Genomic DNA, 284,262 nt, shown 5'->3' with positions numbered 1-284,262 from the left:
GTGTGTCCTCATTGTGAAGGGGGAGGGAAGGTCCGACAGGTGTGAAGTGGATGTAGTGTTTGCAACTCTGCAATCCTGCTGTAAAACCACAGCCGCTTCAACATCACGTCTCTTTTGTCTGTGAGGCCTGGACCCATCAGGGAATGGAGGGGGGCCGACTTTGGGGTGGCTGAGAGTGAGGGAGATGGGCTGGGAATGGGGGACAGACTGGAAGATGGGATCTGAAAAGAGATGAAGGGAAGAATGGAAGAGGCCACCTCAGCTCCTCCCCCAACCTCAGCTCCTTCATCCACAGGAACCACCCACCCAGCTCCACAATTCTGCACCCTGCTTTGCCCCATATTTGCTCCTCCTACAGCTCTGGGGCGGGGGGTATTTACTACCTCCCAGGCCTGGAGGGGGCAGCTCCCAGGGGATTCTTGGGGAGAGATGGCCACGGTGTGTGTCAGGGATTCACTGTTACCACTGATGGGCTATTTGGTATTTCTTGTGTGACATGGGTTTTGTGGGTCTCAGCTCTTGCTCCCCCGGCACAAGCTTACCAGGCGACCCTGCATTGACTGATAGACTCGGCAGAGAGACCGAGAACTGCCTGGGCCAAGGAGCTCCCAGTGAGATGCTGCGGCCAACCCTTGGATGCATAAAAAGGGTGAACTTGAGTAGGATCAGAGAGGTTATTTTACCTCTGTATTTGCCAGTGGTGCGAGAGCTGCTGGACTCCTGGGGCCAGTTCTGGTGCCCACAGTTGAAGAAGGAGGTTGATAAATTGGAGAGGGCTCGGAGAACAGCCATGAGAATGATCAAAGCATTAGAAAACCTGCCTGATAGATTGAGCTCCTTGAATCTATCACTATTTAGATTCACAAAGTGAAGGCCAAGGGGTGATGATCTCAGTCTATAAGTACCTGCGCGGGGAACAAATATTTAATAGTGGGCTCTTCAGTCTAGCAGAGGGAGGTCTAACAGGATCCAATGGCTGGAAGCTGAAACTAGGCACATTCAGACGGGAAATGAGGTGTAACATTTCTAACAGTGACAGTAATTAACCACTGGAACAATTTACCAGGGGTCACGGTAGATTCCCCGTCACTGGCAATTTTACATCAAGATTGGATCTTTTTCTAAATGTTCCAGTCTAGTTCAAACAGAGATTACTTCAGAGAAGCTCTCTGGCTCATGTTACACAGGAAGTCAGGCTAGATGAACACAGCAGTTCCTTCTGGCATTCTATTCTGTCATTCAGTGAAGGCTGATCTGCCCCTGTGACCCAACACAAGGTCCCTCTCCCCACATGAATCCCGGTCAGCAAGAGAGAAATCAAGGGCTTCATTCACCAGTGCTAAATGCACTCATTATATTTATTCTTCATGTGGAAATTTCTGCTCCTATGCAAATGAATGCATGGAATGATTTGTATAAAATGGCCATCCAGGGCTAGACACAAGGGAAACTTGAATGAGCTGGTGGGGAGGGGCTGGGAGTCAGGACTCCTGGGTTCTATCCCCAGCTTTGGGAAGGGAGTGGGGTCTGGTGCTCAGTCTCAGAAAGGTTTTGAACATAAGAACATAAGAACGGCCATACTGGGTCACACCAAAGGTCCATCCAGCCCAGTATCCTGTCTGCCAACAGTGGCCAATGCCAGATGCCCCAGAGGTAGTGAACCTAACAAGTAATGATTAAGTGATCTCTCTCCTGCCATCCATCTCCACCCTCTCACAAACAGAGGCTAGGAACACCATTCCTTACCCATCCTGGCTAATAGCCATTCATGGACTTAACCTTCATGAATTTACCCAGTTCTCTTTTAAACCCTGTGATAGTCCCAACCTTCACAACCTCCTCAGGCAAGGAGTTCCACAGGTTAACTGTGCGCTGAGTGAAGAAGAACTTCCTTTTATTTGTTTTAAATCTGCTGCTGATTATTTTCATTTGGTGGCCCCTAGTTTTTATATTATGGGAACAAGTAAATAACTTTTCCTTATTCACTTTCTCCACACCACTCATGATTTTATAGACCTCTATCATATCCCCCTTTGGCCTGGTCTACACCTAAGATACGCAACTTCAGCTATGAGAATAGCATAGCTGAAGTCGATGTATCTTAGTTCAACTTACCTCGCGTCCTCATGGTGCGGGGTCGATTGCCGCGGCTCCCCCGTCGACTTTGCTTCAACGTCTCACCGAGCTGGAGTTCAGCAGTCAACAGGAGAGCGATCGTGGATCGATTTATCATGTCTACACTACACGCGATAAATCGATCACCGAGAGATCAATCACTACCTGCTGATCCTGCGGGTAGTGTTGACATACCCTTAGTCTCCTCTTTTCCAAGCTGAAAAGTCCTAGCCTCTTTAATCTCTCCTCATATGGGACCCGTTCCAAACCCCTAATCATTTTAGTTGCCCTTTTCTGAACCTTTTCTAATGCCAGTATATCTTTTTGGAGATGAGGAGAACACATCTGTATGCAGTATTCAAGATGTGGGTGTACCATGGGTTTATATAAGGGCAATAAGATATTCTCTGTCTTATTCTCTATCCCTTTTTGGATGATTCCTAACATCCTGTTTGCTTTTTTGACCGCCTCTGCACACTGCGTGGATGTCTTCAGAGAACTATCCACGATGACTCCAAGATCTCTTTCTTGATTAGTTGCAATGAACTTGCTCAGACTAAAGCTAATGATGAGACTTTACGGAGGGTAATTAAGGCTATTACTGTTGGGTTGTCATAGAATCATAGAATATTAGGGTTGGAAGGGACCTCAGGAGGTCATCTAGTCCAATCCCCTGCTCAAAGCAGGACCTAATCCGCAACTAAATCATCCCAGCCAGGGCTTTGTCAAGCCTGACCTTAAAAACCTCTAAGGAAGGAGATTCCACCACCTCCCTAGGTAACCCATTCCAGTGCTTCACCATCCTCCTTGTGAAAAAGTTTTTCCTAATATCCAACCTAAACCTCCCCCACTGTAACTTGAGACCATTACTCCTTGTTCTATCATCTGGTACCACTGAGAACAGCCTAGCTCCATCCTCTTTGGAGCCCCACTTCAGGTAGTTGAAAGCAGCTATCAAATAGCCCCTCATTTTTCTCTTCTGCAGACTAAACAATTCCAGTTCCCTCAGCCTCTCCTCATAAGTCATTTGCTTCAGCCCCCTAATAATTTCTGCTGCCCTCCGCTGGACTCTTTCCAATTTTTCCACATCCTCATTGTAGTGTTGAGCGCAAAACTGGGCACAGTACTCCAGATGAGGCCTCACCAATGCTGAATAGAGGGGAATGATCACGTCCCTCAATCTGCTGGCAATGCTCCTACTTATATAGCCCAAAATGCCATTAGCCTTCTCAGCAACAAAGGCACACTGTTGACTCATATCCAGCTTCTCTTCCACCATAACTGCTAGGCAGGGCCGGCGCTTCCATTAGGTGACCCTAGGCGGTCCACCTAGGGCTCCAGGATTCAGGGGGCAGCATTTTGTGCGCTCCCCATGGGGCACACGGGAGCTTCCGATTCCGCGCCCGTCACGCCGCTAAAGAAGGACCTTCTGCCGAAAACAGCAGCAGGCAATTGAGCAGCTTAATGACTGCTGCTGTCGCCTGCGCAATTTCGGCAGAGGGTCCTTCTTCGGTGGCGCGATGGGAGTGGAACAGGAAGCTCCTGCGCGCCCCATGGGGAGCGCACAAAATGCCACCCCCTGAATTCTGCCTAGGGCACCAGAAACCCTGGTGTTGCTCCTGACCCAGGTCCTTTTCTACAGAACTGCTGCCTAGTCATTCGGTCCCTAGTCTGTAGCAGTGCATGGGATTCTTCCGTCCTAAGTGCAGGACTCTGCACTTGTCCTTGTTGAACCTCATCAGGTTTCTTTTGGCCCAGTCCTCTAATTTGTCTAGGTCCCTCTATATCCCTCTATATCCTATCTCTACCACTCCTCCCAGTTTAGTGTCATCTGCAAACTTGCTGAGGGTGCAGTCCACGCCAACCTCCAGATCATTAATGAAGATATTGAACAAAACCATCCCCAGGACCGACCCTTGGGGCACTCCACTTGATACTGGCTGCCAACTAGCCATGGAGCCATTGATCACTACCCATTGAGCCCGATGATTTAGCCAGCTTTCTATCCACCTGTAGCAGGGTGAACCCCTGCTCCAGCCCTGGGAAGGGGCCGAGGCTGGAAGACAGCCTTTAGGCTGGGCTGATTGGGAAGTGGCTGCAGGTGAGGCCACGCCCCAAGCTGAGCCACAGGGCCTTATAAGAAGGCCAGGGAAGCAGACAGTCTCTCTCTGCCTTCAGAGAGAGAAGGGCCTGGCTGCAGGGAGCTTGAGACTGGATACCTGAGTGAAGCAGGGCTGGGGAAAGGCTGAGGAGCTGGGGAGCTCCAGCCTGGAAAGCCCCAGGCTGCGGCCTAGTGTTGGGCTAACAGGTACTGGGGGTTGCAGAGGGCAGCCCAGGGGTAGGCCAAGGCAGCAGGTCCAAACCCCTTTGCCTGTGATGAGTGGCTGATACTGCAGTCTGCCCCAGAGTGTGGGGCTAGACAATGACTGGCAGTAGCCAATACTGAGGCAAGGTGGGGATAGAGGGTGGGGGTTCCCCAAGGAGGGGAGACCCAGAGAGAAAGGGGTTACTGCCAGGGGCAGCACCCCATGTGAAAGGGCACCGGGTCCAGGGAGGGACACGGGGGCCAGAGGACAGGTGGATCACCGGCCTGCAGAGGGCGCTCCTGCGCTGGACAGAGCTGATTCCCCAGAGTCACCAGCAGGAGGCGCCGCAGGGGTGAGTCAACCCGTCTACACCACCTTATAGTCCAATCTTCCAGCCCATACTTCTTTAACTTGCTGGCAAGAATACAGTGGGAGACCATATCAAAAGCTTTGCTAAAGTCAAGGAATAACACGGCCACTGCTTTTTCCTCATTCACAGAGCCAGTTATCTCATCATAGAAGTCAATTAGGTTAGTCAGGCATGCCTTGCACTTGGTGAATCCATGCTGACTGTTCCTGATCACTTTCCTCTCCTCTAAGTGCTTCAAAATTGATTCCTTGAGGACCTGCTCCATGATTTTTCCAGGGACTGAGGTGAGGCTGACTGGCCTGTAGTTCCCCAGATCCTCCTCCTTCCCTTTTTTAAAGATGGGCACAACATTAGCCTTTTTCCAGTCATCCGGGACCGTGCCAGGTCGCCATGAGTTTTCAAAGATAATGGCCAATTGCTCTGCAATCACATCCGCCAGCTCCTTTAGCACCCTCAGATGCAGCACATCCGGCCCCATGGACTTGTGCTCGTCCAGCTTTTCTAAATAGTCCTGAACCACTTCTTTCTCCACAGAGGGATGGTCACCTCCTACCCATACTGTGCTGCCCAGTGCAGCAGTCTGGGAGCTGATCTTGTTCATGAAGACAGAGACGAACAAACATTGAGTACATTAGCTTTTTCCACACCCTCTGTCACTGGGTTGCCTCCCCCATTCAGTAAGGGGCCCACACTTTCCCTGACCTTCTTGTTGTTAACATACCTGTAGAAACCCTTCTTGATACTCTTAACATCCCTTGCTAGCTGCAACTCCAAGTGTGATTTGGCCTTCCTGATTTCACTCCTGCATGCCTGAGCAATATTTGTATACTCCTCCCTGGTCATTTGTCCAAACTTCCATTTCTTGTAAGCTGCTTTTTTGTGTTTAAGATCAGCAAGGATTTCACTGTTAAGCCAAGCTGGTCGCCTGCCCTATTTACTATTCTTTCTACACCTTGGAATGGTTTGTTCCTGCAACCTCAACAAGGATTCTTTAAAATACAGCCAGTTCTCCTGGACTCCTTTCCCCTTCATGTTATTCTCCCAGGAGATCCTGCCCATCAGTTCCCCGAGGGAGTCAAAGTCTGCTTTTCTTAAGTCCATGGTCTGTATTCTGCTGCTCTCCTTTCTTCCTTGTGTCAGGATCCTGAACTCAACCATCTCATGGTCACTGCCTCCCAGGTTCCCATCCACTTTTGCTTCCCCTTTAAATTCTTCCCTGTTTGTGAGCAACAGGTCGAGAACAGCTCTGCTTGGTTGGTTCCTTCAGCACTTACACCAGGAAATTGTCCCCTACATTTTCCAAAAACTTCCTGGATTGTCTGTGCACTGCTGTATTGCTCTCCCAGCAGATATCGGGGTGATTGAAGTCCCCCATGAGAACCAGGGCCTGTGATCTAGTAACTTCTGTTAGTTGCCTGAAGAAAGCCTCATCCACCTCATCCTCCTGGTCTGGTGGTCTATAGCAGATTCCCACCACATCATCACCTTTGTTGCTCACACTTCTAAACTTAATCCAGAGACTCTCAGGTTTTTCTGTAGTTTCATACCAGAGCTCTGAGCAGTCATACTGCTCTCTTACATACAATGCAACTCCTGCATCTTCTATGCCCTGCCTGTCCTTCTTGAACAGTTTATATCCATCCATGACAGTACTCCAGTCATGTGAGTTATCCCACCAAGTCTCTGTTATTCCAATCACACCATAGTTCCTTGACTGTATGAGGACTTCCAGTTCTCCCTGCTTGTTTCCCAGGCTTCTTGCATTTGTGTATAGGCACTTAAGATAACTCGCTGATTGTCCTACTTTCTCAGTATGAGGCAGGAGTCCTTCCCTCTTGCGCTCTTCTGCTCGTGCCTCCTCCTGGTATCCCACTTCCCCACTTGCCTCAGGGCTTTGGTCTCCTTCCCCCAGTGAACCTAGTTTAAAGCTCTCCTCACTAGGTTAGCCAGCCTGCTTGCGAAGATGCTTTTCCCTCTCTTTGTTAGGTGAAGCCCATCTCTGCCTAGCAATGGTCAGGACATTCCAGATCAACTCCATATTTTCAGTTCAAAGCAGAACTGTCTGTTAGTGATGGTGTATTGTTTAGAGGAAATAGAACAGTAGCGCCGAAGATGTTACAAGCTGACATGCTCACAGGGGGACATGAAGGGCGCTTGGACCTGGAGAAATGTCATTCCAGAGCCAGAGAGAGACTGTAGTAGCCACAAATGAGCAATGAGATAGCGAAATTGTTAAAATGTGTGAAACAGGCCCCCAGTGCCAACCTGAACAGAGTAAAAGAGGTTATGTTAGTCAACAATGAACAGTTAAGGGCATGATCTAAAGTTGGTGTGAATCTATTTGAATACACAGGTGAGGGCTCTGTTTTTACACTGGATTATAATTATCATTCTCTGGACATTGTTTTATTTGAAAATACCACACCAAAACCATGGTATAATGCTCATGAAAGCCGTATTTTTCAGGCATGGAATCCCTGAAGTTATTTGCCCAGCGCTGAGATGCAGCCACCTATGGGATGGGGCCTGGGGGCTGTTTGTACAGGGATTCCCTCACCCAGCACTGAGATGTGGCCACTTGTTGGGTGTCTCAGGGAGGGGATGGGGGGAGGTGTGATTCTCCCTCTCCATGGAGCACGTTTGGTAAGATGTGGGCTGGGGCTGCGGTTCGTGGGCAGGAAGTGGACATGGTTGGCAGGGTCCTGCTGTAAAGCCACCACAGCTTCTTCGTGATTCAAAATCACATCTCCGCTGTCTGTGAAGCCGGGACCTCTGAGGGAGTGGGGGAGGTCACACGTTGTGGTGACTGAGAATAAGGATGACAGACTTGAGCATGGGACTGGGGAGTTTGAGGCACATTGGGAGACGGGTCCGAAAAAGGGATGAAGGGAAGATCGGGGAGCCTGCCCCTGCCCTCTCAGCACCCCCTTTGTCCAACCATCCCCACAATTTTCCAACCTCACCCCCCAACCCCACAATTCTACACCCCACCTTGCCCCACATCTGCTCCTCCTGCAAATCTGGAGGGTCTTTACCTCCTCCCAGCCTGGAGGGGGCTGCTCCAAGGGGACTCTCCATCCCAGGTCTGGGCTTGCAGGGATGGAGAGGGCAGAAGGGCTGAGGGAGAGGAGAGCAGAGCCACCCTGAGAGGTTATTACACTCCCTACTGCTCTCCCACAATTCCTCTCAGCCCCGCTTGCCTCCTGCGGCGGCCCTGATTGGCTACCCTTCCCCAGGAGGTTAACGATCAGCCAATTAGAGAAGAGTTTCCCCACTCACCCACTTCTCCCAGCCAGTCCCACGGGCAGAGGTGGGGAGTTAGTTAGCTACCCAATGCATTAGGGATTCAGTGTTGCCATCCACTGCCTGTTTCTTGTGTGACATGAGTTTAGGGAATCTCAAGCAGGAATTGCGAGGTTACAGTTGAAGCTCAGAGTTACGAACTGACAAGTCAACCGCACACCTCATTTAAATCGGAACTACACACCCAGGCAGCAGCAGAGACCAAAAGAAAAAAGAAAAAAAGCAACTATAGTACCATGCTGTGTTAAAAGTAAACTACTAAAAATATAAAGGGGAAGCTGCATTTTTCTTCTGCACAGTGTAACAGATGCAGACCAGTGGGGTACAGGAGTCTGGTAGAGGGCAAATATACTGGCCACTGGATGAGTAGTTTTCTGTTCCCTGAGTGACCAGAGCAGGGGCTGCGCTAGAGCAATCAGGAACCTGCTAGAACCAATTAAGACAGGCAGGCTAATTAAGACACCTGGAGCCAATTAAGAACATACTAGAATCAATTATGGCAGGCAGGCTAATCAGAACACCTGGATTAAAAATGACCTCCCCTCAGTTAGTGGAGAGTGTGCAAGGAGCAGGGAGTGAGGTGATGTGCTGCGGGAGGACTAAGGAGTACAAGTGTGATCAGGCTTCAGGAGGATGTTCCTGAGGTGAGGATAAAGAAGGTGTTTGGAGGAGGCCATGGGGAAGTAGCCCAGGGAGTTGTAGCTGTCACTCAGCTGATACAGGAGACGTTGTAGACAGCTGCTATCCACAGGGCCCTGGGCTGGAACCTGGTGTAGAGGGCGGGCCTGGGTTCCCCACATCCTCCCAACTCCCTATCTGACACAAGAAAAGTTGACCTGGTCTGTGAGACACACCAGAGGGGAAGGTCTAATTTGGAAAGTGATCTGGCCTGTCCCCAGCCCACTAGGTGGGACAACAGAGACTGTGGGGATTGTTCTCCATTTCCCCCATGCTGGCCAGTGATGAGGTTAGCTGAGTGAACGGCAAGTTTGAGCCTCTAGCAGAAGTGGCCAAACTGAGGGCTGCCATCAACCTATGAGGCGAGCAAATCCGCTAAAAAGCACAGGACCCACCAAGGCAGAGGAGGAACTTTCTCACAATAGTAAAGTTTCAAAGCTGGATTATGTCAATGTTCAGTTGTAAATGTTTGAAAGAACAACCATCATGTTTTGTTTGAGATACGAACATTTCAGAGTTACGAACAACCTCCATTCCCAGGGGTGTTGATAACTCTGAGGTTCTACTGCATTTTACCTCTGTATTTGGCCCTGGTGCAACCGCTGCTGCAATAGTGAGTCCAGTTCTGGTGCCCACAGTTCATGAAGGATGTTGATAAATTGGAGAGGGGTCAGAGAAGAGCCATGAGACGAATGAAAGGATTGGAAAACCTGCCTCATAGTGATAGACTCAAGGAGCTCAATCTAATTAAGGGAAGGTTAAAGGGTGACGACCCCAGTCTATGAGTACCTATGAGGAGGACAAATATTTAATAATGGTCTCTTCAATCTAGCAGATAAGGGGCTAACACGATCCAATGGCTGAAAGTTGATGATAGACAAACAAAGGCCGTGTCTACACTAGGGAGCGTACAGTGGCACAGCTTTACCGATGCAGCTGCACCAATGTAAGATCAGTCATGTAGCTACTCCATGCTGACAGGAAAGAGCTCTCCAGGCAACATAATTAAACAACCTCAATGAGTGGTGGTAGCTCTGTCAGCGGAAGAAGCTCTTCTGCCGCCAGTGATTCTCCATCACTGGAATTTTAAAATCGTGATTGGACGTTTTTCTGAAAGCTCTGCCATAGTTCAATGAGGAATTAATGCAGGGAAGTTCTCTGGCCTGTGTTATCCGGGAGGTATCACAATGGTCCCTTCTGGCCTTGGAATCTATCAGTCTATGAAGTCTGATCTGCCCCTTCTACCCCTACAGGAAGTGCACCCACTACGGATCAGCATCAGGAAAGCTGATGGAGATAAATCTAGCGATTTGTTCACTAACGCTAGCTCTACTCATGATATTTATTTTTAAGTGGGAGTGTCTGGTGCTATGCAAATGAATGTGGGGAATGATTTGCATAATATAACCCTTGAGGGCTAGGGAGCAGGTGGTGAGGAGCATGGAGGCAGGACACCTGGGTTCTATCCCTGGCTTTGGGAGAGGAGTGGGATTTGGTGGGTTAGAGTGGGGGGATGGAGGTGGAATTCAGTCCTGTAGCCAGAAGGAGCCGGCCCCTCAGCCCCAACTACTGGCCCATTCTCCATAGGGGAAGCGCTAACTGGTGACTGTTTAACCCCTGCAGTGCTGGCACTGAGCCGTGGATTCAGCATGGATGTGGAGGGACCCATCACCTTCCAGGAGGCAGCAGCGGGGTTTGGGCAGAGTGTGGTGCAGTTCGGGAGTGCCAGCGCTGGGGGGTAAGGGCCGAACGTGGGCTCGGGCCCCACATGACTCATGCCCAATGCTGAGGGGCTTGTCTGGCTGGGCTGCCCCTTGTGGGACCCACTGCACTGGGTGTAATGGGGCATCTCCTTAGCCCCCCTCTGTTCTCTCCCTGCAGGGTGATCGTTGGGGCCCCGCTGCAGATGGGAGGTGTGAATGAAACCGGCAAAGTCTACAAGTGCGACCCAAGCTCCAGACGCTGCCAGGAGATCCCCATCCAGAGTAGGGGCATCCTGTGGTGTGGGGTGCTGCAATAGGATTCGGGTGGGAGACAGGACTCCTGGGCTCTGTCACCAGCTCTGGGAGGGAGTGGAGTGGGGTGGGGTGTGTTGTGTTGGGGTGGGGTCTAGTGGTTAGAGTTGGGAGTCAGAAATCCTCTGTTCTATCCTCCGCTCTGGGATGGGAGTGGAGTTTATTTTCTCACCCTGGTCTGCATCTCTCCCCTGTCAGGGCCCCGCGATGCCATGAACATGTCCCTCGGTTTGTCTCTGGCTGCCCGAGGCTCCCAGTTCCTGGTAGGTACCACACCCAGGGGAAATGGGAGCTGGGACTGGGGTCTGACATTTGCTCCTTCATCATTCCAGGGGACAGCTCCCCCCACAAACCCCACTAGCCATTGATGGTAGTAACTGGGCAGTGTCAGAGTGACTGGAGCGATGGTTCAGAGATGACAATTGGGTGACGTCACTATGACTATAGGATAACTGTGCGAGGGCTGTTGGTAACTCCCGTAACTGGGGGAGGGGGGGGCACAAGGATGCAGTGGGGAATGGTGGTAGCCAGGTATCCTCACTTTGGCAACAGTGACCGTGAGATGATGTTGTGAGGGATGAAGGCAACTGGCTGATGTTGCCATGGTGACAGTGACTGGAAGAAAGCAGGAAGCTGAGCATTGTAACTGGGTTGTTGCCATGGTGAAAGTGACTGTGTGTGAACTTAGCAGGTAGCGTGGCAAAGGGTTAACATTGACATGGCATCATTGACTGGCTGCTGCCATAGCAGGGAGTGTGGGAACCACGTGATGCCCCCGTGAGGGTCCCTCTGCCCTAAGGGGGTCGCCTGCCCTGGCAGGGGCTTTCGCTGCATATCCATGGGAGGGAGCAGACCCCAGGTTCTCTCCCTCACCCTCAGTGCTCTGTTCAGAGGGGCACCTACTGACCCCGTGCCTTCTCATGCCCCAGGTGTGCGGCCCCACGGTGCACCGGGCCTGTGGGGAGAACATGTATGTCAATGGCTACTGCTTCCTCCTGGACCAGAGCCTCCGGCAGCTCCGGCGCATCCCAGACACCCTGGCAGGTGAGGGGTGACACAGGGTTGGGGCGGGGGCTATACCATGGGGTCACTGGTGGGTATATGGGCCATGGGTAGGTGGAGGGGAGATGGGTCTAGATGGGTCCATGGGTCTCATATGAATTGGGATAGCAGGCTAGGTGGGTCCATTGGTTTGATTCAGGATGTCAGTAGGAGCTGGGAGTCAGGACTCCTGGGTTCTGTCCCAGCTCTGGGATGGGGCTGGGGTGTATTTTTTTTCATCCCAGTGCATGTCATGCCCTACGCTCAGGACCCCTCAATGGCAAGGATGGCATCATATTGCGACAGAGGGGCCCATTGGCCCGGGGTTGCAGGGAGGGGACATGATGTCAGGTTAGATGGACCCATTGGTCTGGTCTCGCTCTTTCTACTGGGTTTTCTCCATGTTTGTGGAGTTGAGTCAGGAATCAGATGTATTTTTTCCTGTCCCTGTCAGAGTGTTCCAAACATGTCACAGACATAGCGCTCCTCATCGACGGTTCAGGCAGCATCGAAGAAGAGGATTTTACAAAGATGAAGACGTTTCTCTCCGAGATCATGAATCGTTTCCGCAACACCGACACGCAGGTAATGGGCAGAGGCTGAACCCTGACTACTTACCCTGCCCCTCGCAGTCTGTGCTGACCCCAATGCCCTAGTGCAGCGCTAGGGGGCGCTGTGCTGCATGGAGCAGCGATAGATTTTGTATCCAAAACCAGGAAAATATTCCCACAAAACAAGCTACATCCCGACCGCCTACCCCAGCTGTTAACTGAGTCTGATTCCTGCTTTTCTGACCCTCCACTCCTGGGATTATTTTTTTCTCTTCTCCCTTGTCTCCTGCAGTTCGCCCTCATGCAGTACTCCAATACATTTGCATTGCACTTCGACTTCTCACAGTACAGGAAGAGCAGCGACCCCGATCGCCTCCTCAGGTCGGTCTGGCAGCTCTTGGGAACAACGTACACGGCCAGCGCCATCCGGAAAGTGGTGTAGGTGTTGCCCTGCTCCCCGTGCTGACTCCACAGGGAATGGGCTGCAAGGACATACAAGCTAAGGGACAGGGGCTTGGGACTCCTGGGTTCTATCCCCAGCTGTGGGAGGGGAGTGGGGACTAGTAGGTTAAAGTGGGGTGGGGATGCTGTGAGCAAGGACTCCAGAGTTCTATTGCCAGCTCTGAGCCTCTGTTGTGTTGTGACTTTAAGCAAGTCACGTCCCCGCCCTGTGCCTCAGTTTTCCCATCAGTAAAATGGGGACATGACAGTGGCCTCCTTTGTAAAGGACTTTGAGATCTGCAATGCCAAAGCAGTGGACGAGTCCTAGGTGTTATTACGTATCAATAACCCTCCCATGCATTCCCCACCCCCACTTTTCCAGGCAGGAGCTGTTCACCTCCAGGAGAGGCGCTCGGGATGAGGCCACCAAGGTTCTCATTGTGATCACAGATGGGGAGAAATACAAAGACCCACTTTCTTATTCAGACGTCGTCCCCGAGGCTAAGAGAGCTGGAATCATCCGCTACGCCATTGGGGTGAGCCGTGGCTGTGCGGAGAACTAGTATGGCTCTGAGCCTGTGTCCAGGTTCCCATCAGATAAAGGAGAAGAACTGACCCTGGGTTGTAACTGGGTCAACGTGTGACATTATAAGAGAGCTGGAGCTCCTCTGTTGTTCAGGTTGAGCAGAGCTTTCTAGTTAAAGGTTGGGTTTTCTGCCTGCCCTACGGTCCATGTGCTGGCTCAGATTGCCATGAAATTTGGTATTCCTCATGGGGAAGCAGGTTAGGATTAGTGATCCAAATTTGGGATCAATTGAACAAGGGGTCCTGAGAAACAGCCCCCCAGTTAAACAGCAAAATTACCTGGTTCTAATAAAGTTTTTGCTGCACGCACCTGGGGCTCAAACAACGGCTCTGATCCTCCCCAAACTGATCTCAGTCACTTGACATTTATCTCCATGAAACTGATGAGCCAAAGGGATTGAAATGAGCATCAAGCAGCAAGATAAAGGGCAAGTCTAGGTGACAAAATTAAGTCGGCTTAAGTTATGTTGTCACACAGCCACCCCAGTAATTCCATCATTTTTTCATGTCCACACTCTCCTCTTTCTGTCGGCAGTGCGAATCCTCACCAGGAGCGCTTGTACCAACTTAACTGTCAGTGTGGGGCATGGTGTGGCACCGACAGCTGAAGCCCCAAGGCTATATAAGCAACGCAGTGTCTATATGGACACTGCAGTGACCTGACCACATTGAGCTAAGCACATCGGCTCTGGCGGATGTGGAGTTATGAACTCGGTGTGGTGGACGAGTTACATGGGTAGGAGCTACATTTTGGCGAGGCAGCTTACAGAGTTAGGTCGACGTAAGCTGCCTTATAGCAACAAACATAGAGTCATAGGTTCCCAGGCCAGAAGGGACTTTTGCGATGATCTAGTCTGAGCTCCCATGCAGCACAGGCCAGAGAACTGCCCCAAATAATCCCTGTTGGAACCAGAGCAGATCTCTTAGAAAACCAGCCAGTCTTGAGCTAAAAATTGCTAGGGATGGAGAATCCACCGTGGCACACGGTGAGCTGCTCCAATGGTTAATTCCCCTCATGGTTAAACCTGACACCTTCTTTCCAGTCTGAATGGGTGTAAATTCCGCTTCCAGCCATTGGACCTTGTTCGACCTTTGTCTGCCGCTTCTGTCAGGTCCAGCGACCGGGAGGTGCCTGACTCCACCGCTGAACCGACTGCATGCAACCCACCTGGACCAGCGCAGTGGTCCCAGCCCTTCACCCCTTGCCCTGAGGCGTCCCCCAGAGACAGTGCAGCACTCACCCCTCACTACGCCCTGGAGATTGAGTCATGCAGGGCCCAGACTGCTGACAATCCCCATGGCAAGAAGCCCCCTGTGCCCCGCTCCTGATACAGCTGACACAACTCGGTGCTGAAATGAGGCAGGCTCCATAACTCCAGGCATGAGGGCACCTCTCCTCACGTCACAGTGACACTTGTGCCAACCTGCTCCAGTGGCCCCCCCACCCCCCACTCACCAGGGCAGGACATGGCGCTGGCTGAGCTGTGCTTCTCTACGGCCCAGCAGGGTTCGGGGCAGGTGGGTATTTGTCCAGGGCTCTCGGCTGTGACTGACACCAATGCCCTGGTCTCCCCTGTACCTCTCTCTACTCCATTAAGGTCGGCGATGCCTTCTCCAGTGCTGCTGCCCAAAAGGAGCTCCAGGAGATCGCCTCTGAGCCCACCGACGAGCACGTCTTCCGAGTGGACAATTTTGACGCCCTCCAGGGCATCCAGAGGCAGCTGCAGGAGAAGATCTTCGCCATCGAAGGTACCAGAGCCGGGTGAGGGGCCGCACTGGCCCTGGGTCTCTAGAAATGGATTTTCAAGGCCGAGATGGGACAGGGAGCAGCTGGGAATCCAGAGCTTAAAGAGGCCCCAAATAGTCTCTCTTTCCCCATCCAACATTTATCTACTGATCTATCTCCATAGATCCCTGTAATGCCTTTCTCATCCGGGGCCCCCGGCCAAGGGACTGGCTGGCTGGCTCAAGGGGTTGAGGAATGGGACATGGGGCCTTTTCTTTAGGGAGTACTGGATCCAATCCAGCCTCGAGGTGGGGAGAAGGGCTGGCTCAGGGCATGGGACAAGGGGCCTTTACTGACTATGATGGTCTCTCCCGTGTCTGTCTGTCTGTCTCTCCCTCCAGGCACCCAGTCCCAGAGCGGCAGCTCCTTCCAGCTGGAGATGGCTCAGGAAGGATTCAGCTCCCTGCTGTCCCCTGTGAGTGACGCCTGGCCCCAGGCCATGTCCCACGCTGCCGTGGGCTGGGGCCCTGACAGCGCTTTCATGCTACACAGGAGCTGGTTGCCTTAGTGCAGTGGTCCCCAACCTTTTCATCTGGCGGGCGCCGACAAGCGGCCTCATCGAGAGGCATCACCGCCGAAATGCCGCAGAAATTCGGTGGCATTTTGGCGGGTGCTCCACCAGGGGTCAGGACGTGGGCGCCTTTAGACGCCCCCGCAGGCGCCATGGCGCCCGTGGGCACCGCGTCGGGGACTCCTGCCTTAGTGCTTGCAGGGGAGACAACCCTTTACTAGCCCAGAGCGCTGCTGGAGCTGTGCAAAGGGCACCCTCCCCTCCCACACAGTGCAGGCACTAGGGGGCTCTCTGCTTCAGCGTGTGGTGTGGGGACCCAGTAGGGGGTGCTCACTCCACTGTCCATCAGCACCGACCCCAGTGTCACAGCACGTTGCTAGGGGGCGCTGTGCTGCAGGTTCTGGCCTCGTCTAGTAAATACAATCTGCACTGTCTGTTTCCTGTAATCAGTCCCCTTTGCCGTGCGTGTCGGTTTAGGATGGGCCTGTGCTGGGAGCGGTGGGAGCCTATGACTGGTCCGGTGGAATATACCTATATGGGAACAGCGGGAAGCCCAGCTTCATCAACGTATCCAAAACCTCCACTGACATGAATGATGCTTACCTCGGTAAGAACAAACCCACAGAACTTCCCTTACCTATTTAAACAGCCCCCTCGCCCCACCCCAGAGGGGCATCTCAGTTCTGGGAAAGTTCTGTGCAGCACTGTTGTATGGCTGTTTCTCATCTCACCTCCTGACGTCCCTTCTTCCTTTGAGGTTATTCGTCTCAGGTCATCACAGCCAATGGGCAGAGCAGCTACGTGGTCGGGGCCCCTCGCTACCAACACACCGGCAAAGTCGTCCTGTTCAGCCGAGATACCAAGGGTGGGGAATGGACACCCAGATCGGAGGTGTTGGGAAAGCAGGTATGGGGAGCGGTACAGGTAGTGTGGGTGTGAAAAGGGGGGGTTGGAGAAAGCCTGTAAGATTTTGACATCGTGTAATATTTGTGTTTGGCTTCAGCTTCAGGAACCATTCCATCAGAGAGCCTCAGGCAGGGGATAAATTTGACTGGTTTAGGGAATTGCATCGCAGCTGACATTCTGCATCTCTCCAGCATCTCTCCAATATCCCACTGTTGTTACCTTCACTTACAATCTAGATAGAACTCATGAGACGGATATAGACAGAGGCCCAGACCCTCCAGGGGACTTAGGCGTTGTGATGCTGCAGAGAGGCACCTACCCCTGCCAGCGATCCATGAAGCAGGGGAAGACTGGTGCTCTTCCACCTAGCCCACATGTCGGGCTTCATCCAGTAGGCAAGCTCCGAGCCACCAAGATCATCACAAACCAGATGGAGGAGACGAGGGAGAGTCTTTGAGTCCCTGCTTTGCCTGATAAGGAAGAAAGCTTTAACCAGGGCTCTGCCATCTCCCAGGGAGTTTTCTGACCACGGTGCCAAAGGGTGGTTGTGATTTGCACACATTCTGCAGCCCAACTGATATTTAATTAGTCAATTAAAGTGGAACAACTTTAACAGGAGAGACTGAGGGAGCCCACAGCTGAGGGGTTGGAGCACTGACCTAAGAAATAGCAGACCCCTGTTCAACTCCTTCTCCTCTGACCACACATACCAGATGGCGCCCTGCAGGTGGAGCAGCCCCTGTCTTCCCCCAGTTTGTGGATCATGCTGGGGTGTGGTGTGAAATGGGCAACTGGCTGCTTAGAGTAAGACAGCAGTGCACATGCCCTGCCATTGAGGCAGCAACATAAGGAGCTTCTACTGCAAAAATTTAGGCACCAACTCAGGTTAGGCACCTATAGGGGTCAGCAGCAGCCAGACAGAGGTTTTGTGGATCACAGTGGCACCTAAGTCTGGGGGTTAGGCACATAAGTACCTTTGTGGATCTGGGATAGAGAGAGACTCAGACAAGGAAAATAACATTACTAGTGATATTAACAGTGTCTGGAAAGGATCACACTACACTAACAAAGTGAATTTCTCTAAGCTCCAACTGCCTACACATTCCAGCTAAACAGAACTTATAACAGTGGCTCAGTCAGTGAATAAACTTTACTTGTGCTAGCACAACCTCTAAAAAGAATTGCACCACAGCTAGCATTCAGCATCTCTCCAAGATCTAATTGCCTATACATTCAAGAACACTTACAGTGATAGCATCACCTGCTGTGCAGCAGGAGGGTGAGTCTAAGGATGGAATGAGCATTGGGACAGAATCCTTAGTCCCATAGGGTGAGAAGGGTCCCAGTGGGAGAAGAAGCAGGCGGTGACTAAATTGAAGGGGTGACTTATCTGCCTCTCCAGATTGGCTCGTATTTCGGGGGTATGCTGTGTGCTGTGGACCTCGACAGAGATGGGAACACGGACCTGGTTCTAATCGGAGCCCCCATGTACTATACACCTCTGAATGGAGGGCAGGTCTCTATCTGTCTGATTCACTGGTCGGTAAGAAAGATGATGGAGCCAGGGGAAAGATGGATGGCCTGGGGTTCTTCTTGCCTGCACTGCCATGGGGTTGCGATGCTGGGACAATTAGCATGGCAGTAGCAGGCGCGGTGCTCCAGGGAGCAGGGTGGAGGGATCATTAGGGGACACTTTTCCGTGCCAGTCAGTGATGGCCCCAATGCCCCAGAGCGGCACCAAGGGCCGTTATGCTGCAGAGAGAGGGAAAAGGGGGTCAGTAGGGGGCACTCTCTGCTGGCTGTCAGTGCTAATCCTTTCCCCACGTGTCTCTTTGGATGGGGCCTGCAGAGGATGACACTGATCTGCAGCAAGACACTGCAGGGGCAGATGGGGCAGGCGTTCGGGCGCTTTGGGGCCAGCATGTCTGAAATCGGGGACATCAGTGGGGACGGACGGACGGACGTGGCCATTGGGGCCCCCATGGAGAACGACAATCGCGGGGCCTTGTACATCTTCCATGGGGGAAAGGGAGGCCTCAGTCTCCATTACAGCCAGGTGAGCCCAGCTCCTGCGGGGAGGGGTCATCACAGATCCTGAAAGAGACATCATGGGGCCCCACGGCCCCCTAGTGCCTATTAGCCTGTAGCAGCTGCTTTCCCATCCCTCACCCTCTGCTGCCCCCTAGTGCCCATTATACAGCACAGCTGCCCCTTCCCCACCCCTCACCCTCTGCTGCCCCCTGGTGCCCATTATACAGTACAGCCACCCCTTCCACTCCCTCACCCTCTGCTGCCCCCTAGTGCCCATTATACAGTACAGCCGCCCCTTCCCCACCCCTCACCCTCTGCTGCCCCCTAGTGCCTATTAGCCTGTAGCTGTCCCTTCCCCACCCCTCACCCTCTGCTGCCCCCTGGTGCCCATTATACAGTACAGCCGCTCCTTCCCCGCCCCTCACCCTCCACTGCCCCCTAGTGCCCATTATACAGTACAGCCGCCCCTTCCCCACCCCTCACCCTCTGCTGCCCCTAGTGCCCATATACAGTACAGCCGCTCCTTCCCCACCCCTTACTGCTCTCTCTGCCCCACAGCGCATAGAGGGGTCTCTGTTCTCCAGCAGGCTGCAGTACTTTGGCCAGGCCGTCAGTGGCGGGACAGACTTGATGGGGGATGGACTCCCAGACATCGCGGTGGGAGCACAAGGGCAGGTCCTGCTGCTGAGGTGAGTTACTCTGTTGTTGCACTGCTCCACATTACAGTCTCAGGCCTTGTCTACACTACAGAGTTGTTTTGATAGAAGTTATGTCAATGATCAAGAAGCACTATAATTTCATCGCTATTCCATGTTCACACTATGTTCCTAGTGTCGGCAGAGCACCTCCACACTTGGTGCTCTAGGACTGAGAGTGAGAGCAGTGCACTGTGTGGGTATCTATTCTAGTATGCAACTCGCCACATACTGCAACTAGAAGTTATGGAAAGGCGGAGTGGATCACAGCACCTCATGGGTGCTAACTCAATGTCCCATGATGCTTTATTTTCTGTCCCAGCATTCCATGGTCTTCTGACCACTTTTAGTGGCATTTTTAACACCCCTTGTTGATTGTGTGCCCACCATCTTTGTGTGAAAGGATGGATCCTGCAATGCTCTCTACTGTTGTGAACACATCGCGGCTGGTTGTGGAGTATATCATGAGCACCCAATCTGAACAGGAATCAGTGTTGCCTGACCTGCTGTGTGCCATGGAAAGAAGCAACACCAGGTTACTTTTGGCATTCATGGAGCAGCTGAACAAGGTGGACCATCACTTTGGGGCTCAGGAAAGAAGCATTGAGTGGTGGGATCGCATCGTAATACAGATCTGGGTTGACAAGCAGTGGCTGCAGAACTTCTGGATGCAGAAAGCCACCTCCTTGGAACTGTGCGCAGAGCTTGCCCAAGCACTGTGGTGCAAGGACACCAAAATGAGAGCAGTCCTCTCAGTGGAGAAGCGTGTGGCGATTGCTGTGTGGAAACTGACGACTCCAGGCTGCTACCAGTCACTCGCGAATCAGTTTGTAGTCAGGACGTCAGCCATGGGTGCTGTGTTAACACAAGAGTGCAGGGTCATTAATCGCATTGTGCTATGAAGGACCATCACTCTTGGCCACGTGCGTGAAATAGTGGATGGCTTTGCGGATGTGGGATTCCCAAACTGCAGCGAGGTGCATATTCCAGTTTTGGCCCCGGACCATCTTGCGATGGAGTACATCAATAGAAAAGGGTACTTCTCCGTAGTATTGCAGGCACTTGTTGATCACTGTAGACATTTCACTGACATCAGCATGGGTGGTTCAGGAACGTGCATGATGTACGCATCTTGAAGAACACTCGCCTGTACAGAAAGCTGCAAGCAGGGACTTCCTTTCCACACCAGAAGATTCCAGTGGGGGATGTTGAAATTCCCATAGTGATTCTGGGAGACCCTGCTTACCCCTTACTCCCATGGCTCAGGAAGCCTTACTCGGGAAACCTGGACAGCAGCAAGGAGTGCTTCAACAATAGGCTGAGTAGATGTAGAATGACCCTGGAATGTGCTTTGGCAGATTAAAAGCGTGCTGGCGATGCCTTTATGGCAGGTTAGATCTAAATGAGATGACCATTTCAATGGTCATAGCTGACTGCTGCACACTCCATAATCTTTGTGAGGCTAAGGGTGAAAAGATTCCACTGGGGAGGAGTGCTGAAGCAGATCACCTGGCTGCTGATTTTGAGCAGCCTGGTACCAGGGCTATTAGAGGGGCACTATGAGGTGGGGGGGGGGGGCAATTTGAATCAGGGAGGCTTTGAGGCAAGATTTTGAGATTGCAAACCAGTAATGTGTATTTCTATACAGCAAGATGCCATGCTTCATTAAACTCAGTTATCTTATTTGGCCTCGCACTTGTGATTCCTGACTGGGACTTGTAGTAAGCCAATGATTAGAATGCATGTATACGTTACTAGCAGCAACAATCACTATGTGTAGGCATGGGCGGTTGGTGAACCGCAGGCTTGGGGAGGCTAGCCCCTGCCCAGCCTGCCCCATCTGCTCAGGGCCCTACCCCTCCCATCTCCCACTTCCCCAACAGAGCCCACCTCACCCCCGCAAGCCCTGGTCTGCCTGACTGCCTCCAGTCCTGGAGCACCGGGTGGAGCCCTCCCCAACCGCAGAGCACTGGATGGGTGGGCACTGCGCCCCTTGGAGCGCTGGGCAGGTGGACAGCACATCCCTCCCCACTAGCCCAGGAGTGGCAGACGAGCAGGCAGCATGTCCCCTCCCCAGACCAGGAGTAATAGGTGAATGAGCACCCCCAGGCCTGGAGCAGCAGGCGAATGGGTAGAGAGCCCCCCTGGAGTGACGTGTGGGCAGGCAGTGGGTTCCCCTCCTAAGCCCTGGAGCACCAGGTGGGCAGGCAGTGTTTTCCCCCCATCCCAGAGCACCTGGCGGGCAGTGCAGACCCCAGACCCTGAGCGCTGGGCGGGTGATATAAGCACCCGCTCCAGCTGCCTGGAGTCTCTGGCCGCAGGCTGGCCCCCACTTGCCCCAGCCCCAGGCTGGAACCGAGCCAAGGGGGAAGAGCCACAGCAGAGTGCGGCAGGAAGCAAGAGGGGACCTGGGGGTGAAGTGTGTGCAGGGCCATGCAGGGCAGCTTGGGGAGGCTCAGCCTTCCCCGGCCTTTGATACCTGCTGCCCATGCATGTAGGACACACAGAACGATTGTTTATCTTCCAGAGAGTTTGTTTTTATTAAATGCCAGTTAACACACACAAAAGGCTTGGTGGGAAGGGAGATAAGAGTGCAGGGCAGTGGAGGCTCTCATAGCTGTGCGTATGTCCAGCTATTAATTTGGAAGCTGTCTGAAGGGTTGGAGTGAATGGGATTCTGAGACATTCTGGGAAGTTGCAAGGAATGTTTGGGAGGAATGTGGGGAGGGCATGGAAAGCAGTTTTCCCATCTTTCTATTTCCCTCAGCACCATGTGTTTTTTTTTCTGACTCAGAGGATTGGAGCACATCTCTGAACATGTCCTCCTTGCTCCACCTTGGTTGCTTCCTTATCTGGCGAAGGTGCTCCGTTGGTGTGTAGTGGTGTCCCCAGAATGCCACAGCTGCAGATGCACAAGAAATAATGCACAGAAGCATGATTGTTAGTTCATGCACAGCATTGAATCATTACAGTAAAATACACCTCTTGTAACATACCAATCACTTTCTCAATGTCCCTTGGCAAGCACACATCTCAACGAACACCCTAAACATGGTGAGTATGGGCTAGGTGGGGGGTGGACATTCAAAATGGAGCAAAGGGTGTTGATGCTTTCAGAGGATCGGTGAAGGGGACTGGGGACAATATTGTAAGCCGTGCCACCATTTTGCACAGTCAGAGGTCATTGAAGCTGATATCTCACTCCTGAGAGGAGGCAAAGGTGCATCTACTGCCTGCATCTAGGTTCAGACTGGTCCCTATGCTGCTCAGCTGTGTGCCTCTTTGGTCCCTGCACAAGTGATTGCCGAGTGGTGCAGGAAAGTTTCCTACAATGGGGAAGGGACAAAGAAGCTCTGCCAAGGAACCTTTGGCAGAGGATTGGCGAGTACCTCCAGGTAGTTTCCTAGAGATCTCTGTGGAAGATTCCCATGAAATCTGGGGGTGCATCAACACACTGTTCTGCTGCACTGCTAAGCTGCACAGGGAAATGCACAGCACACAGAAACACAGCAAGTCCTGCACATTTCTATCTCTTTCTTCGCCCACTATTACAGTGTTCAGAGCAAAGGACAGCTGTTCGCCATGTAATCGAGCTCAAAAAGATCACTAACCAGGGGTCTCCTCTCCTGCATTGTGCTCACCAGAGATGGACTGCTGGGACTGGTAACACCCCTCCAGAGTGGAAAAGAGCTCCTGACTCACCATGGTACCAGACGTAGGGTCCACAACGTCCTCCAATTTGACTTCCTCGTCCACGACTTCATCGTCAGGGTTAGGTCCACTTTCCATTCCCAGCAAAATGTCCAAGGGGCTCTTTGCGGTGTAGATGGGGTCATCACAGAGGATGGTGTCCAACTCCTTGTAGAAGCGGCAGCTCTTGGGCACAACACCAGAGTGAGGGTTTGCCTCCCTTGCCTTCTGGTACACCTGCCTCAGCTCCTTTATCTTCACTCTGCACTGCACCGTGTCCTGATTTGTAGCCCTTCTCACATAAGCCATGAGAAATCCACCTGTAGATCTTGATGTGCCTACGGATGGAGCGGAGCTAGGACGGGTCAGACTCCTTTCACAATATACTCAGCAGATCCAACAGCTCCACAGTGGCCCAAGCAGGAGAGCGTTTGCCGCATGGAGCCGCCATGGTCAGCTGGGGAGATGCCATGTGAGCTCTCCACACTGAGCAAACAGGAAGTGGAACTTCAAAAATTCCTGTGCCTTTAAAGGAGGAGGGCGGATGCTTGTTTACGTGGCTGCAGAGCAGCTGGGTTCAAACTGCTGATTAGAGCAGTCAGGACGTAGATTTGCCAAATTTCTAGTCACACAGAACCGAACACCTGCCCCTTCCCCATGGCCCTGCCTCCGCTCACTACATTCCCCCTCCCTCAGTGTCTCACTCTCCTCCACCCTCACTGACTTTCACTGGGCTGGGGCAGAGGGTTGGGGTGTGGGAGGGGGTGAGGGCTCTTACTGGGAGTGCAAGCTCCAGGGTGGGGCCAGAAATGAGGGGTTCAGGATGCAGAAGGGGGCTCCGGGCTGGGCCAGGGCGTAGGGGTGCATGAGGGGGTGAGGGCTCTGGCTCAGGTGTAGGCTCTGGGGTGGGGCTAAAGATGAGGAGTTTGGGGTGCAGGAAGGGGCTCCGGGCTGGGGGATGGGGTCGAGGGATTTGGAGTGAGGGAGGGAGCTGTGGGATGAGGCAGAGGGTTGGCATGCAGGAGGGGGTGAGGGCTCTGGACTGGGTTTGCTAGCTCTGGAGTGAGGCTGGGAATGAGGGGCTCAGCACGTGGGAGGGAGCTCTGGGCTGGGGCAGGGGTTGAGGTGCAGGGGGGTGAGGGCTCTGGGCTGGGTTTGTTAGCTCTGGGGTTGAGCTGGGGATGAGGGGTTTGGGGTCCAAGAGGTGGCTCCAGGTTTGGGGGGGGCCCGGGCTGGGGCATGGACTTACCTTGGGCGGCTCCTGCTAAGAAGTAGGAAGCAGGTCTGGTTCCTAGGCGAAGTGGGCTAGCAGGCTCTCCGTGCCACTCTCGCCCACAGGCACTGCCCCCTCAGCGGCGCTGGAGCTGGTGCTCAGGGAGGGGCATTGCGCAGAGCCCCGTGGCCCCCCACCTAGGACAAGTAGGGACTAGCCTGCCTTAGAGCCGCTGCACTGCCGACCGATTTTTAACGGCCCGGTCGGTGGTGCTGACTGAAGCCGCCAGGGTCCCTTTTCCACCAGTTGTTCCAGTCGAAAACTGGACACCTGGTCACTCTGTCAGGAAGGGCATTGTGGGAAACCTCCTGGAGGCAAATTATAGCGACAGAACCAAGCCCAGGCTTTAAACTGGCACTTTGTCAACAAAACTTTGCCGCGAAAAGCTCCATTCCTCTCGTCAAGGTGGTTTTGCTTTGTTGGCAAAACAGGAGAGTTTTGTCGCCAAAAGTCACATTGTCGTGTGTAAACCTTCACTGTTTTGTGGACAAAAGCTGCCTTTTGTATAGTGTAGACAAGACCTGGCCGAGACCCTGAGAGCCCAGGGCTACAAAGTCCAGGTACACACCCTGATCGTGGGAGCCTTGGGCTCATGGGACCCCTGCAATGAGCCAGTTCTGAGAGCGTACGGGGTCGGTCGAGGCTACGCTCGGCTCATGAGACAGCTCATGGTGTCCGACGCCATCAGATGGTCCAGAGACATTTATACCGAACGCATCACCGGACACCACCAATACCACACCAAGTAACCGAGACAGCCGACCAGGGAAATCACCCACTCCCTTCCCTGACGGACCAAGGGACGCACCCCACCCATGTACTTATCCGCTACACCAATACCAACTTGGACTCCTTATTCATTCCATGGGTGGCGTACCCGAGCCCACTTATCCACTGACACTTTAAAAACTCTTGCACCCCAATCTGGGTCTATGCCGGTTATGCGACATGTATATATCTTTTCATCCTTGCAAACGATATCTGTAACCCCCCATAACCCAAGCCTGACTCCAGATGTACAGTACCTTCCTCTCAACCTGTGTATATTTCATTTCAAACATTCACTTTAATAAAATTTTTACTGTGTGTGAGTGTGTGTGTGAGAGAGAGGGAGAGAGACTGCTGCCCCCTGCTGGAGAATGGCACAATGGCAGCTCTTCTGCTCCCTTCTCTGCCCCCCAGCGTCTTCTCTAGGAGAACGGTGTGTCCATAACTCATCTCCCTGGGGTGCTGTGAGCACATCTAGGCTGGGTGGGAGGCTCTGGGGAGGGAGGGGGCCTGGCCCCATTGCAGGGAGCAGCTGGATGATGGTTCTGTTCCCCCCATGGCAGGTCCCGGCCGGTGCTCAGAGTCAGGGTCTCCATCAGCTTCCAGCCCCCAACCATCCCCACCTCGGCCTTCGACTGCCAGGGGCAGGAGCAGCTCAACACGGAGGCCACCAGGGCAGAGGTCTGCTTCACCGTCACTAAGAGCACCATGGACAGCCTAGGTCAGACCAAACCCACCCCCTGCTCCGCTCCCCCCCTGAGCCAGCCAGTCCCCTGCCCTGGGGTTGGATTGGAACCAGCACCCTCTGGGGGGAAAGGCCCCGTGTCCCATTTCCCCTTGAGGTTTCCACTCTCTGGGTCTCTCTGTCCCTCGTTTTCCCCTCCCCCGTAGGCGACGGGATCTCCAGCACCATCCAATATAGCCTGGCCCTGGACCCCGGACGGACGAAGATCCGAGCCGCCTTCAACTCCACTAGCCCCGTCCTGAGCAGCGAGCTACACCTTAGCATCAAGAAGAAATGTGAGGCGTACCGGATAACGTTACCTGTGAGTGTGGGGGGTCCTAACACCTTCCCCTCCCGCTGTGTCTGTTCCTCCAACCCTGCCCCAAATGACACAAAGAACAAACCTCTCTCTGGGTCCCACCCAGCCCCCAGTTCCCCTTTTCCTTCAGGGGCCTGATGGGTCTCTCTGTCTCCCCAGCTCTGCCCAGAGGATACCGTGACCCCCATCACCCTCCGTCTCAACTATACCCTGACAGGGGAGCCCATCGCTGCTGCCGGTGACCTCAGACCCATCCTGAGTGAGGACTCCACGCCAGTGTCTGCAGGCTCGGTAAGGTGCCAGAGCCAGGCCCCGCAGTGTGTCTCCTGCAGGGATCGAACCAGTGACCGTGCAGTTTTAAAGCAAGAGTCTGGAAAATTCAGAAGCAGCAAAAGCCTCCTAACTCCCTTTACACAGCACAGCCACTAGAGGGCGACAGATATGGATGCTGAGTTTGCCTTTGCATCTCGCCTCCATGGGAACACTCCAACCTTTTGCTGCACAATTTTCAATATTTATTTTGGCCAGGGCCCCCTAGCGGGGAAAGGCCCCATGCCCTGTTCCCCACCCCCCAAGCCAGCCAGTCCTCCAGCCATGGTACCACTAGAAGTGTGAAACTGCTGCTGGGCAGAGGGTGAGGAGGAATGGTGGGGGTGGGGGCGGAGCTGAGGATGGGTTTAGCTGTCCCCCTGTGCAGGGCACTGTGAGGTGCTGGGGTAATGGGAGGGTCCCTGGGTCCCTGCGTTGTTGCTCTGGTAAATGGTGCTGCAGCCCCCTCCCCACCCACTCTGATCCTGCTCTCCTGGGTCTCCCCCCAGCTCCCGTTTCAGAAGGACTGTGGCCTGGATGGCCGCTGTGATGACCAGTTAGAAATCTCCTTCAATTTCTCTGGGTAAGTCACTGAATCCTCCCCAAAAACACCTACCTTGGTGGGATGCATCCGGCTTGATCACAACTTGGATTTTCAGCATCCAGCTGGAGATCTTGCCAGATTTCCAGGGCTGATGGATCCTGGGTGCTGGGTGTGAAGGGTTACCCCCCCTGCTCTGGGCTGTCCCCTGATGTACTGGGGAACCACTGAGCCCACCGGTTCTACCAGCCTGGGCTTCCTTACACTGTTCTGCTGAGCCAGGCCCTCCAGCCTCCAGCACACACCCAGGTAGGGACACACCCAGCTGCAGAAAGACACACACACTGAGATCGGCTCTGCATGGGACAGCTCAGCTCGGGGATTGCCCAGCACTCAAGTACCCTCAGGAGTGTAAACCCAAAATTGTATTGTCTTGAACTGCACAGAAAACTGTACAGCGTAAGCTCATGAAAATCGCCCCCTCCCTCAATGCGGAGGAAGATCTGCACAGCTTTTTGCCCCCCAGATACAAATTGCACAAACTGGTTTAGAAAAAACAAGCACAAGTTTAATAACTACAAAGGACAGATTTTAAATGATTATAAGGGATAGCAAACAGATGAAAGCAGATTACTGAGCAAATAAAACAAACTCGCAAACTAAGCTTAATACACGAAAGAAACTGGCTACAAGTAGTAATTTCTCACCCTAAACATTGTGAGGTTGTTTGCAGAGTTTCCTGTAGACAAACCACTCTTGCTTGCAGCTTAGAACCCCAGATATTCCTTTCACAGGCCAGATACCTTCTAGCCTGGGTCCAGTCCTTTCTTCCCCAGATCAGTCTTAGGTATTTTCACCTTGGGCGGGGATTCAGTGGAGATCCGGCCCTGATTAACTCACTTCCCTGCCTTATATAGGACTTACATGTGGTGGGAATCCTTTGTTTCCCTCTTTGATCCCCATCTCCTATTTGTGGAAAAATACTAGCAGTCCAAGATAGAGTCCAGTACTAGGAGACATGATCACATGACCCTGCAGTGTCAAAGCAGCCATAAATCCCCCAGAAGACTTCACAGGAAGGTGGGAGATTAGTAACGTCAGAGTCCTATTGCTCTCCCTAATGACCTATTAACGAACCAGCCAGACTGATGGCATTTTCGCTGGTGGGCATTCCCCAGGTGCAAATCCACTTGTAATTGTTATATAGTCAATATTCCTAACTTCAGATACAGAAAGGACACATGCATAAAAATAGGACAATCACATTCAGTAAAACATCACCTTTCCAATGATACTGCAGATGACCCATCTTGCATAAAATACAACTTAGTTATGCCATATTCATATCAAAACAATATCTCTATAAAGAATATGAGGCGTAGTGTCACTGGCTGCACTGCTGTGGGGAAGATGCACTGCCGGAAGCTCACAGCACTGGGGTCCCCGGCTGGGCACTGCTAGAAGAAGTTCACAGAGAGGACAGGATGCTGCCTTGAGGAAGCTCACCCCTTTCTCCCCCCTTAGCTTGAGCACCCTGGTGGTGGGGGTTACCCCAGAACTCAACACCACTGTCTCCATCCAGAACCGTGGGGAGAATTCCTACAGCACCAGAGTGCAGTTCTTCTACCCGGCCGCGCTGTCCTACCGCCGGGTCCTGCTGCTCCAGGTACCCCAACGTACACCAGGCATGAGGGGCAGCCTCTGCAGGAGGTGCTGTGCTATAGGGAGTGGGTAGGGGGCTCGTCAGAAGGGCTGAGCTTTAGGGAGCGGGTGGAGGGCTTGGTGGGGGCGCCGAGCTGCAGAGAGCAGGTGGGGTGCTTGCCAGGGGTGCTGAGTTGCAGGGTGTGGGTGGGGGGGCTCAGCAGCGGTGCTGAGCTGCAGGGCGCAGGTGTGCTAAGCTGTGGTGAACGGATGTGGGGACTTGGCAGGGGTGCTGTGAGCTGCGTGTCTCACTGGCTGGTCTCCCGTGGTCAGTCTAACAGGAGGGCCGTGGCCGTTAAGTGCAGCTCGGCCGTGGGCTCAGAGGAACAGACTCAAAGGAACAGCACCTGCCAGATCAACCACCCCATCTTCTGGAGCGGGGCCAAGGTAGGGACGGGCTCTGAACATCCTCCCACAACCCAAGACCATGCCCCAGCCCTGAGCCCCCTCCTCCCACACCCTGAACTCCTCTTTTCTGGCCCCATCCCAGAGCCCACATCCCCAGCTTGTATCCTCACCCAACCCCCTGCCCCAGCCCAGTGAAACTGAGTGAGGCTGGGGGAAAGTGAGTCACTGAGGGAGAGGGGATGGAGTGAGTGGCAGCGGGGCCTCAGAGAAGGGGCGGGATAGGGGAGGGGTCTCGGAGGTGGGGAGGGTCAAAGGTATTCGGTTTTGTGGAATTAGAAAGTTGGCAACCCTAGTGTGAGCCCAGCTGGGAGCAGAGAGGGGAAGTTCCCTGGGGTCAGCCCAGCCCGTGACAAGAGATGTGCTGGGGAAAGCGCCCCGGGGAGCCTGGTGAGTCAGTGCAAACAGAGCCCTGAGGTCACTCCGAGGCTGGAGTCAGGTCCTAAAAAGGATGGTTAATGGGATGTTGCCATGGCACAGAGCGGGTTGAGGTCTCTGGATCCCAAACCGGATTAGTGCTGTCTGTGGCCAGGGGCAGGGTCATGTTAACATCTTCGCCTCCCTGGATTCCATCTAAGTTCATACAACAGACCCCCTGATCCCCTGTGCCTGCTCCACCCCTGCAGTCTCTGGCAGTTCCCCAGGCCCTGACGCTCACCCCCCCCCCCCTGTGGTTTTCCAGGCCGTCTTCATCGCTACCTTTGATGTCTCCTCTGAGGCCGACCTGGGGGACAGGCTGCAGATCACGGCCAAGGCCAGCAGGTGAGGGGGCTGTGCAGGGCCAGGGGGTGGGATGGGTAGGGGGTGGATTAGGGTTTTGTGGGGCCCCTGGGCCAGAGCAACTGGGGGTCACACCACACCTCTTCTGCCTGCATTCCCTCCCCCCGCCCCCTGTTCTCCCGGTGCTCCGCCCAGGGAGTGGGGTCGGGGTGCGTGGAGTGGCAGGCAGAGCGGGTCGGGATGCAGGGGCTCCCATTTTTCTGGGGGCCCCCAATTGGCTGGGGCCCCTGGGCACGGGCCCCATTGGCTAATCCACCACAGGAGTGGAGAGCAGTGGGAGGGGGCCATGCACAGAGCAGGACAATGTAGTGGCCTGTGGTGCAGCCTCCCTGCACAGTTACCTGCCTGCATCTCCTCACATCTCTCTCCTTTGCCCTCCCCTCCCCCCAGTGACAATGGCGGCCCCATCACCGAGCGCATGATGCACCGGGCGGAGCTGCCGGTCAAGTACGGCATCTTCATCATCCTCACCAGGTAGGTCAGTGCAGAGACAGAGGGGAGAGCACCCCCTACTGGGCCCCCATCCCCACTCCTTGCACCACAATGCCCCCACCCACCGCCACTCTCCAGCCCCATCTATCACACTCCCGTCTCTCTCCTTCCTTCCATCCTTTTCCTTCCCCAGCCTCGAGGAGTCGACCAAGTACGTCAACTTCTCCGAGGAGGCAGGAACAAGTGTGCCAGTGACACATCGGTACGAGGTGAGGCCGGCAGTGCACAGTGTGTGTGGGGGGGAGATGGGGCAAGGAGGGGTCTCAGAGCAGCTTCCAATGGGTCTCCCAGGTACGAGAGCCCCCTAGGATTGCCAATTTCTACTCGCACAAAACTGAACACCTCTGCCCTGCCCCTGACCTGAGGTCCTGCCCTTACTCACTCCATCCCCTTTCCCTCCATCGCTCCCTCTCCCCGACCCTCACTCTCTTTCACTGGGCTGGGGCAGGGGGTTGAGGTGTGGGAGGGGGTGAGGGCTCCAGCTGGGGGGTGCAGGATCTGGGGTAGAGGTGGGGATGAGGTGTTTGGGATACTGGAGCGGGCTCAGGGATGGCGCAGAGGGTTGAGTTGTGTAGAGGGGTTCAGGATCCCAACGGCCTTCTCAGAAGCGGCCACCAGGTCCCTGCAGCCCCTAGATGAATGGGCAGCCAGGGAAACTCCATGTGCGGCCGTTGTGCCTACAGATGCCACCCCTGGAGCTCCCATTGGTCACAGTTCCCAGCCAATGGGAGCTCTGGAGCCGGATCTCGGTGCGGGGGCAATGCAGGGAGCCTCCCTGGCCACCCATGTGTCATGGGACTGTAGGGATCTGACGGCAGCTTCTGGGAGCTGCGCGGAGCTAGGGCAGGCAGCCAGGGAGCCTCCTTAGCCCCAGTCCCCTGCTGCACCGCCGAACCACCAGGGTCTCTTTTTGACTGGGTGTTTAAGCAAAAAACCGGAAGCCTGGCAACCCTAGAGCCACCCAACACCAGGCGAGATCCCTGTGTGTACATCACGAGAGCCTCTCCCCAGAGGCAGAACTTCCTGAATGGGATCTAGTGCGTTAGAGCACGGAGGGGTGGGCAGGGAGCCAGGACTCCTGGGTTCTATCCCCAGATCTAGCAGGGCAGTGGGGTCTGAGGGTTAGAGCGGGGACTGGGGATCAGAGCACCTGGATTCTCTTCCTGCAGTGCCCTATGGAGAGTCTGTTTCTTTCAGGTCAAGAACCTGCGGCAGCGAAGCATCCCCATCTCGGTCACGTTCCAGTTCCCTGTGGAGCTGAGCGGCGTCCGGGTGTGGGACGCCTCTGAGGTCGTCCCCTCCAAGGTACCTGCCTCTCCCTGCCCTTGTGTGTGTGTGAGATGGGCCCAGTGACGCCTGCTCTGCTCTACAGCGCCCCCTGCTGGGACAGGCTGCCTAGTGGGGATAGGCCACATGTTCCCCCACCTCCCCACAGCCAGCCAGTCCCCTGCCCTGGGGCTGGATTGTAGCTGGCGTCCCCTAGAGGGGAAAGTCCCCATGTCCCTTTCCCTCCCCTCTTAAAACCATGTCTCTCTCCCTCCCCAGCCCCAGCTGGCTCAGTGCACCAGTGAGTCTGAAACGCCTGGTCCGAAGGACTTTGTGAAGCAGATGAACGAGTGCCCCGTGCTGGTGAGTACAGGCTGATGCGGGTCCCAGCAGCCCCTTCCCCTCTGCACTAACACAGACAGTGAGTGGGGGGCTGGGCTGGGGTCGGGACGCCTGCTATAGACAGACCCAGACCCTCCTAGAATATCAGGGCTGGAAGGGACCTCAGGAGGTTCTAGTCCAACCCCCTGCTCAAAGCAGGACCAATTCCCAACTAAATCATCCCAGCCAGGGCTTTGTCAAGCCTCATGGTCATGCTGAGACCCTGCACGCCCCCTGCCTCACATGGCGATATCCTTCCACCCCCAGGACTGCTCCGTGGCCACCTGTAAGAAGATCCGGTGCAGAATCACCTCCCTGGAAATGCAGCAGCCACTGGAGTTCATGATCAAAGGGAACGTCAGCTTCCAGTGGGTCTCCCAGGTATGAGAGAGCCCCCCCATGTGAACTGCCCCCACGCCTCACCCCAGAGGTGGCTGCATCTCAGTGCTGGGCAAGGGATTGCCCCTGTGTGAACAGCCTGTAAATTGCTCTGGGTCCCCCTGGGACGATGCTCTGGGCTGGTTTGTGTCATTTCTGGTCAGGGACGGTGAATTTCTGTGTTCCAGACTCAGCAGCAGAAAGTGAGTCTGGTGAGCGAGGCCCGGATTGAATACGAGGAGGAGAAATACACCCAGAAGGAGGGATTCATCCAGCGCCAGGTACCAGAGTGACTGTGCCCGGGATAGAGAGAGCATCGGCCAGTGGTTAGAGCTGGGAGCCAGGACGCCTGGGTCCTGTCCCTGCTCTGGGAGGAAGTGGGGTCTGGTGTGTTAGAGGAGGGGTGGGTGATGGTGCCAGGACTCCTGGGTCCCAATCTCACAGCCCCTCTCCCCCAGGTGCAGACGGTGGTGGAGCGCTCCGAGGTCTATAACTACCTGCCCATCGTTGTGGGCAGCAGCGTGGGGGGCCTGGTCCTGCTGGCTCTCATCACCGCAGCCCTCTACAAGGTGAGTGGGGCAGGGTAATGGACCCCTCCTCCACAACTTATCACCTTGGGGGTGGGGCCAGTGGCTCTCCCAGCTCATATGGGAGGAACCAGGGTTTTTCCTTCAGAGGTTCCCACAGCCCATCCCCTCCTGCTCCTCCATGAGCCTGTCTATGTCTGGCTCTCACCATCTCGCCTCTCTGTCTCCTTCCAGTTTGGCTTCTTCAAGCGCCAGTACAAGCAGAGGATGGAGGATGCTGTGGAGGGCGAGGGTCCTGGCTCAACCCAGAGCACAACTGCTGGAAACTCCCCTGCTTCCGATGCCCCCAAACAATAGCCCCCCATGCACCAACGCCCCCAGCTTCACCTCCATCTGGGCAGCTTCACCCCCGTTATGTTGTCACCTCCAAGATGCATAAAAATTGATCACTGGCCACCCTCCCACCAACAAAATGCATCCTAGTGCCAACTAGAGCCAATCGTTACTCAAATTAGGCTTGGAAGAATTCTCTTGATATTTTTATAATTTTTATGGAAAACGAAGTTAATTTTAGGCATTTTTTTAAAGTTCCATTCGTTGGGATATATTAGGGTTAACTAACAGACATGGGAAGCTGCTAATTTGCTGACATGGCATTAGAAGACAAAGGCATATGTAGGCTGTCGTTTTTTGTTTAATAAATAAGTCGCCATTTTTTTTCCTGTTGCTGATAAGAATTTAGAAGAATGAAGCTGCATGAGAAATGTAGCTGTCGAATAATGCCCTTTGGGTAAAAGAAAGTAAAAGAAATGTTATTTCCCCGTCCCTTCCTTTTCCAGCTATATAAACCAGCCCTGGCTTATGGCCCCTTCCTCCCTCCCCTGAGAATTGCTGACCAGGGAGATTTGTGGCAACAAGTTGTTGCAAAGAAATGTATTTTCAAGGTAAAAATGTCTGTTTAATATGCGTAATGCTATGCACAATAGATAGTGTGAGTTTACTAACAGAATGGGTGTTGTTATTACGTAATAAGAGGTTTTGGGATGTTGTAACAGATGTAGGCGTGTACATACTCACTTAGACAAAAAGAATGTGCTGTAACTAATTCGGTGCTTACTCGACAATTGGGTCGAGGGGAACAAGTATTGCAGTAAAGAAGCTCGTACTCAAATCCGCCTTTCGGGTCAATCTGCTTTTTTCTCTTAACATCTGGCGTCACAAACAGGATCCCAGGGGAGAGTTGTGCCTGATCACCACGTCTCGCCATGGATTCGATGAGTAAATTGAACTTGAACGGGCCCTTTACTGCAACCCTGGTTAAAAAGTTTATTAATAAACTGGTGGGGAGATGGAGGGTCCTCATGCAGCTCCCTCTGGGGATTGTCAGGATTGGCCAGTCATCCAGGGGTGGGTGGAAGCTTCCCTGGTGTCCAAGTGCTCCCAGGATAAGAAAAAGGCTATTTTGCTGTAGGCTCCGTGTGAGGGTCTGTCAGATTTAGCGGAGGAGGTTACAAGTCTTAAAAGCAAAGTGGAAACTTTGCAGAAAATTGCTAAAGAACAGAGCACAGTAAATCATCACAACGTGTTGGCAGTCAGAATGGCTGAAAATCTATGGACGATTTTAATCATCCTAAGTCAAAGAACCTGACCCTCAAGGGTCAAGTAGATGCCTTAAAGCAAACTTCTTGTTCCCTGGCCCACATTTCTCTCCCTCTCTGCCTCCCCTCCTGCCCATCCCCTCTCTCACACTTTTGGTTTTCTGAAGTTTTAATGATGGTACTTTGGATACTAGTTTGTTTGGACAAAGCATGACAGAAGTCTGCTGCATTTCATTAAAAAAATTAAGTAAAATGTCCGTGGGTGACCATAGAGACAAATGTTTTACTGCCTTTTTAAAGAATCCCAAGGTAAAGGAGGCACAAGGTAGGGCAGTTGTGTTGCACGGATTTACTAGGTGGCTATGTCATTACAGGCAAAATGTACCCCTTAAAGAATTGAATGCAGAAGTAAGTAATTTAAAGTGAATGAAGAGTTACAAGTAGCCTTTATAAAAATGAATACTATAAAGTTTGGAAGGAAGTAAATGGTTGGGAGTTGTAAAAATGCTAAAAGGTAACATTTGTTGTGTTATAAAAGTGTAACCCCCATGGAAATTACCTAGATTGCTGGGGCTCTGTCTGCTGGCAGCTCAGGGAGGGGGAGCCAAGGCAACCAATAGGGAGTGAGATGCTCCCTTCCAGGGAGCTCAGGAAAGGGGAGAAGCCATTTCAGAGAGGCTGGAGCCAGCCAGGGCAAGGACAGGACTGGCTGTGTGGGGAGCTGGTGAGTCCCAGGCCTGCAGGCAGGGTCCCCCCTGGGAACTGGCCTCTAGAGACCTGACAGCAGATCCCTCAGCTGGGCTTTTCCCTCTCCACTGATGATTCCCAGTTTGTAGAGTTTTGCTGGGAAACTTCCCCAGCCAGGCTGAGTTCGGCCCCCAGCTCCCTCGGTGAGACCAGTCACCACATGGTCAGCTCTGCTCTGGCTGCTAGTCCAGGGCTGCTGCCTGCTGGGAGTGTGTCTGGACGCTGGGCTAGGAGATGACAATTTGGATTTTAGTGTAGTTGTGTAACCTGCACCTTGAGCCCTGCACCCCTTTGGGGTGAGGGGAAATCCTGGGACTGACGCAGCCTGACGAGGATCCCGGCCCGCAGAGATCAGCCCCTCTGCAGTGACCCAGGAGTCCAGAGTCATCTCTGAACCTGAGGATCATTGGTGGAGTTTGTGAGGGCACCATCTTTTAGTTAGTCAGGCAGGGAATTTGTTTTGGGGACCCCCTACTCCCTGAACTGTGTCCTCAAGCCAGGGAATGAGGGTCTGGGGATTTTACAACCTGCTGCATATTAAACCTATGGAGGGATTTACCATCTTCTCCCACTTGTGAGTCCATTGGGCTGTAATAGGTAAGGGGATCCTGTACCTCTGGCCAGGAGAGATTATATGTTACTGCATACATAACGGCTGTTACCCTTCCCTTTATATTTATGACACCATATTTATAAATTCGGTGGCTAACCCATTTATGAACTGCCTTCTCTTTCTCCTCGTAGCATGATCCATGGATCATGCTATCAGGCTAGCTGGAGCCAGGGCCTCCAGCCTGAATGCCTCTCCGTTCACTGTGCGAGAAGGAGGAGTGCCTGGGCCCTGCTTTGAAGAGAGTGGGGGAGTGTTGGTATATTTTAGGGTTAACAAACAGACATGGAAAGCTGCTAACGTTCTGACATGGCATTGGGGGACAAAGGCGTAAGAAGGCTGTAGTTCTTTGTTTAATAAATAAGTTGCCATATTTTCCCTTCCCCGTTGCTTGTACAAATGAATACAAATGCAGCTGCATGAGAAATGTAGCTGTTGAATAATTCCCTTCGTGTGAAAGAAGGTAAAAGAAATGTTATGTCCTCCTCCCTTCCTTTCCCACTTGCATAAACAAGCCCTGGCTTATGACCCCTTCCCCCCTCCCCTGAGAATTGCCGGGAGATTTGTCAGGGCTATTTGTGGCAACAGATTGTTGCAAAGAAATATATTTTCAAGGTCAAAATGTCTGTGTGATATGTGTCATGCTGTGCACAATAGGTAGTGTGGGTTTACTAACAGAATGACTGTTTTTATTACTTAATAAGGGTTTTTGGGGTGTTCTAACACATGTAGGTGTGTACATACTAATTTAAACAAAAAGAATGTGCTGTAACTAATTCAGTGCTTACTCGACAATTCAGTCGTTTATAATCTGGCCAGTAAAATGAGTACCACAATCACTGTTGATACTCACAGGTATGCCAAACCTTGGAATGAAATCCTTAAGCAAAATTTTCACAACGGACTTGGTGTCTTCCCTTCTGCAGGGGAAGGCTTCAACCCAGCTTGAAAAACATCAACTAATACTAACATATACTCATAGTTACATCATTTAGACATTTGAATAAAATCAATCTAAATATTTACAAAAGGACCCCAAGGGATGTGCTGCTTTTCTAGCTTTAACTGCTTTCCCAATATTATGTTGCTGATCCTCCTCCCTCAGTGAGTCTCCAGGAAAGGCAGATCAGCACTGTATGTGGCCAACCCTGTTGCAAGCATTGCAAAGCATTTTGGGGAGGGTCAAAGGTGTGTGAGTGGAAAGTGGAAGTTTCCTTTGTAGGTATGAGAGGCCGGGGCGGGGAAGAGAAGAAGAAGAAAGAAGCAGCAGAGAATGAATGAATTCAACACTGCAGCTAGCAAACTCAGTCCGAAGACAAGACGCTGGCTCCCACCCAAGGACACTGCTTATAGCCGAGACTTGTCTGACAGCCGAGAAAGACGGGGGCTTGAATGTGCCCGAAAGAAATCCAGCTGCACAGGCCTGCAAAATAGCAAGGGCAGCAGGAAGAAAAACAGCAGATCTAAGACTACAGAGATGGAAAACACCCAACGACCAGGAAAATCAAAATTAGGTGCATACCAATCTCGTTATCTGCAGCAATCATCCTCCCTTTCCACATGTGTGCCATCCAGTGGTGCACCCGAGCAAATAGGGCAAGAGCACCTGAGGTGCAACCAGGCGGCCATCCAGGGACCACCAAAGGTGATCAGGGTGTAAAGTGCACCCAGCAGCACTCCAAGAACATTTCTCAGCTTTTGGCGCAGCCTCGGTCACGTATATTAAAACCTTAATATTTTCTGATAGTATCCAAACCACTTTGTTTTCCAAGTTGGATAAAAAAAGTATCCGCGTTTAGCTCTAACCCTTCCATTTGTTTTGAACTAGGCTGTCCTGTAGAAAACTAAACACAACAATTCTAGCCATAAGACAAAACACCTGTAATCGTGTGTGACCGGGGCTCGACCCTCTCCGAGGGGCGGAGGGGAGCCACACCGACTCACTACACCCCGTCTGATTCGGGCAGGTCCCCGGTGTTCCTGGGCGACAAACACAAGGTCCCAAGGCGCGGGCCCTCTGGCTCGGGGCTGCGCAACAATACAGAGTCAAAGGGGCTCAGGCCCTCTGCTTCAGGGCTGAGCAAACAATCAGTAACCCAAAGTTCAGGGAGCTCAGGCCCTCTGGTTCAGGGCTGAGCAGCGGTACAGTTTAAAGGGGCCTGGCCCGAGGTTCGGGCGGGGCACCAAACACAGAGTCACAGCGCTCAGACTCTTTTGGCTCAGGGCTGAGCAAAGCACAATCAGTAACCCCAAAGTTCAGGGAGCTCGGGCCCTTAGGCAGGGGCGGAGCAAACAGACAGTTCAGTAACTAGGCCCAGGCCCTGGATCAGGGCGGGGCAACAAACAGTCAGGGCTCAGACCCTTAGCAGGGGCTGAGCAGGCAAACAGTTGAGTACATAGGCCCAGGCCCTTACGCCTGGGGTGAGGGGGAGACTGCCACCCGTGAGTGGGGTGGCAGGGGGGAGGCAGGCCCACCCACTCCACTGCGTCCCAGCCCGGGGCCCTAGCAGCTGCTATCACCGCTGCTCGGTCAGTGGGGGTCCTGACCGAAACACACTGACATAGGTTCGGGTATGTCTGCAGTCTGACAGGGGTTGGCTACCCCCGGGCTACTTCCGGTCTCCCCCTCAGGGCCTACCTGGTCCATGGCATCGGTCCCCGGCCAGTCCACCAGCATGGGCTCCTCTCGGCCAGGGCTTGGAGGCAGGTCCGGCAGTTCCTCGGGGAAGTCCCGCCAGGCGTGCTCCGGCGGCTCCTCTGGGTAGCAGCAGGGGCGAGGAGGCTCCGGTGGCTCCTCCAGATAGAAGGCACGGGGAAGCTCCAGGGGCTCCTCCAGGTAGTGGGTGCGGGGAAACTCCAGGAGTTCCTCCAGGTAATGGGCGCGGGGAAGCTCCAGTCAGTCTGGGCGGCTGCCCTGGGTCCCGGAGGTTTCCCACTCTCGAGCTCCCTGCGGCACGTCTGCTCCCTGCGGTGGCTGGCTCCTGACTGAGCTCTGGCGGCCGGCTTTTATACTTTCTGTCCCACCCCTTGACTTCCGGGGGGCGGAAACAGGCAGCGGTGGCTCCGCCCACTTTGGTGTCTGCAAGGGCACTCCCTCTGCTGGGCAGGAGGGGAGCCACACCGACTCACTACACACCACAAGGACACAGAACACAGTTTCTATTGTGCCAGTAAATGCATAGTATGTTGGATTGCTCTTCCGCTGGCATTAGCTTTCTCTAATTTTCTAAAAGACAAAAACATATTTCTACCCCTTCTGGGGCGATCAGTCCTTGTTTCAAATATTTCTTTCTTATACAAATATCCTTGCTGATTGCAGGCAAAACAGAGGAATTACCCGCATATTTTTCTGTGTTTGTTTCATAGGCAGGCCAGGTTTCAGAGGCTTCTATCTTATCAATTAGGTAATTTGCATTAGCACACAGATGCTTTCTGGCTCGCTTTTAGATCCAGAGCCATTCACAGGTTAAAACCTTTTACTTAAAAGGGACACAATTAACTTTTACCAGAGTTCTGGTTGCCTGTTACCTTTAACTCCTATTTTCAAAAACACACAGTAATCCAAAAAGGAAAACAGCATCTGTCATAGGTTTATTCCCCACTTTGAACCTTAGCGTCCACAAGATGGGGACCTGCATGGACTAAAATCCTAGTTTAGATCTGGTTCGCTGTCACCTAGTTTAGATCTGGTTCGCTGTCACCAGCCAGGTTTCAGTGTCTGGCACACTCTCTGTTCCTCCAAACCTTTCCCTGGGGACACAGACCCAAACTTCCTTGGATCTTAACACAAAGGGAAATAATCCATTCCCCCCGCCCCTTCTTCCCCCTCCCCTAGTCCTTGGGAGAGATACCTTGATTCAAACTCCTTGAATCAAAACGACGAGGGATTCACTTTTCCCCCCTCCCCTTCCCCTGAAAATCCAAACAAGGGAAGAAATCAATCAGTTTCTAAAAAGAAAAGATTTTATTAAAAGAAAGAAAGAAAGTACACTATCTCTGTAACACCAGGATGAAAAATTTACAGGGTCTAGCTTATAAACCTGGAGAGGCTTCCCCCCCTCCTTTCTCAGAATAATCAAAGTAACAGCAAACAGAAATAAAGATATTTCTCCAGCAAACACACAATTGTGCAGAAATTAATTATAAGACTAGTCCGCCTTTCTAATACTCACTATACTGAATAGAAGAAAATACTTCAGCAAACTTGGAGAGCTTGAAATTACGTCTGGCCTCTCTTAGATACAAAAAGAGAATGGCAACCCAAACAAAGAACACAGACAAAGACTTCCCTCCACAGAGATTTGAAATTATCTTGTCTCTTGATTGGTCCTCTGGTCAGGTGTCCGTCAGGTTACTGAGCTTGTTAACCCTTTACAGGTAAAAGAGACCTTAACCCTTAACTATCTGTTTATGACACGCCCCCCAAATCGCAGACAGTGGGGGAATCACACTGGCAGTGATTTCTTCCTAGAACTTTAAAAATAAACAGATTAATAAAACACATGCACCGTTACATATACTACTAATTATGTAACCAACAAGATTTTTCACATTTTAAGAACACTGTTTAACCATTTGATTCTGGGAAACTTTCATGAGAGAGTGCATCAGCTACTTTGTTGGAAGCTCCTAAAATGTGTTGAATTTCAAAATCAGAATCTTGGAGAGCTAAACTCCATCGGAGAAGTTTTTTGTTGTTTCCCTTGGCAGTATGAAGCCACTTTAGCGCAGCATGGTCGGTTTGTAGCTGGAAACGCCATCCCCAAACGTATGGGCGTAGCTTTTCCAGGGCATACACAATGGCGTAGCATTCTTTTTCACTGATGGACCAGTGGCTTTCCCTCTCAGACAGCTTCTTGCTGAGAAACACGACAGGATGGAAGTTGTGATCCGGTCCTTCCTGCATTAGAACTGCTCCTACACCATGCTCAGATGCATCGGTGGTTACTAGGAAGGGTTTGTCAAAGTCCGGGGCCCTTAGCACAGGGTCAGACATGAGCGTCGCCTTAAGCTGGGTAAAGGCTTTCTGACACTCATTAGTCCACTTAACTGCATTTGGCTGGGTCTTTTTGGTTAGGTCAGTTAGTGGGGCAGCGATTTGGCTGTAGTGTGGTACAAATCGCCTGTAATACCCGGCCAAGCCTAAGAAGGATTGGACCTGTTTCTTTGACCTTGGGACAGGCCACTTTTGGATAGCCTCCACCTTGGCCTGTAGGGGGTTTATTGTTCCTTGACCCACCTGGTGCCCTAGGTAAGTCACTCTGTTTTGGCCTATTTGACACTTTTTGGCCTTAACAGTGAGTCCTGCCTGCCTGATGCACTCAAAGAACACTTTTCTAGGTGTTCTAGGTGTTCGGGCCATGAATCAGAAAAAATGGCCACATCATCAAGGTAGGTAACTGCATATTCTTCCAATCCTGCTAGTAGACCATCTACCAGCCTTTGGAAGGTAGCAGGTGCATTTCGCAGCCCGAAAGGAAGCACATTAAATTCATACACCCCTGCATGGGTGATGAAGGCTGACTTTTCTTTGGCGGGTTCATCTAGCGGTACTTGCCAGTACCCCTTGGTTAAATCTAATGTAGAGATGAACTGGACACGTCCCAATTTCTCCAATAGCTCATCGGTGCGTGGCATTGGATAGTTGTCGGGACGAGTTACAGCATTTAGCTTATGGTAGTCCACACAAAAGCGTATTTCCCCATCTGGTTTGGGAACTAGAACCACTGGAGATGCCCATGCACTGGTAGCGGGGCAGATTATACCCATCTATAGCATGTTTTGGATCTCCCGTTCTATAGCAACTTGGGCATGAGGAGACACCCGGTAGGGTGGGGTTCTAATTGGGTGAGCATTACCTGTGTCAATGGAGTGGTATGCTCGTTCAGTCCATCCTGGGGTGGCTGAGAACAAGGGGGCGAAGTGAGTGCACAGCTCCTTGATCTGTTGCTGCTGCAGACGTTCCAGGGTTGTGGAGAGGTTCACCTCTTCCACGCCACCATTACTTTTTCCTTCATAGTAGACACCTTCAGGCCACTCAGCGTCATCTCCTCCATGGGCTGTAAACTGACAAACCTATAATTCTCTGGAATAAAAGGGCTTTAGAGAGTTAACATGGTAGGCTTTAGGGAGGAATTGGGAAATGCTATGAGGTAGTTAACAGCTCCCAGGTGCTCTTGGACCGTGAATGGCCCTTCCCATGACGCTTCCATCTTATGGGCCTGTTGCGCCTTCAAGACCATAACCTGGTCTCCTACCTTGAAGGAACGCTCTCTGGTATGTCTATCATACCAGGCCTTTTGCTCTTTTTGAGCATCCTTTAGGTTTTCTTTAGCAAGGGCTAAAGAGTGTTGGAGGGTGCTTTGTAGGTTGCTTACAAAGTCCAGAATGTTAGTTCCTGGAGAAGGCGTAAACCCCTCCCATTGCTGCTTCACCAACTGTAATGGCCCCTTAACCTCGTGGCCATACACAAGCTCGAATGGTGAGAACCCTAAACTGGGATGTTGTACAGCCCTGTAGGCAAAAAGCAACTGCTGCAACATTAGATCCCAATCATTGGAGTGTTCATTCACGAATTTACGTATCATGGCCCCCAAAGTTCCATTAAACCTCTCCACCAGGCCATTGGTTTGGTGGTGGTAAGGGGTGGCAACCAAGTGATTCACCCCATGAGCTTCCCACAGGTTTTTCATGGTCCCTGACAGGAAATTAGTTCCCAAATCTGTAAGGATGTCGGAGGGCCAACCTACCCTGGCAAAAATGTCTAAGGCCTGGCACACAGTGTTAGCCCTGGTGTTGCTTAGAGCTACTGCTTCCGGCCATCTGGTAGCAAAGTCCACGAAAGTCAGTATGTACTGCTTTTCTCTGGGGGTCTTTTTTGGGAAAAGACCCATAATATCCACAGCTACTCGCTGAAATGGGACCTCAATTATGGGGAGTGGCTGGAGAGGGGCCTTGACCTGGTCTTGGGGCTTTCCCACTCTTTGGCACACCTCACAAGATGGGACATAATTGGCAGCGTCCTTGCCCATCCCCTCCCAGTGGAAGGACTTCCCCAACATGTCTTTGGTTCTGTTCACCCCAGAATGGCCACTGGGATGATCATGGGCTAAGCTTAAGAGCTTCCCCCGGTACTTAGTTGGAACTACCAACTGTTTTTGAGGATGCCAGTCTTCCTGGTGTCCACCAGAAAGAGTCTCCTTGTATAAAAGTCCTTGTTCCACAACAAACCGGGATCGGTTAGAAGAGCTGAGAGGTGGTGGGGTGCTCCGTGCCGCCGCCCAAGCTTTCTTAAGGCTGTCATCTGCTTCCTGCTCAGTCTGGAACTCTTCCCTTGAGGCTGGAGATGCCAGTTTCTCTTTAGACTGTGGATTTGGGCTTGGTCCCTCTGGAAGCGATGTAGGTGATGGGGTTGTTTTGGTTGCTGGTGAACCGCTCTCCGCTGGTGCACTAGGTGATATTTCAGGCTCTGGCTGAGCCTCTTAGGTAGGGTTGTCTGCTGCTTCTGCCAGTTCAGGCCCGCTGGCGCCCTCTGGCGTTGGAGTTGGAGACGGATTTGCAAGCGCTGGCGTCAGTGCTGGCAATGGTTCTGGTGCTGGTTGCTGTTCCAGTTCCGGTTCTGGGACTGGATGCACTATGGCTGTTTCAGTTGTTGGCATGGGATCCGGTTCCACCACCTCTGTCTGGGTCTCTGGTAACACAGACGGAGCCCTGGTGGACGGCTCAGGAACAGGGATGGGTGTGGAAGCTTGCTTGGCCTGGCTGCGGGTGACCACTCCCACCCTCTTGGCCAGCTTCACATGGTTGGCCAAGTCTTCCCCCACTAGCATGGGGATGGGATAATTGTCATAGACAGCAAAAGTCCACCTTCCTGACCAGCCCTTGTACTGGACAGGTAATTCAGCTGTAGGCAAGGTTACAGATTTTGACATGAACGGATAAATTGTTACTTGGGCCTCTGGGTTGATGAATCTGGGGTCCACTAAGGATTGGTGGATAACTGACACTTGTGCCCCGGTGCCTCTCCATGCGATAACCTTCTTTCCACCCACTGTCAAGGTTTCCCTTTGCTTCAGGGGTATTTGAGAGGTAACTGGGCCTGGGGATCTTTGGTGTGATGGTGGTGTAATGAACTGCACTCGATTGGGGTTCTTGGGGCAGTTGGCCTTTATATGTCCCAGTTCATTACATTTAAAACATCGCCCAGCTGACTGGTCACTGGGCCGAGGTGGGTTGCTGGAGACTGGTGAGGTGGGACAATAGGTAGTCTGGGGCTTCCCTTGGGTTGTAGGTGGAGTCTTGGGTGGCCCCCGGTGGTAGGGTTTATTTTCGGTTTGCCCCCTCTGATATTCGCTCCCCTTGTTAGTAGCTTTTTTCTTTTCGGCTACTTCCACCCATTTGGCTCCGATCTCCCCAGCCTCGGTTACAGTTTTGGGTTTCCTGTTAAATCCTTGGGGCAGCCGGTGTAGGAAGCAATCACTTGAGGCCAGAGAGCAGGCAGCTAATCAAAACCTCCATTTTATTTACAGATATACAGAGAGCTCACTCAGCCGGTTGAAACCGGTTGAGCTAACCCATAATAATCTAACTCAGTTGCCATAGCAACAAAAACCATGACAACCAAATACACAACATATTCCTCCCCCCCAATAAGAACATCCCCTAAATAAAACACACACTAGACTAGAGAAGGAGGGTAGACTGCCTCCATTCCCGGCTAAACCCTGGGGATTATTTTGCCCCATAACCGTGGGTTCGCCCTAGCTAAAGATCCAGCCGACGAGGAGGCCTTCTGTCTCTAGGTGGATTACGGCGAACTTCTGGTGTTATTGCACCCGAAAGCACTAGGGGCTCAGGGTCTGCAGCACGAACAGGTGAGGAGGTGGTATCAGCTCGTGCTGGGCAAAGGGGTATCTCAGCCGCCGGCAGTAATGGAGGAGAACAGTCAGAAACAGGTGACTTGTGATTCGGTCCCTCACCAGAAGAGGTGAAGTCAGACCCCTCAACTGCAGATGGGTCCTGAGGACTGGCATGACCTGGCAACAGCTGATCTACATGTCGCCGCCAGGTAAGATTCTCTGCAGTCTGGACTGTGTAGGAAACAGGTCCTGTTTGAGTGATGACTGTGGCCGGAACCCATTTAGCTCTGGAAGTATAATTCCGAGCCAAAACTGGCTGTCCCGGGCTAAAGGTTCGGTCTTTTGCTCTGGGTGCCCGTCTGATGACTTGATATTGCTGCTGATGTTGCACAATTTGTCGGGGTTCAGAAGGTTTCAGCAGATCAAAGCAAGTGCGCAGCTGTCGTCCCATCATTAGAAAGGCCGGAGATGCGTGGGTCGTAGCATGAGGTGTGTTTCTGTAGGAAAGTAAAAAGGTATCCAGACGCTTTTGAATGGAGTGTTGTCCCCTTGCTGATTTCAAAGCGTTTTTCATTGTCTGCACAAATCTTTCAGCTAATCCGTTGGTGGACGGATGATATGGTGCTGACGTGATGTGGTGTATCCCATTTGCCTTCATAAAATTTTGAAACTCCTGAGAAACGAACTGCGGTCCGTTGTCGCTCACAAGTTGTTCTGGCAGACCAAAACGACTAAAGAGTCCTTGTAGTTTTTGGATAGTACTCTCTGCAGAAGTGGACTGCATTATAGAGACTTCTGGCCATTTAGAATGGGCATCTATTGCCACCAAGAACATGCTTCCTTCAAGGGGGCCAGCAAAGTCAACGTGAATACGTTGCCACGGGTTTTCAGGCCAGTCCCATGGGTGTAGGGGTGCCCACTGGGGTGCATTCCTCACACCCTGACATGACATACAAGCTTTTGCCTTCTCTTCAATAGCGCTGTCCAGTCCAGGCCACCAAAAATAGCTTCGTGCAATTTCCTTCATGCGCTCTATTCCACAGTGACCGGAATGTAACTGTTCTAACATCTGTGATCTCAGTGGTGGTGGAATAATGACACGTCTCCCCCACAACAAACAACCAGATTGGACCGATAACTCCGTCCACTTGGACATGTAGGGAACAAGGTCGGATGAGACCGGAGAGGTTTGTCGAGATTTTCCATGCATCACCAGGTCCATAACGTGGGACAATACTGGGTCAACGCGAGTTGCCTTCTTTATCTGAGTAGCAGTGATGGGTGTATTCTCTACCTGTTCAAAGTAGAAGATTTCCTTTTGGGCACTATCTTGGTGTTTGACCGGCAAAGGCAACCTTGAGAGGCCATCTGCATTGCCGTGCAGAGTGGATTTCTGATATTTGATTTCATATGTGTGTGCTGAAAGTAACAATGCCCAACGTTGCATACGACTAGCAGCTAATGGGGGAATGCCTGTGTAGGGTCCAAAAATTGATGTCAGAGGTCGATGGTCTGTGAGAAGAGTAAATTTTCGCCCAAACAGGTACTGATGAAACTTCCGAATTCCAAAAACAATTCCTAATGCCTCACGTTCGATTTGGGCGTAGTTAGTTTCTGCTTTGCTTAGAGTGCGTGAAGCAAAAGCAATAGGTCTCTCTTCTCCTGAAGGCATAATATGTGACACGACTGCTCCCACTCCATAAGGGGAGGCATCGCAGGCCAATTGCAGTGGTAAGGATGGATCAAAGTGCGTTAGAACTTCAGAATTTAGCAATGCATCCTTAGCTTTGTTAAACGCAACATCACAGGCTTCAGTCCACTTCCAGGCCTTGTTCTGCCCAAGGAGCTCATGAAGTGGTTTTAGCAGTGTGGCTAACTGTGAGATGAACTTTCCATAATAGTTCAGGAGTCCTAGAAACGAGCGCAGCTGGCTTACATTTCGAGGTGGGGGAGCCTCCACAATAGCTTTAACTTTTGCAGGGGCCTTATGAAGACCTGCAGAATCAATGATGTGTCCCAAATATTCAACAGAGGGCTTGAAGAATTCACACTTGTCTTTGCGAACTCGTAGGCCATACTCTTCCAGTCTTTGTAGGGTAGCCTCTAAATTCTTTAAGTGATCCTCTTCATTTCTTCCAGTGACCAGGATATCATCCAGATAGCACTGAACTCCTGACAAGCCACACAAGATCTGGTCCATAGCCCTCTGGAACAGGGCGGGAGCAGATGTTATTCCGAAGGGTAGGCGACAGTATCGATAAAGCCCCTTATGAGTCACAATAGTCAACAGCTCTTGGGACTTTTCAGCGACGTGCATCTGTAAATATGCTTGACTCAGATCAATCTTACTGAACTTTTGTCCCCCAGCCAGGCCTGTGAAGAGGTCATCGATGCGGGGAAGCGGGTATTGCTCTGCACACAACACTGGGTTGACAGTGACTTTAAAATCACCGCAAATCCGGAGAGAGCCATCTTTCTTCACGATTGGAACGATAGGAGTGGCCCATGAGCTATGGGTAACTGGTATTAGGACTCCATTGGTGACCAGGCACTCCAGGTCTGCTTCAACTTTTGGCCTGATGGCATATGGCACAGTTCGGGCTTTCAGATATTTTGGTGGACTGTCAGGTTTAATGTTCAATGTCACAGTGATTCCCTTCATACTTCCCAAATCATCTCCAAAAACAGCAGCATGTTTCCTTAGAATAGGGGTTAGACTGGTTTCTTCTTTAGTCATCCGGTGCACTTCTGCCCAGTTCAGTTGAATCTTCCCAAGCCAAGACCTACCCATTAAGGCTGGGTAGTCACCTCTCACCACAAACAGTGGCAATTTAGCTGCCTGTCCATTGAGCTCCACCTTAACATCAATAGTGCCCAACATGGGCACAGCTTCACCTGTATACATCTTCAGAACAGTTTTTGTTGCCTTAAGCGGAAGATGCTGTAGCTTTTCCTTATACACAGTCTCAGGGACCAGCGAGACAGCTGCACCGGTGTCTAGTTCCATGTGTATAGGTTTGCCCTCCAATAAAGGGGTTACCCAGTATTCATGTGAGCCCGCTGCCAAAGACAAAACATGCAGTGGCACTTCCTCTTGTGAGGAGGTGTCACCTTGATCATCCTGGGTCTGCTCTAGGGTATGCAAGGTTCCTCTTTTTGTCGGCCAGACCACAGGCCTCTTTTTCTTTTGTTTACAGGCATACTCAATGTGTCCCTTTTTGCCACAGTGTCGACACACCAGGTCCTTACACCAGCATTCTGATGCCTGGTGACCCAGCTTACCACAGCGGTAACATTCTTGACTCTGCACCGTTTTGTGGGTCAGTTCTTGTGACACTTTTTGCACCCTAGGGGATGCACCGATATATTGTGCCTCCCTTGTAGCCAGTTCCATGGAGACAGCAATATCAACAGCCTTCTGTAATGTCATTTGCAATACCAAAAAGCTCAAAACGCTCAGTATACACATGCCACTGCTCTGTATTCTCATCAAAAGGCTCCAGGGGCCTGGTCAGAGTAGCCATGATTTTTAGTTTCACTTTCACAGTCAGTGCAAACAAGCAGCTTTTTTTGTTTGTTTGTTCTTTACCTTGACTTCTACTTCCTTCTGTTACTGGAGCAGCACCAGGATCCCACCCTCGTCGCCAGTGTTAAATCCTTGGGGCAGCCGGTGTAGGAAGCAATCACTTGAGGCCAGAGAGCAGGCAGCTAACCAAAACCTCCATTTTATTTACAGATATACAGAGAGCTCACTCAGCCGGTTGAAACCGGTTGAGCTAACCCATAATAATCTAACTCAGTTGCCATAGCAACAAAAACCATGACAACCAAATACACAACATTTCCCATCTAGGATGTACCTTTCTATTTCCTCAGGAACACCCTCTAAGAACTGTTCCATTTGCATCAGGAGGGACAGCTCTTCTAGAGTTTGAACCTTTGTTCCTGATATCCATGCATCCCAATTCTTTCCAATGTAGTAGGCGTGTCTGGGGAATGACACATCTGGTTTCCACCTTAGGGCTCTGAACCACCGACGGACATGCTCAGGTGTTAACCCCATTCTGATTCTGGCCTTTGTTTCAAACAGTTTATAATCGTTCATGTTTTCCTTAGGCATTTCAGCCGCCACCTCTGCTAAGAGTCCACTGAGCTGTGGCCTCAGCTCTATCATGTACTGGTCTGCAGAGATATTGTACCCATGGCAGGGCCTTTCAAAATTTTCTAAGAAGGCCTCAGTGTCATCACCTGCCTTGTAGGTGGGAAATTTCCTGGGATGGGAAACAGTACCTGGAGAAGGGTTGTTAGGGTTGGCTGGAACATCTGGCTGAGCCTTTGCTAATTCCAGGGCCTGCCTCTGGATTTCCAGCTCTTTTTCTTTTATTTCTAGTTCTTTTTGTTGCTTCTCCACCTCTCTCCTGTGGTCAGCCTCCTGCTTCTCCATCTCTCTCCTGTGGGCAGCTTCTTCCCTGGCTATTTCTGCATTAATTAGTTCTATCCGTCTCCTATGTTCGTTGTCTTTCTCTGCTGCTTCCAGCCTAGCCAGTTCTAGTTTAGATGCTCCCTTGGTACTCATGTTTCTGCTTTCTTGTGTTGGCTGCACCCTCTGCAGCTTACCTAGAATGCTGCAGCTCAGGGTTGCTTGTTACAGAGACTTTCTAACACCTTCTATGCCCGAATGAGTTAGAAAAAAAAACACTTCACTTGCAAATGCCCTTTGCTGGTGTTTGCTGACTCACAGCTTTTAACTGGACTTCTCTGACTGAGAAGAGACCAGAAAAACTGTTTGTAACTTGTCTTCTGCAAACTGTAATTACCCTCCAGCTAAGCCCAGCTGGAAATCCCTTCTAACAAAGCCTTGTTAGAAAATTTAACACCTCTGCCCTCAGGCTGCTTCCAAGCCTTAGAAGGAGAGAACAAAAAAAATCTCACTGGCTTTTGGTTCTTAAAAAATCCCACCTCTACCACCATGTCATAGGTTTGTTCCCCACTCTGAACTTTAGCGTCCAAAAGGTGGGGACCTGCATGTACCCTTCTAAGCTTAAATCCTAGCTTAGATCTGATAGCGCTGCCACCAACCAAAAATATAGTGTTTTGGTACACTTTCCATCCCCCCCAAACCTTTCCCTGTGGAACACAGATCCAAACTCCTTGGATCTTAACACAAGGAGAAATTAACCATCCCGCCTCCTCCCCACCCCAATCCCTGGTGAGTCCAGACCCAATTTCCTGGATCTTAAAACAAAGAAAAAAAATCAATCAGGTTCTTAAAAAGAAAGCTTTTAATTAAAGAAAAAGAAAAGGTAAAAATTATCTCTGTAAAATCAGGATGGAAATGCTTACAGGGTATTCAGCTTATATAGACTAGAGGGACTCCCTCCCCACTAGCATAAGTACAAGTTACAGCAAACAGAGGTAACATATCCTTCCAGCAAAATACACATTTGCAATAAAGAAAACAAACAAAAGACTAATCCGCCTTCTAGCTAGTACTTACTATCTGGCACATGAGAAACTGTTTCAGAAAGATTGGAGAAACCTGGTTGCACGTCTGGCCCTTCTTAGATCCAAGAGAGAACAACAACCAAACAAAGAACACAAAACAAAGACTTCCCTCCACCGAGATTTGAAAGTATCTTGTCCCCTTATTGGTCCTCTGGTCAGGTGTCAGCCAGGTTTACTGAGATTCTTAACCCTTTACAGGTAAAAGAGACATTAACCCTTAACTATCTGTTTATGACACCGCTATACTTACCAACATGCCTCCAGCTTTCATCCAGACCACATCACATGATCCATTGTCTACAGTCAAGCTCTAAGGTCCCGTCTACACTGGCAAGTTTGTGAGTTTGTAAAGCAGCTTTGAGCACTGTAACTCTCAAGGTGTACACACCGCCAAGCCACTTAGTGCGCAGAAACTGTGCAGATGCAGTGCTCTAAAAAACCACCTTGACAAGAGGTGTAGTGTTTTCTGCGCCGGGGCTACAGCGCTGCGGTGCCAGTGTAGACACCATGGTGATTACAGCACTGCGATTGGCCTCCGGGAGGTGTCCCACTATGCCTGTTCTCACCTCTCTGGCCATCGGTTTGAACTCTACTGCCCTGCCCTCAGGCGACCAACCGTCAGCCCCACCCCGTACATTCCTTTGCAAATTTGAAAGTCCCTTTCCTGTTTGCTCAGTGATACATGCAGTGATCTCAGCTCATCTTTCCAGGTGACCGTGCCTGCTCCACGCACCAGGCAATCCCCTGCTTGGAGCAATGCCGAGCTGCTGGACCTCATCGGTATTTGGGGAGAGGAGGCAGTGCAGTCACAGCTGTGCTCCAGCCGTCGGAATTATGATACCTATGGACAGATTTCTAGATGCATGATAGAAAAGGGCCATGATCGAGACACACTGCAGTGCAGGGTCAAAGTGAAGGAGCTGCGAAATGCCTATCACAAGGCACGGGAGGCAAACCACCACACCGGTGCTGTGCCAACGAGCTGCCGGTTCTACAAAGAGCTGGTAGCGATACTTGGTGGTGACCCCACCTCCACTGTGAAGTCCCCTGTGGATACTTTGTTGGCTTCATTGCCAGTAGAGAGTGGACCGAACCAGGAGGCGGCAATCTTGAATGAAGAGGGGGAGATGGAACAGAGGCAGAGGTTGACTCGGAGATCGGAGATGCATGCAGTCAGGAGCCCTTTTCTACCCTGGAGGAGCCTAGTCAGACACAGCAGGTGAATATTGGTGAAGTGCAAACAGGAGAGGAGGCCCCTGGTAAGTGGATCTGATTTGGGGAATTTCTGAATTGACTTGTTGGGGCAGAAGTGTTGCAGAAAGCAGGTTTGTCTCCCACTTCATGCCTAGTTTTAGCAGTGGAACAGGCTGTTGATACACTCCCTCACTTCATGTGAATCTCCCTCAGAGATCTCCAGGAAACTCTCATGGAGATACTGGTCAATCTGCTGCTACAGGTTCCTCGGCAGACCTGCTTTGTTTCTTGTCCCATTAACGGTAACTTTCCAGCGCCACTCTGCCGTCAAGGGTGGGGGGACCATAGCTGCACACAGGCTAGTCACATAGGGGCCAAGGCTGAAGCCACAGGCTTGGAGAAGACCCTCCCTTGATTCCCTGCTCACCCTCAGCAGCAAGATATCTTCCAAAATGATCACCTCCTCTGGAAAGTGTGGGGACAGGAATGATTATCAGGCCCCCCTACAGTGCTGGCTCTCCCCAAGGTCCAAGAGCCACGTGCCCAGTGTACGGCAGGGTCCGGGAACAGTGATTTACCCTGCCCCTGCAGCTACTCACCATTTTGGGGGTCTTGTGGTTTATGTGTGCTTGCCTGGGATCAGCCAGTTAGTGTCAGGTGTGAGAGTACAGGCAGTGTTTTAAAGCACTGAAACAGTGTTGTCTGTGTTGAAAACAACACTGGTTCTATAAAATGTTGCATTTAAACTTCACAGAGATGACCTCGGGAGGCCAGCCTCCCTTACTGGTTGCAGAACGATTGTGAAGAATTAGAAAGTGTCCAAGAAGAACTAAGGAGAACTTTATATGTGAGGTTATGCGCCACTGAGAAAAAGGAACTGAAAGAGTAGAGGGACACCGAGAAGAGGGAATGAAAGAAGAATGTGGCACACTAAAAAGAAGCCACACAGCGGCTCTTAACAGTTATGGAGGGCCAAGCGGACATGCTCCAGGCAATACTAGCTCTTCAAACTGAGCAGCTCCATGCCCACCCTCCCCTGTAGCCGCTGTCACAAAACTCTTTCCCGTGAGCCTCCCCCACACTGCCAACACACTCTTATCAACCTCCTGGCTCCACTGTCTACCTGCAGCATTCCACTCCTCCCTCTTTGCAGTCCAGCAGTGTGGACTCCCGATACCCACTGCACTCAACACCCATCCCGCTGCAGTTTGACCCTGCTTAAGTAAAGCACCCGCTGCATCGTACTCCAAAGGAGAAGGTTGGGTATGATCCCTGGACATACACAAATCTGTAGCCATTCCTGGACCACTCCTTCTCTTGAGACCTTCCATTCCCCCATTCCCCTCCCTGCTGATGAATTTTTTCATTTGACTCACTCCTCTAGTTGTTGTCTTTCAGTAAAAGAATAGTGTTTGTTTGAAAGCAATCTTTATTCTATTAAGTGAAAGCAAAAAGGGCCCTGCAAAGCAACATACAGTTATGTTAAGGCCCCTTCTTGCATCATGAGCACCAATCACCACCTAGCATTACAAACACTGCAATCCTGAGCATAGCAACAAATATTAGCGGCTTTCAGCTTCAAATTGCTGCCTCAAAGCATCCCTGATCCATATGGCCCCGCGCTGTGCCCCTCTAATTTCCCTAGTCTCCGGCTGTTCAAACTCAGCCTCCAGGTGGTGAGCCTGTGTGGTCCAGCCCTGAGTGAAGCTTTTACCCTTCCCTTCACAAATATTATGGAGCGTGCAGCATGTGGCTATAAGCACAGGAATATTGTCATCGGCCATGTCCAGCTTCCCATACAGGCATTGCCAGTGGTCTTTTAAATGGCCAAATGCACACTCACCAGTCATTCAGCACTTCTCAGCCTGTTGTTGAACCACTCCTTCCTGCTGTCAAGTTGCCCCGTGTATGGCTTCATGGGGTAGGTAGGGTCTCCCAGGATCACAATGGGCATTTCTACTTCCCCTACAGTCATCTTCCGGTCCGGGGAGAAAGTCTCTGTGTGCAGCTTCTTGAACAAGTAGGTGTCTGAAAGATGTGTGTGTCATGCACCTTTCCAGACAAGCCTGTATTAATGCTTGTGAAATGCCCATGGTGATCCACAGGCGCTGGAGAATCATTGAGAAATACCCCTAGCGATTAATTATTTTTTAAGTTTTTTTGTTGAAGAATTGCCACTTTTAAGTCTGTTATTGAGTGTCCAGGGAGATTGAAGTGTTCTCCTACTGGTTTTTGAATGTTAGAATTCTTGATGTCTGATTTGTGTCCATTTATTCTTTTGCGTAGAGACTGTCCGGTTTGGCCAATGTACATGGCAGAGGGAGATTGCTGGCACATGATGGCATATATCACATTGGTAGATGTGCAGGTGAACAAGCTCCTGATTGTGTGGCTGATGTGGTTAGGTCCCGTGATGGTGTCCCTTGAATAAATATGCAGACAGAGTTGGCAACGGGGTTTGTTGCAGGGATTGGTTACTGGGTTAATGTTTTTGTTGTGTGGTGTATAGTTGCTGGTGAGTATTTGCTCCAGGTTAGGGGGCTGTCTGTAAGCAAGGACTGGCCTGTCTCCCAAGGTCTGTGAGAGTGAGGGATCGTCCTTCAGGATAGGTTGTAGATCCTTGATGATGCGCTGGAGAGGTTTTAGTTGGAGGCTGTAGGTGATAGCTAGTGGTATTCTGTTACTTTATTTGTTGGGTTTTAAAGTGCTTGTACACAAATGCTAGAAGTCTAAATAATAAGATGGGTGAACTAGAGTGCCTTGTGTAAGCTCTCACGAGAAAGAGATTGTACTACAGTACATGTATGAGGTGAATTGAAAAATACTATTTCTTTTGTTTATCATTTTACAGTGCAACTATTTGTAATAAATAGTATAAAGTGAGCAGTGTACACTTTGTATTCTGTGATGTAATTGAAATCAATATATCTGAACATGTAGAAAAACATCCAAAATATTTAATACATTTCAATGGTATCCTATTGTTTAACAGTGCAATTAAAACTGTGATTAATCACGATTATTTTTTTAAATCATGATTAATATTTTGAGGTAATCATATGAGTTAACTGCAATTAATTGACAGCCCTACTTGAAAATAAACATTGATATTATCCGTCAAAATTATTTAAAAAAAAACAAAACAAATTCTGAAAAGCTCTTTCCCTCTCCTCTCATAAACTAGGTACTCCATTCCTCTTGTTGTTAGCTGCGTGTATGTGTTCTCCCTGTGTGCTGCCCCAGGTCTGTGCAGACAGCCAACACAGCAGGCCTTGAGTGAACCGCCCAATGACCACAAGATCCATTAAGGTACAAAGACCAGGTTTATTGTTGACAAAGCATGGTAATAGCACCGGGCAGACTATACGAGGATACTAAGACACGTATGCCCATGACAATGGATGCAACTCTAATACAAGGGCTTATATCTCAGGCTCTTTTCCTACTACACCTCTGATCATCCTAACTGCCTTCTCTACACCTGTCCCAGTTTGAATTAATCTTTCTGGACCATGTGACCAGAATTGGACACAGTATTCCAGATGTTATAATAATTTTTGTTACAGTAATGTTATAGGTTGTAATTTCATGTATATAGTTATGAGGCTGAAAATGTGTCCTCATGGCTTAAAGCAAGCCCAGGCAAGAACTCCCCAAGAGCAGAGAGGCAGTTCACACCTCATCAGGGCATGTATGGGACAAACCCAGCCCAGCCTCACAGGAACAAAGGACACTGGCCTAGGCAAGAACAAAGGATCTGTTGGAGTCTCGAGTGAGTCACCCCCCTTCCTTTGGTCAGTTTGGGACTGTGATGATGTAATGCTCACCTGACTCTGAAGGGGGCGGGGCAAAACCAAGAGGGAAGAAAGAACGTGATAAAAGGGAAAGACGTTTGATATGCTCTTCCTTCTCCATCTACAGACATCACCACCAAGAGACTGGAGTGCTGATCAAAGGGGAGAGCCTGGCTGAAGAGCAACCAGCCAGCCTGTGGTGAGAAGCATCTAAGTTTGTAAGGGCACTGAAAGTGTAAAGATGAGCTTAGAATGCATTTTGCTTTTATTTCATTCCATCAAAACCAACTTGTTATGCTTTGACTTATAATCACTTAAAATCTATCTTTATAGTTAATAAATCTGTTTATTTATTCTACCTGAAGCAGTGTGTTTGAATTGAAACGTGTTAGAGATGCCCCTTGGGATAACAAGTCCTGTACATACCAATTTCTTTGTTAAATTGACAAACTCATATAAGCTTGCAGCGTCCAGATGGCATAACTGGACACTGCAAGACAGAGGCTCCTAGGGTTGTGTCTGGGACCAGAGATATTGGCTAATGTCGTTCGGTTGCACAATCCAAGCAGCTTACATGCCAGAGGCTGTGAGTGGACAGCCCAGGAGTTGGGGTTCTCAGAGCAGAGCAGCGTAAGGCTGCCTCCCAGAGTCAAGGATTGGAGTGACCTAGCAGATTACTGGTCCAGATAACACCAGGGGAACATCACAGTGTCATTTTACCGATGGGCAACAGAGAACCAGGGATCACAGATTTAAGGAGAGAAATCTAGTTATGATCCAGTGTCATGAAACTTCATGACCAGGTGTAGCATGGCGCACACTCACCCCTGCGGCGCCTCCTGCTGGTCGTCCTCGGGAATTAGCTCTTCGACCCAGGAGCACCCTCTGCAGGCTGGTGATCCGCCTGTCCTCTGGCCCCCATGTCCCTCCCTGGACCCCGGTGCCCCTTTAACTGGGGTGCTGCCATCTGCAGTACCCCACAGTCTTACTGGGTCTCCCCTCTCTGGGGAACCCCCAACCCACTATCCCCATGTCACCTCGGTTGTGGCTACTGCCAGTCTCTGTTTAGCCCCCACGCCCTGGGGCAGACTGCAGTCTATCAGCCGCTCATCACAGGCAACAAAGGGTTTGGACTGGCTGCCTTTACCCACCCTCTGGCTGCCCCTCTGCAAGCCCAATGGCCTGGGAAGTTGCTGGCCTAGGGCTTCCCAGCTCCTAAGGCCTTTCCCCTGCCCTGCCTCACTCTAGGTCTCCTGGGTGAGGTCCCCAGCAGCCAGGCCTGTCTCCCTCTACAGTCAGAGAGAGCCTGCTCCCTCTGGCTTCCCTGGCCGCCTTATAAGGCCCTGTTGCTCAGTTTGGGGCATGGTCCCAGCTGCAGCCACTTCCCCCAATCAGCCAGGGTTTTACCTTGCCCAGCCCCAGCCCTCTGCAGGGCTTTTCCAACCCCTCCAGAGCTGAAGCGGGGGCTCACCCCGCTATACCAGGGAACTGGGAATTTCCTTTGTTCTTGAAGCAAGAGAGGCAAAGGCCCCCAGACTGGGATTCAAATCCTTGGATCCCAGCACCACCCCTTTTTGCAGATCCCCCACTCGGCCCCTGCTGAACTGGCTCCTTTATTCTCCTCTTGTAAAGTGGTCCCTGCAGCCTCTGATCATGTCTGTTGCTCTGCCCTAGGCTCCCTGCATCTGTCTATATCTCTCCAGGACTGAGGGATCCAGAGATGAGCCAAAAGGAGCCTCCCTGGTTTTATATAGACAGGAACTATCCCCTCTGTTCTCAGGCCTGGGAATGGGACGTGCAGCCTTTCCCCTCTAGGGATCCCGAGCAGCCTCAGGGCAGAGGAGTGGGTCACTCAAGGGGGTGGGGAATGGTATACAGGCCAGGACCTTAGTGTGTGACTCTCATTTGCTGTGTTCATTAGGCCTAGTGTGAAATGAGTTGGGTCCCAGCCCAAGGTATGCGCTTGACCACAGTCTCCACAAAATTGTGAGCTCAGTGACAGCAGTGACAGCTCAGTGAATCCTTGAGACATTTCTGCCTCATCAGCTCCCTCCAGGGTCAGTGACTGAGGTATTTACCTCACGCCTGTGACCCCCTGTCCACCTCAGGCCCCAGCCTCCCACCCAACTGCCACAGAGCTGCCAAACCACAACATGCCCAACTGCCATGGAACCTCCAGAGCCCAACATTCCACCCAACTGCCATGAACCTCCAGATCCCAGCACCCCCACCCAGAACCTCCAGGCCCCAACATTCTGCCCAATTGCCATGGTACCTCCAGATCCCAACTGACATGGACTCTTCAGATCCCAACATTCCAGCCAATTGCCATGGAACCCTCAGACCCCAATAGTCCATTTTAAATGGGCTGTGTAGCAAAGTAGCTGGACCTTTAAGTCTTGTTCCAGTCCAGGTGCATCCTCCTTTGGTGTAATGAGAAGGGTGGGACTGGCCTGGGAGCTATAACTGAGAGCCCAAAACCAAGTGACAATCCAGAGAGGGAGGTAGAGTCATGAATGCAGAGCTCAGGAGCAGAGCAGAGCATGGCTGGGCTGGGAGCCTCAGGGAGGCGATGTCTGGAAGGAGGGAGAGGTGAGAGTTCCCCAGTGAGCAGTGGAGCCAAATCAGGCTGGAGAAAGCAGAGGGGCTTCAGGGGAGTCACCTCCAAACTCCCCCAGACTGGACATCCATGGTCAGAGAGGGCTGAAGGCTGAGAGCAGCAGCAGGACGCTCAGGACAGGTGAAGCCAGAGAGGCTTGAACTCTGGGGAAGGATGGAAGGTTGAGTTCGCTGATGTCTCCAGCTGGAAACATACCTGGGAATGAAACAAGGTGGAGAAGCACCCCAGCTAGGAGGGTGCTGGAGCTGTACTGAAGAGCCGGGGCATGGTGAGAGATGCCGGAGCTGTGCAGGAGAGCCAGGGCATGGTGAGAAACAGCAGAGCCCTACTGGAGAGCTGGGGAATGGTGGTGATAGATGCTGGAGCTGTACTGCAGAGACGTGGTTTTGTTCATAGATCCCTAGATTCCGAGGCCAGAAGAGACAATTGTGATCATCCAGCCTGACCTCCTGTGTAACACAGGCCATAGAACTTCCTTGAAATAATTCCTAGTGCAGAGCTTTTAGAAAAGCGTCCAATTCTGATTTAAAAATGGTCAGTGATAAAGAATTCAGTATGACCCTTGTTAAGTTGGTCTACCGTAATTCCTCTTTTCTCCTTGTTAAAAATGTATGTCTTATTTCCAGTCTGAATTTGTCTAGATTCAACTTCCAGCCACTGGATGATGTTATACCTTTGTCTGCTAGATTGAGGAGCCCATTATTAAATATTTCTTCCCCATTTGGATACTTACAGACTGGGATCAATTCACCCCTGAACCTTCTCTTTGTTAAACTGAATAGATTGAGCTTCTTGAGTATCATTTCAATTATTCTTGTGGCTTTTTTCTGTCTGCTCTGCAATTGATCAATATCCTTCTTGAATTTTGGGCTCTAGAACTAGACACAGGATTCCAGTAGAGGTCGCAACAGTGCCAAATATAGGAGAAAATAACCTCTCTACTCCTACTTGAGGTTTTCCTCTTTATACAGTGACAAATTGGCATATTTTCCACCCCCAGAGCCATCCCATGCAGTCTGATAAGAGTCTAGATGATATGTGTGATGAGCAGGAACCTTCAGCTTGCCACAGCCCAGAGGGACTCTATGGGGCTCACCAGATCATTCATTAAGCAGTTCCAGATGTTCAGCCCATGCAACACTCCTCAGCCCTCTCCAGATGTTCTGCAGGTGACATCAATCCTCAGCCCTCTCCAGATGTTCAGAACATGTAATTGTTACCCAAAATTGGGTCAGCTAGTAAGTTTATGGAGGACTAATGACCCACCAGAGTTTGGCAGAAAGCAGCACGTTTATTATACTGATAGCTAAGCTCAAAGGGGGGTCACACTCACACTCACATATTCACGCTCCCAGGACAGGCACGGCACTGGAGATGTCAAGGTAAGTGTCCCACAGCGCAGCAATGGATGGTGCGATGAAGATGAGTCTTCTGAAGGCACGATGGAATGCAACATGGCAAACCACTGGCCAGGCAGTCCAGGAGAAGGGTCTTCATGGGAGGTATAAGCTTGTGAGTGCACTCCTGAACAAATGGCCCCTTCCCCTTTTAAGGACCTGCTCCCCATGGCCTGCAACTAGAGATGACTTGGCCACATCTGGTTGGTCACACTTCACCTCAGATAGTGCCCGTGCACTGGGTGTGTGAGCGCTGCCTAATTAGAGTCAGACACCTTGTTTACCTGGGAGCTCTTCTGATCTTCCAGCTGTTCAAGCAGCCCATGCATTCCAGGAGTAAGCAGGAGTGGGAAAGCTATTTCACAGGTATTCAAAGAGGGAGAGGAGACAAAAGGGGCAGGGAGAGTGTAAGAGACCATTTGAACATACATGTTATACAGAACATACAGGTCACTGCTGCTCCTACAACAGTAATAATATCTCTTCCCCTCCCCCAGTCCCTTCAGGACATGTGCATTATTCCTGAGCCATCCCCTCTTCCTACTTCTCTGGCCATTTTGGGGAATCTTTTCCTTTGCTTTTAACAAAAGCCTGACATTGAATGATTTTGAGAGGGCTCTGTACAGAGAACACCCCCTGATTTTAGCCCCTGGCCCTGTTCTCTGCTGGGGCGACATGGGAAATGTTCCTGGGGACCTTTTGGGGGGATATGGGCTGCAGACCCTGCAAGGGGAGGGGGGTCAGAGATGCCAACACACAGGAGGCCTGGATGGTTCACAGCACAATATGAAGCCACTTGTCTGTTTTTAACCCTGCAAAAGAAGACAAGTACTGGAACTGTCTAGCTCAACCCTCCACCTCCTCTTGTATCAGGAGAGCTGCATCTGGCCTGGATGGCTGCTATGAGTCCCCCATAAACCTTCTCTTCTGAAATACTGTCCCAGTATTGCCAGCAAGATTGGAATCAGCAGAAACAGAAGCCAACTATCTCCTTGATAATTTACATTCCTCTAATCTCCCAGCAGAGGGCGCCCTGCCCCAAGATTGGAACAGTAAAGGACCACTTGTCATTCTGCAGCCACCAGGGAAAATCAACTGCAGGGACTTCCCTGTGCTGCCTCCGAGCTGTCTGGGTTGGGGGCTGGGGGAAGAACCCAGTTGCACAGACCCTCTCCTTTGCCCCACGGTGCATCAGAGTTAGGAGAGATCAGATCAGATGTATCCAATATAGGCTCCCCCACCAGTAGGATGTGGGCTGGGGTGGGGTGGTGGAATATAGCCCCTCCCTGGGGACATTGTATTATGTTCTCTAGGCCTTGTCGTTTAAAGGCAGGTCTCTCAGAAGCAGCCTCCCTTGAGACACTTCTCCAGCCGGGAGGTGGGAGACACTTATTGCTAGGCCCTACCAAATTCATGGTCCATTTTCATCAATTTTGTGGCCAGAGGGTTTTAAAATTTGGTCAGTTTCAGGTTTTCAGATGTTTACATCTGAAATTTCACAGTGTTGCAGCCGTGGCAATCCCAACCCAAAAGGTACCCAGAGATGGGTGTGATCTTCTTCCCTGCCCTGAGCAGCCGTGCAGGTGAAGAGGAAGTCCTGTGCCTTCCCAGCCCAGCGGGGACTCCCGACTCAGCGCTCTCGGCTGGGGCACTCCCAGAAGTACGGGGGAGATCTCATGGAAGGAGGGTCTCAGCCATGCTGGGGGAGGGCTTTGGGGGCAGCAGTACCTTGTTAGCCAAGAGTTTGTGTGCTGAACTCTGGACCAGGTTAGGATTTTAGGGCACCTGTCACCCATGTGTCCTGTAGTCCTGTTTGCTGCCTGTGACTCTGCCCTTAGAACAGCTTTCTCTAGGTGCCGTGTGTTGTGCGGAGCTGTGCACAGGGTGTAACTGGTGCACTGGGGTGTACTGTTGCTATGGGAACAGCAGGCTTTGTCAGGGTCCATGGAAGCTCCCTAAAAGTTTGGGGGGGCACCAGACTCAACTACCGCCCCCTCCAGTATGGGTCCGAGGACATAATGAATACAAGGTGCATGAGATACTGGACTCAAAAATCAGGCACGGCTCTGGAAGAGAAATCCTGGGGCCATGCGCCCAACTTCATTGCAGCCTTCCATGACTGGGGGCCCACACTTTGTATTGTGGTTTTGGCACAAAATCTTACAAACCTGCCAAACTGAGGCCAGAAGGAGGCACCCTAGTTTGGAGGGGGGCAGTAAATGTAAGGATGTGGGGTCTAGAACCCAGGCTCATAGTGCTACCAGCCAACCAGCTGCTACCCAGCAGCAACTAACACTAGCCTCTGCTCCACCTCCCATGGCCTGCTGTGGACACAGACAAAAGGCTGGTCCACCTCAAGGGTTTGGCAGGCAGCAGCCCCAAGGCTCCTGATTGACTCCCTGCCCTATATAAACCCAAGGGGCACTTCAGGATGTGCCCAGGCAACTGAGTGGGTCTTCTGTAGCTGCCATGACCAGGGGCGGCTCCAGGCCCCAACACGCCAAGCGTGTGCTTGGGGCGGCATGCCGCAGGGGGCGCTCTGCCGTTTGCCAGGAGGGCGGCAGGCGGCTCCGGTGGACCTCCCGCAGGTGTGCCTGCAGAGGGTCCGCTGGTCCCCTGGCTCTGGTGGACCTCCCGCAGGCGTCCCTGCAGAGGGTATGCTGGTCCCACGGCTTCGGTGGAGCATCCGCCTGCGGGAGGTCCACCGGAGCCGCGGGACCGGTGACCGGCAGAGTGCCACCCACAGCGTGCCGCCGTGCTTGGGGCGGCAAAATGGCTAGAGCCGCCCCTGGCCATGACTGGCCCTGGCTTGATTTGGACTTTGCCTCCTGACTCAGATCCTGAATCCTGACTTGAAGCCTGACCCTCCATATTGGCCCTGGTCTGGACCTGTCTATGGACTCCTCAGCTACTCTTAGCCTCGGGTGATACCAGTCAGCTCTGTGTTCTTGGGGAACCAGGACGCAGTATCCAGCCTGTCTGACTCATGAAAGACACCTCTCACCACCACCAGTCTCTGCTTGAACCGGCACCGATCAGAGAAATGACTTGCAGAGAGCAGTGAAGGGTGTTGGGAGACACACCTAGACCCCTCCTGACAAGGGTAACAAGGTTAAGGCATCTCCTTTAGCATACAGAATGGAGAACAGAGAACTGCACTGAACTCTGGGACCTGAAAAGCAGGGAAGCACTGCATCATGGGAGATCTCTGCTCCAGATGTTAATGAACCTACACCTGCCCACACCCAGCTCAGCAGTTATCAGACCAATTCTAGTAATGAATCCTTGATTGGTATCCAAAATACAGAAGCAGCCTAATTGCATTGTGAGCTCCCTGGAAGAAAACACCAGCCATACCCAAGAGTGATCAGCTCCTATTGTCTAGCCTAAAGAAAAACCCTGAGTCATCAGTCTACCCCCCAAAAAATCTAGTGTTTTCCTTTGAACCACTGTATTTTCTCTACAAAAACCCCTATCTATGTTCAAGTAAGTGTTCTGATGCTTGGATCCAAACTGTACATCAGTTCCACTGGGACTCCATCTTCTCCTGACTGATCATGCTGGGGGCTCTGCCTGTCTCCAGCACTCAGGATCCTGAGCTACCACCATCACCTGGGAACACTGACCAGTTCAAGCTTCATGGAGTGGGTGAGATTCCCCTCTTTCTCTATCTCTCTGTTTTCCTTTCTACCTCAGATATTAACCTTTAATAAAGTAACTGTTATGTTGGTTTAGGTTCTCCTTGTGTAGCTATCACTTACTATCCGATAAATAACTTTTATGGTTAAGCTGGTTGCTTCCCCCCCCCCCGCCCCCAACTTTACTCTTTTGTGGTTGCTAGGTGCTACCGTAATACACCTAATAAATGTACAGTACCTAACACAGTAGGGTCCTGGTCCATGGGCAGGTAGCCTACATGCTACCGTAATTCACCCAGTAAATAATGTTCAGTGCTTAGCACAATTGAATCCTGGTCAACAACTGGGGCTCCTAGGTGCTATCGTAATACACCTAATAAATACTATACGGTGCCCAGTGCAGTGGGGGTCTGGGCCATGCCTGGGGCTGTCCTAATTGCTACTATCATTCTCCTAATAAATAATAATACAATAGAGGTAGCTCATCTGTGCTGGAGACAGAACTTTCTCAGGGGCTGGCCCCAGGCGGGAACAAACTCCCCAGTGACTACAGACCATTCCAAAGCTCTCTACCCTTCATTCCAAGCATCAGGGGGATTTCTCTGATCTTGCCTTGTCAAGCATAGAGCTCTGTGTGTGTGTGTGTGTGTGTGTGTACTCACATACAAGAGGAGGGTCTCACACCTTTGTTGTTTCTGCAGACAGACCTCACAGCACATGCCATGGGTTCCTTGCATCTGTTCATTCCCTACCCCACAAGCTCCCTGTGTATCTGTCCCATCCCTCTCAGTCCCATTGCAGCATGCATGAGTGGAAGGCGCTCAGATACGCCCGTGATGAGTGCTGTCCAAGACCCTGTATTGGACAGGGAGCACTTCACCCTCAGATGCCACACCTCAGCATTTCTTCGGGGCAAGTCATCTGCAAGGAGTGAACTTTAGCGTAAAGCCTCTCTCTGCTTTCTGAGCTAAAAGGCCGGATTGCGGGTGTTTAAATGGCCCATTGTAGGGCTCTGCTCCTATTGCAGAAGATTTGGCTGTGGCTGTGCCAGTGTTGCAAACCCATTGTGTAGGCTGAGTGAGACGTTCCAGTGGCCAGCAGAATGTGATGTAGCCTTCTCAGAGTTGGAAAAAGGCTCCTGTGACTGCTCCTGTCTGGGCCGACCCAGGTTCCAAACCCCCTTTCGTATTGGACTCAGGTGGCTCGAGGGCAGCATTGACACAAAGCACTGGGGAGGGCTGGAGCTTATTACAGCCAAAGTCCAAGTCTGCCAGAGAGAAATGATGGCACCAGCCCAAGGCAGCTCCTGGCAGTGGTAAAATCTATAGAACCTTTTCAGCCCGGTTTGGATGGGAGGATGTTCGCAATCAGGACAGACCATGCGTCTCTGAAACAGCTCTTTAGACTCAGGAATCCTGAGAGGCGACTTGCTGCGTGGTTAGCAGCACTGCAGAGCTATGATTTCACAGTCTCGCTCAGGGCTCGGCGTGTGTTTAGAGGGCCTTGCTGAGATGTGAACGGCAAGCACTGCCCTACGCAGAGAGCAAGGAACTGGTGCTAGAGGCGGATGAGTGACATTAGTGAGAAGCAGCTGTCTCCTCTCTCTCTCTCTCTATAACTTGCAGAAATGCAAATGTTCCTGACTCACCTGTTGGACCCGTGAAGGGGGGCGTGGGGGGTTGCAGGAGTGGACTCCAGAACAACAGAAAGATTCCCAAATAGAAGACCCTGATATAAGCGTAGACTGGAAAATAATTTGGCAAACACAGCCACTGTGAAAGATAGTTTTTACTGTGGTAAGGCGAGGGGATGCTGTCTGTACACAGCAGGAACACTCCCATCTCCAATGCAATATTTTGTAAGATCAAATCTGAGTTGGTGTGAAAAACATCTTGACAGAAAGTTGCTGTGTCAATATAGAAATACTTAAGACTGTATCATTGGTAATTTGCTAAATTATGGCTTTTCTGAGAGGGGACGGTATTGTTCTGGGTTGGATAAACCCTAATTCAAACTGCCCTTCATTCAGGGTACAAGTAAGAAATGAACATCAATCTCCTTTATGAAATAGCTAGCTGAAACCATAGGAGCCGCTGCTCAAAATGCAGGTCATGAAAGAAAGGCCTGCCAGAAACTGAGCTGTGAGCGGGGGAGGGGTTTTGGGGTGTTCTGTGTGTGAACAGAAGGAAACAGAAGTCAGCAAGGAAACACTAGCCACAGAAGCACTGAAAGCCTGACCCTGACTAAAAGGTGAGAGAGGTTTTGGGCAGAGTGCTAGCTAGAAAAGGGGGTGGGGTGAGGGTTGGTTGAAGTGGGGGTTGGGAGCAAGGAATCTGTCTCCTGCTGTTTGATTCCTGCTGTGTTCAGGGAAACAGGATTGTGTATGTTCTTTGTAAACAAACAGGATTGCATCAAAGGAATATCTGACTCCATCATCAATGTAACCTCAGAGAAAAAACCCACAAGACCCTGAATATTGACTAGCCACTCAATTCAAAGGAGACAACGCTATTTACAAACATGCCCTAAGAAAGGGCTAACAGCTGCCATCAAGTGGGTCTTTGATTTATTGGAAAAGCTGATAGGAGTGTTAAGCACCTTTCTTTCAGACTAAATTAAATGTCCCTTTATGTAGTGAGAGCTAGAAATGGGAAGCCACTGCCCAAGCCAGTAAGCAACAAGGGAAGGCCACTCAGAAGTTTAAACCATGAGGACTGAGGGACTTTGATACCCAGAAAGATATTGGAGACCCACAAGGATCAACTCGGTCCAGTCCTTTTCGATATCTACATGCAACTGCTATAGTATCAGAGGGGTAGCTGGGTTAGTCTGGATCTGTAAAAGCAGCAAAGAGTCCTGTGGCACCTTATAGACTAACAGACGTATTGGAGCATGAGCTTTCGTGGGTGAATACCCACTTCGTCGGATGCATGTAGTGGAAATTTCCAGGGGCAGGTATATATATGCAAGCAAGAAGCAGGCTAGAGATAACGAGGTTAGTTCAATCAGGGAGGATGGGGCCCTCTTCTAGCAGTTGAGGTGTGAAAACCAAGGGAGGAGAAACTGCTTTTGTAGTTGGCAAACCATTCACAGTCTTTGTTTAATCCTGCAACTGCTATGTGAACTGGTCAGATGGACTCAAGTGTAAGCAATATGCAGATGAGACACAGCTCTACAAACCCTTGGGCACACACCAACACACCACTACCATCAAAAATGGCCTGTGCTTGGACGAGATGGTTAAGAACAGCTGGCTGAAGCTGAACCCAAGCAAGACAAGGGGTGTTGCTGGTGGGCAAAGGAAAGTACTTTGAAGAGTTCACAGCCCTGGCACAGTCTCCTCCAGTTGGACAAGTGCACTCACAATTGGTCAGTTCAGTCCATAGTCTAGGAGAACTCTTGGGTTCCCTGTTGATGCTGATCTCTCACATAGCAGCATCTGCAGGTCACCTTTTCCACCACTGCTGGTTGGCTAGAACACTCCATCCCACCCTGGTGGACAAAGACCTGGCCTCAGTTATACACCTATTCACCACCTCTCAGATGCACTACAGTAATGTGATGGACCGTCACCTGGGCATGAAGCCATAGGTGTTTAGGAAAACCCAACTAGTCCAGAACACTGCAGAACATCACTTCCCCGGTATTGGATACTACGTCTGAATGTAACGCGCCCTGTGCTCTCTACACTGGCTTCCCTGAGAATAGACTCAAGTTTGAGACCTCAGGTTTTTATCTTCAGGATGCTCCATTGCCTAGGTCAAGGATATCCATGAGATCCAGGTGCGATCGCAGTCAAGTGGCCATTCATGAGCATATCTGAGGCTGCAGGAATGGATCAATCCACTTTGCATTGTGGAAAGCACCTGCAGGGAAGAGACCAGGATGGAAAGTTCTCCATCAGACTCCCTGGCACCTGCCCCCACAGCTGGGGCATCGGTCTCTCAGGAAGATACATCTCAAAACTTCCCTAGACTATAAAGGAGAGGGGCAAAGTCCTCCAAGGGATTTTTCACCTAAGATGCCAAAGGAGCTGAGCATGTTGGACTTTGTGGGAGATCTTGACTAGTGGGTGCGCAGCCGTCTAGCTGGAAGGACGCGTGGTAAGAATCTTACTTTGAACCAAGACTGTAGTTTTGTTAAACCTGAGTCACTAGAAAGGGGTTTTCACTTCATTTGCTTGTAACCATTTCTGACTTTATCCCTGACCCCTGAACTCACTTAAAACCTCGCTCATTTTGATGAAATAAACTTGTTTTGCTTTTAGTCTAAATCAGCCGCTAATTAAATAAACATACTGCTGGGCTTTTATCTCTTTAAAGGAGCCAGGGCCTGTATCATAGGTGCTGACTCCACGGGTGCTTAAAAAAAAAGTGGGTGCTCAGAAGTGGGGTGGGGTGGGGCACCCACCTGAAAAGAAGAATTTGGGGCTGGGGGTATGTTGGGGTCACTTGGCTAGCAGTAACCCAGGCTGGTGGAGACCAGAGTATGGCTGTATTGTAACACGCAGGGGGCTGGAGTCAGAGTTGCTGGCTGGGAGCATCCAGACCGGGAGCTACGGCAGTCAAGCATTTTAAGGCTCTCAAGGTTACAGGACAAGCGATGACACAACTTCTCGCTGGTCTGAATTGCAGCCCAGAAGGTGACAACATCTTGTGCTTATTGACAAGTTACTTTCCCACCTATTAAGGTAGCTCTTGTCCTCTGGTTAGATCTTGCAGCTGTTGTCCGGTTCAAAAAGCTGGGATCCAACTGTCCTGAGACTGATGGAGTCTCTCCTCCATATTGGATAACCATTTGGACCATTTCATCTGCTTTTATGCAGTCTCAGTCTCTAAGCTGGGTGGGGGAGGGGATCTCTTCTGAGTGCTCTCCCGGGGTGTGTGTGTTTGTCTTTGGAATTCTCCAGCTTGCGTCTAGTCCAGATAGCAAACGTCGTCTGTTGCCACAGGTGTCCATTGTTCTCATGTTGCTTTTGGGTCCGCTCTCAGCCTCCCCCATCTCCAGTGGTGGGTTTTGCTCCCGGTAGATTGGGGACACAATAGCCGAGCTGTCCCATAGCTCTAAAATTTCTTCCTATACAAACATCTCACAACAATTGGCGAGTTCTTACCTTTCGGCAGAGACCCCCGCGACCCCTTTCGGTGAGATGTTCTGACATGGGACATCAGGGGCTTTGTCATATATATGCAACTATCCCCCCCCACCACCACCACCACCAAAAAAAAAATGTGTCCTGATTTTTCACACTTGCTATCTGGTCACCCTAGGAGTAATATAGGTGCCTGGGTGTCTCTGTGTTACAGCTGTTCCAGAACCCCTGTCAGTCCCAGGCCAGGTGTCTCCTTTCCCTTCCTGGCTACAGAGTGTCCTCTGGGCCGGGCAGGGTCTCCTCTGAGGCCACTGCAGGTGGAACCATGCACGGAAATTCGGGGGCCAGAGCCACCAGGAACCATTTTCCTCCCAGCCCCCCAATACCCTAGCTCCTTTACCGGGGCCTCCCACACCTGGTGTTCCAGCACTTCTTTCTTTGGGACTCCAGCACTGGGTAAATGGACCTCAGGGTGCTCCGGTCTGGGGAGTCCTGTGTTCCTACCTCTTTCTATGGCACTGTGATCCCTTAATCTGAAAAACCTGAAAACCCTCTGTAAAGCCTGCCCCTACTTTACAGAGCTGTCTCACCCAAACACCGGCTTTGTGTAAACAGGGCACTGTGTACATATAGATTTTAAGATCTGTCATGGTGTAGGGGAGGGGGGAATTGATCTCAGAAAGGTGTCGGTCCTGCACATCTTGCAAATCTACAGCCTAAAAAGGATGTGAAATTAATGTGTGAATTTCTCAGCTCAGCCCCCTCACTCTGACTCAAAGGCTGGGCATGAGGAAGCTGGGTTTTTAATTAAACCGAGGATGGATATGACTCGTGTGTGAGAGAGAGATGGGGAGAGCTAGAGAGACCCCAGTTAGCAATAGGTGTCTGTGGGTCCTCACTATAAACCTTATTTATCCTCCCCCACCCCGCTCCAAGCTGTCTCCTGCCCTGTCTTGAAACCACTTTGTGCCTCTCTCCCAGGTGAAAGTGGCTCCCTGTCATGCCGGGTGCTGCACGGAGCCTGGCTGAGAGCCGGGGACCCCCGTGGGGCTGGGACGCTGCATGAAGCCCGACTAAGATCCAGGTCCAAACTATGTGGGGTGCTGCGCAGATGCACAGTGAGAGACGACCATTACCCTAAAGAACTCAGTCTAAGGGTATGGCTACACTGGCGATTTGCAGCGCTGGAAAGCCTCCACCAGCGCTGCAATTAGTAAGTGGCCACACCTGCAAGGCACTTCCAGCGCTGCAACTCCCTGGCTGCAGCGCTGGCCGTACACCTCACTCGGCATGGGGAATAAGGATTCCAGCGCTGGTTCTGCAGCGCTGGTCATCAAGTGTGGCCACACACCAGCGCTGTGATTGGCCTCCAGGGTATAAGGATGTATCCCAGAATGCCTGTTCAGCCACTCTGCTCATCAGGTCAGACTCTACTTCCCTGGCCTCAGGTGACCCGCCCTTTAAATGCCCCGGGAATTTTAAAAATCCCCTTCCTGTTTGCTCAGCCAGGTATGGAATGCAATCAGTGAATCTTTACAGGTGACCATGCCTCCACGTGGCAAACAAGCCCCAGCATGGAGCAATGGTGAGCTGATGGACCTCATCAGTGTTTGGGGGGAGGAATCTGTGCAGGCACAGCTGCGCTCTAGCCGTAAGAATTATGATACCTTTGCCCAGGTATCGAGAGCCATGCTGGAAAGGGGCCATGAGCGTGACGCGCTGCAGTGCAGGGTAAAAGTAAAGGAGCTGCGGAGTGCCTATTGCAAAGCACGTGAGGGGAACCGCAGATCCGGCAGTGCCCCCACGACCTGCCGGTTTTACAAGGAGCTGAATGCGATTTATGGGGGTGACCCCTCTGTAAATCCAAGGACCACGATGGACAGTTCAGAGCCGGTAGAGGAGGGGGAGGGGGAGGCAGACAGTGAGGCTACTGTGGTGGGGGAAGACACCCCGGAGTCCCAGGAGGCATGCAGTCAGCAGGGCCGGCTTTAGGAAGTGCGGGGCCCAATTCGAACAGTTTTGACGGGGCCCCGGCAGGGATGACTTAAAAAAAAAAAAAACTTAAAAAAAACCACCTTTCATTTCTTACATGTATTATTTACTTTCCATGACTAGATACATAATAACAAAATTATATATTACTACATAATATTGTATATGGCTCTTTTCTTACTCCCACTTGGGTACTTTCTACCAATATCTCTTGATCTCTTGCCCATATTGATAGAAGTTACCACATTCTAAAAGAATATTAATTATAGATTTTCACTTTCATATTAGGAAAATAATTTGTTTTGATAGTTGTACAACTGATTTTCTTCAATAATGTTTATTTTATGCCCCCTCCTTCCCCCAGCACTGCCCAGCCCCGTGGAAACACTGCCCCCACCAGCGCCGCTCGCCTCGCAGAAACAAACCCTCCTTCCTCAGCGCCACCCCATCAAAACAGCTGTGGGCCAAAGAGGAAGGTTTGAGGGGGAGGGGGGAGAAACGGCACCCATAGGCAAAAAGAAGTATTCCATTCTATGCATCCGAAGAAAGCTCATGCTGAAATAAATTTGTTAGTCTCTAAGGTGCCACAAGTACTCCTGTTCTTTTTGTAGATACAGACTAACACAGCTGCTACTCTGAAACCTTGCACAGATAGGGTGACCAGATCACAGCAGTAAAATAGGACCCACCCACTCCCCGCTCGGCCCCACCATCACACTCCTCTTCACCCCCTAGTCCCCCACTGACTTGCTGCGTCCCTCCTAGTCAGTCCCCCACCCACCACTCGCCTCCTTTCACTTTCTCCCTCCCCTGCCAGAAACCCCCATGCCCGCCCCTAAACCCCCTGCTGGCTCACTGCTCACCTCTGTGCCCACCTGCCACTTGCCCACCCGCTCGCCCCCGACTCGCTGCTGCACTCCCCCCCCTCCCCCTGCAGTATATAGCCTTATTCAAAGACCCAGGGGTCACTATATTACTGCACACAGCAGTCAATCAATGGAGTTGTAGATAAATCTCTGCATTATGCATTTTTGTATAACTTTTACATGACTTTGGCTTTGGCTACACTTGCATTTCAAAGCGCTGCCGCGGCAGCGCTTTGAAGCGCTAAGTGTAATCAAAGCACCAGCACTGGGAGAAAACTCTCCCAGCGCTGTCCGTACTCCACTTCCCTGTGGGGAATAACGGACAGCGCTGGGAGCGCGGCTCCCAGCGCTGGGGCTTTGACTACACTGGCGCTTTGTAGCGCCGCAATTTGCAGCGCTGCAGAGGGTGTGTTTTCACACCCTGCTGCAGCGCTGCAAATTTGTAAGTGTAGCCAAGCCCTTTGTATTGAACCTTAGTAATATGTTATAGCAGGCCCCTAAGGTAGTGTAATTAAGGTAAAAGAAAAATGTCTTTTTGCTAGAAGTAGAATAAGATCTTCTCTCCACTTTGTAATCAATTGCCCTATTGAATGAATGAATGAGGTGTGAATGAGGAAGGTGTGGAAGGCAGGCACCTCCAGTCAGCTGCAACCCTTGGAGAAGGGCTGGGAGCCAGACCAAGGAGCTTTGCCCAGGGCTGAGTGGGACAGAGTTTGGGTGCTGGGTGCAGGCTCCGGGCTGGGGCACGGGGTGGGGTGCAGGAAGGGTGGAGGGGTGCAGGCTCTGGGAGGGAGTGCGGAGGGGTGGGTAAAGGCTTTGGGACAGAGTTTGGGGGCTGGAGGGGAGTGCTGGGGGGAAGGGACTGCCATGTGGCTTCCTTCCTCCCCTGTTGTCCCTCACCATAGCCTCAGTGGGGGATGGAGCTGCCCCTTTCCCAGTGTTTGCAGGAGTGGTGGCTGGGGGGAAACCCAGTCAAACTCTGGTTTTACTCTTTCGCTGATGGGTCACTTAAACCCCTTACAAACTCCTTCCCGCCTCTCTCACTCCCCTTTTCTACTGGGCTTGTTTGATCTTTTTGGTGGAGCCAGATGAAAACCACAAACCCCAATGAGAGCAACAGGCTGGAAGACTAGACTGAACCCACCACCCAGCCTAGTCCATCCCAGAGCCCAGGATTGAGGGCAAATGTCCCCCCACCCCCAGGGCACCTGCTTCCACTCCTGGCCTCTCCCAGCGCTGCCAGTGATTCTGTGTGGCTGCATCGGGTGGGATTTCAAGCAGACCCCACAAACCCCCGCTAAATTCACCCCTGTTTTGCGACCACTCTGCACCAAGAGCACCTACCTTCCCTGCCCTAAAGCTGCTGGATGGCTAGAAAGCTGAGCTGGGCATTTGATTGATCTAGAATATTATCATGCCCCCACCCCCCCCCAAAAAACCTTAATATCCACAAAGCTTTAGGGGGGGCTATTCCCCCCCCCCACCAAGCCGGTCTATTTCATTGTTGCAGGGCAAACGAAGGAGCCATAGTTTAATGGAAATATTCATCCCCTACAGCGGTCTTGCAGCAGGGAAAGCAGAGTTGATGGGAAGGGAACTGGTTTGGACAGGAGCCCCCGTCCTCCTCCTTTGCAAATAATTTGGAGAGGGGAATCTGATCACTCAGTGCCTCAGTTTCCCCTCCTGCGGGGGAAGGGGGGCGGAGATAAGTCTCAGCCTGCCCTGTTGCAGACCTTTCGCATTCTCCCCTCTTGATGTATTTGATTTCCTCCTCCAAACCTCCCTCTCTCTCTCTCACCTGGAGTTCACAGCACTAAGTACCGGCTCGGGGCTTTTTTCCTGGGTTACATGATCCCAACTTTAGTTTTGAAACAGACACAGGCAGGCACAGACTCACCCTCAAACAGCAACACCACGTAAACCACAAAACCAGCCCAATATTACAACCCTTGGGGAATCGCAGGGTCAGACACTCACCGCTGGAAGGGTGCACTGCAGAGATTCCTGTCTGCCACAGACCAGAAGCTCCCTCTGCGTCTCCTCCAGGTGAGTGGTGGGGGAGGGGGAGGGGAAGGAAGGCTGCAATGCACATGTGCCTTCTCCCCCCTCCCCCCTGCAAGTACAGCCAGGGGCCCCCGCTGCCTCAGCTGGCCAGCGTCTCTAGTTGCCTAGCAACAGCTGCTGCTTCCGGGAGACGCAGAGCTTTGCTTCCGGGAGAGACGCTGCAGAGCGGGGCCCTGTCAGGGGCGGGGCCCGATTCAGGGGAATCGGGCAAATCGGCTTAAGGCCGGCCCTGGCAGTCAGGATCTCTTCTCAAGCCAGGAGGAAGCTAGCCAGTCGCAGCCCCTGGAACTTGGTGCAGAAGAATCACAGGAGCAGGTCCCAGGTAAGCAGCTTTTATTGCAATGCAAAGGTTTTGGGAGAGGAGGGGGGATGGTATGGCTGCATGCCTAGACATGGAATATCCCACTGATGTGGTCTATCACGTCGCGGTAATCTGCCTCTGTAATCTCTTCAAAAGTTTCTGCAAGAGCATAGGCAATTCGCGTGACCAAGTTTAAAGGGAGAGCCATTGTGGTCCCTGTCCCAGTCAGGCTAACGCGTCCGCGCCACTGTTCCAGGAGGGGTGGGGGAACCATGCCTGCACAGAGGCAAGCTGCATAGGGGCCAGGGCGGAATCCGCATTGTTGTAGGAGACCCTCCCTTGCTTCTTTGGTAACCCGCAGCAGGGAGATATCTTCAAGTATTAACTCCTGTGGGAAATGGAGGGAGTGTTTCAGTGCTGGTTTCCCCAACTGCATACCACGGCAGGAACCCCAGGGTTAATTCCTGAGGGACATGGCAGTGCTGCTTTCCCCAAGTGCTGCTTGATGCCTGCCTGCCTTTAACAAAGCCCAAAAACAGGCAGTGTAGCCATGAAGCAAGAAGCACCCTGCCCAAGCATACCGTGGCAGGAACCCCAGGGTTAATTCCTGAGGGACATGGCAGTGCTGCTTTCCCCAAAGTGCTGCTTGATGCCTGCCTGCCTTTAATAAAGCCCAAAAACAGGCAGTGTAGCCATGAAGCAAGAAGCACCCTGCCCAAGCATACCGCGGCAGGAACCCCAGGGTTAATTCCTGAGGGACATGGCAGTGCTGCTTTCCCCAAAGTGCTGCTTGATGCCTGCCTGCCTTTAACAAAGCCCAAAAACAGGCAGTGTAGCCATGAAGCAAGAAGCACCCTGCCCAAGCATACCGCGGCAGGAACCCCAGGGTTAATTACCATTACCATTTCTGGGAGGCTGTGAATTCTCTAGCTGTAGTTTGAAATGTCTGAGAAATGCTACAGTGTGAGACTTGAAACGATTATACACAATGCAAGCTCTCTTAAAATGTATCATTTGCTGTATTTTTATAGTGACCTTGAGTAGTCCTGGGCCGGTCTTATCAGTGACTGAAAGAAAGCTTCAAAACCTCAGAAGAAAGCCTAACAAAAGCAAAGAAGATTTGGTGAAGGCAGTTATGAACCAGTGTGCAACAGAGAATAAAACTGCGCAGGAATGGAGAGAAAAGATGCAGCACTGGAGGGAAACAGAAAGCAGGAGAAAGGCGTTGACGCTGAAGAAAACCACGAGGCAGCTTATAAACCTCATGGCGTGCCAAACAGACTGTATGCAGTCACTGGTAGCAATGCAGGCAGAGCACTACCGTGCCAAACCCCCACCCTCCCAAACCTCTTTCCCCTATGCACCAATGTCAGCTCCAAGTCCCGTTCCCCAGCATCCAGGTTCTTACCTACACCATCACCAGCTGCCCCCGACACCTGTACGGTCACCTATGAGCCCAGAGAACTACGACCCTTACCCTCTGCACTCAACCCCCATCACCATGCAACAGTACAATCCTGAGGTGCACAGCACTCCTGGCAGTACATATGCAAAACTATGAATGTACAGTTCAACAACCAACCCCCCTGCCCGTTTACTTCCTTTTTTTAAAATAAATGATTTCTTTGATTATGAAACAGTTTTTATTATTGCATAAAGTGAAAGATAACAAACCCCAATGAAAACACAGGTAAACATCAAGGAAAACACAGGCACTTAAAAGCACTGTAACCAGTGCACGTCACTCCTGGTCAAGGCAAAAAAACATTACTGTTGGCTTTCAGCCTCAAATTCCTCCCTCAAGGCATCCCTAATCCTTGTTGCCCTGTGGTGGGCGTCTCTAGTAGCCCTGCTGTCTGGCTGTGCAAATTCAGCCTCCAGGACTTGCACCTCAGTGGTCCATGCCTGGCTGAATGTTTCACCCTTCCCTTCACAAATATTATGGAGGGTACAGCACGCGGATACAACCGCAGGGATGCTGCTTTCCCCCAAGTCTAGCTTCCCATAAAGCGCCCGCCAGCGCCCCTTTAAACGGCCAAAAGCACACTCCACAGTCATTCGGCATCAGCTCAGCCTGTAGTTGAAACGGTCCTGGCTCCTGTCCAGCTTCCCTGTATAGGGTTTCATGAGCCAAGGCATTAATGGGTAAGCGGGGTCCCCAAGGATCACAATGGGCATTTCAACGTCCCCTACTGTGATCTTTCGGTCTGGGAAAAATGTACCTTCCTGCATCTTCCTGAACAGGCCACTGTTCCGAAAGATGCGTGCATCATGCACTTTTCCAGGCCAGCCTGTGTAAATATCAATGAAACGCCCACGGTGATCCACAAGCGCCTGGAGAACCATAGAGAAATACCCCTTGCGATTAATGTACTCGTAGGCTAGGTGGGGTGGTGCCAGAATAGGAATATGCGTCCCATCTATTGCCCCTCCACAGTTAGGGAAACCCATTTCTGCAAAGCCATCCACAATGTCCTGCACGTTCCCCACAGTCACGGTTCTCCTTAGCGGGATGCGATTAATGGCCCTGCAAACTTGCATCAACACGATTCCAACGGTCGACTTTCCCACTCCAAACTGGTTCCCGACCGACCGGTAGCTGTCTGGAGTTGCCAGCTTCCAGATTGCAATAGCCACCTGCTTTTCCACCGTCAGGGCAGCTCTCAATCTTGTGTCCTTGCGCCGCAGGGTGGGGGCGAGCTCAGCACACAGTCCCATGAAAGTGGCTTTTCTCATACGAAAGTTCTGCAGCCACTGCTCGTCATCCCAGACTTCCATGACAATGTGATCCCACCACTCACTGCTTGTCTCACGAGCCCAAAAGCGGCGTTCCACGGTGCTGAGCATTTCCGTTACTGCCACAAGCAATTTCATGTCACCCGCTTTAGGCAAATCCATATCATCATCGGACTCCTCACTGTCACTTTGGAGCTGAAGGAATAGCTCAACTGCCAAACGTGATGTGCTGGCGACAGTCAGCAGCAAATTCCTCAGCAGCTCAGGCTCCATTTCACAGCGTGCTGCACTCACAATGGCAAGAAACGTGGACGGCGAAACTGTGACTGCTGGGAAGTGAAGCGATGCACCACGGGGCGTTGGAACAGGAAGCGGAATGACCCACACACTTCCTTCCCCTTCCCACAATACTCAGCACCAAAACGGCGCCAAAACGGGACGAGGTGCTCTGTGGGATAGCTGCCCACAATGCACCTCTCAGTACAGCGCTGGAAATGCTGCCAATGTGGCCACACTGCAGCGCTGGTAGCTGTCAGTGTGGCCACACTGCAGCGCTGGCCCTGCACAGCTGGACGACCAGCGCTGCAAACTACCAGCGCTGCAACTCGCCAGTGTAGCCATACCCTAAGTAGACAGAGGAAGGCTTTTTATCCTTAGCTGGGGAAAACTGAGCCCCAAAGAGATTCAGTAACTTGTGCAATCTCATACAGGGAGTCTGTAGCAGAGCCAGGAGCAGGACCTAGGTTCCTGAGCAGGGCTGCCTGGGGGCGGAGGGGGGCAAGTGGGGCAATTTGCTCCAGGCCCCGGGCTCCACAGGGGCCCCCATGACAATATAGTATTCTATAGTATCGCAACTTTTTTATGGAAGCCCCCCCCCCAATTGCTTTGCCCCAGACCCCTGAATCCTCTGGGCGGCCCTGTTCCTGAGTCCAGTTTAATTCCTGAACCACAAGCCCAGCCTGTCTCTGTAGTGGGCTCGCTGGTCTGTCAAATTTAATTGAGACACATGCAACAGAAATATGCAGCCTACAGTGGTCAGTAGGGGGTGATGCCGTTTTTATAGGGGTATCAGGAAACACCATATAGGATTCTAGTGCAGGAAGAAAATTCTATGTTGCTCTAGGATGGACCCCAAAACGCCCACAGAATAGTGACCCTTCCCCATTCAGGCTGGCAGGATCTGTGTCCTGCTCTTCAGACACCATGTGCCCAGGTTTGGGTTGTATCTTTGACGGACGCTCTGAGACAATGTAGACAGCCCCATGCACAGGAAAAGATGGGTTTGAATAGTGCCTGAGCTAGATGTTTTCCCTGCACATTTCCTGCTTTGGGGGATTTCCCCCAATACTGTGTCCCACCCCAAAGGTGGCTGAACGAGCTACAGGTGAGGGATCCCTGTACAAATGCTCAGCCTGGAAAGCACATTGTTGTTGTTGTTGTTGTTGTTGTTGTTGTGCGGGTTTAGGGGCACTAGGAAATGCATGCGGGTCCCATTGTGTGTTTTTTGAATGGGGAACAGGGTCCTTGCTCTGTGTGTGGTTTTTCCACTTCCCCTTCTGCCGTGGCTGGTGCTGAATCACATGTCACAGTATTTTCACCAAGAATTAAAATTAGAGGGGTGTTTCAATTTACAAAGGATGGGGATGGAAAATGACTAAATTAACAACACCGCATATAATGCATTGACTACGGATGGGGGTGGGGCAGGCCATGGGTTTGTTCAGGGTGTATGTGGTTGGTCTTTTTTATCTGCTTTTTCATCTGTCTCCACGTAGCTGCCTACATATCTGACTAGCTGGGTGTCTCGGTGTAGTTGACTTTTTGTTTTCTCCATTCTGCTCCCTCCCTATAACATCCCTGAGTCCCCTCTCCACCCCCATCAGTGTTTCCTCTCTTTTCAGGTATCACTTCTCTTTCCTCCGCATTCTGTTGCCTCCTCTCCAGGCAGCGTCCTTGAACCTCTCACTCCCTGCTCCACACACACCCCTCATCCAGCACAGGATGGACCCCCTGCCTCTGCTCCTCTACCTGTGCGCAGGTAAGTGCCAGCCAGAGGGACTGGGAAATGCTGGGCTCCTCCACATGGGTGCCCAGCGAGTACCCCTCTGGCAGGGGGATGGGAGCAGCTGGATGGTCAGGACTCCTGGGTCCTATTTCTGGCTGGCTCTGGGGGAGGGGGTGGAATGGGGTATGGTGGGTTACAACGGGGCACCTGTGCACCAGGACTCCTCCTGGGTTCTCTCCCCAGATCTGGGAGGGGAATGGGGCTCTTGTGGCTTAGAGGAGGGATGCGGGGGGCTGATAATCAGGACTCCTGGGTTTGGTTCCTTCTGTGTTCTATTCCCCCAGGCTCTCTGGGATGGGAGAAGGTCACAGATGTGACTTCCCTTCTCTGTGGGGCATGTGTGCCTGGTAGGATGTCGGGGGAGGGTCCGGCAGGTGTGATGTGGATGCAGTGTTTGCAATTGCTCAGTCCTGCTGTAAAACCATAGCCGCTTCCCCCTGCTTCAATGCTACATCTCTTTTGTCTGGGAGGCCTGGACCCATCAGGAAATGAAGAGGGGCTGACTTTGGGGTGGGAGGGGGAAGGGCTGGGCCGGGGAAGGGGGGACAGACTGGAAGATTGGGTCTGAAAAGGGATGAAGGGAAGAATGGGGGAGGCCACCTCAGCTCCTCACCCACCCTCAGCTCCTTTGTCCCCAAGCCCCACCCACCCAGCTCCACAATTCTGCACCCCGCTTTGCCCCATATTTCCTCCTCCTACAGCTCTGGGGGAGGGGCCTTTACTACCTCCCAGGCCTGGAGGGGGCAGCTCCCAAGTGATTCTTGGGGAGAGATGGCCACGGTGTGCGTCAGGGATTCACTGTTGCCACTGATGGGCTGTTTGGTGTTTCTTTTATGACATGAGTTTCATGGGTCTCAGCTCTGGCTCCCCCGGCACAAGCTTACCAGGCGACCCTGCATTAACTGATAGACTCGGCAGAGAAACCGAGAACTGCCTGGGCCAAGGAGCTCCCAGGGAGATGCTGCAGCCAATCCTTGGGTGCATAAGAAGGGGAAACTCGAGTAGGAGCAGAGAGGTTATTTTACCTCTGTATTTGCCAGTGGTGCAAGTGCTGCTGGACTCCTGGGGCCAGTTCTGGTTCCCACAGTTGAAGAAGGAGGTTGATAAATTGGAGAGGGCTCGGAGAACAGCCATGGGAATGATCAAGGCATTAGAAAACCTGCCTGATAGATTGAGCTCCTTGAATCTATCACTATGTAGATTAACAAAGCGATGGCCAAGGGGTGGTGATCTCAGTCTATAAGTACCTGCGTGGGGAACAAATATTGAATAGTGGGCTCTTCCGTCTAGCAGAGGAAGGTCTAACATGAGCCAATGGCTGGCAGCTGAAGCTAGGTAAATTCAGACTGGAAATGAGGTGTAACATTTCTAACACTGAGAATAATTAACCACTGGAACAATTTACCAGGGGTCATGGTGGATTCCCTGTCACGGGCAATTTTATATTAAGATTGGATCTTTTTCTAAATGTTCCAGTCTAGTTCAACCAGGGATTAATTCAGAGAAGCTCTCTGGCTTGAGTTACACAGGAAGTCAGGCTAGATGAACATAGCGGTTCCTTCTGGCGTTCTACTCTGTGAAGGCTGATCTGCCCCTGTGACCTTACAGAAACTCCCCCTTCCCCCGTGAATCTGGGTCAGCAAGAGAGAAATCAAGGGCTTCATTCACCAGTGCTAAGCCCACTCCTTATATTTATTCTTCACGTGAAAGTTTCTGCTGCTATGCAAATGAATGCATGGAACGATTTGCATAAAATGGCCATCCAGAGCTAGACACAAGGGAAACTTGAATGAGCAGGTGGGTAGGGGCTCATTGTCACGACTCCTGGGTTCTAGCCCCAGCTCTGGGAGGGGAGTGGGGTCTTGCGCTCACTCTCAGAAAGGTTTTGCAATGAACTTGCTGAGGCTACAGCTAATGATGAGAGGGTAATTAAGACTATTACCGTAGTGTGGTCAGGACATTCCAGATCAACTCCACATTTTCAGTGTGTCAGGGCTGGTGCAACCCATTAGGTGACCTAGGTGGTCACCCAGGGCACTAACATTTGGGGGGCATCAACTGCGGCGGCTGGATCTTCGGCCGCCCCAGTCATCGGAGGTATTTCGGGGGCGGGACCTTCCGCCGCCTAGGGCACCAAAAAAGCTGGTGGCGTTCCTGGGTGGCGTATTGTTTAGAGGAAATAGAACAGTAGCGCCGAAGTTGTTACAAGCTGACATGCTCACAAGAGGACATGAAGGACACTTGGACCTGGAGAAATGTCAATGCAGAACCGGAGAGACACTGTACTGGCCACAAATGAGCAATGAGCTAGCGAAATTGTTAAAATGTGTGAAACAGGCCACCAATGCCAACCTAAACAGCGTAAAAGAGGCTATGTTAGTCAGCAATGAACAGTTAAGGGCCTGATATAAAGTTGGTGTGGATCTATTTGCATACGCAGGTAAGGTCTCTGTTTTGACACTGGATTATAATTCTCATTCTCTGGAGGTTGTTTTATTAGCAAATACTACATGAGAAACCATGGTTTAATGCTCATGAAATCCATATTTTGCAGGCATGGAATCCCTGAAGTTATTTGCCCAGCACTGAGATGCAGCCACCTATGGGGTGGGGCCTGGGGGCTCTTTGTACAGGGATTCCCTCACCCGGCACTGAGATGTGGCCACTTGTTGGGTGTCTCAGGGAGGGGATGGGGGGGAGGTGTGATTCTCCCTCTCCATGGGGCTTGGTAAGATGTGGGCTTGGGCTGCGGTTTGTGGGCAGGAAGTGGACATGGTTGGCATGGTCCTGCTGTAAAGCTGTCACAGCTTCTTCCTGATTCAAAGTCACATCTCCGCTGTCTGTGAAGCTGGGACCTCTCAGGGCACGGGGGAGGTTACACGTTGTGGGGTCTGAGGAAAAGTATGACAGATCTGAGGCTGGAATTGGGGAGTTTGAGGCACATTGGGAGACGGGTCCGAAAAAGGGATGAAGGAAAGATTGGGGGAGCCTGCCCCTGCCCTCTCAGCACCCCCTTTGTCCAGCCAGCCCCACAATTTTCCAACCTCACCCTCCAGCCCCACAATTCTATAACCCACCTTGCCCCACATCTGCTCCTTCTGCAAATCTGGAGGGTCTTTACCGCCTCCCAGCCTGGAGGAGGCCGCTCCAAGGGGACCCTCCATCCCAGGTCTGGGCTTGCAGGGATGGAGAGAGGAGAAGGGCCAGGGCAGAGGAGAGCAGAGCCACCATGAGAGGTTATTACATTCCCTACTGCTCTCCCACAATTCCTCTCAGCCCTGCTTGCCCCCTGATTGGCTACCCTTCCCCAGGAGGTTAAAGATCAGAGAGGGATTTCCCCACTCTCCCACTTCTCCCAGCCAGTCCCACGGGCGGAGGTGGGGAGTTAGTTAGCTACCCAATGCATTAGGGATTCAGTATTGCCATCCACTGCCTGTTTCTTGTGTGACATGAGTTTGGTGGGTCTCAGCTTCGGTTCCCACAACACAAATTTTACCAATGTGATGCTGTGGCCAAAAGGGCTATTGAGATCCCTGTATGCATGAACAGGGGAATCTCAAGCAGGAATTGAGAGGTTACAGTAGAACATCAGAGTTACAAACTGATCAGTTAACCACACACTTCATTTGAACCACAAGTACGCACCCAGGCAGCAGCAGAGATAAAAAAATCAGCAGTACGGTGCTGTGCTAAAAGTAAACTTCTAAAAATATAAAGAGGAAGCTGCATTTTTCTTCTGCATAGTAAAGTTTCAAAGTTATACTAAGTCAATGTTCAGTTGTAAACTTTTGAAAGAACAACTATGATGTTTTGTTTGAGTTACGAACATTTCAGAGTTACGAACAACCTCCATTCCCGGGGTGTTCATAACTCTGAGGTTCTATTGCATTTTACCTCTGTATTTGGCTCTGCTGCAACAGCTGCTGCAATAGTGAGTCCAGTTCTGGTAACCACAGTTCATGAAGGATGTTGATAAATTGGAGAGGGGTCAGAGAAGAACCACAAGATTAAGGAAAGTGTTGCCGGCTCAAACGGCCCGAGGAGGAGCAACAGCGGGGGTTCGTTGCCAGGTGTGTGTCGCACTAATTAACACACCAGGGTGGAGAAGCAAACCAAGTTTATTTGAGCCCAAATAAGGTGCCAGGGAGAAAAAGCATTCTCAAATCCTGCACACCCGCGCGCAGGCGGGGTCCCAGCCTTTATACCCTAAGCTGTTTGTGTAAGCCTTTGTTTGGTTTTCCCCCTCACCCCTCCCTTCCCAACAGCAGTTACTTTAAACATTACATTTCAGCATGTTAGAAAAGTTCCCATTCGCATATTTATCTATGGCCTTCACAGCACAGACACATGCAGATTTTCCTCCCCCTTCTCCCCCTCCTCCCCGCCGCTTTTGCTGTTTCAAACTGTCCTGCAGCTGTAAGCTAAGACAGCTGACAGTTACACATTTTGCTTGCTGTTTGTTTAGCATCTTAGGCTGGTTAAAGTTCACAGCATGGAAGAACTTTGGTTCACTCAGGCCCAAAGTCACAACTTTGGTTTATTTAGGCCTAGGGACGCCAACAATTGGATTGGAAAATCTGCACAAGGAGCTCAATCTAGTTAAGGGGTGGCTTGACCCAAGTCTATGAGTACTTATGAGGAGGACAAATATTTAATAATGGTCTCTTCAATCTAGCAGATAAAGGGCTAACACGATCCAATGGCTGAAAGTTGATGCTAGACAAACAAAGGCCGTGTCTACACTAGTGAGCGTACATCAGCACAGCCGTACCAATGCAGCTGCACCGATGTAAGATCACTTGTGTAGCTACTCTATACCTACAGGGACGAGCTCTCCGGTCAATGTAATTAAACAACCTCAATGAGTGGTGGTTGTTCTGTCGGTGGGAGAAGCTCTTCTGACGACATAGCGTTCTGCACATTGCCACTTGTGCCAGAAAAACTTATGTCACTCAGGAGGGTGGTTTTTTCACACCCCTGAGTGACATAAGTTTTGCCACCGTAAGTGGTAGTGCGGACCTGGCCTGTGACTGCAAATAAAGCCAACATTTTTAACAGGAAGCTGTGACAAAGTTCCTCCTCTACTTTGGTGGGTCCTGCACTTATTGGCAGATTTGCTCACCTCAGTGATCTTCCTCACAGTCTGGGTCAACTCCTCCTGTGTCTGATCAGGAGTTGGGAGGTTTGGGGGGAACCCGGGCCCGCCCTCTACTCCAGGTTCCAGCCCAGGGCCCTGTGGATTACAGCTGTCTATAGTGCCTCCTGTAACAGCTGCATGACAGCTACAACTCCCTGGACTACTTCCCCATGGCCTCCACCAAACACCTTCTTTATCCTCACCACAGGATCTTCCTCCTGGTGTCTGATAACACTTGTACTCCTTAGTCCTCCAGCAGCACACCCTCTCATTCTCAGCTCCTTGTGCCTCTTGCTCCCAGCTCCTCACATGCACTTCCTCTCCTCTGGCTCCCCCCTCCCTGACTGGAGTGAGCTTTTTAAACCCAGGTGCCCTGATTAGCCTGCCTTGATTGGCTGCAGGTGATCTAATCAGCCTCTCTGCCTTAATTGGTCTAGCAGGTTCCTGATTACTCTAGTGCAGCCCCTGCTCTGGTCACTCAGGGAACAGAAAACTACTCATCCAGTGACCAGTGTTTTTGTCCTCTACCAGACTCCTGTACCCCACTGGTTTGGGTCTGTCACAAAGCGTAATTCACCACTGGCACAGTTTGCCAAGAGTTGTGGTGGATTCTCCATCACTGGAAATTTTAAATCATGACTGGACATTTTTCTGAAAGATCTGCCATAGTTCAATCAGGAATTAATACAGGGAAGTTCTCTGGCCTGTGTTAACCAGGAGGTCAGACTAGTTGATCACAATGGTCCCTCCTGGCCTTGGTATCTTTGAGTCCATGAAGTCTGATCTGCCCCTTCTCCCCCTACAGGAAGTGCACCCGCTACGGATCAGCGTCAGGAAAGCTGATGGAGATAAATCTAGGGCAGGGGTGGCCAACCTGTGTCTCCGGAGCCACATGTGGCTCTTCAGAAATTAATATGCAGCAACTTGTATAGGCACCAACTCCGGGGCTGGAGCTACAGGTGCCAAACTTACAATGTGCCGGGGGGTGCTCACTGCTCAACCCCTGGCTCTGCCACAGTCCCTGCCCCCTCCCCTGAGCCTGCTGTGCCCTCGTTCCCCCTCCCCGTCCCCCTAGAGCCTCCTGCATGCCACGAAACAGCTGATTGGGAGGTGCTGGGTGGGAGAGGGAAACACTGATCGGTGTGGCTGCCGGTTGGTGGGAGGTGCTGGGAGTGGGCAGGGGACAGGGGCGGCTCTAGGTTTTTGGCCGCCCCAAGCAGTCATGCCCGGGAGGCGCCCCCGAGCCGCGGGAGCAGCGGACCTCCTGCGGGCATGACTGCAGAGGGTCCACTGGTCGCGCGGCTCGGCTGGACCTCCCGCAGCTGCGGGCGGTTCGCAGGTCCAGCGGCTCCGGTTGAGCTGCCGCAGGCATGCCCGCGGGAGGTCCAGCCGAGCCGCGGGACCAGCGAACCGTCCGCAGTCATGCCTGCGGGAGGTCCACTGGAGCTGCCGGCCGAGCGTCCCCTCCGCAGTCATGCCTGCGGCAGGTCCGCTGCTCCCGGGGCTCCGGTGGACCTCCCGCAGGCATGACTGTGGCAGGTCCGCCGGCCCAGCCTGCCGCCCCCCCGGGAAAGGGCCGCCCCAGGCAGGTGCTTGCCCCGCTGGGCTCTGGAGCCGGCCCTGGCGGGGGAACTGATGTGGGGGTGCTGATGTATTACTGTGGCTCTTTGGCAATGTACATTGGTAAATTCTGGCTTCTTCTCCGGCTCAGGTTGGCCACCCCTGATCTAGGGCTTCATTCACAAATGCTAGCTCCACTCATATTTATTTTTAAGTGGGAGTGTCTGGCACTATGCAAATGAATGTGGGGAATGATTTGCATAATACAGCCCTTGAGGGCTAGGGAGCAGGTGGTGAGGAGCTGGGAGTCAGGACGCCTGGGTTCTATCCCTGGACTTGGGAGAGAAGTGGGATTTATAGAGTTAGAGCGGGCGAGGTGTGTGTGTGTGTGTGTGTGAAATTCAGTCTTGTAGCCAGAAAGAGCCGGCCCCTCAGCCCCAACCACTGGCCCATTCTCCATAGGGGAAGCGCTAACTGGTGACTGTTTAACCCCTGCAGTGCTGGCACCGAGCCGTGGATTCAGCGTGGATGTGGAGGGACCCATCACCTTCCATGAGGCAGCAGCAGGGTTCGGGCAGAGCGTGGTACAGTTCGGGAATGCCAGTGCTGGGGGGTAAGGGCCAAACGTGGGCTCAGGGGCCCACATGACTTGTGCCCAATGCTGAGGGCCTTGTCTGGCTGGGCTGCCCCTCGTAGGACCCACTCCCCTGGGTGTGATGGGGCATCCCTGACCCCTCTCCTCCCTCCCCGCAGGCTGATCGTTGGGGCCCCGCTGCAGATGGGAGACGTGAATGAAACTGGCAAAGTCTACAAGTGCGACCCGGGCTCCAGACGCTGCCAGGAGATCCCCATCCAGAGTAGGAGCACCCTGGGCTGTGGGGCGCTGCAATAGGATTGGGGTGGGAGACAGGACTCCTGGGCTCTGTCCCAATCTGTGGGATGGAGTGGAGTCCAGTGGGGAGGGGTCTAGTGGTTATAGAGGGGGGAGCTGGGAACCAGGAATCCTTGGTTCTGTCCTCTGGTCTGGGACGGGAATGGAGTTTATTTGCTCACCCTGGTCTGCATCTCTCCCCTGTCAGGGCCCCCCGATGCCATGAACATGTCCCTTGGTTTGTCTCTGGCTGCCCGAGGTTCCCAGTTCCTGGTAGGTACCACACCCAGGGGAGATGGGTGCTGGGACTCGGGTCTGACATTTGCTCCCTCATCATTCCAAGGGACAGCTCCCCCCACAAATCCCACTACTCATGGATGGTAGTAACTGGGCCGTGTCAGCGTGACTGGAGCAATGGTGCAGAGGAGACAACTGGGTGACGTCACTATACGATAACTGCAAAGGCTGTTGGTAACTCCTGTAACTGGAGGGGGGGCACAAGGATGCAGTGGGGAATGGTGGTAGCCAGGTATCCTCACTTTGGCAACAGTGACTGTGAGATGATGTTGTGAGGGATGGAGGCAACTGGCTGATGTTGCCATGGTGACAGTGACTGGAAGGAAGCAGGAAGCTGACGTAGCAGGAAGCATTGTAACTGGGCTGTCGCCATGATGACAATGACTGTGCATGAACATAGCAGGGAGGGTGGCAACCGGGTGACATTGACATGGCAACAGTGACTGGATGCTGCCATAGCAGGGAGGATGGGAACCAGGTGATGCCCCCGTGTGATATTCCATCTCCCCTCTGGGAGTTCGGTGCTGGGTCCTGGGGTCCTGTCTGCCCCAAGGGGGTCCCCTGCCCTGGCAGGGCCTTTCTCTGCATATCCATGTGTGGAGCAGACCCCTGGCCTTCTTCCCCACCCTCAGTGCTCTGTTCAGAGAGGCACCTACTGACCCTGTACCTTCTTGTGCCCCAGGCTTGTGGCCCCACGGTGCACCGGGCCTGCGGGGAGAACATGTACGTCAATGGCTACTGCTTCCTTCTGGACCAGAGCCTCCGGCAGCTCCGGCACATCCCAGACACCCATCCAGGTGAGGGGTGACACAGGGGTGTGGGGGGGGACCTACACTCTGGGGTCACGGGTGGGTACAAGGGCCATGGGAAGGTGGAGGGGAGATGGGCCAATGAGTCTGATATGGGGTGGGATAGCAGGCTAGATGGGCCCATTGGTTTCATTCAGGATGTCAGTAGGAGCTGGGAGTCAAGACTCCTGGGTTCTGTCCCAGCTCTGGGAGGTGGGTGAGGTGTATTTTTTCCATCCCAGTGTATGTCATGCTCTACTCTCAGGACCCCTCAATAGCAGGAATGGGATGATATTGCGACAGAGGGGCCCTTTGGTCTGATCCGGGGTTGCAGGGAGGGGGCAGGATATCGGGTTAGATGAACCCATTGGTCTGGTCTAGCTCTTTCTATTGAGTTTTCTCCATGTTTGTGGAGTTGAGTCAGGAGTCGGACATATTTCTTTCCTATCCCCACCAGAGTGTCCCAAATATGTCACAGACATAGCACTCCTCGTTGATGGCTCAGGCAGCATTGCACGTGAGGATTTTCCAAAGATGAAGAGGTTTGTCTCTGAGATCATGAAGCATTTCCGATACACCGACACGCAGGTAATGGGCAGAGGCTGAACCCTGACTACTTACCCTGCCCCTTGCAGTCAGTGCTGACCCCAGTGTGGCACTAGGGGGCGCAGTGCTGCAGGGAGCAGAAATAGATTTTGCATCCAAAACCAGGAAAAAATTCCCACATAACCAGCTACATCCCGACCGCCTGCCCCAGACCTTAACTGAGTCTGATACCTACTCTTCTAACCTTCCACCCCGGTATTGTTTTTCTCTCTTCTCCCCTGCCTCCTTCTGTAGTTTGCCCTCATGCAGTACTCAAACGAATTTAGAGAGCACTTCGACTTCTCACAGTACAGGAGGAGTCGCGACCCTGATCAACTTCTCCAGGGGGTTGAGCAGCTTCATGGAACGACGTACACGGCCAGCGCCATCCAGGAAGTGGTGTAGGTGTTGCCCTCCTCCCAGTGCTGACTCCACAGGGAATGGGCTGCAAGGACATGCAAGCTAAGGGACAGGGACTCAGAACTCCTGGGTTCTATCCCCAGCCGTGGGAGGGAACTAGTAGTTACAGCAGGTCACATCAGTACTCTTGGTCTCTGTCCCCAACTCTGGGAGGGAAGTGGGCACTAGTAGGTTAGAGCAGGGTGGGGATGATGGGAGCAAGGACTCCACTGCAAACTCTGAGCCTCTGATGCTGTGTGACTTTAAGCAAGGAATGGCCCCTCCCTGTGCCTCAGTTTCCCCTTCAGTAAAATGGGGACACGACAGTGACCTCCTTCGTAAAGCACTTTGAGATCTGCAATGCCAAAGCAGTGGACGAGCACTAGGTGCTGTTATGTATCAATAACCCTTCCACCACCACTCTTTTCCAGGCGGAAGCTGTTCACCTCTGGGAGAGGCGCTCGGGATGAGGCCACCAAGGTTCTCATTGTGATCACAGATGGGAAGAAATACAATGATCCGCTTTCTTATTCAGCCACCATCCCCGAGGCTGAGAGAGCTGGAATCATCCGTTACGCCATCGGGGTGAGCCATGGCTGTGCGGAGAACTAGTATGGATCTGAGCCCATGTCCACATTCCCATGAGATAAGGAAGAAGAACTGGGTCAATGTGTGACATTATAGGAGAGCTGGAGCTCCTCTGTTGTTCAGGTTGAGCAGAGCTTTCTGGTTAAAGCTTGGGTTTTCTGCCTGCCCTACGGTCCATGTGCTGACTCAGATTGCCATGAAATTTGGAATTCCTTATGGGGACACAGGTTAGGATTAGTGGTCCAAATTTGGGGTCACTTGAACAAGGAGCTCCTGACATTCAGCCCCCCCAGTTAAACAGCAAAATCACCTGTTTCTAATAAAGTCTTTGCTGCACACACCTGGGGCTCAAACAACGACTCTGATCCTCCCCAAACTGGTGTCAGTCGCTTGATACTTATCTCCGTTAAACCCCTGAGCCAAAGAGATTGAAATGAGCATCAGCCTCAAGATAAAGGGCAAGTCTATGTGACAAACTTAAGTCAACTTAAGTTATGTTTTCACACAGCCACCACAGTAATTATATCATTTTTTCATGTCCACACTATCCTCCTCCTGTCACCAATGTGCGTCCTCACCAGGGGCACTTGTACCAATTTAACTGTCAGCGTGGGGCATGGTGGGGCACTGACAGCTGAATCCCCAGGGTCTGGGGCCAACAGCTGGTGCCCCCAGGCGATATAAGGAACGCAGTGCCCATACGGACACTGCACCGACCTGACTACATTGAACTAAGCACACTGGCCCTGGCGGACGTGGAGTTATGCAGTCCATGTGGTGGACAAGTTACATGGGTGGGAGCTACATTTCAGTGTAGCCGCTTACAGAGTTAGGTTGACATAAGCTGCCTTTCATCAACAAACTTGGGTTTAGAGTCATAGATTCCCAAGCCAGAAGGGACTTTTGTGATCATCTAGTCTGAGCTCCCATGTAGCACAGGCCAGAGAATTGTCCTACATAATCCCTGCTGGAACCAGAGCAGATCTTTTAGAAAACCAGCCACTAAAAATTGCCAGGGATGGAGAATCCACCGCAGCCCATGCTGAGCTGCTCTAATGGTTAATTCCCCTCACGGTTAAACCTGACACCTTCTTTCCAGTCTGAATGGGTGTAAATTCTGCTTCCAGCCACTGGACCTTATTTGACCTTTGTCTGCTGCTTACATAGGACCCAGCGACTGGGAGGTGCCTGACTCCACAGCTGAACCGACTGCACGCAACCCACCCAGACTAGCGCAGTGGTCCCACCCCTCCACTCCTTGCCCTGAGGCGTCCCCCAGAGACATTCCCCAAACTCACCCTTCACTACGCCCTGGAGATTGAGTTATCTAGGGCAGGGGTGGTCAAACTTTTTGGCCCAAGGGCCACATTGGGGTTGCAAAACAGTATGGAGGGCCAGGTAGGGAAGACTGTGCTCCCTCCCAAACAGCCTGCCCCCCACCCCTTATCCACCCCCTCCCACTTCCTGCCCCCTGACTGCCCCCCTAAGAACCTCCAAACCCATCCAACCCCTCTGCTCCTTGTCCCCAACCGACCCCCCTCCATCCACCCCCCCCACCCCCTGACCACCCCCTTCCAGGACCCCCTGCCCCTGACCGCCCCCTTCCAGGACCCTACCCTTATCCATCTTCCCCCCCCCCCCCAGCCCCTTTCGGAATGTGGCCCCACAAACATGGGCGGAGGACTCAACAGGAGCAGGGGCAGCCGCACAGCCAGAGAGAAGCGGCGATTTCCCCTTCAAAGGGCCGCTTCTCTCTGGCCGGCTGCGTGGCCTCCCAGTGCTCCCCCTGAGTCCTCCGCCTGCGTTCCCTGCGCTCCCGCCATCTGCACCGCCCGCCTGCATATGATTTCAGTGCAGCCAGTGTTGAGTTGCCCGAGTGCCCGGCCCTGGGTCCCCCTGTTGTTGGGGGGCCTTTGCCAGGGCACCCTGTGTTCACTTGTAAATCTGCCCCTGCCCCGCGCCGCCCTGCCCCGGAGCCAGCCAGGATGCCGCGCTGCCAGCACAGCAAGCTGAGGCTGCGGGGGAGGAAGGACAGCCGGGGAGGGGCCAGGGCCAGCTGGGAGCTCAGGGGCCGGGGCCAGCTGGGAGCTCAGGGGCTGGGCAGGATGGCCCCGCAGGCCAGATGTGGCTCGCGGTCCGTAATTTGCCCACCTCTGCCCTATCCACATCCCCGCCCTCTGACCACCACCCCGAACTCCTCTGCCCTCTATCCAACCCCCCCGTCCCCTGCCCCCTTACCACACTGCCTGGAGCACCGCTGGCTGGCGGCGCTACAGCCACGCAGCTGCCGCCACCGTGCAGCACAGAGACTGGGTCAGGCCGGGCTCCGCAGCTCACTGCCCCAGGAGCTCGCAGCCCCGCCGCCCAGAGCATTGCGCCAGCGGCAGAGCGAGCGAGCTGAGGCTGCGGGGGATGGGGGATAGCAAGGGAGGGGCCAAGGGTAAGCCTCCTGGGTCAGGAGCTCGGGGGCCGGGCAGGACAGTCCCGCGGGCCGGATGTGGCCCGCGGGCCGTACTTTGCCCACTCCTGATCTAGGGCCTCAGAGTGCTATCGCTCTCTATGGCAAGAAGACCCCAGTGCCCGCTGCTGATACAACCGACACAACTCAGTGCTGAAATGAGGCAGGCTTCATAACTCCAGGATGCAGTGACCCCTCACCCCCCACTCACCGGAATGGCACATGGTGCTGGCTGAGCCGTGTCTCCCTAGGGCCCAGCAGGGTTTGGGGAGAGGGAGGGTGTTGGTTCAGGGCTCCTGGCTCTGACTGACACTGATGCCCTGGTCTCCCCTGTACCTCCCTCTAATCTATGAAGGTCGGCGAGGCCTTCTCCAGCGATGCTGCCCAACAGGAGCTCCATGTGATCGCCTCTGAGCCCACTGACGAGCACGTCTTCCAGGTGGACAATTTTGACGCCCTCCAGGGCATCCGGAGCCAGCTGCAGGAGAAGATCTTCCCCATTGAAGGTACCAGAGCTGGGGAAGAGGCCGCACCGGCCCCTTGGACACTAGAAATGGGTTTTCAGGGCCGAGATGGGACGGGGAGCTGCTGGGAATCCAGAGCTCACATAGAAAATTTGGGGCCTTTCTTTCCTTATCCGACATGTATCTATTAATCTACCTCCATAAATGCCCCTGATGCTTTTCTCATCCAGCAGGGGACTGGCTGGCTCAAGGGGTTGAGGAATGGGTTATGGGGCCTTTTCTCTAAGGGGCCCTGGATCCAATCCAGCCTCGAGGTGGGGAGAAGGGCTGGCTCAGGGAATGGGACATGAGGCCTTTACCGTCTGTGATGGTCTCTCCCATGTCTGTCTGTCTGTCTCTGCCCCAGGCACCCAGTCCCAGAGCGGCAGCTCCTTCCAACTGGAGATGGCTCAGGAAGGATTCAGCTCCCTGCTGTCCCCTGTGAGTGATGCCTGGCCCCGGGGCATGTCCCACACTGCCGTGCGCTGGGGCCCTGACTGCGCTTTCAAGCTAAGAAGGAGCTGGTTGGCTTAGTGCTTGCAGGGGAGACAACCCTTTACTAGCCTAGAGTGCTGTGGGAGCAGTGCAGGGGGCACCCTCCCCTCCCCTCCCACTCAGGGCAGGCACTAGCAAGTGGTGTGGGGGCCCAGTAGGGGGTGATCACTCCCCTGGCTGTCAGCACCGACCCCAGGGTCCCAGCACGTTGCTAGGGGGCGCTGTGCTGCAGGTTCTGGCCTTGTCTAGTAAATACATTCTGCGCTGTCTGTTTCCTGTAATCAGTCCCCTTTGCTGTGTGTGTCGGTTTAGGACGGGCCTGTGCTGGGAGCGGTGGGAGCCTATGACTGGTCCGGTGGGATATACCTGTACGGGAGCGGCAGGAAGCCGAGCTTCATCAACATATCCACAACCTCCACTGACATGAATGATGCTTACCTCGGTAAGAACAAACCCACCGAGCTTCCCTTTCCTATTTAAACAACCCCTGTGCCCCACCCCAGAGGTGGCTGCATCTCAGTTCTGGGAAAGTTCTGTGCAGCACTGTTATACAGCTATTTCCCATCTTACCTCCCGACGTCCCTCTCTTCCTTTGAGGTTATTCGTCTCAGGTCATCACAGCCAATGGGCAGAGCAGCTATGTGGTCGGGGCCCCTCGCTACCAACATGCCGGCAAAGTCTTCCTGTTCAGCCAAGATACCAAGGGCGGGGAATGGACACCCAGATCGGAGGTGTTGGGAGAGCAGGTATGGGGAGCTTTACTGATAATATGGAGTGTGAGTGTGAAAGAGATAGGGCTGGAGGAAGCCTGTAAGATTTTGACATCGTGTAATATTTGTGTTTTGGCTTCAACTTCAGGAAAAATTCCGTCAAAGAACCTAAGGCAGGGGATAAACTTGACTGGTTTAGGGAATTGCACCGCAGCTGACATTCAGCATCTCTCCAATATCCCACTTCTGTTACCTTCACTTACAGTCTAGACAGAACTCATGAGACGGATACAGACAGAGGCCCGTATACACCAATGGACTTAGGCGTTGTGATGCTGCAGGGAGGCACCTACCCCTGCCAGCAATCCACGAAGGGGGGGAAGATAGGCTCTCTTCCACCTAGCCCACATATTGGGCCTCATCCAGTAGGCATGCTCAGAGCCACCAAGATCTTCACAAACCAGCCAGAGGAGAAGCTGGGGGTTAGAGTCCTCACCTAGGGCATGGACAACCCCTGGTTTGAGTCCCTGCTTTGTGTGATGAGGAAGAAAGCTTTAATCAGGGCTCTGCCATCTCTCAGGGAGTGCCCTGACCACGGGGCCAAAGGGTGGTGGTTGTGGTTTGCACACATTCTACAGCCCAACTGATATTTAATTAGTCAATTAAAGTGGAACAACTTTAACAAGAGAGACTGAGGGAGCCCACAGCTGAGGGGTTAGGGCACTGACCTAAGAAATAGCAGACCCCTGTTCAACTCCTTCTCCTCTGACCACAGTTATCAGATGGTGCCCAGCAGGTGGAGCAGCCCCTCTCTTCCCCCAGTTTGTGGATCATGCTGGGGTGTGGTGTGAAATGGGCAACTGGCTGCTTAGAGTAAGACAGCAGTGCACATTCCCTGCCCTTGAGTCAGCAACATAAGGAGCTTCTACTGCAAAAATTTAGGCACCAACTCAGGTTAGGCACCTATAGGGGTCAGCAGCAGCCAGACAGAGGTTTTGTGGATCACAATGGCACCTAAGTTTGGGGGTTAGGCACATAAGTCCCTTTGTGGATCTGGCCAGAGAGACTCAGACAAGGAAAATAACATTACTAGTGATATTAACACTGTCTGAAAAGGATCACACTACACTAACAAAGTGAATTTCTCTAAGCTCCAAATGCCTATACATTCCAGCTGAACAGAACTTATAACAGTGGCTCAGTCAGTGAATAAACTTTACTTGTGCTAGCACAACCTCTAAAAAGAATTGCATCACAACTAGCATTCAGCATCTCTCCAAGATCTAACTGCCTATACATTACAGTGATAGCGCCACCTGCTGTGCAGCAGGAGGGTGAGTCTAAGGATGGAATGAGCATTGGGACAGAATCCTTAGTCCCATAGGGTGAGAAGGGTCCCAGTGGGAGAAGAAGCAGGCGGTGACTAAATTGAAGGGGTGACTTATCTGCCTCTCCATATTGGCTCGTATTTTGTGGCAGCAACATAAGGAGCTTCTGCTGCAAAAACTTAGGCACTGTTGCTGGCACAGAGTGCCCGAGGACAGCAACAGTGGGGGTTCGTTGCCCGGTGTGCTTCGCTCCAATAAACACACCAAGGCGGAGAAGCAGACAAAGTTTATTTGAGATCTCAAAGCGGTGCCAGGAGACAGACACGTCTCAAATCAAGCACCCAGCTACAAGCAGCTTTTCTCTTTTTATACATAACTTTAGCTAAGCCTCTTCTATCCCCCCCACTCCTCCTCTCTCCCCACCTTTCATTCCCATGTAGCAGATACACTTTGCAGTAGCAATTACATTAAGCAGTTAAGTCATACTTGGTGGCAACCAATCTAGCTCATTAGTAACTCTTCTGTGAACCGTTATCTTGTCTTACTTTCTTTGATCTGTTATTTTGCCCCTTAGCCAGGAGCAAGCAGGCCTCATTATAGCAGGCCTCATTATTACCTTCTGGTACAGGTGTTGCAACTGATAACCATGCTCTGTTGCTGGCCTGTTAGGTTGATTAAAGTTCAAACATGGAAGCGCTTTGGTCAGACATGGAGTGACTTTAGTTCATTCAGGCCTAGTACAGGAAGGCTTTATTGACACTTACGGTTTTCCACCCTCCTGAGTTACCTAGGGTTATGCCTAATGACACCAACAGCACCAAGTCAGATTATGCACCTATAGGAGTCAGCAGCCGCCACGCAGAGGTTTTGTGGATCACAGTGTCAGCTAAGTCTGGGGGTTAGGCACATAAGTCCCTTTGTGGATCTGGGCCAGAGAAACTCGGGCAAGGAAAATAATATTCCTAGTTATATTAACAGTGTCTGAAAAGGATCACATTACACTAACAAAGTGAATTTCTCCAAGATCTAACTGCCTATACATTCCAGCTGAACAGAGCTTATAACAGTGACTCAGTCAGGGAATAAATTTTACTCGTGCTAGAACAACCTCTGAAAAGAATTGCACCACAACTAGCATTCAGCATCTCTCCAAGATCTAACTGCCTATACATTACAGTGATAGCGTCACCTGCTGTGCAGCGGGAGGGTGAGTCTAAGGATGGAATGAGTATTGGGACTGAATCCTTATCCCCATAGGGTGAGAAGGGTCCCAGTGGGAGAAGAAGGAGGAAGTGACTAAATTGAAGGGGTGACTTATCTGCCTCTCCAGATTGGCTCGTATTTTGGGGGTACACTGTGCGCTGTGGACCTCGACAGAGATGGGAACACGGACCTGGTTCTAATCGGAGCCCCCATGTACTATACACCTCTGAATGGAGGGAAGGTCTCTATCTGCCTGATTCACTGGTCGGTAAGAAAGATGATGGAGCCTGGGGGAAGATGGATGGCCTGGGGTTCTTCTTGCCTGCACTGCCATGGGGTTGTGATGCTGGGAAAATTAGCATGGCAGTAGCAGGTGTGGTGCTCCAGGATGGGGGGATCATTAGAGAATGCTATTCCTTGCCAGTCAGTGATGGCCCCGATGCCCCAGAGCGGCACCAAAGGCCGTTATGCTGCAGAGAGAGGGAAAAGGGGGTCAGTAGGGGGCACTCTCTGCTGGCTGTCAGTGCTGATCCTTTCCACATGTGTCTCTTTGGATGGGGCCTGCAGGGGACGATGAAGATCTGCAGCAAGACACTGCAAGGACAGACGGGGCAGGCATTCGGGCGCTTTGGGGCCAGCATGTCTGAAATCGGGGACATCAGCGGGGACGGACGGACGGACGTGGCCATCGGGGCCCCCATGGAGAACGAAAATCGCGGGGCCTTGTACATCTTCCATGGGGAAAAGGGAGGCCTCAGTCCCCATTACAGCCAGGTGAGCCCAGCTCCTGCACGGAGGAGTCACCACAGATCCTGAAAGAGACATCATGGGGCCCCACCGCCCCCTAGTGCCTATTAGCCTGTAGCAGCTGCTTTCCCTTCCCTCACCCTCTGCTGCCCCCTAGTGCCCATTATACAGTACAGCTGCCCATTCCCCACCCCCACCCTCTGCTGCCCCCTAGTGCCCATTATACAGTACAGCCGCCCCTTCCCCACCCCTCACCCTCTGCTGCCCCCTAGTGCCCATTATACAGCACAGCCGCCCCTTTCCCACCCCTCACCCTCTGCTGCCCCCTAGTGCCCATTATACAGTACAGCTGCTTCTTTCCCGCCCCTCACCCTCCGCTGCCCCCTAGTGCCCATTATACAGTACAGCTGCTTCTTACCCGCCCCTTACTGCTCTCTCTGCCCCACAGCGCATAGAGGGGTCGCTGTTCCCCAGCAGGCTGCACTACTTTGGCCAGGCCATCAGTGGCGGGACAGACCTGACGGGGGACGGACTCCCAGACATCGCGGTGGGAGCACAAGGGCAGGTCCTGCTGCTGAGGTGAGTTACTCTGTTGTTGCATTGCTCCACATTACAGTCTCAGGCCTTGTCTACACTACAGAGTTGTTTTGATAGAAGTTGTCAATGATCAAGAAGCGCTATAATTTCATCGCTATTCCATGTTCACACTATGCTCCTAGTGTCGGCAGAGCACGTCCACACTTGGTGCTCTAGGACTGAGAGTGAGAGCAGTGCACTGTGTGGGTATCTATTCTAGTATGCGACTCGCCACATACTGCAACTAGAAGTTATGGGAAGGCGGAGTGGATCACAGCACCTCATGTGTGCTAGCTCAATGTCCCATGATGCTTTATTTTCTGTCCCAGCATTCCATGGTCTTCTGACCACTTTTAACACCCCTTGTTGATTGTGTGCCCGCCATCTCTGTGTGAAAGGATGGATCCTGCAATGCTCTCTACTGTTGTGGTCACTGTTGTGAACACATCGCGGCTGGTCGTGGAGTATATCATGAGCACCCAATCTGAACAGGAATCAGTGTTGCCTGACCTGCTGCGTGCCATGGAAAGAAGCAACACCAGGTTACTTTTGGCATTCATGGAGCAGCTGAACAAGGTGGACCATCACTTTGGGGCTCAGGAAAGAAGCACTGAGTGGTGGGATCGCATCGTAATACAGATCTGGGTTGATGAGCAGTGGCTGCAGAACTTCCGGATGCAGAAAGCCACCTTCTTGGAACTGTGCGCAGAGCTTGCCCAAGCACTGTGGTGCAAGGACACCAAAATGAGAGCAGCCCTCTCAGTGGAGAAGCGCGTGGCGATTGCTGTGTGGAAACTGACGACGCCAGGCTGCTACCAGTCACTCGCGAATCAGTTTGGAGTCAGGAAGTCAGCCCTGGGTGCTGTGTTAACACAAGAGTGCAGGGTCATTAATCGCATCCTGCTATGAAGGACCATCACTCTTGGCCACGTGCGTGAAATAGTGGATGGCTTTGCGGATGTGGGATTCCCAAACTGCAGCAAGGTGCATATTCCAATTTTGGCCTCGGACCATCTTACAATGGAGTACATCAATAGAAAAGGGTACTTCTCCGTAGTATTGCAGGCACTTGTTGATCACTGTAGACATTTCACTGACATCAGCACGGGTGGTCCAGGAACGTGCATGATGCACGCATCTTGAAGAACACTCATCTGTACAGAAAGCTGCAAGCAGGGACTTCCTTTCCACACCAGAAGATTCTAGTGGGGAATGTTGAAATGCCCATAGTGATTCTGGGAGACCCTGCTTATCCCATGGCTCAGGAAGCCTTACTCGGGAAACCTGTACGGCAGCAAGGAGTGCTTCAACAATAGGCTGAGTAGATGTAGAATGACCCTGGAATGTGCTTTGGCAGATTAAAAGCATGCTGGCGATGCCGTTATGGCAGGTTAGATCTAAATGAGATGACCATTTCAATGGTCATAGCTGACTGCTGCACACTCCATAATCTTTGTGATGCTAAGGGTGAAAAGATTCCCCTGGGGTGGAGTGCTGAAGCAGATCAGCTGGCTGCTGATTTTGAGCAGCCGGCTGCTGATTTTGAGCAGCCTGGTACCAGGGCTATTAGAGGGGCACTATGAGGTGAGGGGGGGGGGAGCAATTTGAATCAGGGAGGCTTTGAGGCAAGATTTTGAGATTGCAAACCAGTAATGTGTATTTCTATACAGCAAGATGCCATGCTTCATTTAACTCAGTTATCGTATTTGGCCTCGCACTTGTGATTCCTCACTGGGATTTGTAGTAAGCCAATGATTAGAATGCATGTATACGTTACTAGCAGCAACAATCACTATGTGTAGGCATGGGCGGTTGGTGAACCGCAGGCTTGGGGAGGCTAGCCCCTGCCCAGCCTGCCCCATCTGCTCGGGCCCTACCCCTCCCATCTCCCACTTCCCCAACAGAGCCCCCCTCACCCCCGCAAGCCCTGGTCTGCCTGACTGTATCCAGTCCTGGAGCACCGGGTGGAGCCCCCCCAACCTCAGAGCACTGGATGGGTGGGCAATGCGCCCCTTGGAGCGCTGGGAAGGTGGACAGCACATCCCTCCCCGCTAGCCCAGGAGTGGCAGACGAGCAGGCAGCATGTCCCCTCCCCAGACCAGGAGTAATAGGCGAATGAGCACCCCCAGGCCTGGAGCAGCAGGCGAATGGGTAGAGAGCCCCCCTGGAGTGACGTGTGGGCAGGCAGTGGGTTCCCCTCCTAAGCCCTGGAGCACCAGGTGGGCAGGCAGTGTTTTCCCCCCATCCCAGAGCACCTGGCGGGCAGTGCAGACCCCAGACCCTGAGCGCTGGGCGGGTGATATAAGCACCCGCTCCAGCTGCCTGGAGTCTCTGGCCGCAGGCTGGCCCCCACTTGCCCCAGCCCCAGGCTGGGCCCCGGCCAAGGGGGAAGAGCCATAGCAGAGTGCGACAGGAAGCAAGAGGGGACCTGGGGGTGAAGCATGGGCAGGGCCATGCAGGGCAGCTTGGGGAGACTCAGCCTTCCCCGGCCTTTGATACCTGCTGCCCCTGCGTGTAGGACACAAAGAACGATTGTTTATCTTTCAGAGAGTTTGTTTTTATTAAATGCCAGTTAACACACACAGAAGGCTTGGTGGGAAGGGAGATAAGAGTGCAGGGCAGTGGAGGCTCTCATAGCTGGGCGTATGTCCAGCTATTAATTTGGAAGCTGTCTGAAGGGCTGGAGTGAATGGGATTCTGAGACATTCTGGGAAGTTGCAAGGAATGCTTGGGAGGAATGTGGGGAGGGCATGGAAAGCAGTTTTCCCAAATTTCTATTTCCCTCAGCACCATGTGTTCTTTTTTTTCTGACTCAGAGGATTGGAGCACATCTCTGAACATGTCCTCCTTGCTCCACCTTGGTTGCTTCCTTATCTGGCGAAGGTGCTCCGTTGGTGTGTAGTGGTGTCCCCAGAATGCCACAGCTGCAGATGCACAAGAAATAATGCACAGAAGCATGATTGTTAGTTCATGCACAGCATTGAATCATTACAGTAAAATATACCTCTTGTAACTTACCAATCATTTTCTCAATGTCCCTTGGCAAGCACACATCTCAACGAACACCCTAAACATGGTGAGTCTGGCCTAGGTGGGGGGTGGACATTCAAAATGGAGCAAAGGGTGTTGATGCTTTCAGAGGATCGGTGAAGGGGACTGGGGACAATATTGTAAGCCGTGCCACCATTTTGCACAGGCAGAGGTCATTGAAGCTGATATCTCACTCCTGAGAGGAAGCAAAGGTGCATCTACTGCATGCATCTAGGTTCAGACCCTGTGTGCCTCTTTGGTCCCTACACTAGTGATTGCCAAGTGGTGCAGGAAAGTTTCCTACAATGGGGAAGGGACAAAGCAGCTCTGCCAAGGAACCTTTGGCAGAGGATTGGCGAGTACCTCCAGGTAGTTTCCTAGAGATCTCTCTGGAGGATTCCCATGAAATCTGGGGGTGCATCAACACCCTGTTCTGCTGCACTGCTAAGCTGCACAGGGGCACACAGAAACACAGCAAGTCTTGCACATTTCTATCTCTTTCTTCACCCACTACTACAGTGTTCAGAGCAAAGGACAGCTGTCAGCCATGTAATCGAGCAGTATCTGCTCAAAAAGATCACTAACCAGGGGTCTCCTCTCCTACATTGTGCTCACCAGAGACGGCCTGCTGGGACTGGTTACACCCCTCCAGAGTGGTACCAGATGTAGGGTCCAATGTAGGGTCCACCCCTGACTCACCGTGGTACCAGACGTAGGGTCCACAACGTCTTCCAACTTGACCTCCTCGTCCACGACTTCATCGTCAGGGTTAGGTCCACTTTCCATTCCCTCCCAACCCACCAAAATGTCCAAGGGGCTCTTTGCGGTGTAGATGGGGTCATCACAGAGGATGGTGTCCAACTCCTTGTAGAAGCGGCAGCTCTTGGGCGCAACACTGGAGTGAGGGTTTGCCTCCCTTGCCTTCTGGTACACCTGCCTCAGCTCCTTTATCTTCACTCTGCACTGCACCGTGTCCTGATTTGTAGCCCTTCTCACATAAGCCATGAAAAATCCACCTGTAGATCTTGAAGTTACTATGACTGGAGCGGAGCTAGGACTGGACAGACTCCTCTCACAATATACTCAGCAGATCCAACAGCTCCACAGTGGCCCAAGCGGGAGAGCGTTTGACGCATGGAGCCGCCATGGTCAGCTGGGGAGATGCCACGTGAGCTCACCACACTGAGCAAACAGGAAGTGGAACTTCAAAAATTCCTGTGCCTTTAAAGGAGGAGGGCGGATGCTTGTTTACGTGGCTGAAGAGCAGCTGGGTTCGAACTGCTAATTAGAGCAGTCAGGACGTAGATTTGCCAAATTTCTAGTCGCACAGAACCGAACACCTGCCCCTTCCCCGTGGCCCTGCCTCTGCTCACTACATTCCCCCTCCCTCAGTGTCTCACTCTCCTCCACCCTCACTGACTTTCACTGGGCTGGGGCAGAGGGTTGGGGTGTGGGAGGGGGTGAGGGCTCTTACTGGGAGTGCAAGCTCCAGAGTGGGGCCAGAAATGAGGGGTTCAGGATGCAGAAGGGGGCTCCGGGCTGGGCCAGGGCGTAGGGGTGCATGAGGGGGTGAGGGCTCTGGCTCAGGCATAGGCTCTGGGGTGGGGCTAAAGATGAGGAGTTTGGGATGCAGGAAGGGGCTCCAGGCTGGGGGATGGGGTCGAGGGATTTGGAGTGAGAGAGGGAACTGTGGGATGAGGCAGAGGGTTGGCATGCAGGAGGGGGTGAGGGCTCTGGACTGGGTTTGCTAGCTCTGGGGTGAGGCTGGGAATGAGGGGTTCAGCATGTGGGAGGGAGCTCTGGGCTGGGGCAGGGGGTTGAGGTGTGGGGGGGTGAGGGCTCTGGGCTGGGTTTGTTAGCTCTGGGGTTGAGCTGGGGATGAGGGGTTTGGGGTACAAAAGGTGGCTCCAGGTTGGGGGGGGCAGGGCTGGGGCATGGACTTACCTTGGGCGGCTCCTGCTCAGAAGTAGGAAGCAGGTCTGGTTCCTAGGCAAAGGGGGCTAGCAGGCTCTCCACGCCACTCTCGCCCACAGGCACTGCCCCCTCAGCGGTGCTGGAGCTGGTGCTCAGGGAGGGGCATTGCGCAGAGCCCCGTGGCCCCCCACCTAGGACAAGTAGGGACTAGCCTGCCTTAGAGCCGCTGCACTGCCGACTGACTTTTAACGGCCCGGTCAGCAGTGCTGACTGAAGCCGCCAGGGTCCCTTTTCCACCAGTTGTTCCAGTCGAAAACTGGACACCTGGTCACTCTGTCAGGAAGGGCATTGTGGGAAACACCCTGGAGGCAAATTATAGTAACATAACCAAGCACAGGCTTTAAACTGGCACTTCGTCAACAAAACTTTGCCGCGAAAAACTCCATTCCTCTCGTCAAGGTGGTTTTACGTTGTTGGCAAAACAGGAGAGTTTTGTCGCCAAAAGTCACATTGTAGTGTGTAAACCTTCACTGTTTTGTGGACAAAAGCTGCCTTTTGTATAGTGTAGACAAGACCTGGTTGAGACCCTGAGAGCCCAGGGCTACAAAGTCCAGGTACACACCCTGATCGTGGGAGCCTTGGACTCATGGGACCCCCGCAATGAGCCGGTTCTGAGAGCGTACGGGGTCGGTCGATGCTACACCCGGCTCATGAGACAGCTCATGGTGTCCGACGCCATCAGATGGTCCAGAGACATTTATACCGAACGCATCACCGGACACCACCAATACCACACCAAGTAACCGAGTCAGCTGACCAGGGAAATCACCCACTCCCTTCCCTGACGGACCAAGGGACGCACCCCACCCATGTACTTATCCGCCCCACCGATACTGACTCGGAGTCCTTATTCATTCCATGGGTGGCGTACCCGAGCCCACTTATCCACTGACACTTTAAATACTCTTGCACCCCAATCTGGGTCTATGCCGGTTATGTGATATGTATGTATCTTTTCATCCTTGCAAACGATATCTGTAACCCCCCATAACCCAAGCCTGACTCCAGATGTACAGTACCTTCCTCTCAAGCTGTGTATATTTCATTTCAAACATTCACTTTAATAAAATTTTTACTGTGTGTGTGTGTGTGTGAGAGAGAGGGAGAGAGACTGCTGCCTCCTGCTGGAGAATGGCACAACGACAGCTCTTCTGATCCCTTCTCTGGCCCCCAGCGTCTTCTCTAGGAGAACTGTGTGTCCATAACTCATCTCTCTGGGGTGCTGTGAGCACATCTAGGCTGGGTGGGAGGCTCTGGGGAGGGAGGGGGCCTGGCCCCATTGCAGGGAGCAGCTGGGTGATGGTTCTGTTCCCCCCATGGCAGGTCCCGGCCGGTGCTCAGAGTCAGGATCTCCATCAGCTTCCAGCCCCCAACCATCCCCACCTCGGCCTTTGACTGCCAGGGGCAGGAGCAGCTCAACACGGAGGCCAGCATGGCAAAGGTCTGCTTCACCGTCACTAAGAGAACCAAGGACAGCCTAGGTCAGACCAAACCCACCCCCTGCTCCCTTCCCCCTGAGCCAGCCAGTCCCCTGCCCTGGGGTTGGATTGGAACCAGCACCCTCTGGGGGGAAAGGCCCCGTATCCCATTTCCCCTTGAGGTTTCCACTCTCTGGATCTCTCTGTCCCTCGTTTTCTCCTCCCCCATAGGCAACAGGATCTCCAGCACCATTCAGTACAGCCTGGCCCTGGACCCCGGACGGACAAAGATCCGAGCCGCCTTCGACTCCACTAGCCCCATCTTGAGCAGGGAGCTGCAGCTCGGCATCAAGAAGAAATGTGAGGCGAACCGGATAAAGTTACCTGTGAGTGTGGGGGGTCCTAACACCTTCCTCTCCCGCTGTGTCTGGTCCTCCAACCCTGCCCCAAATGATACAAAGAACAAACCTCTCTCTGGGTCCCACACAGCCCCCAGTTCCCCTTTTCCTTCAGGGGCCCGACGTGTCTCTCTGTCTCCCCAGCTCTGCCCAGAGGACACCGTGACCCCAATCACCCTGCGCCTCAACTACACCCTGACAGGGGAGCCCATCACTGCTGCTGGTGACCTCAGACCCATCCTGAGTGAGGACTCCACGCCAGTGTCTGCAGGCTCGGTAAGGTGCCAGAGCCAGGCCCCGCAGTGTGTCTCCTGCAGGGATCGAACCAGTGACCGTGCAGTTTTAAAGCAAGAGTCTGGAAAATTCAGAAGCAGCAAAAGCCTCCTAACGCCCTTTACACAGCACAGCCACTAGAGGGCGACAGATATGGATGCTGAGTTTGCCTTTGCATCTCGCCTCCATGGGAACACTCCAACCTTTTGCTGCACAATTTTCAATATTTATTTTGGCCAGGGCCCCCTAGCGGGGAAAGGCCCCATGCCCTGTTCTTCATCCCCCTGAGCCAGCCAGTCCTCCAGCCGTAGAGCCACTAGAAGTGTGAAACTGCAGCTGGGCACAGGGTGAGGAGGAATCGGGGAGGGGGGGGGCGGAGCTGAGGATGGGTTTAGCTGTCCCCCTGTGCAGGGGACTGGCAGGTGCTGGGGTAATGGGAGGGTCCCTGGGTCCCTGCAGTGTTGTTCTGGCAGATGGTGCTGCAGCCCCCTCCTCACCCACTCTGATCCTGCTCTCCTGGTCTCCCCCCAGCTCCCGTTTCAGAAGGACTGTGGCCCGGATGGCCGCTGTGATGACCAGTTAGAAATCTCCTTCAGTTTCTCTGGGTAAGTTACTGAATCCTCCCCCAAAAAACCTACCTTGGTGGGATGCATCGGCTTGATCACAACTTGGATTTTCAGCATCCAGCTGGAGATCTTGCCAGATTTCCAGTGCTGATGGATCCTGGGTGCGGGGTGTGAAGGGTTACCCCCCCTGCTCTGGGCTGTCCCCTGATTTACTGGGGTACCACTGAGCCCGCCGGTTCCACCAGCCTGGGCTTCCTTACACTGTTCTGCTGAGCCAGGCCCTCCAGCCTCCAGCACACACCCAGGTAGGGACACATCCAGCTGCAGAAAGACACAGACACTGAAATCAGCTCTGCCTGGGAAGACTCAGCTTGGGAATTGCCCAGCATTCAAGTACCCTCAGGAGTGTAAACCCAAAATTGTATTGTCTTGCACTACACAGATCAGTCTTAGATGTTTTCAGCAGTCATCTTGGGCAGAGATTCAGTGGAGATTCGGCCCTGATTAACTCACTTCCCTGCCTTATATAGGACTTACATGTGGTGGGAATCCTTTGTTTCCCTGTTTGATCCCCATCCCCTATTTGTGGAAAAATACTAGCAGTCCAAGATGGAGTCCAGTACTAGGAGACATGATCACATGACCCTGGAGTGTCAAAGCAGCCATAAATCCTCCAGAAGACTTCACAGGAAGGTGGGAGATTAGCAAGGTCAGAGTCCTATTGCTCTCCCTAATGACCTATTGACGAACCAGCCAGACTGATGGCATTTTCGCTGGTGGGCATTCCCCAGGTGCAAACCCACTTGTAATTGTTACATAGTCAATATTCCTAACTTCAGATACAGAAAGGACACATGCATACAAATAGGACAATCACATTCAGTAAATCATCGTCTTTCTAGTGATACTGCAGATGACCCATCTTGCATAAAATACAACTTAGTTATGCCATATTCATATCACAACAACATCGCTATAAAGAATATGGGGCGTAGTGTCACAGGATGCACTGCTGTGGGGAAGATGCACTGCTGGAAGCTCACAGCACTGGGGTCCCCGGCTGGGCACTGCTAGAAGAAGTTCACAGAGCAGCCAGGGCACTGCCCTGAGGAAGCTCACCCCTTTCTCCCCCCTTAGCTTGAGCACCCTGGTGGTGGGGGTCACCCCCGAACTCAACACCACCGTCTCCATCCAGAACCACGGGGAGAATTCCTACAGCACCACGGTGCAGTTCTTCTACCCGGCCGCACTGTCCTACCGCCGGGTCCTGCTGCTCCAGGTACCCCAACGTACACCAGGCATGAGGGGCAGACTCTGCAGGATGTGCTGTGCTATAGGGAGCGGGTAGGGGGCTCGTCAGGAGGGCTGAGCTTTAGAGAGCGGGTGGAGGGCTTGGTGGGGGCGCCGAGCTGCAGAGAGCAGGTGGGGTGCTCGCCAGGGGTGCTGAGTTGCAGGGAGTGGGTGGGGGGGCTCAGCAGCGGTGCTGAGCTGCAGGGCGCAGGTGTGCTAAGCTGTGGTGAACGGAAGTGGGGACTTGGCAGGGGTGCTGTGAGCTGCATGTCTCACTGGCTGGTCTCCCATGGTCAGTCTAACAGGAGGGCCGTGGCCGTTAAGTGCAGCTCGGCCGTGGGCTCCGAGGAACAGACTCAAAGGAACAGCACCTGCCAGATCAACCACCCCATCTTCTGGAGCGGGGCCGAGGTAGGGACGAGCCCTGAACATCCTCCCACAACCCAAGACCATGCCCCAGCCCTGAGCCCCCTCTTCCCACACCCTGAACTCCTCTTTTCTGGCCCCATCCCAGAGCCCACATCCCCAGCTTGTATCCTCACCCAACCCCCTGCCCCAGCCCAGTGAAACTGAGTGAGGGTGGGGGAAAGTGAGTCACTGAGGGAGAGGGGATGGAGTGAGTGGCAGCGGGGCCTTAGAGAAGGGGCGGGGTAGGGGAGGGGTCTCGGAGGTGGGGGGGGACAAAGGTATTCGGTTTTGTGGAATTAGAAAGTTGGCAACCCTAGTGTGAGCCCAGCTGGGAGCAGAGAGGGGCAGTTCCCTGGGGTCAGCCCAGCCCTTGACAAGAGATGTGCTGGGGAAAGCGCCCGGGGAGCCCGGCGAGTCAGTGCAAACAGAGCCCTGAGGTCACTCCGGGGCTGGGGTCAGGTCCTAAAAAGGATGGTTAATGAGATGTTGCCATGGCACAGAGCGGGTTGAGGTCTCTGGATCCCAAACCGGATTAGCGCTGTCTGTGGCCAGGGGCAGGGTCATGTTAACACCTTTGCCTCCCTGGGCCCATTTATTCCATCTAAGTTCATACAACAGCCCCCCTGATCCCCTGTGCCTGCCCCACCCCCGCAGTCTCTGGCAGTTCCCCAGGCCCTGACACTCATCCCACGGGTGTTTTCCAGGCCGTTTTCATCACCACCTTCGACGTCTCCTCTGAGGCCGACCTGGGGGACAGGCTGCAGATCACGGCCAAGGCCAGCAGGTGAGGGGGCTGGGCAGGGCCAGGGGGCTGGGCAGGGCCAGGGGATGGATTAGGGTTTTGTGGGGCCCCTGGGCCAGAGCAACTGGGGGCCACGCCGCACCTCTTCTGCCTGCATTCCCTCCCCCCGCCCCCTGTTCTCCCGGCGCTCCGCCCAGAGAGTGGGGTCGGGGTGCAGGGAGTGGCAGGAGTGCCGGGCAGGCAGAGCGGGTCAGGACGCAGGGGCTCCCATTTTTCCGGGGGCCCCCAGTTGGCTGGGGCCCCTGGGAACGGACCCATTGGCTAATCCACCACAGGAGTGGGGAGCAGTGGGAGGGGGCCATGCACAGAGCAGGACAGGGCGGTGGCCTGTGGTGCAGCCTCCCTGGACAGTTATCTGCCTGCGTCTTCTCACATCTCTCTCCTTTGCCCTCCCCTCCCCCCAGTGACAATGGCGGCCCCATCACTGAGCGCATGGAGCACCAGGCAGAGCTGCCAGTCAAGTACGGCATCTTCATCATCCTCACCAGGTAGGTCAGTGCAGAGACAGAGGGGAGAGCGCCCCCTGCTGGGCCCCCATCCCCACTCCTTCCACCACAATGCCCCACCCACCGCCACTCTCCAGCCCCCTCCCTCACACTCCCGTCTCTCTCCTTCCTTTCATCCTTTTCCTTCCCCAGCCTTGAGGAGTCGACGAAGTACGTCAACTTCTCCGCCGACAAGGCAGGAACAAGTGTGCCAGTGACACATCAGTACGAGGTGAGGCCGGCAGTGCACAGTGTGTGTGGGGGAGGAGAGGGGGCAAGGAGGGGTCTCAGAGCAGCTTCCAATGGGTCTCCCAGGTACGAGAGCCCCCTAGGATTGCCAATTTCTACTCGCACAAAACTGAACACCTCCGCTCTGCCCCTGACCTGAGGTCCTGCCCCTACTCACTCCATCCCCTTTCCCTCCATCGCTCGCTCTCCCCCACCCTCACTCTCTTTCACTGGGCTGGGGCAGGGGGTTGGGGTGTGGGAGGGGGTGAGGGCTCCAGCTGGGGGGTGCAGGATCTGGGGTAGAGGTGGGGATGAGGTGTTTGGGATACTGGAGGGGGCTCAGGGCTGGCGCAGAGGGTTGAGTTGTATAGAGGGGTTCAGGATCCCAACGGCGCTCTCAGAAGCGGCCACCAGGTCCCTGCAGCCCCTAGATGAATGGGCAGCCAGGGAAACTCCATGTGCGGCCGTCGTGCCTACAGATGCCACCCCTGGAGCTCCCATTGGTCACAGTTCCCAACCAATGGGAGCTCTGGAGCCGGATCTCGGGGCGGGGGCAATGCATGGAGACTCCCTGGCCACCCATGTGTCATGGGACAGTAGGGATCTGATGGCAGCTTCCGGGAGCCACGCGGAGCTACGGCAGGCAGCCAAGGAGCCTCCTTAGTCCCAGTCCCCTGCTGCACCGCCGAACCACCAGGGTCTCTTTTCGACTGGGTGTTTAAGCGAAAAACCGGAAGTCTGGCAATCCTAGATCCACCCAATACCAGGCGAGATCCCTGTGTATACATCACCAGAGCCTCTCCCCAGGGGCAGAACTTCCTGAATGGGATCTAGTGTGTTAGAGCACGGAGGGGTGGGGGAGGGCAGGGAGCCAGGACTCCTGGGTTCTATCCCCAGATCTGGCAGGGCAGTGGGGTCTGAGGGTTAGAGCGGGGGCTGGGGATCAGAGCTCCTGGGTTCTCTTCCTGCAGTGCCCTATGGTGAGTCTGTTTCTTTCAGGTCAAGAACCTGCGGCAGCGAAGCGTCCCCATCTCGGTCACGTTCCAGTTCCCCGTGGAGCTGAGCGGGGTCCGGGTGTGGGACGCCTCTGAGGTCGTCCCCTCCAAGGTACCTGCCTCTCCCTGCCCGTGTGTGTGTGAGATGGGCCCAGTGACGCCTGCTCTGCCCTACAGCGCCCCCTGCTGGGACAGGCTGTCTGGGGAGGATAGGCCACATGTTCCCTCGCCCACCCACAGCCAGCCATGCACCTGCCCTGGTGCTGGATTGTAGCTGGCGCCCCCTAGAGGGGAAATGCCCCATGTCCCTTTCCCTCCCCTCTTAAAACCATGTCTCTCTCCCTCCCCAGCCCCAGCTGGCTCAGTGCACCAGTGAGGAGGGAACACCTGGTCCGAAGGACTTTGTGAAGCAGATGAGCGATCGCCCCCTGCTGGTGAGTACAGGCTGATGCGGGTCCCAGCAGCCCCTTCCCCTCTGCACTAACACAGACAGTGAGTGGGGGGCTGGGCTGGGGTCGGGACGCCTGCTATAGACAGACCCAGACCCTCATAGACTCATAGAATATCAGGGTTGGAAGGGACCTCAGGAGGTTCTAGTCCAACCCCCTGCTCAAAACAGGACCAATCCCAACTAAATCATCCCAGCCAGGGCTTTGTCAAGCCTTATGGTCATGCTGAGACCCTGCACGCCCCCTGCCTCACCCGGCGATATCCTTCCACCCCCAGGACTGCTCCGTGGCCACCTGTAAGAAGATCCGGTGCAGAATCACCTCCCTGGAAATGCAGCAGCCGCTGGAGTTCATGATCAAAGGGAACGTCAGCTTCCAGTGGGTCTCCCAGGTATGAGAGAGCCCCCCATGTGAACTGCCCCCACGCCTCACCCCAGAGGTGGCTGCATCTCAGTGCTGGGCAAGGGATCCCTGTGTGAACCGCCTGTAAATTGCTCTGGGTCCCCCGGGACGATGCTCTGGGCTGGTTTGCGTCATTTCCAGTCAGGGACAGTGAATTTCTCTGTTCCAGACTCAGCAGCAGAAAGTGAGTCTGGTGAGCGAGGCCCGGATTGAATTTGAGGAGGAGAAATACACCCAGAAGGACGGATTCGTCCAGCGCCAGGTACCAGAGTGGCTGTGCCCAGGATAGAGAGAGCATCGGCTAGTGGTTAGAGCTGGGAGCCAGGACTCCTGGGTCCTGTTCCTGCTCTGGGAGGAAGTGGGGTCTGGTGTGTTAGAGCAGGGGTGGGTGATGGTGCCAGGACTCCTGGTTCCCCATCTCACAGCCCCTCTCCCCCAGGTGCAGACGGTGGTGGAGTGCTCCGAGGTCTATAACTACCTGCCCATCGTCGTGGGCAGCAGCGTGGGGGGCCTGATCCTGCTGGCTCTCATCACCGCAGCCCTCTACAAGGTGTGTGGGGTGGGGTAATGGACCCCTCCTCCACAACTCATCACCTTGGGGGTGGGGCCAGTGGCTCTCCCAGCTGGTATGGGAGGAACAAGAGTTTTTCCTTCAGAGGTTCCCACAGCCCATCCCCTCCTGCTCCTCCATGAGCCTGTCTCCATCTGGCTCTCACCATCTCTCCTCTCTGTCTCCTTCCAGTTTGGCTTCTTCAAGCGCCAGTACAAGCAGAGGATGGAGGACGCTGTGGAGGGCGAGGGACCTGGCTCAACCCAGAGCACAACTGCTGGAAACCCCCCTGCTTCCGATGCCCCCAAACAATAGCCCCCCCTGCACCAATGCCCCCAGCTTCACCTCCATCTGGGCAGCTTCACCCCCGTTATGTTGTCACCTCCAAGATGCATACAAATTGATCACTGGCCACCCTCCCACCAACAAAATGCATCCTAGTGCCAACTAGAGCCAATCGATACTCAAATTAGGCTTGGAAGAATTCTCTGGATATTTTTATAATTTTTATGGAAAACGAAGTTAATTTTAGGCATTTTTTTAAAGTTCCCTTCGTTGGGATATGTTAGGGTTAACTAACAGACATCGGAAGCTGCTAATTTGCTGACATGGCATTAGGGGACAAAGGCATATGTAGGCTGTCGTTTTTTGTTTAATAAATAAGTTGCTTTTTTTTTTCCTGTTGCTTATAAGAATTTAGAAGAATGCAGCTGCATGAGAAATGTAGCAGTCGAATAATGTCCTTTGTGTAAAAGAAGGTAAAAGAAATGTTATTTCCCCGTCCCTTCCTTTTCCAGCTATATAAACCAGCCCTGGCTTATGGCCCCTTCCTCCCTCCTCTGAGAATTGCTGACCAGGATGATTTGTAGCAACAAGCTGTTGCAAAGAAATGTATTTTCAAGGTAAAAATGTCTGTTTAATATGCGTAATGCTGTGCACAATAGATAGGGTGGTTTACTAACAGAATGGGTGTTTTTATTACTTAATAAGGGGTTTTGGGGTGTTGTAACGGATGTAGGCGTGTACATACTCACTTAGACAAAAAGAATGTGCTGTAACTAATTCGGTGCTTACTCGACAATTGGGTCGAGGGGAACAGGTATTGCAATAAAGAAGCTCGTACTCAAATCCACCTTTTGGGTCAATCTGCTTTTTTCTTCTAACATCTGGCATCACAAACAGGATCCCAGCGTAGAGTTGTGCCTGATCACCACATCTCGCCATGGATTCGATGAGTAAGTTGAACTTGAACGGGCCCTTTACTGCAACCCTGGTTAAAAAGTTTATTAATAAACTGGTGGGGAGATGGAGGGTCCTCATGCGGCTCCCTCTGGGGATTGTCAGGATTGGCCAGTCATCCAGGGGTGGGTGGAAGCTTCCCTGGTGTCCAAGTGCTCCCAGGATAAGAAAAGGGCTGTTTTGCTGCAGGCTCTGTGTGAGGGTCTGTCAGATTTAGGGGAGGAGGTTACAAGTCTTAAAAACAAAGTGGAAACTTTGCAGCAAATTGCTGAAGAACAGAGCACAGTAAATCATCACAACGTGCTGGCAGTCAGAATGGCTGAAAATCTATGGACGATTTTAATCATCCTAAGTCAAAGAACCTGACCCTCAAGGGTCAAGTAGATGCCTTAAAGCAAACTTCTTGTTCCCTGGCCCACATTTCTCTCCCTCTCTGCCTCCCCTCCTGCCCGCCCCCTCTCTTACACTTCTGGTTTTCTGAAGTTTTAACGGATGGTACTTTGGATACTTAGTGAAAAGTTTGTTTGGACAAAGCACGACAGAAGTCTGCTGCATTTCATTAAAAAAAATTAAGTAAAATGTCCTTGGGTGACCATAGAGACAAATGTTTTACTGCCTTTTTAAAGAATCCCAAGGTAAAGGAGACACAAGGTAGGGCAGCTGTGTTGCACGGATTTACTAGGTGGCTATGTCATTACAGGCAAAATGTACCCCTTAAAGAATTGAATGCAGAAGTAAGTAATTTAAAGTGAATGAAGAGTTACAAGTAGCCTTTGTAAAAATGAATACTATAAAGTTTGGAAGGAAGTAAAGGGTTGGGAGTTGTAAAAATGCTAAAAGGTAACATTTGTTGTGTTATAAAAGTGTAACCCCCATGGAAATTACCTAGATTGCTGGGGCTCTGTCTGCTGGCAGCTCAGGGAGGGGGAGCCAAGGCAACCAATAGGGAGTGAGATGCTCCCTTCCAGGGAACTCAGGAAAGGGGAGAAGCCATTTCAGAGAGGCTGGAGCCAGCCAGGGCAAGGGCAGGACTGGCTGTGTGGGGAGCTGGTGAGTCCCAGGCCTGCAGGCAGGGTCCCCCCTGGGAACTGGCCTCTAGAGACCTGACAGCAGATCCCTCAGCTGGGCTTTTCCCTCTCCACTGATGATTCCCAGTTTGTAGAGTTTTGCTGGGAAACTTCCCCAGCCAGGCTGAGTTCGGCCCCCAGCTCCCTCGGTGAGACCAGTCACCACATGGTCAGCGCTGCTCTCGCTGCTAGTCCAGGGCTGCTGCCTGCTGGGAGTGTGTCTGGACGCTGGGCTAGGAGACGACAATTTGGATTTTAGTGTAGTTGTGTAACCTGCACCTTGAGCCCTGCACCCCTTTGGGGTGAGGGGAAATCCTGGGACTGACGCAGCCTGACGAGGATCCCGGCCCGCAGAAATCAGCCCCTCTGCAGTGACCCAGGAGTCCAGAGTCATCTCTGAACCTGAGGATCATTCGTGGAGTTTGTGAGGGCACCATCTTTTAGTTAGTCAGGCAGGGAATTTGTTTTGGGGACCCCCTACTCCCTGAACTGTGTCCTCAAGCCAGGGAGTGAGGGTCTGGGGATTTTACAACCTGCTGCATATTAAACCTATGGAGGGATTTACCATCTTCTCCCACTTGTGAGTCCATTGGGCTGTAATAGGTAAGGGGATTCTGTACCTCTGGCCAGGAGAGATTATATGTTACTGCATACATAACGGCTGTTACCCTTCTCTTTATATTTATGACACCATATTTATAAATTCGGTGGCTAACCCATTTATGAACTGCCTTCTCTTTCTCCTCATAGCATGATCCATGGATCATGCTATCAGGCTAGCTGGAGCCAGGGCCTCCAGCCTGAATGCCTCTCCGTTCACTGTGCGAGAAGGAGGAGTGCCTGGGCCCTGCTTTGAAGAGAGTGGGGGAGTGTTGGTATATTTTAGGGGTAACAAACAGACATGGGAAGCTGCTAACGTTCTGACATGGCATTGGGGGACAAAGGCGTAAGAAGGCTGTAGTTCTTTGTTTAATAAATAAGTTGCCATATTTTCCCTTCCCCGTTGCTTGTACAAATGAATACAAATGCAGCTGCATGAGAAATGTAGCTGTTGAATAATTCCCTTCGTGTGAAAGAAGGTAAAATAAATGTTATGTCCTCCTCCCTTCCTTTCCCACTTGCATAAACAAGCCCTGGCTTATGACCCCTTCCCCCCTCCCCTGAGAACTGCCGGGAGATTTGTCAGGGCTATTTGTGGCAACAGATTGTTGCAAAGAAATATATTTTCAAGGTCAAAATGTCTGTGTGATATGCGTAATGCTGTGCACAATAGATAGTGTGGGTTTACTAACAGAATGGACTGTTTTTATTACTTAATAAGGGTTTTTGGGGTGTTCTAACACATGTAGGTGTGTACATACTAATTTAAACAAAAAGAATGTGCTGTAACTAATTCAGTGCTTACTCGACAATTCAGTCGTTTATAATCTGTCCAGTAAAATGAGTACCACAATCACTGTTGATACTCACAGGTATGCCAAACCTTGGAATGAAATCCTTAAGCAAAATTTTCACAACGGACTTGGCGTCTGCCCTTCTGCAGGGGAAAGCTTCAACCCAGCTTGAAAAACATCAACTAATACTTACATATACTCATTGTTACAACATTTAGGTATTTGAATAAAATCAATCTGAATATTTACAAAAGGACCCCAAGGGATGTGCTGCTTTTCTAGCTTTAACTGCTTTTCCAATATTACGTTGCTGACCCTCCTCCCTCAGTGAGTCTCCAGGAAAGGCAAATCAGCAGTGTATGTGGCCAACCCTGTTGCAAGCATTGAAAAGCATTTTGGGGAGGGTCAAAGGTGTGTGAGTGGAAAGTGGAAGTTTTCTTTGCAGGTATGAGAGGCCGGGGCGGGGAAGAGAAGAAGAAGAAAGAAGCAGCAGAGAACGAATGAATTCAACACTGCAGCTAGCAAACTCAGTCCGAAGACAAGACGCTGGCTCCCGCCCAAGGACACTGCTTATAGCCGAGACTTGGCTGACAGCCGAGAAAGACGGGGGCTTGAATGTGCCTGAAAGAAATCCAGTTGCACAGGCCTGCAAAATAGCAAGGGCAGCAGGAAGAAAAACAGCAGATCTAAGACTACAGAGATGGAAAACACCCAACGACCAGGAAAATCAAAATTAGGTGCATACCAATCTCGTTAACTGCAGCAATCATCCCCCCTTTCCACATGTGTGCCATCCAGTGGTGCACCCGAGCAAATAGGGCAAGAGCACCTGAGGCACAACCAGGTGGCCATCCAGGGACCATCAAAGGTGATCAGGGTGTAAAGTGCACCCAGCAGCACTCCAAGAACATTTCTCAGCTTTTGGCGCAGCCTCAGTCACGTATTTTAAAACCTTAATATTTTCTGATAGTATCCAAACCGCCTTGTATTCCAAGTTGGATAAAAAAAGTATCCGCGTTTAGCTCTAACCCTTCCATTTGGTTTTGAACTAGGCTGTCCTGTAGAAAACTAAACACAACAATTCTAGCCATAAGACAAAACACCTGTAATCGTGTGTGACCGGGGCTCGACCCTCTCCAAGGGGCGGAGGGGAGCCACACCGACTCACTACACCCCATCTGGTCCGGGCAGGTCCCCGGTGTTCCTGGGCAACAAACACAAGGTCCCAAGGCACAGGCCCTCTGGCTTGGGGCTGCACAACAATACAGAGTCAAAGGGGCTCAGGCCTTCTGCTTCAGGGCTGAGCAGCGGTACAGTTTAAAGGGGCCCAGCCCTATGCTTGGGCAGGGCACCAACACAGAGTCACAAGGCTCAGACCCTTTTGGCTCAGGGCTGAGCAAAGCACAATCAGTAACCCCAAAGTTCAGGGAGCTCGGGCCCTTAGGCAGGGGCGGAGCAGACAAACAGTTGAGTACATAGGCCCAGGCCCTGGATCAGGGCGGGGCAACAAACAGTCAGGACTCAGACCCTTAGGCAGGGGCTGAGCAGACAAACAGTTGAGTACATAGGCCCAGGCCCTTACACCTGAGCGTTGGGGTGAGGGGGAGATGCCACCCGTGAGTGGGGTGGCAGGGGGGAGGCAGGCCCACCCACTCCACTGTGTCCCAGCCCGGGGCCCTAGCAGCGGTTATCACCGCTGCTCAGTCAGTGGGGCTCCTGACCGAAACACACTGACATAGGTTCAGGTATGTCTGCAGCCTGACGGGTTGGCTACCCCCGGGCTACTTCCGGTCTCCCCCTCAGGGCCTACCTGGTCCGTGGCGTCAGTCCCCGGCCAGTCCGCCAGCATGGGCTCCTCTCGGCCAGGGCTTGGAGGCAGGTCCGGCAGTTCCTCGGGGAAGTCCGGCCAGGCGTGCTCCGGCGGCTTCTCCGGGTAGCAGCAGGGGTGAGGAGGCTCCGGTGGTTCCTCCGGATAGAAGGCACAGGAAGCTCCGGGGGCTCCTCCGGGTAGTGGGCACGGGGAAACTCTGGGAGTTCCTCCAGGTAATGGGCGCGGGGAAGCTCCGGCCAGTCTGGGCTGCTGCCCTGGGTCCTGGAGGTTTCCCAGTCTCAAGCTCCCTGCAGCACGTCTGCTCTCTGCGGCGGCTGGCTCCTGACTGAGCTCTGGCGGCCAGCTTTTATACTTCCTGTCCCGCCCCTTGATTTCCGGGGGGCGGGAATAGGCAGCGGTGGCTCCGCCCACTTCAGTGTCTGCAAGGGCGCTCCCTCCGCTGGGCAGGAGGGGAGCCACACCGACTCACTTCACACCACAAGGACATAGAACACAGTTTCTATTGTGCCAGTAAATGCATGGTATGTTGGATTGCTCTTCCGCTGGCATTAGCTTTCTCTAATTTTCTAAAAGACAAAAACATATTTCTACCCCTTCTGGGGCGATCAGTCCTTGTTTAAAATATTTCTTTCTTATACAAATACCCTTGCTGATTGCAGGCAAAACAGAGGAATTACCCCCATATTTTTCTGTGTTTGTTTCATAGGCAGGCCAGGTTTCAGTGGCTTCTATCTTATCAATTAGGTAATTTGCATTAGCACACAGATGCTTTCTGGCTCGCTTTTAGATCCAGAGCCATTCACAGGTTAAAACCTTTTACTTAAAAGGAACACAATTAACTTTTATCACAGTTCTGATTGCCCGTTACCTTTAACTCCTATTTTCAAAAACACACAGTAATCCAAAAAGGAAAACACCACCTATTCTAGCCCCTTGGAGCCTAATAGGATTTTAATTAAGTAGCATTGCATATTTGCATCTTCCTCATTCCTTTTACAATATACACTACAAGTGTTCTTTTCCTTGACATTCCTTTCATACATTTGGGGTGGTTAAATTCCAATAGACATCCCGTATGATTTTTCTAATCCAACTAAAGTGTTCATAGTCAAATGATTTTAATTAAATAGTCTCTTTGCCTGGATTTATTTACAGACATTTCTTTGGAAAAGGGCCCAGTTTTCCTTCAGAATGGCTGCAAAGAAACCAAGAATTCTTGTTCTTTTTAGCGTTTTTTACAAAATCCAACTGATAATTCCCTCCAGCAACTACAGAGTTAACTTATTTTTTCCTTAAATCACTTGCTTATTTTCCCAAAACGACATCCCAATCAACTCAAATTTTAGCATTCAAATTATTGTTCCAGGGGTTTAAATTCCCCATGCCCATACTTACTGCTTTGCCTTAGTCCTGCTACCATATCCCTCAGGGCTTCCAACTATTTTTCCATTTTCTTTTTCTTCTCTGCCTGCCTGTCTGCTTGTCTGGGCCCGCTCCTTTTTCCCTTGCTGCACCGTCCCTTTCCATGGGCACAGGCTTTGTTCCACTACCAATTTAGCAAGGAGGGTGGTCTTCCCCACCCCTCCTGGTCCTGTTCTTAAACATTCTCACTCACAAGCCTACCTGAGTCCTCCCCCGTGAGGCTTACCACCTGGAAAGAACAACCGGACAATTGGCATTTTAACTGTTCAGTTTTCTCTAGCTGTCAGGTACACATCTCTTCCCTTTTCCCCAACTCCTCTTATTGTCTGGTCCTGCACTGACCGGCCACCTCCAACCTTCTTTTTTTTTTCCCCCATACTCACACACACGCTGCCCGGGCTGGCCAGGCCCGGGGGTAGGAGAGACAGAGAGAGAGGTAGACGGGAGGTTATCCTGTGCACAGGTTATCCAGAGGTACGCTGCAAAAAATCTCCAACTTGCTTCTGCTCTTGGGTTTTTTCACCCTGGGTTCTCTCTTGCTCAGTATTCCAGTCCAAGTCGGCTGCCTGTGGCTTCTTCAGCATCCCCAAACCACACTGGCTCCAGGGTCGCAAAGGCAGACTGTTGGGTCTCACTGGGCGGCCAACCTTTGCAAATGTAATCTCAGTCCTGGAACTTGTGTTGCCTTTATTTTGCCTCTGTCTATATTTTTCACAGCCAGCTGGGTTTTTTGGTGCTTGGCATGGAGAGCAAGACAGACTGTGTTGGTTCTTGACCTTGAACGCAGAGCAGCTTTCTCTTTATCTCTAGGTCAAGCTGAATTTTCAAATTAACCCGTTCCTTTCCCGCCTCCCTTGCAGCCTTAACTAATTGGGGATATAAAGGAGCCGAGGGGGGTTGATGAAGTGGTTTGGGTAGGGAGGCATCCGGATGCTTTGCATTTAGTTTTCAAATCTTCTACTTGAGTTTTTTAATTTTTCCTGGGAGTCCTTCAGACGCCGCACTCGAGACTCATGTCTTTGTAGCTTCCTCCCACCAATAGACAAATTGCTCCCACCGTGTGTTAGAGGCTTTTGGTGATGTAAGGGTTCCTCTGAGGTATATGATTTTATCTAGATCAAAGGTACCTTCTAGTGGCAATTGTTTAGATGGATTATCATGCATGTAAAAATTCCAATGTTCTAAATACCTGCAGGTCCTAGGACCATAATGCGCATACATATGGTATGCAGGGGTTCCCTTTGATGGTGTGGGAGAATTCTTAGACTGTCTGTCCCTCCCCCATTTTCCAATCACACCGGGGTGTGCCCTGTCCACTAGGTCAGCAGCTCATAAGCTAAACGAAAAATCTTTCTGTCTCACAGGAAAAAGGGTCCACTGGGTCACGGGGTTCCACCGACTAGTGGCTTAAGTCCCAGACCTGGTCAGCAGCTCATGAGTAAGGGAAACCTCTCCATTGGGTCACAAGGTTCAGCTGACCCACCCCCCTTGCTTTTGGAACTCCCACATGGGGTAGCCCTGGGGTGGCTGGAGTCAGCTTAAGTCTTAGACCTGGTCAGCGGCTCATACCCTCCTTCATTCATTCACGCACACACATTCATTCCCCATATCTAGATGAATCTTATTTAACAATAACCTTAAACCTTAATTCTTTATGTCCGGACTCAATACAACCTTTCCCTTATTTGAGGTAGCAAAAACCCCTCAGCACCGGTGCATTAACCTTACTGAGGGTGGCAAAAGTTATTCCTCAGAAGTGCGATAACTCACCTTAATTGAGGGCGGCAACAAATTCCTCAGAACCGCTCTGCATCTGATCTTGTTGCAAAATCAATAAGTTCGGATGGCGTAAACCCCAAAGGGATCAAACAGGGAAACAAAGGATTCCCGCACATGTAAATCCTATATAAGGCAGGGAAGTGAGTTAATCAGGGCTGGTTCTTCACTGAATCCCTGCCCAAGATGCTGCTGAAAACATCTAAGACTGATCTGGGGAAGAAAGGACTGGACCCGGGCTAGAAGGTGACTGGCCTGTGACAGGAATATCTGGGGTTCTAAGCTGCAAGCAACAACGGTTTGTCTACAGGAAACTCTGTAACCTGCTTAAAACAACGAGAGAAATTACCACTTGTAGCCAGCTTCTTTCGTGTATTAAGCGTAGTTTGCGAGTTTGTTTTATTTGCTCAGTAATCTGCTTTGATGTGTTTTCTATCCCTTATAATCACTTAAAATCTATCCTTTGTAGTCATTAACCTTGTGCTTGTTTTCTTTAAACCAGTTTATACAATTCATAACTGGGGAGCAAAAAGCTGTGCAGATCATCCTCTGCATTGAGGGAGGGGGCGATTTTCATGAGCTTACACTGTACAGTTTCCTGTGCAGTGCAAGACAAGACAATTTTGGGTTTACACTCCTGAGTGTTCCTGAGTGCTGGGCAATTCCCGAGCTGAGTCTTCCCATGCAGAGCTGATTTCAGTGTCTGTGTCTTTCTGCAGCTGGGTGTGTCCCTACCTGGGTGTGTGCTGGAGGCTGGAGGGCCTGGCTCAGCAGAACAGTGATAGGGAGCCCAGGCTGGTGGAACCGGCAGGCTCAGTGGTTCCCCAGTACATCAAGGGGCAGCCCGAAGCGGGGGTGGGGGGGCAACCCTTCACACACCCCCACCCGGGATCCATCAGCACTGGAAATCTGGCAACGTCTCCAGCTGGATGTTGAAGATCAGAGGCGTGATCAAGCCGGATGCGTCCAACCATGGTAGGTGTTTTGGGGAGGAGGATTCAGTTACTTACCCAGAGAAATTGAAGGAGATTTCTAACTGATCATCGCAGCGGCCATCCAGGCCGCAGTCCTTCTGAAACGGGAGCTGGGGGTAGACCCAGGAGAGCAGGATCAGAGTGGGTGAGGAGGGGGCTGCAGCACCACCTGCCAGAGCGACAACACAGGGACACAGGGACCCTCCCATTACCCCAGCTCCTCCAAGTCCTCTGCACTGGGGCACAGCAAACCAATCATCAGCCCCACCCCACACATACACCCCCCGTTCCTGCTCACTCTCTGCCCGGCAGCAGTTTTACACTTCTAGGGTCACCATGGCTGGAGGACTGGCTGGCTCGGGGGGATGAGGAACAGAGCATGGGGCCTTTCCTCTCTAGGGGGACCTGGCCAAAGTAAATTTTGAAATTTTTTTAGTAAAAGTTTTTTTTTTTTAGCCAAAATATTTTGGGAGCTTTGAGGAGAAATTGGAATGTTCCCATGGAGGGGAGATGGGTCTGTCACCAAGGCAAACTCAGCATCCATCAACATCATCTTCTAGTGGCTGCGCTGTATAAACGGGTTTAGGAGGCTGCTGCTGCCTCTTAATTTTCCAGACTCTTGCTTTCAAACCCCACGGTCACTGGTTCAATCCCGGCAGCAGACCCACCATGGGGCCTGGATCTGGCACCTTACCGAGCCTGCAGACACTGGCGCGGAGTCCTCGCTCAGGATGGGTCTGAGGTCACCAGCAGCAGCAATGGGCTCCCCCGTCAGGGTGTAGTTGAGACGCAGGGTGATGGGGGTCACTGTGTCCTCTGGGCAGAGCAGGGGAGACAGAGAGATATATCAGGCCCCGGAAGGGAAAGGGGGGCTGTGCCAGAAGGTCCAGCTCCTAGGCGGGGGGGGGGGGGCACGGGGCTCTGCACGCTGCCCCTGACCCGAGCCAATGGGAGCTCAGGCAGAGGTGCCTGTGGGCGAGAATGGTGTGTGGAGCCTCCTGGCCCCCCTACCTAGGTCGCAGACCTGCTGCCTGTTTCCAGGGCACGCGCAGCGCAGTGCCAGGACAGGCAGAGGAGCCCACCTTAGCCCCCCCAATGTGCCGCTAACCAGGAGCTGCCCAAGGTAAGTCCACCCCCCAATCCTGAGCCCCAACCCCTTGCCCCTGCCCTGAGACCCCCCAACCCAAAGACCCCTCTTGCACCCCAAACCCTCATCCCAAGCCCCACCCTAGAGCCAGAACCCCCAGCCCAGAGCCCTCACCCCCCTTGCACCCCAACCCCCTGCTCCAGCCCACAGCTCCCTCCCACACCCTGAACCCCTCATCCCTGCCCCCCAGATCCCTCACCCCCTCCTGCATCCCAATCCTCTGCCTCATTCCAGAGCCCCTTCCTGCACCCTTCATTTCTTGCCACACCCTGGAGCCCGCACCCCCAGTTAGAGCCCTCACCCCCTCCAACACCCCAACCACCTTCCCAAGCCCAGTGAAAGTGAGTGAGATTGGGGGAGAGCGAGCCACTGAGGGAGGGGGAATGCAGTGAGTGGGGGCAGAACTCGGGGGAGGGGCAGGCATTCGGTTTTGTGCAACTAGAAAGTTGGCAACCCTAAGTCCTGACCGCTCTAACCAGCGGTTCGAACCCTGGTGCTCTGCAGCCACATAAATAAGCATGCGCCTTCCTCTTTTAAAGGCCCAGGAATTTTCGAAGTTCCATTTCCTGTCAGCTCAGTGTGGAGAGCTCACATCACACCTCCCAGCTGACCGTGGCAGTTCCACGTGGCAAACGCTCTCCCACTTGGACCACTGCAAAGCTGTTGGATCTGCTGAGTATATTGTGAGAGGAGCCTGTCCCCTCCTAGCTCTGCTCCAGCTATAGGAACTTCAAGACCTAGTGGCACATTTCTCATGGCTTCTGTGAGAAGGGCTACACATCGGGACACGGTGCGGTGCAGAGTGAAGATAAAGGAGCTGAGGCAGGTGTACCAGAAGGCAAGGGAGACAAACTGTCACTCTGGTGCTGCCCCCTGAGCTGCCTCCTCTACAAGCAGTTGTACACCATCCTTGGTGATGACCCCATCTGCACCGCCAAGAGCCCCTTGGACACTTTGGTGGGGCGGGAGACAGCGGAAAGTGGACCTAACCCTGAGGACGAAGTGGTGGATGAGGAGGTCAAATTGGAGGACGTTGTGGATCCCACATCAGGGTCGTCCGGTACTATGGTGAGTCAGGAGCTCTTTTCCACTCTGGAGGGGTGTAGCCAGACCCAGCAGTCCGTCTCCGGCAAGCACAATGCAGGAGAGGAGACCCCTGGTTAGTGATCTTTTTAAGCAGATACTGCTTGATTACCTGGCAGACAGCTGTCCTTTGCTCTGAATACTGCAGTAGTGGGCGAAAAAAAGAGATAGAAATGTGCAAGACTTTCTGTGTTTCTGTGTGCCGTGCATTCCCCTGTGCAGCTTAGCAGTGCGGCGGAACAGGGTGTTGTTGCACACCCAGATTTCATGGGAATCCTCCAGAGAGAGCTCTAGCAAATTACCTGGAGGTACTCGCCAATCCTCTGCCAAAGGTTCCTTGGCTGAGCTGCTTTGTTCCTTCCCCATTGTAGGAAACTTTCCCGCACCACTCGGCAACCAGGGACCAAAGAGGCACACAGCTGAGCAGCATAGGGACCTGGTCTGAACCTGGACGCATGTAGTAGATGTGCCCTTGCTTACCCTCAGGAGTGCGATATCAGCTTCAATGATCCCGCCCCTCCACCAGCCCCCGTGGAAAATGGTGGCAGAATTTACAATATTGTCCCCAGTCGCCTTCACTGATCCTCTGAAAGCATCAACCCCTTTGCCTCATTTTGAATGTCCACCCCCTCACCTAGGCCATACTCACCATGTTTACAGTGTTCGTTGAGATGTGTGCTTGCCAAGGGACATTGTGAAAGTGATTGGTATGTTACAAGAAGTGTATTTTACTGTAATGATTCAATGCTGTGCGTGAACTAACAACGATGCTTCTGTGCATTGTTTCTTGTGCATCTGCAGATGTGGCATTCAAGGGACCCCACTACACACTGGCAGAGCACCTATGCCAGATAAGAAAGCAACCAAGGTGGAGCAAGGAGGACATGTTCAGAGAGGTGCGCCAATCCTCTAAGTCAGAATAAAAAGAATGCATGGTGCTGAGAGAAATGGAAAGATGGGACAGAAAGGGGCATAAGGAGAACAGTGCTTGTTTCCTGAGCCCAAAAGTGTTCAGCTGCTCTATGAATGCCAAAAGTAACCTGGTGTTGCTTCTTTCCATGGCACACAGCAGGTCAGGCAACTCTGATTCCTGTTCAGATTGGGTGCTCATGATATACTGTATGATGAGCCGCGATGTGTTCATAACTGTGACCATAACAGTAGAGAGTATTGGGGGATCCATCCTTTCACACAGAGATGGAGGGTGCATAGTAAACAGGGGGTGTTAAAAATGCTGCTAAATGTGTTTGGAAGACCATGGAATGCTGGGACAGAAAATAATGCATCATGGGACATTGAGCGAGCACCTATCAGGAGCTGCGATCCACACCACCTTCGCACAACTCCTAGCTACAGAATGTGGCGAGTCACACACTGTGTACCCACACAGTGCACTATTCTCACTATCAATGGTAGAGCACCAAGTGTGGACGCACTCTGCCGACACAAGGATCATAGTGTGAACATGCAATAGTGATGAAATTATAGCAATTCTTGATCATAAGGCATGAGATTGTCAGGTGGAGCAGTGCAACGACACAGAGTAACTCACCTCAGCAGCAGGACCTGCCCTTGTGCCCCCACCGCGATGTCTGGGAGTCCGTCCCCCGTCAGGTCTGTCCCGCCACTGACGGCCTGGCCAAAGTACTGCAGCCTGCTGGGGAACAGAGACCCCTCGATGTGCTGTGGGGCAGAGAGAGCAGTAAGGGGTGGGGAAGGGGCGGCTGTGCTGTATAATGGGCACCGGGGGCAGTGGGGGGTGAGGGGTGGGGAAGGGGTGGCTGTGCTGTATAATGGGCACTAGGGGGCAGCGGAGGGTGAGGGGTGGGGAAGGGGCGGCTATACTGTATAATGGACACTATGAGGCAGCGGAGGGTGAGGGGTGGGGAAGGGGCGGCTGTGCTGTATAATGGGCACTAGGGGGCAGCAGAGGGTGAGGGGTGGGGAAGGGGCGACTGTGCTGTATAATGGGCACTAGGGGGCAGCGGAGGGTGAGAGAAGGGATAGCGGCAGCTACAGGCTAATAGGCACTAGGGGGCGGTGGGGCCCCATGATGTCTCTTTCAGGATCTGTGGTGACCCCTCCCCGCAGGAGCTGGGCTCACCTGTCTGTACTGGGGACTGAGGCCTCCCTTTTCCCCATGGAAGATGTACAAGGCCCCGCGATTGTTGTTCTCAGGGGGGCCCCGATGGCCAGGTCCGTCTGTCCGTCCCCGCTGATGTCCCTGATTTCAGACATGCTGGCCCCAAAGCGCCCGAATGCCTGCTCCGTCTGCCCCTGCAGTGTCTTCCTGCAGATCTGCATCACCCCCTGCAGGCCCCATCCAAAGATACAAAGGGCGAAAGGATCAGCACCCCCTACAGAGACCCTTCCCTGCTCCCTGCAGCACAGCACCCCCTAGTGCCACACTAGGGCATGGGGGTCAGCACTGACTGCAGGAGAGAGCATCTTCTACTATGCCCCCACCCTGGTCCCTGCAGCACAGCGCCCCTTAGCCCTGGACTGGAGCATGGGGACACCTCTGCCTAGCAAGCCGTTTAATGGTATCCCAGCGCTAAATCTGTCCAGCTACATCATAAACCCCAGTTCTTCCCCTCTCCTTCCTGCTGGTTAATCAGGCAGATATAGACACGCCCTCCATTCAGAGATGTATAGTACATGGGGTCTCCGATCAGAACCAGGTCCGTGTTCCCATCTCTGTCGAGGTCCACAGCACACAGTGTACCCCCAAAATACGAGCTGACCTGGAGGGGCAGATAAGTCACCCCTTCATTTTAGTCACTTCCCCCACTGGGACCTCCCTACCAGCCTGCTGGGAGCAGGAGTCATTCCGTCCTCAGCATCATGCTCCCTTTACACACAGCAGGTGGTGCTATTGCTGTCAGTTTTCTGTCCCACTGAACATATAGGCTGTTAGGTCTTGGAGAAATGCTGGTTGTTCACTGTGGTTCAGTTCTTTTTAGCTGCTCTGTTTGTACAAGTGAAGTTCATTCATTGGGTCTATTTGGCTGAAATTGTCTTTCCAGTTCTGTTTGCCTCAGGGCCGCCCAGAGGATTCAGGGGGCCTGGGGCAAAGCAATTTTGGGGGCCCCCTCCATAAAAAAAATGGCAATACTATACAATACTATATTCTCATGGGGACCCCTGCGGGGCCTGGCGCAAATTGCCCCACTTGCTTCCCCCCCACAGGCGGCCCTGGGAAAAATAAACCTTCTGCATCTCGGCACCAACCCAGTTTTGAGAAAACTTCTTTACAAGGTATCACTGGTTCTCAGCATCAGCTAGTAATAAAAGGCACTAAAGCTCATTAAAAGGGTTGGACAAATATTTTCCGTTAAAACTTTTTCTGGATCGAAAACTAGGGGGGTTTAAAAAGCAGAAAAAAATCACGGACAATGTCTGCTTTCCTTCAAAATGTGATGTGTTTTTTTAAATTGAAAAGCTGAAATTAGTCTGCCAAAACCTGAACATGGTTTGGTGTTTCAGAAGTGTGTGGCCAAATATTTGCTGCTTGCTGTGTTTGATTGTTTAAAGAAACAATTAAAAAATTCTGCTTAAAAAAAATCCAAAACTTTTGAACCACCTCAGCTTGTGACCAAACGCCTGAGCTCCTCCAGTCAGAGTTTTTTCCAGGTTTCTGATACTCTGCTGGCTTCCTTGACTCTTATCTGTCTCCATAACTTTGGGTTCTTTTAGGTTAGAACATAAGAACAGCCATACTGGGTCAAACCAAAGGTCCATTCAGCCCAGTATCCTGTCTACAGACAATGGCCAATGCCAAGTGCCCCAGAGGGAGTAATCAAGTGATCCTTCTCCTGCCATCCATCTCCACCCTCTGACAAACAGAGGCTAGGGACACCATTCCTTACCCATCCTGGCTAAAGGCTATTAATGGACTTAACCTCCATGCATTTATCTGTTTCCTAGAGACTGGCTCCATGGGGTCCCTCACAAACTGGAGACGGTTACTGTGGGTTTGTCTTTAGTATAGCTTATGTACATACTCCACAAACTGAGCATTTGAGCTTGTTCCGGAATCTGGGGTGAGCCTATGTTGTGAACACTGAAATGCTCAAAGTAGCATATGCATGTGAATGGACACAGGGTGCTAAAATTAAATTAATCCAGGGGTTCTCAAATTGGGGGTCAGGACCCCTCAGGGGGTCACGAGGTTATTACTGGGGGTCGCGAGCTGTCAGCCTCCAACTCAAACCCCACTTTGCCTCCAGCATTTAAAATAGTGTTAAATATATAAAAAAGTGTTTTTAATTTATAAGGGGGGGGTGTCGCACTCAGAGGTTTGCTATGTAAAAGGGGTTGTTGTGTATTTGGTTGTCATGGGTTTTGTTACTATGGCAACTGAGTTAGACTATTAAGGGATAGCTCAGCCGGTTTCAACCGGCTGAGTGAGCTCTCTGTATATCTGTAAATAAAATGGAGGTTTTGGTTAGCTGCCTGCTCTCTGGCCTCAAGTGATTGCTTCCTACACCGGCTGCCCCTAGGACATAACACTGGCGATGAGGATGGGATCCTGGTGCTGCTCCAGTAACAGAAGGAAGTAGAAGTCAAGGTAAAGACCAAACAAAGAAAAAAAGCTGCTTGTTTGCACTGACTGTGAAAGTGAAACTAAAAATCATGGCTACTCTGACCAGGCCCCTGGAGCCTTTTGATGAGAATACAGAGCAGTGGCATGTGTATACTGAGCGTTTTGAGCTTTTTGGTATTGCAAATGACATTACAGAAGCGAAGAAGGTGCCAATATTCTTAACTGTTGTAGGGGCTAAAACCTACTCTCTGCTACGCAGCTTACTACACCCTGTTAAGCCTGAGACTAAATCTTACAGTGACATTGTGGAAATCCTGGGGTCTCATTTCTCCCCAAAACCACTGGTAATTGCTGAAAGATATAGGTTCCACAAAAGAGACTAAAAGGAAGATGAAACAGTTGTACAATTTGTAGCCATTTTAAAAAAGCTAGCAGAACACTGTGAATTTAAAGAGATGTTAAATGATGCCCTGCGTGACAGGTTAGTGTGTGGCCTCTGCAGTGAAGCTATACGGAAGCGCCTACTGACAGAGGCTCAGCTTACATTACAGAAGGCTGTTGATATTGCTGTCTCCATGGAACTGGCTACAAGGGAGGCACAATACATCGGTGCATCCCCTAGGGTGCAAAAAGTGTCACAAGAACTGACCCACAAAACGGTGCAGAGTCAAGAATGTTACCGCTGTGGTAAGCTGGGTCACCAGGCATCAGAATGCTGGTGTAAGGACCTGGTGTGTCGACACTGTGGCAAAAAGGGACACATTGAGTATGCCTGTAAACAAAAGAAAAAGAGGCCTGTGGTCTGGCCGACAAAAAGAGGAACCTTGCATACCCTAGAGCAGACCCAGGATGATCAAGGTGACACCTCCTCACAAGAGGAAGTGCCTCTGCATGTTTTGTCTTTGGCAGCGGGCTCACATGAATACTGGGTAACCCCCTTATTGGAGGGCAAACCTATACGCATGGAACTAGACACCGGTGCAGCTGTCTCGCTGGTTCCTGAGACTGTGTATAAGGAAAAGCTACAGCATCTTCCGCTTAAGGCAACAAAAACTGTTCTGAAGACGTATACAGGTGAAGCTGTGCCCATGTTGGGCACTATTGATGTTAAGGTGGAGCTCAATGGACAGGCGGCTAAATTGCCACTGTTTGTGGTGAGAGGTAACTACCCAGCCTTAATGGGTAGGTCTTGGCTTGGGAAGATTCAGCTGAACTGGGCAGAAGTGCACCGGATGACTAAAGAAGAAACCAGTCTAACCCCTATACTAAGGAAACATGCTGCTGTTTTTGGAGATGATTTGGGAAGTATGAAGGGAATCACTGTGACATTGAACATTAAACCTGGCAGTCCACCAAAATATCTGAAAGCCCGAACTGTGCCATATGCCATCAGGCCAAAAGTTGAAGCAGACCTGGAGCGCCTGGTCACCAATGGAGTCCTAATACCAGTTACCCATAGCTCATGGGCCACTCCTATCGTTCCAATAGTGAAGAAAGATGGCTCTCTCCGGATTTGCGGTGATTTTAAAGTCACTGTCAACCCAGTGTTGTGTGCAGAGCAATACCCGCTTCCCCGCATCGATGACCTCTTCGCAGGCCTGGCTGGGGGACAAAAGTTCAGTAAGATTGATGTGAGTCAAGCATATTTACAGATGCACGTCGATGAAAAGTCCCAAGAGCTGTTGACTATTGTGACTCATAAGGGGCTTTATCGATACTGTCGCCTACCCTTCGGAATCACATCGGCTCCTGCCCTGTTCCAGAGGGCTATGGACCAGATCTTGTGTGGCTTGTCAGGAGTTCAGTGCTATCTGGATGATATCCTGGTCACTGGAAGAAATGAAGAGGATCACTTAAAGAATTTAGAGGCTACCCTACAAAGACTGGAAGAGTATGGCCTACGAGTTCGCAAAGACAAGTGTGAATTCTTCAAGCCCTCTGTTGAATATTTGGGACACATCATCGATTCTGCAGGTCTTCATAAGGCCCCTGCAAAAGTTAAAGCTATTGTGGAGGCTCCCCCACCTCGAAATGTAAGCCAGCTGCGCTCATTTCTAGGACTACTGAACTATTATGGAAAGTTCATCTCACAGTTAGCCACACTGCTAAAACCACTTCATGAGCTCCTTGGGCAGAACAAGGCCTGGAAGTGGACTGAAGCCTGTGATGTTGCATTTAACAAAGCTAAGGATGCATTGTTAAATTCTGAAGTTCTAACGCACTTTGATCCATCCTTACCCCTGCAATTGGCCTGCGATGCTTCCCCTTATGGAGTGGGAGCGGTCGTGTCACACATTATGCCTTCGGGAGAAGAGAGACCTATTGCTTTTGCTTCACGCACTCTAAGCAAAGCAGAAACTAACTACGCCCAAATCGAACGTGAGGCATTAGGAATTGTTTTTGGAATTAGGAAGTTTCATCAGTACCTGTTTGGGCGAAAGTTTACTCTTCTTACAGACCATCGACCTCTGACATCAATTTTTGGACCCTACACAGGCATTCCCCCATTAGCTGCTAGTCGTATGCAACGTTGGGCATTGATACTTTCTGCACACACATATGAAATCAAATATCGGAAATCCACTCTGCACGGCAATGCAGATGGCCTCTCAAGGTTGCCTTTTCCGGTCAAACATCAAGATAGTGCCCAAAAGGAAATCTTCTACTTTGAACAGGTAGAGAATACACCCATCACTGCTACTCAGATAAAGAAGGCAACCCACGTTGACCCAGTATTATCCCAAGTTATGGACCTGGTGATGCATGGAAAATCTCGACAAACCTCTCCGGTCTCACCCGACCTTGTTCCCTACATGTCCAGGCGGACGGAGTTATCGGTCCAATCTGGTTGTTTGTTGTGGGGGAGGCGTGTCATTATTCCACCACCCCTGAGATCACAGATGTTAGAACAGCTACATTCCGGTCACTGTGGAATAGTGCGCATGAAGGAAATTGCACGAAGCTATTTTTGGTGGCCTAGATTGGACGGTGCTATTGAAGAGAAGGCAAAAGCTTGTATGTCATGTCAGAGTGTAAGAAATGTACCCCAGTGGGCACCCCTACTCCCATGGGACTGGCCTGAAAACCCTTGGCAACGTATTCACGTTGACTTTGCTGGCCCCCTTGAAGGAAGCATGTTCTTGGTGGCAGTAGATGCCCATTCTAAATGGCCAGAAGTCTCTATAATGCAGTCCACTACTGCAGAGAGTACTATCCAAAAACTACGAGAACTCTTTAGTCGTTTTGGTCTGCCAGAACAACTTGTGAGCGACAACGGACCGCAGTTCGTCTCTCAGGAGTTTCAAAATTTTATGAAGGCAAATGGGATACACCACATCACGTCAGCACCATATCATCCGTCCACCAACGGATTAGCTGAAAGATTTGTGCAGACAATGAAAAACGCTTTGAAATCAGCAAAGGGACAACACTCCATTCAAAAGCGTCTGGATACCTTCTTACTTTCCTATAGAAACACACCTCATGCTACGACCCAGGCTTCCCCAGCCTTTCTAATGATGGGACGACAGCTGCGCACTTGCTTTGATCTGCTGAAACCTTCTGAACCCAGACAAACTGTGCAACATCAGCAGCAATATCAAGTCATCAGACGGGCACCCAGAGCAAAAGACCGAACCTTTAGCCCAGGACAGCCAGTTTTGGCTCGGAATTATACTTCCAGAGCTAAATGGGTCCCGGCCACAGTCATCACTCAAACAGGACCTGTTTCCTATACAGTCCGGACTGCAGAGAATCTTACCTGGCGGCGACATGTAGATCAGCTGTTGCCAGGTCATGCCAGTCTTCAGGACCCATCTGCAGTTGAGGGGTCTGACTTCACCCCTCCTGGTGAGACACCAAATCATGAGTCACCTGTTCCTGACTGTTCTCCTCCATTACTGCCGGCAGCTGAGATACCCCTTTGCCCAGCACGAGCTGATACCACCTCCTCACCTATTCGTGCTGCGGACCCTGAGCCCCTAGTACTTTCGGGTGCAACAACACCAGAAGTTCGCCGTAATCCACCTAGAGACAGAAGGCCTCCTCATCAGCTGGATCTTTAGTTAGGGCGAACCCACGGTTATGGGGCAAAATAATCCCCAGGGTTTAGCCGGGAATGGAGGCAGTCTACCCTCCTTCTCTAGTTTAGTGTGTGTTTTATTTAGGGGATGTTCTTATTAGGGGGGGAGGAATATGTTGTGTATTTGGTTGTCATGGGTTTTGTTACTATGGCAACTGAGTTAGACTATTAAGGGATAGCTCAGCCGGTTTCAACCGGCTGAGTGAGCTCTCTGTATATCTGTAAATAAAATGGAGGTTTTGGTTAGCTGCCTGCTCTCTGGCCTCAAGTGATTGCTTCCTACACCGGCTGCCCCTAGGACATAACAGGGGTCACCAGTACAAAAGTTTGAGAACCACTGAATTAACCCCTCTGAAGCCTCAGGGAATGCAGGGGAGGGGGGCCTCCCTTGGTAGGGTTGGGAAGGAGGTAGGTGATGTAGGATATTGCTCTTCTCATGTGATCCCTCCCCCAGTGGCTAATTTTAAATGAAGTTGCCCTCCCCTGACATGAACCTCCCTATGGCACTGAAATTAAATGTAGACTCTAATTTGGCATTTGAGAAGTGAAAGGGATGGTAGCCCTAATGGAAAAGCTAACAGCTTGGCTCTTCTGCAAGCCTCAAGCTGCTGAATGAGCTTTAGGGTAGGGAAGGCTGTGCCTCCCAAACAGCCTGGCCCGGCCCCCTATCCGACCCCTACCCACTTCCTGCCCCCCGACTGCCCGCCCCCCTCAGAATCCCCGACCCATCCTGCTCCTTGTCCCCTCACCGTCCCCCAGAGACCCCACCCCCCCAACCACCACCCCAGGACCCCACCCCCGCTCCCTGTCCCCTGACTGCCCCGACCCCTATCCACCCCCCCGCTGAGTCCTGACAGATCCCCCAGAACGCCCACTATCCAACCCCCCCCCATTCCCTGTCCCCTGACTGCTCCCCATAACCTCTGCCCCCTCCCTGTGCCCCGACTGTACCTGGGACTCCCTGCCCCTTAACCAACCCCCCCGGCCCTGGCCCCTTACCCCCGGCTCCCCCCTCACCCGGAGCCTCAGCACATCCAAGAGCTTCCCTTGACAGCAGCAGCGTGGCTCCGGCGGGGGCCCCTGTGAGCTCCTCCCCGCTCAGAGCTGCGTGGTAAGGGGGCAGGGCTGCGAGCTCCAGGCTGAGGTTAGCTCCCTCCACTCATCCAGGAGCTCACAGCCCCGCCCCCTGACCACGCGGCTCTGAGTGGGGAGGAGCTCGCAGGCCTCCCACCGGAGCCACGCTGCAGCTGGTGAGGGAAGCTCCTAGATGCGCTGAGGCTCCGGGAGAGGGTCGGAGATGGAGTCGAGTCGGGCTGGAGCTGGGGAGGGAGCCTCAGCCATTCTCGTGGGGGCCCGTGCAGAGCACGGGGCCTGGGGAAAATTGCCCCACTTGCCCCTCACTCTGGGCAGCCCTGGTTTGCCTGAGCACACAGGAAGCTGTATGTGAGAGAGGTGCTTCCTGGAAGCTATGGTGCCATTGTTTAAGCTACCATGTTTACATGAGTTAAATGTTTCCCCTCTGTCTGGATCACTCATGAGTCTCATCTAACTGAACATATAGGCTATGAGACTGTCAGCTGTTTGTAGTCTGTGTTTGTACAGTGCCTCGCACAATGTCCCAGCAAATCTCTGTGATTCTGTAGGTGAGCATTATGATAGATAGATCTCACCCCGGTGGCGTAGCGGATGATCCCAGCTCTCTCTGCCTCTGCAATCACGTGTGAGTATTGAAGATCATAATTTTTCATGCCGGCTGTTACCACAATGAGAATCCTGGCGCAGCTCCATCCTGGGATCCTTTCTGTGAGATAAACAGCTCCCTCCTGGAAATGGCGAACCGGAAGAGGGGTTAGTTCTTTCAGGCTCCATGTCTGTGGGTTGGGAGGGGAAGCGCTTGTAGGGGAAGAGGAATTTTAGCTCTATCCTTAAAAGTATTGGCAAACCCCCTCCCCTGCTCCCAAGCTTTGTCATCTGCAGACTTGATCAGTAAGCTTTTGATTCCTACATCCAGGTCATTAATAAAGACGTTAAACAAAACCGGGTCCAGAAAAATCCTTGTGGAAACCCACTTGAGACCTCCCTCCAGTCTGACATCAATAGATACTCTTTCTTTGTGGTTGTTTAACCAATTTTGTATCCATTTAATGGTAGCTCTGCCAAGACTGCATTTCTCCAGCTTACTTATGAGAATGTGGGACTGTGTCAAAGCCTTACCGAAATCCAGATATATTATGTCCACCGCATTCCCCCTATCCACCAAACCAGCTACCCTGTCAAAGAAGGAAATCAAGCTGGTTTGGCATGATTTGTTCTTGGAAACACCATGCTGGCTGCTAGTGGTTACCCCGTCATCCTCCAGGTATTCGCAAATTGAACGTTTTATACATTGCTGTAGTATCTTCCCAGGTACCGAAGTTAGGCTGACTGGCCTATGGTTCCCAGCTCCTCCCTTTTCCCCTCTTTAAGGATGGGCACCACATTAGCCCTTCCCAAGTCTTCCGGGACCTCTCCTGTCATCCACGAATTTGTAAATATTATTGCTAGTGGCACTGAGGTTTCTTCAGCTAGTTCCTTCAGCAGAATTGCCAACTCTCATGACTTTGTCATGAAGTTCATGATAATTATTGTTTTCCTTATAGCCCCAGCTCCTGGAGTCAAGTAGATATGTGATGATTTCAGCCTTCATGCTTAAAGAAAAAGTACATTTATAGCCCTTGTGGCTGTGGAGAAAGCTTCAAAATGTGACCCCCAGTGCAGCCTAAGGGCTCAAAATGCAGAAGGCAAATAAAAAGAACTCAAAATTTGTTGTTTTTACCTAATCTCATGAATTTAAAAACAATCTCATGATTTTTGGTGATCCTGCCTCATGATTTTTGAACATGTGGAATTGACAATATCACTTCAGTACCCTCCAGTGAACAGCATCTGGCTCTGCTGATTTGAATTCATTGAAATTGGCCAGAAGAGCTCTGATGTGTTCTTTACTTATCCGGCTCGGCATCCCTTCCCCTTTATGGTCTGTGGTAAATTCGCTAGTCATCCGGTCACATGTTATTTTTTGTGAGAAGACTGAAGCAAGGTAGGCATTGAGCAACTCTGCCTTCTTATCTTCTGTTACCAGCTCACCTTCTCCACTGAGCAGCAGCCCCCCACTGTCTTTGATCGTTCTTTTTTGTCTGACATATTTTGTCGGAACATGCAGAAATGGAAAGAAAAACACGGAGGGGAGTTGGTCATTTCAGAAAAATGGGGAACTAGTGAGGCAACCTGGCTTCTAATTTCCCCAGTTCTTATCGGGAACCATCCTGGGGCATCTGACCACACAACAGAAGGGGAAGTGGCAAAACCAAACTGAGAGTCACGACCCTGTTCCCCATTCAAAAACCGACAGCGGGACCCTTGTTCATCTCCTTGTGCCTTCAAACCTGCACAACCAGCCACCGAAGCCTCATACTGGGCCTCAGGACCGCCATGGGACTGGCGGACCTCCCGCAGGCATGCCGCCGAAGGCTGCCTGACTGCCACCCTCATAGGGACCAGCAGGCCGCCCCCCGCGGCTTGCCGCCCCAGGCACGTGCTTGCAAGGCTGAAAAGGGTCAGCCACTGGCTGATCCATAGGCATTGGCTCAGAACCCTCATTCCAGGACAGGGCATCTGCTACTATATTTTCCTTAATGCGTGCAATTTACATGACATATTCTTTGTGTATCAGGTGTGGTAAGATGAGGCCCTGAGGCCCAGTATGAGATATGAGGCCTGAACTAAAAGTAATGCTCAAGACTTTGCTAACACAAAAAGCAAAGTTAAGCTGTGAGCCAGAGGCAGGCCCTGCTCACAGAAGTTGGCCAGAGGAAGGCTGCTAAAAGCACGTACACACATATAAGCACTAATAAGATGAACATGTGCCAGGATGGCACCAGAGCATCCCAGTACGAACACATTCCACAGAGACAACAAGGAACAGGCAGACCCATCCTAAAGACAGGGTCAGAAGGACAATATGATGGATAGACTTGTTTGTTCGAACCAACCTGTACCAGGGGAGAGGCAGCATCCTAATGCTTAGGGGGATGGTACCTCAATATGTCAGGAGTGATGTGTAACCTGTTTGTACCTGGGTATAAGAATGCATCCCTGAGTGGCTATCTCTGTCCGGCCTAGGGGGCAGTGGAAAGTGCCGCCACTGACTGAGCCCATCCATTGTCGGGGGCACATATTCGTAGTATGTCCTGTAGAGTCTGCGGGGAACTATTACTGTGCTTCATTTGACAATAAACCTGGCCGGTTGCCTTCATACCTTATCAGAGTCTGTGGTCATTGGGGGTTCGCTCAGGGTTTGCTGTGTCAGCGATCTGCAGAGCCGGGGCAGCACACAGAGGGAACACGCACACAGCCAACTGTTATCAACACTGAACAGAGCAGAGCACCACACCGGTCACATCTGCTCCACCGCAGCAGATTGTTTTAGTATCATGACATACCCACAGCCCTAACAACACCCTCTACGAGCTTTCCAGAGTCACTGCTTTCCAGGCTACAGGCCTCCATCCACAAAATGTGAAAGATAGTCTTGTTGTTCCTGGATGTACAGCTTTGCATTGGACCACATTTAAACCCATCTGTGACTCTGGCAGACCAGCTGAGAAGCCCATGAGGGACAGTCCCTGTGATGCCGTTTCTATAGGATTCAGAGTGGTAGCCGTGTTAGTCTGTATCAGTAAAAAGAACAGGAGTACTTGTGGCACCTTAGAGACTAACAAATTTATTTGAGCATAAGTTTTTGTGGGCTACAGCCCACTTCATCAGATGCATGCAGTGGAAAATACAGTAGGAAGATATATATACACAGAGGACATGAAAAAATGGATGTTGCCATACTAACGATAACGAGAGTAATCAGATAAGAAAAGTGTGTGGTTGTCTCAGTGCGGGGGTGTATGAGTGAGTGTCTGTGTGGTTTTTGTGTGTCTGTCTGTCTGTCAGTAGAGCTTTGGATTGTGACTGTCCGTGTCTGGTTGTCTCAGTGTCACATTGTGTGTGTGTGTTTGGGTGACTTAGTATTGTTTTGTGTGTGTAATTTGTGTGTCTCAATATTGTCATGTGTCTGTCTCTGTCTCAGAGTAGTCTGTGTGTCTGTCTGTCTGTTTAGCTCTGTGTGTCTCTCACTGCAGTTGTGTGTCTAATTGTGTCTCTGTCTATCTCAATGTAGTTGTGTGTCTGTCTGTCTCAGAGAAGGGGTGTTTGTCTCTCTGGTTGTGTCTCTGTCTGTCTCAGGGTAGTTGTATGGGTGTCTGTCTAGTTGTGTGTGTTTGTCTCAGGATAAATGTGTTCACAGTATTTTCCCCAAGAATTGAAATTAGAGGGGTGTTTGAATTTACAAAGGGGGGAGGATGGAAAATGACTAAATTAGCAACATCACATGTAACTAATTGACCACTCACGGGAGCAGAGAAGAAGGGTATGGGGGAATTCAGGGTGTACGTGGTTGGTCTTTTTTGTTTTTTCGCCTGTCTCCATGTAGTTGCGTGTGTGTCTGACAAGTTGGGTGTCTCAGTGTCCTTGACTTTTTCTTTTCTCCATTCTGCTCCCTCCCTATAACACCCTGAGTCCCCGCCTCCACCCCCATCAGTGTTTCTTTCTTTTCAGGTATCACTTCTCTTGCCTCTGCACTCAGCCATCTCCTCTCCAGGCAGCGTCCTTGAATCTCTCACTCCCTGCTCTACACACACCCCTCACCCAGCACAGGATGGACCCCCTGCCTCTGCTCCTCTACCTGTGCGCAGGTAAGTGCCAGCCAGAGGGACTGGGAAATGCTGGACTCCTCCACATGGGTGCCCAGTGAGTACCCCTCTGGCAGGGGGACGGAAGCAGCTGGACAGTTGGAACTCCTGGGTCCTATCCCCGGCTGGCTCTGCGTGGGAGGGGAGGTCTGGTGCTTATAGCAGGGACCTCTGCATCAGGAGTCCTAGGTTCTGTCCCCAGATTTGGGAGGGGAATGGGGCTCTAGGGGCTTAGACAAGGGATGGGGGGGCTGATAATCAGGACTCCTGGGCTCAGTTCCCTCTGTGTTCTATTCCCCCAGGCTCTCTGGGATGGGAGTGGGTCACAGGTGCGACTCCCCTTCTCTGTGGGATGTGTGTCCTCATTGTGAAGGGGGAGGGAAGGTCTGACAGGTGTGAAGTGGATGTAGTGTTTGCAACTCCGCAATCCTGCTGTAAAACCACAGCCACTTCAACATCACGTCTCTTTTGTCTGGGAGGCCTGGACCCATCAGGGAATGGAGGGGAGCCGACTTTGGGGTGGCTGAGAGTGAGGGAGGTGGGCTGGGAAGGGGGGACAGACTGGAAGATGGGATCTGAAAAGAGATGAAGGGAAGAATGGAAGAGGCCACCTCAACTCCTCCCCCAACCTCAGCTCCTTCATCCACAGGAACCACCCACCCAGCTCCACAATTCTGCACCCCACTTTGCCCCATATTTACTCCTCCTACAGCTCTGGGGGAGGGGTCTTTACTACCTCCCTGGCCTTGAGGGGGCAGCTCCCAGGGGATTCTTGGGGAGAGATGGCCACGGTGTGCGTCAGGGATTCACTGTTACCACTGATGGGCTATTTGGTATTTCTTGTGTGACATGAGTTTCATGGGTCTCAGCTCTGGCTCCCAGGGCACAAGCCTACCAGGCCACCCTGCGTTAACTGATAGACTCGGCAGAGAGACCGAGAACTGCCTGGGCCAAGGAGCTCCCAGTGAGATGCTGCGGCCAACCCTTGGATGCATAAAAAGGGTGAACTCGAGTAGGAGCAGGGAGGTTATTTTACCTCTGTATTTGCCAGTGGTGCGAGTGCTGCTGGAATCCTGTGGCCAGTTCTGGTGCCCACAGTTGAAGAAGGAGGTTGATAAATTGGAGAGGGCTCGGAGAACAGCCCTGGGAATGACCAAAGCATTAGAAAACCTACCTGATAGATTGAGCTCCTTGAATCTATCACTATTTAGATTCACAAAGTGAAGGCCAAGGGGTGATGATCTCAGTCTATAAGTACCTGCGCGGGGAACAAATATTTAATAGTGGGCTCTTCAGTCTAGCAGAGGAAGGTCTAACAGAATCCAATGACTGGAAGCTGAAGCTAGACAAATTCAGACGGGAAATGAGGTGTAACATTTCTAACAGTGACAGTAATTAACCACTGGAACAATTTACCAGGGGTCACGGTAGATTCCCCGTCACTGGCAATTTTACATCAAGATTGGATCTTTTTCTAAATGTTCCAGTCTAGTTCAAACAGAGATTACTTCAGAGAAGCTCTCTGGCTTGAGTTACACAGGAAGTCAGGCTAGATGAACACAGCAGTTCCTTCTGGCGTTCTATTCTGTCATTCAGTGAAGGCTGATCTGCCCCTGTGACCCAACACAAGGTCCCTCTCCCCACATGAATCCCGGTCAGCAAGAGAGAAATCAAGGGCTTCATTCACCAGTGCTAAACGCACTCATTATATTTATTCTTCATGCAGGAATTTCTGCTTCTATGCAAATGAATGCATGGAATGATTTGTGTAAAATGTCAGAGGGGTAGCCGTGTTAGTCTGGTTCTGTAGAAGCAGCAAAGAATCCTGTGGCACCTTATAGACTAACACGTTTTGCAGCATGAGCTTTCGTGGGTGAATACCCACTTCTTCGGATGCCATCCGAAGAAGTGGGTATTCACCCACGAAAGCTCATGCTGCAAAACGTCTGTTAGTCTATAAGGTGCCACAGGATTCTTTGCTGCTTGTGTAAAATGGTCATCCAGAGCTAGACACAAGGGAAACTTGAATGAGCTGGTGGGTAGGGTCAGGACTCCTGGGTTCTTATCCCCAGCTTTGGGAAGGCAGTTGGGTCTGGTGCTCAGTCTCAGAAAGGTTTTGAACATAAGAACATAAGAATGGCCATACTGGGTCACACCAAAGGTCCATCCAGCCCAGTATCCTGTCTGCCGACAGTGGCCAATGCCAGGTGCCCCAGAGGGAGTGAACCTAACAGGTAATGATCAAGTGATTATTTATCCAGTTCTTTTTTAAACCCTGTTATAGTCCTAGCCTTCACGACCTCCTCAGGCAAGGAGTTCCACAGGTTAACTGTGCGCTGAGTGAAGAAGAACTTCCTTTTATTTGTTTTAAATCTGCTGCCGATTATTTTCATTTGGTGGCCCCTAGTTTTTATATTATGGGAACAAGTAAATAACTTTTCCTTATTCACTTTTTCCACACCACTCATGATTTTATATACCTCTATCATATCCCCCTTCGGCCTGGTCTACACCTAAGATACGCAACTTCAGCTATGAGAATAGCATAGCTGAAGTTGATGTATCTTAGTTCGACTTACCTCGCGTCCTCATGGTGCGGGATCGATTGCGGCGGCTCCCCCGTCGACTTTGCTTCAGTCTCTCGCTGAGCTGGAGTTCAGCAGCCAACAGGAGAGCGATAGTGGATCGATTTATCATGTCTACGCTACACATGATAAATCGATCACCGATAGATCAATCACTACCCACTGATCCTGCGGGTACTGTAGACATACCCTTAGTCTCCTCTTTTCCAAGCTGAAAAGTCCTAGCCTCTTTAATCTCTCCTCATATGGGACCCGTTCCAAACCCCTAATCATTTTAGTTGCCCTTTTCTGAACCTTTTCTAATGCCAGTATATCTTTTTGGAGATGAGGAGACCACATCTGTACGCAGTATTCAAGATGTGGGTGTACCATGGGTTTATATAAGGGCAATAAGATATTCTCTGTCTTATTCTCTAACCCTTTCTGAATGATTCCTAACATCCTGTTTGCTTTTTTGACCGCCTCTGCACACTGCGTGGACATCTTCAGAGAACTATCCAAGATGACTCCAAGATCTCTTTCCTGATTAGTTGCAATGAACTTGCTGAGGCTAAAGCTAATGACGAGACTTTACGGAGGGTAATTAAGGCTATTACTGTTGGGTTGTCATAGAATCATAGAATATTAGGGTTGGAAGGGACCTCAGAAGGTCATCTAGTCCAATCCCCTGCTCAAAGCAGGACCTAATCTGCAACTAAATCATCCCAGCCAGGGCTTTGTCAAGCCTGACCTTAAAAACCTCTACGGAAGGAGATTCCACCACCTCCCTAGGTAACCCAGTCCAGTGCTTCACCATCCTCCTTGTGAAAAAGTTTTTCCTAATATCCAACCTAAACCTCCCCCACTGTAACTTGAGACCATTACTCCTTGTTCTGTCATCTGGTACCACTGAGAACAGTCTAGCTCCATCCTCTTTGGAACCCCACTTCAGGTAGTTGAAAGGAGCTATCAAATTGCCCCTCCTTTTTCTCTTCTGCAGACTAAACAATTCCAGTTCCCTCAGCCTCTCCTCATAAGTCATGTGCTCCAGCCCCCTAATAATTTCTGCTGCCCTCCGCTGGACCCTTTCCAATTTTTCCACATCCTCATTGTAGTGTGGGGCCCAAAACTGGACACAGTACTCCAGATGAGGCCTCACCAATGCTGAATAGAGGGGAATGATCACGTCCCTCAATCTGCTGGCAATGCTCCTACTTATATAGCCCAAAATGTCATTAGCCTTCTCGGCAAAAAGGACACACTGTTGACTCATATCCAGCTTCTCTTCCACCATAACCGCTAGGCAGGGCCGGCGCTTCCATTAGGTGACCCTAGGCGGTCGCTTAGGGCGCCAGGATTCGGGGGGCAACATTTTGTGTGCTCCCCACGGGGCACACGGGAGCTTCTGGTTCCGCTCCCATCACGCCGCCGAAGAAGGACCTTCTGCCAACGTGCCGCGGAAAACAGTGGCAGGCAATTGAGCAGCTCAATGACTGCCGCTGTCGCCTGCGCAATTTCGGCAGAGGGTCCTTCTTCGGCAGCGTGATGGGAGTGGAACAGTAAGCTCCCGTGCGCCCCGTGGGGAGCGCACAAAATGCCGCCTCCCGAATTCTGCCTAGGGCGCCAGAAACCATGGCACCACTCCTGCCCCTAGGTACTTTTCTGCAGAACTGCTGCCTAGTCATTCGGTGCATGGGATTCTTCTGTCCTAAGTGCAGGACTCTGCACTTGTCCTTATTGAACCTCATCAAGTTTCTTTTGGCCCAGTCCTTTAATTTTTCTAGGTCCCTCTATATCCTATCTCTACCCTCCAGCGTATCTACCACTCCTCCCAGTTTAGTGTCATCTGCAAACTTGCTGAGGGTGCAGTCCACGCCATCCTCCAGATTATTAATGAAGATATTGAACAAAACCGGCCCCAGGACCGACCCTTGGGGCACTCCGCTTGATACCAGCTGCCAACTAGCCATGGAGCCATTGATCACTACCCATTGAGCCCGATGGTTTAGCCACCTTTCTATCCACCTTACAGTCCAATCTTCCAGCCCATACTTCTTTAACTTGCTGGCAACAATACAGTGGGAGACCATATCAAAAGCTTTGCTAAAGTCAAGGAATAACACGGCCACTGCTTTTCCCTCATTCACAGAGCCAGTTATCTCATCATAGAAGTCAATTAGGTTAGTCAGGCATGCCTTGCACTTGGTGAATCCATGCTGACTGTTCCTGATCACTTTCCTCTCCTCTAAGTGCTTCAAAATTGATTCCTTGAGGACCTGCTCCATGATTTTTCCAGGAACTGAGGTGAGGCTGACTGGCCTGTAGTTCCCCAGAGCCTCCTTCTTCCCTTTTTTAAAGATGGGCACTACAGTAGCTTTTTTCCAGTCATCCGGGACCTCCCCTGATCTCCATGAGTTTTCAAAGATAATGGCCAATTGCTCTGCAATCACATCCGCCAACTCCTTTAGCACCCTCAGATGCAGTGCATCCAGCCCCATGGACTTGTGCTCGTCCAGCTTTTCTAAATAGTCCTGAACCACTTCTTTCTCCACAGAGGGCTGGTCACCTCCTCCCCATACTGTGCTGCCCAGTGCAGCACTCTGGGAGCTGATCTTGTTCGTGAAGACAGAGGCGAAAAAACATTGAGTACATTAGCTTTTTCCACACCCTCTGTCACTGGGTTGCCTCCCCCATTGAGTAAGGGGCCCACACTTTCCCTGACCTTCTTGTTGTTAACATACCTGTAGAAACCCTTCTTGTTACTCTTAACATCCCTTGCTAGCTGCAACTCCAAGTGTGATTGGGCCTTCCTGATTTCACTCCTGCATGCCTGAGCAATATTTTTATACTCCTCCCTGGTCATTTGTCCAAGCTTCCACTTCTTGTAAGCTTCTTTTTTGTGTTTAAGATCAGCAAGTATTTCACTGTTAAGCCAAGCTGGTCGCCTGCCCTATTTACACATTGGAATGGTTTGTTCCTGCAACCTCAACAAGGATTCTTTAAAATACAGCCAGATCTCCTGGACTCCTTTCCCCCTCATGTTATTCTCCCAGGAGATCCTGCCCATCAGTTCCCCGAGGGAGTCAAAGTCTGCTTTTCTGAAGTCCAGGGTCTGTATTCTGCTGCTCTCCTTTCTTCCTTGTGTCAGGATCCTGAACTCGACCATCTCATGGTCACTGCCTCTCAGGTTCCCATCCACTTTTGCTTCCACTATTAATTCTTCCCTGTTTGTCAGCAACAGGTCGAGAACAGCTCTGCTTGGTTGGTTCCTCCAGCACTTACACCAGGAAATTGTCCCCTACAGTTTCCAAAAACTTCCTGGATTGTTTGTGCACTGCTATATTGCTCTCCCAGCAAATATCAGGGTGATTGAAGTCCCCCATGAGAACCAGGACCTGTGATCTAGTAACTTCTGTTAGTTGCCTGAAGAAAGCCTCGTCCACCTCATCCCTCTGGTCTGGTGGTCTCCCACCATGACATCACCCTTGTTGCTCACACTTCTAAACTTAATCCAGAGATTCTCCAGTTTTTCTGCTGTTTCATACTGCAGCTCTGAACAGTCATACTGCTCTCTTACATACAATGCAACTCCCTGACCTTTTCTGCCCTGCCTGTCCTTCCTGAACAGTTTATATCCATCCATGACAGTGCTCCAGTCATGTGAGTTATCCCACCAAGTCTCTGTTATTCCAATCACATCATAGTTCCTTGACTGTGCCAGGATTTCCAATTCTCCCTGCTTGTTTCCCAGGCTTCTTGCATTTGTGTATAGGCACTTAAGATAGCTTGCTGATTGTCCTGCTTTCTCAGTATGAGGCAGGAGTTCTCCCTCATGCGCTCTCCTGCTCATGCTTCCTCCTGGTATCCCACTTCCCCACTTGCCTCAGGGCTTTGGTCTCCTTCCTCTGGTGAACCTAGTTTAAAGCTCTCCTCACTAGGTTAGCCAGCCTGCTTGTGAAGATGCTCTTCCCTCTCTTTGTTAGGTGGAGCCTGTCTCTGCCTAGCAATGGTCAGGACATACCAGATCAACTCCACATTTTCAGTTCAAAGCAGAACTATCTGTTAGTGATGGTGTATTGTTTAGAGGAAATAGAACAGTAGCGCTGAAGATGTTACAAGCTGACATGCTCACAGGGGGAGATGAAGGGCGCTTGGACCTGGAAAAATGTCAATGCAGAGCCAGGGAGAGACTGTACTGGCCACAAATGAGCAATGAGCTAGCAAAATTGTTTAAATGTGTGAAACAGGCCCCCAGTGCCAACCTGAACAGGGTAAAAGAGGCTATGTTAGTCAGCAATGAACAGTTAAGGGCATGATCTAAAGTTGGTGTGGATCTATTTGCATACACAGGTGAGGGCTCTGTTTTTACACTGGATTATAATTCTCATTCTCTGGAAGTTGTTTTATTTGAAAATACCACACCAAAACCACGGTGATGATGTTCGTCCATCGTTTTTTCGAAGAAGACCTTGACATCTAGCAGGTTGTGAGCTGTCCACAGTGCATCCGCAGGTGGCTGATAGGCCAATACGGGCACGAAATGTTCTGCCACATGTCGGGCAGACATGTGTGGGCACCACTGTTACTACATTTACAGCTCTGGCTTTACGGAGTGCTCGCTTCTCTTGTGCAATAGTTATCCTTCTGGCTTCAGATGTCTGGCAGCCTTGATGGATCAGCGTATGCCATGTCGATCGGTCTTGTGCCAGGGTTTCCCAGGAGGTGATGTCAATATCCAGGGACTTAAGAGAGGCTTTCAGCGTGTCTTTATATCACTTCTTTTGTCCCCCGTGCGATCGCTTTCCTTGAGACAGCTCACCATAAAAGAGCTGTTTGGGGATGTGGTGGTCTGGCATCCTTACAACATGGCCTGCCCAGCGTGTCTGGGCTTTCATAAGCAGAATATAAATTGACGGCAGGCCTGCTCTGGAGAGGACTTCTGTATCTGGCACCTTATCCTGCCACCGGATCCTCAGAAATCTGCGGAGGCAAGTCATGTGGATGTGGTTCAGTTGCCTAGCGTGCCTCCTGTATACAGTCCAAGTCTCACTGGCATACATTAGGGTAGTTAGCACTACTGCTCGGTAGACTTTAAGCTTTGTAGCAAGGCTTATTCCACGGCGGTCCCACACGTTGGTCAACAGTCTGCCAAATGCAGAACTTGCCTTAGCGATTCTGCAGTTGACCTCGATGTCAATTGTCACTGCGCGAGAAAGGGTGCTGCCAAGGTATGTAAATTGGTCCACTGCTTGCAGCTTTTGTCCCTTCACTTGGTGGGCTCTTGGTGTTGGGCTTTCGGAGCTGGCTGGTGCATCACTTCGGTTTTCTTAATGTTGATGAGGAGGCCGAAGTTATCGCATGCTACTGCGAATTTATCCATGCTAGCTTACATTTCCTGCTCTGATCCAGCATTCAGGGCACAGTCGTCAGCAAAAAGAAGGTCTCTTAGCATAGTCTCCTTTATTTTGGTGACAGCCTGGAGTCTTTGCAGGCTGAACAGTTTCCCATCAGTCCTGTATCTCAGGCTGATTCCCAAGGAACTGTTCTGAAAGGCGTCTGACAGCATAGCTGAAAACATTATGCTGAACAGGGTCGGTGCCAACACACACCCTTGCTTGACGCCGTTTGTGACGGGAAAGGCCTCTGAAGCTTCTCCGTCGTCCAGAACATGAGCCGTCATGCCGTCGTGGAACTGACGTACCATCAGGATGAATCTGTCAGGGCACCCAAACTTCGACATGATGCGCCACAGACCTTCGCGACTGACAGTGTCAAGTGATCTCTCTCCTGCCATCCATCTCCACCCTCAGACAAACAGAGGCTAGGAACACCATTCCTTACCCATCTGTCAATCGCCTCATTATTGATGGAAGATGGGCGGTTCAGTACGGATTGGAAATGCTCAGCCCAATGCTGTAAAATCAGAGTCTTCTCAGTAATGAGAGTTACACCATCTAAGTCCAGTAGAGGGGAACTCCCTGAAGGCCGAGGTCCGTACAAGGATCTAAGGGCTTCGTAGAACCGTTTGGCATCGTTTCTATCAGCAAACTTCTGGATTTCATCTGCTTTGGCACTCAACCAGGAGTCCTGCATCTTACGAAGCTTGCTCTGTATGGTCCTGCGAATGTTGTTGAAGGCATTTTTCTTAGCTGTTGACGACGGGTCGTTCTGATGAGCACGGTGAAGGCGGTGCTTTTCAGCAAGTAAAGCCTTGATCTCTTCGTCGTTTTCATCAAACCAGTCCTGCTGTTTCCTGTGTGAGGGTCCAAGAACCTTTAGTGCAGAAAAGTGCACAATATTTCGGAAGCGTTCCCAGTTCCTCTCAACGTTTTCCTCTAATTGCAGCTCTGAGAGTTGGTTGTCGAGATCTTCTACTAGTGAAGCTGCTGTGTTGGGGTTCCTCAGTTTACTGACGTTGATCTTTTTCATCACAGCTTTATTTCCCTGCGGACGTCTCTTTGGCTTGATGTGAAGGCTTAATTTAGAGATGATAAGTCTATGATCAGTCCAACAGTCAGCACTCGGCATGGCCTTAGTCACCCTTACATCCTGTCTGTCTTTCCTCCGCACAATGACATAATCAATGAGATGCCAGTGCTTGGAACGTGGGTGCATCCAGGACGTCTTTTTGCGAGTGGGCAGGCGGAAGATGGTATTGGTGATGATCAGATCATGAGCCGCACATGTCTTCAATAGTAGTAGGCCATTGCTGTTGCATTTGCCGATTCCATTTTTTCCAATGACGCCATCCCAGGCAGAGTGATCGGATCCTACTCTCGCGTTAAAATCGCCAAGTAGAATCAGCCTGTCGGTGCGCTTCACGGATGAAAGTAGGGCATCGAGATCTTCATAAAACTTGTCCTTTACTTCATCCGGATTTGTCATTGTGGGTGCGTAAGCGCTGATTAGTATAACTCGCTTTCCTCTCGGTAGTGGAAGATGCAGTGTCATGAGTCGATCGTTCACGCCCTTGGGAAGACTGGCAAGTTTGCGGACAAGATGATTCTTAACCGCAAAGCCAACTCCAGATTCACGACGTTCGTCACTGCTACGTCCACACCAGAAGAATGTGTAACCACCTCCTGTTTCTGTGAGCTGACCTTCGTTGGCTAGACGAGTTTCACACAGGGCCGCAATATCGATGTTAAATCTTGCGAGCTCTCTGGCGACCAGAGCTGTTCTTCTTTCTGGTAGATCTGCTGAGGGGTTGTCTTGAAGCGTGCGTACATTCCATGTACCAATAATGAGTGGTGTCACCTTGCGTTTTGTTGTTTGAAATTTTGTTATTCGACCGCATAAGATGGGATCCCCTCCAGCCTCGGTAAGCTGGCCAGGGTTCTATGAAGCAAACAATGTTTAGGGCACCTTTTCTAGCCCCTTCCTCTTACTACGGAGGTGAGCAGTGCAGTCCTAAAGAGGGCTGCTCAGTCACTCAGGTAGACGCCGAATCCAGCTATTGTTTCGGTCAGCAAGAAGACGACCATTAGACCTGAGCCGCCTGTGTGCAGGTGCACGGCTACAGCTCCCAGTGTATCCACACCTGCTGCTTCGTCGCTCGCCCATCGCAAGGGATGTCAAGACTTGCGCGTGAATTGGATTAAAGTGAGGGAGAGGTGCGCATAGTCAACCTCACTCTCTCTTCCCAGATTCCATCTTGCTCCAATGGCAGGACAAAAGTCGAGACGGTTGGAGATGGTCTGGGCGCAGTGGTTGACCAGGGCGTCTTTTGCGTCTTGCCGTGCTCTTAGCGTACCACGTCGCTTGCAGAAACCGCCTTCATGACCGTTGGTCTTATTCCAAAAGGTCTCATCCGCTCAATCCGCCGGAGTCTGTCTTCACATGCTCGGGATAGACAAGGCCCCATCTCACCGAAGGGCTATGCCCAACAGCTACCCTCAACCTGGTTTAGCCAGCCTGTCGAAGCTGTTGCCCGGGGTGTGGCCGCTGCGCATGCTACAGCTACTAGGAGCCACAGGTGAGAGCTGAGTGACAGGTGGGGACCAAAGGTGGGCGAGCTGCCCTGAAGGGACACGACATGCCCCTACACCAGAGGTGCTACCCCTCCCTGCACACCCCATACAGCCAAAACCATGGTATAATGCACATGAAAGCCATATTTTGCAGACATGGAATCCCTGAAGTTATTTGCCCAGCGCTGAGATGCAGCCACCTATGGAGTGGGGCCTGGGGGCTGTTTGTACAGGGATTCCCTCACCTGGCACTGAGATGTGGCCACTTGTTGGGTGTCACAGGGGAGGGATGGGGGGAGGTGTGACTCTCCCTCTCCAGGGGGCACGTGGGCTTGGTAAGATGTGGTCTGGGGTTGGTGGGCAGGAAGTGGACATGGTTGGCAGGGTCCTGCTGTAAAGCCGCCACAGCTTCTTCCTGGTTCAAAATCATATCTCCGCTGCCTGTGAAGCTGGGACCTCTCAGGGCACGGGGGGAGGTCACATGTTGTCATGGCTGAGAATGAGGATGACAGATTTGAGTCTGGGACTGGGGAATTTGAGGCATATTGGGAGACGGGTCCTAAAAAAGGATGAAGGGAAGATTAGGGGAACCTGCTCCCACCCTCTCAGCACCCTCTTTGTCCAGCCAGCCCCACAATATTCCAACCTCACCCCCCAACCCCACAATTCTACACCCCACCTTGTCCCACATCTGCTCCTCCTGCAAATCTGGAGGGTCTTTACCTCCTCCCAGCCTGGAGGGGGCCGCTCCAAGGGGACTCTCCATCCCAGGTCTGGGCTTGCAGGGATGGAGAGGGCAGAAGGGCTGAGGGAGAGGAGAGCAGAGCTACCCTGAGAGGTTATTACATTCCCTACTGCTCTCCCACAATTCCTCTCAGCCCTGCTTGCCTCCTGCGGCGGCCCTGATTGGCTACCCTTCCCCAGGAAGTGGGGGAGGTGGGGAAGATCATCCAGTTGGAGAGGGGGGTTCCCCACTCACCGACTCTCCCAGCCAGTCCTGTGGGCGGAGGTGGGGAGTTAGTTAGCTACCCAATGCATTAGGGATTCAGTGTTGCCATCCACTGCCTGTTTCTTGTGTGACATGAGTTTAGGGAATCTCAAGCAGGAATCGCGAGGTTACAGTTGAAGCTCAGAGTTACGAACTGACAAGTCAACCGCACACCTCATTTAAATCGGAAGTACGCACCCAGGCAGCAGCAGAGATCAAAAGAAAAAAGAAAAAAAGCAACTATAGTACCATGCTGTGTTAAAAGTAAACTACTAAAAATATAAAGGGGAAGCTGCATTTTTCTTCTGCACAGTGTAACAAACCCAGGCCAGTGGGGTACAGGAGTCTGGTAGAGGTCAAATATACTGGTCACTGGATGAGTAGTTTTCTGTTCCCTGAGTGACCAGAGCAGGGGATGCGCTAGAGCAATCAGGAACCTGCTAGAACCAATTAAGACAGGCAGGCTAAGTAAGACACTTGGAGCCAATTAAGAACATACTAGAATCAATTATGGCAGGCAGGCTAATCAGGACACCCGGTTTAAAAAGGACCTCCCCTCAGTTAGTGGAGAGTGTGCAAGGAGCAGGGAGTGAGGTGCTGTGCTGCTGGAGGACTGAGGAGTATAAGCGTGGTCAGGCTTCAGGAGGAAAGTCCTGCAGTGAGGATAAAGAAGGTGTTTGGAGGAGGCCATGGGGAAGTAGCCCAGGGAGTTGTAGCTGTCACTCAGCTGATACAGGGGACATTGTAGACAGCTGCTATCCACATGGCCCTGGGCTGGAACCTGGGTAGAGGGCGGGTCCGGGTTCCCCACATCCTCCCAACTCCTGATCAGACACAGGAGGAGTTGACCTGGTCTGTCAGACACACCAGAGGGGAAGGTCTAATTTGGAAAGGGATCCGGCCTGTCCCTGACCCACTAGGTGGGACAGAGACTGAGGAGATTGTTCTCCATTTCCCCCATGCTGGCCAGTGCTGAGGTTAGCTGAGTGAATGGCAGGTTTGTGCCTCTAGCAGAAGCAGCCAAACTGAGGGCTGCTGTGAACCTCTGAGGCGAGCAAATCTGCCAAAAAGCACAGGACCCACCAAGGCAGAGGAGGAACTTTGTCACAATAGTAAAGTTTCAAAGCTGGATTATGTCAATGTTCAGTTGTAAACTGTTGAAAGAACAACCATCATGTTTTGTTTGAGTTACGAAACATTTCAGAGTTATGAACAACCTCCATTCCCGGGGTGTTCATAACTCTGAGGTTCTACTGCATTTTACCTCTGTATTGGGCCCTGGTGTGACCCCTGCTGCAATAGTGAGTCCAGTTCTGGTGCCCACAATTCATGAAGGATGTTGATAAATTGGAGAGGGGTCAGAGAAGAGCCACAAGACGAATGAAAGGATTGGAAAACCTGCCGCAGAGTTATAGACTCAAGGAGCTCAATCTAGTTAAGGGAAGGTTAAGGGGTGACTTGACCTCAGTCTATGAGTACTTATGAGGAGGACAAATATTTAATATTGGTCTCTTCAATCTAGCAGATAAAGGGCTAACATGATCCAATGGCTGAAAGTTGATGCTAGACAAACAAAGGCCGTGTCTTCACTAGTGAGCGTAGAGCAGCACAGGCGTACCAATGCAGCTGCACCGATGTAAAATCACTCATGTAGCTACTCTATGCTGACAAGAAAGAGCTCTCCCGTCAATGTAATTAAACAACCTCAACGGTTGTTTGCGGTGGTAGCTCTGTCGATGGGATAAGCTCTCCTGCTGACATAGCGTTCTGAACACTACCACTTGTGCCAGCGAAACTTATGTTGCTCAGGGATATGTTTTTTTCACACCCCTGAGTGACATAAGTTTTGCCGCTGTAAGTGGTAGTGTAGACATGGCCTGTGACTGCAAATACATTTTTAACAGGAAGTGTAATTCACCATTGGCACAGTTTGCCAAGAATTGTGGTGGATTCTCCATCACTGGAAATTTTAAATTATGACTGGACATTTTTCTGAAAGATCTGCCATAGTTCAATGCAGAGAAGTTCTCTGGCCTGTGTTAACCAGGAGGTCAGACTAGATGATCACAATGGTGCCTTCTGCCTTGGAATCTATCAGTCCATGAAGTCTGATCTGCCCCTTCCCCCTTTACAGGAAGTGCACCCGCTAGGGATCAGCGTCAGGAAAGCTGATGAAGACAAATCCAGTGCTTCGTTCACCAGTGCTAGCTCCACTCATGATATTTATTTTTAAGTGGGTGTGTCTGGTGCCATGCAAATGAATGCGGGGAATGATTTGCATAATACAGCCCTTGAAGGCTAGGGAGCAGGTGGTGAGGAGCTGGGAGTCAAGATGCCTGGGTTCTATCCCTGGACTTGGGAGAGGAGTGAGAATTCTTGGGTTCGAACGGCGGGGTGGGGGTGGAATTCAGTCCTGTAGCCAGAAGGAGCCGGCCCCTCAGCCCCAACCACTGGCCTGTTCTCCATAGGGGAAGCGCTAACTGTTTAACTGTTTAACCCTTGCAGTGCTGGCACCGAGCCGTGGATTCAGTGTGGAGGTGGAGGGACCCATCACCTTCCAGGAGGCAGCAGCGGGGTTCGGGCAGAGCGTGGTGCAGTTCGGGAGAGCCAGCGCTGGGGGGTAAGGGTCAAACATGGGCTCAGGGCCCCACATGACTCGTGCCCAATGCTGAAGGGCTTGTCTGGCTGGGCTGCCCCTCGTAGGACCCACTCCCCTCAGTGTGATGGGGCCTCCCCTTAGCCCCCCTCTGCTCTTTCCCCGCAGGCTGATCGTCGGGGCCCCACTGCAGACAGGAGACGTGAATGAAACCGGCAAAGTCTACAAGTGCGACCCAGGCTCCAAACGCTGCCAGGAGATCCCCATCCAGAGTAGGGGCACCCTGTGCTGTGGGGCGCTGCAATAGGATTGGGGTGGGAGCCAAGACTCTTGGGTTCTGTCACCAGCTCTGAGAGGGACGGGGGGTCTAGTGGGTTAGAGCGGGGGGTGGGGATGGGAGCCAGGAGTCCTGGGTTCTGTCCCCAGCGGTGGGGGTGGGGTCTAGTGGTTATAGCGGGGGGAGCTGGGAGTCAGGAATTCTTGGTTCTATCCTCTGCTCTGGGACAGGAATGGAGTTTATTTGCTCAGCCTGGTCTGCATCTCTACCCTGTCAGGGCCCCCCGATGCCATGAACATGTCCCTCGGTTTGTCTCTGGCTGCTCGAGGCTCCCAGTTCCTGGTAGGTACCACACCCAGGGAAGATGGGTGCTGGGACTGGGGTCTGACATTTGCTCCCTCATCATTCCAAGGGACAGATCCCCCCACAAACCCCGCTACTCATGGATGGTAGTAACTGGGCCGTGTCAGTGTGGCTGGAGCAATGGTGCAGAGGTGACAATTGGGTGACATCCCCAGGACTACATGATAACTCTGCGAGGGCTGTTGGTAACTCCCGTAACTGGAGCGGGAGCACAAGGATGCAGTGGGGAATGGTGGTAGCCAGGTATCCTCACTTTGGCTACAGTGACCATGAGATGATGTTGTGAGGGATGGAGGCAAGTGGCTGATGTTGCCATGGTGACAGTGACTGGAAGGAAGCAGGAAGCTGATGGAGCAGGAAGCACTGAAACTGGGTTGTAGCCATGGTGACAGTGACTGTATGTGAATGTAGCAGGGAGCATGGCAACCAGGTGACATTGATATGGCATCAGTGACTGGGTGCTGCCATAGCAAGGAGCGTAGGAACCAGGTGATGCCCCTTTGTGGGTCCCTCTGCCCTAAGGGGGTCCCCTGCCCTGGCAGAGCCTTTTGCTGCATAGCCATGGGAGGGAGCAGACCCCAGGTTCTCTCCCCCACACTCACTGCTCTGGTCAGAGGGGCACCTACTGACCCCGTGCCTTCTCGTGCCCCAGGTGTGCGGCCCCACGGTGCACCGGGCCTGCGGGGAGAACATGTATGTGAATGGCTACTGCTTCCTTCTCGACCAGAGCCTCCGGCAGCTCCGGCGCATCCCAGACACCCAACCAAGTGAGGGGTGACACAGGGGTGTGGGGGGGGGACCTATGCCCTGGGGTCATGGGTGGGTACATGGGAAGGTGGAGGGGAGATGGGTCCATTGGTCTCGTATGGTTTGGTATAGCAGGCTAGGTGAGTCCGTTGGTTTGATTCAAGATGTGAGTGAAAACCAGGAGCCAGGACTCCTGGGTTCTGTCCCAGCTCTGGGATGGGGGTGGGGTGTATTTTTTTCATTCCAGTGCATGTCATGCCCTACGCCCAGGACCCCTCAATGGCACGGATGGGATCATACTGCAACAGAGGGGCCCATTGGCTTGATCCTGGGTTGCAGGGAGGGGGCAGGATACCAAGTTAGATGGACCCATTGGTCTGGTCTAGCAATTTGTACTGGGTTTTCTCCATGTTTGTGGAGTTGAGTCAGGAGTCAGACGTATTTCTTTCCTGGCCCCACCAGAGTGCCCCAAAAATGGCACAGACATAGCGCTCCTCGTCGACGGCTCGAGCAGCATCAAAGCTGTGGACTTTGGAAAGATGAAGATGTTTGTCTCTGAGATCATGAAGCGTTTCCGCAGCACCAACACGCAGGTAACGGACTGAACCCTGACTACTTACTCTGCCCTTCACAGTCAGGGCTGACCCCAATGCCCCAGTGTGGCACTAGGTGGGCTGTGCTGCACGGAGCAGTAAGAAATTTTGCATGCAAAACCAGGAAAAAATTCCCACAAAACAAGCTACATCCCGACCACCTGCCCCTGAGTCCGATTCCTGCTTTTCTGACCCTCCACCTCTGGGGTTGTTTTTCTCTCTTCTCCCCTGTCTCCTTCTGCAGTTCGCCCTCATGCAGTATTCGCACAGATTTAGAGACCACTTCGACTTCTCAAAGTACAGGAGCAGTCATGACCCTGATCAACTTCTCCAGAGGGTTAAGCAGCTTCATGGATTGACGTACACGGCCAGCGCCATCCGGAAAGTGGTGTAGGTATTGCCCTGCTCCCGGTACTGACACCACAGGAAATGGGCTGCAAGGACATGGGAGCTAAGGGACAGGGACTCAGGACCCCTGGGTTCGATCCCCAGCTGTGGGAGGGGAGTGGGCACTAGTAGATTAAAGCAGGGTAGGCATGCTGGGAGCCAAGACTCTGGAGTTCTATTGCCAGCTCTGAGCCTCTGTTGCTGTGTGACTTTAAGCAAGTCACATCCCTGCCCTGTGTCTCAGTTTCCCCATCAGTAAACTGAGGACACTGACCTCCTTTGTAAAGGACTTTGAGATCTGCAAAGCCAAAGCAGTGGACGAGCGCTAGGTGTTGTTACATATCAATAACCCTCAGATGCATTCTTCATACCCCACTTTTCCAGGCAGAAGCTGTTCATCTCTAGGAGAGGCGCTCGGGATGAGGCCACCAAAGTTCTCATTGTGATCACAGATGGGAAGAAATTCAATGACTCGCTTTCTTATTCAGACACCATCCCCGAGGCTCAGAGAGCTGGAATCATCCGCTACGCCATCGGGGTGAGCCGTGGCTGTGCGGAGAACTAGTATGGATCTGAGCCCGTGTCCATGTTCCCATCAGATAAGGGAGAAGAACTGACCCTGGGTTAAGTATCAGAGGGGTAGCCGTGTTAGTCTGGATCTGTAAAAGCAGCAAAGAATCCTGTGGCACCTTATAGATTAACAGACGTTTTGGAGCATGAGCTTTCGTGGGTGAATACCCACTTCGCTTGCATCCGACGAAGTGGGTATTCACCCACGAAAGCTCATGCTCCAAAACGTCTGTTAGTTTATAAGGTGCCACATGACCCTGGGTTGTAACTGGGTCAACGTGTGACATTATAAGAGAGCTGGAGCTCCTCTGTTGTTCAGGTTGAGCAGAGTTTTCTAATTAAAGGTTGGGTTTTCTGCCTACCCTACAGTCCATGTGCTGACTCAGATTGCCATGAAATTTGGTATTCCTCGTGGGGAAGCAGGTTAGCATTAGTGATCCAAATTTGGGATCAATTGAACAAGGGGCTCCTGAGATACAGCCCCCCAGTTAAACAGCAAAATTACCTGGTTCTAATAAAGTTTTTTCTGCACACACCTGGGGCTCAAACAACGGCTTGCGTCCCCAAACTGGTGTCAGTCACTTGACATTTATCTCCATGAAACTGCTGAGCCAAAGAGATTGAAATGAGCCTCAGCAGCCTGATAAACGGCAAGTCTAGGCGACAAAATTAAGTTGACTTAACTTACGTTGTCACACAGCCACCGCAGTAATTCAATCATTTTTTCATGTCCACACGATCGTTCTTCTGTCAGCAGTGCTTGTACCAGGGGTGATTGTACCGACTTAACTGTCAGGGTGGGGCATGGTGGGGCACTGACAGCTGAATCCCCAGGGCCTGGGGCCAATAGCCGGTGCCCCCAGGCGATATAAGCAACACAGTGCCTATATGGACACTGCACTGACCTGACTACATTCAGCTAAGTGCACTGGCTCTGGCGGAAGTGGAGTTATGAAGTCAGTGTGGTGGACATGTTACATGGGTGGGAGCTACATTTTAGCAAGGCTGCTTACAGAGTTAGGCTGAAGTAAGCCTTACATCAAAAAACTCGGGTTTAGAGTCATAGAGTCCCAGACCAGAAGGGACTTTTGCAACCATCTAGTCTGAGCTCCTGTGGGCCAGAGAACTGCCCCAAATAATCCCTGTTGGAACCAGAGCAGATCTCCTAGAAAACCAGGCGATCTTGAGCTAAAAATTGCCGGGGATGGAGAATCCACCACAGCCTGCGGTGAGCTGCTCCAATGGTTAATTCCCCTCATGGTTAAACCTGACACCTTCTTTCCAGTCTGAATGGGTGTAAATTCCGCTTCCAGCCATTGGACTTTGTTTGATGTTTGTCTGCTGCTTCTGTCGGGCCCACCACTGAACCGACTGCACGCAACCCACCCAGACTAGCACGGTGGTCCCACCGCTTCATCCCTTGCCCTGAGGCGTCCCCCAGAGACACTGCAGCACTCACCCCTCACTATGCCCTGGAGATTGAGTCATGCAGGGCCCCAGATTGCTGACAGTCCCCATGGCAAGGAGACCCCTGTCCTCACTGCTGATACAACCCACACAACTCGGTGTTGAAATGAGGCAGGCTCCAAAACTCCAGGTTCCAGCGGCCCCCCAATCATCAGAGCGGCACATGGCACTGCCTCAGCTGTGCCTCTATAGGGCCCAGCAGGGCTCGGGGCGGGTGGGTGTTGGTCCAGGGCTCTCGGCTGTGACTGACACCAATGCCCTGGTCTCCCCTGTACTTCCCTCTACTCTGTGAAGGTCGGCAAGGCCTTCTCCAGCGCTGCTGCCCAAAAGGAGCTCCAGGACATCGCCTCTGTGCCCACCAACGAGCACATCTTCCGGGTGGGCAGTTTCAACGCCCTCCAGGGGATCCAGAGGCAGCTGCAGGAGAAGATCTTCGCCATCGAAGGTACCAGAGCCGGGGGAGGGGCCGCACTGGCCCTGGGGCTCTAGAAATGGGTTTTCAAGGCTGAGATGGGACGGGGAGCAGCTGGGAATCCAGAGCTCAAATAGGCCCCAAATATTCTCTCTTTCTCCATCCAACATGTGTCCATTAATCTATCTCCCGAAATACCCCTGGTGCTTTTCTCATCCAGGAGCCCCCGGGCAGGGGACTGGCTGGCTCAAGGGGTTGAGGAATGGGACATGGGGCCTTTTCTCTAGGGGGCGCTGGATCCAATCCAGCCTTGAGGCGGGGAGAAGGGCTGGCTCAGGGAATGGGACATGGGGCCTTTACCGTCTGTGATGGTCTCTCCCATGTCTGTCTGTCTGTTTCTGCCCCCAGGCACCCAGTCCCAGAACGGCAGCTCCTTCCAGCTGGAGATGTCTCAGGAAGGATTCAGCTCCCTGCTATCCCCTGTGAGTGACGCCTGGCCCCGGTGTGTGTCCCACGCTGCCATGCGCTGGGGCCCTGACAGCGCTTTCATGCTATGCAGGAGCTGGTTCCCTTAGTGCTCCCAGGGGAGACAACCCTTTACTAGCCCAGAGTGCTGCGGGAGCAGTGCAGGGGGCACCCTCCCCTCCCACTCAAGGCAGGCACTAGGAAGTGGTGTGGGGGCCCAGTAGGGGGTGCTCACTCCACTGTCCATCAGCGCTGACCCCAGGGTCCCAGCACGATGCTAGGGGGCGCTGTGCTGCAGGTTCTGGACTCGTCTAGTAAATACATTCTGTGCTGTTTCCTGTAATCAATCCCCTTTGCCGTGAGTGTCGGTTTAGGATGGGCCTGTGCTGGGAGCGGTGGGAGCCTATGACTGGTCCGGTGGGATATACCTGTACGGGAGCGGCAGGAAGCCGAGCTTCATCAATGTATCCAGAACCTCCACTGATATGAATGATGCTTATCTCGGTAAGAACAAACCCACTGAGCTTCCCTTACCTATTTAAACAGCCCCTGCGCCCCACCCCAGAGGTGGTTGCATCTCAGTTCTGGGCAAGTTCTGTGCAGCACTGTTGTATGGCTCTTTCCCATCTCACCTCCCCACGTCCCTCTCTTCCTTTGAGGTTATTCATCTCAGGTCATCACAGCCAATGGGCAGAGTAGCTACGTGGTCGGGGCCCCTCGCTACCAACACACTGGCAAAGTCTTCCTGTTCAGTCGAGATACCAACAGCAGAAAATGGACACCCAGATCGGAGCAGTTGGGAGAGCAGGTATGAGGAGTGTTACAGGTAAAGTGGAGTGTGGGTGTGAGAGAGAGACTGCTGGAGGAAGCCTGTAAGATTTTGACATCATGTAATATTTGTGTTTTGGCTTCATCTTCAGGAACGATTCAGTCAGAGACCTCAGGCAGGGGATAAACTTGACTGGTTTAGGGAATTGCACCGCAGCTGACCTCAGCATCTCTCCGATATCCCACTGCTGTTACCTTCACTTAGGGTCTAGACAGATCTCATGAGAAGGATACAGACAGAGGCCCAGATACTCCAAGGGACTTAGGCGTTGTGATGCTGCAGGGAGGCACCTACCCCTGCCAGCGATTCATGAAGCAAGGGAAGACTGGTGGTCTTCCTCCTAGCCCACATGTCGGACCTCATCCAGTAGGCACCTTTAGAGCCACCAAGATCATCACAAACCAGCTGTAGGAGAAGAGAGAGGCCCCCCCTTATACCCTGGGGGAGACCTCACCTAGAACCTGGACAACCCCTGGTTTGAGTCCCTGCTTTGCCAGATAAGGAAAAAGGCTTTAACCAGGGCTCTGCCATCTCTCATGGAGTGTTCTGACCACGGGGCCGTAGGGTGGTTGTGATTTGCACAAATTCTGCAGCCCAACTGATATTTAGTTAGTCAATTAAAGTGGAACAATGTTAACAAGAGAGATGGAGGGAGCCCACAGCTTAGGGGTTAGAGCACTGACCTAAGAAATAGTAGACCTCTGTTCAACTACTTCTCCTCTGTCCACACATAACAGATGGTGCCCTGCAGGTGGAGCAGCCCCTATCTTCCCCCAGTTTGTGGATCATGCTGGGGTGTGGTGTGAAATGGGCAACTGGCTGCTTAGAGTAAGACCTGCCCTGCCCTTGAGTCAGCAACATAAGGAGCTTCTACTGCAAAAACTTAGGCACCAAGTCAGGTTATGCACCTATAAGGGTCAGCAGCTGCCACGCAGAGGTTTTGTGGATCACAGTGTCACCTAAGTCTGGGGGTTAGGCACATAAGTACCTTTGTGGATCTGGGCTAGAGAGACTCAGGCAAGGAAAAAAACATTGCTAGTGATATTAACAGTGTCTGAAAAGGATCACACTACACTAACAAAGTGAATTTCTCCAAGATCCAACTGCCTATACATTCCAACTCAAACAGAGCTTATAACAGTGACTCAGTCAGTGAATAAACTTTACTCGTGCTAGAACAACCTCTGAAAAGAATTGCACCACAACTAGCATTCAGCATCTCTCCAAGACCTAACTGCCTATACATGTGCAGCGGGAGGGTGAGTCTAAGGATGGAATGAGTATTGGGACTGAATCCTTATCCCCATAGGGTGAGAAGGGTCCCAGTGGGAGAAGAAGGAGGAGGTGACTAAATTGAGGGGATGACTTATCTGCCTCTCCAGATTGGCTCGTATTTCGGGGGTACACTCTGTGCTGTGGACCTCGACAGAGATGGGAACACGGACCTGGTTCTAATTGGAGCCCCCATGTACTATACACCTCTGAATGGAGGACGGGTCTATATCTGCCCCATTAACCGGCTGGTAAGAAAGAGGATGGAGCCTGGGGGAAGATGAATGGCCTGGGGTTCTTCTTGCCTGCACTGCCATGAGGTTGTGATGCAGAGAAAATGAGCATGGGAATAGCAGGCACGGTGCTGCAAGGAGCAGGATGGGGGAGATCATGAGAGGACGCTCTTCCCTGCTATTCAGTGCTGGGTCTGATGCCCCAGAGTGGTGCCAAGGGGCACTGTGCTGCTTAGAGAGGGAAAGGTGGTCCTTTGGGGCGGGGGTACTCTCTGCTGGCTGTCAGTGCTGATCCTATCCCCATGTGTTTCTTTCAATGGGGCCTGCAGGGGGTGATGCAGATCTGCAGCAAGACACTGCAGGGGCAGACAGGGAAGACGTTTGGGCGCTTTGGGGCCAGCATGTCTGAAATCGGGGACATCAGCGGGGACGGACAGACGGATGTGGCCATTGGGGCCCCCATGGAGAATGACAATTGCGGGGCCTTGTACATTTTCCACGGGGAAAAGGGAGGCTTCAGTCCCCAGTACAGACAGGTGAGCCCAGCTCCTGCGGGGAGGGGTCACCACAGATGCTGAAAGAGACATCATGGGGCCCCACCGCCCCCTAGTGCCTATTAGCCTGTAGCAGCCACTTCCCCACCCCTCACCCTCTACTGCCCCCTAGTGCCCATTATACAGCACAGCCGCCCCTTCCCCATCCCTCACCCTCCGCTGCCCCCTAGTGACCATTATACAGTACAGCCGCCCCTTCCCCACCCCTCACCCTCCGCTGCCCCCTAGTGCCCATTATACAGCACCGCCGCCCCTTTCCCATCCCTCACCCTCTGCTGCCCCCTAGTGCCCATTATACAGTACAGCCGCCCCTTCCCCACCCCTCACCCTCTGCTGCCCCCTAGTGCCCATTATACAGCATAGCCGCCGCTTCCCCATCCCTCACCCTCCGCTGCCCCCTAGTGCCCATTATACAGCACAGCCGCCCCTTTCCCACCCCCACCCTCCGCTGCCCCCTAGTGCCCATTATACAGCACAGCCGCCCCTTTCCCACCCCCACCCTCCGCTGCCCCCTAGTGCCCATTATACAGTGTAGCCTCCCCTTCCCCACCCCTTACTGCTCTCTCTGCCCCACAGCGCATAGAGGGGTCGTTGTTTCCCAGAAAGCTGCACTATTTTGGCCAGGCCGTCAGTGGCGGGACAGACCTGACAGGGGATGGGCTGCCAGACATCGCGGTGGGAGCACAAGGGCAGGTCCTGCTGCTGAGGTGAGTTACTCTGTGTCGTTGCACTGCTCCACCTGACAGTCTCAGGCCTTATCTACAGTACAGCGTTTTTTTAATAAAAGTTATGTCAGTGATCAAGAAGCGCTATAATTTCATCGTTATTGCATGTTCACACTATGCTTATTGTGTCGGCAGAGCTCATCCACACTTGGTGCTCTACCATTGACAGTGAGAACAGTGCACTGCGTGGGTACCTATCCGAGTGTGGGACTCATCACATTCTGTAGCTAGGAGTTGTGGGAAGGTGGAGTGGATCGCAGCGCCTCATGGGTGCTAGCTCAATGTCCCATGATGCTTTATTTTCTGTCCCAGCATTCCATGGCCTTCTGACCACTTTTAGTGGCATTTTTTAACGTCTCCTGTTTATTGTGCGCCCACAATCTCTATGTGAAAGGATGGATCCCACAATGCTCTCAACTGTTTTTATCACTGTGCTGAACACATCACAGCTGGTCATGCAGTACATCATGAGCACCCAATCTGAACAGGAATCAGAATTGCCTGACCTGCTGTGTGCCATGGAAAGAAGCAACACCAGATTACTTTTGGCATTCGTGGAGCAGCTGAACATGGTGGACCATCACTTTTGGGCTCAGGAAACAAGCACTGAGTGGTGGGATCACATCATTTACAGGTCTGGGATGACAACTGTGACTGCAGAACTTTCAGATGCAGAAAGCCACCTTCCTGGAACTGTGTGTGGATATCGCCCGAGCACTGTGGTGCAAGGACAGTGGATAACAAAATGAGAGCAGCCCTGTCAGTGGAGAAGTGTGTGGTGATTGCTTTGTGGAAACTGGCGACTCCAGACTGCTACCAGTCACTCATGAATCAGTTTGGAGTTGAGAAGTCGACCGTAGGTGCTGTGTTAACACAAGTGTGCAGGGGCATTAATCACATCCTGGTATGAAGAACCATCACTCTTGGCAATGTGTGTGAAATAGTGGATGGCTTTGCAGACATGAGATTCGCAAACTGCAGCAGGGTGCACATTCCAATTTTGGCCCCGAACCATGTGATGGAGTACATCAATAGAAACGGGTACTTCTCCATGGTATTGCAGGTACTTGTTGATCACTGCAGCCATTTCACTGACATCAGGACAGGGTGGTCCAGGAAGGTGCATGATGCACGCCTCTTGAAGAACAGTGGTCTATACAGAAAGCTGCAAGCAGGGACTTCCTTTCCACACCAGAAGATTCCAGTGGGGGATGTTGAAATGCCCACAGTGATCCCCGGAAACCCAGCTTACCCCTTACTCCAATGTCTCATGAAGCCTTACACAGGAAACCGAGACAGCAGCAAGGAGCGCTTCAACAGTAGGATGAGTAGATGCAGAATGACCCTGGAATGTGCTTTGGCAGATTAAAAGTGCGCTGATGATGCCTTTATGGCAGGTTAAATCTGCAAAAAAGATTTCAAAGGTCATAGCTGACTGCCGCACACTCCATTATCTTCTGGAGGCTAGGCGTGAAAATTTCCCCTTGGGGGGAGTGCTGAAGCAGATCACCTGGCTGCTAATTTTGAGCAGCCTGGTACCAGGGCTATTAGAGTGGCACAATGGGGGCAGGGGGGACAGTTTGAATCAGGGAGGCTTTGGGGCAAGATTTTGAGATTGTGAACCAGTAATGTGTATTTCTATACAGCAATCTGCCATGCTTCATTAAACTCAATTATCTTATTTGGCCTCATACTTGTGATTCCTGACTGGGATTTGTAGTAAGCAAATGATTAGAATGCATGTATGTAACTAGCAGCAACGATCCCTATGTGAACACATGGGTAGTCAGTGAATGGAAGGGTTGGGGACACTAGCCCTTGCCGAACCCACCCCTTAAGCTCAGGGCGCTAACCCTCCCATCCCTCCCCCTTCCCTGGGCTGCCTCACTGCCTCCACCCTTGGAGCACCAGGTGAAGGCTGCCCCCAGGCTCGGAGTGCTAGGCATGCAGCGCACCCCATCCCAAGCCTCAGAGCACTTGGCGGGCAGGCAGTGTGCCCCCCATAGCCTCAGAGCACTGGGCAGGTGTGCAGCATATTACCACTGAGCCCAGGAGTGGCAGGCAGGTGGGTAGTATGTCCCCCCCAGCCCAGGAGTGGTAGGCATCCAGGCACCATGTCTGTCCCCCAGTCCAGGAGTGATGGGCGAGGGGGCAGTTCATTTCCCCCCAGGCCTGGAGCACCAGTGGGGTGGGCAGTTCATTCTCCCTCAACCCCAGAGTGCCAGGCGGGCAGGAATCTTGCGCCTCCCCAACTCTAGAGCCCCAGGCGGACAACGCGCCCACCCCAGCCCCAGAACACCTGACTGGCAGCGCAGCCACCCAGCCCCTAGCACCGGGCAGGTGATGCAAGCACCGGCTCCAGCTGGCTGCAGTCCGGCCCCTACTTGCCCGAGCCCCAGGCTGGGGCCCAGGCCAACGGGGAAGAGCCACAGCAGAGCACGGAGAGAAGCAGGAGGCAACCTGGGGGTGAAGCATGGGCAGGGCCATGCAGGACTGTCTGGGGAGGCTCAGCCTTCCCCGGTCTTTGATACCTGCTGCCCATGTGTGTAGGACACTGTGACGGGGCGGGACAGCCCCGCACTGGTACCGCGGGGGTTAACCCTTCTTTGATAGCAGAGGAAGCCACGCCCAGGAAGCTCTGCTGGGCGTGCTCCAACTGTCAGACCGGTATAAAAGCCTGCAGGTCTGCTCAGTCGGGGCTGACCACCGGGGGAGAAGGACGCAGACCGTCAGCTCCTGCAGAAGGAGAGCCAGTGCGCCTGGACCGGAGACCCCGGGGGGGGGGCGCCTGCCGGGAGGGACCTACGGGGGAACCGCTCCCACAACGCCGACGTCCGGCTAGACAGGGTAGGAAGTGACCCAGGGGACTGTCGAGACTGACAGCCTTAAAGCTACAGTACCACTCGGCGTGTTGCGGGCGGATCCCCGCCGAGTGGGGGGGGGGTGTCTATGGACTCTGGCCGCTAGGCTGGGCTACCCTGCCCTGAAGAGGGAGTTGTTGGACTACGGCTGCTAGGCTGTGCTACCCCGCTCCGAAGAGGGGGGTTGTTGGACTCCGGCCGCTAGGCCGTGCTACCCCGCTCCGAAGAGGGGGGTTGTTGGACTCTGGCCGCTAGGCTGTGCTATCCCGCTCTGAAGAGGGGGGTTGTTGGACTCCGGCTGCTAGGCCGTGCTACCCCGCTCCGAAGGGGTGTCTATGGACTTTGGCCGCTAGGCCGTGCTACCCCGCTCCGAAGAGGGGGTTGTTGGACTCCGGCCGTTAGGCCGTGCTACCCCGCCCCGAAGGGGGGAGGGGTTGTTGGACTCCGGCCGCTAGGCCGTGCTACCCCGCTTCGAAGGGGTGTCTAGGGACTTTGGCCGCTAGGCCTGCTACCCCGCTCCGAGAGGTGGTGTTTATGTGAACTCTGGTCAGTAGGCCATAATACGCCGGTTACCAGGGGCAGGCCGAAGAACAAGGGAGTGGCGCGGCGCTAAGCTCCAGCTCGCCCCTGCCACCAGGGGGGGCTGGGGTACCAGACCCGTCACAGACACAAAGAACGATTGTTTCTCTTCCAGAGAGTTTGTTTTTATTAAATGCCAGTTAACACACACAAAAGGCTTGGTGGGAAGGGAGATAAGAGTGCAGGGCAGGGGAGGATCTCATATCTGTGCGTATGTCCAGCTATCAATGTGGAAGCTGTCTGAAGGGTTGGAGCGAATGGGATCCCGAGACATTCCGGGAAGTTGCAAGGAATGTTTGGGAGGAGTTTGGGGAGGGCATGGAAAGCTGCTCTGTATCAGCAAGGTGGTGGGGGGGAAGAGTTAATCTGCATCTGTTCTGCCTGGAGTGTGATCAGGGACTGAGCATCTCTGTTTGCTCCTCCATCACTTTTATCATCCTCTCATGGGCCTTTAGAATGCGCTTCTCACACCCCTTTCTGTCCCGTCTTCCCATTTCCCTCAGCACCATGTGTTCTCTTCTTTCTGACTCAGGGGATTGGAGCACCTCTCTCAACCTGTCCTCCTCGCTCCACCTTGGTTGCTTCCTTATGTGGCATAGGTGCTGTGCCAGTGTGTAGTGCGGGTTCCTTGAATGCCACATCTGCAGATGCACCAGAAACAATGCACAGAAGCATGATTGTCAGTTCATGCACAGCATTGAATCATTACAGTAGAATACATACACCTCTTGTAACATACCAATCACTGTCACAATGTCCCTTGGCAAGCGCACATCTCAACGAACACCCTAAACATGGTGAGTATGGCCTAGGTGGGGGGGTGGACATTCAAAATGGGGCAAAGGGTGTTAATACTTTCAAAGGATCAGTGAAGGCGACTGGGGACAATATTGTAAGTTGTGCCATCATTTTCCACAGGCAGGGGTCATTGAAGCTGATATCTCTCTCCTGAGGGTAAGCAAAGGGCACATCTACTGCATGCATCCAGGTTGAGACCCGGTCCCTATGCTGCTCACCCGTGTGCCTCTTTGGTCCCTGCACTAGTGATTGCCGAGTGGTGCGGGAAAGGGGGAAGGGACAAAGCAGCTTTGCCAAGGAACCTTTGGCAGAGGATTGGCAAGTACCTCCAGGGAGTTTCCTAGAGATCTCTCTGGAGGATTCCCATGAAATCTGGGTGAGGATCAACACACTCTTCCACTGCACTGCTAAGCTGCACAGGGAAATGCACAGCACACAGGAACACAGCAAGTCTTGCACACTTCAATCTCTTCCTTCACCCACTACCACAGTATTCGGAGCAAAGGACAGCTGTCTGCCAGGTAATCGAGCAGTATCTGCTCAAAAAGATCACTAACCAGGGGTCTCCTCTCCTGCATTGTGCTCACTGGAGACGGACTGCTGGGACTGGCTACACCCCTCCAGAGTGGAAAAGAGCTCCTGACTCACCGCGGTACCGGAAGACCCTGATGTGGGATCCACAACGTCCTCCAACTTGAACTTCTTGTCCACGACTTCATCCTCAGGGTTAGGTCCACTTTCCATTGCCTCCCGTCCCACCAATGTGTCCATGGGGCTCTTGGCAATGGAAGTGGGGTCACCACTGAAGATGGTGCCCAACTCCTTGTAGAAGCAGCAGATTTGGGTGCAACACCGGAGTGAGGGTTTGCCTCCCTTGCCTTCTGGTACACCTGCCTCAGCTCCTTTATCTTCACCCTGCACTGCACCGTGTCCCGATGTGTAGCTCTTCTCACAGAAGCCATGAGAAATGTGCCCATGGATCTTGAAGTTCCTATGACTGGAGCGGAGCTAGGACTGGACAGATTCCTCTCACAATAAGGCTTCCTGCAGTCAGCAAGTCTGGTTCCTAGGTGGGGGGAGGAGGCAGGAGGCTTCACATACCTCTCTCGCCCTCAGGCACCAACCCCCTCAGCGGTGCTGGAGCTGGTGCTCAGGGCAGGGGCAGTGCATGGAGCCCTGTGCCCCCGCCCCCAGGAGCTGGACCTTCTGGCCGCTTCCAGGGTGCAGGGTGGTGCCAGCCAGAACAGGTATGGACTAGCCTGCCTTAGAGCGGCAGCACCGCCAATTGGACTTTTAAAGGCCCGGTCGGTGGTGCTGACAGGAGCCGCCAAGGTCCCTTTTCCACCGGTTGTTCCAGTTCAAAACCGGACACCTGGTCACCCTATCAGGAAGGGCATTGTGGGACACCTCCAGGAGGACAATTATAGCGACATAACCAAGCGCAGTCTTTACACCAGCACTTTCTCAACAAAAATTTGCCATGAAAAGCTCTATGCCTCTCGTCGAGGTGGTTTTATGCTGTCGGCAAAACACAAGAGTTTTGTCGCCAAAAGTCACATTGTAGTGTGTGAACCTCCACTGTTTTGCGGACAAAGGCTGCCTTTTGTAGAAAAAATCTACTGTGTAGACAGGGTCTTAGTATAGTGTGTGTGTGTGTGTGTGTGTGAGAGAGAGAGAGAGAGAGACTGCTGCCCCCTGCTGAATAATGTCACAACGACAGCTCTGTTGCTCCCTTCTCTGCCCCCCAGCATCTCCTGTAGCAGAGCTGCGTGTCCATAACCCGTCTCCCTGGGGTGCTGTGAGCACATCCAGGCTGGGTGGGAGATTCTGGGGAGGGAGGGGGGCTGACCTCATTGCAGAGAGCAGCTGGGTGATGGTTCTGTTCCTCCCATGGCAGGTCCCGGCCGGTGCTCAGAGTCGGGGTCTCCATCAGCTTCCAGCCCCCAACCATCCCCACCTCGGCCTTCGACTGCCAGGGGCAGGAGCAGCTCAACACAGAAGCCACCAGGGCAGAGATCTGCTTCACCGTCACTAAGAGCACCATGGACAGCCTAGGTAAGACCAAACCCACCCCCTGCTCCCCTCCCCCCTGAGCCAGCCAGTCCCCTGATCGGGATGGATCAGAGCCAGCGCCCCCTAGTGGGGAAAGGCCCCGTGTCCCATTTCCCCTTGAGGTTCCTGTTCTCAATTTCTCTATCCCTCGTTTCCCCTCCCCCATAGGCAACAATATCTCCAGCACCATCCAGTACAGCCTGGCCCTGGACCCCGGGCGGACGAAGATCCGAGCCGCCTTCGACTCCACCGGCCCTGTCCTGAGCAGGGAGCTGCGGCTCAGCATCGAGACGAGATGTGAGACATACCGGATAACGTTACCTGTGAGTGTGTGTGGGGGGGTCCTGGCTCCTTCCCATCCCACTGTGTCTGCCCCTTGCTCCCAAATCACCCAGAGAACAAACCTCTCTCCTGGTTGCACCCAGCCCCCACCCCCCTTACCCTTCAGGGGCCCAATGTGTCACTCTGTCTCCCCAGCTCTGTCCAGAGGACACTGTGAGCCCCATCACCCTGCGTCTCAACTACAACCTGATGGGGGAGCCCATCGCTGCTGCCGGCCGCCTCACACCCATCTTGAGCGAGGACTCTGTGCCAGTGTCTGCAGGCTCGGTAAGGTGCCAGAGCCAGGCCCCGTGCTGGGTCTACTGCAGGGATCGAACCAGTGACCATGGGGTTTGAAAACAGAGTCTGGAAATTAAGAGGCAGCAGCAGCCTCTAAAACCCCTTTACACAGCGCAGCCACTAGAGGGCAACAAAGATGGATGCTGAATTTGCCTTGGCATCTCTCCTCTGTGGGAACACTCGAACCTCTCCTCAAAGCTGCCAACATTTCTGTCCAAAACACAAAATATTTTCATTAAAAAATGATTTTTGCTGGACAATTTTCAATATTTATTTTGGCCAGGGCCCCCTAGAGGGGACAGACCCCAAGTCCTGTTCCCCACCCCCCTGAGCCAGCCAGTCCTCCAGCCATGGTACCACTAGAAGTGTGAAACTGCTGCTGGGCAGAGAGTGAGGAGGAAGAGTGTTTCTCGGGGGTGGGGGGGCTGATGATGGGTTTAGCTGTCCCCCGGTGCAGGGGACTGGCAGGTGCTGGGGTAACGGAAGGGTCCCTGGGTCCCTGCGTTGTCATTCTGGCGGGTGGTGGTGCAGCCCCCTCCCCACCCACTCTGATCCTGCTCTCCTGGGTCTCCCCTCAGCTCCCGTTTCAGAAGGACTGTGGCCCGGATGGCCGCTGCGATGACCAGTTAGAAATCTCCTTCAATTTCTCTGGGTAAGTCACTGAATTTTCCCCTAAAAACACCTACCACTGTGGGACCCGTCCGGCTTGATCATGCCTCGGATCTTCAACATCCAGCTGGAGATGTTGCCAGATGTCCAGTGCTGATGGATCCTGGGTGGGGGGTGTGAAGGGTTGCGCCCCCCGCTTCGGGCTGCCCCTTGATGTACTGGGGTACCACTGAGCCTGCCGGTTCCACCAGCCTGGGCTCCCTATCACTGTTCTGCTGAGCCAGGCCCTCCAGCCTCCAGCACACACACAGGTAGGGACACACCCAGCTGCAGAAAGACACAGACACTGAAATCAGTTCTGCCTGGGAAGACTCAGCTTGGGAATTGACCAGCACTCAGGAACACTCAGGAGTGTAAACCCAAAATTATATTGTCTTGCACTGCACAGAAAACTGTACAGCGTAAGCTCATGAAAATCGCCCCCTCCCTCAATGTGGAGGAAGATCTGCACAGCTTTTTGCCCCCCAGTTATGAACTACACAAACTGGTTTAGAGAAAACAAGCACAAGGTTAATAATTACAAAGGACAGATTTTAAGTGATTATAAGGGATAATAAACAGATCAAAGCAGATTACTGAGCAAATAAAACAACCATGTAAACTAAGCTTAATACACTAAAGAAACTGGCTACAAGTGGTAATTTGTCACCCTAAATGTTTTTTAAGCAGGTAGCAGAGTTTCTTGTAGACAAACCGCTCTTGCTTGCAGCCTAGACCCCCAGATATTCCTGCCACAGGCCAGACACCTTCTAGCCCAGGTCCAGTCCTTTCTTCCCCAGATCAGTCTTAGGTATTTTCAGCAGCATCTTGGGCAGGGATTCAGTGAAGAACTGGCCCTGATTAATTCATTTCCCTGCCTCATATAGGATTTACATATGGCGGGAATCCTTTGTTTCCCGGTTTGATCCCCATCCCCTATTTGTGGGAAAATACTAGCATTCTAAGATGGAGTCCAGTACCAGGACACATGATCACATGACCCTGCAGTGTCAAAGCAGCCATAAATCCTCCAGAAGACTTCACAGGAAGGTGGGAGATTAGCATCTTCAAAGTCCTTTTGTTCTCCCTAATGACAGTTTGACTAATCAGCCAGCCAGACTGCATTTTGTCTAGTGGGCATTCCCCCGGTGCAAACCCAGTTGTAATTGTTACATAGTCAATATTCCTAACTTCAGATACAGAAATGATACATGCATAGAAATAGGACAATCACATGCAGTAAATCATCACTTTTCCAATGATACCACATGGGACCCATCTTGCATAAAATACAACTTAGTTATGCCATATTCATATCACAACAATATCTCTGTGAAGCATATGGGGCGTAGTGTCAGAGGCTGCACTGCTGTGGGGAAGATGCACCTCTGGAAGCTCACAGCGCTGGGCTCCCCCGCTGGGCACTGCCAGAGGAAGTTCACAGAGCAGCCAGGGCACTGCCTTGAGGAAGCTCACCCCTTTCTCTCCCCCTTAGCTTGAGCACCCTGGTGGTGGGAGTCACTCCCGAACTCAACACCACCGTCTCCATCCAGAACCATGGAAATAATTCCTACAGCACCAGGGTGCAGTTCTTCTACCCAGCCACGCTGTCCTACCGCCGGGTCCTGCTGCTCCAGGTACCCCAACGCACACCGGGCATGAGGGGCAGGCACTGCAGGGGGCTCAGTGCTACAGGGAGTGGGCAGGGATCTCAGCAAGAGGCAGTATGCTATAGGGAGTGGGCAGGGGGCTCTTCAGGGGTGCTGAGCTGTAGAGGCGGGTGGAGGGGTTGGTAGGGAGTGCTGAGCTGCAGGGAGTGGGTGGAGGGCTCGGCAGGGGGTGCTGAGCTGCAGGGAGTGGGTGGGAGCTAGGCCGGGGCACTGTGGGCTGCGTCTCTCACTAGCTGGTCCCCTGTGCTCAGTCTAACAGGAGGGCCGTGGCCATTAAGTGCAGCTCGGCCGTGGGCTCCGAGGAGCAGACTCAGAGGAACAGCACCTGCCACATCAGCCACCCCATCTTCTGGAGTGGAGCTGAGGTAAGGACAGGCCCTGGCCTCAACCCTGGCCTGTGAACTCCCCAGGTGTGAACTAGGTTTTCCAGGTGTCCTATTTTCTAAGGGAACACCCGGTTGAATAGGAACCCTGGCAGCTCCGATCAGCACCGCTGACCGGGCTGTTATAAATCTGGTTGGTGGTGCAGCGAGTCTAAATCAGGCTCCCTGCCTGCCCTGGCTCCTCGAGGCTCCCGGAAGTGGCTGTCATGTCTCTGGGGTGATGAGGGAAGTGCCGTGTGCTGCCCACACCCCAGCACCGCCTCCGCAGCTCCCTTTGGCTGGGAACTGCAGCGAATGGGAGCTGTAGGGGTGGTGCCTGTGGACTTTCACAGCACGCACTGCACAGAGCTGCCTGCCTGCACCTCCGCCTAGCGGCCCGGAACTTCTGCGAGCAGCACGGAGCCAGGGCAGGCAGGAAGCCTGCCTTAACCCCACTGTGCTGGTGACCTGGAGCCGCCTGAGGCCAGCTGAGCCTGGTGGAGCCCAAACCCTAACCCTAACCCCCCTCCTGCACCCCAGCCCCCTGCTCCAGGTTAGAAACCCCTCCTGCACCCTAACTCCTTCCCAGACCGTGCACACCCACCCACACCCCAACACCCTGCCCGGCCCTGAGCCCTCTCCCACACCCTGAACTCCTTTTTCCTGGCCCCACCCCAGAGCCCGCGTCCCCAGCTCCTTCCCCAGCCCATTCAAAGTGAGTGTGTGGGGAGAGAGCCACTGAGGTGGGGGGGGGGCTGGAGTGAGTGGCTGCAGGGCCTCAGAGAAGGGGAGGGGCAGGGGAGGGGCCTTGGGGCAGGGGCGGGACAAGGGTGTTTGGTTTTGTGCCATTAGAAAGCTGGTAACCCTAGTGTGAGCCCAGCTGGGAGCAGAGAGGGGCAGTTCCCTGGGGTCAGCCCAGCCCATGACAAGGGATGTGCTGGGGAAAGTGCCCGGGGAGCCCGGCGAGTCAGTGCAAACAGAGCCCTGAGGTCACTCCGGGGCTGGGGTCAGGCCCTGCCGGGGCTGCAAACCAAGGGCCAGACCTGTGGGGCTGGAAATCAGGCCTCACTGGGGCAGGCAGGGGAAGGGCTGTCCCTTAATAGGATGGTGAATAGGGTGTTGCCCTGGCATGAAGCGGGTTGAGGTCTATGGATCCCAAACCGGATTAGCGCTGTCTGTGGCCAGGGGCAGGGTCATGTTAACACCTTCGGCTCCCTGGGCCCATTTATTCCATCTAAGTTCATACAACAAACCCCCTGATCCTCTGTGTCTGCCCCACCCCCGCAGTCTCTGGCAGTTCCCCAGGCCCTGACTCTCACGCCCCCACCCCCCGTGTTTTCCAGGCCGTCTTCATCGCCACCTTCGACGTCTCCTCTGAGGCCGACCTGGGGGGCAGGCTGCAGATCACGGCCAAGGCCAGCAGGTGAGGGGGCTGGGCAGGGCCGGGGGGTGGATTAGGGTTTTGTGGGGACCCTGGGCCAGAGCAACTGGGGGCCCCTCCCAACCTCTTCTCTCTGCATTCCCTCCCCCCGCCCCTGTTCTCCCGGCGCTCTGCCCAGGGGGCTGCGTGGGACTCAGGGAGCAGCAGGAGAGCCGGGCAGGCGGAGCGGGTCGGGCCACAGGGGCACTCATTTTTCCAGGGGCCCCCAATTGGCTGGGGTCCCTGGGCACAAGCCCCATTGGCTAATCCACCACTGGGGGTGGGGGGGCCGTGCACAGAGCAGGACAATGCAGAGGCCTGTGGTGCAGCCTCCCTGCACAGTTACCTGCCTGCATCTCCTCACATCTCTCCCCTTTGCGCCTCTCCCCCCAGTGACAATGGCGGCCCCATCACCGAGCGCATGATGCACCAGGCAGAGCTGCTGGTGAAGTACGGCATCTTCATCATCCTCACAAGGTAGGTCAGTGCGGAGACAGAGAGGAGAGCGCCCCCTGCTGGGCCCCCTATTCCCTGCAGCAGCCCCATCCATCACATTCTCGTCTCTCTCCTGCCTTCCATCCTTTTCCTCCCGCAGCCTCGAGGAGTCGACCAAATACGTCAACTTCTCCGCCGAGGAGGCAGGGACAAGTGTGCCAGTGACACATCGGTACGAGGTGAGGCTGGCGGCACAGAGTGTGAGGGGGGAGATGGGTCTCAGAGCAGCTTCCAGTGAGTTTCCCAGGTACTAGAGCCCCCTAGGGCCGCCAACTTTCAATTTGCACAAAACTGAACACTCCTGCCCTGCCCCTGTCCTGAGGCCCCTCCCCCACTCACTCCATCCCCCCTCCCTCCATCGCTCACTTTCACCAGTCTGGGGCAGGGGTTTGGGAGAGGGTGAGGGCTCCAGCTGGGGGTGCAGGCTCTGGGGTGGGGCCAGGAATGAGGGGTTTGGGGTGAGTGAGGGGGCTCCAGGCTGAGGCAGGGGGTTGGGTGCCGGGTCTGGGCTGTGGGCTGGGTGTGTGGTCTCCAGGAGGGGCCAGGAATGAGGAGTTCAGGGTGTGGGAGAGGGCTCCAGGCTGGGGAAGGGGGTTGGGGTGCAGGGGGGCTGAGGGCTCCAGCTGGGGGTGTAGGCTCTGATCTAGAGACAATGATTAGCTGTTTGGGGTACAGAAGGGGACTCAGGGATGGGGAAGAGGGTTGGACTGTTGGGGGTTGGGGTCCCAACGGCACTTTCCACAGCTCCCAGAAGCGGCCGCCAGGTCCCTGCAGCCCCTAGATGATTGGACAGCCAGGAAGACTGAGGCAGGTGCCAACAGGTGCCAACCCTGCAGCTCCCATTGGTCACAGTTCCTGGTCAATGGGAGCTCTGGAGCCAGCCCTCAGGGCAGGGGCAGCGCACAGAGCCTCCCTGGCCACCCATGCATCTGCGGGCTGCAGGGACCTCGCAGCCGCATCCAGGAGCTGCGTGGAGCCGGGGCAGGCAGGGAGCCGTCTTAGCCCTAGTCCCCTCCTGTGCCGTTGAACCACCAGGATCCCTTTTCGACCAGGCATTTCAGCCAAAAACCGGATGCCTGGCAACCCTAGAGCCACCTCTGCGAGGGATCCCTGTGTGTACAGCCCCAGAGCCCCTCCCCAGAGGCAGAACTGCCTGACTGGGATCTAGTGGATTAAAGCACAGAGGGGTGGGGGTGGGCGGGGAGCCAGGACTCCTGGGTTCTATCCCCAGATCTGGCAGGGCAGTGGGGTCTGAGGCTTAGAGAGGGGACTGGGGATCAGAGCTCCTGGGTTCTCTTCCTGCAGTGCCCTTTGGAGAGTCTGTTTCTTTCAGGTCAAGAACCTGCGGCAGCGAAGCGTCCCCATCTCGGTCACGTTCCAGTTCCCCGTGGAGCTGAGTGGGGTCCGGGTGTGGGACGCCTCTGAGGTCGTCCCCTCCAAGGTATCTGCCTCTCCCTGCCCTTGTGTGTGTGTGAGATGGGCCCAGTGATGCCTGCTCTGCCCTACGGCGCCCCCTGCTGGGACAGGCTGCCTAGGGGGGATAGGCCACATGTTCCCCTCCCCCCCCCCAACTCCCTGCAGCCAGCCCGTTACCTACCGAGGGGCCGGATTGTAGCCAGCGCCCCCTAGAGGGGAAATGCCCCATGTCCCCTTCCCACCCCCGTTAACACCATGTCTCTCTCCCTCCAAAGCCCCAGCTGGTTCAGTGCACCAGTGAGGCTGAAACGCCGGGTTCGAAGGCCTTTGTGAAGCAGATGAGCGAGCGCCCCCTGCTGGTGAGTATAGGCTGATGCGGGTCCCAGCAACCCCTTCCCCTCACAACTAACACAGACAGTGAATGGGGGGGCTGGGCTGGGGGAGGGACCCCTTCTATAAACAGACCCAGACCCTCATGGCCATGCTGAGCCCCTGCACGTCCTCTGCCTCACCCGGCGATATCCTTCCACCCCCAGGACTGCTCCGTGGCCACCTGTAAGAAGATCCGGTGCAGAATCGCCTCCCTGGAAATGCAGCAGCCGCTGGAATTCATGATCAAAGGGAACGTCAGTTTCCAGTGGGTCTCCCAGGTACAAGAGTTGCCTCTGCCTCCCAGCACAAGATGAGGGATCCTCCTACCCCCTGTGTGAATAACTCCTGTTCCCCTCCCCAGAGGTGACTGCATCTCAGTGCTGGGCAAGGGATCCCTGTGTGAACCGCCTGTAAATTGCTCTGGGTCCCCCTGGGACGATGCTCTGGGCTGGTTTGTGTCATTTCCGGTCAGGGACGGTGAATTTCTCTGTTCCAGACTCAGCAGCAGAAAGTGAGTCTGGTGAGCGAGGCCCGGATTGAATACGAGGAGAAATACACCCAGAAGGAGGGATTTGTCCAGCGCCAGGTACTAGAGTGACTGCGCCCGGGATAGAGAGAGCATCGGCTAGTGGTTAGAGCTGGGAGCCAGGACTCCTGGGTCCTGTCCTTGCTCGGGGAGGAAGTGGGGCCTGGGGATTTAGAGCAGGGGCGGGTGATGGTGCCAGGACTCCTGGTTCCCCATCTTACAGCTCCTCTCCCCCAGGTGCAGACGGTGGTGGAGCGCTCCGAGGTCTATAACTACCTGCCCATCGTTGTGGGCAGCAGCGTGGGGGGCCTGATCCTGCTGGCTCTCATCACTGCAGCCCTCTACAAGGTGAGTGGGGCAGGGCTTGGACCCCTCCCCCACTGCCCATCACCCTGGGGGCGGGACCTCTGGCCATCCCAGCTGGTGTGGGAGGGTTTTTCCTTCATAGGTTCCCACAGCCTGTCCCTCCTGCTCCTCCACCATGAGCCTGTGTCTGTCTGGCTCTCACCATCTCTTCTCTCCGTCTCCTTCCAGCTCGGTTTCTTCAAGCGCCAGTACAAGCAGATGATGGAGGATGGTGTGGAGGGCGAGGGGCCTGGACAAACCCAGAGCGCCACTGCTGGCAACCCCCCTGCTTCCAATGCCCCCAAATAATAGCCCCCCATGTGCCAATGCCACTGGCTTCACCTCCCTCTGGGCTGCTTCACCTCCGCCCCGTTATGCACCTCCAAGATGCATAAAAATTGGTCACTGGCCCCCCTCCCACCAACAAAATGCATCCAGTGCCAACTAGAGCCAATCGATGCTCAAATTAGGCTTGGAAGAATTCTCTTGATATTTTTATAATTTTTATGGAGAATGTTGAAGTTAATATTAGGCATTTTTTTAAAGTTCCCTTCGGTGGGATATGTTAGGGTTAACTAACAGACATCGGAAGCTGCTAATTTGCTGACATGGCATTAGGGGACAAAGGCATATGTAGGCTGTCGTTTTTGTTTAATAAATAAGTTGCCTTTTTTTTCTCCTGTTGCTTATAAGAATTTAGAAGAATGCAGCTGCATGAGAAATGTAGCAGTCGAATAATGCCCTTTGGGTAAAAGAAGGTAAAAGAAATGTTATTTCCCCGTCCCTTCCTTTTCCAGCTATATAAACCAGCCCTGGCTTATGGCCCCTTCCTCCCTCCCCTGAGAATTGCTGACCAGGGAGATTTGTGGCAACAGATTGTTGCAAAGAAATGTATTTTCAAGGTCAAAATGTCTGTGTAATATATGCATAATGCTGTGCACAATAGATAGGGTGGTTTACTAACAGAATGGGTGTTTGTATTACTTAATAAGGGGTTTTGGGGTGTTGTAACGGATGTAGGCGTGTACATACTCAGACAAAAATGTGCTGTAACTAATTCGGTGCTTACTCGACAATCGGGTTGAGGGGAACAGGTATTGCAATAAAGAAGCTCGTACTCAAATCCACCTTTTGGGTCAATCTGCTTTTTTCTTCTAACATCTGGCGTCACAAACAGAATCCCAGGGGAGAGTTGTGCCTGATCACCACGTCTCGCCATGGATTCGATGAGTAAGTTGAACTTGAACGGGCCCTTTACTGCAACCCTGGTTAAAAAGTTTATTAATAAACTGGTGGGGAGATGGAGGGTCCTCATGCGGCTCCCTCTGGGGATTGTCAGGATTGGCCAGTCATCCAGGGGTGGGTGGAAGCTTCCCTGGTGTCCAAGTGCTCCCAGGATAAGAAAAAGGCTGTTTTGCTGCAGGCTCTGTGTGAGCGTCTGTCAGATTTAGGGGAGGAGGTTACAAGTCTTAAAAGCAAAGTGGAAACTTTGCAGCAAATTGCTGAAGAACAGAGCACAGTAAATCATCACAACGTGCTGGCAGTCAGAATGGCTGAAAATCTATGGACGATTTTAATCATCCTAAGTCAAAGAACCTGACCCTCAAGGGTTAAGTAGATGCCTTAAAGCAAACTTCTTGTTTCCCGGCCCCCATCTCTCTCTCTCTCTCTCTCTCTCTCTCTCTCTCTCTCTGCCTCCCCTCCTGCCCGCCCCCTCTCTCACACTTTTGGTTTTCTGAAGTTTTAATGGATGGTACTTTGGATACTTAGTTAAAAGTTCGTTTGGACAAAGCATGACAAAAGTCTGCTGCATTTCATTAAAAAATTTTAAGTAAAATGTCCACGGATGACCATGGGGACAAATGTTTTACTGCCTTCTTAAAGAATCCCAAGGTAAAGGAAGCACAGGGTAAGGCAGCTGTGTTGCACGGATTTACTGGGTGGCTATGTCGTTACAGGCAAAATGTACCACCTTAAAGAATTGAATGCACAAGTACGTAATTTAAAGTGAATGAAGAGTTACAAGTAGCCTTTATAAAAATTAATACTACAAAGTTTGGAAGGAAGTAAATGGTTGGGAGTTGTAAAAATGCTAAAAGGTAACAGTTGTAAAAAATGTTAAAGAGTAACAGTTGTGGTGTTATAAAAGTGTAACCCCCAAGGAGATTAGCTAGATTCCTGGGGCTCTGTCTGCTGGCAGCTCAGGGAGGGGGAGCCAAGGTAACCAATAGGGAGTGAGATGCCCTTCTCAGGGAGCTCAGGGAAGGGGAGAAGACATTTTGGAGTGAGTCTGGAGCCAGCCAGGGCGAGGGCAGGACTGGCTGTGTGGGGAGCTGGTGAGTCCCCGGCCTACATGCAGGGTCCCCCCTGGGAACTGGCCTCTAGAGACCTGACAGCAGATCCCTCAGCTGGGCTTTTCCCACTCCACTGATGATTCCCAGTTTGTAGAGTTCCTGGGAAACTTCCCAGCCAGGCTGAGTTCACCCCCCAGCTCCCTAGGGGTGACCAGTCACCACATGGTCAGCTCTGCTCTGGCTGCTAGTCCAGGGCTGCTGCCTGCTGGGAGTGTGTCTGGGCACTGGGCTAGGAGACGACAATTTGGATTTTAGTGTAGTTGTGTAACCTGCACTTTGAGCCCTGCACCCCCCTTTGGGGTGAGGGGAAATCCTGGGACTGATGCAGCCTGACAAGGATCCCGGCCTGCAGAGATCAGCCCCTCTGCAGTGACCCAGGAGTCCAGAGTCATCTCTGAACGTGAGGATCATTCGTGGAATTTGTGAGGGCACCATCTTTTAGTTAGTCAGGCAGGAAATTTGTTTTGGGGACCCCCCTACTCCCTGAACTGTGTCCTCAAGCCAGGGTGTGAGGGTCTGGGGATTTTACAACCTGCTGCATATTAAACCTATGGAGGGATTTACCACCTTCTCCCACTTGTGAGTCCATTGGGCTGTAATAGGTAAGGGGATTCTGTACCTCTGGCCAGGAGAGATTATATGTTACTGCATACATAACGGCTGTTACCCTTCCTTTTATATTTATGACACCATATTTGTAAATTCGGTGGCTAACCCATTTATGAACTGCCTTCTTTTTCTCCTTGTAGCATGATCCATGGACCAAGGTATCAGGCTAGCTGGAGCCAGGGCCTCCAGCCTGAATGCCCCTCTGTTCAGTGTGCGAGAAGGAGGAGTGCCTGGGCCCTGCTTTGAAGAGAGTGGGGGAGTGTTGGTATATGTTAGGGTTAACAAACAGACATGGGAAGCTGCTAATGTTGTGACATGGCACTGGGGGACAAAGGCGTAAGAAGACTGTAGTTCTTTGTTTAATAAATAAGTTGCCATATTTTCCCTTCCCCGTTGCTTGTAAAAATGAATAAGAATGCAGCTGCATGAGAAATGTAGCTGTTGAATAATTCCCTTCGTGTGAAAGAAGGTAAAAGAAATGTTATGTCCTCCTCCTTTCCTTTCCCATCTGCATAAACAAGCCCTGGCTTATGACCCCTTCCTCCCTCCCCTGAGAACTGCTCATGGCCCCTTCCCTGAGAATTGCTGGGAGATTTGTCAGGGATATTTGTGGCAACAGATTGTTGCAAAGAAATATATTTTCAAGGTCAAAATGTCTGTGTGATATGCGTCATGCTGTGCACAATAGATAGTGTGGGTTTACTAACAGAATGACTGTTTTTATTACTTAATAAGGGTTTTTGGGGTGTTCTAACACATGTAGGTGTGTACATACTAATTTAAACAAAAAGAATGTGCTGTAACTAATTCAGTGCTTACTCGACAATTCAGTCATCTACAGTCTGGCCAGTAAAATGAGTACCACAATCACTGTTGATACTCACAGGTATGCCAAACCTTGGACTGAAATCCTTAAGCAAAATTTTCACAACAGACTTGGTGTCTGCCCTTCTGCAGGGGAAGGCTTCAACCCAGCTTGAAAACATCAACTAATTCTAACATATACTCATAGTAACATCATTTAGACATTTGAATAAAATCAATCTGAATATTTACAAAAGGACCCCAAGGGATGTGCTGCTTTTCTAGCTTTAACTGCTTTCCCAATATTATGTTGCTGACCCTGCTCCCTCAGTGAGTCTCCAGGAAAGGCAAATCAGCAGTGTGTGTGGCCAACCCTGTTGCAAGCATTGAAAAGCATTTTGGGGAGGGTCAAAGGTGTGTGAGTGGAAAGTGGAAGTTTCCTTTGCAGGTATGAGAGGCCGAGGGGGGGGGGGAAGAGAAGAAGAAGAAAGAAGCAGCAGAGAACAAATGAATTCAACACTGCAGCTAGCAAACTCAGTCCGAAGACAAGACGCTGGCTCCCGCCCAAGGACTCTGCTCATAGCCGAAACTTAGCTGACAACCAAGAAAGACGGGGGCTTGAATGTGCCCGAAAGAAATCCAGCTGCACAGGCCTGCAAAATAGCAAGGCCAGCAGGAAGAAAAACAGCAGATCTAAGACTACAGAGATGGAAAACACCCAACAACCAGGAAAATCAAAATTAGGTGCATACCAATCTCGTTAACTGCAGCAATCATCCCCCCTTTCCACACGTGTGCCCTCCAGTGGTGCACCCGAGCAAATAGGGCAAGAGCACCTGAGGCGCAACCAGGCGGCCATCCAGGGACCACCAAAGGTGATCAGGGTGTAAAGTGCACCCAGCAGCACTCCAAGAACATTTCTCAGCTTTTGGCGCAGCCTCGGTCACGTATATTAAAACCTTAATATTTTCTGATAGTATCCAAACCACTTTGTATTCCAAGTTGGATAAAAAAAATATCCGCGTTTAGCTCTAACCCTTCCATTTGGTTTTGAACTAGGCTGTCCTGTAGAAAACTAAACACAACAATTCTCGCCATAAGACAAAACACCTGTAATCGTGTGTGACCGGGGCTCGACCCTCTCCGAGGGGCGGAGGGGAGCCACACCGACTCACTACACCCCGTCTGGTCCGGGCAGGTCTCCGGTGTTCCTGGGCGACAAACACAAGGTCCCAAGGCGCGGGCCCTCTGGCTTGGGGCTGCGCAACAATACAGAGTCAAAGGGGCTCAGGCCCTCTGCTTCAGGGCTGAGCAAACAATCAGTAACCCAAAGTTCAGGGAGCTCAGGCCCTCTGCTTCAGGGCTGAGCAGCAGTACAGTTTGAAGGGGCCCAGCCCGCGGTTCGGGCGGGGCACCAAACACAGAGTCACAAGGCTCAGACCCTTTTGGCTCAGGGCTGAGCAAAGCACAATCAATAACCCCAAAGTTCAGGGAGCTCGGGCCCTTAGGCAGGGGCGGAGCAAACAAACAGTTCAGTAACTAGGCCCAGGCCCTGGATCAGGGTGGGGCAACAAACAGTTGAGTACATAGGCCCAGGCCCTTACGCCTGAGCGTTGGGGTGAGGGGGAGACTGCCACCCGTGAGTGGGGTGGCAGGGGGGACGCAGGGCCACCCACTCCACTGCGTCCCAGCCCAGGGCCCTAGCAGCAGCTATCACCGCTGCTCGGTCAGTGGGCTCCTGACTGAAACACACTTACATAGGTTCAGGTATGTCTGCAGCCTGACTGGGGTTGGCTACCCCCGGTCTCCCCCTTAGGGCCTACTTGGTCCGTGGCGTCGGTCTCCGGCCAGGCCTCCAGCATGGGCTCCTCTCGGCCAGGGCTTGGAGGCAGGTCCAGCAGTTCCTCGGGGAAATCCGGCCAGGCGTGCTCCGGCAGCTCCTCTGGGTAGCAGCAGGGGCAAGGAGGGTCCGGTGGCTCCTCTGGACAGAAGGCACAGGGAAGCTCCGGGAGCTCCTCCGACTAGTGGGTGTGGGGAAACTCCGGGAGTTCCTCCAGGGAACGGGCGCGGGGAAACTCCAGCCAGTCTGGGCGGCTGCTCTGGGTCCCGGAGGTTTCCCAGTCTCGAGCTCCCTGCAGCACGTCTGCTCTCTGCGGCGGCTGGCTCCTGAGTGAGCTCTGGCGGCCGGCTTTTATACTTCCTGTCCCGCCCATTGACTTCCGGGGGCAGGAACAGGCAGCGGTGCCTCCGCCCACTTCAGTGTCTGCAAGGGCGCTCCCTCTGGGCAGTAGGGGAGCCACACCGACTCACTTCACACCACAAGGACATAGAACACAGTTTCTATTGTGCCAGTAAATGCATGGTATGTTGGATTGATCTTCCGCTGGCATTAGCTTTCTCTAATTTTCTAAAAACATATTTCTACCCCTTCTGGGGCGATCAGTCCTTGTTTAAAATATTTCTTTCTTATACAAATACCCTTGCTGATTGCAGGCAAAACAGAGGAATTACCCCCATATTTTTCTGTGTTTGTTTCATAGGCAGGCCAGGTTTCAGTGGCTTATATCTTACCAATTAGGTAATTTGCATTAGCACACAGACGCTTTCTGGCTCGCTTTTAGATCCAGAGCCATTCACAGGTTAAAACCTTTTACTTAAAAGGGACACATTGACTTTTACCAGAGTTCTGATTGCCTGTTACCTTTAACTCCTATTTTCAAAAACACACAGTAATCCAAAAAGGAAAACATCACCTATTGTAGCCCCTTGGAGCCTAATAGGATTTTAATTAAGTAGCATTGCATATTTGCATTTTCCTCACTCCTTTTACAATATACACCACACATGTTCTTTTCCTTCACATTCCTTTTATACATTTGGGGTGGTTAAATTCCAATAGACACCCCGTATGTTTTTTCTAATCCAACTAAAGTGTTCATAGTCAAATGATTTTAATTAAATAGTCTCTTTGCCTGGATTTATTTACAGACATTTCTTTGGAAAAGGGCCCAGTTTTCCTTCAGAATGGCTGCAAAGAAACCAAGAATGAGGCTTACCACCTGGACAGAACGCACGGCCAATTGGTGTTTTAACTGTTCAGTTTTCTCTTGTTGTCAGGTACACATCTCTTCCCTTTTCCCCAACTCCTCTTACTGCCCGGTCCTGCTATGACCGGGGGTAGACCCACCTCCAACCTTTTTTAAATTTTTTTCATACTCACAAACACGCTGCCCAGGCTGGCCAGGCCCAGGGGTAGGAGAGACAGAGAGAGGGGTAGACGGGGGGTTATCCTGTGCAAGGGTTGTCCAGAGGTACGCTGCAAAAAATCTCCAACTTGCTTCTGCTCTTGGGTTTTTTCACCCTGGGGTCTCTCTTGCTCAGTATTCCAGTCCAAACCAGCTGCCTGTGGCTTCTTCAGCGTCCCCAAACCACACCGGCTCCAGGCTCGCAAAGGCAGACTGTTGGGTCTCACTGGGCGGCCAACCTTTGCAAACGTAATCTCAGTCCTGGAACTTGTGTTGCCTTTGTTTTGCCTCTGTCTATATTTTTCACAGCCAGCTGGGTTTTTTGGTGCTTGGCATGGAGAGCAAGACAGACACTGTTGATTCCAAAATTGTGGAAGAAAACAGAGTCTTCACTCTCAGGTTGATTGCAACAAGTCTGAGACACTTTATTTTCCTGACACTTGCAAGGGAAGAGTACACCCAGACAGGGTTTCCCCTGTCCCAGGCAGGTCGCCGTTAGATAAACAATTAGGGCAAGCATTTATACCTTTTGGTACAGACGATAATAATCAACAACTGCATCTTGTTTATAAAGATTCCTTCTGATATCTTACTTTTCTCAGCAGTTCCTGCTACAGTCTGTATTCCATTCTTATCTAACACAAGGTCAAAAAACAGTATCTCTTACAGTTTTTTCCCATTCGCTTTCCACTTGCCCAGTCTTGAAATCTTGCGTTATTAGAGCTAGTGTTAGCCTGACTCTTACTTTATTCCCAGAAGTTAAGATATCTGCGTTCAAATTCCCTTTATCCTTTTCTCTACTTCCACACCAGAGTAGGAGAACAGGCAGCTCCGAGGATCTGTCATTCCCTAACAGAATGAGGAAATACACAGTAAGGGGCTTGAGGTTTTGGTGGTCGTTTTTGTTGCCTGCTCATACTGCGTTTTAAGTAGGCTCGGGACAATGAGATTTTTAGTGGGTAATTGTCTGCAACCATCAGTTTCACAGCACACAGGTACAAACCAATGGCACAACATGTCCGGCGATAACAATCCAAATGTTCAGCTAGACAAAGAACGAACAACGCTCCTGGAGAGCTTATTAAAGACCCACCTCACTGTGTAGAAAACTGTGGCCATGCCGGTGTCCTTGGGGCAGCTTTCAGGATAATTACTTTGTACATTTTCACATGTGATGTTGACAATTTGTGGTTTTTTTAAAGGTTATTAATAGGCTTGGCAGAATGCTATTTTTAAGTAACTTCCACAGACAGTATCAATGTTTATTTCTAACCATTTTTTTTTCAACTTTTATTGATTTAAATTTTCAGTTGTTGAAAATTCCTGTGGGGATCAAACCTTAATTCTAATGACAACAGACGTTCATTTTAAAAAGGTCAAACTTTATAACTATTCAAACACAAATTATTAACATCACATGTCAAAATATACAAAGTCAATTTCCTCAAATTTAACTCTAATAAATTCTCAAGCAGCATTATTCTTACTTCGCTCATCTGCAAATTTTGATTATTAGCAATGGAAATATTTTGCCAGCAGCTTCTGTGCGCGTGGCGAATACATTTTCTGAGAAAAATCCATCCTTCCAAGCATAGTTATAAAGCTTTAACTTTTTAATCTCAACCTCTACTGCCATTAAATCATTGTCTGACCTCCAGATATTGTCCGAACCCCTCCACACACAGACAAATTCCTACAATTGGGATCATTTAAATTGATAAAAACAGGGAAAAAAGATACTTAAAACCCATAATTTTCCACATCAAAATTTAAATTGATGGAACTTTTAAAAAATACCTAAAATAAACTTCAATGTTCTCCATCAAAATTATAAAAAGACAAAGAGAATTTGGCCAAGCCTAATTTGAGTAACGATTGGCTCTAGTTGGCACTAGGACGCATTTTGTTGGTGGGAGGGTGGCCAGTGACCAATTTTTCTGCATCTTGGAGGTGCAACATAAGGGGCTGGGGGTGGATCTGGAGCAACCCAGAGGGAGGCGAAGCCGGGGGCATTGGCGCATGGGGGGCTATTGTTTGGGGGCATCGGAAGCAGGGGGGTTGCCAGCAGTGGCGCTCTGAGTTGGGCCAGGCCCCTCGCCCTTCACAGCGTCCTCCATCATCTGCTTGTACCGGCGCTTGAAGAAACCAAGCTGGAAGGAGACAGAGAAGGGAGATGGTGAGAGCCAGACAGACTCAGGCTCATGGTGGAGGTGCAGGAGGGACGGGCTGTGGGAACCTCCGAAGGAAAGACCCTTGCTTCTTCCCCACCAGCTGGGAGAACCACAGACCGCACCCCCAGGGCCATGGGCTGTGGGGGAGGGGTCCAAGGCCTGCCCCACTCACCTTGTAGAGGGCTGCGGTGATGAGAGCCAGCAGGACCAGGCCCCCCACGCTGCTGCCCATGATGACAGGCAGGTAGTTATAGACCTCGGAGTGCTCCACCACCGTGTGCATCTGGAGGAGAGGAGCTGTGAGATGGGGACCCAGGAGTCCTGGCACCATCACCCGCCCCTGCTCTAACACACCAGACCCCACTTCCATCCTGAGCAGGGACAGGACCCAGGAGTCCTGGCTCCAAGCTCACCCACACCCCTCTGTGCTCTAAGCCACTAGATCCCATTCAGGCAGTTCCACTACATCTCCTTCCTCTGAGCCTCCCCTTTCATCATCTGCCCCCTCACACTCTGTGCCACCAGCCTCCCCTCGTACCGATGTGTCACTGGCACACTTGTCCCTGCTTCCTTGGCGAAGAAGTTGACGTACTTGGTCGACTCCTCGAAGCTGAGGGAGGAAAAGGATGGAAGGAACGAGAGAGACGGGAGAGTGATGGATGGGGCTGAAGAGTGGCGGTGGGTGGGGCGCTGTGCTGCTGGGAGCGGGGAAGGGGCCCAATAGGGGGCGCTCCCCCCCCCCTTTGTCTCCGCACTGACCTACCTGGTGAGGATGATGAAGTTGCCGTACTTGATCGGCCGCTCCGCCCGGTGAATCATGCGCTCGGTGATGGGGCCGCCATTGTCACTGCGGGGAGGGGAGGGCAAAGGGGAGAGATGTGAGGAGACGCAGGCAGGTAACTGTGCAGGGAGGCTGCACCACAGGCCACTGCCCTGCCCTGCCCAATGCACGGCCCTCTCCCACTGCCCCCACCCCCAGTGGTGGATTAGCCAATGAGGCCCATGCCCAGGGCCCCCAGCCAATTGGGGGCCCCCAGAAAAATAGGTGCCCCTGCATCCCGACCCACTCCACCAGTCCAGCATTCCTGCCAGTCCCTGCAGCCCTACCCCATTCCCTGGGTGGAGCGCTGGGAGAGCAGGGGCAGGGGGAGGGAATGCAGGCAGAAAGGGTGGGGAGGGGCCCCCACTTGCTCTGGCCCAGGGGCCCCACAAAACCCTAATCCACCCCCCGGCCCTGCCCAGCCCCCTCACCTGCTGGCCTTGGCCGTGATCTGCAGCCTGTCCCCAGGTCGGCCTCAGAGGAGACGTCGAAGGTGGTGACGAAGACGGCCTGGAAAACACGGGGGGGAGGGGTGAGCGTCAGGGCCTGGGGAACTGCCAGAGACTGCGGGGGTGGGGCAGGCACAGGGGATCAGGGGGGCTGTTGTATGAACTTAGATGCAATAAATGGGCTCAGGGAGACAAATGTGTTAACATGACCCTGTCCCTGGCGACAGACAGCGCTAATCCACTTCATGCCATGGCAACACCCCATTAACCATCCTATTAAGGGACAGCCCCTCCCCTGACTGCCCCGGTGAGGCCTGATTTCCAGCCCCCCAGGTCTGGCCCTTGGTTTGCAGCCCCAGCAGGGCCTGACCCCAGCCCCGGAGTGACCTCAGGGCTCTGTTTGCACTGACTCGCCGGGCTCCCCGGGCGCTTTCCCCAGCACATCTCTTGTCACGGGCTGGGCTGACCCCAGGGAACTGCCCCTCTCTGCCCACAGCTGGGCTCACACTAGGGTTACCAGCTTTCTAATGGCACAAGACCAAACACCCTTGTCCCGCCCCTGCCCCAAGGCCTCTCCCCTGCCCCACCCCTTCTCTGAGGCCTCGCTGCCACTCACTCCAGCCCCCCTCCCTCAGTGGCTCCCTCTCTCCCCCCACACACTCACTTTCACTGGGTTGGGGCAGGTGGTTGGGCTGAGGACTCAAGGTGGGGATTTGAGCTCTAGGGTGGGGCCAGAAATGAGGGGTTCAGGGCTGGGGCAGGGTATTGGGATACGGTGGCTGGGAGGGAGGTAGGATGCAGGAGTGGGTTCTGATATGGATAGGGGCCTGGGATGCACGAAAGGGCTTGGGGTGTGGGCTCCGGCCGGGCGGCTCTAACCTCAGGCAGCTCCCGGTCAGCAGAGCAGTGAGGCTAAGGGAGGCTCCCTGCCTGCCCTGGCTCCACACTGCTCCAGGAACATCCAGGCCCCTAGGCGGAGGTGTGGGTAGGCAGCTCTGAGCAGTGCATGCGCCAGCGCCCGCAGGCGATGCCCCCACAGCTCCCATTCGATTCCCAGCCAATGGGAACTGGGGAGCCGGCGCTGGGATGGGGGCAGCATACGGCACTTTCCTGATCGCCCCTGCATCGAGGGGCTGCAGAAACATGCCGGCCGCTTCCAGGAGCCACACGGAGCCAGGACAGGCAGGGGGCCTGGCTTAGTCTCGCTGCACCACCACCCGGACATTTCACAGCCAGGTCAGCAGTGCTTATCGGAGCTGCCAGGTCCCTTTTCCACTGGATGCCTGGTAACCCTAGCTCACACCTGGAGAGGTCACAGGCCAGGGCTGAGGCCAGGGCCCGTCCCTATCTCAGCTCCACTCCAGAAGATGGGGTGGTTGATGTGGCAGGTGCTGTTCCTCTGAGTCTACTCCTTGGAGCCCACGGCCGAGCTGCACTTAACGACCATGGCCCTCCTGTTAGACTGACCATGGGAGACCAGCCAGTGAGAGACGTAGCTCACAGCACCGCTGCCAAGCTCCCTGCAGCACAGCATCCCTGCTGAGCCCCCACCTGCTCCCTGCAGCACGGCGCCCGCTGCTGAGTCCCCCTCGCCCACTCCGTGCAGCTCATTACCCCCTGCCAAGTTCCCCACCCACTCTCTGCAGGTCAGCACCCCCTTTCAAGCCCCCACACCCGCTCCTTGCAGCACAGAGCCCACTGCTAAAGCCGCTGCCTGCTCCCTGCAGAGAACCCCGCCCATTCCCCACAGCTCAGCACCCCTGCTGATCTCCCTGTCAACTCCCTGCAGCACAGCACCTGCTGCTCAGCCTGCTTCTCATGCCTGGTGTATGTTGAGGTACCTGGAGCAGCAGGACCCGGCGGTAGGACAACGTGGCCGGGTAGAAGAACTGCACTGTTGTGCTGTAGGAATTCTCCCCACGGTTCTGGATGGAGACGGTGGTGTTGAGTTCAGGAGTGACCCCCACCACCAGGGTGCTCAAGCTAAGGGGGGAGAAAGGGGTGAGCTTCCTCAGGGAAGTGCCCTGCCTGGTCTGTGAACTTCTTCTAGCAGTGCCCAGACGGGGACCCCAGTGCTGTGAGCTTCCAGTAGTGCATCTTCCCCACAGCAGTGCAGCCTGTGACACTACGCCCCATATTCTTCACAGAGATATTGTTGTGATACGAATATGGCATAACTAAGTTGTATTTTATGCAGGATGGGTCACGTGTGGTATCATTGGAAAGGTGATGATTTACTGAACGTGATTGTCCTATTTCTATGCATGTATCATTTCTGTGTCTGACGTTAGAAATATTGATTATGTAACAACTACAAGTGGGTTTGCACCTGGGGAACGCCCACCAAACAAAATGCAATCAGTCTGGCTGGTTCGTCAATAGGTCATTAGGGAGAGCAATAGGACTTTGAAGATGCTAATCTGCCACCTTCCTGTGAAGTCTTCTGGAGGATTTATGGCTGTTTTGACACTGCAGGGTCATGTGATCATGTCTCCTGGTACTGGACTCCATCTTAGAATGCTAGTATTTTCCCACAAATAGGGCGTGCGGATCAAACAGGGAAACGATTCTCGCCACATGTAAATCCTATATAAGGCAGGGAAGTGAGTTTATAAGAGTTTATAAGGGCACTGAATCCCTGCCCAAGATGCTGCTGAAAATACCTAAGAGTGATCTGGGGAAGAAAGATCTGGACCCGGGCTAGAAGGTGTCTGGCCTGTGACAGAAATATCTGGGGTTCTAAGCTGCACACTCCCAGCGCTGCAAGCAAGAGCGCTTTGTCTACAGGAAACTCTGCAACCTGCTTAAAACAACGTTTAGGGTGAGAAATTACTGCTTGTAGCCAGTTTCTTTTGTGTATTAAGCTTAGTTTACATGGTTGTTTTATTTGCTCAGTAATCTGCTTTGATCTGTTTTCTATCCCTTATAATCACTTAAAATCTGTCCTTTGTAGCTATTAAAATTGTGCTTGTTTTTTCTAAACCAGTTTGTGTAATTCATAACTGGGGGGCAAAAAGCTGTGCAGATCTTCCTCCGCATTGAGGGAGGGGGCGATTTTCATGAGCTTACGCTGTACAGTTGTCTGTGCAGTGCAAGACAAGACAATTTTGGGTTTACACTCCTGAGGGTACTTGAGTGCTGGGCAAATCCCGAGCTGAGTCTTTCCATGCAGAGCTGATTTCAGAGTCTGTGTCTTTCTGCAGCTGGGTGTGTCCCTACCTGGGTGTGTGCTGGAGGCTGGAGGGCCTGGCTCAGCCGAATAGTGTTAGGGAGCCCAGGCTGGTGGAACCGGCAGGCTCAGTGGTTCCCTAGTACATCAAGGGGGGGCCCGAAGCGGTGGGGGGAGGGGCGCAACCCTTCACACCCCCCACCCGGGATCCATCAGCACTGGAAATCTGGCAACGTCTCCAGCTGGATGTTGAAGATCCGAGGCGTGATCAAGCCGGATGTGTCCAACCATGGTAGGTGTTTTGGGGAGGAGGATTCAGTGACTTACCCAGAGAAATTGAAGGAGATTTCTAACTGGTCATCGCAGTGGCCATCAGTACCACAGTCCTTCTGAAACGGGAGCTGGGGGGAGACCCAGGAGAGCAGGATCAAGAGTGGGTGAGGAGGGGGCTGCAGCACCACCTGCCAGAGCGACAATGCAGGGACCCAGGGACCCTCCCGTTACCCCAGCTCCTCCAAGTCCTCTGCACTGGGGCACAGCAAACCAATCATCAGCCCCACCCCACACATAACCCCCCCCCTTCCTGCTCACTCTCTGCCCGGCAGCAGTTTTACACTTCTAGGGTCACCATGGCTGGAGGACTGGCTGGCTCGGGGGGATGAGGAACAGGGCATGGGGCCTTTCCCCTCTAGGGGGACCTGGCCAAAGTAAATTTTGAAAAAAATTTAGTAAAAGTTTTTTTTTTTTTTAGCCAAAATATTTTGGGAGCTTTGAGGAGAAGTTGGAATGTTCCCATGGAGGGGAGATGGGTCTGTCACCAAGGCAAACTCAGCATCCATCTCTGTCATCTTCTAGTGGCTGTGCTGTATAAATGGGTTTAGGAGGCTGCTGCTGCCTCTTAATTTTCCAGCCTCTTGCTTTCAAACCCCGCGGTCACTGGTTCGATCCCTGCAGCAGACCCACCATGGGGCCTGGATCTGGTACCTTACCGAGCCTGCAGACACTGGCACAGAGTCCTCGCTCAGGATGGGTCTGAGATCACCAGCAGCAGCAATGGGCTCCCCTGTCAGGGTGTAGTTGAGACGCAGGGTGATGGGGGTCACTGTGTCCTCTGGGCAGAGCTGGGGAGACAGAGAGCTATATCAGGCCCCGGACGGGAAAGGGGGGCTTGGGGCTGGGTGGGACCCGGACAGAGGTTTGTTCTCTGGGTGATTTGGGAGCAAGGGGCAGGGTTGGAGGGGCAGACACAGCGGGAGCGGAAGGAGTTAGGACCCCCCACACTCACAGGTAACTTTATCTGATGCTTCTCACATTTCTTCTCAATGTCGAACCGCAGCTCCCTGCTCAGGACGGGGCTGGTGGAGTGGAAGGCGGCTCGGATCTTCGTCCGCCCAGGGTCCAGGGCCAGGCTGTACTGGATGGTGCTCGAGATCCTGTCGCCTACGAGGGAGGGAAAACAAGGGACAAATACATTGAGAGCAGGAACCTCAATGGGAAATGGGACACGGGGCTTTTCCCCTCTAAGAGATGCTGGCTCCGATCCATCCCCTGGGCAGGGGACTGGCTGGCTCAGGGGGGAGGGGAGCAGGGGGTGGGTTTGGTCTGACCTAGGCTGTCCATGGTGCTCTTAGTGACGGTGAAGCAGATCTCTGCCCTGCTGGCCTCCGTGTTGAGCTGCTCCTGCTCCTGGCAGTCGAAGGCCGAGGTGGGGATTGTAGGGGCTGGAAGCTGATGGAGACCCTGACTCTGAGCACCGGTTGGGACCTGCCATGGGGGGAACAGAACCATCACCCAGCTGCTCTCTGCAATGGGGCCAGGCCCCCTCCCTCCAAAGCACCCCAGGGAGATGAGTTATGGACACACAGTTCTCCTAGAGAAGATGCTGGGGGGCAGAGAAGGGAGCAGAAGAGCTGCCGTTGTGCCATTCTCCAGCAGGGAGCAACAGTGACACACACATACACACACACACACTGTTTACTAAGGCCTTGTCTACACTATAGAGTTTTTTTCCTACAAAAGGCAGCTTTTGTCCACAAAACAGGTTTGCACACTACAATGCAACTTTTGATGAGAAAACGCTCCTGTTTTGCCGATAACATAAAACCACCTCAACTAGGGGCATAGAGCTTTTTGCGGTAAAGTTTTGTTAACAAAGTGCCGGTGTAAAGACTGCGCTTGGTTATGTTGCTATAATTGGCCTCCAGGAGGTGTCCCACACCTGACAGGGTGACCAGGTGTCCGTGTTTCGACTGGAACAACCAGTGGAAAAGGGACCCTGGCAACTGTGGTCAGCACTGTTGACCGGGCCATTAAAAGTCCAGTCGGCAGTGCTGAGGCTCTAAGGCAGGCTAGTCCCTATCTGTCCTGGCTGGCACTGCGCTGTACCCTGGAGCAGGCCAGAAGGTCCAGCTCCTAGGCGGGGGGCGGGGCACGGGGCTCTGCACGCTGCCCCTGACCCGAGCCAATGGGAGCTGAGGCAGAGGTGCCTGTGGGCGAGAATGGCGTATGGAGCCTCCTGGCCCCCCTACCTAGGACGCGGACCTGCTGCCTGTTTCCAGGGCACGCACAGCGCAGTGCCAGGACAGGCAGGGGAGCCCACCTTAGCCCCCACACTGTGCTGCTAACCAGGAGCTGCCCAAGGTAAGTCCACCCCCCAATCCTGAGCCCCAACCCCTTGCCCCTGCCCTGAGACCCCCAACCCAGAGCCCCCTCTTGCACCCCAAACCCTCTTCCCCAGCCCCACCCCAGAGCCAGAACCCCCAGCCCAGAGCCCTCACCCCCCTTGCCCTCCAACCCCCTGCTCCAGCCCACAGCTCCCTCCCACACCCTGAACCCCTCATCCCTGCCCCCCGGAGCCCTCACCCCCTCCTGCACCCCAATCCTCTGCCTCATTCCAGAGCCCCCTCCTGCACCCTGAACCCTTCATTTCTTGCCACACCCTGGAGCCCGCACCCCCAGTTAGAGCCCTCACCCCCTCCAGCACCCCAACCACCTTCCCAATCCCAGTGAAAGTGAGTGAGGTTGGGGGAGAGCGAGCCACTGAAGGAGGGGGAATGTAGTGAGTGGGGGCAGAACTCGGGGGAGGGGCAGGCATTCAGTTTTGTGCAACTAGAAAGTTGGCAGCCCTAAGTCCTGACCGCTCTAACCAGCGGTTCAAACCCTGGTGCTCTGCAGCCACATAAACAAGCATACACCCTCCTCTTTTAAAGGCCCAGGAATTTTTGAAGTTCCATTTCCTGTCAGCTCAGTGTGGAGAGCTCACATCACACCTCCCAGCTGACCCTGGCCATTCCACACGGCAAACTTTCTCCTGCTTGGACCACTGTGGAGCTGTTGGATCTGCTGAGTATTTTGTGAGAGGAGCCTGTCCCGTCCTAGCTCTGCTCCAGCTATAGGAACTTCAAGACCTACAGGCAGATTTCTCATGGCTTCTGTGAGAAGGGCTACGAATCAGGACACGGTGCAGTGCAGAGCGAAGATAAAGGAGCTGAAGCAGGCGTACCAGAAGGCGAGAGAGAGAAACTGTCCCTCCGGTGCTGCCCCCAAGAGCTGCCTGTTCTACAGAGAGTCGGACACCATCTGCAGTGATGACCCCATCTGCACTGCTAAGAGCCCCTTGGACACTTTGGTGGGATGGGAGATAGCGGAAAGTGGCCCTAATCCTGAGGACGAAGTGGTGGATGAGGAGGTCAAATTGGAGGATGTTGTAGATCCCACATCAGGGTCCAGTACAACGGTTTGTCCGGAGCTCTTTTCCACTCTGGAGTGGGGTAGCCGTCCCAGCAGTCCGTCTCCGGTGAGCACGATGCAGGAGAGGAGACCCCTGGTTAGTGATCTTTTTGAGCAGATACTGCTCGATTATATGGCGGACAGCTGTCCTTTGCTCTGAACACTGTAGTAGTGGGCGAAGGAAGAGATGTGCAGGACTTGCTGTGTTCCTGTGTGCCATGCATTCCCCTGTGCAGCTTAGCAGTGCAGCAGAACAGGGTGTTGATGCACCCCAGATTTCATGGGAATCCTCCAGAGAGAGCTCTATCAAACTACCTGGAGGTACTTGCCAATCCTCTGCCAAAGGTTCCTTGGCAGAGCTGCTTTGTTCCTTCCCCATTGTAGGAAACTTTCCCGCACTCGGCAATCACTTGTGCAGGGACCAAAGAGGCACACAGCTGAGCAGCATAGGGACCTGGTCTGAACCTGGACGCATGCAGTAGATGTGCCCTTGCTTACCCTCGGGAATGCGATATCAGCTTCAATGATCCCCACCACCACCAGCCCTCCTCACCCACTTTGATCCTGCTCTCCTGGGTCTCCCCCCAGCTCCCGTTTCAGAAGGACTGCGGCCTGGAAAATGGTGGCAGAATTTACAATATTGTCCCCAGTCGCCTTCACTGATCCTCTGAAAGCATCAACACCCTTTGCCCCATTTTGAATGTCCACCCGCTCACCTAGGCCGTACTCACCATGTTTAGGGTGTTCGTTGAGCTGTGTGCTTGCCAAGGGACATTGTGAAAGTGATTGGTATGTTACAAGAGGTGTATTTTACTGTAATGATTCAATGCTGTGCGTGAACTAACAATGATGCTTCTGTGCATTGTTTCTTGTGCATCTGCAGATGTGGCATTCAAGGGACCCCACTACACACTGGCAGAGCACCTATGCCAAATAAGAAAGCCACCAAGGTGGAGCAAGGAGGACATGTTCAGAGAGGTGCGCCAATCCTCTAAGTCAGAATAAAAAGAACGCATGGTGCTGAGAGAAATGGAAAGATGGGACAGAAAGGGGCATAAGGAGAACAGTGCTTGTTTCCTGAGCCCAAAAGTGTTCAGCTGCTCCATGAATGCCAAAAGTAACCTGGTGTTGCTTCTTTCCATGGCACACAGCAGGTCAGGCAACTCTGATTCCTGTTCAGATTGGGTGCTCATGATATACTGTATGATGAGCCGCGATGTGTTCATAACTGTGACCATAACAGTAGAGAGTATTGGGGGATCCATCCTTTCACACAGAGATGGAGGGTGCATAGTAAACAGGGGGTGTAAAAATGCTGCTAAATGTGTTTGGAAGACCATGGAATGCTGGGACAGAAAATAATGCATCATGGGACATTGAGCGAGCACCTATCAGGAGCTGCGATCCACTCCACCTTCCCACAACTCCTAGCTACAGAATGTGGCGAGTCGCACACTGGGTACCCACACAGTGAACTATTCTCACTATCAATGGTAGAGCACCAAGTGTGGACGCACTCTGCCGACACAAGGATCATAGTGTGAACATGCAATAGTGATGAAATTATAGCAATTCTTGATCATTGACATAACTTCTATCCAAAAAACAAGGCATGAGATTGTCAGGTGGAGCAGTGCAACGACACAGAGTAACTAACCTCAGCAGCAGGACCTGCCCTTGTGCCCCCACCGCGATATCTGGCAGCCCATCCCCCATTAAGTCTGTCCCGCCACTGACGGCCTGGCCAAAGTAATGCAGCCTGCTGGGGAACAGAGACCCCTCGATGCGCTGTGGGGCAGAGAGAGCAGTAAGGGGTGGGGAAGGGGCGGCTGTACGGTATAATGGGCACTGGGGGCAGTGGAGGGTGAGGGGTGGGGAAGGGGTGGCTATACTGTATAATGGGCACTAGGGGGCAGCGGAGGGTGAGGGGTGGGGAAGGGGCGGCTGTGCTGTATAATGGGCACTAGGGGGCAGCGGAGGGTGAGGGGTGGGGAAGGGGCGGCTATACTGTATAATGGACACTATGAGGCAGCGGAGGGTGAGGGGTGGGGAAGGGGCGGCTGTGCTGTATAATGGGCACTAGGGGGCAGCGGAGGGTGAGAGAAGGGATAGCGGCAGCTACAGGCTAATAGGCACTAGGGGGCGGTGGGGCCCCATGATGTCTCTTTCAGGATCTGTGGTGACCCCTCCCCGCAGGAGCTGGGCTCACCTGTCTGTACTGGGGACTGAGGCCTCCCTTTTCCCCATGGAAGATGTACAAGGCCCCGCAATTGTTGTTCTCAGGGGGGCCCCGATGGCCAGGTCCGTCTGTCCGTCCCCGCTGATGTCCCCGATTTCAGACATGCTGGCCCCAAAGCGCCCGAATGCCTGCTCCGTCTGCCCCTGCAGTGTCTTCCTGCAGATCTGCATCACCCCCTGCAGGCCCCATCCAAAGATACAAAGGGCGAAAGGATCAGCATCCCCTACAGAGACCCTTCCCTGCTCCCTGCAGCACAGCACCCCCTAGTGCCACACTAGGGCATGGGGGTCAGCACTGACTGCAGGAGAGAGCATCTTCTACTACGCCCCCACCCTGGTCCCTGCAGCACAGCGCCCCTTAGCCCTGGACTGGAGCACGGGGTCATCTCTGCCTAGCAAGCCATTTAATGGGATCCCAGCGCTAAATCTGTCCAGCTACATCATAAACCCCAGTTCTTCCCCTCTCCTTCCTGCTGGTTAATCAGGCAGATATAGACGCGCCCTCCATTCAGAGATGTATAGTTAAAGTGACCATACGTACTGGTTTTACCAGTACAGTACTGGTTTTTTGGACATTGGTCTGGTTAGTCGTGAGATGTAACCAGTACAGTTTAGGACTACAAAATCAAAAATTATTAATTTATCAAAAGATTGAGTACATCAAATCAATCCTTGATAAACCACCCTAAATCAATTTTATTAATTTATCATAGTTTTAGTTTTATTTTACACGACGGTTCTTGTCGTTGGATCTCGGCAATACTTGGCATTCAGCACACGCCCTCTCACTATATTGTGGCCTTGGCAACTCTTCAATAATACTCCCGCGCATTACATACAGCCCGACTGTGGGAACTCGATGATGATGTCATCACACAGAGCCCGCCAAAATCGACCAATTCGGTGTTAGCTTTGGACTATAAAAGGCCCTCCGCAGCACAGGACAGGCACCAGTGATCTGGCATCTTCAGACTGTGACACTGGCCCTCAGAGCTCCGCGCTCTCTCGGTTACTCGAGCTTTTCGCTCCACCGTTTTCACGGCGCACCTCGCTGCTTCGCCAGGACCCGATGACTTCACCCCCTTGGACCAGGATCAACGCCTTCACCCCTTTGGACCAGGACCGGTGTCTTCGCCCCCCTCGATCCTGGACCGGTGACTTCGCCTCCTCGGACCAAGACCGACATCCGACAAAGTTTGTAATAATTGTTTATTTTTGGACACCCATGGCGCCAAAACGAAGAAAGTGCGTCTTCAATGATGAGTTAAAATCGAAATATACATTCATCAAAGCAAGTACTAATAATGACAATAGTGAGGTGGAATGTGTAAAATGCAGAAGTATATTTTCTATTGCAAACAGTGGAAAAACCGACATTGAAAACCACATACAAACAGTCAAACATAAATGGGCCGTGTCTGCAGCAATTGCAAGTACGAGTGTGACATCATATTTTAAGAAAAAACAATTTGAAGATGCTGAAAGAAAACTAGCTGCAGCTGAAGGTTTATGGGCGTACCACACAGTAATGCATAATCACTCATTCCGATCAATGGATTGTACCTGCAAACTGATTAAAACGTGTTTTGATGCCAGGTTTACATGTTCTAGAACAAAATGCGAGGCAATAGTTACCAATGTGCTGGTGCCTTATGCGAAACAGTTATTGGAAGAGGATTTAGATGCTGCAAATTTTATTTCTATTTATTCGGATGCATCAAACCACAAGGAAGTAAAGTTGATTCCCATAATAATAAGATATTTTTCATACCAGTCTGGAATACACGTCAAAATTTTGGAAGTAAGAGATTTGCCAGGCGAAACATCTGACATAGTTACTGATTATATTTTGGAAGTGTTAAAAAAGTATCGTTTAGATACCAAGGTACTTGGATTTTGTGCTGACAACACCAATACTAACTTTGGAGGAATGCGAAGAAGTGGGAAAAAATAACATTTTACCAAGCTGAAATCAAATTTGGGTGGAAGAGAGCTTGTGGGAATTGGTTGTGCCGCTCATATTTTGAAAAATGCTATACAAACTGCAGCCGACTGTGTACCAATTGATGTGCAAACTTTCATCACCAAGATTTATTCATACTTTTATATATATACAGTGCGCATTAATGAATTGAAAGAATTTTGTGAATTCGTGGACATCGAATATAAGAAAGTCTTGGGATACAGTGCCACACGATGGTTGGCATTACGGCCCTCGATTGAGCGCATCCTACAAATATATCCTGCCTTAAAATCATATTTTGCCTCAAACGAGAAGAGCCCCACAATTATCACAAATTATTTTGATAATTCAGAGACAGAGTCTTGGCTTTACTTTTTGCATAACGTGTCATCAATGTTCCACAATGCTATTTTGAAAATAGAAGAACAGGAGATTTCTATTATAGAAACTAGCAATATTTACAGTGACTTAAAAACAAAATTAGCTGACAGAAATGCAAACGTTTTCTTGCCGTTACAGGTGCGGCAAAATTTGAAGCAGCTTGAGGAAGAAGGCATATTAAAACCTGCTATTTTCAAAGAAAAAGTGGTAGAATTTTATGACACGTATTCAATACCTAGAGGAATGGGAAGGACCTATTAAGCATACCGAAAAATTCAATTGGGTTTTGTTAAACACTAAACTCACCCATGACAACATTCAAGTTTGCAGTGATTACATTCTTCAGTATTTTTCTGAAATCAGTTTAGTAGAAGATGAACTGTTTGATGAAACCTGCTTTTTCCTGCGCTACATTACAGATGAAAAAATTACTCACTGGAGACAAAATTCTGTACCAGTATCGAACAGATTGATTGAAATATTCAAAGCCTTCAGTGAAAATGATGTTTCCTACAAAAATATTGGCAAATTGGTAGAATATTGTCTCTGTTTACCAGGAACCAATGCACCTGCCGAACGTCTTTTTTCTTTGATGAACAATATCTGGTCCAGTGATAAAACTCAATTACATGTTGAAACTTTGAAATGTTTGCTAATTATTAAATATAATTTTAACCAAACTTGCATGGAATTTTATAAAAACATCCAGGAAAACGAATTATTATTAAAATCAATCCACTCTTCACAAAAATATAAGAAGCAAAATTAGGAATGTAGATTAAGTACTTTTGTACCATTTTTTATTAAAACCATTTTGTTTTACTGCTACACTTGTTTCTTTATTACTTGGATCCCAAAATCCTAAGTATACAATTATGTACTAATCTACCCATATCAAATATTTGTTTTTTTTTCCACAAAATTACTTTCATAATATATAATATAAATAAAAGAAGTACATTTTATTGTATTCTTTCACTTAAAGAAAAAAAAAGATAAGCATACTCCGCAATATTTTTTCAACTTATATTCTATGACAGCGACTATTACTCATGCTGGCTGAGCTATTTTAAATGTCTTGGTTTTAAATTTGAAAAAAATGGTCACCTTAGTATAGTACATGGGGTCTCCGATCAGAACCAGGTCCGTGTTCCCATCTCTGTCGAGGTCCACAGCACACAGTGTACCCCCAAAATACGAGCTGACCTGGAGGGGCAGATAAGTCACCCCTTCATTTTAGTCACTTCCCCCACTGGGACCTCCCTACCAGCCTGCTGGGAGCAGGAGTCATTCCGTCCTCAGCATCATGCTCCCTTTACACACAGCAGGTGGTGCTATTGCTGTCAGTTTTCTGTCCCACTGAACATATAGGCTGTTAGGTCTTGGAGAAATGCTGGTTGTTCACTGTGGTTCAGTTCTTTTTAGCTGCTCTGTTTGTACAAGTGAAGTTCATTCATTGGGTCTATTTGGCTGAAATTGTCTTTCCAGTTCTGTTTGCCTCAGGGCCGCCCAGAGGATTCAGGGGGCCTGGGGCAAAGCAATTTTGGGGGCCCCCTCCATAAAAAAAATGGCAATACTATACAATACTATATTCTCATGGGGACCCCTGCGGGGCCTGGCGCAAATTGCCCCACTTGCTTCCCCCCCACAGGCGGCCCTGGGAAAAATAAACCTTCTGCATCTCGGCACCAACCCAGTTTTGAGAAAACTTCTTTACAAGGTATCACTGGTTCTCAGCATCAGCTAGTACTAAAAGGCACTAAAGCTCATTAAAAGGGTTGGACAAATATTTTCCGTTAAAACTTTTTCTGGATCGAAAACTAGGGGGGTTTAAAAAGCAGAAAAAAATCACAGACAATGTCTGCTTTCCTTCAAAATGTGTTGTGTTTTTTTAAATTGAAAAGCTGAAATTAGTCTGCCAAAACCTGAACATGGTTTGGTGTTTCAGAAGTGTGTGGCCAAATATTTGCTGCTTGCTGTGTTTGATTGTTTAAAGAAACAATTAAAAAATTCTGCTTAAAAAAAATCCAAAACTTTTGAACCACCTCAGCTTGTGACCAAACGCCTGAGCTCCTCCAGTCAGAGATTTTTCCAGGTTTCTGATACTCTGCTGGCTTCCTTGACTCTTATCTGTCTCCATAACTTTGGGTTCTTTTAGGTTAGAACATAAGAACAGCCATACTGGGTCAAACCAAAGGTCCATCCAGCCCAGTATCCTGTCTACAGACAATGGCCAATGCCAAGTGCCCCAGAGGGAGTAATCAAGTGATCTTTCTCCTGCCATCCATCTCCACCCTCTGACAAACAGAGGCTAGGGACACCATTCCTTACCCATCCTGGCTAAAGGCTATTAATGGACTTAACCTCCATGCATTTATCTGTTTCCTAGAGATTGGCTCCATGGGGTCCCTCACAAACTGGAGACGGTTACTGTGGGTTTGTCTTTAGTATAGCTTATGTACATACTCCACAAACTGAGCATTTGAGCTTGTTCCGGAATCTGGGATGAGCCTATGTTGTGAACACTGAAATGCTCAAACTAGCATATGCATGTGAATGGACACAGGGTGCTAAAATTAAATTAATCCAGGGGTTCTCAAATTGGGGGTCAGGACCCCTCAGGGGGTCACGAGGTTATTACTGGGGGTCGCGAGCTGTCAGCCTCCAACTCAAACCCCACTTTGCCTCCAGCATTTAAAATAGTGTTAAATATATTAAAAAGTGTTTTTAATTTATAAGCGGGGGGGTGTCGCACTCAGACGTTTGCTATGTAAAAGGGGTTGTTGTGTATTTGGTTGTCATGGGTTTTGTTACTATGGCAACTGTGTTAGACTATTAAGGGATAGCTCAGCCGGTTTCAACCGGCTGAGTGAGCTCTCTGTATATCTGTAAATAAAATGGAGGTTTTGGTTAGCTGCCTGCTCTCTGGCCTCAAGTGATTGCTTCCTACACCGGCTGCCCCTAGGACATAACACTGGCGACGAGGATGGGATCCTGGTGCTGCTCCAGTAACAGAAGGAAGTAGAAGTCAAGGTAAAGACCAAACAAAGAAAAAAAGCTGCTTGTTTGCACTGACTGTGAAAGTGAAACTAAAAATCATGGCTACTCTGACCAGGCCCCTGGAGCCTTTTGATGAGAATACAGAGCAGTGGCATGTGTATACTGAGCGTTTTGAGCTTTTTGGTATTGCAAATGACATTACAGAAGCGAAGAAGGTGCCAATATTCTTAACTGTTGTAGGGGCTAAAACCTACTCTCTGCTACGCAGCTTACTACACCCTGTTAAGCCTGAGACTAAATCTTACAGTGACATTGTGGAAATCCTGGGGTCTCATTTCTCCCCAAAACCACTGGTAATTGCTGAAAGATATAGGTTCCACAAAAGAGACTAAAAGGAAGATGAAACAGTTGTACAATTTGTAGCCATTTTAAAAAAGCTAGCAGAACACTGTGAATTTAAAGAGATGTTAAATGATGCCCTGCGTGACAGGTTAGTGTGTGGCCTCTGCAGTGAAGCTATACGGAAGCGCCTACTGACAGAGGCTCAGCTTACATTACAGAAGGCTGTTGATATTGCTGTCTCCATGGAACTGGCTACAAGGGAGGCACAATACATCGGTGCATCCCCTAGGGTGCAAAAAGTGTCACAAGAACTGACCCACAAAACGGTGCAGAGTCAAGAATGTTACCGCTGTGGTAAGCTGGGTCACCAGGCATCAGAATGCTGGTGTAAGGACCTGGTGTGTCGACACTGTGGCAAAAAGGGACACACTGAGTATGCCTGTAAACAAAAGAAAAAGAGGCCTGTGGTCTGGCCGACAAAAAGAGGAACCTTGCATACCCTAGAGCAGACCCAGGATGATCAAGGTGACACCTCCTCACAAGAGGAAGTGCCTCTGCATGTTTTGTCTTTGGCAGCGGGCTCACATGAATACTGGGTAACCCCCTTATTGGAGGGCAAACCTATACGCATGGAACTAGACACCGGTGCAGCTGTCTCGCTGGTTCCGGAGACTGTGTATAAGGAAAAGCTACAGCATCTTCCGCTTAAGGCAACAAAAACTGTTCTGAAGACGTATACAGGTGAAGCTGTGCCCATGTTGGGCACTATTGATGTTAAGGTGGAGCTCAATGGACAGGCGGCTAAATTGCCACTGTTTGTGGTGAGAGGTAACTACCCAGCCTTAATGGGTAGGTCTTGGCTTGGGAAGATTCAGCTGAACTGGGCAGAAGTGCACCGGATGACTAAAGAAGAAACCAGTCTAACCCCTATACTAAGGAAACATGCTGCTGTTTTTGGAGATGATTTGGGAAGTATGAAGGGAATCACTGTGACATTGAACATTAAACCTGGCAGTCCACCAAAATATCTGAAAGCCCGAACTGTGCCATATGCCATCAGGCCAAAAGTTGAAGCAGACCTGGAGCGCCTGGTCACCAATGGAGTCCTAATACCAGTTACCCATAGCTCATGGGCCACTCCTATCGTTCCAATAGTGAAGAAAGATGGCTCTCTCCGGATTTGCGGTGATTTTAAAGTCACTGTCAACCCAGTGTTGTGTGCAGAGCAATACCCGCTTCCCCGCATCGATGACCTCTTCGCAGGCCTGGCTGGGGGACAAAAGTTCAGTAAGATTGATCTGAGTCAAGCATATTTACAGATGCACGTCGATGAAAAGTCCCAAGAGCTGTTGACTATTGTGACTCATAAGGGGCTTTATCGATACTGTCGCCTACCCTTCGGAATCACATCGGCTCCTGCCCTGTTCCAGAGGGCTATGGACCAGATCTTGTGTGGCTTGTCAGGAGTTCAGTGCTATCTGGATGATATCCTGGTCACTGGAAGAAATGAAGAGGATCACTTAAAGAATTTAGAGGCTACCCTACAAAGACTGGAAGAGTATGGCCTACGAGTTCGCAAAGACAAGTGTGAATTCTTCAAGCTCTCTGTTGAATATTTGGGACACATCATCGATTCTGCAGGTCTTCATAAGGCCCCTGCAAAAGTTAAAGCTATTGTGGAGGCTCCCCCACCTCGAAATGTAAGCCAGCTGCGCTCATTTCTAGGACTACTGAACTATTATGGAAAGTTCATCTCACATTTAGCCACACTGCTAAAACCACTTCATGAGCTCCTTGGGCAGAACAAGGACTGGAAGTGGACTGAAGCCTGTGATGTTGCATTTAACAAAGCTAAGGATGCATTGTTAAATTCTGAAGTTCTAACGCACTTTGATCCATCCTTACCCCTGCAATTGGCCTGCGATGCTTCCCCTTATGGAGTAGGAGCGGTCGTGTCACACATTATGCCTTCGGGAGAAGAAAGACCTATTGCTTTTGCTTCACGCACTCTAAGCAAAGCAGAAACTAACTACGCCCAAATCGAACGTGAGGCATTAGGAATTGTTTTTGGAATTAGGAAGTTTCATCAGTACCTGTTTGGGCGAAAGTTTACTCTTCTTACAGACCATCGACCTCTGACATCAATTTTTGGACCCTACACAGGCATTCCCCCATTAGCTGCTAGTCGTATGCAACGTTGGGCATTGATACTTTCTGCACACACATATGAAATCAAATATCGGAAATCCACTCTGCACGGCAATGCAGATGGCCTCTCAAGGTTGCCTTTACCGGTCAAACATCAAGATAGTGCCCAAAAGGAAATCTTCTACTTTGAACAGGTAGAGAATACACCCATCACTGCTACTCAGATAAAGAAGGCAACCCACGTTGACCCAGTATTATCCCAAGTTATGGACCTGGTGATGCATGGAAAATCTCGACAAACCTCTCCGGTCTCACCCGACCTTGTTCCCTACATGTCCAGGCAGACGGAGTTATCGGTCCAATCTGGTTGGTTGTTGTGGGGGAGGCGTGTCATTATTCCACCACCCCTGAGATCACAGATGTTAGAACAGCTACATTCCGGTCACTGTGGAATAGTGCGCATGAAGGAAATTGCACGAAGCTATTTTTGGTGGCCTAGATTGGACAGTGCTATTGAAGAGAAGGCAAAAGCTTGTATGTCATGTCAGAGTGTAAGAAATACACCCCAGTGGGCACCCCTACACCCATGGGACTGGCCTGAAAACCCTTGGCAACGTATTCACGTTGACTTTGCTGGCCCCCTTGAAGGAAGCATGTTCTTGGTGGCAGTAGATGCCCATTCTAAATGGCCAGAAGTCTCTATAATGCAGTCCACTACTGCAGAGTACTATCCAAAAACTACGAGAACTCTTTAGTCGTTTTGGTCTGCCAGAACAACTTGTGAGCGACAACGGACCGCAGTTCGTCTCTCAGGAGTTTCAAAATTTTATGAAGGCAAATGGGATACACCACATCACGTCAGCACCATATCATCCGTCCACCAACGGATTAGCTGAAAGATTTGTGCAGACAATGAAAAACGCTTTGAAATCAGCAAAGGGACAACACTCCATTCAAAAGCGTCTGGATACCTTCTTACTTTCCTATAGAAACACACCTCATGCTACGACCCAGGCTTCCCCAGCCTTTCTAATGATGGGACGACAGCTGCGCACTTGCTTTGATCTGCTGAAACCTTCTGAACCCAGACAAACTGTGCAACATCAGCAGCAATATCAAGTCATCAGACGGGCACCCAGAGCAAAAGACCAAACCTTTAGCCCAGGACAGCCAGTTTTGGCTCGGAATTATACTTCCAGAGCTAAATGGGTCCCGGCCACAGTCATCACTCAAACAGGACCTGTTTCCTATACAGTCCGGACTGCAGAGAATCTTACCTGGCGGCGACATGTAGATCAGCTGTTGCCAGGTCATGCCAGTCTTCAGGACCCATCTGCAGTTGAGGGGTCTGACTTCACCCCTCCTGGTGAGACACCGAATCATGAGTCACCTGTTCCTGACTGTTCTCCTCCATTACTGCCGGCAGCTGAGATACCCCTTTGCCCAGCACGAGCTGATACCACCTCCTCACCTATTCGTGCTGCGGACTCTGAGCCCCTAGTACTTTCGGGTGCAACAACACCAGAAGTTCGCCGTAATCCACCTAGAGACAGAAGGCCTCCTCATCGGCTGGATCTTTAGTTAGGGCGAACCCACGGTTATGGGGCAAAATAATCCCCAGGGTTTAGCCGGGAATGGAGGCAGTCTACCCTCCTTCTCTAGTTTAGTGTGTGTTTTATTTAGGGGATGTTCTTATTAGGGGGGGAGGAATATGTTGTGTATTTGGTTGTCATGGGTTTTGTTACTATGGCAACTGAGTTAGACTATTAAGGGATAGCTCAGCCGGTTTCAACCGGCTGAGTGAGCTCTCTGTATATCTGTCAATAAAATGGAGGTTTTGGTTAGCTGCCTGCTCTCTGGCCTCAAGTGATTGCGTCCTACACCGGCTGCCCCTAGGACATAACAGGGGTCACCAGTACAAAAGTTTGAGAACCACTGAATTAACCCCTCTGAAGCCTCAGGGAATGCAGGGGAGCGGGGCCTCCCTTGGTAGGGTTGGGAAGGAGGTAGGTGATGTAGGATATTGCTCTTCTCATGTGATCCCTCCCCCAGTGGCTAATTTTAAATGAAGCTGCCCTCCCCTGACCTGAATTTCCCTATGGCACTGAAATTAAATGTAGACTCTAATTTGGCATTTGAGAAGTGAAAGGGATGGTAGCCCTAATGGAAAAGCTAACAGCTTGGCTCTTCTGCAAGCCTCAAGCTGCTGAATGAGCTTTAGGGTAGGGAAGGCTGTGCCTCCCAAACAGCCTGGCCCTGCACCCTATCCGACCCCCACCCACTTCCTGCCCCCCGACTGCCCGCCCCCCTCAGAATCCCCGACCCATCCTGCTCCTTGTTCCCTCACCATCCCCCAGAGACCCCACCCCCCCAACCACCACCCCAGGACCCCACCCCCGCTCCCTGCCCCTGACTGCCCCGACCCCTATCCACCCCCCCGCTGAGTCCTGACAGATCCCCCAGAACGCCCACTATCCAACCCCCCCCCATTCCCTGTCCCCTGACTGCTCCCCATAACCTCTGCCCCCTCCCTGTGCCCCGACTGTACCTGGGACTCCCTGCCCCTTAACCAACCCCCCCGGCCCTGGCCCCTTACCCCCGGCTCCCCCCTCACCCGGAGCCTCAGCACATCCAAGAGCTTCCCTTGACAGCAGCAGCGTGGCTCCGGCGGGGGCCCCTGTGAGCTCCTCCCCGCTCAGAGCTGCGTGGTAAGGGGGCAGGGCTGCGAGCTCCAGGCTGAGGTTAGCTCCCTCCACTCATCCAGGAGCTCACAGCCCCGCCCCCTGACCACGCGGCTCTGAGTGGGGAGGAGCTCGCAGGCCTCCCACCGGAGCCATGCTGCAGCTGGTGAGGGAAGCTCCTGGATGCGCTGAGGCTCCGGGAGAGGGTCGGAGATGGAGTCGAGTCGGGCTGGAGCTGGGGAGGGAGCCTCAGCCATTCTCGTGGGGGCCCCTGCAGAGCACGGGGCCTGGGGAAAATTGCCCCACTTGCCCCTCACTCTGGGCAGCCCTGGTTTGCCTGAGCACACAGGAAGCTGTATGTGAGAGAGGTGCTTCCTGGAAGCTATGGTGCCATTGTTTAAGCTACCATGTTTACATGAGTTAAATGTTTCCCCTCTGTCTGGATCACTCATGAGTCTCATCTAACTGAACATATAGGCTATGAGACTGTCAGCTGTTTGTAGTCTGTGTTTGTACAGTGCCTCGCACAATGTCCCAGCAAATCTCTGTGATTCTGTAGGTGAGCATTATGATAGATAGATCTCACCCCGGTGGCGTAGCGGATGATCCCAGCTCTCTCTGCCTCTGCAATCACGTGTGAGTATTGAAGATCATAATTTTTCATGCCGGCTGTTACCACAATGAGAATCCTGGCGCAGCTCCATCCTGGGATCCTTTCTGTGAGATAAACAGCTCCCTCCTGGAAATGGCGAACCGGAAGAGGGGTTAGTTCTTTCAGGCTCCATGTCTGTGGGTTGGGAGGGGAAGCGCTTGTAGGGGAAGAGGAATTTTAGCTCTATCCTTAAAAGTATTGGCAAACCCCCTCCCCTGCTCCCAAGCTTTGTCATCTGCAGACTTGATCAGTAAGCTTTTGATTCCTACATCCAGGTCATTAATAAAGACGTTAAACAAAACCGGGTCCAGAAAAATCCTTGTGGAAACCCACTTGAGACCTCCCTCCAGTCTGACATCAATAGATACTCTTTCTTTGTGGTTGTTTAACCAATTTTGTATCCATTTAATGGTAGCTCTGCCAAGACTGCATTTCTCCAGCTTACTTATGAGAATGTGGGACTGTGTCAAAGCCTTACCGAAATCCAGATATATTATGTCCACCGCATTCCCCCTATCCACCAAACCAGCTACCCTGTCAAAGAAGGAAATCAAGCTGGTTTGGCATGATTTGTTCTTGGAAACACCATGCTGGCTGCTAGTGGTTACCCCGTCATCCTCCAGGTATTCGCAAATTGAACGTTTTATACATTGCTGTAGTATCTTCCCAGGTACCGAAGTTAGGCTGACTGGCCTATGGTTCCCAGCTCCTCCCTTTTCCCCTCTTTAAGGATGGGCACCACATTAGCCCTTCCCAAGTCTTCCGGGACCTCTCCTGTCATCCACGAATTTGTAAATATTATTGCTAGTGGCACTGAGGTTTCTTCAGCTAGTTCCTTCAGCAGAATTGCCAACTCTCATGACTTTGTCATGAAGTTCATGATAATTATTGTTTTCCTTATAGCCCCAGCTCCTGGAGTCAAGTAGATATGTGATGATTTCAGCCTTCATGCTTAAAGAAAAAGTACATTTATAGCCCTTGTGGCTGTGGAGAAAGCTTCAAAATGTGACCCCCAGTGCAGCCTAAGGGCTCAAAATGCAGAAGGCAAATAAAAAGAACTCAAAATTTGTTGTTTTTACCTAATCTCATGAATTTAAAAACAATCTCATGATTTTTGGTGATCCTGCCTCATGATTTTTGAACATGTGGAATTGACAATATCACTTCAGTACCCTCCAGTGAACAGCATCTGGCTCTGCTGATTTGAATTCATTGAAATTGGCCAGAAGAGCTCTGATGTGTTCTTTACTTATCCGGCTCGGCATCCCTTCCCCTTTATGGTCTGTGGTAAATTCGCTAGTCATCCGGTCACATGTTATTTTTTGTGAGAAGACTGAAGCAAGGTAGGCATTGAGCAACTCTGCCTTCTTATCTTCTGTTACCAGCTCACCTTCTCCACTGAGCAGCAGCCCCCCACTGTCTTTGATCGTTCTTTTTTGTCTGACATATTTTGTCGGAACATGCAGAAATGGAAAGAAAAACACGGAGGGGAGTTGGTCATTTCAGAAAAATGGGGAACTAGTGAGGCAACCTGGCTTCTAATTTCCCCAGTTCTTATCGGGAACCATCCTGGGGCATCTGACCACACAACAGAAGGGGAAGTGGCAAAACCAAACTGAGAGTCACGACCCTGTTCCCCATTCAAAAACCGACAGCGGGACCCTTGTTCATCTCCTTGTGCCTTCAAACCTGCACAACCAGCCACCGAAGCCTCATACTGGGCCTCAGGACCGCCATGGGACTGGCGGACCTCCCGCAGGCATGCCGCCGAAGGCTGCCTGACTGCCACCCTCATAGGGACCAGCAGGCCGCCCCCCGCGGCTTGCCGCCCCAGGCACGTGCTTGCAAGGCTGAAAAGGGTCAGCCACTGGCTGATCCATAGGCATTGGCTCAGAACCCTCATTCCAGGAGAGGGCATCTGCTACTATATTTTCCTTAATGCGTGCAATTTACATGACATATTCTTTGTGTATCAGGTGTGGTAAGATGAGGCCCTGAGGCCCAGTATGAGATATGAGGCCTGAACTAAAAGTAATGCTCAAGACTTTGCTAACACAAAAAGCAAAGTTAAGCTGTGAGCCAGAGGCAGGCCCTGCTCACAGAAGTTGGCCAGAGGAAGGCTGCTAAAAGCACGTACACACATATAAGCACTAATAAGATGAACATGTGCCAGGATGGCACCAGAGCATCCCAGTACGAACACATTCCACAGAGACAACAAGGAACAGGCAGACCCATCCTAAAGACAGGGTCAGAAGGACAATATGATGGATAGACTTGTTTGTTCGAACCAACCTGTACCAGGGGAGAGGCAGCATCCTAATGCTTAGGGGGATGGTACCTCAATATGTCAGGAGTGATGTGTAACCTGTTTGTACCTGGGTATAAGAATGCATCCCTGAGTGGCTATCTCTGTCCGGCCTAGGGGGCAGTGGAAAGTGCCGCCACTGACTGAGCCCATCCATTGTCGGGGGCACATATTCGTAGTATGTCCTGTAGAGTCTGCGGGGAACTATTACTGTGCTTCATTTGACAATAAACCTGGCCGGTTGCCTTCATACCTTATCAGAGTCTGTGGTCATTGGGGGTTCGCTCAGGGTTTGCTGTGTCAGCGATCTGCAGAGCCGGGGCAGCACACAGAGGGAACACGCACACAGCCAACTGTTATCAACACTGAACAGAGCAGAGCACCACACCGGTCACATCTGCTCCACCGCAGCAGATTGTTTTAGTATCATGACATACCCACAGCCCTAACAACACCCTCTACGAGCTTTCCAGAGTCACTGCTTTCCAGGCTACAGGCCTCCATCCACAAAATGTGAAAGATAGTCTTGTTGTTCCTGGATGTACAGCTTTGCATTGGACCACATTTAAACCCATCTGTGACTCTGGCAGACCAGCTGAGAAGCCCATGAGGGACAGTCCCTGTGATGCCGTTTCTATAGGATTCAGAGTGGTAGCCGTGTTAGTCTGTATCAGTAAAAAGAACAGGAGTACTTGTGGCACCTTAGAGACTAACAAATTTATTTGAGCATAAGTTTTTGTGGGCTACAGCCCACTTCATCAGATGCATGCAGTGGAAAATACAGTAGGAAGATATATATACACAGAGGACATGAAAAAATGGATGTTGCCATACTAACGATAACGAGAGTAATCAGATAAGAAAAGTGTGTGGTTGTCTCAGTGCGGGGGTGTATGAGTGAGTGTCTGTGTGGTTTTTGTGTGTCTGTCTGTCTGTCAGTAGAGCTTTGGATTGTGACTGTCCGTGTCTGGTTGTCTCAGTGTCACATTGTGTGTGTGTGTTTGGGTGACTTAGTATTGTTTTGTGTGTGTAATTTGTGTGTCTCAATATTGTCATGTGTCTGTCTCTGTCTCAGAGTAGTCTGTGTGTCTGTCTGTCTGTTTAGCTCTGTGTGTCTCTCACTGCAGTTGTGTGTCTAATTGTGTCTCTGTCTATCTCAATGTAGTTGTGTGTCTGTCTGTCTCAGAGAAGGGGTGTTTGTCTCTCTGGTTGTGTCTCTGTCTGTCTCAGGGTAGTTGTATGGGTGTCTGTCTAGTTGTGTGTGTTTGTCTCAGGATAAATGTGTTCACAGTATTTTCCCCAAGAATTGAAATTAGAGGGGTGTTTGAATTTACAAAGGGGGGAGGATGGAAAATGACTAAATTAGCAACATCACATGTAACTAATTGACCACTCACGGGAGCAGAGAAGAAGGGTATGGGGGAATTCAGGGTGTACGTGGTTGGTCTTTTTTGTTTTTTCGCCTGTCTCCATGTAGTTGCGTGTGTGTCTGACAAGTTGGGTGTCTCAGTGTCCTTGACTTTTTCTTTTCTCCATTCTGCTCCCTCCCTATAACACCCTGAGTCCCCGCCTCCACCCCCATCAGTGTTTCTTTCTTTTCAGGTATCACTTCTCTTGCCTCTGCACTCAGCCATCTCCTCTCCAGGCAGCGTCCTTGAATCTCTCACTCCCTGCTCTACACACACCCCTCACCCAGCACAGGATGGACCCCCTGCCTCTGCTCCTCTACCTGTGCGCAGGTAAGTGCCAGCCAGAGGGACTGGGAAATGCTGGACTCCTCCACATGGGTGCCCAGTGAGTACCCCTCTGGCAGGGGGACGGAAGCAGCTGGACAGTTGGAACTCCTGGGTCCTATCCCCGGCTGGCTCTGCGTGGGAGGGGAGGTCTGGTGCTTATAGCAGGGACCTCTGCATCAGGAGTCCTAGGTTCTGTCCCCAGATTTGGGAGGGGAATGGGGCTCTAGGGGCTTAGACAAGGGATGGGGGGGCTGATAATCAGGACTCCTGGGCTCAGTTCCCTCTGTGTTCTATTCCCCCAGGCTCTCTGGGATGGGAGTGGGTCACAGGTGCGACTCCCCTTCTCTGTGGGATGTGTGTCCTCATTGTGAAGGGGGAGGGAAGGTCTGACAGGTGTGAAGTGGATGTAGTGTTTGCAACTCCGCAATCCTGCTGTAAAACCACAGCCACTTCAACATCACGTCTCTTTTGTCTGGGAGGCCTGGACCCATCAGGGAATGGAGGGGAGCCGACTTTGGGGTGGCTGAGAGTGAGGGAGGTGGGCTGGGAAGGGGGGACAGACTGGAAGATGGGATCTGAAAAGAGATGAAGGGAAGAATGGAAGAGGCCACCTCAACTCCTCCCCCAACCTCAGCTCCTTCATCCACAGGAACCACCCACCCAGCTCCACAATTCTGCACCCCACTTTGCCCCATATTTACTCCTCCTACAGCTCTGGGGGAGGGGTCTTTACTACCTCCCAGGCCTGGAGGGGGCAGCTCCCAGGGGATTCTTGGGGAGAGATGGCCACGGTGTGCGTCAGGGATTCACTGTTACCACTGATGGGCTATTTGGTATTTCTTGTGTGACATGAGTTTCATGGGTCTCAGCTCTGGCTCCCAGGGCACAAGCCTACCAGGCCACCCTGCGTTAACTGATAGACTCGGCAGAGAGACCGAGAACTGCCTGGGCCAAGGAGCTCCCAGTGAGATGCTGCGGCCAACCCTTGGATGCATAAAAAGGGTGAACTCGAGTAGGAGCAGGGAGGTTATTTTACCTCTGTATTTGCCAGTGGTGCGAGTGCTGCTGGAATCCTGTGGCCAGTTCTGGTGCCCACAGTTGAAGAAGGAGGTTGATAAATTGGAGAGGGCTCGGAGAACAGCCCTGGGAATGACCAAAGCATTAGAAAACCTACCTGATAGATTGAGCTCCTTGAATCTATCACTATTTAGATTCACAAAGTGAAGGCCAAGGGGTGATGATCTCAGTCTATAAGTACCTGCGCGGGGAACAAATATTTAATAGTGGGCTCTTCAGTCTAGCAGAGGAAGGTCTAACAGAATCCAATGACTGGAAGCTGAAGCTAGACAAATTCAGACGGGAAATGAGGTGTAACATTTCTAACAGTGACAGTAATTAACCACTGGAACAATTTACCAGGGTCACGGTAGATTCCCCGTCACTGGCAATTTTACATCAAGATTGGATCTTTTTCTAAATGTTCCAGTCTAGTTCAAACAGAGATTACTTCAGAGAAGCTCTCTGGCTTGAGTTACACAGGAAGTCAGGCTAGATGAACACAGCAGTTCCTTCTGGCGTTCTATTCTGTCATTCAGTGAAGGCTGATCTGCCCCTGTGACCCAACACAAGGTCCCTCTCCCCACATGAATCCCGGTCAGCAAGAGAGAAATCAAGGGCTTCATTCACCAGTGCTAAACGCACTCATTATATTTATTCTTCATGCAGGAATTTCTGCTTCTATGCAAATGAATGCATGGAATGATTTGTGTAAAATGTCAGAGGGGTAGCCGTGTTAGTCTGGTTCTGTAGAAGCAGCAAAGAATCCTGTGGCACCTTATAGACTAACACGTTTTGCAGCATGAGCTTTCGTGGGTGAATACCCACTTCTTCGGATGCCATCCGAAGAAGTGGGTATTCACCCACGAAAGCTCATGCTGCAAAACGTCTGTTAGTCTATAAGGTGCCACAGGATTCTTTGCTGCTTGTGTAAAATGGTCATCCAGAGCTAGACACAAGGGAAACTTGAATGAGCTGGTGGGTAGGGTCAGGACTCCTGGGTTCTTATCCCCAGCTTTGGGAAGGCAGTTGGGTCTGGTGCTCAGTCTCAGAAAGGTTTTGAACATAAGAACATAAGAATGGCCATACTGGGTCACACCAAAGGTCCATCCAGCCCAGTATCCTGTCTGCCGACAGTGGCCAATGCCAGGTGCCCCAGAGGGAGTGAACCTAACAGGTAATGATCAAGTGATCTCTCTCCTGCCATCCATCTCCACCCTCAGACAAACAGAGGCTAGGAACACCATTCCTTACCCATCCTGGCTAATAGCCATTCATGGACTTAACCTGCATGAATTTATCCAGTTCTTTTTTAAACCCTGTTATAGTCCTAGCCTTCACGACCTCCTCAGGCAAGGAGTTCCACAGGTTAACTGTGCGCTGAGTGAAGAAGAACTTCCTTTTATTTGTTTTAAATCTGCTGCCGATTATTTTCATTTGGTGGCCCCTAGTTTTTATATTATGGGAACAAGTAAATAACTTTTCCTTATTCACTTTTTCCACACCACTCATGATTTTATATACCTCTATCATATCCCCCTTCGGCCTGGTCTACACCTAAGATACGCAACTTCAGCTATGAGAATAGCATAGCTGAAGTTGATGTATCTTAGTTCGACTTACCTCGCGTCCTCATGGTGCGGGATCGATTGCGGCGGCTCCCCCGTCGACTTTGCTTCAGTCTCTCGCTGAGCTGGAGTTCAGCAGCCAACAGGAGAGCGATAGTGGATCGATTTATCATGTCTACGCTACACATGATAAATCGATCACCGATAGATCAATCACTACCCACTGATCCTGCGGGTACTGTAGACATACCCTTAGTCTCCTCTTTTCCAAGCTGAAAAGTCCTAGCCTCTTTAATCTCTCCTCATATGGGACCCGTTCCAAACCCCTAATCATTTTAGTTGCCCTTTTCTGAACCTTTTCTAATGCCAGTATATCTTTTTGGAGATGAGGAGACCACATCTGTACGCAGTATTCAAGATGTGGGTGTACCATGGGTTTATATAAGGGCAATAAGATATTCTCTGTCTTATTCTCTAACCCTTTCTGAATGATTCCTAACATCCTGTTTGCTTTTTTGACCGCCTCTGCACACTGCGTGGACATCTTCAGAGAACTATCCAAGATGACTCCAAGATCTCTTTCCTGATTAGTTGCAATGAACTTGCTGAGGCTAAAGCTAATGACGAGACTTTACGGAGGGTAATTAAGGCTATTACTGTTGGGTTGTCATAGAATCATAGAATATTAGGGTTGGAAGGGACCTCAGAAGGTCATCTAGTCCAATCCCCTGCTCAAAGCAGGACCTAATCTGCAACTAAATCATCCCAGCCAGGGCTTTGTCAAGCCTGACCTTAAAAACCTCTAAGGAAGGAGATTCCACCACCTCCCTAGGTAACCCAGTCCAGTGCTTCACCATCCTCCTTGTGAAAAAGTTTTTCCTAATATCCAACCTAAACCTCCCCCACTGTAACTTGAGACCATTACTCCTTGTTCTGTCATCTGGTACCACTGAGAACAGTCTAGCTCCATCCTCTTTGGAACCCCACTTCAGGTAGTTGAAAGGAGCTATCAAATTGCCCCTCCTTTTTCTCTTCTGCAGACTAAACAATTCCAGTTCCCTCAGCCTCTCCTCATAAGTCATGTGCTCCAGCCCCCTAATAATTTCTGCTGCCCTCCGCTGGACCCTTTCCAATTTTTCCACATCCTCATTGTAGTGTGGGGCCCAAAACTGGACACAGTACTCCAGATGAGGCCTCACCAATGCTGAATAGAGGGGAATGATCACGTCCCTCAATCTGCTGGCAATGCTCCTACTTATATAGCCCAAAATGTCATTAGCCTTCTCGGCAAAAAGGACACACTGTTGACTCATATCCAGCTTCTCTTCCACCATAACCGCTAGGCAGGGCCGGCGCTTCCATTAGGTGACCCTAGGCGGTCGCTTAGGGCGCCAGGATTCGGGGGGCAACATTTTGTGTGCTCCCCACGGGGCACACGGGAGCTTCTGGTTCCGCTCCCATCACGCCGCCGAAGAAGGACCTTCTGCCAACGTGCCGCGGAAAACAGTGGCAGGCAATTGAGCAGCTCAATGACTGCCGCTGTCGCCTGCGCAATTTCGGCAGAGGGTCCTTCTTCGGCAGCGTGATGGGAGTGGAACAGTAAGCTCCCGTGCGCCCCGTGGGGAGCGCACAAAATGCCGCCTCCCGAATTCTGCCTAGGGCGCCAGAAACCATGGCACCACTCCTGCCCCTAGGTACTTTTCTGCAGAACTGCTGCCTAGTCATTCGGTGCATGGGATTCTTCTGTCCTAAGTGCAGGACTCTGCACTTGTCCTTATTGAACCTCATCAAGTTTCTTTTGGCCCAGTCCTTTAATTTTTCTAGGTCCCTCTATATCCTATCTCTACCCTCCAGCGTATCTACCACTCCTCCCAGTTTAGTGTCATCTGCAAACTTGCTGAGGGTGCAGTCCACGCCATCCTCCAGATTATTAATGAAGATATTGAACAAAACCGGCCCCAGGACCGACCCTTGGGGCACTCCGCTTGATACCAGCTGCCAACTAGCCATGGAGCCATTGATCACTACCCATTGAGCCCGATGGTTTAGCCACCTTTCTATCCACCTTACAGTCCAATCTTCCAGCCCATACTTCTTTAACTTGCTGGCAACAATACAGTGGGAGACCATATCAAAAGCTTTGCTAAAGTCAAGGAATAACACGGCCACTGCTTTTCCCTCATTCACAGAGCCAGTTATCTCATCATAGAAGTCAATTAGGTTAGTCAGGCATGCCTTGCACTTGGTGAATCCATGCTGACTGTTCCTGATCACTTTCCTCTCCTCTAAGTGCTTCAAAATTGATTCCTTGAGGACCTGCTCCATGATTTTTCCAGGAACTGAGGTGAGGCTGACTGGCCTGTAGTTCCCCAGAGCCTCCTTCTTCCCTTTTTTAAAGATGGGCACTACAGTAGCTTTTTTCCAGTCATCCGGGACCTCCCCTGATCTCCATGAGTTTTCAAAGATAATGGCCAATTGCTCTGCAATCACATCCGCCAACTCCTTTAGCACCCTCAGATGCAGTGCATCCAGCCCCATGGACTTGTGCTCGTCCAGCTTTTCTAAATAGTCCTGAACCACTTCTTTCTCCACAGAGGGCTGGTCACCTCCTCCCCATACTGTGCTGCCCAGTGCAGCACTCTGGGAGCTGATCTTGTTCGTGAAGACAGAGGCGAAAAAACATTGAGTACATTAGCTTTTTCCACACCCTCTGTCACTGGGTTGCCTCCCCCATTGAGTAAGGGGCCCACACTTTCCCTGACCTTCTTGTTGTTAACATACCTGTAGAAACCCTTCTTGTTACTCTTAACATCCCTTGCTAGCTGCAACTCCAAGTGTGATTGGGCCTTCCTGATTTCACTCCTGCATGCCTGAGCAATATTTTTATACTCCTCCCTGGTCATTTGTCCAAGCTTCCACTTCTTGTAAGCTTCTTTTTTGTGTTTAAGATCAGCAAGTATTTCACTGTTAAGCCAAGCTGGTCGCCTGCCCTATTTACACATTGGAATGGTTTGTTCCTGCAACCTCAACAAGGATTCTTTAAAATACAGCCAGATCTCCTGGACTCCTTTCCCCCTCATGTTATTCTCCCAGGAGATCCTGCCCATCAGTTCCCCGAGGGAGTCAAAGTCTGCTTTTCTGAAGTCCAGGGTCTGTATTCTGCTGCTCTCCTTTCTTCCTTGTGTCAGGATCCTGAACTCGACCATCTCATGGTCACTGCCTCTCAGGTTCCCATCCACTTTTGCTTCCACTATTAATTCTTCCCTGTTTGTCAGCAACAGGTCGAGAACAGCTCTGCTTGGTTGGTTCCTCCAGCACTTACACCAGGAAATTGTCCCCTACAGTTTCCAAAAACTTCCTGGATTGTTTGTGCACTGCTATATTGCTCTCCCAGCAAATATCAGGGTGATTGAAGTCCCCCATGAGAACCAGGACCTGTGATCTAGTAACTTCTGTTAGTTGCCTGAAGAAAGCCTCGTCCACCTCATCCCTCTGGTCTGGTGGTCTCCCACCATGACATCACCCTTGTTGCTCACACTTCTAAACTTAATCCAGAGATTCTCCAGTTTTTCTGCTGTTTCATACTGCAGCTCTGAACAGTCATACTGCTCTCTTACATACAATGCAACTCCCTGACCTTTTCTGCCCTGCCTGTCCTTCCTGAACAGTTTATATCCATCCATGACAGTGCTCCAGTCATGTGAGTTATCCCACCAAGTCTCTGTTATTCCAATCACATCATAGTTCCTTGACTGTGCCAGGATTTCCAATTCTCCCTGCTTGTTTCCCAGGCTTCTTGCATTTGTGTATAGGCACTTAAGATAGCTTGCTGATTGTCCTGCTTTCTCAGTATGAGGCAGGAGTTCTCCCTCATGCGCTCTCCTGCTCATGCTTCCTCCTGGTATCCCACTTCCCCACTTGCCTCAGGGCTTTGGTCTCCTTCCTCTGGTGAACCTAGTTTAAAGCTCTCCTCACTAGGTTAGCCAGCCTGCTTGTGAAGATGCTCTTCCCTCTCTTTGTTAGGTGGAGCCTGTCTCTGCCTAGCAATGGTCAGGACATACCAGATCAACTCCACATTTTCAGTTCAAAGCAGAACTATCTGTTAGTGATGGTGTATTGTTTAGAGGAAATAGAACAGTAGCGCTGAAGATGTTACAAGCTGACATGCTCACAGGGGGAGATGAAGGGCGCTTGGACCTGGAAAAATGTCAATGCAGAGCCAGGGAGAGACTGTACTGGCCACAAATGAGCAATGAGCTAGCAAAATTGTTTAAATGTGTGAAACAGGCCCCCAGTGCCAACCTGAACAGGGTAAAAGAGGCTATGTTAGTCAGCAATGAACAGTTAAGGGCATGATCTAAAGTTGGTGTGGATCTATTTGCATACACAGGTGAGGGCTCTGTTTTTACACTGGATTATAATTCTCATTCTCTGGAAGTTGTTTTATTTGAAAATACCACACCAAAACCACGGTGATGATGTTCGTCCATCGTTTTTTCGAAGAAGACCTTGACATCTAGCAGGTTGTGAGCTGTCCACAGTGCATCCGCAGGTGGCTGATAGGCCAATACGGGCACGAAATGTTCTGCCACATGTCGGGCAGACATGTGTGGGCACCACTGTTACTACATTTACAGCTCTGGCTTTACGGAGTGCTCGCTTCTCTTGTGCAATAGTTATCCTTCTGGCTTCAGATGTCTGGCAGCCTTGATGGATCAGCGTATGCCATGTCGATCGGTCTTGTGCCAGGGTTTCCCAGGAGGTGATGTCAATATCCAGGGACTTAAGAGAGGCTTTCAGCGTGTCTTTATATCACTTCTTTTGTCCCCCGTGCGATCGCTTTCCTTGAGACAGCTCACCATAAAAGAGCTGTTTGGGGATGTGGTGGTCTGGCATCCTTACAACATGGCCTGCCCAGCGTGTCTGGGCTTTCATAAGCAGAATATAAATTGACGGCAGGCCTGCTCTGGAGAGGACTTCTGTATCTGGCACCTTATCCTGCCACCGGATCCTCAGAAATCTGCGGAGGCAAGTCATGTGGATGTGGTTCAGTTGCCTAGCGTGCCTCCTGTATACAGTCCAAGTCTCACTGGCATACATTAGGGTAGTTAGCACTACTGCTCGGTAGACTTTAAGCTTTGTAGCAAGGCTTATTCCACGGCGGTCCCACACGTTGGTCAACAGTCTGCCAAATGCAGAACTTGCCTTAGCGATTCTGCAGTTGACCTCGATGTCAATTGTCACTGCGCGAGAAAGGGTGCTGCCAAGGTATGTAAATTGGTCCACTGCTTGCAGCTTTTGTCCCTTCACTTGGTGGGCTCTTGGTGTTGGGCTTTCGGAGCTGGCTGGTGCATCACTTCGGTTTTCTTAATGTTGATGAGGAGGCCGAAGTTATCGCATGCTACTGCGAATTTATCCATGCTAGCTTACATTTCCTGCTCTGATCCAGCATTCAGGGCACAGTCGTCAGCAAAAAGAAGGTCTCTTAGCATAGTCTCCTTTATTTTGGTGACAGCCTGGAGTCTTTGCAGGCTGAACAGTTTCCCATCAGTCCTGTATCTCAGGCTGATTCCCAAGGAACTGTTCTGAAAGGCGTCTGACAGCATAGCTGAAAACATTATGCTGAACAGGGTCGGTGCCAACACACACCCTTGCTTGACGCCGTTTGTGACGGGAAAGGCCTCTGAAGCTTCTCCGTCGTCCAGAACATGAGCCGTCATGCCGTCGTGGAACTGACGTACCATCAGGATGAATCTGTCAGGGCACCCAAACTTCGACATGATGCGCCACAGACCTTCGCGACTGACAGTGTCAAAAGCCTTGGTAAGATCCACGAAGATGGTATACAGTTCACGATTCTGCTCTTGACACTTCTCTTGGAGCTGTCGAACTGCGAAGATCATGTCCACAGTGCCACGCTCTTTGCGGAAGCCGCACTGTGTCTCGGGTAGTAAACCCTGTTCCAGGTGGTCAATCAGGCGATTCAGCAACACTCGTGCAAGGATCTTACCTGCACTAGAAAGCAGTGATATTCCTCTATGATTATCACAGACTTTTCGATTTCCTTTCCTCTTGTAGAGGTGTACGATGGACGCGTCTTTCAATTCCTGAGGAATGGACCCTTGATTCCAGAAGGACTGGAACAGCTGAGTGAGTTTGTCAACAAGCATTGCACCACCATCCTTATAGATTTCCGCTGGAATCGCATCAGATCCTGAGGCCTTGCCACTAGACAGCTGACTGATGGCCTGTAGGGTTTCAGTCTCTGATGGTGGAACGTCCAGGCTGTAACTAATATCCGCCTGGGGCATTCTGTCAATCGCCTCATTATTGATGGAAGATGGGCGGTTCAGTACGGATTGGAAATGCTCAGCCCAATGCTGTAAAATCAGAGTCTTCTCAGTAATGAGAGTTACACCATCTAAGTCCAGTAGAGGGGAACTCCCTGAAGGCCGAGGTCCGTACAAGGATCTAAGGGCTTCGTAGAACCGTTTGGCATCGTTTCTATCAGCAAACTTCTGGATTTCATCTGCTTTGGCACTCAACCAGGAGTCCTGCATCTTACGAAGCTTGCTCTGTATGGTCCTGCGAATGTTGTTGAAGGCATTTTTCTTAGCTGTTGACGACGGGTCGTTCTGATGAGCACGGTGAAGGCGGTGCTTTTCAGCAAGTAAAGCCTTGATCTCTTCGTCGTTTTCATCAAACCAGTCCTGCTGTTTCCTGTGTGAGGGTCCAAGAACCTTTAGTGCAGAAAAGTGCACAATATTTCGGAAGCGTTCCCAGTTCCTCTCAACGTTTTCCTCTAATTGCAGCTCTGAGAGTTGGTTGTCGAGATCTTCTACTAGTGAAGCTGCTGTGTTGGGGTTCCTCAGTTTACTGACGTTGATCTTTTTCATCACAGCTTTATTTCCCTGCGGACGTCTCTTTGGCTTGATGTGAAGGCTTAATTTAGAGATGATAAGTCTATGATCAGTCCAACAGTCAGCACTCGGCATGGCCTTAGTCACCCTTACATCCTGTCTGTCTTTCCTCCGCACAATGACATAATCAATGAGATGCCAGTGCTTGGAACGTGGGTGCATCCAGGACGTCTTTTTGCGAGTGGGCAGGCGGAAGATGGTATTGGTGATGATCAGATCATGAGCCGCACATGTCTTCAATAGTAGTAGGCCATTGCTGTTGCATTTGCCGATTCCATTTTTTCCAATGACGCCATCCCAGGCAGAGTGATCGGATCCTACTCTCGCGTTAAAATCGCCAAGTAGAATCAGCCTGTCGGTGCGCTTCACGGATGAAAGTAGGGCATCGAGATCTTCATAAAACTTGTCCTTTACTTCATCCGGATTTGTCATTGTGGGTGCGTAAGCGCTGATTAGTATAACTCGCTTTCCTCTCGGTAGTGGAAGATGCAGTGTCATGAGTCGATCGTTCACGCCCTTGGGAAGACTGGCAAGTTTGCGGACAAGATGATTCTTAACCGCAAAGCCAACTCCAGATTCACGACGTTCGTCACTGCTACGTCCACACCAGAAGAATGTGTAACCACCTCCTGTTTCTGTGAGCTGACCTTCGTTGGCTAGACGAGTTTCACACAGGGCCGCAATATCGATGTTAAATCTTGCGAGCTCTCTGGCGACCAGAGCTGTTCTTCTTTCTGGTAGATCTGCTGAGGGGTTGTCTTGAAGCGTGCGTACATTCCATGTACCAATAATGAGTGGTGTCACCTTGCGTTTTGTTGTTTGAAATTTTGTTATTCGACCGCATAAGATGGGATCCCCTCCAGCCTCGGTAAGCTGGCCAGGGTTCTATGAAGCAAACAATGTTTAGGGCACCTTTTCTAGCCCCTTCCTCTTACTACAGAGGTGAGCAGTGCAGTCCTAAAGAGGGCTGCTCAGTCACTCAGGTAGACGCCGAATCCAGCTATTGTTTCGGTCAGCAAGAAGACGACCATTAGACCTGAGCCGCCTGTGTGCAGGTGCACGGCTACAGCTCCCAGTGTATCCACACCTGCTGCTTCGTCGCTCGCCCATCGCAAGGGATGTCAAGACTTGCGCGTGAATTGGATTAAAGTGAGGGAGAGGTGCGCATAGTCAACCTCACTCTCTCTTCCCAGATTCCATCTTGCTCCAATGGCAGGACAAAAGTCGAGACGGTTGGAGATGGTCTGGGCGCAGTGGTTGACCAGGGCGTCTTTTGCGTCTTGCCGTGCTCTTAGCGTACCACGTCGCTTGCAGAAACCGCCTTCATGACCGTTGGTCTTATTCCAAAAGGTCTCATCCGCTCAATCCGCCGGAGTCTGTCTTCACATGCTCGGGATAGACAAGGCCCCATCTCACCGAAGGGCTATGCCCAACAGCTACCCTCAACCTGGTTTAGCCAGCCTGTCGAAGCTGTTGCCCGGGGTGTGGCCGCTGCGCATGCTACAGCTACTAGGAGCCACAGGTGAGAGCTGAGTGACAGGTGGGGACCAAAGGTGGGCGAGCTGCCCTGAAGGGACACGACATGCCCCTACACCAGAGGTGCTACCCCTCCCTGCACACCCCATACAGCCAAAACCATGGTATAATGCACATGAAAGCCATATTTTGCAGACATGGAATCCCTGAAGTTATTTGCCCAGCGCTGAGATGCAGCCACCTATGGAGTGGGGCCTGGGGGCTGTTTGTACAGGGATTCCCTCACCTGGCACTGAGATGTGGCCACTTGTTGGGTGTCACAGGGGAGGGATGGGGGGAGGTGTGACTCTCCCTCTCCAGGGGGCACGTGGGCTTGGTAAGATGTGGTCTGGGGTTGGTGGGCAGGAAGTGGACATGGTTGGCAGGGTCCTGCTGTAAAGCCGCCACAGCTTCTTCCTGGTTCAAAATCATATCTCCGCTGCCTGTGAAGCTGGGACCTCTCAGGGCACGGGGGGAGGTCACATGTTGTCATGGCTGAGAATGAGGATGACAGATTTGAGTCTGGGACTGGGGAATTTGAGGCATATTGGGAGACGGGTCCTAAAAAAGGATGAAGGGAAGATTAGGGGAACCTGCTCCCACCCTCTCAGCACCCTCTTTGTCCAGCCAGCCCCACAATATTCCAACCTCACCCCCCAACCCCACAATTCTACACCCCACCTTGTCCCACATCTGCTCCTCCTGCAAATCTGGAGGGTCTTTACCTCCTCCCAGCCTGGAGGGGGCCGCTCCAAGGGGACTCTCCATCCCAGGTCTGGGCTTGCAGGGATGGAGAGGGCAGAAGGGCTGAGGGAGAGGAGAGCAGAGCTACCCTGAGAGGTTATTACATTCCCTACTGCTCTCCCACAATTCCTCTCAGCCCTGCTTGCCTCCTGCGGCGGCCCTGATTGGCTACCCTTCCCCAGGAAGTGGGGGAGGTGGGGAAGATCATCCAGTTGGAGAGGGGGGTTCCCCACTCACCGACTCTCCCAGCCAGTCCTGTGGGCGGAGGTGGGGAGTTAGTTAGCTACCCAATGCATTAGGGATTCAGTGTTGCCATCCACTGCCTGTTTCTTGTGTGACATGAGTTTAGGGAATCTCAAGCAGGAATCGCGAGGTTACAGTTGAAGCTCAGAGTTACGAACTGACAAGTCAACCGCACACCTCATTTAAATCGGAAGTACGCACCCAGGCAGCAGCAGAGATCAAAAGAAAAAAGAAAAAAAGCAACTATAGTACCATGCTGTGTTAAAAGTAAACTACTAAAAATATAAAGGGGAAGCTGCATTTTTCTTCTGCACAGTGTAACAAACCCAGGCCAGTGGGGTACAGGAGTCTGGTAGAGGTCAAATATACTGGTCACTGGATGAGTAGTTTTCTGTTCCCTGAGTGACCAGAGCAGGGGATGCGCTAGAGCAATCAGGAACCTGCTAGAACCAATTAAGACAGGCAGGCTAAGTAAGACACTTGGAGCCAATTAAGAACATACTAGAATCAATTATGGCAGGCAGGCTAATCAGGACACCCGGTTTAAAAAGGACCTCCCCTCAGTTAGTGGAGAGTGTGCAAGGAGCAGGGAGTGAGGTGCTGTGCTGCTGGAGGACTGAGGAGTATAAGCGTGGTCAGGCTTCAGGAGGAAAGTCCTGCAGTGAGGATAAAGAAGGTGTTTGGAGGAGGCCATGGGGAAGTAGCCCAGGGAGTTGTAGCTGTCACTCAGCTGATACAGGGGACATTGTAGACAGCTGCTATCCACATGGCCCTGGGCTGGAACCTGGGTAGAGGGCGGGTCCGGGTTCCCCACATCCTCCCAACTCCTGATCAGACACAGGAGGAGTTGACCTGGTCTGTCAGACACACCAGAGGGGAAGGTCTAATTTGGAAAGGGATCCGGCCTGTCCCTGACCCACTAGGTGGGACAGAGACTGAGGAGATTGTTCTCCATTTCCCCCATGCTGGCCAGTGCTGAGGTTAGCTGAGTGAATGGCAGGTTTGTGCCTCTAGCAGAAGCAGCCAAACTGAGGGCTGCTGTGAACCTCTGAGGCGAGCAAATCTGCCAAAAAGCACAGGACCCACCAAGGCAGAGGAGGAACTTTGTCACAATAGTAAAGTTTCAAAGCTGGATTATGTCAATGTTCAGTTGTAAACTGTTGAAAGAACAACCATCATGTTTTGTTTGAGTTACGAAACATTTCAGAGTTATGAACAACCTCCATTCCCGGGGTGTTCATAACTCTGAGGTTCTACTGCATTTTACCTCTGTATTGGGCCCTGGTGTGACCCCTGCTGCAATAGTGAGTCCAGTTCTGGTGCCCACAATTCATGAAGGATGTTGATAAATTGGAGAGGGGTCAGAGAAGAGCCACAAGACGAATGAAAGGATTGGAAAACCTGCCTCATAGTTATAGACTCAAGGAGCTCAATCTAGTTAAGGGAAGGTTAAGGGGTGACTTGACCTCAGTCTATGAGTACTTATGAGGAGGACAAATATTTAATATTGGTCTCTTCAATCTAGCAGATAAAGGGCTAACATGATCCAATGGCTGAAAGTTGATGCTAGACAAACAAAGGCCGTGTCTTCACTAGTGAGCGTAGAGCAGCACAGGCGTACCAATGCAGCTGCACCGATGTAAAATCACTCATGTAGCTACTCTATGCTGACAAGAAAGAGCTCTCCCGTCAATGTAATTAAACAACCTCAACGGTTGTTTGCGGTGGTAGCTCTGTCGATGGGATAAGCTCTCCTGCTGACATAGCGTTCTGAACACTACCACTTGTGCCAGCGAAACTTATGTTGCTCAGGGATATGTTTTTTTCACACCCCTGAGTGACATAAGTTTTGCCGCTGTAAGTGGTAGTGTAGACATGGCCTGTGACTGCAAATACATTTTTAACAGGAAGTGTAATTCACCATTGGCACAGTTTGCCAAGAATTGTGGTGGATTCTCCATCACTGGAAATTTTAAATTATGACTGGACATTTTTCTGAAAGATCTGCCATAGTTCAATGCAGAGAAGTTCTCTGGCCTGTGTTAACCAGGAGGTCAGACTAGATGATCACAATGGTGCCTTCTGCCTTGGAATCTATCAGTCCATGAAGTCTGATCTGCCCCTTCCCCCTTTACAGGAAGTGCACCCGCTAGGGATCAGCGTCAGGAAAGCTGATGAAGACAAATCCAGTGCTTCGTTCACCAGTGCTAGCTCCACTCATGATATTTATTTTTAAGTGGGCGTGTCTGGTGCCATGCAAATGAATGCGGGGAATGATTTGCATAATACAGCCCTTGAAGGCTAGGGAGCAGGTGGTGAGGAGCTGGGAGTCAAGATGCCTGGGTTCTATCCCTGGACTTGGGAGAGGAGTGAGAATTCTTGGGTTCGAACGGCGGGGTGGGGGTGGAATTCAGTCCTGTAGCCAGAAGGAGCCGGCCCCTCAGCCCCAACCACTGGCCTGTTCTCCATAGGGGAAGCGCTAACTGTTTAACTGTTTAACCCTTGCAGTGCTGGCACCGAGCCGTGGATTCAGTGTGGAGGTGGAGGGACCCATCACCTTCCAGGAGGCAGCAGCGGGGTTCGGGCAGAGCGTGGTGCAGTTCGGGAGAGCCAGCGCTGGGGGGTAAGGGTCAAACATGGGCTCAGGGCCCCACATGACTCGTGCCCAATGCTGAAGGGCTTGTCTGGCTGGGCTGCCCCTCGTAGGACCCACTCCCCTCAGTGTGATGGGGCCTCCCCTTAGCCCCCCTCTGCTCTTTCCCCGCAGGCTGATCGTCGGGGCCCCACTGCAGACAGGAGACGTGAATGAAACCGGCAAAGTCTACAAGTGCGACCCAGGCTCCAAACGCTGCCAGGAGATCCCCATCCAGAGTAGGGGCACCCTGTGCTGTGGGGCGCTGCAATAGGATTGGGGTGGGAGCCAAGACTCTTGGGTTCTGTCACCAGCTCTGAGAGGGACGGGGGGTCTAGTGGGTTAGAGCGGGGGGTGGGGATGGGAGCCAGGAGTCCTGGGTTCTGTCCCCAGCGGTGGGGGTGGGGTCTAGTGGTTATAGCGGGGGGAGCTGGGAGTCAGGAATTCTTGGTTCTATCCTCTGCTCTGGGACAGGAATGGAGTTTATTTGCTCAGCCTGGTCTGCATCTCTACCCTGTCAGGGCCCCCCGATGCCATGAACATGTCCCTCGGTTTGTCTCTGGCTGCTCGAGGCTCCCAGTTCCTGGTAGGTACCACACCCAGGGAAGATGGGTGCTGGGACTGGGGTCTGACATTTGCTCCCTCATCATTCCAAGGGACAGATCCCCCCACAAACCCCGCTACTCATGGATGGTAGTAACTGGGCCGTGTCAGTGTGGCTGGAGCAATGGTGCAGAGGTGACAATTGGGTGACATCCCCAGGACTACATGATAACTCTGCGAGGGCTGTTGGTAACTCCCGTAACTGGAGCGGGAGCACAAGGATGCAGTGGGGAATGGTGGTAGCCAGGTATCCTCACTTTGGCTACAGTGACCATGAGATGATGTTGTGAGGGATGGAGGCAAGTGGCTGATGTTGCCATGGTGACAGTGACTGGAAGGAAGCAGGAAGCTGATGGAGCAGGAAGCACTGAAACTGGGTTGTAGCCATGGTGACAGTGACTGTATGTGAATGTAGCAGGGAGCATGGCAACCAGGTGACATTGATATGGCATCAGTGACTGGGTGCTGCCATAGCAAGGAGCGTAGGAACCAGGTGATGCCCCTTTGTGGGTCCCTCTGCCCTAAGGGGGTCCCCTGCCCTGGCAGAGCCTTTTGCTGCATAGCCATGGGAGGGAGCAGACCCCAGGTTCTCTCCCCCACACTCACTGCTCTGGTCAGAGGGGCACCTACTGACCCCGTGCCTTCTCGTGCCCCAGGTGTGCGGCCCCACGGTGCACCGGGCCTGCGGGGAGAACATGTATGTGAATGGCTACTGCTTCCTTCTCGACCAGAGCCTCCGGCAGCTCCGGCGCATCCCAGACACCCAACCAAGTGAGGGGTGACACAGGGGTGTGGGGGGGGACCTATGCCCTGGGGTCATGGGTGGGTACATGGGAAGGTGGAGGGGAGATGGGTCCATTGGTCTCGTATGGTTTGGTATAGCAGGCTAGGTGAGTCCGTTGGTTTGATTCAAGATGTGAGTGAAAACCAGGAGCCAGGACTCCTGGGTTCTGTCCCAGCTCTGGGATGGGGGTGGGGTGTATTTTTTTCATTCCAGTGCATGTCATGCCCTACGCCCAGGACCCCTCAATGGCACGGATGGGATCATACTGCAACAGAGGGGCCCATTGGCTTGATCCTGGGTTGCAGGGAGGGGGCAGGATACCAAGTTAGATGGACCCATTGGTCTGGTCTAGCAATTTGTACTGGGTTTTCTCCATGTTTGTGGAGTTGAGTCAGGAGTCAGACGTATTTCTTTCCTGGCCCCACCAGAGTGCCCCAAAAATGGCACAGACATAGCGCTCCTCGTCGACGGCTCGAGCAGCATCAAAGCTGTGGACTTTGGAAAGATGAAGATGTTTGTCTCTGAGATCATGAAGCGTTTCCGCAGCACCAACACGCAGGTAACGGACTGAACCCTGACTACTTACTCTGCCCTTCACAGTCAGGGCTGACCCCAATGCCCCAGTGTGGCACTAGGTGGGCTGTGCTGCACGGAGCAGTAAGAAATTTTGCATGCAAAACCAGGAAAAAATTCCCACAAAACAAGCTACATCCCGACCACCTGCCCCTGAGTCCGATTCCTGCTTTTCTGACCCTCCACCTCTGGGGTTGTTTTTCTCTCTTCTCCCCTGTCTCCTTCTGCAGTTCGCCCTCATGCAGTATTCGCACAGATTTAGAGACCACTTCGACTTCTCAAAGTACAGGAGCAGTCATGACCCTGATCAACTTCTCCAGAGGGTTAAGCAGCTTCATGGATTGACGTACACGGCCAGCGCCATCCGGAAAGTGGTGTAGGTATTGCCCTGCTCCCGGTACTGACACCACAGGAAATGGGCTGCAAGGACATGGGAGCTAAGGGACAGGGACTCAGGACCCCTGGGTTCGATCCCCAGCTGTGGGAGGGGAGTGGGCACTAGTAGATTAAAGCAGGGTAGGCATGCTGGGAGCCAAGACTCTGGAGTTCTATTGCCAGCTCTGAGCCTCTGTTGCTGTGTGACTTTAAGCAAGTCACATCCCTGCCCTGTGTCTCAGTTTCCCCATCAGTAAACTGAGGACACTGACCTCCTTTGTAAAGGACTTTGAGATCTGCAAAGCCAAAGCAGTGGACGAGCGCTAGGTGTTGTTACATATCAATAACCCTCAGATGCATTCTTCATACCCCACTTTTCCAGGCAGAAGCTGTTCATCTCTAGGAGAGGCGCTCGGGATGAGGCCACCAAAGTTCTCATTGTGATCACAGATGGGAAGAAATTCAATGACTCGCTTTCTTATTCAGACGCCATCCCCGAGGCTCAGAGAGCTGGAATCATCCGCTACGCCATCGGGGTGAGCCGTGGCTGTGCGGAGAACTAGTATGGATCTGAGCCCGTGTCCATGTTCCCATCAGATAAGGGAGAAGAACTGACCCTGGGTTAAGTATCAGAGGGGTAGCCGTGTTAGTCTGGATCTGTAAAAGCAGCAAAGAATCCTGTGGCACCTTATAGACTAACAGACGTTTTGGAGCATGAGCTTTCGTGGGTGAATACCCACTTCGCTTGCATCCGACGAAGTGGGTATTCACCCACGAAAGCTCATGCTCCAAAACGTCTGTTAGTTTATAAGGTGCCACATAACCCTGGGTTGTAACTGGGTCAACGTGTGACATTATAAGAGAGCTGGAGCTCCTCTGTTGTTCAGGTTGAGCAGAGTTTTCTAATTAAAGGTTGGGTTTTCTGCCTACCCTACGGTCCATGTGCTGACTCAGATTGCCATGAAATTTGGTATTCCTCGTGGGGAAGCAGGTTAGCATTAGTGATCAAAATTTGGGATCAATTGAACAAGGGGCTCCTGAGATACAGCCCCCCAGTTAAACAGCAAAATTACCTGGTTCTAATAAAGTTTTTTCTGCACACACCTGGGGCTCAAACAACGGCTTTGATCATCCCCAAACTGGTGTCAGTCACTTGACATTTATCTCCATGAAACTGCTGAGCCAAAGAGATTGAAATGAGCCTCAGCAGCCTGATAAACGGCAAGTCTAGGCGACAAAATTAAGTCGACTTAACTTACGTTGTCACACAACCACCGCAGTAATTCAATCATTTTTTCATGTCCACACGATCGTCCTTCTGTCAGCAGTGCTTGTACCAGGGGTGATTGTACCGACTTAACTGTCAGGGTGGGGCATGGTGGGGCACTGACAGCTGAATCCCCAGGGCCTGGGGCCAATAGCCGGTGCCCCCAGGCGATATAAGCAACACAGTGCCTATATGGACACTGCACTGACCTGACTACATTCAGCTAAGTGCACTGGCTCTGGCGGAAGTGGAGTTATGAAGTCCGTGTGGTGGACATGTTACATGGGTGGGAGCTACATTTTAGCAAGGCTGCTTACAGAGTTAGGCTGAAGTAAGCCTTACATTAACAAACTCGGGTTTAGAGTCATAGAGTCCCAGGCCAGAAGGGACTTTTGCAACCATCTAGTCTGAGCTCCTGTGGGCCAGAGAACTGCCCCAAATAATCCCTGTTGGAACCAGAGCAGATCTCCTAGAAAACCAGGCGATCTTGAGCTAAAAATTGCCAGGGATGGAGAATCCACCACAGCCTGCGGTGAGCTGCTCCAATGGTTAATTCCCCTCATGGTTAAACCTGACACCTTCTTTCCAGTCTGAATGGGTGTAAATTCCGCTTCCAGCCATTGGACCTTGTTTGATGTTTGTCTGCTGCTTCTGTCGGGCCCACCACTGAACCGACTGCACGCATCCCACCCAGACTAGCACGGTGGTCCCACCGCTTCATCCCTTGCCCTGAGGCGTCCCCCAGAGACACTGCAGCACTCACCCCTCACTATGCCCTGGAGATTGAGTCATGCAGGGCCCCAGATTGCTGACAATCCCCATGGCAAGGAGACCCCTGTCCTCACTGCTGATACAACCCACACAACTCGGTGTTGAAATGAGGCAGGCTCCAAAACTCCAGGTTCCAGCGGCCCCCCAATCATCAGAGCGGCACATGACACTGCCTCAGCTGTGCCTCTCTAGGGCCCAGCAGGGCTCGGGGCAGGTGGGTGTTGGTCCAGGGCTCTCGGCTGTGACTGACACCAATGCCCTGGTCTCCCCTGTACTTCCCTCTACTCTGTGAAGGTCGGCAAGGCCTTCTCCAGCGCTGCTGCCCAAAAGGAGCTCCAGGACATCGCCTCTGTGCCCACCAACGAGCACATCTTCCGGGTGGGCAGTTTCAACGCCCTCCAGGGCATCCAGAGGCAGCTGCAGGAGAAGATCTTCGCCATCGAAGGTACCAGAGCCGGGGGAGGGGCTGCACTGGCCCTGGGGCTCTAGAAATGGGTTTTCAAGGCTGAGATGGGACGGGGAGCAGCTGGAAATCCAGAGCTCAAATAGGCCCCAAATATTCTCTCTTTCTCCATCCAACATGTGTCCATTAATCTATCTCCCGAAATACCCCTGGTGCTTTTCTCATCCAGGAGCCCCCGGGCAGGGGACTGGCTGGCTCAAGGGGTTGAGGAATGGGACATGGGGCCTTTTCTCTAGGGGGCGCTGGATCCAATCCAGCCTCAAGGTGGGGAGAAGGGCTGGCTCAGGGCATGTGACAAAGGGCCTTTACCGTCTATGATGGTCTCTCCCGTGTCTGTCTGTCTGTTTCTGCCCCCAGGCACCCAATCCCAGAACAGCAGCTCCTTCCAGCTGGAGATGTCTCAGGAAGGATTCAGCTCCCTGCTATCCCCTGTGAGTGACGCCTGGCCCCGGTGTGTGTCCCACGCTGCCATGCGCTGGGGCCCTGACAGCGCTTTCATGCTATGCAGGAGCTGGTTCCCTTAGTGCTCACAGGGGAGACAACCCTTTACTAGCCCAGAGCGCTGCGGGAGCAGTGCAGGGGGCACCCTCCCCTCCCACTCAAGGCAGGCACTAGGAAGTGGTGTGGGGGCCCAGTAGGGGGTGCTCACTCCACTGTCCATCAGCACTGACCCCAGGGTCCCAGCACGATGCTAGGGGGCGCTGTGCTGCAGGTTCTGGACTCGTCTAGTAAATACATTCTGTGCTGTTTCCTGTAATCAATCCCCTTTGCCGTGTGTGTCGGTTTAGGATGGGCCTGTGCTGGGAGCGGTGGGAGCCTATGACTGGTCCGGTGGGATATACCTGTACGGGAGCGGCAGGAAGCCGAGCTTCATCAATGTATCCAGAACCTCCACTGATATGAATGATGCTTATCTTGGTAAGAACAAACCCACCGAGCTTCCCTTACCTATTTAAACAGCCCCTGAGCCCCACCCCAGAGGTGGTTGCATCTCAGTTCTGGGCAAGTTCTGTGCAGCTCTTTCCCATCTCACCTCCCCACGTCCCTCTCTTCCTTTGAGGTTATTCATCTCAGGTCATCACAGCTAATGGGCAGAGCAGCTACGTGGTCGGGGCCCCTCGCTACCAACACACTGGCAAAGTCTTCCTGTTCAGTCGAGATACCAACAGCAGAAAATGGACACCCAGATCGGAGCAGTTGGGAGAGCAGGTATGAGGAGTGTTACAGGTAAAGTGGAGTGTGGGTGTGAGAGAGAGACTGCTGGAGGAAGCCTGTAAGATTTTGACATCATGTAATATTTGTGTTTTGGCTTCATCTTCAGGAACGATTCAGTCAGAGACCTCAGGCAGGGGATAAACTTGACTGGTTTAGGGAATTGCACCGCAGCTGACACTCAGCATCTCTCCAATATCCCACTGCTGTTACCTTCACTTAGGGTCTAGACAGATCTCATGAGAAAGATACAGACAGAGGCCCAGATACTCCAAGGGACTTAGGCATTGTGATGCTGCAGGGAGGCACCTACCCCTGCCAGCGATTCATGAAGCAAGGGAAGACTGGTGGTCTTCCTCCTAGCCCACATGTCGGACCTCATCCAGTAGGCACCTTTAGAGCCACCAAGATCATCACAAACCAGCTGTAGGAGAAGAGAGAGGCCCCCCCTTATACTCTGGGGGAGACCTCACCTAGAACCTGGACAACCCCTGGTTTGAGTCCCTGCTTTGCCTGATAAGGAAAAAGGCTTTAACCAGGGCTCTGCCATCTCTCATGGAGTGTTCTGACCACGGGGCCGTAGGGTGGTTGTGATTTGCACAAATTCTGCAGCCCAACTGATATTTAGTTAGTCAATTAAAGTGGAACAATGTTAACAAGAGTGATGGAGGGAGCCCACAGCTTAGGGGTTAGAGCACTGACCTAAGAAATAGTAGACCCCCTGTTCAACTCCTTCTCCTCTGTCCACACATAACAGATGGTGCCCTGCAGGTGGAGCAGCCCCTATCTTCCCCCAGTTTGTGGATCATGCTGGGGTGTGGTGTGAAATGGGCAACTGGCTGCTTAGAGTAAGACCTGCCCTGCCCTTGAGTCAGCAACATAAGGAGCTTCTACTGCAAAAACTTAGGCACCAAGTCAGGTTATGCACCTATAAGGGTCAGCAGCTGCCACGCAGAGGTTTTGTGGATCACAGTGTCACCTAAGTCTGGGGGTTAGGCACATAAGTACCTTTGTGGATCTGGGCTAGAGAGACTCAGGCAAGGAAAAAAACATTCCTATTGATATTAACAGTGTCTGAAAAGGATCACACTACACTAACAAAGTGAATTTCTCCAAGATCCAACTGCCTATACATTCCAACTCAAACAGAGCTTATAACAGTGACTCAGTCAGTGAATAAACTTTACTCGTGCTAGAACAACCTCTGAAAAGAATTGCACCACAACTAGCATTCAGCATCTCTCCAAGACCTAACTGCCTATACATGTGCAGCGGGAGGGTGAGTCTAAGGATGGAATGAGTATTGGGACTGAATCCTTATCCCCATAGGGTGAGAAGGGTCCCAGTGGGAGAAGAAGGAGGAGGTGACTAAATTGAGGGGGTGACTTATCTGCCTCTCCAGATTGGCTCGTATTTCGGGGGTACACTCTGTGCTGTGGACCTCGACAGAGATGGGAACACGGACCTGGTTCTAATTGGAGCCCCCATGTACTATACACCTCTGAATGGAGGACGGGTCTATATCTGCCCCATTAACCGGCTGGTAAGAAAGAGGTTGGAGCCTGGGGGAAGATGAATGGCCTGGGGTTCTTCTTGCCTGCACTGCCATGAGGTTGTGATTCAGAGAAAATGAGCATGGGAATAGCAGGCACGGTGCTGCAGGGAGCAGGATGGGGGAGATCATGAGAGGACGCTCTTCCCTGCCATTCAGTGCTGGGTCTGATGCCCCAGAGTGGTGCCAAGGGGCACTGTGCTGCTTAGAGAGGGAAAGGTGGTCCTTTGGGGCGGGGGTACTCTCTGCTGGCTGTCAGTGCTGATCCTATCCCCATGTGTTTCTTTCAATGGGGCCTGCAGGGGGTGATGCAGATCTGCAGCAAGACACTGCAGGGGCAGACAGGGAAGACGTTTGGGCGCTTTGGGGCCAGCATGTCTGAAATCGGGGACATCAGCGGGGACGGACAGACGGACGTGGCCATTGGGGCCCCCATGGAGAATGACAATCGCGGGGCCTTGTACATTTTCCACGGGGAAAAGGGAGGCTTCAGTCCCCAGTACAGACAGGTGAGCCCAGCTCCTGCGGGGAGGGGTCACCACAGATGCTGAAAGAGACATCATGGGGCCCCACAGCCCCCTAGTGCCTATTAGCCTGTAGCAGCCACTTCCCCACCCCTCACCCTCTACTGCCCCCTAGTGCCCATTATACAGCACAGCCGCCCCTTCCCCATCCCTCACCCTCCGCTGCCCCCTAGTGCCCCCTAGTGCCCATTATACAGCACAGCCACCCCTTCCCCACCCCTCACCCCCCACTGCCCCCAGTGCCCATTATACAGTATAGCCGCCCCTTCCCCACCCCTCACCCTCCGCTGCCCCCTAGTGCCCATTATACAGCACCACCGCCCCTTCCCCACCCCTCACCCTCCACTGCCCCCTAGTGCCCATTATACAGTACAGCCGCCCCTTTCCCATCCCCACCCTCTGCTGCCCCCTAGTGCCCATTATACAGTACAGCCGCCCCTTCCCCACCCCTCACCCTCTGCTGCCCCCTAGTGCCCATTATACAGCACAGCCGCCCCTTCCCCACCCCCACCCTCCGCTGCCCCCTAGTGCCCATTATACAGTGTAGCCTCCCCTTCCCCACCCCTTACTGCTCTCTCTGCCCCACAGCGCATAGAGGGGTCATTGTTTCCCAGAAAGCTGCACTATTTTGGCCAGGCCGTCAGTGGCGGGACAGACCTGACAGGGGACGGACTCCCAGACATTGCGGTGGGAGCACAAGGGCAGGTCCTGCTGCTGAGGTGAGTTACTCTGTGTCGTTGCACTGCTCCACCTGACAGTCTCAGGCCTTATCTACAGTACAGCGTTTTTTTAATAAAAGTTATGTCAGTGATCAAGAAGCGCTATAATTTCATCGTTATTGCATGTTCACACTATGCTTATTGTGTCGGCAGAGCTCGTCCACACTTGGTGCTCTACCATTGACAGTGAGAACAGTGCACTGCGTGGGTACCTATCCGAGTGTGGGAAGGTGGAGTGGATCACAGCGCCTCATGGGTGCTAGCTCAATGTCCCATGATGCTTTATTTTCTGTCCCAGCATTCCATGTTCCTCTGACCACTTTTAGTGGCATTTTTTAACGTCTCCTGTTTATTGTGCGCCCACAATCTCTATGTGAAAGGATGGATCCCACAATGCTCTCAACTGTTTTTATCACTGTGCTGAACACATCACAGCTGGTCATGCAGTACATCATGAGCACCCAATCTGAACAGGAATCAGAATTGCCTGACCTGCTGTGTGCCATGGAAAGAAGCAACACCAGATTACTTTTGGCATTCGTGGAGCAGCTGAACATGGTGGACCATCACTTTTGGGCTCAGGAAACAAGCACTGAGTGGTGGGATCGCATCATTTACAGGTCTGGGATGACAACTGTGACTGCAGAACTTTCAGATGCAGAAAGCCACCTTCCTGGAACTGTGCGTGGATATCGCCCGAGCACTGTGGTGCAAGGGCAGTGGATAACAAAATGAGAGCAGCCCTGTCAGTGGAGAAGTGTGTGGTGATTGCTTTGTGGAAACTGGCGACTCCAGACTGCTACCAGTCACTCATGAATCAGTTTGGAGTTGAGAAGTCGACCGTGGGTGCTGTGTTAACACAAGTGTGCAGGGGCATTAATCACATCCTGGTATGAAGAACCATCACTCTTGGCAATGTGTGTGAAATAGTGGATGGCTTTGCAGACATGAGATTCGCAAACTGCAGCAGGGTGCACATTCCAATTTTGGCCCCGAACCATGTGATGGAGTACATCAATAGAAACGGGTACTTCTCCATGGTATTGCAGGTACTTGTTGATCACTGCAGCCATTTCACTGACATCAGGACAGGGTGGTCCAGGAAGGTGCATGATGCACGCCTCTTGAAGAACAGTGATCTATACAGAAAGCTGCAAGCAGGGACTTCCTTTCCACACCAGAAGATTCCAGTGGGGGATGTTGAAATGCCCACAGTGATCCCCGGAAACCCAGCTTACCCCTTATGTCTCATGAAGCCTTACACAGGAAACCGAGACAGCAGCAAGGAGCGCTTCAACAGTAGGATGAGTAGATGCAGACCCTGGAATGTGCTTTGGCAGATTAAAAGTGCGCTGATGATGCCTTTATGGCAGGTTAAATCTGCAAAAAAGATTTCAAAGGTCATAGCTGACTGCCGCACACTCCATTATCTTCTGGAGGCTAGGCGTGAAAATTTCCCCTTGGGGGGAGTGCTGAAGCAGATCACCTGGCTGCTAATTTTGAGCAGCCTGGTACCAGGGCTATTAGACTGGCACAATGGGGGCAGGGGGGACAGTTTGAATCAGGGAGGCTTTGGGTCAAGATTTTGAGATTGTGAACCAGTAATGTGTATTTCTATACAGCAATCTGCCATGCTTCATTAAACTCAATTATCTTATTTGGCCTCATACTTGTGATTCCTGACTGGGATTTGTAGTAAGCAAATGATTAGAATGCATGTGTATGTAACTAGCAGCAACGATCCCTATGTGAACACATGGGTAGTCAGTGAATGGCAGGGTTGGGGACACTAGCCCTTGCCGAACCCGCCCCTTCTGCTCAGGGACCTAACCCTCCCATCCCTCCCCCTTCCCTGGGCTGCCTCACTGCCTCCACCCTTGGAGCACCAGGTGGAGGCTGCCCCCAGGCTCGGAGTGCTAGGCATGCAGCACACCCCATCCCAAGCCTCAGAGCACTTGGCGGGCAGGCAGTGTGCCCCCCATAGCCTCAGCGCACTGGGCAGGTGTGCAGCATATTACCACTGAGCCCAAGAGTGGCAGGCAGGTGGGTAGTATGTCCCCCCCAGCCCAGGAGTGGTAGGCATCCAGGCACCATGTCTGTGCCCCAGTCCAGGAGTGATGGGCGAGGGGGCAGCTCATTTCCCCCCAGGCCTGGAGCACCAGTGGGGTGGGCAGTTCATTCTCCCTCAACCCCAGAGTGCCAGGCGGGCAGGAATCTTGCGCCTCCCCAACTCTAGAGCCCCAGGCGGACAACGCGCCCACCCCAGCCCCAGAACACCTGACTGGCAGCGCAGCCACCCAGCCCCTAGCGCTGGGCAGGTGATGCAAGCACCGGCTCCAGCTGGCTGCAGTCCGGCCCCTGCTTGCCCGAGCCCCAGGCTGGGGCCCAGGCCAGGGGGAAGAGCCACAGCAGAGCACGGAGGGAAGCAGGAGGCAACCAGGGGGTGAAGCATGGGCAGGGCCGTGCAGGACTGTCTGGGGAGGCTCAGCCTTCCCCGGCCTTTGATACCTGCTGCCCATGTGTGTAGGACACTGTGACGGGGTGGGACAGCCCCGCACTGGTACCGCGGGGGTTAACCCTTCTTTGCTAGCAGAGGAAGCCACGCCCAGGAAGCTCTGCTGGGCGTGCTCCAACTGTCAGACCGGTATAAAAGCCTGCAGGTCTGCTCAGTCGGGGCTGACCACCGGGGGAGAAGGACGCAGACCGTCAGCTCCTGCAGAAGGAGAGCCAGTGCGCCTGTACCGGGGCGTCAGCCGAGCAGAGGCCGTACCGGAGACCCCGGGGGGGGGCGCCTGCCGGGAGGGACCTACGGGGGAACCGCTCCCACAACGCCGACGTCCGGCTAGACAGGGTAGGAAGTGACCCAGGGGACTGTCGAGACTGATAGCCTTAAAGCTACAGTACCGCTCGGCGTGTTGCGGGCGGATCCCCGCCGAGTGGGGGGGGTGTCTATGGACTCTGGCCGCTAGGCTGGGCTACCCTGCCCTGAAGAGGGAGTTGTTGGACTACGGCTGCTAGGCTGTGCTACCCCGCTCCGAAGAGGGGGGTTGTTGGACTCCGGCCGCTAGGCCGTGCTACCCCGCCCCGAAGGGGTGTCTAGGGACTTTGGCCGCTAGGCCTGCTACCCCGCTCCGAGAGGGGGTGTTTATGTGAACTCTGGTCAGTAGGCCATAATACGCCGGTTACCAGGGGCAGGCCGAAGAACAAGGGAGTGGCGCGGCGCTAGGCTCCAGCTCGCCCCTGCCACCAGGGGGGGCTGGGGTACCAGACCCGTCACAGACACAAAGAACGATTGTTTCTGTCGGGGACTCGAACCCCAACAGCGAAGTTCGTTGTCTGACCGCAGAGTTACAGACAACACCAGCAAGGTCCAAAACAAAAGCTCTTTATTGACAAGTGCACGTGTCAGTAAAGAACTGCTCGTATCCGAAGAGAACCAGCCCCCCCTTTACAGCTTAGTATTAGCTTATATAGACAGTTTTATTACGTCATAAATTATTCACTTCACACAACCCATATCCCACCCCCCTTTGGTTAGTAACAAACCCTAATAACAAAGCACATCTGTCTTTCTTTATAATGTAAGCAAGTTGTGATGCCCCAGCAACTTTCTTATCAGCATAGTTGCCAAGCACCAGACACTGGAAGACAGGAGTTAACGCAGCTGGTAACTTGAGGAATGCACCTCCCTTTCGTATCTCACTTTTTCCCAGGGCTTTATGAAACATGCTGACTTCAGTCAGATTGACATAACTGGTTTTTGTGCTACATCTTTATTCAGGCCTAACATTTCTCTTCCAGAGAGTTTGTTTTTATTAAATGCCAGTTAACACACACAAAAGGCTTGGTGGGAAGGGAGATAAGAGTGCAGGGCAGGGGAGGCTCTCATATCTGTGCGTATGTCCAGCTATCAATGTGGAAGCTGTCTGAAGGGTTGGAGCGAATGGGATCCCGAGACATTCCGGGAAGTTGCAAGGAATGTTTGGGAGGAGTTTGGGGAGGGCATGGAAAGCTGCTCTGTATCAGCAAGGTGGTGGGGGGGAAGAGTTAATCTGCATCTGTTCTGCCTGGAGTGTGATCAGGGACTGAGCATCTCTGTTTGCTCCTCCATCACTTTTATCATCCTCTCATGGGCCTTTAGAATGCGCTTCTCACACCCCTTTCTGTCCCGTCTTCCCATTTCCCTCAGCACCATGTGTTCTCTTCTTTCTGACTCAGGGGATTGGAGCACCTCTCTCAACCTGTCCTCCTCGCTCCACCTTGGTTGCTTCCTTATGTGGCATAGGTGCTGTGCCAGTGTGTAGTGCGGGTTCCTTGAATGCCACATCTGCAGATGCACAAGAAACAATGCACAGAAGCATGATTGTCAGTTCATGCACAGCATTGAATCATTACAGTAGAATACACCTCTTGTAACATACCAATCACTGTCACAATGTCCCTTGGCAAGCGCACATCTCAACGAACACCCTAAACATGGTGAGTATGGCCTAGGTGGGGGGGTGGACATTCAAAATGGGGCAAAGGGTGTTAATACTTTCAAAGGATCAGTGAAGGCGACTGGGGACAATATTGTAAGTTGTGCCATCATTTTCCACAGGCAGGGGTCATTGAAGCTGATATCTCTCTCCTGAGGGTAAGCAAAGGGCACATCTACTGCATGCGTCCAGGTTGAGACCCGGTCCCTATGCTGCTCACCCGTGTGCCTCTTTGGTCCCTGCACTAGTGATTGCCGAGTGGTGCGGGAAACGGGGAAGGGACAAAGCAGCTTTGCCAAGGAACCTTTGGCAGAGGATTGGCAAGTACCTCCAGGATAGTTTCCTAGAGATCTCTCTGGAGGATTCCCAAAAATCTGGGTGAGGATCAACACACTCTTCCACTGCACTGCTAAGCTGCACAGGGAAATGCACAGCACACAGGAACACAGCAAGTCTTGCACACTTCAATCTCTTCCTTCACCCACTACCACAGTATTCGGAGCAAAGGACAGCTGTCCGCCAGGTAATCGAGCAGTATCTGCTCAAAAAGATCACTAACCAGGGGTCTCCTCTCCTGCATTGTGCTCACTGGAGACGGACTGCTGGGTCTGGCTACACCCCTCCAGAGTGGAAAAGAGCTCCTGACTCACCGTGGTACGGGACGACCCTGATGTGGGATCCACAACGTCCTCCAACTTGAGCTTCTTGTCCACGACTTCATCCTCAGGGTTAGGTCCACTTTCCATTGCCTCCCGTCCCACCAACGTGTCCATGGGGCTCTTGGCAATGGAAGTGGGGTCACCACTGAAGATGGTGCCCAACTCCTTGTAGAAGCAGCAGCTTTTGGGCGCAACACCGGTGTGAGGGTTTGCCTCCCTCGCCTTCTGGTACACCTGCCTCAGCTCCTTTATCTTCGCTCTGCACTGCACCGTGTCCCGATGTGTAGCTCTTCTCACAGAAGCCATGAGAAATGTGCCCATGGGTCTTGAAGTTCCTATGACTGGAGCGAGCTAGGACTGGACAGATTCCTCTCACAATAAGGCTTCCTGCCTGTCTTGGCCCCGCTCTGCACATGCCCTGGAAACAGTCAGCAAGTCTGGTTCCTAGGTGGGGGGAGGAGGCAGGAAGCTCCACATACTTCTCTCGCCCTCAGGCACCAACCCCCTCAGCGGTGCTGGAGCTGGTGCTCAGGGCAGGGGCAGTGCACGGAGCCCTGTGCCCCCCCCACCCAAGAGCTGGACCTTCTGGCCGCTTCCAGGGTGCAGGGTGGTGCCAGCCAGAACAGGTATGGACTAGCCTGCCTTAGAGCGGCAGCATTGCCAATTGGACTTTTAATGGCCCAGTCGGTGGTGCTGACAGGAGCCGCCAAGGTCCCTTTTCCACCGGTTGTTCCAGTTGAAAACCGGACACCTGGTCACCCTATCAGGAAGGGCATTGTGGGACACCTCCAGGAGGCCAATTATAGCGACATAACCAAGCGCAGTCTTTACACCGGCACTTTCTCAACAAAAATTTGCCATGAAAAGCTCTATGCCTCTCGTCGAGGTGGTTTTCTGTCGTCGGCAAAACACGAGAGTTTTGTCGCCAAAAGTCACATTGCAGTCTGTGAACCTCCACTGTTTTGCGGACAAAAGCTGCCTTTTGTAGAAAAAAAACTACTGTGTAGACAAGGTCTTAGTATAGTATGTGTGTGAGAGAGAGAGAGAGAGAGAGAGAGAGGGAGAGACTGCTGCCCCCTGCTGGAGAATGGCACAACGATAGCTCTGTTGCTCTCTTCTCTGCCCCCAGCAACTCCTCTAGCAGAGCTGCGTGTCCATAACCCGTCTCCCTGGGGTGCTGTGAGCACATACAGGCTGGGTGGGAGGCTCTGGGGAGGGAGGGGGGCCTGGCCCCATTGCAGAGAGCAGCTGGGTGATGGTTCTGTTCCTCCCATGGCAGGTCCCAGCCGGTGCTCAGAGTCAAGGTCTCCATCAGCTTCCAGCCCCCCACGATCCCCACCTCGGCCTTCGACTGCCAGGGGCAGGAGCAGCTCAACACGGAGGCCAGCAGGGCAGAGATCTGCTTCAACATCACTAAGAGCACCAAGAACAGCCTAGGTCAGACTAAACCCAGCCCCTGCTCCCCTCCCCCCTGAGCCAGCCAGTCCCCTGCCCTGGGGATGGATCGGAGCCAGCGCCCCCTAGTGGGGAAAGGCCCCGTGTCCCATTTCCCCTTGAGGTTCCTGTTCTCAATTTCTCTATCTCTCGTTTCCCCTCCCCCATAGGCAACAATATCTCCGGCACCATCCAGTACAGCCTGGCCCTGGACCCCCGGCGGACGAAGATCCGAGCCGCCTTCAACTCCAGCGGCCCCGTCCTGAGCAGGGAGCTGCGGCTCGGCGTCGAGATGAGATGTGAGACGTACCGGATAACGTTACCTGTGAGTGTGGCGGGGGGTCCTGGCTCCTTCCCATCCCGCTGTGTCTGCCCCTCGGTCCCAAATCACCCAGAGAACAAACCTCTCTCCTGGTTGCACCCAGCCCCCACCCCCCTTACCCTTCAGGGGCCCAATGTGTCACTCTGTCTCCCCAGCTCTGCCCAGAGGACACCGTGACCCCCATCACCCTGCGCCTCAACTACACCCTGACAGGGGAGTCCATCGCTGCTGCCGGCCGCCTCAGACCCATCCTGAGCGAGGACACTGTGCCAGTGTCTGCAGGCTCGGTAAGGTGCCAGAGCCAGGCCCCGTGCTGGGTCTACTGCAGGGATCGAACCAGTGACCGCGGGGTTTGAAAACAGAGTCTGTAAATTAAGAGGCAGCAGCAGCCTCTAAAACCCCTTTACACAGTGTAGCCGCTAGAGGACAACAAAGATGGATGCTGAATTTGCCTTGGCATCTCTCCTCTGTGGGAACACTCGAACCTCTCCTCAGAGCTGCCAACATTTCTGTCCAAAACACAAAATATTTTCATTAAAAAATGATTTTTGCTGGACAATTTTCAATATTTATTTTGGCCAGGGCCCCCTAGAGGGGACAGACCCCAAGTCCTGTTCCCCACCCCCCTGAGCCAGCCAGTCCTCCAGCCATGGTACCACTAGAAGTGTGAAACTGCTGCTGGGCAGAGGGTGAGGAGGAAGAGTGTTTCTCGGGGGTGGGGGGACTGATGATGGGTTTAGCTATCCCCCGGTGCAGGGGACTGGCAGGTGCTGGGGTAACGGGAGGGTCCCTGGGTCCCTGCATTGTCATTCTGGCAGGTGGTGCTGCAGCCCCCTCCTCACCCACTCTGATCCTGCTCTCCTGCGTCTCCCCCCAGCTCCTGTTTCAGAAGGACTGTGGCCCGGATGACCGCTGCGATGAACAGTTAGAAATCTCCTTCAATTTCTCTGGGTAAGTTACTGAATCCTCCCCAGAAACACCTACCATAGTGGGACCCGTCCGGCTTAATCACACCTCGGATCTTCAACATCCAGCTGGAGACGTTGCCAGATTTCCAGTGCTGATGGATCCTGGGTGGGGGGTGTGAAGGGTTGCGGGCCCCCCCCCCACCGCTTCGGGATGCCCCTTGATGTACTGGGGAACCACTGAGCCTGCCGGTTCCACCAGCCTGGCCTCGCTATCATTGTTCTGCTCTGCCAGGCCCTCCAGCCTCCAGCACACACACAGGTAGGGACACACCCAGCTGCAGAAAGACACAGACACTGAAATCAGCTCTGCATGGGAAGATTTAGCTCGGGAACTGCCCAGCACTCAAGTACACACAGGACTGTAAACCCAAAATTGTCTTGTCTTGCACTGCACAGAAAACTGTACAGCGTAAGCTCATGAAAATCGCCCCCTCCCTCAATGTGGAGGAAGATCTGCACAACTTCCCCCCCCCACACCCCGTTGTGAATTGCACAAACTGGTTTAAAGAAAACAAACACAAGTTTAATAGCTACAAAGGTAGATTTTAAGTGATTATAAGGGATAGAAAACAGATCAAAGCAGATTACTGAGCAAATAAAACAAACTCGCAAACTACGCTTAATACACGAAAGGAACTGGCTACAAGTGGAAATTTCTCACCCTAAACGTTGTTTTAAGCAGGTTGCAGAGTTTCTTGTTGACAAACCGCTCTTGCTTGTAGCCTAGACCCCCAGATATTCCTGTCACAGGCCAGACACCTTCTAGCCCGGGTCCAGTCCTTTCTTCCTCAGATCAGTCTTAGGTATTTTCAGCAGCATCTTGGACAGGGATTCAGTGGAGATCCGGCCCTGATAAACTCACTTCCCTGCCTTATATAGGATTTACATGTGGCGGGAATCCTTTGTTTCCCTGTTTGATTCGCACGCCCTATTTGTGGGAAAATACTAGCATTCTAAGATGGAGTCCAGTACCAGGAGTCATGATCACATGACCCTGCAGTGTCAAAGCAGCCATAAATCCTCCAGAAGACTTCACAGGAAGGTGGCAGATTAGCATCTTCAAAGTCCTACTGTTCTCCCTAATGACAGATTGACTAATCAGCCAGACTGATCGCATTTTGTCTGGTGGGCGTTCCCCAGGTGCAAACCCACTTGTAATTGTTACATAGTCAATATTCCTAACTTCAGATACAGAAATGACACATGCATAGAAATAGGACAATCACATGCAGTAAATCACCACCTTTCCAACGATCCCACATGTGACTCATCTTGCATAAAATACAACTTAGTTATGCCATATTCATATCACAACAATATCTCTGTGAAGAATATGGGGCGTAGTGTCACAGGCTGCACTGCTGTGGGGAAGATGCACCGCTGGAAGCTCACAGCACTGGGGTCCTGGCTGGGCACTGCCAGAGGAAGTTCACAGACCAGCCAGGGCACTTCCCTGAGGAAGTTCACCCCTTTCTCCCCCCTTAGCTTGAGCACCCTGGTGGTGGGGGTCACCCTTGAACTCAACACCACCGTCTCCATCCAGAATCACGGGGAGAATTCCTACAGCACCACGGTGCAGTTCTTCTACCCGGCCGCGCTGTCCTACCGCCGGGTCCTGCTGCTCCAGGTACCCCAACGCGCACCGGGCATGAGGGGCAGGCACTGCAGGGGGCTCCGTGCTGCAGGGAGTGGACAGGGATCTCAGCAGGAGGCACTATGCTATAGGGAGTGGGCAGGGGGCTCTTCAGGGGTGCTGAGGTGTAGAGGTGAGTGGAGGGCTTGGTAGGGAGTGCTGAGCTGCAGGGAGTGGGTGGGGGGCTCGGCAGGGGGTGCTGAGCTGCAGGGAGTGGATGGGGGCTAGGCCGGGGCACTGTGGGCTGCGTCTCTCACTGGCTGGTCCCCTGTGGTCAGTCTAACAGGACCATGGCTGTTAAGTGCAGCTCGGCCGTGGGCTCCGAGGAGCAGACTCAGAGGAACAGCACCTGCCACTTTGACTACCCCATCTTCTGGAGTGGAGCTGAGGTAAGGGCAGGCCCTGGCCTCAACCCTGGCCTGTGAACTCCCCAGGTGTGAACTAGGGTTTCCAGGTGTCCTATTTTCTAAGGGAACACCCGGTTGAATAGGAACCCTGGCAGCTCCGATCAGCACCGCTGACCGGGCTGTTATAAATCTGGTTGGTGGAGCAGCGAGTCTAAATCAGGCTCCCTGCCTGTCCTGGCTCCTCGAGGCTCCAGGAAGTGACTGTCATGTCTCTGCAGGGGTGATGAGGGAATCACCATGTGCTGCCCACACCCCAGCACCAGCTCCGCAGCTCCCTTTGGCTGGGAACCGTAGCAAATGGGAGCTGTAGGGGTGGCGCCTGTGGGCTTTCACAGCACGCACTGCACAGAGCTGCCTGCCTGCACCTCCGCCTAGCGGCCCGGACCTTCTGGGAGCAGCACGGAGCCAGGGCAGGCAGGAAGCCTGCCTTAACCCCACTGTGCTGGTGACCTGGAGCCGCCTGAGGCCAGCGGAGCCCGGTGGAGCCCAAACCCTAACCCCCCTCCTGCACCCCAGCCCCCTGCTCCAGGTTAGAAACCCCTCCTGCACCCTAACTCCTTCCCAGACCCTGCACCCCCACCCCCACCCCCTGCTGAGCCCTGAGCCCCCTTCTGAACCCAAACTCTCTCCCAGAGCCCGTACCCTGAACATCCTCCCACACCCCAACACCCTGCCCAGCCCTGAGCCCTCTCCCACACCATGAACTCCTTTTTCCTGGCCCCACCCCAGAGCCCGTGTCCCCAGCTCCTTCCCCAGCCCAGTCAAAGTGAGTGTGTGTGGGGAGAGAGCCACTGAGGGAGGGGGGCTGGAGTGAGTGGCAGTGGGGCCTTAGAGAAGGGGCGGGGCAGGGGAGGGGCCTTGGGGCAGGGGCGGGACAAGGGTGTTTGGTTTTGTGCCATTAGAAAGCTGGTAACCCTAGTGTGAGCCCAGCTGGGAGCAGAGAGGGGCAGTTCCCTGGGGTCAGCCCAGCCTGTGACAAGGGATGTGCTGGGGAAAGTGCCCGGGGAGCCCGGCGAGTCAGTGCAAACAGAGCCCTGAGGTCACTCCAGGGCTGGGGTCAGGCCCTGCCGGGGCTGCAAACCAAGGGCCAGACTTGGGGGGCTGGAAATCAGGCCTCACTGGGGCAGAGAAGGGAGGGGCTGTCCCTTAATAGGATGGTTAATGGGGTGTTGCCATGGCATGAAGCGGGTTGAAGTCTCTGGATCCCAAACCGGATTAGCGCTGTCTGTGGCCAGGGGCAGGGTCATGTTAACACCTTCGCCTCCCTGGGCCCATTTATTCCATCTAAGTTCATACAACAGCCCCCCTGATCCCCTGTGCCTGCCCCGCCCCCGCAGTCTCTGGCAGTTCCCCAGGCCCTGACACTCATCCCACGGGTGTTTTCCAGGCCGTTTTCATCGCCACCTTCGACGTCTCCTCTGAGGCCGACCTGGGAGACAGGCTGCAGATCACGGCCAAGGCCAGCAGGTGAGGGGGCTGGGCAGGGCCGGGGGGCAGGGTGGGAGCAGTGGGAGGGGGCCGTGCACAGAGCAGGGCCAGGCAGAGGCCTGTGGTGCAGCCTCCCTGCACAGTTACCTGCCTGCGTCTCCTCACATCTGTCTCCTTTGCCCTCCCCTCCCCCCAGTGACAATGGCGGCCTCATCACTGAGCGCATGGAGCACCGGGCGGAGCTGCCGGTCAAGTACGGCATCTTCATCATCCTCACCAGGTAGGTCAGTGCGGAGATGGGGGGGGGGGAAGCGCCCCCTACTGGGCCCCCTGTTCCCTGCAGAACAGCGCCCCCTTCTGCACATTACATCCCACCCCCACTCTCCAGCCCCATCCATCACACTCCCGCCTCTCTCTTCTTTCCATCCTTTTCCTCCCCCAGCCTTGAGGAGTCGACCAAGTACGTCAGCTTCTCCGCCAAGGCGGCAGGGACAAGTGTGCCAGTGACACATCGGTACGAGGTGAGGCTGGCGGCACAGAGTGTGAGGGGGGAGATGGGTCTCAGAGCAGCTTCCAGTGAGTTTCTCAGGTACTAGAGCCCCCTAGGGCCGCCAACTTTCAATTCGCACAAAACTGAACACTCCTGCCCTGCCCCTGCCCTGAGGCCCCACCCCCACTCACTCCATCCCCCCTCCCTCCATCGCTCACTTTCACCAGTCTGGGGCAGGGGTTTGGGAGAGGGTGAGGGCTCCAGCTGGGGGTGCAGGCTCTGGGGTGGGGCCAGGAGTGAGGGGTTTGGGGTGAGTGAGGGGGCTCCAGGCTGAGGCAGGGGGTTGGGTGCCGGGGGGGGTCTGGGCTGTGGGCTGGGTGTGTGGTCTCCAGGAGGGGCCAGGAATGAGGAGTTCAGGGTGTGGGAGAGGGCTCCAGGCTGGGGAAGGGGGTTGGGGTGCAGGGGGGTGAGGGCTCCAGCTGGGGGTGTAGGCTCTGATCTAGAGACAATGATTAGCTGTTTGGGGTACAGAAGAGGACTCAGGGATGGGAAAGAGGGTTGGACTGTTGCAGGGTTGGGGTCCCTACGGCACTTTCCACAGCTCCCAGAAGCGGCCGCCAGGTCCCTGCAGCCCCTAGATGATTGGACAGCCAGGAAGACTGAGGCAGGTGCCAACAGGTGCCAACCCTGCAGCTCCCATTGGTCGCAGTTCCTGGCCAATGGGAGCTCTGGAGTCAGCCCTCAGGGCAGGGGCAGCGCACAGAGCCTCCCTGGCCACCCATGCATCTCCGGGCTGCAGGGACCTCGCAGCCACATCCAGGAGCTGCGTGGAGCTGGGGCAGGCAGGGAGCCATCTTAGCCCCAGTCCCCTCCTGCACCGCTGAACCACCAGGTCCCTTTTCGACCAGGCATTTCAGCCAAAAACCGGATGCCTGGCACCCCTAGAGCCACCTCTGCGAGGGATCCCTGTGTGTACAGCCCCAGAGCCCCTCCCCAGAGGCAGAACTGCCTGAATGGGATCTAGTGGATTAAAGCACGGAGGGGTGGGGGTGGGCAGGGAGCCAGGACTCCTGGGTTCTATCCCCAGATCTGGCAGGGCAGTGGGGTCTGAGGGTTAGAGCGGGGGCTGGGGATCAGAGCTCCTGGGTTCTCTTCCTGCAGTGCCCTATGGAGAGTCTTTTTCTTTCAGGTCAAGAACCTGTGGCAGCGACGCGTCCCCATCTCGGTCACATTCCAGTTCCCCGTGGAGCTGAGCGGGGTCCGGGTGTGGGACGCCTCTGAGGTCGTCCCCTCCAAGGTATCTGCCTCTCCCTGCCCTAGTGTGTGTGTGAGATGGGCCCAGTGATGCCTTCTCTGCCCTACAGTGCCCCCTGCTGGGACAGGCTGCCTAGGGGGGAAAGGCCACATGTTCCGCTGCCCCCCCCAACTCCCTGCAGCCAGTCGGTTACCTACCGAGGGGCCGGATTGTAGCCAGCGCCCCCTAGAGGGGAAATGCCCGATGTCCCCTTCCCGACCCTATTAACATCATGTCTCTCTCCCTCCATAGCCCCAGCTGGCTCAGTGCATCAGTGAGGCTGAAATGCCCGGTTCGAAGGACTTTGTGAAGCAGATGAGTGAGCGCCCCCTGCTGGTGAGTATAGACTGATGCGGGTCCCTCCAACCCCTTCCCCTCACAACTAACACAGACAGCGAGTGGGGAGCTGGGCTGGGTGAGGGACCCCTGCTATAGACAGACCCAGACCCTCATGGCCATGCTGAGCCCCTACACACCCCCTGCTTCACCCGGCGATATCCTTCCACCCCCAGGACTGCTCCGTGGCCACCTGTAAGAAGATCCGGTGCAGAATCGCCTCCCTGGAAATGCAGCAGCCACTGGAGTTCATGATCAAAGGGAACGTCAGCTTCCAGTGGGTCTCCCAGGTACGAGAGCTGCCTCTGCCTCCCAGCACCACGCAAGAGATCTCCCCAAGAGAACAGCCCCTGAGCCCCTCCCCAGAGGTGGCTGCATCTCAGTGCCGGGCAAGGGATCCCTGTGTGAATAGCCTGTAAATTGCTCTGGGTCCCCCTGGGACGATGCTCTGGGCTGGTTTGTGTCATTTCCGGTCAGGGACGGTGAATTTCTCTGTTCCAGACTCAGCAGCAGAAAGTGAGTCTGGTGAGCGAGGCCCGGATTGAATACGAGGAGAAATACACCCAGGAGGGATTCGTCCAGCGCCAGGTACCAGAGTGACTGTGCCCGGGATAAAGAGAGCATCGGCCAGTGGTTAGAGCTGGGAGCCAGGACTCCTGGGTCCTGTCCCTGCTCTGGGAGGAAGTGGGGTCTGGTGTGTTAGAGCAGGGGTGGGTGATGGTGCCAGGACTCCTGGGTCCCCATCTCACAGCCCCTCTCCCCCAGGTGCAGACAGTGGTGGAGCGCTCCGAGGTCTATAACTACCTGCCCATCGTTGTGGGCAGCAGCGTGGGGGGCCTGGTCCTGCTGGCTCTCATCACCGCAGCCCTCTACAAGGTGAGTGGGGCAGGGCTCGGACCCCTCCCCCACTGCCCATCACCCTGGGGGCGGGGCCTGTGGTTCTCCCAGCTGTTGGGGGAGGAACAAGGGTTTTTCCTTCATAGATTCCCACAGCCCATCCCTCCGGCTCCTCCACCATGAGCCTGTCACCGTCTGGCTCTCACCATCTCTCCTCTCTGTCTCCTTCCAGCTCGGCTTCTTCCAGCGCCAGTACAAGCAGAGGATGGAGGATGGTGTGGAGGGCGAGGGGACTGGACTAAACCAGAGCACAACCACTGGAAACCCCCCTGCTTCTGATGCCCCCAAACAATAGCCCCCCATGTGCCAACGCCCCCAGCTTCACCTCCCTCTGAGCTGCTTCACCTCCGCCCCGTTATGTTGTCACCTCCAAGATGCATAAAAATTGGTCACTGGCCCCCCTCCCACCAACAAAATGCATCCAGTGCCAACTAGAGCCAATCGATACTCAAATTAGGCTTGGAAGAATTCTCTTGATATTTTTATAATTTTTATGGAGAATGTTGAAGTTAATTTTAGGCATTTTTTTAAGTTCCCTTCGTTGGGATATGTTAGGGTTAACTAACAGACATCGGAAGCTGCTAATTTGCTGACATGGCATTAGGGGACAAAGGCATATGTAGGCTGTCGTTTTTTGTTTAATAAATAAGTTGCCTTTTTTTTTCCTGTTGCTGATAAGAATTTAGAAGAATGCAGCTGCATGAGAAATGTAGCAGTCGAATAATGCCCTTTGGGTAAAAGAAGGTAAAAGAAATGTTATTTCCCCGTCCCTTCCTTTTCCAGCTATATAAACCAGCCCTGGCTTATGGCCCCTTTCTCCCTCCTCTGAGAATTGCTGACCAGGATGATTTGTGGCAAAAAGTTGTTGCAAAGAAATGTATTTTCAAGGTCAAAATGTCTGTGTGATATGCGTAATGCTGTGCACAATAGATAGGGTGGGTTTACTAACAGAATGGGTGTTTGTATTAATAAGTGGTTTTGGGGTGTTGTAACAGATGTAGAGGCGTGTACATACTCACTTAGACAAAAAGAATGTGCTGTAACTAATTCAGTGCTTACTCAACAATTGGGTCGAGGGGAACAAGTATTGCAATAAAGAAGCTCGTACTCAAATCCGCCTTTCGGGTCAATCTGCTTTTTTCTTCTAACATCTGGCGTCACGAACAGGATCCCAGGGGAGAGTTGTGCCTGATCACCACGTCTCGCCATGGATTCGATGAGTAAGTTGAACTTGAAGGGGCCCTTTACTGCAACCCTGGTTAAAAAGTTTATTAATAAACTGGTGGGGAGATGGAGGGTCCTCATGCGGCTCCCTCTGGGGATTGTCAGGATTGGCCAGTCATCCAGGGGTGGGAGGAAGCTTCCCTGATGTCCAAGTGCTCCCAAAATAAGAAAAAGGCTGTTTTGCTGCAGGCTCTGTGTGAGGGTCTGTCAGGTTTAGCGGAGGTTACAAGTCTTAAAAGCAAAGTGGAAACTTTGCAGCAAATTGCTAAAGAACAGAGCACAGTAAATCATCACAACATGTTGGCAGTCAGAATGGCTGAAAATCTATGGACGATTTTAATCATCCTAAGTCAAAGAACCTGACCCTCAAGGGTCAAGTAGATGCCTTAAAGCAAACTTCTTGTTCCCTGGCCCACATTTCTCTCCCTCTCTGCCTCCCCTCCTGCCCACCCCCTCTCTCACACTTCTGGTTTTCTGAAGTTTTAATGGATGGTACTTTGGATACTTAGTGAAAAGTTTGTTTGGACAAAGCATGACAGAAGTCTGCTGCATTTCATTTAAAAAATTAAGTAAAATGTCCGTGGGTGACCATAGTGACAAATGTTTTACTGCCTTTTTAAAGAATCCCAAGGTAAAGGAGGCACAGGGTAGGGCAGTTGTGTTGCACGGATTTACTGGGTGGCTATGTCGTTACAGGCAAAATGTCCCACCTTAAAGAATTTTATGCAGAAGTAAGTAATTTAAAGTGAATGAAGAGTTACAAGTAGCCTTTATAAAAATTAATACTACAAAGTTTGGAAGTAAAGGGTTGGGAGTTGTAAAAATGCTAAAAGGTAACAGTTGTGGTGTTATAAAAGTGTAACCCCCATGGAAATTACCTAGATTGCCGGGGCTCTGTCTGCTGGCAGCTCAGGGAGGGGGAGCCAAGGCAACCAATAGGGAGTGAGATGCTCCCTTCCAGGGAGCTCAGGAAAGGGGAGAAGCCATTTCAAAGAGGCTGGAGCCAGCCAGGGCAAGGGCAGGACTGGCTGTGTGGGGAGCTGGTGAGTCCCAGGCCTGCAGGCAGGGTCCCCCCTGGGAACTGGCCTCTAGAGACCTGACAGCAGATCCCTCAGCTGGGTTTTTCCTTCTCCACTGATGATTCCCAGTTTGTAGAGTTTTGATGGGAAACTTCCCCAGCCAGGCTGAGTTCACCCCCAGCTCCCTAGGGGTGACCAGTCACCACATGGTCAGCTCTGCTCTGGCTGCTAGTCCAGGGCTGCTGCCTGCTGGGAGTGTGTCTGGACGCTGGGCTAGGAGACAACAATTTGGATTTTAGTGTAGTTGTGTAACCTGCACCTTGAGCCCTGCACCCCTCTTTGGGGTGAGGGGAAATCCTGGGACTGACGCAGCCTGACGAGGATCCCGGCCTGCAGAGATCAGCCCCTCTGCAGTGACCCAGGAGTCCAGAGTCATCTCTGAACCTGAGGATCATTGGTGGAGTTTGTGAGGGCACCATCTTTTAGTTAGGCAGGGAATTTGTTTTGGGGACCCCCCCTACTCCCTGAACTGTGTCCTCAAGCCAGGGAGTGAGGGTCTGGGGATTTTACAACCTGCTGCTTATTAACCCTATAGAGGGATTTACCACCTTCTCCCACTTGTGAGTCCATTGGGCTGTAATAGGTAAGGGGATTCTGTACCTCTGGCCAGGAGGGATTTTATGTTACTGCATACATAACAGCTGTTAACCTTCCCTTTATATTTATGACACCATATTTATAAATTCGGTGGCTAACCCATTTATGAACTGCCTTCTCTTTCTCCTCATAGCATGATCCATGGACCAAGGTATCAGGCTAGCTGGAGCCAGGGCCTCCAGCCTGAATGCCCCTCCGTTCAGTGTGCGAGAAGGAGGAGTGCCTGGGCTCTGCTTAGAAGATAGTGGGGGAGTGTTGGTATATGTTAGGGTTAACAAACAGACATGGGAAGCTGCTAACGTTCTGACATGGCATTGGGGGACAAAGGCGTAAGAAGGCTGTAGTTCTTTGTTTAATAAATAAGTTGACATATTTTCCCTTGCCCGTTGCTTGTAAAAATGAATACGAATGCAGCTGCATGAGAAATGTAGCTGTCGAATAATTCCCTTCATGTGAAAGAAGGTAAAAGAAATGTTATGTCCTCCTTCCTTCCTTTCCCACCTGCATAAACAAGCCCTGGCTTATGACCTCTTCCCCGCTCCCCTCAGAATTGCTGGGAGATTTGTCAGGGATATTTGTGGCAACAGATTGTTGCAAAGAAATATATTTTCAAGGTCAAAATGTCTGTGTGATATGTGTAATGCTGTGCACAATAGATAGTGTGGGTTTACTAAAAGAATGACTGTTTTTTTATACTTAATAAGGGTTTTGGGGGTGTTCTAACACATGTAGGTGTGTACATACTAATTTAAACAAAAAGAATGTGCTGTAACTAATTCAGTGCTTACTCGACAATTCAGTCGTTTACAGTCTGGCCAGTAAAATGAGTACCACGATCACTGTTGATACTCACAGGTATGCCAAATCTTGGAATGAAATCCTTAAGCAAAATTTTCACGACAGACTTGGTGTCTGCCCTTCTGCAGGGGAAGGCTTCAACCCAGCTTGAAAACATCAACTAATACTAACATATACTCATAGTTACATCATTTAGAAATTTGAATAAAATCAATCTGAATATTTACAAAAGGACCCCAAGGGATGTGCTGCTTTTCTAGCTTTAACTGCTTTCCCAATATTATGTTGCTGACCCTGCTCCCTCAGTGAGTCTCCAGGAAAGGCAAATCAGCACTGTATGTGGCCAACCCTGTTACAAGCATTGCGAAGCATTTTGGGGAGGGTCAAAGGTGTGTGAGTGGAAAGTGGAAGTTTCCTTTGGAGGTATGAGAGGCCGGGGCAGGGAAGAGAAGAAGAAGAAAGAAGCAGCAGAGAACGAATGAATTCAACACTGCAGCTAGCAAACTCAGAACGAAGACAAGACGCTGGCTCCTGCCCAAGGACTCTGCTCATAGCCGAGACTTGTCTGACAGCCGAGAAAGACGGGGGCTTGAATGTGCCCGAAAGAAATCCAGCTGCACAGGCCTGCAAAATAGCAAGGCAAGCAAGAAGAAAAACAGCAGATCTAAGACTACAGAGATGGAAAACACCCAACAACCAGCAAAATCAAAATTAGGTGCATACCAATCTCGTTAACTGCAGCAATCATCCCCCTTTCCACATGTGTGCCATCCAGTGCATCCAAGCAAATAGGGCAAGAGCACCTGAGGCGCAACCAGGCGGCCATACAGGGACCACCAAAGGTGATCAGGGTGTAAAGTGCACCCAGCAGCACTCCAAGAACATTTCTCAGCTTTTGGCGCAGCCTCGGTCATGTATATTAAAACCTTAATATTTTTTGATAGTATCCAAACCACTTTGTATTCCAAGTTGGATAAAAAAAGTATCCGCCTTTAGCTCTAACCCGTCCATTTGTTTTGAACTAGGCTGTCCTGTAGAAAACTAAATACAACAATTCTAGCCATAAGACAAAACACCTGTAATCGTGTGTGACCGGGGCTCGACCCTCTCCGAGGGGCGGAGGGGAGCCACACTGACTCACTACACCCCGTCTGGTCAGGCAGGTCCCCGGTGTTCCTGGGCGACAAACACAAGGTCCCAAGGCGCGGGCACTCTGGCTCGGGGCTGCGCAACAATACAGAGTCAAAGGGGCTCAGGCCCTCTGCTTCAGGGCTGAGCAAACAATCAGTAACCCAAAGTTCAGGGAGCTCAGGCCCTCTGGTTCAGGGCTGAGCAGCAGTACAGTTTGAAGGGGCCCAGCCCGCGGTTCGGTCGGGGCACCAAACACAGAGTCACAAGGCTGAGACCCTTTTGGCTCAGGGCTGAGCAAAGCACAATCAGTAACCCCAAAGTTCAGGGAGCTCGGGCCCTTAGGCAGGGGCGGAGCAAACAAACAGTTCAGTAACTAGGCCCAGGCCCTGGATCAGGGTGGGGCAACAAACAGTCAGGGCTCAGACCCTTAGCAGGGGCTGAGCAGACAAACAGTTGAGTACATAGGCCCAGGCCCTTACGCCTGAGCGTTGGGGTGAGGGGGAGACTGCCACCCGTGAGTGGGGTGGCAGGGGGGACGCCGGGCCACCCACTCCACTGCGTCCCAGCCCGGGGCCCTAGCAGTGGCTATCACTGCTGCTCGGTCAGTGGGCTCCTGACCGAAACACACTGACATAGGTTCAGGTATGTCTGCAGCCTGACTGGGGTCGGCTACCCCCGGTCTCCCCCTTAGGGCCTACCTGGTCCGTGGCGTCGGTCTCCAGCCAGTCCACCAGCATGGGCTCCTCTCAGCCAGGGCTTGGAGGCAGGTCCGGCAGTTCCTCGGGGAAGTCCCGCCAGGCGTGCTCCGGCGGCTCCTCTGGGTAGCAGCAGGGGCGAGGAGGCTCCGGTGGCTCCTCTGGATAGAAGGCACAGGGAAGCTCCAGGGGCTCCTCTGAGTAGTGGGTGCGGGGAAACTCCGGGAGTTCCTCCAGGTAACGGGCGCGGGAAAGCTCCAGCCAGTCTGGGCGGCTGCCCTGGGTCCCGGAGGTTTCCCAGTCTCGAGCTCCCTGCAGCACGTCTGCTCTCTGCGGCAGCTGGCTCCTGAGTGAGCTCTGGCGGCCAGCTTTTATACTTCCTGTCCCGCCCCTTGATTTCTGGGGGGCGGGAACAGGCAGCGGTGGCTCCGCCCACTTCGGTGTCTACAAGGGCGCTCCCTCCACTGGGCTGGTGGGGAGCCACACCGACTCACTTCACACCACAAGGACATAGAACACAGTTTCTATTGTGCCAGTAAATGCATGGTATGTTGGATTGCTCTTCCACTGGCATTAGCTTTCTCTAATTTTCTAAAAGACAAAAACATATTTCTACCCCTTCTGGGGTGATCAGTCCTTGTTTAAAATATTTCTTTCTTATGCAAACACCCTTGCTGATTGCAAGCAAAACAGAGGAATTACCCCCATATTTTTCTGTGTTTGTTTCATAGGCAGGCCAGGTTTCAGTGGCTTCTATCTTACCAATTAGGTAATTTGCATTAGCACACAGACGCTTTCTGGCTCACTTTTAGATCCAGAGCCATTCACAGGTTAAAACCTTTTACTTAAAAGGGACACATTAACTTTTACCAGAGTTCTGATTGCCTGTTACCTTTAACTCCTATTTTCAAAAACACACAGTAATCCAAAAAGGAAAACACCACCTATTGTAGCCCCTTGGAGCCTAATAGGATTTTAATTAAGTAGCATTGCATATTTGTATTTTCCTCACCCCTTTTACAATATACACCACACATGTTCTTTTCCTTCGCATTCCTTTTATACATTTGGGGTGGTTAAATTCCAATAGACATCCCATATGTTTTTTCTAATCCAACTAAAGTGTTCATAGTCAAATGAGTCTCTTTGCCTGGATTTATTTACAGACATTTCTTTGGAAAATGGCCCAGTTTTCCTTCAGAATGGATGCAAAGAAACCAAGAATGAGGCTTACCACCTGGACAGAACACACGGCCAATTGGTGTTTTAACTGTTCAGTTTTCTCTTGTTGTCAGGTACACATCTCTTCCCTTTTCCCCAACTCCTCTTACTGCCCGGTCCTGCTACGACCGGGGGTAGACCCACCTCCAACCTTTTTTTTATTTTTTTCATACTCACAAACACGCTGCCCGGGCTGGCCAGGCCCAGGGGTAGGAGAGACAGAGAGAGAGGTAGACGGGAGGTTATCCTGTGCACAGGCTGTCCAGAGGTACGCTGCAAAAAATCTCCAACTTGCTTCTGCTCTTGGGTTTTTTCACCCTGGGGTCTCTCTTGCTCAGTATTCCAGTCCAAGCCAGCTGCCTGTGGCTTCTTCAGCGTCCCCAAACCACACCGGCTCCAGGCTCGCAAAGGCAGACTGTTGGGTCTCACTGGGTGGCCAACCTTTGCAAACGTAATCTCAGTCCTGGAACTTGTGTTGCCTTTGTTTTGCCTCTGTCTATATTTTTCACAGCCAGCTGGGTTTTTTGGTGCTTGGCATGGAGAGCAAGACAGACACTGTTGATTCCAAAATTGTGGAAGAAAACAGAGTCTTCACTCTCAGGTTGATTGCAACAAGTCAGAGCCAGTTTATTTTCCTGACACTTGCAAGGGGAGAGTACACCCGTACAGGGTTTCTCCCGTCCCAGGCAGGTCGCTGTTAGATAAACAATTAGGGCAAGCATTTATACCTTTTGGTACAGACAATAATAATCAACAACCGCATCTTGTTTATACAGATTCCTTCTGATATCTTACTTTTCTCAGCAGTTCCTGCTACAGTCTGTATTCCATTCTTATCGAACACAAGGTCAAAAAACAGTATCTCTTACAGTTTTTTCCTATTCGCTTTCCACTTGCCTAGGCTCTGCCTTGAAATCGCGCGTTATTAGAGCTAATGTTAGCCTGACTCTTACTTTAGTCCTAGAAGTTAAGATATCTGCGTTCAAATTCCCTTTATCCTTTTCTCTACTTCCACACCGGGGTAGGAGAACAGGCAGCTCTGAGGATCTGTCATTCCCTAACAGAACGTAGAAATACACAGAGCGGGGCTTGGGGTTTTGGTGGTCGTTTTTGTTGCCTGCTCATACTGCGTTTTAAGTAGGCTCGGGACAATGAGATTTTTAGTGGGTAATTGTCAGCAACCATCAGTTTCACCGCACACGGGTACAAACCATTGGCACAATGTGTCCGGCGATAACAATCCAAATGTTCAGCTAGACAAAGAATGAACAACGCTCCTGGCGAGCTTATTAAAGACCCACCTCACTGTGTAGAAAACTGTGGCCATGCCAGTGTCCTTGGGGCAGTTTTCAGGATAATTACTTTGTACATTTTCACATGTGATGTTGACAATTTGTGGTTTTAAAGGTTATTAATAGGCTTGGCAGAATGCTATTTTTAAGTAACTTCCACAGACAGTATCAATGTTTATTTCTAACCATTTTTTTTTCAATTTTTATTGATTTAAATTTTCAATTGTGGAAAATTCCTGTGGGGATCAAACCTTAATCCTAATGACAACAGACATTCATTTTAAAAAGGTCAAACTTTATAACTATTCAAACACAAATTATTAACATCACATGTCAAAATATACAAAGTCAATTTTCTCAAATTTAACTCTAATAAGTTCTCAAGCAGCATTATTCTTACTTCGCTTATCTGCAAATTTCGATTATTAGCAATGGAAATATTTTGCCAGCAGCTTGTGTGCGCGTAGTGAATACATTTTCTGAGAAAAATCCATCCTTCCAAGCATAGTTATAAAGCTTTAACTTTTTAATCTCAACCTCTACTGCCATTAAATCATTGTCTGACCTCCAGATATTGCCCGAACCCCTCCACACACAGACAAATTCCTACAACTGGGATCATTTAAATTGATAAAAACAGGGAAAAAAGATACTTAAAACCCATAATTTTTCACATCAAAATTTAAATTGATGGAACTTTTAAAAAATACCTTAAATAAATTTCAATGTTCTCCATCAAAATAATAAAAAGACAAAGAGAATTCGGCCAGGCCTAATCTGAGTAACGATTGGCTCTAGTTGGCACTAGGACATGTTTTGTTGGCGGGAGGGTGGCCAGTGACCAATTTTTCTACATCTTGGAGGTGGCAACATAAGGGGCCAGGGGTGGATCTGTAGCAACCCAGAGGGAGGCGAAGCTGGGGGCATTGGCGCATGGGGGGCTATTGTTTGGGGGCATCGGAAGCAGGGGGGTTGCCAGCAGTGGCACTCTGAGTTGGGCCAGGCCCCTCGCCCTTCACAGCGTCCTCCATCATCTGCTTGTACCGGCGCTTGAAGAAACCGAGCTGGAAGGAGACAGAGAAGGGAGATGGTGAGCGCCAGACAGAGACAGGCTCATGTTGGAGGAGCTGGAGGGACAGGCTGTGGGAACCTCCGAAGGAAAGACCCTTGTCCCTCCCTCACCAGCTGGGAGAACCACAGACCCCGCCCCCAGGGTGATGGGCAGTGGGGGAGGGGTCCAAGCCCTGCCCCACTCACCTTGTAGAGGGCTGCGGTGATGAGAGCCAGCAGGACCAGGCCCCCCACGCTGCTGCCCACGACGATGGGCAGGTAGTTATAGAGCTCGGAGCGCTCCACCACCGTCTGCACCTGGGGGAGAGGGGCTGTGAGATGGGGACCCAGGAGTCCTGGCACCATCCACCCCCCATCCTCTAAATCCCCAGACCCCACTTCCATCCAGAGCAGGGACAGGACCCAGGAGTCCTGGCTCCAAGCTCACTCACACCCCTCTGTGCTCTAAGCCACTAGATCCCATTCAGGCAGTTCCACTACATCTCCTTCCTCTGAGCCCCCACTTTCATCATCTCCCCCCTCACACTCTGTGCCGCCAGCCTCACCTCGTACCGATGTGTCACTGGCAGACTTGTCCCTGTCTCCTTGGCGGAGAAGTTGACGTACTTGGTCGACTCCTCGAAGCTGGGGGAGGAAAAGGATGGAAGGAATGAGAGAGACGGGAGTGTGATGGATGGGGCTGGAGAGTGGCGGTGGGTGGGGCGCTGTGCTGCTGGGAGCGGGGAAGGAGCCCAATAGGGGGCGCTCCCCCCCCTTTGTCTCTGCACTGACCTACCTGGTGGGGATGATGAAGATGCCGTACTTGACCGGCAGCTCCGCCCGGTGCATCATGCGCTCGGTGATGGGGCCGCCATTGTCACTGGGGGGAGGGGAGGGCAAAGGGGAGAGATGTGAGGAGATGCAGGCAGGTAACTGTGCAGGGAGGCTGCACCACAGGCCTCTGCCTGGCCCTGCTCTGTGCACAGCCCCCTCCCACTGCCCCCACCACTAGTGGTGGATTAGCCAATGAGGCCCATGCCCAGGGCCCCCAGCCAATTGGGAGCCCCCAGAAAAATGGGTGCCCTGCATCCCAACCCGCTCCACCGGTCCGGCACTCCTGCCACTGCCTGCTGCACCCCGACCACACTCTCTGGGTGGAGCGCTGGGAGAGCAGGGGCGGGGGGAGGGAATGCAGGCAGAAAGGGTGGGGAGAGGCCCCCACTTGCTCTGACCCAGCGGCCCCACAAAACCCTAATCCACCCCCCAGCCCTGCCCAGCCCCCTCACCTGCTGGCCTTGGCCGTGATCTGCAGCCTGTCCCCCAGGTCGGCCTCAGAGGAGACGTCGAAGGTGGTGACGAAGACGGCCTGGAAATCATGGGGCGGGGGTGAGAGTCAGGGCCTGGGGAACTGCCAGAGACTGCGGGGGTGGGGCAGGCACAGGGGATCAGGGGAACTGTTGTATGAACTTAGATGGAATAAATGGGCCCAGGGAGGCGAAGGTGTTAACATGACCCTGCCCCTGGCCACAGACAGCGCTAATCCGGTTTGGGGTCCAGAGACCTCAACCCGCTCCATGCCATGGCAACACCCCATTAACCATCCTATTAAGGGACAGCCCCTCCCCTCTCTGCCCCAGTGAGGCCTGATTTCCAGCCCCCCAAGTCTGGCCCTTGGTTTGCAGCCCCGGCAGGGCCTGACCCCAGCCCTGGAGTGACCTCAGGGCTCTGTTTGCACTGACTCGCCGGGCTCCCCGGGCGCTTTCCCCAGCACATCTGTTGTCACGGGCTGGGCTGACCCCAGGGAACTGCCCCTCTCTGCTCCCAGCTGGGCTCACACTAGGGTTACCAGCTTTCTAATGGCACAAAACCAAACACCCTTGTCCCGCCCCTGCCCCAAGGCCCCTCCCCTGCCCCGCCCCTTCTCTAAGGCCCCACTGCCACTCACTCCAGCCCCCCTCCCTCAGTGGCTCCCTCTCTCCCCCCACACACTCACTTTCACTGGGCTGGGGCAGGTGGTTGGGCTGAGGACTCAAGGTGGGAATTTGAGCTCTAGGGTGGGGCCAGAAATGAGGGGTTCAGGGCTGGGGCAGGGTATTGGGATACGGTGGCTGGGAGGGAGGTAGGATGCAGGAGTGGGTTCTGATATGGATAGGGGCCTGGGATGCACGAAAGGGCTTGGGGTGTGGGCTCCGGCCGGGCGGCTCTAACCTCAGGCAGCTCCCGGTCAGCAGCGCAGCGAGGCTAAGGGAGGCTCCCTGCCTGCCCTGGCTCCACACTGCTCCAGGAACATCCAGGCCCCTAGGCGGAGGCGTGGGTAGGCAGCTCTGAGCAGTGCATGCGTCAGCGCCCGCAGGCGATGCCCCCACAGCTCCCATTCGATTCCCAGCCAATGGGAACTGGGGAGCCGGCGCTGGGATGGGAGCAGCATACGGCACTTTCCTGATCGCCCCTGCATCGAGGGGCTGCAGAAACATGCCGGCCGCTTCCAGGAGCCACACGGAGCCAGGACAGGCAGGGAGCCTGGCTTAGTCTCGCTGCACCACCAACCGGACATTTCACAGCCAGGTCAGCAGTGCTTATCGGAGCTGCCAGGTCCCTTTTCCACTGATGCCTGGTAACCCTAGCTCACACCTGGGGAGGTCACAGGCCAGGGCTGAGGCCAGGGCCCGTCCCTATCTCAGCTCCACTCCAGAAGATGCCAAGTTCCCCACCCACTCTCTGCAGGTCAGCACCCCCTTTCAAGCCCCCACACCCGCTCCTTGCAGCACAGAGCCCACTGCTAAAGCCCCTGCCTGCTCCCTGCAGAGAACCCCACCCATTCCCCACAGCTCAGCACCCCTGCTGATCTCCCTGTCAACTCCCTGCAGCACAGCACCTGCTGCTCAGCCTGACTCTCATGCCTGGTGTATGTTGAGGTACCTGGAGCAGCAGGACCCGGCGGTAGGACAACGTGGCTGGGTAGAAGAACTGCACTGTTGTGCTGTAGGAATTCTCCCCACGGTTCTGGATAGAGACGGTGGTGTTGAGTTCAGGAGTGACCCCCACCACCAGGGTGCTCAAGCTAATGGGGGGAGAAAGGGGTGAGCTTCCTCAGGGAAGTGCCCTGGCTGCTCTGTGAACTTCTTCTAGCAGTGCCCAGCCGGGGACCCCAGCGCTGTGAGCTTCCAGCAGTGCATCTTCCCCACAGCAGTGCAGCCTGTGACACTACGCCCCATATTCTTCACAGAGATATTGTTGTGATACGAATATGGCATAACTAAGTTGTATTTTATGCAGGATGGGTCACGTGTGGTATCATTGGAAAGGTGATGATTTACTGAACGTGATTGTCCTTTTTCTATGCATGTATCATTTCTGTATCTGACGTTAGAAATATTGATTATGTAACAACTACAAGTGGGTTTGCACCTGGGGAACGCCCACCAAACAAAATGCAATCAGTCTGGCTGGTTCGTCAATAGGTCATTAGGGAGAGCAATAGGACTTTGAAGATGCTAATCTGCCACCTTCCTGTGAAGTCTTCTGGAGGATTTATGGCTGCTTTGACACTGCAGGGTCATGTGATCATGTCTCCTGGTACTGGACTCCATCTTAGAATGCTAGTATTTTCCCACAAATAGGGCGTGCGGATCAAACAGGGAAACAAAGGATTCTCGCCACATGTAAATCCTATATAAGGCAGGGAAGTGAGTTTATAAGAGTTTATAAGGGCACTGAATCCCTGCCCAAGATGCTGCTGAAAATACCTAAGAGTGATCTGGGGAAGAAAGGATTGGACCCGGGCTAGAAGGTGTCTGGCCTGTGAAAGGAATATCTGGGGTTCTAAGCTGCACACTCCCAGCGCTGCAAGCAAGAGCGGTTTGTCTACAGGAAACTCTGCAACCTGCTTAAAACAACGTTTAGGGTGAGAAATTACTGCTTGTAGCCAGTTTCTTTTGTGTATTAAGCTTAGTTTACATGGTTGTTTTATTTGCTCAGTAATCTGCTTTGATCTGTTTTCTATCCCTTATAATCACTTAAAATCTGTCCTTTGTAGCTATTAAACTTGTGCTTGTTTTTTCTAAACCAGTTTGTGTAATTCATAACTGGGGGGCAAAAAGCTGTGCAGATCTTCCTCCACATTGAGGGAGGGGGCGATTTTCATGAGCTTACGCTGTACAGTTTTCTGTGCAGTGCAAGACAAGACAATTTTGGGTTTACACTCCTGAGGGTACTTGAGTGCTGGGCAATTCCCGAGCTGAGTCTTTCCATGCAGAGCTGATTTCAGAGTCTGTGTCTTTCTGCAGCTGGGTGTGTCCCTACCTGGGTGTGTGCTGGAGGCTGGAGGGCCTGGCTCAGCCGAATAGTGTTAGGGAGCCCAGGCTGGTGGAACCGGCAGGCTCAGTGGTTCCCTAGTACATCAAGGGGGGGCCCGAAGCGGTGGGGGGAGGGGCGCAACCCTTCACACCCCCCACCCGGGATCCATCAGCACTGGAAATCTGGCAACATCTCCAGCTGGATGTTGAACATCCGAGGCGTGATCAAGCCGGATGCGTACAACCATGGTAGGTGTTTTGGGGAGGAGGATTCAGTGACTTACCCAGAGAAATTGAAGGAGATTTCTAACTGGTCATCGCAGCGGCCATCCAGGCCACAGGCCTTCTGAAACGGGAGCTGGGGGGAGACCCAGGAGAGCAGGATCAGAGTGGGTGAGGAGGGGGCTGCAGCACCACCTGCCAGAGCAACAACGCAGGGACCCAGGGACCTTCCCATTACCCCAGCTCCTCCAAGTCCTCTGCACTGGGGCACAGCAAACCAATCATCAGCCCCACTCCACACATACACCCCCCCTTCCTGCTCACTCTCTGCCCGGCAGCAGTTTTACACTTCTAGGGTCACCATGGCTGGAGGACTGGCTGGCTCGGGAGGACGAGGAACAGGGCATGGGGCCTTTCCTCTGTAGGGGGACCTGGCCAAAGTAAATTTTGAAAAATTTTTAGTAAAAGTGGTTTTTTTTTAGCCAAAATATTTTGGGAGCTTTGAGCAGAAGTTGGAATGTTCCCAAGGAGGGGAGATGGGTCCGTCACCAAGGCAAACTCAGCATCCATCTCTGTCATCTTCAAGTGGCTGTGCTGTGTAAATGGGTTTAGGAGGCTGCTGCTGCCTCTTAATTTTCCAGACTCTTGCTTTCAAACTCCACGGTCACTGGTTCGATCCCTGCAGCAGACCCACCATGGGGGCCTGGATCTGGCACCTTACCGAGCCTGCAGACACTGGCACAGAGTCCTCGCTCAGGATGGATCTGAGGTCACCAGCAGCAGCGATGGGCTCCCCCGTCAGGGTGTAGTTGAGACGCAGGGTGATGGGGGTCACTGTGTCCTCTGGACAGAGCTGGGGAGACAGAGAGATATATCAGGCCCCGGAAGGGAAAGTGGGGCTTGGGGCTGGGTGGGACCCGGACAGAGGTTTGTTCTCTGGGTGATTTGGGAGCAAGGGGCAGGGTCGGAGGGGCAGACACAGCAGGAGGGGAAGGAGTTAGGACCCCCCACACTCACAGGTAACTTTATCTGATGCTTCTCACATTTCTTCTCAATGTCGAACCGCAGCTCCCTGCTCAGGACGGGGCCGGTGGAGTCGAAGGCGGCTCGGATCTTCGTCCGCCCAGGGTCCAGAGCCAGGCTGTACTGGATGGTGCTCGAGATCCTGTCGCCTATGGGGGAGGGAAAACAAGGGACAAATAAATTGAGAGCAGGAACCTCAATGGGAAATGGGACATGGGGCTTTTCCCCTCTAAGGGGCGCTGGCTCCGATCCATCCCCAGGGCAGGGGACTGGCTGGCTCAGGGGGGAGGGGAGCGGGGGGTGGGTTTGGTCTGACCTAGGCTGTCCATGGTGCTCTTAGTGACGGTGAAGCAGACCTCTGCCCTGCTGGCCTCCGTGTTGAGCTGCTCCTGCCCCTGGCAGTCGAAGGCCGAGGTGGGGATCGTGGGGGGGCTGGAAGCTGATGGAGACCCCGACTCTGAGCACCGGCCGGGACCTGCCTTGGGGGGAATAGAACGATCACCCAGCTGCTCCCTGCAATGGGGCCAGGCCCCCTCCCTCCAAAGCACCCCAGGGAAATGAGTTATGGACACACAGTTCTCCTAGAGAAGATGCTGGGGGCAGAGAAGGGAGCAGAAGAGCTGTCATTGTGCCATTCTCCAGCAGGGGGCAACAGTCACACACACAGACACACACATACACACACACACTGTTTACTAAGGCCTTGTCTACACAAGGCCTACAAAAGGCAGCTTTTGTCCACAAAACAGTGGAGGTTTGCACACTACAATGCAACTTTTGTTGAGAAAACTCTCCTGTTTTGCTGACGACATAAAACCACCTCAACTAGGGGCATAGAGCTTTTTGCTGTAAAGTTTTGTTGACAAAGTGCCAGTGTAAAGACTGTGCTTGGTTATGTCGCTATAATTGATCTCCAGGAGGTGTCCCACAATGTCCTTCCTGACAGGGTGACCAGGTGTCCGTGTTTCGACTGGAACAACCAGTGGAAAAGGGACCCTGGCAACTGCGGTCAGCACTGTTGACTGGGCCGTTTAAAGTCCAGTTGGCAGTGCTGCGGCTCTAAGGCAGGCTAGTCCCTATCTGTCCTGGCTGGCACTGCGCTGTACCCTGGAGCAGGCCAGAAGGTCCAGCTCCTAGGCCGGGGGGGGGGGGGGGGGGGGGGGGGGGGGGGGGGGGGGGGGGGGGGGGGGGGGGCACAGGGCTCTGCACGCTGCCCCTGCCCCGAGCCAATGGGAGCTGAGGCGGAGGTGCCTGTGGGTGAGAATGGCGTGTGGAGCCTCCTGGCCCCCCTACCTAGGACGCAGACCTGCTGGCTGTTTACAGGGCATGCACAGCGCAGTGCCAGAACAGGCAGAGGAGCCCACCTTAGCCCCCACACTCTGCTGCTAACCAGGAGCTGCCCAAGGTAAGTCCACCCCCCAATCCTGAGCCCCAACCCCCTGCCCCTGCCCTGAGATCCCCAACCCAGAGCCCCCTCTTGCACCCCAAACCCTCATCCCAAGCCCCACCCTAGAGCCAGAACCCCCAGCCCAGAGCCCTCACCCCCCTTGCCCTCCAACCCCCTGCTCCAGCCCAGAGCTCTCTCCCACACCCTGAACCCCTCATCCCTGCCCCCCAGATCCCTCACCCCCTCCTGCATCCCAATCCTCTGCCTCATTCCAGAGCCCCTTCCTGCACCCTTCATTTCTTGCCACACCCTGGAGCCCGCACCCCCAGTTAGAGCCCTCACCCCCTCCAACACCCCAACCACCTTCCCAATCCCAGTGAAAGTGAGTGAGGTTGGGAGACAGCGAGCCACTGAGGGAGGGGGAATGTAGTGAGTGGGGGCAGAACTCGGGGGAGGGGCAGGCATTCGGTTTTGTGCAACTAGAAAGTTGGCAGCCCTAAGTCCTGACCGCTCTAACCAGCAGTTCGAACCCTGGTGCTCTGCATCCACATAAACAAGCATACGCCCTCCTCTTTTAAAGGCCCAGGAATTTTCGAAGTTCCATTTCCTGTCAGCTCAGTGTGGAGAGCTCACATCACACCTCCCAGCTGACCGTGGCAGTTCCACGTGGCAAACGCTCTCCCACTTGGACCACTGCAAAGCTGTTGGATCTGCTGAGTATATTGTGAGAGGAGCCTGTCCCCTCCTAGCTCTGCTCCAGCTATAGGAACTTGAAGACCTAGTGGCACATTTCTCATGGCTTGTGTGAGAAGGGCTACACATCGGGACACGGTCTGAACCTGGACGCATGCAGTAGATGTGCCCTTGCTTACCCTCAGGAGTGGATATCAGCTTCAATGATCCCGCCCCCCACCAGCCACCGTGGAAAATGGTGGCAGAATTTACAATATTGTCCCCAGTCGCCTTCACTGATCCTCTGAAAGCATCAACACCCTTTGCCCCATTTTGAATGTCCACCCCCTCACCTAGGCCATACTCACCATGTTTACGGTGTTCGTTGAGATGTGTGCTTGCCAAGGGACATTGTGAAAGTGATTGGTATGTTACAAGAAGTGTATTTTACTGTAATGATTCAATGCTGTGCGTGAACTAACAACGATGCTTCTGTGCATTGTTTCTTGTGCATCTGCAGATGTGGCATTCAAGGGACCCCACTACACACTGGCAGAGCACCTATGCCAAATAAGAAAGCAACCAAGGTGGAGCAAGGAGGACATGTTCAGAGAGGTGCGCCAATCCTCTAAGTCAGAATAAAAAGAATGCATGGTGCTGAGAGAAATGGAAAGATGGGACAGAAAGGGGCATAAGAAGAACAGTGCTTGTTTCCTGAGCCCAAAAGTGTTCAGCTGCTCCATGAATGCCAAAAGTAACCTGGTGTTGCTTCTTTCCATGGCACACAGCAGGTCAGGCAACTCTGATTCCTGTTCAGATTGGGTGCTCATGATATACTGTATGATGAGCCGCGATGTGTTCATAACTGTGACCATAACAGTAGAGAGTATTGGGGGATCCATCCTTTCACACAGAGATGGAGGGTACATAGTAAACAGGGGGTGTTAAAAATGCTGCTAAATGTGTTTGGAAGACCATGGAATGCTGGGACAGAAAATAATGCATCATGGGACATTGAGCTAGCACCTATCAGGAGCTGCGATCCACTCCACCTTCCCACAACTCCTAGCTACAGAATGTGGCGAGTCGCACACTGGGTACCCACACAGTGCACTATTCTCACTATCAATGGTAGAGCACCAAGTGTGGACGCACTCTGCCGACACAAGGATCATAGTGTGATTATGCAATAGTGATGAAATTATAGCAATTCTTGATCATTGACATAACTTCTATCCAAAAAACAAGGCATGAGATTGTCAGCTGGAGCAGTGCAATGACACAGAGTAACTCACCTCAGCAGCAGGACCTGCCCTTGTGCCCCCACCGTGATATCTGGCAGTCCGTCCCCCGTTAAGTCTGTCCCCCCACTGACGGCCTGGCCAAAGTAATGCAGCCTGCTGGGGAACAGAGACCCCTCGATGCGCTGTGGGGCAGAGAGAGCAGTAAGGGGTGGGGAAGGGGCGGCTGTACTGTATAATGGGCACTGGGGGCAGTGGAGGGTGAGGGGTGGGGAAGGGGTGGCTATACTGTATAATGGGCACTAGGAGGCAGCGGAGGGTGAGGGGTGGGGAAGGGGCGGCTATACTGTATAATGGTCACTAGGGGGCAGCGGAGGGTGAGGCGTGGGGAAGGGGCGGCTGTACTGTATAATGGGCACTAGGGGGCAGCAGAGGGTTAGGGGTGGGGAAGGGGCGGCTGTGCTGTATAATGGGCACTAGGGGGCAGTGGAGGGTGAGGGATGGGGAAGGGGCGGCTGTGCTGTATAATGGGCACTAGGGGGCAGTGGAGGGTGAGGGGTGGGGAAGGGGCGGCTGTACTGTATAATGGGCACTAGGGGGCAGCAGAGGGTGAGGGATGGGGATGGGGTGGCTGTACTGTATAATGGGCACTAGGGGGCAGCAGAGGGTGAGGGGTGGGGAAGGGGTGGCTGTGCTGTATAATGGGCACTAGGGGGCAGGAGAGGGTGATGGGTGGGGAAGGGGCGGCTGTGCTGTATAGTGGGCACTAGGGGGCAGCGGAGGGTGAGGGGTGGGGAAGGGGCGGCTGCACTGTATAATGGGCACTAGGGGGCAGCAGAGGGTGAGGGGTGGGGAAGGGGCGGCTGTACTGTATAATGGGCAATAGGGGGCAGCAGAGGGTGAGGGATGGGGAAGGGGCGGCTATACTGTATAATGGACACTATGAGGCAGCGGAGGGTGAGGGGTGGGGAAGGGGCGGCTGTGCTGTATAATGGGCACTAGGGGGCAGCAGAGGGTGAGGGTTGGGGAAGGGGCGGCTGTACTGTATAATGGGCACTAGGGGGCAGCAGAGGGTGAGGGATGGGAAAGCAGCCGCTACAGGCTAATAGGCACTAGGGGGCCGTGGGGCCCCATGATGTCTCTTTCAGGATCTGTGGTGACCCCTCCCCGCAGGAGCTGGGCTCACCTGTCTGTACTGGGGACTGAGGCCTCCCTTTTCCCCATGGAAGATGTACAAGGCCCCGTGATTGTTGTTCTCCAGGGGGGTCCCGATGGCCACGTCCGTCTGTCCGTCCCTGCTGATGTCCCCGATTTCAGACATGCTGGCCCCAAAGCGCCCGAATGCCTGCTCCGTCTGTCCTTGCAGTGTCTTCCTGCAGATCTGCATCACCCCCTGCAGGCCCCATCCAAAGATACAAAAGGCGAAAAGATCAGCACCCCCTACAGAGACCCTTCCCTGCTCCCTGCAGCACAGCACTAGGGCATGGGGGTCAGCACTGACTGCAGGAGAGAGCATCTTCTACTAAGCCCCCACCCTGGTCCCTGCAGCACAGCGCCCCTTAGCCCTGGACGGGAGCATGGGGTCATCTCTGCCTAGCAAGCCATTTAATGGGATCCCAGCGCTAAATCTGTCCAGCTACATCATAAACCCCAGTTCTTCCCCTCTCCTACCTGCTGGTTAATCAGGCAGATATAGACGCGCCCTCCATTCAGAGATGTATAGAACATGGGGGCTCCAATCAGAACCAGGTCCATGTTCCCATCTCTGTCGAGGTCCACAGCACACAGTGTACCCCCGAAATACGAGCCGACCTGGAGGGGCAGATAAGTCACCCCTTCATTTTAGTCACTTCCCCCACTGGGACCTCCCTACCAGCCTGCTGGGAGCAGGAGTCATTCCGTCCTCAGCATCACCCTCCCTTTTCACACAGCAGGTGGTGCTATTGCTGTCAGTTTTCTGTCCCACTGAACATACAGGCTGTTAGGTCTTGGAGAAATGCTGGTTGTTCACTGTGGTTCAGTTCTTTTTAGCTGCTCTGTTTGTACAAGTGAAGTTCATTCATTGGGTCTATTTGGCTGAAATTGTCTTTCCAGTTCTGTTTGCCTCAGGGCTGCCCATAGGATTCAGGGGGCCTGGGGCAAAGCAATTTTGGGGGCCCCCTCCATAAAAAAATGGCAATACTATACAATACTATATTCTCGTGGGGGTCCCTGCGGGGCCCGGCGCAAATTGCCCCACTTGCTTCCCCCCCCCCACGGGCGGCCCTGGGAAAAATAAACCTTCTGCATCTCGGCACCAACCCAGTTTTGAGAAAATTTCTTTACAAGGTATCACTGGTGCTCAGCATCAGCTAGTGCTAAAAGGCACTAAAGCTCATTAAAAGGGTTGGACAAATATTTTCCGTTAAAACTTTTTCTGGATCGAAAACTGGGGGGGTTTAAAAAGCAGAAAAAAATCACGGACAATGTCTGCTTTCCTTCAAAATGTGTTGTGTTTTTTTTAATTGAAAAGCTGAAATTAGTCTGCCAAAACCTGAACATAGTTTGGGGTTTCAGAAGTGTGTGGCCAAATATTTGCTGCTTGCTGTGTTTGATTGTTTAAAGAAACAATTAAAAAATTCTGCTTAAAAAAAATCCAAAACTTTTGAACCACTTCAGCTTGTGACCAAACGCCTGAGCTCCTCCAGTCAGTTTTTTTTCCAGGTTTCTGATACTCTGCTGGCTTCCTTGACTCTTATCTGTCTCCATAACTTTGGGTTCTTTTAGGTTAGAACATAAGAACAGCCATACTGGGTCAAACCAAAGGTTCATTCAGCCCAGTATCCTGTCTACAGACAATGGCCAATGCCAAGTGCCCCAGAGGGAGTAATCAAGTGATCTCTCTCCTGCCATCCAGCTCCACCCTCTGACAAACAGAGGCTAGGGACACCATTCCTTACCCATCCTGGCTAATAGCCATTAATGGACTTAACCTCCATGCATTTATCTGTTTCCTAGAGACTGGCTCCATGGGGTCCCTCACAAACTGGAGACGGTTACTGTGGGTTTGTCTTTAGTATAGCTTTTGTACATATTCCACAAACTGCGCATTTGAGCATTTAGCACGTTGAATCAGCTGCTCCCGGCTCCAATCCACGAAATGTTCCCCTGAGCAGAGGGACATAAAAACACCTCACTGAAACATGGGGTTTGGGTGCCAGGCTCCTTCAGCTTGGTCCTAGTGTTGTTGAGCCAGAGCCATGAGCTGGAGTTGGAGCTGCTCTGCCCCAGGGGGAGCTCCCGGACAGTCTGTGCCTCAAGGTGGAGGGGGGCTGAATTTCTGGTCATCTGGGGGCCAGGCTGAACTTCCCCAGGCCAACCTCTGGAGGGAAATAAATGGGGGGAGGGGGCACAGAAGGAGGGGGTCATGGAGTATCAGGCTACGTGACTGTCTAGCACTCACCCGTACCCATCCCTTCCCACATTATACCCCCCTGCATAACCTCGCCCCCCCCACACACACACAGAATACCCCTGCACAACCCCCTCACACAGACTATATCTTCCCAGTATTTTCCTGCCTTAAGGATGAGCAATGGGGGGCAGGGGAGGGAGCAGACAGGAGCAAGCAGGGGCAGAGCTTGGGGGAAGAGGCAGAGGAGGGGCAGGGCCTCGCGGCAGAGCAAGGGGCAGGGCCATAGACTCATGCACCACCTATGGTCCTTTCTATCACAAAGGGAGGGAGCATGGGTAACAATCATCAGAGATGGATGAGGGGGGACCTGCAGGAACGGATGGTTCCACTGGAGCAAGAAAATGTGAGGAAGGGAGGAGGGAAGTATGTGACGTTATTGATATAAATTGGGACCATATAGAACATGGGTTGCAACCAAGGTCCTGTAGTGGCACCAAATCTTAAGTAAAGGGGGTCATATAAGGTGTCTAAGACCAGGTTCTGGGTTGCTGGTTATGATTATGCTGTCTGTATGTCTGTGTATCATTTTGTAGTTGAAGTTATAAGTATTGGCTCTGTACTGTCTGTATTTTGTATTATGCTCTGCTTCTGGGAAATATCCCAGACAAGCTGGTGTTAGCCCTGCCTAGCTGGCTTGATGGCCCATTAAGGACCATCAGCTACACAATTGACCCATGGAGAGAAGGCAGACACGCCTTGTGACTCAGCAAAGTATGCAGAGACTTGTCCAGGTGACTGCAGACTCCATTTTGCTGTAATTTTCCACAGTGAGGACAAAGAGATTCTTACACCTGGAAAAGTCTATATAAGGCTGATGCATCATCTCCATCTTGTCTTCAATCCTGCTTCTGACCTCTGGAGGGACTTTGCTACAAACTGAAGCTCTACACAAGGGACTGAACGACCCATCCCAGCGGGGGATGTATTCCAGAGACTTAATTTGAACCTGCAGTTTACTCCATCACTGCTGCAAGCCTGAACTAAGAACTTTGCCATTACTGTATGTGATTGATTCCATTTAACCAATTCTACCTCTCATCTCTACCTTTTTCCCTTTGTAAATAAACCTTTAGATTTTAGATTCTAAAGGATTGGCAACAGCGTGATTTGTGGGTAAGATCTGATGTGTATATTGACCTGGGTCTGGGGCTTGGTCCTTTGGGATCGAGAGAACCTTTTTCTTTTATTGGGGTGTTGGTTTTCATAACCATTCATCCCCAGGACGAGTGCACTGGTGGTGATACTGGGAGACTGGAGTGTCTAAGGAAATTGCTTGTGTGACTTGTGGTTAGCCAGTGGGGTGAGACCAAAGTCCTTTTTGTCTGGCTGGTTTGGTTTGCCTTAGAGGTGGAAAAACCCCAGCCTAGGGCTGTGACTGCCCAGTTTAAGCAATTGGTCCTGATTTGGCACTCTCAGTTGGGTCCCGCCAGAATCGCTCCGTCACAGTGGCGTAGTCGTGCTTGGATCCACAGAACCAGGTCAATTAAGCTTTGGGTCAGAACCCCACGCTGTCCAAATTTTAAATTTGGGATTGAGAGTTTGGTTGGTTAAAGGTCAGTGACCATGAGACAGAAAGCATCAGGAAAAGCAAGGAAACTGCAAGCCTTGAGAGACAGCCTGCAGTTTGATTATGAGCAAGAACTGGCAGAAATTCGAATGGAAGAGAAGCAAGTCTTGGCCCAGCTGGAGAGAGAGGCGGCCGAGAGAGAGAAAGAGGCTGCTAAGAGAGAAGAAAAAGCTCGTAAGGGACGTCTGGAGCTGCTGGCTGCTGAGGAGGAGACTCACAAGATGCAACAAGAAACTGCTAGACTCCAGCTCCAAGTCAAAAAAGCAATGGAAGAACGGCAGAGACTGTATCCTCTGGAAAATCCAGTTTATAACTGTGTTGATATGTGGTATTACTCTGGGCAGTTCTCTGTGTTTAACCCGTTTTGCTATGGCTATGGAGAGGGGGATTCTAACCTGGTGGGAAATAGCTGTTTGTCTGTGCAAATAAGCAGTGTGTCTGGGAATGAAGTTTCTGAATGTCTGTCTGATGTCTCAGAAGGAAATCTGGAGTTAGATCAAGAGCAGAAAGATCTCATTGGTGAGGAAAATGTTTCTCAGGAGCAGATTAAAGTAGATGGTCAGGTTAAAGCCCTAACTGAGGAAGGAGAGGGTAAATTTATAATGGGTAATGGATTGTTGGCTAGTGCAGCTTGTAAAAGTGAACCTGAAATGGGTAACTGTGATTTGCTGGAAGTAGCTCAGTGTAGTGAAAAAAGCAGCAGCTTATCTGTTGGGAGTGGCAATGTGCCTGGTAGGGAAAGTTTGGAGGAGCCTGGGCAGCCTTGTGAGCTGATGGCTTTGTCTAATCAGCAGTTTGGGAAGACAGGGATAGTGGAAGAGGAGTGTCCCTATCCCTTACCTGTGTCCTGTGTGGAGAAATGTGACAGTGGAGGGAATGTGCCTATGTCGGTCAGGGGTATTGACTTGCCTATGAAGGGAGCTACCTCGGTCTCCAAGCAGTTGTCTGTGAACAGCCCTGAGTGCTGGGACAAGGGAAGTGAAATCCCAAGCTGTGTGTCTGGTGAAGGAGAATGTGTCTCCGGCTCTTCTGTGTCTGTGGAGCAGACAGAAGGGGCCTTTCAGCCTGTGATGGTTGAGGGTGATTCAAGTGTCTCGGAGTTGGTTGTAAATACAGCTAAAGCCCAGGAAGGGAATGGTCCTAAGTTTGTGTCTGCTGGGGAGAATGGCACTGTGACTAGGTTGCATCCAGTTAGTGTCTTAGCAAAATCCCAGAGAACAGACAATTCTGGTGCTTGTAGTTTGCCAGTTGCTAATGTGTGGTTGGAAAAGGGTGTAGCAACTCTGTCTGATCAGGGTGATACCCTAGCCAGGGCACAAGGAGAGCATGAAGGTAATTTAATGGTGTTACCTATTGACAGTTTGACAACTTGTAGCAAGAAGGAAAAGATTCCTGAACTTGTTCATGGCCAAGGGAAGGAGACTGCTTCTGACCTGTTATCTAGAAAGTCTGTAGGTGGGCCTAAAAGGGGATTGTGTAGAAATCCGCCTGTTGGACCTGAAGTGATTCTGAATGTAAGTGAGACCCAGAAAGCGGCTGTGGTTGCTCAGGGAAGTGTTCCTGTAGAGCAAGCCCTAGGTGGAGAGGGGAAGGGCAGAATTTCTGAGAGGGGTGAATTGCTGCTTAGAGAAGCTCCTAGGGAAAGGAATCCTCATGGTAGCCTGTGCAAGCAGTTTACTGCAACTGAAGGGTGTAAAAGTGATTTAATCAAGAAAGTTTCAGTTCCTAACAGCCAGAAATTTTCGGTTGTGAATGGATCCACTGACTTTCCTTTTGAGAGATCCAGTGTGGGCAGCTTTGAAAAGGTCTCAGGTGGAGTAGAAGCTGTTAAGGAAGTTGAGCAGCCCTATAACCACTTGGCTGTGTGTGGCCAGCTTGTTGGGGAGACAATGGTGTTGGGACAGGAATGTCTCCATGCTGAATCTGTAAGTGAGCAGTCTGTGCTTCAGGATCTGAGGACAGATTCAGTTACTGGTGTTTCAAAGCAGAACAGTTTTATGGCTGAATGCTTGAGGAGGCAGGGGAGAGCAAGCCAGCTCTCACCCTCAGACCCTTTGAATTGGTGTGGTATCTCTGTAAGACAAAGTCCAGCCTTGGAATCCATAGCAGCTAAGAAGTTAAAAGCTAGTGTCTGTGTTGATGCGAATTACTTGGCTGGCAGGGAGAAGAAAGACTTGCTAATAGCTGTTAGCACAGAGGGCCCACCCCATCAGCCAGTGAACTCTGTTAAGCAAGAGAAATCAGGGTTTAATCCTGAAGGACAAGAAGGAAAGAGAAGACTGAATTTTGCAAAGGGAAGCCACAGGTTAACCCTAAAATGCCCAAACTCCAATGGTATTGAGCCAAGGGTGTGGCATGACAAACATAATTGTAAATGGACACTTGCAATGAATTTGTTGTTATTGCTAATGCTAATTTTTGTAACTAATGTGTTGCTATTGCCAAGAACTGTAACAATGTACAATGTGCCTAATCTTTTGGAAAATCCCTTGAACATGTTGAAAGAAATACATGAAAACACACTTTATGTTAAAGGGCCTTGCTATACTGATGTTTCACAGTTAATGCCTGTAAACAGTGTTGGAACTTTTCACTGGGGAAAATACATTCCAGACCTGATGTGCTGTATGAAAGGGGAAACTGAGGCACACTACCATATTGCTTTCATGGCTAAATGCCAAGATTCCTGTACTATGAACAACATCAATATCTACATTGGTTTAATGTTAATTGGGTTCAAAACATTGGCCAAAGCTGGTATGGATAAAGTAGCTGTTTTCTTTAGCTCTTGGCAAGATCACGTGAAACATACAGGAACCATGCTGCAAAAGCTAACCAAGTTATACCTTGAGTTTGTAAAGAGATTCATTCATGTTATTGAACATGACTTTGATAAACCATTTCGGTTATACACTGGTACGGCCTCTAGCCCAACACTAGCTGTAGTGAGACAGACCCAAGGAAAGGGGGCTCTTGGGATGCAGTCAGCGATGTTTTGTCATCCCTTCCTGCATCAATTTTGCGTTGAGGGTGTGACGTTATTGATATAAATTGGGACCATATAGAACATGGGTTGCAACCAAGGTCCTGTAGTGGCACCAAATCTTAAGTAAAGGGGGTCATATAAGGTGTCTAAGACCAGGTTCTGGGTTGCTGGTTATGATTATGCTGTCTGTATGTCTGTGTATCATTTTGTAGTTGAAGTTATAAGTATTGGCTCTGTACTGTCTGTATTTTGTATTATGCTCTGCTTCTGGGAAATATCCCAGACAAGCTGGTGTTAGCCCTGCCTAGCTGGCTTGATGGCCCATTAAGGACCATCAGCTACACAATTGACCCATGGAGAGAAGGCAGACACGCCTTGTGACTCAGCAAAGTATGCAGAGACTTGTCCATGTGACTGCAGACTCCATTTTGCTGTAATTTTCCACAGTGAGGACAAAGAGATTCTTACACCTGGAAAAGTCTATATAAGGCTGATGCATCATCTCCATCTTGTCTTCAATCCTGCTTCTGACCTCTGGAGGGACTTTGCTACAAACTGAAGCTCTACACAAGGGACTGAACGACCCATCCCAGCGGGGGATGTATTCCAGAGACTTAATTTGAACCTGCAGTTTACTCCATCACTGCTGCAAGCCTGAACTAAGAACTTTGCCATTACTGTATGTGATTGATTCCATTTAACCAATTCTACCTCTCATCTCTACCTTTTTCCCTTTGTAAATAAACCTTTAGATTTTAGATTCTAAAGGATTGGCAACAGCGTGATTTGTGGGTAAGATCTGATGTGTATATTGACCTGGGTCTGGGGCTTGGTCCTTTGGGATCGAGAGAACCTTTTTCTTTTATTGGGGTGTTGGTTTTCATAACCATTCATCCCCAGGACGAGTGCACTGGTGGTGATACTGGGAGACTGGAGTGTCTAAGGAAATTGCTTGTGTGACTTGTGGTTAGCCAGTGGGGTGAGACCAAAGTCATTTTTGTCTGGCTGGTTTGGTTTGCCTTAGAAGTGGAAAAACCCCAGCCTAGGGCTGTGACTGCCCAGTTTAAGCAATTGGTCCTGATTTGGCAGTCTCAGTTGGGTCCCGCCAGAATTGCTCCGTCACAAAGTAACAGTGAAGGAAAAGGAGCATGGGGTAGGGGGGTGCAAAGAGAGTGAACTCAGCAGTAGGGACATGGCTGTGATGGGAGGATGGGGTGGAGCGAACCGGAAGAGGGGTTAGTTCTATCAGTCTCCATGTCTGTGGGTTGGGAGGGGAAGCGCTTGTAGGGGAAGAGGAATTTTAGCTCTATCCTTAAAAGTATTGGCAAACCCCCTCCCCTGCTCCCAAGCTTTGTGTCATCTGCAGACTTGATCAGTAAGCTTTTGATTCCTACATCCAGGTCATTAATAAAGACGTTAAACAACACCGGGTCCAGAAAAATCCTTGTGGAAACCCACTTAAGACCTCCCTCCAATCTGACATCATTCCATTAATAGATACTCTTTGTTTGTGGTTGTTTAACCAATTTTGTATCCATTTAATGGTAGCTCTGCTGAGAATGCATTTCTCCAGCTTACTTATGAAAATGTGGGACTGTGTCAAAGCCTTACTGAAATCCAGATATATTATGTCCACCGCATTCCCCCTATCCACCAAACCAGCTACCCTGTCGAAGAAGGAAATCAAGCTGGTTTGGCATGATTTGTTCTTGGAAACTCCATGCTGGCTGTTAGTGGTTACCCCGTCATCCTCCAGGTATTCGCAAATTGAACGTTTTATACATTGCTGTAGTATCTTCCCAGGTATCGAAGTTAGGCTGACTGGCCTATGGTTCCCAGCTCCTCCCTTTTCCCCTCTTTAAGGATGGGCACCACATTAGCCCTTCCCAAGTCTTCCGGGACCTCTCCTGTCATCCACGAATTTGTAAATATTATTGCTAGTGGCACTGAGGTTTCTTCAGCTAGTTCCTTCAGCAGAATTGCCAACTCTCATGACTTTGTCATGAAGTTCATGATAATTATTGTTTTCCTTATTGCCCCAGCTCTTGGAGTCAAGTGGATATGTGATGATTTCAGCCTTCATGCTTAAAGAAAAAGTACATTTATAGCCCTTGTGGCTGTGGAGAAAGCTTCAAAACGTGACCCCAGTGCAGCCTAAGGGCTCAAAATGCAGGAGGCAAATAAAAAGAACTCAAAATTTCCTGTTTTTACCTAATCTCATGAATTTAAAAACAATCTCATGATTTTTGGTGATCCTGCCTCATGATTTTTGAACAGTTGGAGTTGGCAATATCACTTCAGTACCCCCCAGTGAACAGCATCTGGCTCTGCTGATTTGAATTCATTGAAATTGGCCAGAAGAGCTCTGATGTGTTCTTTACTTATCCGGCTCGGCATCCCTTCCCCTTTATGGTCTGTGGTAAATTCGCTAGTCATCCGGTCACATGTTATTTTTTGTGAGAAGACTGAAGCAAGGTAGGCATTGAGCAACTCTGCCTTCTTATCTTTTGTTACCAGCTCACCTTCTCCACTGAGCAGCAGACCCCCACTGTCTTTGATCGTTCTTTTTTGTCTGACATATTTTGTCGGAACATGCAGAAATGGAAAGAAAAACACGGAGGGGAGTTGGTCATTTCAGAAAAATGGGGAACTAGTGAGGCAATCTGGCTTCTAATTTCCCCAGTTCTTATCTGCAACCATCCTGGGGCATCTGATCACACGACAGAAGGGGAAGTGGCAAAACCAAACTGAGAGTCACGACCCTGTTCCCCATTCAAAAACAGACAGCGGGACCCTTGTTCATCTCCTTGTGCCTTCAAACCTGCACAACCAGCCACCGAAGCCTCATACTGGGCCTCAGGACGGCCGTGGGACTGGCGGACCTCCCGCAGGCATGCCGCCGAAGGCTGCCTGACTGCCACCCTCATAGGGACCGGCAGGCCGCCCCCCGCGGCTTGCCGCCCCAGGCACGTGCTTGCAAGGCTGAAAAGGGTCAGCCACTGGCTGATCCATAGGCATTGGCTCAGAACCCTCATTCCAGGACAGGGCATCTGCTACTATATTTTCCTTAATGCGTGCAATTTACATGACATATTCTTTGTGTATCAGGTGTGGTAAGATGAGGCCCTGAGGCCCAGTATGAGATATGAGGCCTGAACTAAAAGTAATGCTCAAGACTTTGCTAACACAAAAAGCAAAGTTAAGCTGTGAGCCAGAGGCAGGCCCTGCTCACAGAAGTTGGCCAGAGGAAGGCTGCTAAAAGCACGTACACACATATAAGCACTAATAAGATGAACATGTGCTAGGATGGCACCAGAGCATCCCAGTACGAACACATTCCACAGAGACAACAAGGAACAGGCAGACCCATCCTAAAGACAGGGTCAGAAGGACAATATGATGGATAGACTTGTTTGTTCGAACCAACCTGTACCAGGGGAGAGGCAGCATCCTAATGCTTAGAGGGGTGGTACCTCAATATGTCAGGAGTGATGTGTAATCTGTTTGTACCTGGGTATAAGAATGCATCCCTGAGTGGCTATCTCTGTCCGGCCTAGGGGGCAGTGGAAAGTGCCGCCACTGACTGAGCCCATCCATTGTCGGGGGCACATATTCGTAGTATGTCCTGTAGAGTCTGCGGGGAACTATTACTGCGCTTCATTTGACAATAAACCTGGCCGGTTGCCTTCATACCTTATCAGAGTCTGTGGTCATTGGGGGTTCGCTCAGGGTTTGCTGTGTCAGCGATCTGCAGAGCCGGGCAGCACACAGAGGGAACACGCACGCAGCCAACTGTTATCAACACTGAACAGAGCAGAGCACCACACCGGTCACATCTGCTCCACCGCAGCAGATTGTTTTAGTATCATGACATACCCACAGCCCTAACAACACCCTCTACGAGCTTTCCAGAGTCACTGCTTTCCAGGCTACAGGCCTCCATCCACAAAATGTGAAAGATAGTCTTGTTGTTCCTGGATGTACAGCTTTGCATTGGACCACATTTAAACCCATCTGTGACTCTGGCAGACCAGCTGCCAGCTCATGCCAAGGCCCCCAGGCCTCATTACACACTGACACATGCACAGCTGGGAACCAGTCTGGCTCACCTGTGCATTAACATTTATAAATTAGGAATTACATTTTGACAAATGTGTGTAGTGTTTAGACTTTATGGAATGCTTGTGTAAGATGCCGCAGGCACTGGTCTCACTGAAATAGCTGTACCCCATGTTATGAGGTTATATTGTGGACACAGACCATGGGAAGTTCTGCCTCATGGGTTTGACAGGCAGCATCCCCATGGCTTCTGATTGGCTCCCTGTCCCATAAAAACCCAAAGGGTGGTCCAGGAAGCGTCCAGGCAACAGCATGGCTCTTCGGTAGCTGCTGCGACCATTCCTGTTCTATGCTCTGGAACTCCTGGCTTGACCTCGGCTTGATTTTGACTCACCAGGCTCAACCACCGCTCCGTCCAGTATGGATCCAAGGACACAATGAGTACGAGGTGCACGAGATACTGGACTCAAAAATCAGACACGGCTCCTTATAGGCTGGGAGGGCTCTGGCCTGGAAGAGCAATCCTGGGAGCCTGCATCCCAAGACCATGCGCCCAACTTCGCACCAGCCTTCCATGATTGGGGGTCCACAGTTTGTGTTGTGGTTTTGGCACAAAATCTTACAAACCTCCCAAACCAAGACCTGCAGGAGGCAGCCCTATTTGGGGGGTGGGGGAAAACAAATGTGAGGCCTCCTGGGTCAAGAACCCAGACCAGTAGTGCTACCAGGCAGCTGATAGCACCAGGCTGCCACGATGGGTGTCTGCTCCACCACCCGTGACCTGCTGTGGACACAGACCATGGGCTGTTCCACCTCAAGGGTTTGACAGGCAGCAGCCCCAAGGCTCCTGATTGGCTCCCTGCTCTATATAAACCCGAGGAGCACTTCAGTCTCTGTCCAGGCAGCAGTGTGGGTCTTCTGTAGCTACCATGACTGCCCTGGCCCATGCTCTTCAACTCCTGGCTTGATTTGGACTTAGACTGAAATCTGACCCTCCATTTTGAAGGTCTCCATACTGGTCTGGAACTGACTATGGACTTCTTGCCTACACCTAGCCTCAAGTTTGCCCCTGCTCTGACCCTTGGCCCTGACTGCTTTTGTTGGAATCCTAGCAATACTGGGGAGAGACCCTATACATGCCCCCAGTATGAGAGAGGGTTCACCCAGCCTGCTATCCTGAGCAGACAGCAGAAGACCCACCAGTGTGCTCAGAGTGGTGTCACGGGCTTAAAGGCTGGTCCTTTAAGGGGAGTTGGGCTCAGTCCTGGTCAGCCGCTCCTGTGTCTCCTACACACCCAACTCTGGGGGAGCTGAGTTAGGAAGCGGGTGGCAGGAGAGAAGGAGACTCCAGGGGCAGGCCCTGGAGAGGCAGATAGCCTGGAGGCAGACTGGGAATAAGGCTCTAGCCTAGGGGAGAGACTCCAAGTTTGGTAGGAGCCAGGCCTGCAGGGAGACAATCTGGAGGGCCAGCGTTCTGTGTGAGAGAGAGTGGGGCTGGAAGGGTCGCTTGGGAAGGATAGCGAACCCTTGGTGCTACCCTTACGGCATTTATCAGTGTCCCAACTCGGGGCTGGTAAGCCACAAGGGTGCACTGCGGAGGACAACCCTGCCACAGCAGGCATGAAGCCAGCTCGAATGGAGAGTTTATTAACTACCAGAGGATCAACCTGAGGGGGCAGCCCCAGGCTTGGGAGGGCTCCTAGCTCCAGCCTTATGGAGCATCAGGGAAGCCACAATGGCAAGAAATCTCTCCGGGGATCCCATTGCAATCAGAGCTCGGTCCTGGCTGCAAGGACCAAACCCAGGGCAGCGGGTGCCCTGACTGGGGAAATTGCTGCAGTCAGCACGGAGAAGCCCATGAGGGACAGTCCCTGTGATGCAGTTTCTATAGGGTTCACAGTGGTAGCCGTGTTAGTCTGTATCAGTAAAAAGAACAGGAGTACTTGTGGCACCTTAGAGACTAACAAATTTATTTGAGCATAAGTTTTTGTGGGCTACAGCCCACTTCATCGGATGCATGCAGTGGAAAATACAGTAGGAAGATATCTATACACAGAGGACATGAAAAAATGGGTGTTGCCATACTAACTATAACGAGAGTAATCAGATAAGAAAAGTGTGTGGTTGTCTCAGTGCGGGGGTGTATGAGTGAGTGTCTGTGTGGTTTTTGTCTGTCTGTCTGTCTGTCAGTAGAGCTTTGGATTGTGACTGTCCATGTCTGGTTGTTTCATTGTCACATTGTGTGTGTGTGTGTTTGGGTGACTTAGTATTGTTTTATGTGTGTAATTTGTGTGTCTCAATATTGTCATGTGTCTGTCTCTGTCTCAGAGAAGTCTGTGTGTCTGTCTGTCTGTTTAGCTCTGTGTGTCTCTCACTGCAGTTGTGTGTCTAATTGTGTATCTGTCTATCTCAATGTAGTTGTGTGTCTGTCTGTCTCAGAGAAGGGGTGTTTGTCTCTCTGATTGTGTCTCTGTCTGTCTCAGGGTAGTTGTATGGATGTCTGTCTAGTTGTGTATGTTTGTCTCAGGATAAATGTGTTCACAGTATTTTCCCCAAGAATTGAAATTAGAGGGGTGTTTGAATTTACAAAGGGGGGGAGGATGGAAAATACTAAATTAGCAACATCACATGTAACTAATTGACCACTGACGGAAGCGGAGAAGAAGGGTATGGGGGAATTCAGGGTGTACGTGGTTGGTCTTTTTTGTTTTTTCGCCTGTCTCCATGTAGTTGTGTGTGTGTCTGACAAGTTGGGTGTCTCAGTGTCCTTGACTTTTTCTTTTCTCCATTCTGCTCCCTCCCTATAACACCCTGAGTCCCCGCCTCCACCCCTATCAGTGTTTCTTTCTTTTCAGGTATCACTTCTCTTGCCTCTGCACTCAGCCATCTCCTCTCCAGGCAGCGTCCTTGAATCTCTCACTCCCTGCTCCACACACACCCCTCACCCAGCACAGGATGGACCCCCTGCCTCTGCTCCTCTACCTGTGTGCAGGTAAGTGCCAGCCAGAGGGACTGGGAAATGCTGGACTCCTCCACATGGGTGCCCAGCGAGTACCCCTCTGGCAGGGGGACGGAAACAGCTGGACAGTTGGAACTCCTGGGTCCTATCCCCGGCTGGCTCTGCACGGGAGGGGAGGTGGGTCTGGTGCTTACAGCAGGGGCCTCTGCATCAGGAGTCCTAGGTTCTGTCCCCAGATTTGGGAGGGGAATGGGGCTCTAGGGGCTTAGACAAGGGATGGGGGGCTGATAAGCAGGACTCCTGGGTTCAGTTCCCTCTGTGTTCTATTCCCCCAGGCTCTCTGGGATGGGAGTGGGTCACAGGTGCGACTCCCCTTCTCTGTGGGACGTGTGTCCTCATTGTGAAGGGGGAGGGAAGGTCTGACAGGTGTGAAGTGGATGCAATGTTTGCAACTCTGCAAATCTGCTGTTTCATACTGGAGCTCTGAGCAGTCATACTGCTCTCTTACATACAATGCAACTCCCTGACCTTTTCTGCCTTGCCTGTTCTTCCTGAACAATTTATATCCATCCATGACAGTGCTCCAGTCATGTGAGTTATCCCACCAAGTCTCTGTTATTCCAATCACATCATAGTTCCTTGACTGTGCCAGGATTTCCAGCTCTCCCTGCTTGTTTCCCAGGCTTCTTGCATTTGTCTATAGGCACTTAAGATAACTTGCTGATTGTCCTGCTTTCTCAGGGTACGTCTACACTACGGGATTATTCCGAATTTACATAAACCGGTTTAACAAAACAGATTGTATAAAATCGAGTGTGCGCGGCCACACTAAACACATTAAATCAGTGGTGTGCGTCCACGGTCCGAGGCTAGCGTCGATTTCTGGAGCATTGCACTGTGGGTAGCTACTCCGTAGCTATCCTATAGTTCCCGCAGCCTCCCCCGCCCCTTGGAATTTCCGGGTTGAGATCCCAGTGCCTGATGCGGCAAAAATCATTGTCGCGGGTGGTTCTGGGTAAATGTCGTCAGTCACTCCTTCCGCTGGGAAAGCAACGGCAGACAAGCATTTCATGCCTTTTTTCCCTGGATTGCCCTGGAAGATGCCATAGCATGGCAATCATGGAGCCTGTTTCGCCTTTTGTGACTGTCACCGTATGTGTACTAGATGCCGCTCACAGAGGCGATTCAGCAGCGCTACACAGCAGCATGCTTTTGCTTTTGCATGATAGCAGAGATGGTTATCAGCCATATTGTACCATCTACCATACCATAAATTGGTAATAAGATGATCGTGGCTACCAGTTCTTTTGCACTGTTCCATTTGCTGCTGTCATAAGTGCCCCTGGCTGCTCTTAGCCAGGGGCGCAAAAGCCAAAATTGGGAATGACTCCCTGAGTCAATCCCTCCTTTTTGGTATCTAAAAATAGAATCAGTCCTGCCTAGAATATGGGCAATTGTACTAGAGAACCACTGTATCAGAGAACCAGAGAGCACAGCTGCTCTGTGTCAGATCCTGCAGAAATTATGAGCTGTATTCTATTCACAGGGGGTGCTCCTGCAACAACCCCACCTGTTGATTCCGTTCTTCCCTCAGCCTTCCTGGGCTACCGTAGCATTGTCCCCCCACTTGTGTGATGAAGTAATAAAGAATGCAGGAATAAGACACAGTGACTTGTTAGTGAGATATGAGTGGAAGGCAGCCTCCAGCTGCTATGATAGTACAGACAGGACAGTAAGGAGTGTGTAGGAGAGGAGCCCAGCATCCCTCTGCTAGTTCAGGGGCACTTGAATCTTTTCTTTACACATGAAGGGTGGGGGCTGATGGAGCTCAGCCCCCTGTTGCTATGATGACAATAGTTATCAGCCATATTGTACCATCTACCAGGAAAAATTAGGACCAGGCGCCCTTGATCGACCTAACAGATGCTAGTCAGCATGGTTACCAGTCCTTTTGCACTGTCCCATGTGTCAATAGGCTGATGACGAGGACGGATACCAGTCGTATTGTACCATCAGCCAGCCATAGCGTGGGGGGAGCAAGGATGTTGGTGTTGAGTGCTGCACCATCGCGTCTATCTGCAGCATTCAGTAAAGATAGGGTGACATGTAAAAGAGTCAAGAGAGGATTGTTTTCCCTTTCACTTCTGGGGGTGGGTGGGGGGGTGCGTAAATTGCCGAGCTATGCCCTGACCCACCGCGGACACTGTTTTTGACCCTAGAAGCATTTGGAGCTCAGCCAAGAATGCAAATGCTTTTCAGAAACTGCAGGAACTGTGGGATAGCTTGAGTCCTCCAGTCCATGAGCGTCCATTTGATTCTTTGGCTTTCCGTTACGCTTGTCACACAACAGTGCGCTGAGTCCCTGCTATGGCATCTGTCTGGAGATATTTAAAAAATGATTTTGAATTTCGTCTTCTGTAACGGAGCGCTGATAGAACAGATTTGCCTGCCCTTACAGCGATCACGTCCGCATCGTCCATGCGGTAGCTCTTTCTTTATTTTGATTTTTAACTGCATCACCACCCGTGCTGATCAGAGCTCCACGCTGGGCAAACAGGAAATATTCAAAAGTTCGCGGGGCTTTTCCTGTCTATCTGGCCACTGCATCCGAGTTCAGATTGCTGTCCAGAGCGGTCAGTGGTGCACTGTGGGATACCACCCGGAGGCCAATATCGTCGATCTGCGGCCACACTAACCCCAATCCGATATGGTAATACCGATATTAGCCCTACTCCTCTAGTTAGGGAGGAGTACAGAAACCGGTTTAAAGAGCCCTTTATACCGATATAAAGGGCCTCTTAGTGTGGACGGTTGTGGCGTTAAATCGGTTTTACGCTCCTAAAACCGGTTTAAACGCGTAGTGTAGACCAGGCTTCAGTATGAGGCAGGAGTCCTCCCTCATGCGCTCTCCTGCTCATGCTTCCTCCTGGTATTCCACTTCCCCCCTTGCCTCAGGGCTTTGGTCTCCTTCCTCCGGTGAACCTAGTTTAAAGCCCTCCTCACTAGGTTAGCCAGCCTGCTTGCGAAGATGCTTTTCCCTCTCTTTGTTAGGTGGAGCCTGTCTCTGCCTAGCAATGGTCAGGACATTCCAGATCAACTCCACATTTTCAGTTCAAAGCAGAACTGTCTGTTAGTGATGGTGTATTGTTTAGAGGAAATAGAACAGTAGTGCTGAAGATGTTACAAACTGACATGCTCACAGGAGGACATGAAGGGCGCTTGGACCTGGAAAAATGTCAGTGCAGAGCCAGAGAGAGACTGTAGTAGCCACAAATGAGCAATGAGCTAGCGAAATTGTTAAAATATGTGAAACAGGCCACCAATGCCAACCTGAACAGTGTAAAAGAGGATTATAATTATCATTCTCTGGAAGTTGTTTTATTTGAAAATACCACACCAAAACCATGGTATAATGCACATGAAATCCATATTTTGCAGACATGGAATCCCTGAAGTTATTTGGCCAGCGCTGAGATGCAGCCACCTATGGGATGGGGCCTGGGGGCTGTTTGTACAGAGATTCACTCACCCGGCACTGAGATGTGGCCACTTGTTGGGTGTCTCAGGGAAGGGATGGGGGGAGGTGTGATTCTGCCTCTCCATGGAGCATGTGGGCTTGGTAAGATGTGGGCTCGGGCTGCGGTTCGTGGGCAGGAAGTGGACATGGTTGGCACGGTCCTGCTGTAAAGCCACCACAGCTTCTTCCTGATTCAAAATCACATCTCCGCTGCCTGTGAAGCTGGGACCTCTCAGGGCACGGGGGGAGGTCACACGTTGTGGGGTCTGAGAATGAGGATGACAGATTTGAGTCTGGGACTGGGGAGTTTGAGGCATATTGGGAGACGGGTCCTAAAAAGGGATGAAGGGAAGATTAGGGGAGCCTGCCCCTGCCCTCTCATCACCCCCTTTGTCCAGCCAGCCCCACAATTTTCCTACCTCACCCTCCAGCCCCACAATTCTATACCCCACCTTGTCCCACACCTGCTCCTCCTGCAAATCTGGAGGGTCTTTACCTCCTCCCAGCCTGGAGGGGGCCGCTCCAAGGGGACCCTCCATCCCAGGTCTGGGCTTGCAGGGATGGAGAGGGCAGAAGGGCTGAGGGAGAGGAGAGCAGAGCCACCCTGAGAGGTTATTACATTCCCTACTGCTCTCCCACAATTCCTCTCAGCCCTGCTTGCCTCCTGCGGCGGCCCTGATTGGCTACCCTTCCCCAGGAGGTTAAAGATCAGCCAATTAGAGAGGGGTTTCCCCACTCTCCCAGCCCCTCCCACGGGCGGAGGTGGGGAGTTAGTTAGCTACCCACTGCATTAGGGATTCAGTGTTGCCATCCACTGCCTGTTTCTTGTGTGACATGAGTTTAGGGAATCTAGAGAAGGAATCGCGAGGTTACAGTTGAAGCTCAGAGTTATGAACTGACAAGTCATCCGCACACCTCATTTAAATCGGAAGTACGCACCCAGGCAGCAGCAGAGACCAAAAGAAAAAAGAAAAAAAGCAACTATAGTACCATGCTGTGTTAAAAGTAAACTACTAAAAATATGAAGGGGAAGCTGCATTTTTCTTCTGCACAGTGTAACAGATGCAGACCAGTGGGGTACAGGAGTCTGGTAGAGGGCAAATATACTGGTCACTGGATGAGTAGTTTTCTGTTCCCTGAGTGACCAGAGCAGGGGCTGCGCTAGAGTAATCAGGAACCAGCTAGAACCAATTAAGACAGGCAGGCTAAGTAAGACACTTGGAGCCAATTAAGAACATACTAGAATCAATTATGGCAGGCAGGCTAATCAGGACACCCGGTTTAAAAAGGACCTCCCCTCAGTTAGTGGAGAGTGTGCAAGGAGCCGGGAGTGAGGTGCTGTGCTGCTGGAGGACTGAGGAGTATAAGCGTGATCAGGCTTCAGGAGGAAAGTCCTGCAGTGAGGATAAAGAAGGTGTTTGGAGGAGGCCATGGGGAAGTAGCCCAGGGAGTTGTAGCAGTCACTCAGCTGATACAGGAGACGTTGTAGACAGCTGCTATCCACATGGCCCTGGGCTGGAACCTGGGTAGAGGGCGGGTACGGGTTCCCCACATCCTCCCAACTCCTGATCAGACACAGGAGGAGTTGACCTGGTCTGTCAGACACACCAGAGGGGAAGGTCTAATTTGGAAAGGGATCCGGCCTGTCCCTGACCCACTAGGTGGGACAGAGACTGAGGAGATTGTTCTCCATTTCCCCCTTGCTGGCCAGTGCTGAGGTTAGCTGAGTGAATGGCAGGTTTGAGTCTCTAGCAGAAGCAGCCAAACTGAGGGCTGCTGTGAACCTCTGAGGCGAGCAAATCTGCCAAAAAGCACAGGACCCACCAAGGCAGAGGAGGAACTTTGTCACAATAGTAAAGTTTCAAAGCTGGATTATGTCAATGTTCAGTTGTAAACTGTTGAAAGAACAACCATCATGTTTTGTTTGAGTTATGAACATATCAGAGTTATGAACAACCTCCATTCCCGGGGTGTTCATAACTCTGAGGTTCTATTGCATTTTACCTCTGTATTTGGCCCTGGTGCGACCCCTGCTGCAATAGTGAGTCCAATTCTGGTGCCCACAATTCATGAAGGATGTTGATAAACTGGAGAGGGGTCAGAGAAGAGCCACAAGACGAATGAAAGGATTG

At 52.0% G+C, this 284,262-nt stretch overlaps 5 protein-coding genes across 5 annotated transcripts in view; 4 read left to right on the top strand and 1 right to left on the bottom strand.

Annotated features, from left to right (window-relative positions):
• Positions 1-54,881, top strand: part of LOC123368377 (integrin alpha-D-like) — a 57,383-nt gene extending 2,502 nt beyond the window's left edge. Inside the window, exons 2-31 of the mRNA XM_045013142.1 lie at positions 10,396-10,510; positions 10,654-10,757; positions 10,986-11,050; positions 11,717-11,831; positions 12,283-12,413; positions 12,672-12,817; positions 13,203-13,356; positions 15,004-15,154; positions 15,533-15,606; positions 16,180-16,309; positions 16,460-16,608; positions 18,011-18,151; positions 18,458-18,664; positions 19,198-19,328; positions 25,629-25,786; positions 25,957-26,111; positions 26,268-26,399; positions 26,927-27,000; positions 28,483-28,624; positions 28,933-29,046; positions 29,747-29,826; positions 30,235-30,318; positions 30,470-30,545; positions 31,534-31,641; positions 31,882-31,965; positions 32,251-32,364; positions 32,550-32,642; positions 32,820-32,930; positions 33,123-34,166; positions 54,585-54,881. Coding sequence (XP_044869077.1) covers positions 10,396-10,510; positions 10,654-10,757; positions 10,986-11,050; positions 11,717-11,831; positions 12,283-12,413; positions 12,672-12,817; positions 13,203-13,356; positions 15,004-15,154; positions 15,533-15,606; positions 16,180-16,309; positions 16,460-16,608; positions 18,011-18,151; positions 18,458-18,664; positions 19,198-19,328; positions 25,629-25,786; positions 25,957-26,111; positions 26,268-26,399; positions 26,927-27,000; positions 28,483-28,624; positions 28,933-29,046; positions 29,747-29,826; positions 30,235-30,318; positions 30,470-30,545; positions 31,534-31,641; positions 31,882-31,965; positions 32,251-32,364; positions 32,550-32,642; positions 32,820-32,930; positions 33,123-33,245 — 3,461 coding nt within the window. The 3' untranslated portion in view covers positions 33,246-34,166; positions 54,585-54,881. The remainder of the gene's footprint in view (positions 1-10,395; positions 10,511-10,653; positions 10,758-10,985; positions 11,051-11,716; positions 11,832-12,282; positions 12,414-12,671; positions 12,818-13,202; positions 13,357-15,003; positions 15,155-15,532; positions 15,607-16,179; positions 16,310-16,459; positions 16,609-18,010; positions 18,152-18,457; positions 18,665-19,197; positions 19,329-25,628; positions 25,787-25,956; positions 26,112-26,267; positions 26,400-26,926; positions 27,001-28,482; positions 28,625-28,932; positions 29,047-29,746; positions 29,827-30,234; positions 30,319-30,469; positions 30,546-31,533; positions 31,642-31,881; positions 31,966-32,250; positions 32,365-32,549; positions 32,643-32,819; positions 32,931-33,122; positions 34,167-54,584) is intronic.
• A 22,812-nt stretch (positions 54,882-77,693) lies between these two features.
• LOC123369121 (integrin alpha-D-like) lies at positions 77,694-96,217 on the top strand. Its single transcript, XM_045014482.1, has 15 exons — positions 77,694-77,938; positions 85,161-85,275; positions 85,416-85,519; positions 85,742-85,806; positions 86,513-86,627; positions 87,076-87,206; positions 87,459-87,604; positions 88,034-88,187; positions 91,004-91,154; positions 91,519-91,592; positions 91,959-92,088; positions 92,244-92,392; positions 95,015-95,155; positions 95,455-95,661; positions 96,083-96,217. Exons 1-15 carry the CDS (start codon positions 77,902-77,904, stop codon positions 96,215-96,217), a joined length of 1,854 nt encoding a protein of 617 aa, XP_044870417.1. The 5' UTR covers positions 77,694-77,901.
• A 13,599-nt stretch (positions 96,218-109,816) lies between these two features.
• On the top strand, positions 109,817-278,612 carry LOC123368282 (integrin alpha-D-like). The gene is made up of 33 exons (XM_045012941.1): positions 109,817-110,713; positions 118,927-119,182; positions 135,685-135,821; positions 149,846-149,960; positions 150,105-150,208; positions 150,491-150,555; positions 151,229-151,343; positions 151,786-151,916; positions 152,161-152,306; positions 152,688-152,841; positions 154,635-154,785; positions 155,161-155,234; positions 155,592-155,721; positions 155,877-156,025; positions 157,429-157,569; positions 157,881-158,087; positions 158,682-158,812; positions 164,966-165,123; positions 238,057-238,211; positions 238,364-238,495; positions 239,086-239,159; positions 240,662-240,803; positions 241,088-241,198; positions 242,604-242,683; positions 242,841-242,924; positions 243,087-243,165; positions 244,324-244,431; positions 244,681-244,764; positions 244,941-245,054; positions 245,266-245,352; positions 245,530-245,640; positions 245,834-246,881; positions 278,510-278,612. Exons 1-32 carry the CDS (start codon positions 110,701-110,703, stop codon positions 245,954-245,956), a joined length of 3,861 nt encoding a protein of 1,286 aa, XP_044868876.1. The 5' UTR covers positions 109,817-110,700; the 3' UTR covers positions 245,957-246,881; positions 278,510-278,612.
• LOC123368356 (integrin alpha-X-like) lies at positions 227,677-231,319 on the top strand. Its single transcript, XM_045013119.1, has 6 exons — positions 227,677-227,739; positions 228,097-228,226; positions 228,369-228,517; positions 229,923-230,063; positions 230,375-230,581; positions 231,185-231,319. The coding sequence occupies exons 1-6, from the start codon at positions 227,704-227,706 to the stop codon at positions 231,317-231,319; spliced, it is 798 nt and encodes a 265-aa protein (XP_044869054.1). The 5' UTR covers positions 227,677-227,703.
• LOC123369120 (integrin alpha-M-like) lies at positions 259,930-264,914 on the bottom strand. The gene is made up of 5 exons (XM_045014481.1): positions 264,775-264,914; positions 263,643-263,773; positions 260,605-260,763; positions 260,283-260,437; positions 259,930-260,118 (listed from the first exon to the last, which is right to left on the bottom strand). Exons 3-5 carry the CDS (start codon positions 260,615-260,617, stop codon positions 259,930-259,932), a joined length of 357 nt encoding a protein of 118 aa, XP_044870416.1. The 5' UTR covers positions 260,618-260,763; positions 263,643-263,773; positions 264,775-264,914.
• Positions 278,613-284,262: the final 5,650 nt, after the last annotated feature.

This window comes from Mauremys mutica, chromosome 4 (genome assembly GCF_020497125.1).
Source record: "Mauremys mutica isolate MM-2020 ecotype Southern chromosome 4, ASM2049712v1, whole genome shotgun sequence".
Lineage (NCBI taxonomy): Eukaryota > Metazoa > Chordata > Testudines > Geoemydidae > Mauremys > Mauremys mutica.
This window is presented reverse-complemented; position numbering and strand designations above follow the sequence as displayed.

Coding starts and splice junctions, on each gene's coding strand:
- LOC123369121 (XM_045014482.1), top strand. CDS start 77,902: ATGGACCCCCTGCCTCTGCTCCTCTACCTGTGCGCAG. Junction 92,089..92,243: donor CATGAATGATGCTTACCTCG/GTAAGAACAAAC, acceptor TCTTCCTTTGAG/GTTATTCGTCTCAGGTCATC. Junction 95,662..96,082: donor TCAGTCCCCATTACAGCCAG/GTGAGCCCAGCT, acceptor TCTGCCCCACAG/CGCATAGAGGGGTCGCTGTT.
- LOC123368282 (XM_045012941.1), top strand. Junction 149,961..150,104: donor GGGAGAGCCAGCGCTGGGGG/GTAAGGGTCAAA, acceptor CTTTCCCCGCAG/GCTGATCGTCGGGGCCCCAC. Junction 238,212..238,363: donor CGTACCGGATAACGTTACCT/GTGAGTGTGGCG, acceptor CTGTCTCCCCAG/CTCTGCCCAGAGGACACCGT.
- LOC123368356 (XM_045013119.1), top strand. CDS start 227,704: ATGTCTCAGGAAGGATTCAGCTCCCTGCTATCCCCT. Junction 227,740..228,096: donor TCAGCTCCCTGCTATCCCCT/GTGAGTGACGCC, acceptor GTGTCGGTTTAG/GATGGGCCTGTGCTGGGAGC. Junction 228,518..229,922: donor CGGAGCAGTTGGGAGAGCAG/GTATGAGGAGTG, acceptor CTGCCTCTCCAG/ATTGGCTCGTATTTCGGGGG.
- LOC123369120 (XM_045014481.1), bottom strand. Junction 260,119..260,282: donor AGCATCAGATAAAGTTACCT/GTGAGTGTGGGG, acceptor CTGTCTCCCCAG/CTCTGTCCAGAGGACACAGT.